The sequence below is a fragment of the Ceratotherium simum genome, chromosome 1 (assembly GCF_057802395.1).
Source record: "Ceratotherium simum simum isolate JZ-2026a chromosome 1, ASM5780239v1, whole genome shotgun sequence".
Lineage (NCBI taxonomy): Eukaryota > Metazoa > Chordata > Mammalia > Perissodactyla > Rhinocerotidae > Ceratotherium > Ceratotherium simum.
In genome coordinates, this window is record NC_141900.1 from 6,127,373 (window position 1) to 6,415,730 (window position 288,358).

The 288,358-nt window shown below is 37.6% G+C and overlaps 2 protein-coding genes, 1 non-coding gene and 1 pseudogene across 3 annotated transcripts; 2 read left to right on the top strand and 2 right to left on the bottom strand.

Moving 5' to 3' along the window:
• Positions 1–9,313: 9,313 nt before the first annotated feature.
• Positions 9,314–144,683, bottom strand: ZPBP (zona pellucida binding protein). Its single transcript, XM_087434720.1, has 8 exons — positions 144,557–144,683; positions 142,536–142,616; positions 132,920–133,045; positions 122,406–122,555; positions 112,885–113,103; positions 92,482–92,558; positions 50,095–50,272; positions 9,314–9,784 (listed from the first exon to the last, which is right to left on the bottom strand). The coding sequence occupies exons 1-8, from the start codon at positions 144,681–144,683 to the stop codon at positions 9,690–9,692; spliced, it is 1,053 nt and encodes a 350-aa protein (XP_087290846.1). The 3' UTR covers positions 9,314–9,689.
• Positions 144,684–147,597: 2,914 nt separating this feature from the next.
• Positions 147,598–206,345, top strand: SPMIP7 (sperm microtubule inner protein 7). The gene is made up of 9 exons (XM_087434723.1): positions 147,598–148,150; positions 157,046–157,143; positions 174,355–174,431; positions 179,675–179,813; positions 181,595–181,662; positions 186,268–186,309; positions 187,724–187,831; positions 201,073–201,180; positions 206,222–206,345. Exons 1-9 carry the CDS (start codon positions 147,598–147,600, stop codon positions 206,343–206,345), a joined length of 1,317 nt encoding a protein of 438 aa, XP_087290849.1.
• On the bottom strand, positions 160,321–160,427 carry LOC147918123 (U6 spliceosomal RNA). Its single transcript, XR_015553576.1, has one exon. It is a non-coding gene; the product is annotated as a U6 spliceosomal RNA (small nuclear RNA).
• Positions 161,482–162,581, top strand: LOC147918124 (aspartyl/asparaginyl beta-hydroxylase-like; annotated as a pseudogene).
• Positions 206,346–288,358: the final 82,013 nt, after the last annotated feature.

Sequence of the window (288,358 nt, forward strand, 5' to 3'; positions counted from 1 at the left end):
CTTAATGTTGCTGTTTTGTCACTTATTTTCTGCTTCTTTTGCGTTTCCTTTGTTTCTTGTCCCATTTGTTTCGGACTGCCTATTCAGTTTGGTTGTTCTGTCTTATGACTCTTCTAGTTTTCTCTTTGTTTATCATATGTGGTTTGGTTTTGATTATTTGTTTACTGGTTACCTTGAGGTTTGGATAAAAAATCTTGTGTATGAGATAGTCCATTATCTGATGGCCTCCTATTTCCTTATACTAAGTCAATTCAATCACTTTCCTCTTCCCCTTCTAAGTCATTCTTGTTCTACATTATTCTATCTTGTGTTGTGGCTGTGTCTTTACAGTGATGAGGTTAAATTTATTTTTGGTGAGTTCCTTCTTTTGATCTTTGATTTTAGTATTTAAGTGGTTGCTAACCTATTCCGGTAAAGATCTACTATTTTTTTGAGTTTATCTACCTATTTTTCTCCTTGCTCCAAGTTTTGTATTCCCTTTCTCTTCTTTTTTTCAGGCCTGAGGGCCTTCTTGAGTATTTCTTGTAGTGGGGGTCTCGTGGCCATGAACTCCCTTAGCTTTTGTTTACCTGGGAGAGTTACTATTTCTCCATCATATTTGAAGGATATTTTTGCTGGATAGAGTATTCTTGGCTGAAAGTTTTTGTCTTTCAGTATTTTGAATATATCATTCCAGTCTCTCCTAGCCTGTAAAGTTGCTGTTGAGAAATCCGCTGAGAGCCTGATGGGAGTTCCTTTGTACGTTATTTTTTGTTTTTGTCTAGCTGCCCTTAATATTGTTTCTTTGTTATTGACTCTGGCTAGCCTTACCACTAGGTGTGGTGGAGAGGACTTTTGTCTGTTAATATATTTAGGTGATCTGTTGGCTTCGCTTACTGGTATTTCCTGCTCCTTCCCCAGATTTGGGAAATTCTCAACTATTATTTCCTTGAATAGGCTCTCTGTTCCTTTTTCCCTCTCTTCTCCCTCAGGAATACCTATAATTCTTATGTTACATTTCCTAATAGAGTCAGATATTTCTCGGAGTCTTTCTTCATTTCTTTTTAGTCTTAGTTCTCTCTCCTCTTCCATTTGGAGCATATCTGTATTCCTATCCTCTAAAATGCTAATTCTTTCCTCCATATTTTCAGCTCTGTTCTTTAAAGATTCCAGATTCTCTTTATCTCCTCCATTGTGTTCTTCATCTCCATCAGCACTGATTGGTTTTTCTTTATGATTTCAATCTCTTTTGTGAAGAAACTCCTAATCTCATTGAATTGTTTGTGTTGTCTCGTATTTCGTTGAGTGTTTTTATGATAGCTATTTTGAAATCTCTGTCGTTTAGATTATGGATTTCTGTGTCTTCGAGGTTGGTTTCTGGGTTCTTGTCATTTAACTTCTGGTCTGGTGATTTCATATATCTTTGCATTGTGGTTCTTGTGTTGGCTTTGTTTTTCCTCATCCTGGAAATCTCTGGTTGCAATTTCCACCCGCCGCCCCTGTGTGGTGGTAAAGGGCTGTGTAGTCTAAGCCCCCTGTGCTCTGCCATGGTTTTTCTGCTGCGATCCGCAGTTTTGTTTTGTTTTGTTTTTCCCCCGCTGCGATCAGTGGCTCGGGTTGCAGTTTTGTTTTGGTTTTTTTTTTCCCCGCTGCAATCAGCGGGTCAGGTCGCTTGGTCTGGTCTGCCGCGGATCGCTTGGTCTGGTCTGGCCGGTTGAGCTGCAGGGTCCAGTTTGTGGGGGGGGGGGGCGGAGCTCTCTCTTTTGCCCTCTGGGTCCCTGGCGTGGGGGGCTTCTCATTTGCCCCTCGTTATGTGCTCTCTGGGGTGCTCAGATGTTGATGGTAGCCCTGTGGCTCTTCTGAGTCCTCTGTGTGGGAGTTTCCCACTGGCTGAGAGAGCCCGAAGAGCTATGGTTTCCCTGCCGAGGGCCGCCCCTCCCCCCTCTCTGGGAGCCGCACAGACCGGGATCGCTGATCTGATGGGGAGGGAGAGGATTTCTCCTTACCTCTCCCCACTTCCTCCAGGGGCCCAGCACGTTCCGCTCTCAGATGTGCGGCAGTGTGGATCTTTCCGATCTAGCTTATCACTGTCTGGGATTCCGTCGTTGGTCTGTGACTGTTCCCTTTGTTGTATCTTATCAGGGGAAGAGTTCACGGGAAAGCTCACTCCACCATGACGCTGACGTCACTCCCATCCAGCCCATTTTTGTTGAACCTGATCCTAAACTCCTTTACTAGTCCCTACCCTGACGATAGTGGCATTCTGAGTTCCCAGAAGTAGCATCAGTTGAGAGCCCGAGTCTAGTAATCTCTAAAATATTTGTTATTTTTCATTCCCTATTACGCAGTCACCCTAGCAAATGGCTGTGGGTCCCTTTGGAGAAAGCTAGAAATATTTCCAGCATAAATCTTGGACATTGTAGTGTGTCCTCTCCAAAGAGGGCAACCATGGGCTGCCTCTGACCCACTCTGTTCAAGGCACAAACACCTCTGGGTCTGTGAATTGATTCAATTTTCGAATGAGCTAAGAAGTCCTGACTTAACTCTCATGACTTAAGACAGGCTTCTTTGAAACAGGCCTAGAGCTCTGATAAATGAACTTAAATTTTAATCCAATGGAAGAATGAATTCCCATCCATCTCTTTCAGTCTTAGGGACACTATGAGCAATCTGCCCATGCCAAAGATCACTGTGGATCAAATCATTCTGATTATTGCTTCAGCCCTGATACCAACCTGTCTTTGGCCTCCTCTTGGCACTACTCCTAGATGCCATCAACCTCATTAGATTTGTGGGGTCCATTTCAATGACAGCATCTCAATTCCCATTGTTGGACCACAGAGACTTCCAGAATGCCAGCACTCTCTTCCCCAAGAACTCGTCCAAGCCCTGGTGAAAGGAATGTCCTCTAAACCTATTAGGGACCAGAAAGGGGGGTGGGGTGGATATGCAGATATCACATAAAAAATCCACTTCATTCCAATCTCATTCACCCTTTCGACACTCTCCTCAGTATACCAAGTAATTCCAGGATTGTCAGCTTCATTCGGTGTAATCCACCATTGGGTTCAGATTTTAGTCAATCAGATGAGCAAACTGTTAGTGCTATTCCCAGCTGCTCAAGCTGACACATCAAATCCAGAATCTCTGGTAATTACAGCCATCTCAATAAATTCAGTCCAATCTAACATTACATTCTTTCCACTCTGACTGAGTATACTTTGGATCTATTCCCATATCTATCAGTTACAAATTTTCTACTGCTGTGTAACAAATTACCATACATTCTGTGGCCTAAATAACAATGTCTATTTATTACCTCAGTTTCTGTCAGTGAGGAGTCTGGGCATGGCTTGGCTGAGTCCTTTGTTTGGGACAGAGCTTTAGTCAAGGTGTTAGCTGGGCTGGTTTCTTTTCTGGAGTATGGGGTCTTCTAGGCTCAAATGGTTGTTGGCTGAATTCAATTCCTTGCAGTTGTGGAACTGAAGCACTGAATTTTTGCTAGCTGATAGCCAGGGGCTTCTCTCAGCTCCAGGGCCCCCTGCAGGTCCTTGCCACTTGGTCCTCTTACAGCTTCTCTCACAACACGGCAGCTCACTTCTTCAGTGCCAGCAGTAGCTCCAGTCTGCTCATAAGGAGTCTTAATGTAAGGTAATCATGCAAGTGATTATTCCACCTTTGACATTTTCTATTGTCTAAAATCAAGTCACAAGTTCCACCTGCACTCAATGAGAGAGGATTATACAGAACGTAACTTATTATGGGTGGGTGGGGGGGAGCCCTGTACTGTGTGTCGGACATAGCATATGTATATCCCAGATATCTTCTGATATCAACTGGATAGCTATTGCAATTCTTTTGATATGTAGGGTAGGTAACACTTGGTACCCAAACAGCCTGGGAACTGCCAGGATTCAAGTTTAGGTATAGGTTCAGAAGCAATGAAAAATGATGAAGATGGTTTTGGGGAGGGGGCAAGACAACTATTTTAGGAGAGAACATTATAGGTTTTTCAAGCAAGGGGAAGGGTATCCTCCTCAGGGGAGGAAGGGATGCTTCAATTAGCAAAAGAAGCCGGTAGAATGTTGGGTTTAATGTGCTCATCTTCAGTGGGATCTTTCATATGCCCTCATCTCAATTTTGAAGGTCATACTCTTTCTTTCCCAATCAATGCCTTACCTCTAACATGAGGAACGGATTAGGTTATGAGTTCAAGTTGCTTTGTAACTGGATTAGAATTTAAGTTTATCAGAAATCCGTGTGGCCACAGGAGATAAGAACTACTTTCATGCAGTCATAGAAGCTTTCTGGTTTTTTAATGCCCTGAACTCATCATTTTCTTTCACCAAGTGTGGTTAGAAGCAATCAACTCACCACAGTACTTACACTTCATTGTCTTCATTAAAATGTATGATTTCTCCTGCTTCTTGGACAGCCAAAGCCTTGTCTTCTATAGGCATTTGACCCTGGGTGATGATATGTGATAATTTAAATGATGTTCTGCCACTGAATGCCATGAAGTACCACCACCAATGGAGTGCATCTTCTTTTTACATGTATAAAAGGACAGATCTGTGGAAACTGAGACCTCTGGGGAAGCTCATTCTCTGTGTATCAAGCAGCAGGTGGTGTGCCTGAGGTCACTATCGGTCTGCAGAGCCAGCAATCCCAGGGGCAAGTCTGATGCAGAGCAGAGGACAGCGAGTGCAAGCTGGGGCCCTTGAAGGACCTCTGCATCTTTTGTCACCATGTTTGACCACGATGACACAATACAACACAAGAGAACTGTACTTCCCCTTGGATTTCCAAATATGACCAGTGACAGCCTGAGTGTCCTGGGCCCCTGACTTCTAACAGAGAATGAACTGAAACTACGGTGCAGTTTCCAGAAAGTGGAATATATTGGATAAGGAACATAAGCACAGAGGTTTGAACGAGGGACCAATCAAAAAATGTATACCCATCTGATAGCAGGAATATCTCATTCAGCATGAGTGACTGGGATGAGTTTCTCTTTCCTCTCTTTTCTGAATGGGTGTTTTAAATTATTCTCTTCCTTCTCACTCATTTTATATTGGATAGGTTGGAGGCAGATAAACTGTCTAGACCACAGGGACCCTGGACCTGATGTAAGCTTTTACACATCTCCTATGATTCTGAACTTCAACCTGGATGCAGTAACTGGATGAGAGTTTGAGGTTGTATTACACAGGAGAGAGAAGGAGCACATTACATGTAGAGCTTATTAATGTGACGGGTTTGTATTGATGCCGACTTAGTTAAAGAGATGATCTGTATAAGATAAAGACACGGCCCTCTCAATACCCATTCCAAGTCCATGCCCCTTATTGACCTCTTTTCTCTATTAATGAGAATCAAAAATGAATGCATCAATTTCCACCCTCTCTTACAGTGTCAGGTGGCCTTGTGACATTATTCCATTCAATATAATGTCAAAGTCTTGTACGGGGTTTTCATTTTCATCCTTTTTCTGAATGGAAGTTAAATTTAACGCCTGGAAGCACAGCTACCACCTGTGACCGTGAGGACAAAAGCTGCCAAAGGAGGGTGGAGCGAAAAGGACAAGTGGCCAAGGTAAGGACAGTGCTGTGGAGCCCTGGCACAGCTCTGACCTATCCTCTGCTGGACGTGAGGGAGAACAGCAACCACGGAGTCAGGGCTCTCTAACTCGCAGCAGAGCCAAGTCATAACTGACACACATCTTCACACTTACCAGCTGTGTAAACCTGGGGAAGTTACATAATTATTGTGATTCATTTTTCTCACATATGAAATGAGAATAATAATAATAAATCACAGAGTTGGCCAAATCAAATATGAAAATCTATGTGAAGGGTTTCAAACAAAACCTTTGATATAATAAGCACTCAGTAAATAACTACCATCAGCAACAGCAGCAGCATTATTACATGAGGAAAAGTTCAACCTCACCAGTACTCAAAAAAATGAAAATATAATATGGGAAACTTTTTCCATATTATAATATTCCAAAATAAAAAAAGATATCAGAGAGGGTGCAGTGAAATATGTACTCTGACATATTGATGGGACTATATACTGGTACAATTCTTTAGGAAAGAAATTTGGCAAACGGTCCAGAGGATTAGAAATATCCAAATCCTGTAATTCTACTTCTGAGTACTTAGCATAGAGAAGACATAAAAATAACACATAATATCAAGAAAGAAGATGTTAACTCAAATGCTACATATAACATTGAAAACTGGAAGCCTTAGAAATGTCTAACAATTAGAAATGCTTAAGCATATTATAGTTATTTTGCTGAAATGTATCAAATGTCATAGTCACTAAAATTCTATTGATGAGGTAAATAACATAGTATGGAAAATATATCATAATATTAAGGGAAATACTGTCTGCTAATGGTACATTTAGCATGAATAAAAAATTCACTCAAAAGTAGGAAATTTACCAAAATGTTAACATTGCTGATATCTGAGTTATGAAACTAAAAGTGGTATTTTCCCTCTACTTCTAATTTCCTCTATTTCACAAATTTCCTCTAAGGAATACTCTATCGATTAGGATGCTTTTAGCTGCAAGCAACAGAAAAACCCAACTTGCTTCAACAAAAGGAACTTTCTTATCTCACAGAACCGGGAAGTCCAGGGCAGGCTGGGATTCAGACACAATAAGTGATTCAATATCATCATCGGGGCCCCAGTTCTTTTGATCTCTTCACTCTGTGTCCTCAGTGTGGGCTTCATCCTCATGGTTTCAACAAAGCAGTTGCCAGAAGAGAGCCAAGTGCTGACTAGCTAAAAAGAATCATTCTCTGGAGTAAACAAACCTAGTGCTCTGTTAGGAAGAAGGGGGAAGTGAGTTGACGTTGAAGAGGTGAGCAATGATGTCTTCTCCAAATTGTTACTATTTTAATTTTTCAAAGTATGTTTATTGCATCCAAGATTTTGAAAGTAATTCATTTCATTGTAGAAAATTTGGAAAACAGAGGGTATCAAAAAAACCCGACACATGATCCTGTTACATGAAACAACCACTGTTAACATTTTGGTTCCTCTGTTTGAAAAATCTAAACAGTACAGATACCAGTACTACATAACATTGTATCGTATGGAAATAGCATTATTTATTTAACCATTTCACTCTCATAGGTCATTTACGTTCATTTCATTTTCATTACTATATTTAATGTACCAATTAATACCATTGGATGTAATATTTCACAGGATTTCTGATTTACGTTCTTAGGATAGCTTCCTTTAAGTGAAATTACTTGACCAAACTTATTAAGGTTCTTTTTACATATTGCCAAATGAATACATATTACACATTTATAATGAGAAAACAAATCTAATAAAATACAAAATGGGAATTATATTTGCCCTTTAACTTCACAAGTCCACATAAACATCAGATCCTATTATTTTTAGAAAACGTTTTGTTAAAATTAAGGCATTATATAAATGTAAGATATTATTTTGATGCAAACAAAAATAATAAACACTTAAAACTGCCTTATGACAATAATCTCTCTTAGGGATTAGTTTATAATTTTTATCATACATACTGTCATCACTTTAAACAACTTTCAACATTCTACGTTCTATCTGTCAATATAATAGAAACAATTTTTATCTTAGTTATTGAAGTCCTGATACTCATGACACCTTCATAATCTATTAATTAATTTAAGAAATTATTAAGCACATAACTATGTGCTACGAAGAGGATTAGGAAACTAGAAATACCCTAGTATAACTAAATGTGGAAGACAGACAAACAATCAATTAAAATAAATGTGACAAGTGATAAAATAGGGCAAAGAACATTTCACTATGGGAACCAAGAGAAAGTAGTAATTAATACTTCTCTCTCTTTTCGCATTTTGTCCTCTGCTCCCATTTTTACAAACTGTTCTCCTTGCCTGCACAGGCAGGAAGTCTGACCCTGTCCTGCCCTCTGCAGTTTGTGTGGTCCTACTTTCAGCCTGCCTTCACAAGCTGCATCCCACACCTTACTGTAATCACTCTCCTACTCTTGTCTGTCTACCCTCAGCCCAGACCACCTATCTCATCCTGATCAGATTCTCATATCCAATACCTGTCACCACTATTCTAAGTCTGCCTCTGCTTTGCCAGGCTGACTAGCTAGTGAGCTAATACTGTTCATGCCTCAGAAAAATGTATCTTAAGTTAAATTCCTCATCATTTTTAAATGACAGGAAAAAGCAATCCAAACTTAAGAGCACCAAGGACAGAATATGTATTTCAATTCATCTTACTATACAATTAAGAAATTTGGGAAACTTGAGGAGGTCACACTGCTTTTGGAGATGGAGCCTTAGTAGGTGTTTTACTAGTTACAGAAAACATATGCTAGAGGAATAGCTCACTCAAACAGTATAATGGCAAATACATTACTAACTAGAGGAAAGAAGACTCTTGAAAAACTTCTAAAAACCAAATGAAAACTATTATGTCATGACACGCAAATCCAAAGAGATTTTTTAAGAAACATCACCAGGGCTAACAAAGAAATATCGTTTCTTCTCCCTTTGTATTTATGTGAGAATTCCAGGGTAGTATTTGTCCATAGGATGACCAAATGAGAGGCTAATTGATGCTAGGTATAAGTAAACTTTTTTGCTGTCCATGTGTCGCACAGTTGTGTCTAGATTCAACCTCTGTATATTTGCCATTTACAAATGTTTACGTCTTAAGAAAGGAAATATGAAGAGAAAAACAGAGAATGTCCAAGAGAATATAAAGTGAATACAAATATAAATACAACAATAATTAGAAAATTGAGAAACTACTAATTTTCTAAGTTACTCATGTATTTTCCTGGTACTTAAATCCTTGAATTTTTGTTAATTTTTCAATAGCATCTCAGTGTGAGAGAGGGTATGTATTAGGTGGTAGTGGCAGTAGTATCTGTCACATAATACTTTAATAATGAAGGAAATGAAACAAGAGTTGTGATGATTGATTCTTTTCCCTAGAGGTGTTGTTAGGGAAAGAAATTGCTTAGTTTCTTCTTCTCTCCACATTGTAAAAGTTCAAATGTTAATTCGGGCACATACAATGATCACTCTACTCTAAAATGTCAAAAGGTAATTTAAAGGACTTTAAACCATAAAGTTTAAGATTTAGCCACACTCAACTATATTCAACACCCATGGTATTGTTGGGACTAGGCCTTGCACTACAGTTGCTAAAAATCCCAATAATAAGACTCGCAGGCTTTCAAAAAAGTGACTTTGAACTACGAAAGGTCAAACTAGAAGAAATAAAATTCCATAAAATTAAATCAAAGGAATGAAACAAGCTGAAATTAAAACGACTGTGGAAGAATATGGTGGCCTGAGATTAGTCAACATATAGTAAAGATAAAATGGGCTATTTTCAAAAAATCCTGAAAAATCTTTTGGGCTAACCTGACAAAGTATATTTGAAACTATTTTTAAAAAGCAGTGATCCTAGAGATATTTTGGAGTCATATGTGGGTCTGGCATTAACAAATAAAGATTACTGGATGTTCCATTCATAAAGCATTTTGGCATACAACGTTTCAATTAAAATGATGACACCATCTTTTTGTAAAATCTAATATATTTAATTTTGGCATAATAGTGATTTATTGTATATTAATATTTCAAAAATATACTTTTGTGTTTAATAAACCACCAAAGAACTCAAAATAATGGCCTATAAGCATGCTTTTGCTCCATACACCAGGCTGCTATTGCACTGAAGGCAGTGAATTCCATCACGGGGATTATAAGATCCAGGGCTGCAGATCACTGTGAATAAAGAATAATCTAATAAGTAACAGTTTCCTCAAATGCCATGTAAGTTAACTTTACATGGAGAATAAATTTTCAAAGAAGATTCTTTTTTCTTTGTTTAAATTTTTTTTGTTTTTAATTGTGGTAAAATACACACAATATAAAATTTACCATTTTTAAGTGTACAGTTCAGTAGTGTTCAAGATATTCACATTATTGTACAACTAATCTCTAGAATTTTTTCATCTGGGAAAAATTACAACTCTCTACCCATTAAACACTTCCCCATTTCCCCTCCCCAACCCCTGGCAGCTACCAGTGTACTATTTGTTTCTATGAGTTTGACTACTCTCAATACCTCATATAAGTAAAAAGCTTTAACTTTTCACTCTGATGCTGGCCTAGACCAAGAGTGCAACAGAAAATAGTTTTACTGATGACATACTGTTGAGTTTAGACAGCTGACTGGGCCATACTGTATGTTACAGCAGAAGCTGAAGAGGTCAAGACCATAGGTGGAACCAAATGTAACTATCAGATGGACCATAATTACCATGCCTTAGATGTATAAAGATAGCCCCAAATATAGAAAAGACTTGCAGCTTATTTCTAATAATCTCCTGATTTCAAGTCCTATTTCTATCACTTGCTAAATGTGTAATATTGGAAAAATTACTTAACTTAACTCAGTTTGATCATCCCTAAACTAAGGATATTGTACATCATGAATATGTTACCACAGCTACCTACCCATGACAGAAAGGTAGAAAGAAACCAAGGTCAAATACACTCTCTGTCATTGATTAACTTTGGGATCCTAGATAAAGTAGTCAATTCTCTTAGTTCTAGCTTTCTTATTTGTAAAACAGGTACAATAATAACCAAGTATGTACTATTATTGAAATCAGATGACCTAGATGAAAAAGCATCCAGGGTGTTTATCACAGGCGCTCAATAAATGTTTAACCCTGTGCACTGTGGGAACACTGACTCTACCTGCTTCTTCCATTTGGGGTAGGGCATGCCACCAAGCCCTCTAATTAGGCTGGGGTCTCTGATTATCTTGCTCCTCCTTTTCCTACTGCAAATGCAGTCAGCCAAGGATTCACAAAGATGTTAATAGCACATCTAAGGCATGGTTATTATGGACCACCAAAATTTTTTTTCTAGCACCGTGATTCAATAATACATGTCACTGTTTGGATTTGGGTCATATTATATTAATTAATTTCATATCATTCTTTTTAAAATATATTTTTTCAAACTGGGAAATATTTTAACCCGTTACTCAGAGAAAGTATTTTCCATTCTAGTTTCCACAGATTTCCTCAAGTTTTAATAGGCATTTTGTTTGGGGATTAATGTTTCAGATAGAAAAAAATATTGATTAAACAAAGCAAAATAGATTTACTTACCGCAGTGATAACAGGAGTGTTTAAAGTGGCAATGCATGTGGTAAAATTCTAATGATGTAATATAATGTCTCTCAAAGTTGTGTGATCATGTTACACTTTCTCTCAAAACATATATTAGTACTTATTGAAGCACAAATATGTAAATACTGTGCATAGGTATTGAAAGTGTTAAATCATTACACATGGAAAAGAGAAATCTGTGTGCAGTCTTTACACACATACTTTATATTTAGTGTCTCAAACAGAACTGATACTGGAATAAAATCATCTAAACCCAGTTTAAATAAATAGGATCTTCTAATAAATATTCTTAGACTAACAAACTTTCATAATACAGCATGTGTAATACCACAGAGTCCTTATCTGTAGCACTCTCTCTTAGGATATTTCTTAAAATATTTTGTTCTCTTTTAAGTGGAGTTGAGGAAAAATGCTAAATTGTAAATTTAAAGTACAAGATTAGCAAAGGTGTCTTCCAGGGTTGAGTCTCACTGAGCAGAACATCTCCCAGCTACAGTTATGAGAGCAGCCTGATTAAATCTTGATAATTTCAATAAGAAGAGAAAAAGAGCACTGGTGACTGATCAGTAGTGACATATAAAGAAATGATAAACAAGTACAGGAAAAAAATCTTCATGAATTTTGGACAATGAATAATTTCTTAAGGGAAATGACTAACAACAGAAAACATTTGATCTATTTGGTATTAAAATTAAGAACTTAATAAAAAAAATCATGAAAGTAAAATAGTCAAGCAACAAAATTGGGAAACAGTTGCAGTTACATAACCAACAGAGGACTATTATTCAGAATATATAAACAATTCATATAAATCAATGAGAAAAGGACAGAAACCTAATGTAAAAATAGGCACAAAAGACAAAATACAAATGTCCAACTAACGTCATTTTTATTGAGCCACAAAAAAGTGCTCAAATAAACATCAAACTGTAATACACTGAGAGTGACTTCAGCAAGATGGCGCACTAGGAAGCTCCAGCCCCCGCCCCCCATTCCCTTATGGAAACATTAAACAAACAACTAGAGACTGGCTAAAAGAACTTTGTAGGAGCTCTAGAAATCAGTCAAAGATCAACAGGAACCAAATGAACACCCAAAGAAGAGAAAGTCATGTTCAAAATGTAGGAAATCTGTGGAACTTTTATTCACCCTTGCCCCAGCCCTCCTCCAATACAGAGCCATGAACCTTCGGAGAAGCAGCAGCCTAGTGCTCAGTTCTATCCCAACAACCAGAGAGGGCAGAGCTGACTGAATTGGCTACCTGTCTGATGGCCACCCCAGGGATTGGTCTCTCTGTTGAAGATTTAGAGTTAGTTCAAATCTCAGCCTAGGGGATGCCTTGGGCACATTCCCGAAAACCACAAGGTGATTACAGACCCACAGATGTCTGGGGCAAGAGATTAGTGATTGAGGAATACAATAGAACACCTAAGACCCAAAAAAGAAGCAGTGTGAGACTTAGGGAAATAAGATATTCAAAGCCAGCCAAGTATACAGAAGAATCAGAAAAAAAACACAAACCTAGGACCAAACATATGAAAAGGTGTTTAACATTAGTAATTATTAGAGAAATGCAAATCAAAACTACAATGAGATATCACTTCACACCCACTTCACACATAACAAATCTGTATCATCCATCTGACACTTACTACATTCAGTCATTGGGTACTAGCTATATTTTCATATGTACCAGATTTATATTCAAGTAGATTATACATTCCATGAAAGCCAAAAGTGTGTTGTGTTTTTGATAATTCCCTCTCACATCACTTAGAAACCATGTTTGGTAGTGCATAATATAATAAATTTGTATTTAATGTTAATAAAAACACTAAAAAACTAGGAATAGAATGGAAGTTCCTCAATTTGATAAAGGGCCTTCAGGAGCATCCACAGTCAACATCATATTCAATGGTAAAAGACTGAAAGCTTTTCCTCTAAGATCAGAAACAAGATAAGGATGACTACTATCTTTGCTTCTATTTAACAAAATATTGGAAATCTTACCCAGATCACTTAGGCAAGAAAAAGAAAGGGAATTCAAATTGGAAAGAAAAAGTAATGCTATTCTTGTCCACAGATGGTATGATCTTATATGTAGAAAACCCTAAAGATTCCACAAGAAACCTATTTGACCTAATAAACAACCTCAGCAAAGTTACAGGATACAAAATTGGCATGCAAAAATCAGTTGTGTTTCTACACACTAGAACAATCTGAAAAGGAAATTAAGAAAACATTTCTCAGGCCAGCCCAGTGGTGTAGTGGTGAAGATCGCTGCACTCCACTTTGGTGGCCTCGGTTGGTGAGTTCGGATCCCAGGCATGGACCTACACTGTTCATCAGTCATGCTGTGGCGGTGATCCACATACAAAATAGAGGAAGACTGGCACAGATGTTAGCTCAGGGCCAATTTTCCTCAGAAAAACAAACAAACAAACAAAAATACCAGTTCTATTTCAATAGCATCAGAAATATAATACTTAGGAATTAACTTGTATACCAAAAACTACCAAAATGGCTGAAATAAATCAAAGAAGACACAAATAAAGGAAAGACATCTCATGTTCATAGATTGCAATATTTAATATTGTTAATATGTCAATACTACTGCAAACTATATATTCTATGGAATCTCTATCAAAATCCCTGTGACACTGTTTTCAGAAATGGAAAAATCCATCCTAAAATTCATTTGAAATCTCAAGGGACTCAGAATAGCCAAAACAATTTTCAAAAAGAAGAACAAAGTTGGAAATCTCATACTTCCTGATTTAAAAACTGCAAAGCAACAGTAATCAAAATGGTGTGGTACTTGCATAAAGACAGAGTTACAGACAAATGGAATAGAACAGAGAGCCTAGAAATAAACTCTCAAATGATTTTTAAAAAGGTAACAAGATCATTCAATGAGGAAAGGACAGTCTTTTCAACACACGGTGCTGGGAAAACTGGATATCCACATGCAAATGAGTGAGGCTGGACTCTTACCTTACATCATACACAAAAATCAACTCAAAATGTATCAAAGACCTAAACATAGGAGCTAAAACTGTAAAACTCTTGGAAGAAAACAGGAAAAAAGGTTCATGACATTATATTTTGCAGATTTTTTTATATGACACCAAAAATACAAGGACAAAAGACAGATAAATTGAACTACACCAAAATTAAAAACTTCTGTTAATCAAGGAACACTATCAACAAAGTGAAAAGGCAACTCAAAGAACAGGAGAAAATATTGCAAAGCATATATCAGATGAGTGGATTAATATCCAAAATATATAAAGAACTCCTATAACTCAACAACAAGAAAAATTAAACAACCCAATTTAAAAAATGGGAAAAGGCTTTGAATAGCCATTTCTACAAATAACCAATGAGTACATGAAAAGATGCTCAACATCACTAACCATTAGGAAAATGCAAATCAAAACCACATTGAGACACCACCACACATATGAGGAGGTATTACCTTGATGTGGAGAAACTGTAAGCCTTGTGCTTTGTTGGTGGGAATGTAAAATGGTGCAGCCTCTATGGAAAACAATATGGTAGTTCCTCTAAAAATTAAAAATAGAATTACCATATTATTCAGCAATTCCACTTCTGGGTATATGTTATAAACTGAATATATGCTCCCCTCTAACATTCATATGTTGATAAAGATCTTACTCTTAGTGTGGCTACATTTGGAGATGGGGCCTCTTTGGAAGTAATTAAGGTTAAATGAGGCATATGTGTAGGACCCTTATATGACAGTATTAGTATCCTTACAAGAGAAGACAATAGAGTGCTTGCTCTCTCTCATTCTGCACACATGAACCAAGGAAAGACCATGTGAGGACGTAATGAGAAGGTGGCTCAGTATGTCGTCTGCAAGCCAAGAAAACACTCACCAGAAATTGAATCGGCCAAAACCTTGAACTTGGGAGTTCTAGCTTCCAGGATTGTAAAAAAAATTTTCTGTTGTTTAAACCATGAGTCCCATCAGTCTATGGGATTCTGTTGTGCCACCTCAACCTGACTACTACAATATTTACCTAAAAGAACTGAAAGCAGAATCTTGAAGAGATATTTGCACATCCATGTTCATTGCAGCATTATTCACAATAGCCAAGAGGTAGAAGCAACCCAAATTTCCATCAACAGATAATGGATAAAGAAAATGTTGTATATACATATGAATGAAGAAAATGTGGTATATAAGTGCTAGGTCAACCAATGTGAAACTAATGTGAGAATAGGAAACTATGAAAAGTAACGTGGAATGACATGAAAACGTGTTATGGTCACCTACTATATATGCTGGAGAATGGGAAGGTGGTCTATACATATAAGGGAATATTATTCAGCCTTAAAAAGGAAGGGAATTCTGACATATGATACAACATAGATGCTAAGTGAAATAAACCAATCACAAAAGGATAAACACTGTATGATTCCATTGATATGAGGTATCTAGAATAATCAAATTCCTAGAGACAGAAAGAAGATTGATGGTTGTCAAGGGCTGAAAGGAAGAGCAAATGGGAAATTACTATTTAAATAGGAACAGAATTTCAGTTTGGAAAGATGAAAACAGTTCTGGAATGGATAGTTCTGATGGTTACACAACAATGTGAATGTACCTAATACCACTAAATTGTACATTTAAATATGCTTAAAATGTTAAATCTTATATTATGTATATTTTACCACAATAAAAAAATATGATATATTACATACTCATCATATTGCAAATATTTAAAGTTTGATTATGCCAAGAACTGGCACAGATGTGGGACAACAGATTTTTCTCCTACATTGCTGTTGTACAAATGTGAATTAATACAACAAATTTAGAAAACAATCTGACATATTTTAATGAATTGCATATCTTATGATCCAATATTAAGTAAAGATCTTGAAGAATCTTGGATACTAGGATCTAGAAACAAAAATGTTTATAACAGCATTGTTTGTCACCACAAAAAAACTGAGAAGTAGGAAGCAATTTCAACCAACAATAAAACAGATATTATACACCTTGATATATTTATGTGATAGAATATTATATAGAAATGAAAAATTTTAAAAGTGTAATAACCACAAAAATACAAATGAATCTCACAAATACAGTCTAGAATAATGTAAATCAGTTAAAATAGCCTATCATTAGACAGAATTTCAGATTGGATTTTTAAAAATCCAACTTTATGCTGTTAATGTAAAAAATGTAAAGTTTCACCAAATTATTCTATACCTGCAATGCACTCACAAATAAAATCTCAACCATGATTTTATTTTATGTAATTTAACAAGCCAATTTAAAACTGACAGCTTTTAAAAATAACAAACAAGGCAGTTTATGCTCTCTAGACATCAAGACATTTAATACAAACACACACTATTTGACGGCATTGAAGAGGTAGCAAAGGCAGGCAGCTACTGAGGGCATGTCCACTCTTGAAAGAAGGGAACTGTACTGGGTAAAATTGTTATATATTTCTGCAATAGGCACTCACCAGTCCATGTGGCCCATCAGTGGATAAAAGTGAAGCAGAAATTTATAGTTTTATTGGTTACTTTTACAAAAAGTAAGAGGACAGACTTCTGGGCCACCAGAAGTATGGAAAGTAATGGGAGAAATTCAAGGAAACAGGTAGAAACAGAAGTGGGAACTCTAAAGTCTGTATATAAACTCCACTCAGATCATTTGCTGATGTGTGACCTTCACATGTGTCAATAATATTGCAAGAAGCTCAGGAAAAAGCAAGAGTTGGAAGGCTGAACAAACTGAGAAGATGCTGCCTAAGCTGGGGAGAGAGAGTTTAGATTTTGAATCTAGCATATTACTAGAAAATAAATTAAGACTCTTTAGAGGAAAAATAAACCAGAAGACTCCACACAGCACTATGTACCAAGTTAGTATGTCTGTAAATTTGAACACATATCTATAGAAATTGTCCATTCCAGGGCCGGCCCTGTGGCTTGGTGGTTAAGTGCACGCGCTGCGATGCTGGTGGCCCGGGTTCGGATCCTGGGTGCGCATCGAGGCACCACTTCTCTGTCCATCCTGAGGCCGAGTCCCAAATACAGCAACTAGAAGGGTGTGCAGCTATGACATACAACTATCTACTGGGGCTTTGGGGGCAAAAAATAAAATAAATAAAATCTTTAAAAAAAAAAAAAAAAAAGAAAGAAATTGTCCATTCTGTAGAAGAGAAACAAGAGTTTCAAAAAATGAATAGAGAGTGACATCAGCAAATATATCGGCAGTTCCAAAAAGCTGTACCAACCAAAGAAACATGAAAACAATCAAGCAAAAACTCTCAGAATTAACTTTGAAAGAACTGTGGAAAACAATCAACATATAGTAAACAGTAATATGGCAGAAATAAGTCTTTTATTATCAGTAATTACTTTTAATGTAAATAGATTAAATTCCACAATCAGAAGAAATTGGGACGATGAATAAATAAAATATGATACAACTATACGTAATCAGGGAAAAGACTCACTTTAGATGAAAAGAAACAAACAGGTTGAAAGTAAATGGAGGAAAAAAGATATTCCATGAAAACAGTAACCAAAAGTGAGAGGTGGCTATACTTATATCAGACTAAGTATACTTTAAGTCAAAAACTGGTATAAGAGACAAAGAAGGAAATCACATATTCATAAAACTGTCAATTCACCAAGAAGATATAACAATTATAAAAATGTACACACCAAACAACAGGTACAGAAAATATATAAAGCAAACATTGATGGAATTGAGGGAAAAACAGACAGCTCTACAGTAATAACTGGAGATTCCATTACCTCACTTACAATAGAGTTTCTAGACAGGAGATCAATAAGTAAATAAAGGACTTGACAACGATATGAGCCAACTAAACCTAACAGACATATATAGAACACACCACCCACAGTGATAAAATACCCATTTTTCTCAAGTGCACATGGAATATTTTCTAGACTAGACAATATTTTAGGCCACAAGACAAATCTTAATACATATAAAAAGACTGACATCATACAAATCATCTGCAATCACAATAGAATGAAGCTGGAAATCAGTAAAATAAGAAAAAGGGAAAGTTCACAAATAGGTGGAAATTAAAAAAACATACTCTTGAAAGACCAAATGGGATAAAGAAGATATCAAGCAGAAACAGATGAATAAAAATGAAAACACAACACACCAAACAATAGGAAATTAAGTGAAGGCAGAGGGATATTTACTATCAGACAATGTCTATATCAAAAAAGAAGAAAGGGGGCTGGTCCGGAGGTGCAAGCGGTAAGTGCGCGCGTTCCGCTGTGGCGGCCCGGGGTTCGCTGGTTCATATCCCGGGCGCACAAGGATGCACTGCTTGGCAAGCCATGCTGTGGTGGCATCCCATACAAAGTGGAGGAAGATGGGCATGGATGTTAGCCCAGGGCCAGTCTTCCTCAGCAAAAAAAAGAGGAGGATGGGCAGATGTTAGCACAGGGCTGATCTCCTCACAAAAAAAAAAAAAAAAAAAAAAGAAGAAGAAGAAAGATCTTAATAACATAACTTTACACCTTAAGGAATGAGAAAAGGGCAAACTAAATCTAAAGATAGCAGAAGGAAGAAAATTTAAAAAAAAAGATTAAAGTGGATATTAATGACACAGAGAATAGAAAAAGAGAGAAAAAAATCAAGGAAAACAAAAGTTGATTTTTGTAAAAATCAACAAAATTGAGAAAGCTCAAGCTACACTGAAAACAAGAGAGGACTCAAATCACTAGAATCAAAAAGAAAGATGGGACATCACCACCAAATTTACGGAAACAAAAAGATTTTAAGTGAATACTAAGAACAATCATATAATAAATTAGGTAAGCCAGAAGGAATGGAAAATACCTGAAAACACACATATTACAAAAACGGACAGAAGAAGAAATAGAAGATCTGAAGACACTTATAACAAGTAAAGACATTGAATCAGTAATTTAAAACCTCCCAATAAAGAAAACCCCAGATGAAATAGCTTCACTGGTGAATACCACCACACAGTTAAAGAACAATTAAACCAGTTCTTCTCAAACTCTTCCAAAAACAGAAGATAAGGGAACACTTCCTAATCAATCTATGAGGTCAGCATTACCCTGACACCAAAGCCAGATAAAAGACATCACAAGACAAGGAAACTAAATACCAATATCCCGTATGAATACAGACACAAAAATCCTCAACAAAATACTAATAAACCACTTCCAGCACTATATTAAAGAATTATACACCATGACCAAGTTGGATTTATCCCAGGAACAAAAAAGTGGTTAAACATACAAAACCCAATGAAAGTAATACACCACACAAACAGAAGGAAAAAAAATTACATGATCATCTCAACCGCTGCAGAAAAAGCAAACTCCAATACTCTTTCATCATAAAAACACTCAACAAACTAGGAATGGAATGAAACTTTTTCAACCTGATAAAGGGCTTTTATGAGAAACCCAAAGTTAACATCATCCTCAATGATGAAAAACTGAAAGCTTTCCCCTAAGATCAAGAACAATGCAAGGACGTCCACTTTCAGCAATGTATTGGAAGTTCTAGACAGAGCAATTAGGCAAGAAAAAGAATAAAATGCATCTGAATTGTAAAAGAAGTAGTAAAACTATCTAATTACAGATGACATGATTGTGTGTGTGTATACAAACACACACAGTGTAGAGGGAGAGAGAGACAGAGGCAGAGACAAACCTGAGAATACACACATACACACACACACACATATACACACGCACTCAGAGACACATTACTAGAGCTAATAAAGGAATTCAGCAAAGTTGCATGATACAAGATCAACACACAAAAATCAGGTTATGTGTCTATACACTAGCAGTAAACAATCCCAAAAGGAAATCAGGAAAACAATTACATTTACATGACAATCCAGAAAAAATCTAAATTTAACCAAGGAGGTAGAAGACTTGTACAATGAAAATTACAAAACATTGCTCTAAGAAATAAAAGAAGACTTGCATAAATGGAAAGACATCCTGTGTTCAAGAAATGGAAAACTTAATATCGTTAAGATTACAATACCATATAATCCAAATCTACATATTCAATGCAATCTATATCAAAATTCCAACTTGTTTTGAAGAAATGGAAAGATGATCCTCAAATTCACATGGAATTGCAAGGGGCCTCAAATACACAACACAGTTTTAAAACAATGAACAAAGTTAGAGGACTGACACTTCTAAATTTCAAAACTCCCTACAAAGCTACACTAATCAAAACAGTGTTGTACTAGCATAAGGAGAGAAATATATACTAATGGAATAGAACTGAGAGTCCAGAAATAACATCTTATATCCATGGTCAACTTATTTTCAACAAGGATATCAAGATCATGCAATGTGGAAAGAACAGTCTCTTTAGCAAATGGTGCTGGGACCACTGGATAGCCATACGCCAAAGAATGCAGTTGGACCCCCTACCTCACACTGTTTTCAAAAATTAGCTCAAAATGCATCAATGACCTCTTTGGAAAAAACTAAAGGGATAAAATTCTCATGAATTTGGATTGCACAATGACTTTTAGATATGATACCAAAAGCATGAGCAACAAAAGAGTGAAAATATACTGGACTTTACAAAAATTTAAAACTTCTGTGCACAAATAGACATTATTAAGAAAGTGAGAAAACTACCTGAGAATAGATGAAAGTATTTGGCAATCAGGTATGTGCTAAGGGTCTAGTATAAAGAATATCTAAATAGCCCTTACAACTCTACAACAAAAAGACAAAAACCAAATTTAAAAAATGAGCAGAAGACTTACATAGACTTTTCTCCAAAGAAGAGACACAAACGGCCACCAAGTATGGGAAGAATTGCTGAATATCACTGTCATTTAGGAAATGCAAATCAACATCAAATGAGACATCATTTCACACATATTAGAATGGCTATAATTTTTTTAAAAGAAAATAACAAGTGTTGTTGAGGAGAAATAGATACCCTTGTATATCATTAGTGGAACTGTAAAATGGTGCAGCCATTGTGATAAATAGTTTGACACATATTCAAAAAGTTAAACACAGAATTGCCATATAATCCAGCAATTCCACTCTTGGTATATAACCAAAAGATCTGAAAACGGGTACTCAAGCAGATACTTTTCCATGAATGTGCATAGAAGCAGTGTTCACAATAACCAAAATGTGGAAACCACCAAAATGTCCATCAATGGATGAATGGATAAACAAATTGATATATACAAACAATGGAATGTAATTTAACCATAAACAGGAATGACATACTGATTCATGCTACAATATGGTTGAATACAGAAACATTATGCTCAGTGAAAGAAACCAGACACAAAATGACACATATTGTATGTTTTCATTTATATGAAATATCCAGAACTTGTACATCCACAGAGACAGAAAGCAGACTGATAGTTGTCAGGGACTTACGGTAGAGAAGAATGGAGAGTAACTGCTTAAGTCCAGGGTTTCTTTTTGAGGTGATTAAAATGTTTGGAAACTAGATAGAGGTGGTGGTTGCAAAAAAGTATGTACTAAACACCACTGAATTGTTCACTTTAAAATGGTTTTACGTTATATGAATTTTAATTTAATAAAAAGATGAATAGAGCGTCATTTGACCCGTGGCCAATATAAATTGGTAAAACATACATGTAATAAATAACCAAAAAGCGAGGATAGACAGAATGATGCAGAAGACAATCAATGACCAAAATGTCTTGAATTTAACAAAAGACATAAATGCATAGACCAAGAAACTCAGCAAACACCCAACAAGAAACATACAAAAACTCCACCCCTAGGTGCAACAGAATCAAACTGCTGTAAACCCAAAATAAATAAAGAGAATCTCAAAGCTATAGAGAAAAAAAAATGACACATTACATGCAGGGTGGGAGAGGAGAGAACTATATGAATAGCAGCTCACTTCTCATTAGAAACAATAAATGCTAGAAGACAATGGAATATTATTCAGCACTAGAAAGAAATGAACTATCAAGCCATAAAAAGATACGGAGGAAACTTAAATGCATATTACTAAGTGAAAGAAACCAATTTGAAAAGGCTACATCCTGTATGATTACAACTACATGATATTCCAGAAAAGGCAAACCTATGGAGACAGCAAAAAGATCAGTGATTAAGGGATTGGGAAGGATGAATAGGTGGAGAACAGAAAATTTTTAGGGTAGCGAAGCTACTCTCTATGATACTATAACGGTAGATATATGTCATTCTACATTTGTCCAAAAGCCACAGAATGTACAACATCAAGAGTGAACCCTAATGTAAACTACGGACTTTGGGTAATAATGATGTGTCAATGTAGGTTCATCAGCTGTAACAAAGGTACCACTCTGTGGAGAGAGGTTGAAAATGGTGGAGGATATGCATGACTGGGGGCAGGGAGTATATGAGAAATCTCTGTAACTTCCACTCAATTTGCTTTGAATCTAAAACTGCTTTAAAAAATAAAGTTTATTAAAAAAAACCCAAAAGATAAAAAAAGACATTTTGTAATAAAAATTAGAGACATTGTGGACAGTAACTCTATACTACAAGTAAGGCTAAGAGAAGTTTATTAACCCAAAGAAAACTATCACTAGACAGAATAAATGAATTGATTTACCATTTTGCCTGAGACAGCCAAAAAATAATAACCACACAAATACATGGAAAAAATGGTTTTCAAGAAATTGCACATCAAACCACAAGGGACAGTGATCCTTTAGACACAGGAAACAAAAGACATGAGCTCTACAATTGTCATAGCTTACTGCCTTCAGCAAGTTTCCAAATTATAGCACAGGGAACAGAGGTAGAGCTCAGCAAAGACCCTGAATTGAAGAGACAAAGGTAAAAGTCCAAGAAGATCAATGCAGCTAACGTTCTTAGGACTGTGTACCAGAAAGGAGATAACTGCAGAGACAGAGAACTCTGGAGATGAGCAGAACATCTCACTTGAATATACAACAGAAATCAGCATACATGTCTGAGGAAGCTACCTGAGTCTGGAGAAAGGACCATTGATTTTGATAGCATTAGAGGAAAGAGTGTCTGGAAATTACTCAGGCTAAGGAACAGTTTCTGTTCCCAACAACCAGAATGGAAAATTCATAATTCACAAGGCACTGGGTAGAGTATTTAGGAAGGCAGTGGAAACTAATTCGCTCTAGACTGAATCCTGAACCACAACCACCTATCAAATTAGAAAAGCAAGATCTGAAATGATCAAATTGTTTCCAAGTAATGTATTAACTACATTTGAAAAAAAGACCACAAAATTTGTAGGAAAACAAAAATATGGAGCCCCCAAAAAAGTAAAATTCACAATGTTTGGAACCTATACAAAGATTACCAGGCATGAAAAGATGCAGGAAAACACAATCCGTAACAAAGAGAATAATAAAACAATCAAAACCAAATTAGAAACAAGGAGATGAAATACTGGTACACTGAAGACTACAAAACATTGCTGAAAGAAACTACAGAGGACCTAAATAATCAGAAAGTCATTCTGTGTTCATGGGTAGGAAGAGTTAATATTGTTAAGATATCAATACTACCCAAAGCAATCTAGAGATTCAGTTCAATCCTCATGAAAATTTCAAAACCCTTTTTTGAAGAAATGGAAAAGCCAATCCTGAAATTCATAATAAATCGCAGGTGGCCCTGAATAGCCAAAACATAATCTTGAAAAAAAATAAAGCCAGAGGACTCATACTTCCTAATTTTGAAACTTAGGACAGAGCTCCAGTAATCAAAATAGACATACAGATCAATGGAACAGAAATAAACCCATAGATTTATGACCACTTATTATTGATAAGGATGCCAAGTCCATTCAACATGGAAAGAATAGTCTCTTCAATAAATGATGATCGGGGGGGCTGGCCCAGTGGCTTAGAGGTTAAGTGCACGCGCTCCGCTACTGGCGGCCCGGGTTCAGATCCCAGGCGCGCACCGACGCACTGCTTCTCTGGCCATGCTGAGGCCGCGTCGCACATACAGCAACTAGAAGGATGTGCAACTATGACATACAACTATCTACTGGGGCTTTGGGGGAAAAAAGGAGGAGGATTGGCAATAGATGTTAGCTCAGGGCTGATCTTCCTCACAAAAAAATAAAAATAAAAAAAAAATAAATGATGCTCGGAAAACTGAATTTCCACATGCAGAGGAATGAAGTTGGATCCCTACCTCACAATATATACAAACATTACCTCAGAATGGATTTATGACCTAAATATAAGAGCTGAAAATTCTTATAAGAAAACGTAGGGCTAAATCCTCATGACTTTGGATATGGCAATGGATGTTTAGATATAGCAACAAAAGAAAAAAAATAAACTCTACTTCATTAAAATTAAAAACTTTCGTGCATCAAGAGACATTATCAAGAACTCTGTCAAATGGTTAAGTAGAAATGTTATCAGGGTCTATCTCTAACTGGCACAATACGTAAGCACTAATCTTAAGAAAGCTGGAGTGATTATATTAATATCCAACAAAGTAGACTTCAATGTAAGAAATATCAGGAATAAGGAGGTATATTACGTTAATGATGAAGAGTCAAGTTATCAAAAAAAAAAAAAAGCAATCCTAAATGCCTATTTACTTAATTACTGAGTTTCAAAATACTTGAAAGAAAGAAAAGGAGAAACGGTCCAACCCACAATTATAGTTGGGAACTTCAGCATTTCACTTCTACAAATTGATATAACTAGAGGAAACTAAAATAGTAGGGATATAGAAGACTTAACTTGTATGACCTAAAGTGTCAGAATAAACTTATTATTCAAGAGGACATGGAACATTCATCAAGATGAGCCATATCTTGAGCCATAAAACACTTCTCGAAATAACTAAAAGGACTGAAGTAATATAGAGTATGTTTTCTGATCAGAAAAAATTTAGTTGGGAATTAACAACAGAAAGATATATTGGAAATGACCAGATATGTGGAAATTAAACAAAATACTACTAAATAAGCCCTGGGCCAAATGAAATTACAAAGAAAATTAGAAAATATTTTGGAATGATTGAAAACTTAAAATAAATAAAATAAAATTAGTGGGATTCAAGCAAAGCAATGCTAGGGAGAAATTTATAGCTTTAAATACTTATATAAAAAAAGAGAAAGGCATGAAATCAATACTTTATGCTGCTCTCTTAAGAAACTAAAGAAAGAAGAGTACATTAAGTTACAGATGAGAAAGAAAGAATATAAGAAAATATTAAAGGTGAAAGCAGAAATTAATGAAATAGAAATCAGACAAATGAAATAAGATCAATAAACTAAAAGCTGGCTCTTTGAAAAGGTTAATAAAACTGACGGACCTCCAGCTAGAGCTTGTAAAGTTAAAAAAAAAAAAAGAAAGAAAGAAAGAGTGGAGACAAATGAGTAATATTAGGAATGAATGAGGAAACATCACTACAAATTCTTTGACATTAGAGGGAAAGTAAGATAACATTGTGATAAATTTGTGAAATAAATTTGATGATTTACAGAAAATGGACAAACATCTTGAGCATATAAATTATAAAAATAGACACAGAAAACACGAAAAGCCATTTATCAATTAACCATTTCAATTGAAATCCTTCCCACAGAGAGCTACAGTTTTGCTGTGGTGGTCTAATTCCCTAACGCCCATTCAGCACACTGATTATGACCAAAAAAACTAGGACTAAATGAAATAACTACCTGAGGACTCTAAAAATCAAAAGAAATCAGGTGAATTTAGAAAGGCAGTTAAAAGAAGCAACTCACACAGAGACAAGTATCCTATTTGTTTAATTTTCTCTCTCAGCTTTAACACCACAGTGGACTGATTTGCAAAACAGCACTGTGCAGGTAGATAAAACTTTGATGAAAAGCCTGCCCTCCTCCTGTCTAATGGAACCAAGGAATGAAGCCCAAGGAGATCACAGTGTTAGGGAGAAGTCTCAGAGGGGAGAGATGCTAAGAAAGGGTTCCCTTAATTCTGTGTACAAGCCTGCACAAGACTCAGCAAAACTCCTGTACCACACATACACTAGACAGACCCAAGCCAATATACGAAGGCTTACAGAACTAAACTGAGATTTGAAATGATACAAATGGCAGCCTAACTTCTGAACATACATGCATGGGAAAGACCCAAACCAGAATAGCAAAGTCTTTGAGAATTGAACTGGATTTGACTCTAACTGGATGAATTTCCTGCTAAAACAAAAACATCAACCTTCTCTAGATAATTATAACAGAATCCAGAGGATACACAACATAACATTCATGTAAGGTATAATGCAAACTAAGTCAAATCCAGGACCTATTAACAACGGAAAACACAAACAAATGCTAACCTCAAGATGACAGATGTTTGTATCAAACAATAGTCTAAAACAGATAAATAAATTAAACAAACTGAGGAATAGAGAGAAAACATTGAAAAACAATGAAGGAAAAAGGAACAAAGCCTCGGGCACCTGTATTACAATACTAATAGGTATAAGACAGGAGTATCATTGTCAATATAGAAGGAGAATCCAAAAAGAAGACGAGTAACAGAATATCCTGCAATATATAAAACCAATACATCATTTGGTGAAAGGCTTAAGTTTACAAATTCAAGGATCTCAGAGAACCCCAAACAGGATAAATTCAAAGAAAATCAAGTCTAGAAACATCAAAATTAAAAAGTTGATAAGAAAAGATAAAGATCTGGAAAGCAGCTGGACAAAAATGACAAATTATATACAAGGAAACAATAATTCAAATGACTGTAGATTTCTAATCAGAATCCATGTAGGTTTGAAGGCAGAAGACCCACTTTTAAGGGCTGAAAAAACAGCTTCCAACTCAGAATTCTATACTCAGAGAAAATTTCTGTCAAGAAATGAAGAACAGACATCTGTAGATAAAGAAGAGTCATCTTCAGATACAGAAAAAAGTAAGAGAATTTGCCACCAGCATATATACTCTACAAGAATTGCTAAAGGAAATTCTTCTAGATGACACAACATAAAAGGAATCGGAGACCTTGGATTCTGAGGAAGGAAAAAGCATTAGCAATGGAAAACATCTGGATAAATATGAAAAACTAGTTTTCCCTCGTAAGTTATTTAAAATATGTAAGACTCTTAAAAGCAAAAATTACAATAGTGTTTAGAGAAATATTCAGTCTATGTATCTGCAATACATATGAATATGATGATATAAAAAGCAATGAGAGGGTAACTGGATAAAGGGATCTCAAGGATTGTAAGGATTCTACATTTTATGTGAAGTGGTACAATATAACTCTAAGTAGACAATGAAATTTTAAGTTTGTACACTCTTTAGACTACCAAAAACATTAAAAAATTACAGTCAAAAAGAAAATTAAATCAATTAAATACAACTAAAATGCAATTAAAAATATTAAACTACAGTCACGCACCACATAATGACATTTCAGTCCATGATGGACCACACATAGGACAGCGGTCCCATAAGATCAGTACCATATAGCCTAGGTGTATAGAAGGCTATACCATCTGGATTTGTGTAAATGCACTCTATGATGTCTGAAGAATGACAAAATCACCAATTGATGCATTTCTCAGAATGCATCCTAGTCATTAAGTGACACATATCTGTATAATACTTAAAATATTCAGGGGCCGGCCCAATGGCGCATTGGTTAAGTGTGCAGGCTCCATTTCAGCGGCCCAGGGTTCGCAGGTTCAGATCCTGGGGGCGCACCGATGCACTGCTTGTCAAGCCATGCTATGGCAGCGTCCCATATAAAGTAGAGGAAGATGGGCATGGATGTTAGCCCAGGGCCAATCTTCCTCAGCAAAAAGAGGAAGGTCTTCCTCACACACACACACACACACACACACACACACACACAATATTCAAACAATATAAAAAAGGCAACACAAGAGGATCAAAAAACAGAGGAGACAAACAGAAAACAAATAATAAAATGATGTAAATACTTTAACTGACAGGCAGACATTGAAAGACAAGATTAAAAAAAAAAAAAAGAACTATAAGTAGCCTACAATAGATATACAGATAGGTTGAAAGCAAATGGCAAAGAAAAAAAAAAGACATCATGCAAATAGTAAAGATAAATATGCTGGAACTGCTATACTAATATAAGATGAAATAAAATTCAAGCAAAAGGGCAATTCAGAGGTAAAGAAGGACATCTCATAATTATATAATGGACAATTCATCAGGAAGACATAAATACTGAAATCTGTATGTGCCTAATAACAGTTTCAAAATATAAGAAGCAAACACTAACAGAAATAGAGTTGAATAGATAATTCCATAGTCTGGAAATAAATAGATCTTAAACTATTAACCACTTGATCTACTTACACTTTTCGAACACTACATCCAGCAACTCCAAAATACCCATTTTTTTAATTGGATATGGTACCTCCACCAACATAGGCCATATGACAAGCCATAAAACCAAACTAATTAATTAAAATGTTCTCTAGGCATATAATAATTAAATTGAATATCAAGAACAATAAGATATTTAGAAAAACTTCAAATATCTACAAATATTTTGAATTTAATAGCAATGAAGATATGACATTAAATTTAAAGTAGTGCTTAGAAGAAATTTTTATCATTATATACATATAGATTTTATTAGGAAAAAAAGAAAAATCTAAAATTAATTACCTTAGAAAAATCCCAAGGAATCTACAAAAAAAATCTTCTAAATTATTTGAGTTTAGTAATGTTATCAGGAGGCAAGGCCAGTGAATAAAAACAATCATATTTCTAAATACTAGCAATGCACAACTGGGATCCAAAATTAAAACCACAATACCACTTATACCAACTCCTCAAAATTGAAATAACTAGATATGAATCTAACAAGCATATATAAGATCTGTATGATGATAACTACAAACCACTCATTAAAGAAATAAAAAAATTTAAATAAATAAACAGACATACTATGCTCATGGATTTGGAAGATTCAATATTGTAAAGGTATCAAAACTCCCCAAATCCTAAATTGATCCACTCATTTAACACAATTGCTAACAAAATTCCAGAAGGATATTTTTCCTGTTGGCAGTAAATACAGACAAGCTGATTCAAAATGTTATATGGAAAAGTAAAGAAACTAGAATAGCTAAAATAGCTTTGTAAAAGAAGACAAAAGGGAGAAATCACACTACCCAATTTTAGGACTTACTAGCTACAGTAATGAGGACAGTGTTTCAGTAGAAGAATAAAGAGATAGATCAAACAGATTGCTTCCCTGGTTAATTCTACCAAATACTGAAGGACTAAATAATATCAATCTTAGAGCAACTCTTTTGGAAAATAAAGTAATAAGGAAAAATGCCCACTTCATTTTACGGTACCAACATAACTGTATTCCAAAAACATGACAAAGACATTACAAAAAAACACAGATGAATACCCTTCTTGAAAAATAAGTGTAAATATTAACAAATCAAATCACACAATAAATAAAATGATAAAAGATCATGACCAAGTAGGGTTTATCTCAAGAATGCAAGGTTGGTTCAACATTAGAAAATCAATCAATGCAAATTTCTATACTAATATCATAATAGATAAAAACCATATGATTATTTCAAAAGATGCAGATAAAGTATGGGACAAAATTCACCAACTATTCTTGATCAAGACTTCAGTAAACTAAGAATAGTAGGGGACTGCTTCAAACTGACAACAAGCATCTAAGAAAATCCTGCTAATATCATACTCAAAAGTGAAAAAATTATTTATCTCTAATATTGAGAACAGGGCAAGAATGCCTGCCTTTATTTCTATTCAACATTGTACTGGAGGATGTGGTCATTGCAATAAAGCAAGTAAAGGAAATAAAAGGCATAAATATCAGATGAAGAAATAAAACTGTTCCCATTTGCAGATAACATGTTTATTTACATAAAAAAGTACAGAGTCTAAAAAATAAGGATGAGATCTAATCATCTGAATTAAACAGAGTCACAGGATCCAGGTTAATATTTAAAAATCAACTGTATTCTTTTATGCTAACTGGAAAATTGAATTATTAAAACAATCCCTTATGAATGAATCTAAAGAAAGATTTGCTAGAACGGCACAATGAGAACTACAAAACATCCTTGAGACAAATTTAAAAGGATTTAGACAGATGGAGAATCACCATGTTCACTGTTTAGAAGACTAAATACGTTTGGGATAACAAATATGCTTAATTTTGTTTCTATAATTAATGCAATTTATTCAAATTACTGTAGGCTTGTTTGTAGAAACTAACATGCTAATTCCAAAACATATAGAGTAATTAAAAAAACACAGAAAACCAAAAGAATTTTTGAAATGTATTACAATATTTACTATAAAGCTACTGTAATCAAGACACTTTGATATTGGTGAAATCATAGACATGTAGATGAACGGAGCTGAATTAAACCCACACAAATATTCTCAGTTAAATTTTTGACAGAGGTACGAAGAAAAATTTAATAGGGAAAGAAAAATCTCCAACAAATGGTGTTGTATCACCAGGATAGGCTATCTGTATGGTAAAAAATGATCATCGACCCTTACCTCATATCAAACAGAAAAATTAACTCCAAATGGATCATAGACCTAAATGTACAACCCAAAAGTACTAAACAAAAAGTACAGCAGAAAATCTGTATGACCTTAGAGTAGGAAAAGGTTTATTAGAACACAAAAACACATGAACTACAGAATAAAAATTGACAAATTGGACTACTTCAACTTTTTTCTTCGAAAACAAAAATGTGAGCCACAGTTTGGGAGAATATATTCTTAGCACATATACCAGAAAAGGACTTTTGTCCCTACTATATTAACAACTCTGACAACTCAGTAAGACAAACAACCCACTTAAAAATGGGAAAGATATCTGAACACATACTATGCAAAAGAAATACCAATATCCAATAGGAACTTGAAAATATCTTTTGAAAAGGAAAATGAAAATTAAAATCACAACGAGATACCACCACACACACATATTGGAACGGCTAAAATTAAAAAGAGTGACCATACTATGCTTTGGAAAGGATTTAGAACAAACGAAACTCCCCAACTTTGCTGGTAGAACATGAAATTGTACAGCCACTTTAGAAAATAATTTGGCTTTTTAAAAATAAAGTTAAACATACACTTACCGTATGACCCAGCAATCGCAGTCATAGGTATTTTCCCGGGAGAACTGAAAACATATGTCCACATAAACATATGTCCACTTGTACAGGAATGTTCATAGCAGCTTTATTTGTAATGGCCTAAAACTGGAAACAACCCAAATGTCCATCATCAGGTGAACGGATAAACAAAATGTGGTATATCCATACAATGGAATACTACTCAGCAATAAAGGGAAACGGACTATTAATACATGCAATAATATTGGCAAACCTCAAAATCAGTATGCTGCATGAAAGAATTCAGATAAAGATTATATGATGCATGATTCCATTTACAGAAAATTATAAAAAAGCATGAAAATATATAGTGACACAAAGCATATTAGTATTTGCTTGGGAATGGATGTTGAGGGTAGGATCAATTACAAAAAGGTATTATCAAAATTCAGGGCAATGGCAAGGATATTTTTCTTGATTTTACTGATAGTTTCATGGAAATATACATGTCAAAGTCATTAAATTGTATAATTTCAACCTGTGTAGTTAATGGTGTGTCAAAGTTGAGCCCAAACAAAGCAAGTTGCAGAAGTTATTTAAGGTAAGACACCATTTATTTAGTGATTATTATGCAAACCAATACTATTTGTCATTGTTGATTCCCACGATAAAAGTTTAAAGTACATAATTCTGAATTGGGATAAAAAATATCAAATTCTGACAATGGATATATCTGTGCAGAAAAGGAAGACAATGGATCGCTGAGGCCTTCAAAGAAGGCTACAGCTGTGTCTTATTTAAATCGCTTTGAATCTCAGGATATGAAGCAAGTGACACGATATGAAATTTGTTGGAAATGGGTGATATGTACATGGTTGTTCACAATATCACTTTCTTATATGTCTAGATGTTTGAGATATAACATTATAAAGAAAGATTTTGTTTCCAAAGAGCCATAATAAATCAAGCACGTGCGCAGACACATACAAATCTTCCACTGAAAATCAAAACCAAATGAACAAAAATAAACCTCCAGGTACAGATAGCTTCAATGAGGAATTAAACATTTGAGGGGAATATTATATAAATTTTACATAAACCGTTTAGAAAAAGCAAGAAGAGGAAACAATTCCAATTAATTTTTTAAACATCAGTGCCCTAATACTAAAATTTTACAAACATTTACAAGAAACTACAGACCAAGTCTCTCAAGAATATAGACACAAAAATCCTTAACTAAACGTTAGCATATAAAACACAGAGATACATAGAAATTGTAAACAATGATCACATGTAGTTTATATCAGGTCAGTTTATGCAAGGTTGGTTTAACATTTGCGTATCAATCAATGCATCAAAAATATGATAAATGATAAAAAATATATGATCATCTCAAAGTTGTGTAAAAGACATATGAGAAAATTCAATCTCATTCATGATGAAAAATCAAAATAAATAGGGAATGGAGGGGAATTTCCTTCCTTAACCTGATTAATGGCATCTCTGAAAAGCCTCCAACTAGTATCATAACTAATTGGGAAAGCCTGTGGGCCCTGACAATGGGAAAAGGATAAGGATGACAACCCTCATCACTTCCATTGAGCACCTTTCTGAACATTCTAGCTATACTAATAGTGCAATAAAAATAAATTAAGGGCATTAAAATTATAAATAAAAAAAGTGAAATTGTCTTTATTCCTATGTGACATGAGTAGGTATGAAGAAAATCCTAAAAATAAAAAATAAACTCTTAGAACTATAACTGAGTTTAGCAAAAATTCTTCATGAATTTGGGGTAAGCAGAAATTTCTTGGATGGAAACAATATCTTTGGACCATTAAGAACAAAACTGAAAAACTTAGTTTTGTCAAAATTAAAACTTCTGATATTTGAAAGATACCATTAAGAAAGTAAAAAGAATAAATATGGAGCTGTTTCCAGAATAATTAAATAAACCATATAAGTCAATATTTAGAAGAAAAATAATCTGATAAAAGCGTAGAGGAAGAGATTTGAACAAAGAGTTCACAAAAGAATATATACAAGTGCTCAAAGAGGATATGAGAAGATATTTGATATCATTAGTTATAAGGTAAATGTAAATTATACCACAAATGAGATAGCACTACACTCTAATTAGGATGGTTAAAATTAAAAAGATGGACAATATTAAGACTGTAAGAATGTGAAACAACTAGAAATCTCACACACTGCTGGTGGATGTGTAAAATCATACAATTACTTTGTAAAGTGTATGAGTTTCTTAACAGGTTAAACATACCTTATCATATTACCCAACAACATAACTCTTATGTATTTACCCCAGAGAAATGAAAACAATGGTCCACACAAAAACTTATACAGAAATGTTCATACAAGCTTTATTCACAATAGCTAAAAACTAGAAACAACCCAAATGCCTATCAAGAGTTGAATGGATAAATAAATAGTGGATTATTTAAGCAGTTGTGAGTGATAGTGAAATAGCATAAGAAAACAATTTAGGGCAATGGAAATTTCTACATCTTCATACTGGTATTGGTTAAATGGATGAAAATATTTGTCAAAACTCATTGAACTGTACAATTAAAATATGTACATCTGAAATTAACATGGGTACATTTTTACACCTTAATAAAGTTGATTAAAAAGTATTTTCCCACAAACAAAGCTCCCAGTCCAGAAGTCTTCATTGGAAAATTCTATGAAGCACTTAAGGAAAAAAAATACTTATTCATCCATGACAACATAGCTCATAAGCTAAGACTAAATAGGAATTTCTTAATTTGATAAGAAACATCTAAAAAGGAAACATTACAGCTAACATTATACTTCAAGGTGAAATACTGCATGTTTTCTTCCTAAGATTGGGAACAGATAAGCATATCTATTCTCATAATATTTATAAAATATTTACTCAAGGCCCCCACAACAGGAAAGAACAAATAGAGGGCATAAAGAATGAAAAGAATAAGTAATACTGTATTTGCTAACCATATGATTGTTTATATAACAAATTAGAATCTGGATCGACATTTATCTCCTATAGCTAAGTTTAGTAGGTCATAGGAAATAAAGCCCACATACAAAACAAATTTATATTTGTGTTTTAGCAGTCAACTTAGCAATTGGAAATGAAATTTAGCAATCTATTTAGCAAGTGGAAATGAAAAAAAAGATCTAATTTAAAATAGAGTCAAAAATGTGTGAGACATTCTCCCTGAAAATTACAAAATATTGATGAGAGAAACTAAAGCAGCCCTAAAGAAATAGAGATATCTTCATACCATTTTCCATAAAGGCTGTAGCAATTTACACTCCTCTCAACAGTGTACAGGGGTTCCCTTTTCTCCACATCCTCACCAACACTTGTTATCTTTTGTCTTTTTGATAATACACTAATAATAGCTATAAGGTAATATCTCATTGTGGTTTTGATTTTCATTTCCCTGGTGATTAGTGATGTTGAGCACTTTTTCATTTGTCTGTTGGCCATTTGTACGTCATCTTTTGAGAAATGTCTATTCAGATTCTCTACCCACTTTTTAATTGGATTATTTGTTTTTATGATATTGACTGTATGAGTTCCTTATATATTTTGGATATTAACCCCTTATCAGATATATGGTTTGAAAATATTTAGCCAACATTTGTAAACAAACTAAACGCCCATTGATAGATAAAAGGATAAAGAAAATGTGGTTTATCTATACAATGGAATACTATTCAGCCTTAAAAAATAAGGAAATACTGCCATTTGTGACAACATGGATGAACCTGGAGGACATCACGCTAAGTGAAATAAGCCAGACACAGGAAGACAAATACTGCGTGATCTCACTTATATGAGGAATCTAAAATAGTCAAACTCATAGAGGCAGAGAGGAGAATGATGGTTGCCAGGGGCTGATGGGAGGGAGAAATGAGGACGTACTACAAAGTTTCAGTTATGCAGGATGAAGAAGTTCTGGAGATGAAATTATGGCTATGTGACTACAATTAACACTATCATACTGTATACTTGAAATTTGCTAAAAGGGTAGATGACCTCACCACAAAAAAAAATAAACATAAAAAAACAGTAACTATGTGACCTATGGGAGGGGATGGATATGTTAATCAGCTTGATTGTGGTGATCATTCAACAATGTATACCTAAGTCAAAACATCAAGTTGTATATCTTAAATATGTACAATTTTGTTTGTCAATTACACCACAATAAAGATGGAAAAACTGAAATAGAGATATACCACCTTTATGAATATGAACCCACATTCTCTCCAAATCATAATTCTATCAGGCTTATTGAAAATGGAAATTGACCAGCTGATTCTAAAATGTACATGGAAATACAAAGGACTTTGTAGTAGATTGTATTTTCCAAAGATGGCAAACACAATATATCTCATTCTACACATTCTTACTATTGTGACCTCATTGAGCAGTGGAGTCTGTGTCACCTCCTCTTGAACCTAACTGGACCTTTTTGAGTATGGCAGAGGTGACAGTAGGTGACTTCTGAGGCTAGCTCTAAAACACATGGCTTTCCATTGTTTTCTTAAGACATGAGCTCTTAGATTCCATTGCCATACTGTAATGTAACAGTGCCCAGTGCTCACACAGGGCCGTTATAGTGTATATACTCATGAGTTAGTATAGAAACCCTCAAGAATGATAGGCTTATGGCCAAAGTGAACAGAAAATTCTTGCTTCAATTGTGGGGAATAACCAGGCTAGCCTGAACACTAGTTTAGCCTAATAAATCTTAAAAGCAAGACCAGAAATGATCAAAATGTTTCCAGATAAATTATCTGTGTATGCCAGAACAAAATCAGTAATAAAAAAGTACAGAAATACAAAAATATTCAACACAAAACAACAAAACATTCACAATGTCTGGCATTCAGTGAAAAATTACTTGGCATGAGAGAAGCAAGAAAATATGACTCATAATAACAAATTTAATGTAATCTCCCCTGAACACATATGTAAAAATTAGCAGAAAATGACATTAAAACAATTAATGTAACAATATCTGATATGTTCAAACCTTTAAAGATAATATATGGAAGATATAAAAAGTATTTAAATCAGTCTTCTAGAAGCCAAAACCATGATGTGTGAGATGAAAAATACACTGGGTAGGATTAATCATTGATTTGATATTGCAGAAGAGAAGATTAATAAACTTGAAGCAATACAAAATATAAATAATAAAACACAAAGAAAAATTTTTTAATGAAGAGATCAACAAAGATCTGTGAGAAAATGACAAGGCTAATACACTTTTAATTGGTATCCCTGAAGGAGAAGAAGGGGTTAATAGAAAACTTATTTGAATCAAGTACAAAAATTTTCCAAATTTGAAGAGCACTGAGTGTCCACAGATCCAAGAAACTCATCAACAAACTCCAAGCACAAGAATTATGAATAAAACTGCACTAAGGTACACCCTTAGTGCATATTCCTCAAAAGCAGTGATAAAGAGAAAATCTTAAAAGGATCCTCGGAAACAAAAGACACCTATCATACACAGGAACAAAGACAGAGATGACAGCAGATTTCCCACTGGAAGCAATTCAAATGAGAAGACAGAGCAACATTTAAAAATATATATAAAGAACAAAAAACTGTCAACATAGATTTCTGTATCTAGTAAAAAAAACTGTTCAAAAATGAAGATAAAAGACTTTTTCGGACATTAAGAAGATAAAATATTCCTGAATGCTAGAGTCACACCATAAGAAATGTTAAATAAGAACATTCAGGCCATAGGAAAACAACTGCATATGAAAACGGGTCTACGCAAAGAATAAAGACTACTGGAAATGGTAATTACATGGGTAAATACATGAGATTTTTTTCTTATTCATTTTTTCTTTTCTTTTTCTTATTCTTCATAAAAGATAATTGACTGTTTAGTAAACATAATAACAATGTAGTGTGGGATTTGTGACAACAGGTAATATCAAAATGGATGTCAACAACAGCACAAAGGTCAGAAGGGGAGAAATGGAAGTAAACTGTTTTAAGATGCTTATACTTTATGTGGACTGGTATAATATTAGTTAAAGGTAGATTGTGATAAATTAATGATACACACTATAAGTCTAAAGCAAACACTAAAAAACACATGGAATTGTATCTAACAGGTCAACAAGGAAGAAAAATGGAATCATAAACAATATTCAATTGATTTAATTGAATGCAGAAAAATAGGAAGAAAAATGAAACAAAAAAATAAGATGGGGAAATAGAAAACAGTGAGGTGATACACTTAAACCTAACAATATGAGTAGTCACATTAAATTAGATTTAAAGATCCCAATTAAAATATAGATACTGTCAGATTAAATTTAAAAAGCAACGCCAAATTGTTGTCTAAATAAATACATCTTAAATATAAAGACATAAATAAATTTAAAGTAAGGGAACAGTAAAACATATAGCATGTGTACTGGTCAGTTTTATGTGTCAACTTGGCTAAGCGATACTTGCTAGTTATTCAAACACCAGTCCAAGTCATTGCTATGAAGGTATTTTGTAGATGTGATTAACATTTACAATCAGCTGACTTTAAGTAAAGGAGATATTTTGGTGGGTCTGATCTAATCAGTTGAAAGTCCGAAGAGCAGAACTGAGGCTTTCTTGAGTAAGAAGAAATTCTGCCTGTGGACTTCAACTTCAGATTGTGGCCAAGAGTTTTTTACTGCCCTTCCTGAGGGCCTGCCGTATGGATTTTGGAATTGTCTAGCCTGCTACCACAATCACACAAGCCAATTTCTTACAATAAATCTCTAAATACACACATATCCTACTGATTCTGTTTCTCTGGTGGAACCCTGGCTGATAAACCATGATAACACTAATAAAAAGAAATCCATAGTTTGCAATATTAATATTAGACAAAGTAGAAGTCAGAGGAAAGACTATTCCTAGGAATAAAGGACATTTCATAACATTAAGGGCGTGAATATAACCAGAAGGATATAACAATCTTAACCATTTATGCACCTAATAGCAGAACTTCAAAATAAATGAAGCAAACACTGATAGAATCATGAAGAGAACCAGACAAATCAATCACTTTAGTAAGAAAGGTAAATACCCCTCTTTCTAAATAATTGATAGAACAAGTAGACAGAAAATCTGTAAGGATATAGGAGATTTAAATAGCATCAACAACCAAACTGACCTATTTGATATTTATAGAACATTCTACTCAATAAGGGGAAAATATAAATTCTTTTTTAGTACAAATAAAACATTTACCAAGATATACCATATACTAGGCCATAAAACATTTCAGTAAATTGAAAAGTATTCAAATCACGCAAAGTATGTTCTCCAACAACAACTGAATTAAATTAGGTTTAAATAAAAGACAGATCTCTGGAAATTCCCATAACTTTGGAAATTAAACAGCATACTTTTAAATAGCCAAAATTTCTTGAAGAAGAAATAAAAAAAAAAGAGCATTTTGAAGTGAATGAAAATGAAAATACAACATGTCAAAATTTATGAGGTGCCACTAAAGCAGTAGTACTCAGGAGAAATTTACACCTCAAAGGACATAAATTATCAGAAGGTCCCAAGGAAAAAACACACCACCTGAATAGCCATACGTATTAAAGAAACTGAATTTTCAGCAAAAACCAAAAAGACAAAAACATACTTCCCAACAAAGAAAACAAAATAAAAGGTGTACTCTGTTTTTTGCCTTGCTGCTTATAGTAAAATGAAGGAGGAAAAAGAAATTGAAGATGGCACCATTAAGCAAATAGGAAACAGCACCCGGTAACTTGAAAGGTTCCTGGCCTATCCAGATTGCAAAGGATGCTAAAATTAAGAAATTCACTGTTGAAAAGCAAGTTCTGAAGAGAATGATAACATGGTTGCATAAACTTTTGCTAAAGAAATTAGGTATGTGAGTCACAGATCCACTCGACCATCCTAGAAGAAACCTGGAAGTGCAATATGGTTATGAAAGAAAGATCTGTGCCCCCACAAGATCTGTCACTCTTGATTAATGGTGTGAATATCCATGGCATAAACAGGAGACCTGCAAGATTTTTGAGAATGTTTTACAGCAGAAACACTGCTAACTTGGACTAAAGGGGACAGAGACAGGATAAAATTAAAAAGGACTATTAAATATCCAAAATTCTATAAGCAAGAAATCAGCTGGTACAATTAATCATATGCACACATGTGCTGCCCTTCAAGAAAAAGGAAGAATGACTCCCATGGAAGAGTCTGACACCCAGATGCCAAAGCCAGAGCCACAGGCCTGGAACAGGTGACAATGGAGCCTCCATGGACCCAGGAGATAGTGCCTCTGTGGGTCCAGTGGGTAGAGGACTGAACTATAGACATCTATTCTCAAGCCTTGAAATCTAAATGGAATTTTCCTTTCTGAGTTTCAAACTTGCTTGGGACAAGTGACCACTTACTTTCTTCCAATTTCTCCCCTTCAAAATAGAAATGTCTATCTTATGCCATCCCACCATTTTATTCTAGAAGCAGATAACTTGTTTTCTAGGTCCCAATGTCCACAGATGGAGAGAAATTTTTCCCCAAGATGGATCATATCTAGAGTGTCAATCATACATGATTTAGATGATTTAAATGATGATAATTTTAAACTTTATAAACTGATGATATTTAGATGAAGTTTTAGACTTAGACTTGATGCTGTAATGGGATGAGACTTTTGGTGATGTTGGAAAGGGGTGAATGTATTTTGAAAGCGAACAGACAAGAATTTTTGAGGGCCAGAAGGCAGACTGTAGTGGGCTGAATTGTGTCCCTCAAAAAGATACGTCCAGGGCTGGCCCAGTGGCTTAGTGGTTAAGTTCGCGCACTCTGCTTTGGCAGCCTGGGGTTCGCAGGTTTGGATTCCAGGTGCAGACTTACGCACCACTCCTCAAACCACACTGTGGTGGTATCACATATACAAAGTAGAGGAAGATGAGCAGAGATGTTAGCTGAGGGCCAATCTTCCTCACCAAAAAATAAACAAATAAATCTGTAAGTCCTAAGTCCTAATACTTTTGAAAATAATCAGAACACTACACTTAAGTAGACTAACCTATTCTATCACAGTATATTTAAATCCAAACCACAAATTAAATGTAAATGGACTACAAATTCAAATTAAGAGAGATTATCAAAATGGATTAAAACTTCAAGACTGAGCTATATGCTGCTTACAAAAGACACACATTAATTTACTTAAAAAAAAGAAAAGGTTCAGAAAAACCAGGTAAATAAAAAAGCTGGAGTGGTTTTATTAATATCAAAGTATTTTTGAAAAATAATATTTGAGGATTTTAACCATTTTCTCTTGGTAAGTGACAGAACTAATAAATAGAATACATAAACAGAGTTAACTGAAGTAGACCATAAATCCATAGGAATATAGAAGATATATTAACAAACATGAATTTTCAACTATCTGGACATAACTGACATTTATAAACCAATACACTCAACAACGGCAGAATATACATCATTTCCAATAAAATAACTATAAATATATGAATTAAATTAATTGGGAGTATTTTCTGTCACCACAGCAGATTAAATGAGAAATCAGTACAAAACAATATTTTGAAAATCCCCAAATATTCAAAAATGCATATTTTTTTGAGAAGGAAAAAAAGAAAACAACAGTGTCCTTTGGCAGTGGGGTGGTAAAGTGGAAAATTAGCAAAGGGGGAAAAATTAAGATCTTGCAAGAAAAAAGAACTAAAAACTGAAAGGCACAAAATCCTTCCCCAATTACTGAAACAAACTACTAAATCTACTAACAAAAAAGGACTAGAAATTTTGTAAAATATCCCAATATCATAAAGATGAACATAAGACAAACATAGCTATATAAAATTATCACCAAAATATGAGAAAATTAGGCCAAATTCACATCAACTGTGGAAAATTTCCCTTCCAAAAAACAAAGCTACAAGTCAGGACATTTTCATTGGTGAATTCTATGAAATTTTAAGTAAATACTATTATTACAGTTTTATTTTTGTGAATAAAGGGAAAGAGAGAACACTTACCCAACTTGTTTTTTTAAGGCCAGCATATTAATAATACGAAAACTGAGAAAATAATTATAATAAATACACACTGTAATAACACAAATCTTTAAAATATTAGCAAATTAAATCCAGCTATATACAATAATGAAATGAGGTTTGTCCAAAGGTCAGAGATTTCAGTGACTACACAGCAAAAAGAGTAGTCTTTGCAAAAATAGTTTGGAAAAGTCTCAAAACAAAGGGACTACTACAACCTTCAATTAAAAAAAAAAAAACAGCAAACTTCAGGGAAGGAGTAGAGTATGATTTCCAGATTTACTACATTATAATATTCCAAAAATCACAAGAAATAGGAAAGCACACCCATTAAAGTAACAAAATAAATTGACAGAAACCATTCTTGAGGAAGCCCAGACATCCCACAGAAAAAGACTTTAAAACAACTCTCTTAAAAATACTCAAAGGGCTCAAGATATAGATGTACAAAGGACAAAAGGAAAATTGTGTATGAAGAAAATGAGAATAACAGAAAAAGATAGAAATTATAAAAAGGTAACAGAAATTTTGGAGCTGCAACATACAATAAGCAAAATAAAAATCGACTAGAGGAGTTGAAAAGCAGATTTGAGCAGGCATAATACAGAATCAGCAGATATGAAGATAGAACAATTGCAATTACCATGTCTAAGTTTCAGAAAGAAAAATGAATAAAGAACAGTGAACAGAGTCAAAGGGACTTGTGGGACACCTGCAAGTGGACTGCAGTATTCCCATACATTATGGGAATTCCAGAAAGAGAAGAGAAAGACAAAGACTTTTGTCTTTGTAAAGATCACATTAATGGTCAAAAACTTAATGAAATGCATGAATCTACAAATCCAAAAACTTAATGAACTCCAAGTAGGATAAACTGAACAAGACCCAGGCCAATACACATTATAATCCAACTGTTGAAAGACATAGTTACAGGAAAATATTGAAAGCAGCAAGACAGAAGCAACTCATCATGTACATAAGATCCTACATAAGACTATCAGCCAATTTCTCAGCAGAAACTTTGCAGGTCAGAAGGGAGTATGATGATATATTTAAAGTACTGAAAGAAAAAAAAATGTCTACTGATAATTCTATATTCGGCAATAACAGCCATCAAAAATTAAGGAGAAATGAAGTCATTTCCAGCTAAAGAGAAGCTGAGGGAGTTTGTTACCACTAGACCTGTTCTACAAGAAATGCTAAAGGGAGTCCTTAAGACAGAAACCAAAGGATGCCAGACTAACTCAAAGCCAGGTGAAGATATAAAGATCTCTGGGAAAGGTAAATACATGGGGTACATAAATGTTGATATTATTGTAATTTTGGTTTGTAACCACTTCTTAAAAATGTTCTACAGGATTTAAGAAAGAGACAAATGCATAAAAATAACTATAAATCTATGTTAGTGGGCATGTATATTAAAGATATAACTTAGGGCATCCATAATTTAAAAGGACTGCAGAGCTGTAAAGGAGCAGAGTTTTTATATTTTAATGGAATTAATTTGGTATCAGTTAAAATTAGATTGTTATAATGTTAAGATGTTACAGATCATGCCAATTGTAACCACATAGAAAACAGCTTTGATACATATACAAAGGAAATGAGAAGGAAATTAAAAAGTGTCACTATAAGAAATCTACTAAACAGAAAAGAAGGCAGGAATGGAGGAACAAAAAGCATAAGAAATACAGAAAACAAATAGCAAAAGGACAGAAGTTCTTCCATGTAAGTAATAACTTTAAATGTAAATAGATTAACCTCTCCAATCAAAAGACAGAAACTGGCAGAGTTGATTAAAATAATTGGAAAAACATCCTGTGTTCATGGATTGGAAGACTTAATATTATTAAGATGAGACTACTATCCAAAGCAATCTACAGATTCAATGCAATCCTTATCCAAATCCCAATTGTCTTTTTTTCCCCAGAAATAGAAAAATCCATCCTAAAATTCATATGGAAACTCAAGGATCCATGAATAACCACAACAATCTTTAAAAAGAAAGACAAATTTGGAGGAATCACATTTCCTGATTTCAAAACTTATTACAAAGCCCCAGTAATCAAAACAGTGTGATACTGGCATGAACACCAACATACAGACCAATGGAAAAGAATAGAGGTTCCTGGAAAAAACCCTCGCATATGTGGTCAATTGATATTCAAAAGGAAAGCCAAGACCATTCCAAGGGTAAAGGATCACCTTTTCAACAAATGGTGGTGGAAAACTGCATATGGCAAATAAATAAAGTTGGATCCTTACCTTACACTATATACATAAATCAACTCCCAAAGGCCCCAATGCCAAATACCACCACACTGGGGATTAGGTTTCAGCATATGAATTTTGGGCAGATACAAACATTCAGCAATAAGTTTGGTGAAAAGCATACAGGAATTCTCTGTACTATTGTTGTGACTTTTCTGAAGTCTAATATTGTATCAAAATAAGAAGTTTAAAACTATCAAGCATTTGGATATAAATCTAAGTAAAAGATTTGCATGACCTCTATAAGAATAATTATAATTGGGATATATTTAAACAAAGATGTACACACACACACACACACACACACACACACACACACGTTCACGAATTGGAAGACAATAACGGTAGGATGACAATTCTCCCAAACAGATTTACAGATTCAACAAAGTCACTATCAAAATCCAATAGCCACTTTTATAGAACTTGACAAGCTAATTAAAAAATCTGAATGGAGAGGCAATGGGCCTCATAATGCACAAGAACGTGCCTTATCAGACACTGAGACTCATTAAGTGATACTAATTGGTGCAGGGATAGATCAATATACCAATGGAACAACAGAGTGCTCAGAAACATATTTACCTATATAGATACTTAAATGTAGCAATGAGTAAAAGACAATCTTTTCAATAAATAGTACTGAGAAACTGGGCTTTCTATATCAAATAAAATCAGACTACAACTTTACATAACATAAAAATATTCAACTGAAATCTCAGTATATACCACTTACTCATGCTTAAACATAAGATTCGCACTTCATTCCTCCCTTTCCTCCTCCTGCTTTTATAATCCATGAAAGATTTTTCTTGACTGTGCCTCTGAAATACACTTAATCTATCTGCTTTCTCCACTGCCATGGGCAGTAATCAGTTCTTAAGCATTCCATGCTTAGTTCTGCCTTTGTATTTGTTTTCTCTTCCCCAGGAAAACTCAGTCCACAAATCTCTACATGATCTGCTCCTGCTCATTACACAGGGCTCAACTCCAGAGTTACTTTTTGAGTGAAGCCTTCCTTGACCATCCAATTAATATAGTCCCCCAACCTCACCCTAGTTACTCTCCATGAGAGCCTCCATTTGAACCCACAACCCAGTCCATTTCCCACCCTTCTCTGCCCTGTTCTGCCTCTTGGAGCTACCTTCTATAAACTCAATCACCCAGGTTCCCTTCTTCTGGATCTGGCCAAAGGTAGGCTCCATCAGAGGGCTTCAGGGCAGGGCATTTCTTCCCCTCTTGCTTGCTGCCAGTTTTCTGGAGTGGTTGCCTTATCATATGCCTACAACTCCTTTCCCCAGCTCTCGATCTCACAGGCTGCCGTATCATTCTTTCTTCATCTTCATCCTTCAAGCCTAGGAATGGTAAATGCTTCAAGATGTTGTAGTCCTAGGTGCCTCAACATCCCTTATGGGTTCCCTTCATCCCGCCCAGATCTTGGACAATGGCACTTTCATTAAATTCTATTCAAAATATTAGCGACTAGGCCTCCTGTTTCCTGTTTGCACCTTGACTGGTACACTAGACTACAGTGTATCATATCACCTTGTTTAATGTTCTTCATTATGCCTATCACCATGTACAATGATTTTATTCACTTATCTGTTTGTTTATAAGTTGTTTGACCAGATAAAATATAAACACCAGAGAAGTAACTTTTTCACATCACTCATCAGTGTATCCCCAGTGCCTGACACTTAGTAAGCAGTCTATATATTCCTGAATTCTAACATATTTCTGGTTGAATAAAATGTAAAATAATGACATCAGTGTTATAATAAAGGTATTTACGAGTTACTGAAAAACAAAGAGGAACTGGCTTATAAAGGTTATAGTAAGCTATGCTCTGAAGCCAGGGTTTTATTATTGAAAGTTTTAAATAAGTAAAGAAATAAGGTGATTACATTTGGAATTTAGAAGTATAATTGGAAGTAATGTGGGATAGGGACTGAAGAGGAGAAGAACTAAAGGGATACCAGTTAGGAAGAGAATGTAATCATTCTAGGCACAAGAAACCAGAATCCAAATTTAAGATGATTATACCGGGAATGGAGGTGAGGAGATAAATTTGGGAGAAAGCCCTAAAAAAGAATTTAACTGTAGGTGGGTAGTGAGGGAGAAAGAAGGATATAAAAGTTGAGAAAATGCTATGGAATGTTGTCTAGTTAACAAGACTTGAGTGGCAAACATCTAATATTTTTGTAGGTAAGGATATTATTCTAATCAGAAGATAGCAAGGTGAGGGACATAGTCCTTACTTTATATGGCTATGAAAGTTTTCTTTTAATCTTTTGAAAAGTAATGCTCAGAATCCATTAAAAGAAATTCCAAAACGTCTGTAGTGACACATACATTGTGAGAGAGGTTAAGATAGTGTGAATATCTTGAACTACAACAACACATGAAAAAAAGTCAAAAGTCAAAATATTCATTTTTTAAAATTAGTACTCACATTTCTGTAAATTTATACAAGGAAATAACTCAAAAAGTAAAAGCTGGTTAAGTATAATTGCAAATCACATTTAATACAATAGTAAAAATACGAAATCATCTAAAGTCCGGCATAAACAAAATATTTAAATATAATTCCTATTATTAGCCATTTTAAATAAATAAAACTAATATGAAGACAGTAGAGTAATATGGAACTATGTTTACAACTTAATGGTTAACAGAAAATAAGTCATAATAATTTCATTATTTCCACTGAACCATTATTGATAGCTCTGTTAAAATTATAAATTTATGAAGACAAAGCTCAGGTGATACTATACACAAATGACAAGTTAAAATTATTAGAGAAAGAAAAGAGTTGTGAATGTTTATCTTTCTTTAAAGGGTCTTCAATGTTGTAATAATGATGTTCAAGATTTAACGGAAAATTTAATTTTTTACCTTTTTATTAGGAAATGTAACAGAGAGAAAAAAGACAAATATACAATACAATGAATATTTGCATAGAAAACCTGTCTAGAAAAAAATTTAGGCCATAATGTAGGAAAGCGCCATCACCTCAAAACTCCTCCTGTGTCCCACACCAATCACATTCCCTTCCCCACCTCCAGAAGTCAACACTATTCTCTTTTTTTTTTACGGTAATCATTTCTTTAGATTGCATAGTTTTAGCATTCATGAAGAAATTTCTATAAGACAGTTTAGCCATGTCTAAATTACACGGACTCTATTGTGTTTAGCTTCTTTTCCACAAGCTATGTTTAAAAAAATGTATCTATACAGTTTTAATTCCCTTCACTCTCACTCCTGTATAGCATTCCATTGTATGAATATATCACTATTTATACATTTTACTGTTAATGGACATGTGGGTTGTCTCTAGTCTGGGACTATTAGAAAATATGATGGGATGAAATTTCCCTGAGTCAAATGCCAGATCATAGAGTATGTACTTCGTCACATTCACTATAGCGCCAAACTGTTTTCCCAAGTGGCATAACCTATACTCACTCAGGCAGTATATGACTGCTCCTGGAGCTCCATGTCCTTTTGAATACCTAGTATGTTTAGACTGTTTACTTTTTGCCAATCTGATAGCTGTGTAAGTAGGCTCTCATTCTGTTTTTAATTCACATTTCACTGATTACAAAAGGGTTGAACATATTTTCATGTATCCATTGACCATTTGGAATTACTCTTTTGTAAAGTACTTGTTCAAATCTTCTCCCATTTTTAAAAATTGTTTTGTTTTTTCTTTAACTGTTTTCTACAGGTTCTTTATATGTTCTGGGTACTAGTCTTTTGTTGGTTATAACCATTACAAATAATTTTCCACTTCTGTGGATTATCTTTTCTCTTTTTGTAGTATATTTTGATAAAAATATTTAATTTTTAAGTAGACAAAATTACAAATCTTTTTTATTAAAGTTAGTAATTTTTGTGTCTCTTTGGGAACTCTTTTTCTGATGTTAAAGACATGATGATATTTTCCTATGTCATGTTCTAAAATATTAACAGTTTTTCTTTATGTATTATGTCTATACTATATCTGGTGGTGATTTTTTGGCTATGTACAATTTCATTTTTTTCTGCATAGCTTTGCATGCCAGGATTACCTTGCAGACAATTTTTTTTATGTATTTTAAACCTATGTTATTAAGTACTCACAAATTTAGAAATATTATATTATCATATCTTCCTGATAGATCTATCCTTTTATCATCATGTAATGCCCCTCTGTGTACCTAGTAAGATTTCTTGCCCTAAAGTCTGTTTTGTCAACATCAGCTTCTTTTTTTTAATTATTTTTCTTGGTCCTTGATTTAATATTAAAACAAAGGTTCAGGGTTGCATGTCTGAGCAGGATAAATTTTTAGAGTCTAAAAGATCTTATTAAAAACAACTGTATCTACTAAACAATTCACTTTCACTGCACAATTAAAGTACAAAGGTACCCTTTATTAATAAAATCATCTCAAGATGTTTAAATACTCTAACCTGTCACCTAATTATTTTTGACCACTGACACAGACAGTATATCACTGTGCTTGAGTCTCCCTAGGACTCCCAAAAGCTTTGAATGTGCAATGGCAAATCTTATTTATAAAGAAAGCAACAGAAAACAACAATGCTGCATGAACTATTCTTGAGCCATACATTCAAACCACAATACTCAATGAAAAACAGTCTGCTGACCCAGTAAAGGAAAGGCATCCTATCCAGGTATCACCATATCAACACTAATAGTCAGGACTCTCCAACTTTCACGTGCATCAGAATCACTTAGGACACTTATTATAAATGTAGATGTCTGGTTCTCACATCTGGGATATATTTTTGAGAAAATCTTCAGATAATTTTGATACATAGAGTTTTAAAACCATAATTTAAAAAGGAAGAAAAAGAAGATAGAGTGGGATACTATGTCAAAAAATGTTACTTGACATACAAATGTTTTTTCAAGTTGATTAAATAGGGATAAAATGAAGAAAGATGAAACCAAGATATAGAATTTTACAGAAATAATAGAAACTACAGAAATTACATAATAAAACATATTTCAGAATCTGTGTTTTTAAAAAAATTCTATCACACACAATATAATATTCTAGCTAGTCTTTGATTGTAGTATCTTTACGATTATAACATGAAATTATGAGACATCTATAGTTCACAAACTTAATTGGAACTTTTTCTTTTTGCAGTGTCAAAATGATTGACAAAATGATGCATATAATAAGCAATGCTAAATGTGAAGTTAGAGAAGTATTTTACAGTGATAATTAATTTAAAATGCTAAACAAACTAGAAATGAGAAAAATAATACAGGTAAAAATGTTAAGTCTCCCCTAGTAAACATCCACTGTTTACTTACCCTACTCCTGAGAAAGTAAATAAACTTTCCTCACATAACAAACACGCCTGTCTCAATCTTCTTTGCTGAACATAAACTGGTTATGTCTCTATTTTGAAAATAAGTCGTTTTACAAAGTACCTCATATGTTTTATGTGCTTCTATCTAGTACTCCAGTCAGACTTAAATAAATTTTAAGGTCGTTTAGTATGTTAATTTTGTCTTGTAACTAGCATTATATTTTATACTGCCTTCCAATTCAGAAAATGATTTAAATGTCTTTTTGAGTAATTATGTGCTCTTTAAAAATCTGAGTGATATACTTGTTTAATACAAAAATTACTGCATAGATGGGAACCTAAAGGCCACATTATACTTAACGAGTTCTGCTCAAAAAAGGAGCTCAATCTTGCTTAATGAGGTAATTCTAAATTGAAATATTTATTTACTACAGGATGCCAAAAAATGAAATTTAGAAAATCACTAGTCAATAAGTATACTGAGCAATAATAATGATCCCATAAAATCCTAAACAGCCTCTAGGGAACTCGCTTCTATAACAAGGATGAAGATGAATGAAAGCCAGATAGCAGCTCAGATCCTTTAGTACTAGGATCATAAGTCAGAATAAACAGGAAAAACTGGTAATAAAACAATTCATATACTTATTTCAAAAAAAAAAAGGTAAAGAGATACCTAATTTAGACTAATACAAATGTAAACTCATCAATAATTGATTCTAAAAGAACTATAATTTGGCTTTTTTTAGGGTAAGTAACTCTAAGTGATTCGTACCTATTATTTACGTTTCCTCCCACACAACTGCCTAACACTCCCAACCCCTCTTTAGTGTAATATTAATACCAAGGCTGAAATTAAGCTAGCTTTTTTTCTTTTATACTTTCAGATTCACATAGTCTTTTCAAATGCACTATTCCAAATAAACTAAAGAAATATCTAAATGTTAGTAAAAATAAGTGATAGGCATTTGCTTAGGCATAATGAAAAGAAGTGAATTTTCATAAATATAAACCACTAAATCATAGCTCATTACATACCACAGCACTCAGGACACTTTGGATGTTTCAGGCTATTCATTCCATACCCTGGAAAGCAGCGATTAATCCAAATCATTTGGAGAGTACCTTCAATATAGTATATTTCAGGCAATGGTTGTGCACTTCTGCCTAGAACTTCTACTTGTTGATTAAAAAATCTCTCTATGAGATTTTTAGCCTAAAATAGAAATACAATATGAAAAAATTATCACAAATAAATGTGATTTTAGAACAAATAAGGTTGCTTACGTATTTAGAAGCAGGGGAAAACAAATTCTCGAGGTCCTTATTTTTTCTTGCATTCATAGGATATAAATAACATATGTAAAAATTAAAAGATATTACCTATAAACCTCAAATATCTCCAATTGTACGTTCAAACACAACACAAAGAAACCATTTGCATATATAACTTTTACCCAAACTTTTTGGTCCCTTTGGATTTTGAATAATATATGGTTGGGCATATGAGCAAAATTAAGACAGCTCTTTGAAATTAACGGTACTCTAAGAAATTTACTCTAACAATCAAATGTACTTAAAGAAATGTACTTTAAAAATCTTTAAAAAGCACATCCTGAGGCTTCTGCTCCATTCATTCCACAAAGTAAACTCAGGTTTAAAAACAAGAGGAAATACAGCACGTTAAAACTTCCAGCTCTATGTTCCAAAACTTAAATTTATAAAATAATTAAGGAATCATTCTGATCCATAATTAACTACCTTTTTGCTTATAATAATTATTCCAGCTTGACTCCTAAAATTAACAAGAGGCTTATCCTTTTAAGTGACTGATAAATTTTACCTGTTAAAGTGTGAGGTGTGGTCATGAGTTCAAACCCTCAACAAGCCAGTTAGTTCTGCTCAATTCTACCATGCTAATTTGCACCTCTAATCTAGTTGGGAGCATGGATGAATGGACTCATGATGATCTGTACCTCAACTTACTGATTTCTTCAAATATCTTGCAAATTATATCCCTTCCAGGAAAATTTCTATAAATAATTGTAAAAATGTTTTTCAATATACTGCATTCAACGTAAACATACAACTCATTCTATTACTCAATTACTAGCTTTTTACTATTTAAATGGTTTTCTTGTGCTTTTGATAAATTCTGGTGAATTCGTTGCTACCGACTTGGTCAAACATAAATTTTGGTTAAGGAAGTGCTTAAGAATTAATTAGATACAAATCTGGTACCTAATTAACCATATTTAAATGCCAGACTACAATTAAAAGTTTCAGAAGACACAATCATAATCACTAAGCTTCCTAACACCGCATCCAAAAAAAAAAAAAAAATCAATGAAACTAGATCTGAGAAAACTCGATAGGAATGAAAATGATCATATAAATCAGATTCCTATTTCCTATTTTCTCTAAAAAAAACAATGAGGATAGATTTCTTATTTGTTAAAAATGAAAAGAAGGTAAGAAACTTTGAATCACTAACTGAATTTTTTTTTTTGTGACTGTGTTGATGTTTGACATGCAGTTAATTATTTGTACCAAAAGTGAAATTGAGGAATTCTCTGAATTGGGTAAGGATTAGAGATTTTAAAATAAAACATTTTGGACCAATTTGGATGATATAAGAACAAATCATAACTATAGAAACTCTACATAAGTTAATCATCTGGTTTAAGATACAAAGAATTAATATGATGGAATAAACATCAGACCACCTAGCCCACACTACTCTTCCTTTCATCTCCCCCCCAAAACTTTATAGAATGATTAAGCATATATGGAAGGAATACATTTTACAATGATTGGTCATTGATTATAGGATTGTAACAAGAAACCATTACTACTTAAACAGTGAGCAGTGCATAAAATATATGAATTTTGCATGGAGAAATTGAACAGCTTGTTTTAAATACAACAGTCTTCTCCACTAACCGTGCCAAGTTAGGCAGTGAATAAAGGTGATTGGAAAGGCTTTAATATGTGCTCTACATTAGTCTAGTAAGCCTCAAAGGCAACAACTACTTAAAAGTATGGGAGTTCTGGACAGGCAACAAATATCATACATTATACAAGATCAGAGTCTGATTGGAGCTCCAATATCCACTAGAAGAGAATTAATATCTACTAGGTATTACAGATATTAATTTATATGATAGAATCCTTTAGAAACCTTTGGTTAACACCTATATTTGCGAATCTCTGTGGAAAATGACTATCGTCATCAAATAGGGCTGGAATTAAGAAACAAAAATAAGAGATAGAGGCTTAAAGCTGTGTTGGACCAAACAGAAAGAATTGTGAATTTGCGTAGACAAGACTGGTGATCTTGGTGCTTAGGGAGCAAATGAGAATTATGATGTTCAGATCTTTGGGAGAATGTCCCAATGGAGAACTGTAGAAAATGAGTAAACAAAAAGACGAAGTTGTCCCTCTCATGGTAGGAATGTAACATGGATAATGTACACTCATACCAGTGAATTAGGTAGAGAACTACAAGATAGAGCTCAGTTTCAAAGCAGAAACAAAGGGAAGAGGAAGAAAGCAAAGGGTTATATAATGGTTTGAATTCTATGAAAGTTGGAATCCATTCCTAAGAAGCATAATGGATCCCAGAACTTTAGAAGTGAAAAAATTAACTTTGTAATGTGGAGACCACTTCAATCCTGAAGCAAAATACAAAAGAATTCACTCTTTACTCAGCAATGTCACTGAAGTGACAGTTCTTCCATAAGAACTGAAACTTGCACTAGAAAACTAGGCTCTTGAAAAGAAAGCTTAAAGACAAATTAAAATTTATGTTTTCAAATTATTACAGATTTAAACTATGACAATTTTTAAGTAGTATATTTCTAATTGAAAAAATAAAACAAGCAGAGAAGATAGACAGTGGGAGGATAGAAATGACATTTAAAAATACAGGAAAAGATTTCCATTTCCAACCATATGGTGTACCAGATATCCTGAAAAATTCTGCTGCTAAAAATCACCTAATGAAACATAACAGAACAAAGATCTTATGGCATAACATTTCAACAATGAGAGAAAAAGAGAAAAGAAGAAAGGAAGACAGGGAGAGAGAGAGAGAGAAGTGTGCACTAAAAACGAGGAGAAAACTATAAACCTAATAGCAGCTGAGTCCCCAATTCATTTCATGCCAATCTGAGTATTCCAGAGTGTTATAATTTACCACCAGCCTAAAGAGATAAGAAAAAAACTCTTAAACTTGTGAGGGGGGGAAAAAAAAGAAAAGGCAAACTATAAGCGAAACAGTGGCCCAGGAAAAATATTTTGATTACAAAAGGGAAAAAACAAGAAAGCTTCTGTATCAGAGTTGGGGGGGGGGGGGATGAAGTGGAGGAATGAGGGAAAGCAAAAACTCCTGCGTGAATTCCTACACAATGGTTTGTTTTCAAGTGGCTTTGAATCTTTATTGTATTTTCTGTGTGGTACAAGATATCTTAAGAGAGAAATTAACATAAAATTTGGCTTTGCTTGAGAATAACCTAGGAGCATTAAGTAAAAGCAAGCATAAAAACTCTACAGAAATACACCCACAACATAGGCCAAAGGGGCTATTCTACTGATAAAGGCCTGATAAACATGACTTCATCAGCCAGAATTATGAAGTGTAGCACGAAATGAGAAACAACAGAAGAGACAAGAGACTACCAAATTAGACCATCAAGAAACTCAGATAATGGAATTTCAGTTACCTAAAATAGAAACGTGATACACTATATCCTTAAAACACATGAAAACATAAAAGTGGTACTAAAACATGAGAAAGAAAATTTATACCATAAAAAAGAGAAAGTATATTTGAAAAATAACCTATTTACACTAAAATGATGAAGGGAGTGAGAAGTGCAGTGAAATTAAAAATTCAAACAGAATCAACATCAGATTAGGCCCAGTTGGAACCAGAATAATGAAACACAATAAATATCTGAAGAAATTACTCAGAAGGCAGAAAAGAAAAAATAAAAAAAAATTAATATAAGAGAGATGAAGAAATCAATGAGATAATCTAAAACATACTCAATAGGAGTTCCAGAGAAGCAAATGGGGAAAAAGATAAATTTTCAGAGGAATTCTGGGAGAAAAATTTCCAGAACTGATAAGAGCAATGAATCCTCAGATTTTGGAGGAATGATAAATTCTGGAAGAAGAAAAATGACTTGAGAAGGAAGACTGAGATGCAAGAAGAGAAAACCTAAGCAAAGAAATTAATAAAATTGTAGGTAGAGTTAAACAGACATTGATATTCTGAAAAAATCTTAATAATAAGTAGAAAAAAAATTTCAAAAGAACTAAAATACTGGAAAACAAAACTAAAAACATAAAAGCACATCATAAAAGTTAAAGGTCTTTAAGTCCTTTATGCTTTTCGGGGAGGAACAATTAACTAAATAACTTTTGGTTCTGCTATCAAGAATATGTTAAAATTTGAAGGAATCTCACAAAAAGAGTAAAAAATAAATGTATAAGATCCATATAGCAGGAAAAAATCAGTTAAAAAAATGTTAAATCGATCCAAAAATGATAAGGAAGTAGCAAAACCTGAAGAACAGAAAACCAGGGTAGATGATACATAATGGAATGATAAAAACCAATCCATATAAAGCAGTAGTATGATTTAAAAATAACAAAGAAATGAACAAGGCTGAGCTACAAAACAGAATCATTTTTAAAAAGACAAAATCAATCAAAAGCAGAATAAATGGAAAAAAAATTACAAAGAATAGATGGGACAAATAGAAAAAAATGGAAAGATGGTGAATTTAAATCCAAACACAGTGATAATTAAATTAAATGTAACTGCTCTAAATATTCCAATTAAAAGGCAGAGATTGTTAACTAGATTTAAAGGCTTGTAAATTAGATTGTTAACTAGGCCTAAAAAGAATGATGTCAGCCAGATGGCAAAAATAGGAGGTCCCCAGCTTCAACCTATAGAAAAACACTGATTTGACAACCATGCATGGATGAAAATATCTTGTAAGAACACTTGAGTACAGTAGAACTATTCCAGGATTTTCACGGACCAAAAAATCCAAGATCAGACACACTGAAAATAGTAGCAAGAACAGTTTCACTTTGACCACATCACCCCTTCTCCAGGCCAGCAAAACTCAGAACCTAGAGAAATCCCTCCAGCCCACAACTTCTCCTGCAGGAAATAGTGTGTAAAGTGAAGGTCTGGTTTCCCTAGCCTTTTGGGTCACTGCCTGAGAGGTCTGCTTCTGGAGGCCTGCTTCTCTCTTCCTGTACCCAAAACTCTCAGAAAATCAGCAGGTCTTGATCATCTAAGGAAAGCTAAGAACAAATAAAAAGGGTGGGGACTCAAGTCAACCAGTGTGTGTGCCCCTGCAGCCAGGGCTCCATGCACCCCCACAGATGGCACACAGATATAAGCAGCCAATGTGGAATTCAGCAACCAGTTTAACTCTGCAAAATGTGGAGAAGGCATACAACCCTGAGATGGCTCCTTAGCCAGCTCCCTCCTAGGGAGAGAGGGAGAAAAGTGGAGCCTACACTCAAAGCCCTCGCATTTCAGGGCACTGTCCTAGGGAAAATAAGTGGGTTGCTCTTAGCACCTGACGTGGTCCTTGGCTCCTGACATGGCTCTGTAGGATTGAGAGAAGGAATATAATTCTAAGACATTCCCCCAGGAGGAAATGAGGAGAGTTCAGCAGGTTTATCCATACAAAAGGTTTGAGACTAGAATCTCCAGTCTGGTAAAGGTCATTCCCTCCTGTAGCCAGACCACAAAGACTGGAAGAGGTGGATACTTTTTTAAATGTGCAGACACCAAGACAAGGCTACCAGGATCAGGAAAGAATCAAGAAAACATAACACCATATAGGAACAAAATAAACTCCCATAACTGACTACAAAGATATGAAGATCTACAAATTGCCTAAAAAAGAATTCAAAATAAACTTCAAGAAGCTCAGTAAGCTATAAGAAAACAAAGAGAGACAAATAAATAAAACCGGTAACACAAGACACAAACAAAATGAGAAGATCAACAAAGATAGAAACCATAACTAAACAAGTTCTAGCATGAAGAATACAATGGTTGAACTGAAAAATTCAATAGAGAGTTTCGAAGGTAGACTCAATCAAGCAGAAAAAAGAATCAGTGAACTCAAAGATAGATCATTTGAAATTATCTAGTCAGAGAAGCAAAAAGATAAAAAGAGTGAAGAAAGCCTACAGGGATTATTTGACATCATCAATTAACTCAATATATACATTATGAAGGTTCCATAGATACGAGAGAAAGAGAAAGGAATAGAAAGCTTATTTAAAGAAATAATGCCAAAGAAATTCCGAAATCTCGAGAGGGAAATATACATCCAGATTCATGAAGCTTAAAGATCTCAACTAGGTTGTACTAAAGAGGACTGCACCAAGAAACATTATAAGTAAATTGTCAAAATTCACAATGACAGAATTATGAAAGCAGCTAGAGAAAAGCAATTCATCAAATAAAGGGGACCCCCATAATATTATCAGTGGATTTCTCAGCAGAAACCTTGTAGGCCAGGAAAGCATGTAATGATACTTTCAAAGTGCAGAAAGAAAAAAAAACTAACAACTAAGAATACTATACCTCTCAAAACTGTCCTTTAAAAATGAATGAGAGATCAAGAACTTCCTAGACAAACAAAAACTGAAGGAATTCAAAACCACAAGAATTCCTTGCATCTCAGTGATATGCCCTAGTGAGTGAACTATCTTACAAGAAATGCTAAAGAGAGTTCATCAAGATGAAATGAAAGGCCACTAAATAACAACATAAAAAAATGAAAGTATAAATCTCACAGCAAATACAGAATAATGTAATAATGTAAGGCTAACACATAAATCACTGTTAAACATAGTATAAAAGTTGAAGACAAAATCATTAACAATAAATATAACTACAAAAATCTGTTAAAGGATGCACAATATAAAAGACATAAATTGTGACATTAATAACATATAGTGTGTGGGGGGAGTAAAAATGTAGGTTTTCTATATGCAATTGAGTTATCAGCTTAAAATAGACTTGTATAACTATAAGATTTATATATAAGCTTCATGAAAACCACAAAGAAAATATCTAAAGAGAAAGGAATCAAAGAATATCCATATAAAAAATCATCAAATAACAAATGAAGACAGCAACAGAGCATGGGAGGAACAAAAGAACTACAAAACAGACAGAAAACAATTAACAAGATGACAATGGTAAGCACTTACCCATCAAGAATTACTTTAAATGTAAATATATTAAACTCCTCAATCAAAAAACATAGAGTGGCTTAATAGTGAAAACAAACAGATCCAACTATATGCTGTCTACAAGAGATTCACCTTAGATTTGAGGACACAGAAAGGCTGAAAGAGAAGGACTGAAAAAGACACCCCATGCTGATGATAACCAAAGAAAGCAAGGGTGGCTACAGATATACCTTAAAAAATTGCCTTGAAATAACACAAAACTTTCACAAAACACAAATAAGGTCATTATATAATGATTAAGGAACAATCAACAGTAAGTTATAACAATTATAAATACATATGCACCCACTATTAGAGTGCATAAACATACAAAGCAAATATTTACAGACGTGAAAAGAGAAATGGACATCAATATGATAATAGTAGAAGACTTCAATACTCCAAATTTAATAAAGGGTAGAATATGCAGAGAAACAATAAGGAACTGCAAGAATTTAACAACACCATAGACCAAATGGACTTAACAGATATACAGAATGTTTCTTGCAACAGCAGAAGAATATGCATTCTTCTCAAGTGCATATGAACATTCTCTAGGATAGATCACATACTAAGTCAGTAAACATGTCTTGACAAATATAAAAATATTAAAATCATACCAAGTATGTCTTAAAACCACAATGAAATAAACTAGAAATCAATAACAGAAGGAAAATGGGACAATTTACAAATATATGAATATAAACAATAGATTCTTGAACCATTGAGTCAAAGAACGGAAATAAAAAAGTATCATGAGACAAATGTAAATGAAAACACAAAATAAGAAAATGTATGAGATGAAGCAAAAGCAGTACTAAGAGGTAAATTTACAGCAATAAAAGGCTACATTAGACAAGAAGAAAAACATCAAATAAGCTAACTCCACAACTCAAGGAACTAAAGTTAGGAGAAGTAAAAACATAATAAAGACTAGAGTAGAAAAAAATAAAATAGAAAACAGAAAAAAAACAGAATAAGGACAAAACTAAGAGTTGTTTTTTGAAAAGATAAACTGACAAACCACTAGAAAACTAACAAAAAAACAGAGAAAACTTAAACAAATAAAATCAGAAATGAAAGAGGAGACAGTACAACTGAAAAAGAAAAGATAAAGGAATTATTATGAAAAATTATTCACCATCAAATTGGATAAGTTGGAAGATATTGCAAATTCCTATACATACAAACTATAGAAACCAAATCAAGAAAAATAGAAAGCTTGAACCAACACCAAATAAAAAGACTGAATCAGTAATAAAAAAACCTGCCAGCAAAGAAAAGTTCAAGACCAGATGGCCACAAAGATGAATTCTACCAAATATTTAAAGAAGAATTAAAACTAATACTTCTTAAATTCATCCAAAAAACAGAAGAGAAATACTTCCAAACTCATTTTATGAGGCCAGAATCACTCTGATACCAAAGGCAGACAAAGACACCAAAAGAAAATAAAATTATAATATCCCTGATTAGGGCCGGCCCCGTGGCTTAGCGGTTGGGTGCGTGCGCTCCGCTGCCGGCAGCCCGGGTTCGGATCCTGGGTGCGCACCGAGGCACCGCTCCTCCAGCCATGCTGAGGCCGCGTCCCACATACAGCAACTAGAAGGATGTGCAGCTATGACAGACAACTATGTACTGGGGCTTTGGGGGAAAAATAAATAAAATCTTTAAAAAAAAAAAATAATAATAATATCCCTGATTAACATATGTACAAAAAACCTCAACAAAATACTAGCAAACCAAATTCAACAGCATATTAAAAGGATCATATGCCATGACAAAGTGGAATTTACCCCTGGGATGCAAGGATGTTTCAACATATACAAATCAATCAATGTGATACATCACATTAACAGAATGAAAGATAAAAATCACTTGATTATCTCAGCAGATGCAAAAAAGCATAATTCAACATCAATTCATGACAAAAAGTCTCAATAAAGTAGGTATATTAGGAACTTACCTAAACACAATAATGGCCATATATGAAAAGTCCATAGCTAACATCATACTCAATGGTCAAAAACTGAAAGCTTTTTGTCTGAGACTCAGACAAAGCAATGATGCCCACTTTTATCACTTCAATTCAATATAGTATTGGAAATCCTAGGCAGATCAACTAGACAAAAAAACGGAAAAAATAAAAAGCATCCAAATATGAAAGGAAGAAGTAAAATCATCTGTTTGCAGATGACATGGTCTTAAACATCGAAAACCCTATGACTCCACAAAAAGTGTTTTAGAATAAGCAAATTGAGACATCAAAATCAAGATACAAAAATCAGTAGTGTTTCTATACCCTAACAACAATTATCTGAAAAATAAAATTAAAAAAAAAGTCCCATTTACATTAGCACCAAGAATAAAACAACAAAATACTTGAGAATAAAATTAACCAGGAAGATGAAAGACTTGTACACAAAAAACTATAAAACATTGATAAAAAAAATTTTAAAAGACATAAATATATGGAAAGACATCCTATGTTCAGATGGAAGAATTAATATGGTTAAAATGTCCGGATTACCTAAAGGGATCTAGACATTCAATGCAATCTCTATCAAATTCCTAGGCACTTTTTCCATAAATAGAAAAAAAATCCTAAAATTCATCTGGAACTAAAAAATATCCCAAATAGCCAAAGCAGTTCTGAGCAAGAACAACAAAGTTGAAGACATCACACTTCCTGATTTCAAATTACATTACAAAGCCATAGTAATTAAAACAATTTGGTACTGACATAAAAACAGACATATTGACCAATGGAATAGAATAGAGTATCCAGATATAAATCTACACATATACAGTCAACTGATCTTAGACAAGGGTGCCAAGAACACACAGTGAGGAAAGGATAGTCTCTTCAATAAATAGTGCTGGGCAAATCAATTTCCCACATACAGAAAAATTAAATTGGACCCTTATCTTACACCTTACACAAAAATCAATTTGAAATAAATTAAAGATTTAAATGTAAGGCATAAAACCATAAAACATCTAGAAGAAAATATAGAGAAAAAGCTTTTTGACCTTGGTTTTGGCAATTATTTCTTGGATATGACAACAAAACCACAGGCAACAAAAGCAAAATCAGTCAAGTGGGATTACATCAAACTAAACGGCTTCTGTACAGAAAGGGAAACAACACAACAAAAAGACAATCTACGGAATGGGAGAATATTTGTAAACTATATATTAGATAAAGGGTTAATTTCCAAAATACATAAGGAAGACAACTCAAAAGCAAAAATAAATCAAATAATTTGATTTAAAAAAATGGGCAAAGGAACTGAATAGGCATTTCTTCTCCAAAGAAAACATACAAGTGGCCAACAGGTATATGAAAATGTTCTCAGTATCACTAATCATCAGGGAAATACAACAAAAATCACAATGCAATATCACCTGACATCTGTTAGGATAACTGTTATCAAAAAAACAAGATAAGAAGTGTTGTTAAGGATGTGTAGAAAAGGGAATCCTTATACGCTGTTGGTGGAAATGTAAATTAATGCAGCCACCATGGAAAACAGTATGGAAGTTCCTCAGAAAATTAAAAATACAACTACCATATGACCCAGCAATTCCAATTGAGTATATATCCAAAGGAGTCAGGATCTGAAAGAGATATATGAATTCCCATGTACAACGAAGCATTATTAACAGTAGCCAAGGCATGGAAGCAACCTAAATATAAATATAAATATAGGTGAATGGCTATATAAAAAAGTGGTATATACATCCAAAGGAATCTTACACAGCCATAAAAAAGAAGGAACTCTAAGGACACAGCTGAACTCAGTAACACCATGGATCAACCGATATAATTGATTTCTACAGACTACTTCATCCAACATCAGCAGAATACACATTCTCCCCAAGCTCAAATGGAACATTCAACATGACAGACCACATTCCTGGCCATAATACATACCTTAAAACATTCAAAAGAATAGAAATCATACAATGTCTGTTCTCAGACCACAATGGAATTAAACTAGAAATCAATGACAAAAAGATAACTGGAAAATTCCAAAATGCATGGAGATTAAACAATACACTTTTAACACACAGGTCAGAGAACATATCTCAAGATAAATTTAAAAATATATTTTGAACTAAGTGAAAGTGAAAACAAATCTTACCAAAATTTGGGATACAGCAAAAGTAGTACTTAGAGGAAAATTTATATCATTGAATGCATATACTAAAAAAGAAAAAAGAGCTAAAATCAATAACCTAAGTTAGCACTTCAGGAAACTAGAAATAGAAGAGAAAATTAAATCAAAAATAAGCAGAAGAAAAGAAATCAGAATGAGAGCAGAAATCAGTGAAATTGAAAACAGGAAATCAATCAAGAAAATCAATGAAACCAAAACTGGTTGTACGAAAAGATCAATAAAATCAATAAACCTCTAGCTAGGCTGACTAGGAAGAAAAGAGACAGGACACGAATTACTGATATTAGAAAGGAAATAGGAGATATCACTACATATCCTATGGACATTAAAAAGATAATACAGGAATACTATGAACCACTCTGTGCCCACAAATTTGATAACCCACATGAAATGAACCAATTCCCTGAAATACACAATTTGCCAAAACTCACACAAGAAGAAAAAACAACCTGAATAGGCCCATATCAGTTAAAGAGATTAAAATAAATAATCAATAATCTTCAAAAACAGAGAGCATATGGCCCAGATGAGTTCACTGAAGATTTCAAACAAACATTTAAGAAAGAAATTATACCAATTCTCTACAATTGTTTTAAGAGGATAGATCCACAGGGTATACTTCTTATCTCGTTTTATAAGTCCAGCATTACCCTACTACCAAAACAAGAAAAAACATTACAAGAAAAGAAAACTACAGACCAATATCTCTCATGAAGATAGATGCAAAAATCCTCAGCAAGTGACTAGCAAATCAAATACAACAATGTATAAAAAGAATTATACACAAAGACCAAGTGGGATTTATCCCAAGTACGCAAAGCTGGTTAACATTCAAAAAGCAATAAATCCACCACATCAACAAGCTAAAGAATAAAAATCACCTGATCGTATCAACAGATGTATAAAAAAGCATTTGACAAAATCCATTACCCATTGGTGATAAACAATGTCAGGAAACTAGGAATAGAGGGGAACTTCCTCAACTTGATGAAGAATATCTATTAAAAAACTACAGCTAACATCATACTTAATGGTTAGAAACTCAAATATTGCCCTTTAAGATTAGGTACAAGGCAAGGATGTCCCCCCTCACTACTCCTTTTCAACACTATAGTGGAAGACCTAGCTAACGTAATAGACAGAAAAAGGAAATAAGAGGAATACGGATTTGGAAGGAAGAAATTAAACTGTCTTTGTTTGCAGATGACATGATCACGTATATAAAAAAATTCTGAAAAAATCGACCAAAAAAATCCTCTGGGAATTAAAAAGTGATTATGGCAAGTTAGCAGAATACAAGGTTAATATACAAAACTCAATTTCTTTGTTATATACAAGCAAAAGAACAAGTGGAATTTGAAATTGAAAACAAAATACCATTTATATTATATATATTGTTTTCCAGAAAATTATAAACTTAACTATAAATCTAGCAAAATATGTACAGTATTTATATGAGGAAAACTACAAAACTATGATGAATTCAATCAAAGAAAAAACAAATAAATGGAGAGATAGTCCAAGTCCATAGACAGAAAGGCTCACTATTGTCAAGATGTCAGTTTTTCATAACTTGATCTATAGATTCAATGCAATCTCAACCAAAATCCCAGAAAGTTATTTTGTAGATATTGACAAATGGATTCTGAAGTTTATATGGAGAGGCAAAAGACCAAGAATAGCCAACACAATACTGAAGTAGAAGAGCAAAGTTGGAGAACTATCAAACTTCAATACTTACTAGAAAAGCGGCAGTAATCAAGATAGTGTGATATTGCTGAAATAATAGAAACAAGATCACTGGAACAGAATAGAGAGCCAAGAAACAGAGCTACATAAATATAGTTACAGATCTTTGACAACCGAGTATAGGCAATATGATGGAGCAAAAATTGTGGTTTCCACAAATGGTATTGGAACAAGTGTAAATCCATGTTCAAAAAAATGAATTTGGGGCTGGCCCCGTGGCATAGTGGTTAAGTTTGTGCACTCTGCTTTGGCGGCCCAGGGTTCTCATGTTCAGATCCTGGGTGCAGACCTACACACCGCTTATCAAGCCATGCTGTGGCAGGCATCCTACATATAAAGGAGAGGAAGATGGGCACGGATGTCAGCCCAGGGTCAATCTTCTTCAGCAAAAAGAGGAGGATTGGCAACAGATGTTAGATCAGGGCTAATCTTCCTCACCAAAAAAAAAAAAAAATGAATCTAGATGCAGTCTTCAGAAAAACTAACTCATATGGATCACAAAACTAAGTGTAATACTCAAAATTATAAAACTCCTAGATGATACATAGGAGAAAACTTAGTGACCTTTGGGATGGCAATGGCTTTTCAGATACTACACCAAAGGAGTGACCCATGAAAGAAATAACTGATAAGGTGGAATGGATTAAAATTAAAACCTTCTGCTCTCTGAAAAACAATTTTAAGAGATGAAAAAAGAAACCAAAACATTGGAAAACATATTTGCAAAAGACACATCTGACAAATGATGGTTATCCAAAATATACAAATACCCTTAAAACTCAATCAGTAAACAAACAACTCAATTAAAAAATGGACCAAAGACCTTAACAGACACCTCACCAAAGATGTACAGATGGCAAATAAGAACACTGAAAGATTTTCCACATTATATATCATTAGAGATATGCATATTAAAACAAGGAGATAACACTACACCCAAACAGAATGGCCAAAACCCGGAACACTGACAACATCCAGTGCTGGCGAGGATGTGAAACCACAGGAACACTCATTCATTGCTGGAGGGAATGCAAGATGGTACAGTCACTTCGGAAAACACTTTGGCAGTTTATTACAAAACTAAACATACTCTTACCATATAGTCAAGCAACTGTGGTCCACGGTAGTTACCCAAAGGAGTTGAAAAGTTAGATCCACACAAAAACCTGAATACAGATGTTTATAGCAGCTTCATTTATAATTGTCAAAATGTTGAAGCAACCAAGGTGTCCTCCAGTAGGTGAACAGATAAATAAACTGTGGTATATACAGACAATGTAACACTATTCAGCACTAAAAAGCAATGAGCTATTAAGCCATGAAAAGACATGGAAAAATCTTAAATGTATAATATTAATTGAAAGGAGCCAATCTGATACAATTCCAACTATATGACATTCTGAAAAAGGTAAAAGTACAGAGACAGTAAAAAGATCAGTGGCTGCCAGAAGTTGGGGTGGGAGTGGAGATTTGAGTAGGCATAGCACAGAATATTTTTAGGGCAGTGAAAATACTCTATGTTATCATAATTATGGATACATGTCATTATCCATTTGTCTAACCCCACAGAATATACAACAAAAGAGTGAACAAAAATGTAACTTATAGACTTTGGGTGATTATGATGTAATAATGTAGGTTCATAAATTGTAACAAATGTACCACTCTGTTATAGGATGTAGATAATGGGAGAGGCTGTGCATGTGTAGAGGCAGAGAGTATATAAGATATATGTATACAATCCTCTCAACTTTGCTGAAAAGGTACAACTGCTATAAAAAATAAAATCTTTTGGGGCCAGCCTGGTGGCGGTTGAGTTTGTGTGCTCCACTTCAGTGGCCTGGGGTTCGCAGGTTCGGATCCCAGGCACGGACCCACACACCGCTCATCAAGCCATGCTGTGGTGGCATCCATGTACAAAATAGAGAAAGATGGGCACAGATGTTAGCTCAGAGCTAATCTTCCTCAGCAAAAAGAGGAGGATTGGCAATAGATGTTATCTCAGAGCCAGTCTTCCTCATGGAAAAGAAATCTTTTCAAATATGAATTATAAATAACAAAGGAAAAAAACATAATGGGGGAGGGGGCCAAACAGTAAAGGAGCAGAATTTTTGCATGTAATTTAAGACAGTATCAGGTTAAAATAGACTGTGATAACTTTAATATGTTGCATGTAATACCAATGGTAACCACAAAGTAAATATCTATAGAATATTATAAGACACAGATAAAACAGGTAACAAAATTGCAATTATAAGTCCTTTCCTTTTTGTAATTACTTCAAATGTAAATGGGTTAAACTCCAAAACAAGAGACAGACTGGCTAAATAGATAAATAACAGCAACCAATATATGCTTTCTACAAGAGATTCACTTTAGATCTAAGGATACACTCAGGTTGAAAGTGAAAGGATGGAAAAAGATATTCCATAAAAAAGTAATCAAAAGAGAGCAAGGGTAGCTGTACAAATAGTAGACAAAATAATACATGTCAAAAATTGTTAAGAGATACAGAAGGGCATTATATAATGATGAAAGGTTTGATTCACCAACAAGATATAACAATTATATAGGCACCAAACATCACTACTACTAAACACATGGATGAACATGGGCAGAACTGAAGGGGGAAATAACAACCCTCTAATAGCAACAGACTTCAATACCCTACTTTTGATAATGGATAGAAAAACCATACAAAAGATCAATAAGGAAATACAAGACCTGAACAACACTAAAGACCAATTGGACCTAATGGACATATATAGAACAGCAGAAAACACATTATTCTCAACTACACTAGAACATTCACTAGGATAATGACATGTTAGGCCATAACATAAATCTTTATAAATTTTAAAAGATTGAAATCATACAAAGTATCTTTTCAATCACAATAGAATGAAACTATAAGTTACTAGCATAAGGAAAACTGAAAAATCGACAAATATGTAGAAATTAAAAAACATATCCCTAAATAAACAATGGGTTGAAGAAGAAAACACAAAAGAAATTAGAAAATACCCTGAAACCAATGAAAACGACATACCAAACTGTGGGATGCAGTGAAAACAGTGTTAAGAATTAAACATATAGCTGTAAATGATTACACTAAAAAAGAAGCAAGATCTCAAGCAACCTAACTTTACAACTTAAGGAAGTAGAAAAAGAAGCACCAAACTAAATTTAGCAAGAGAAAGGAAGTAAATGAGGTAAGAGTAGAGATCAATGAAATAAAGGATAGAAAAACAACATAGAAAATCAATGAAATCAAGAGCGGGTCACTGAAAAAATGAACAAAATAGACAAACATTTAGCTAAATGAAGCAAAAAGAGAGAATACCCAGATAATATAAGAAATTAAAGACAGGGCATTATAACCAGTATTACAGAAATTAAAAAGGGTTATAAGAGAATACTATAAACAAGTATAAAGCAAAAAATGGATAACCTAAATGAAATGGACAAATTCCTAGAAACACACAATCTACCAAGACTGAAATCATGAATAAATAGAAAATCTTTACAGACCTATACCTAGCAAAGGCATTGAATTAGTAATCAAAAACCTCCCAACAAAGAAAAATGCAAAACCAAATGGCTTCAATGGCGAATTCTCCCAAACGTTTCAAGAAGAATTAACATCAATTCTCTTCAAACTTTTCCAAAAAAAACTGAAGAAGAGGGAATACTTCTAAACTCATCCTATGAGGCTAACATTACCCTGATAGCAAAGTCAGAAAGAGACTACAAGAAAAGAAAACTACAGATCAATATCCCTGAGAAATATCGGTGTCAAAAATCCTAAATAAAATACTAGCAAATAAAATTCAACAGCACATTAATTATACATGGAATTTAGTGCTAGAAATATAAGAAATTTATATAAGAATTCAATATAAGAAAATTAATAAATATACTACATCATAACATTAATAGAACGAAGGAAAAAACACAAATTTTCATCTCAATTGATGCAGAAAAACACTTGTCAAAATTCAACATTCTTTCATGGTTCAAGGTAAATCTTTCAACAAACTAGGAACAGAAGGAAACTACCTTGATATAATAAAATCCATATGTGGAAAGCCCACAATTAACATCATACTCAATGGTGAAAAATTGTGAGTTTTTCCTCTAAGATTTCTTTTTTTTCCCCCAGTAATTTTATGGAGATCATGATGGTTTACAACATTGTGTAATTTTGTGTGTACATTATTATTTATCAATTTCTGAATAGACTTCATCATGGTCACCACCAGTACTCTATTTTTGTCCATCATTATACATATGTGCCCCTTTACCCCTTTCACCCTACCCCCAACCCTCTTCCCCTCTGGTAACCACTGATCTGTTCTCTTTATCCATGTATTTGTTATCTTTCACATATGAGTGAAATCATGCATTATTTGTCCTTCTCCGTCTGGCTTATTTTGCTTAACTTCATACCCTCAAGGTCGATCCATGTTGCTGCAAATGGGACGATTTTGTCATTTCTTAAGGCTGAGTCATATTCCATTGTATATATATACCACATCTTCTTTATCCCTTCATCCATGAAGGGCACCTGGGTTGCTTCCACATCTTGGCTATTGTGAAAAATGCTGCAACAAACATAGGGGTGCATAAATCTCTTTGGATCACATCACAGATGTCAAGTTCTTAGGATAAATACCCAGTAGCGGTATAGCTGGATCATATGGAATTTCTATTTTTAACTTTTTGAGAAATGTCCATACCATTTTCCATAGTGGCCACACCAGTTTGCATTGCGACCAGCAGTGCACGAGGGTTCCCTTTTCTCAACATCCTCTCCAATATTTGTTATTTTTTGTCTTGGTAATTATAGCCATTCTGACCAGGGTAAGGTGATATCTCATTGTAGTTTTGATTTGCATTTCCCTAATAATTAGTGATATTGAACACCATTTTATGTGTCTGTTGGTCATCTGTATATCTTCTTGTGAAAAATACCTGTTCATATCCTCTGCTCATTTTTTCATTGGGTTGTTTGTTTTTTGGTCGTTGGTTGTATGAGTTCTTTATATATATTTTGCAGATCAATCCCTTGTCAGATAAATGATTTGCCAATATTTTCTTACAGTTGGTGGGTTGCCTTTTCATTTTGTTCATGTTTTCTTTTGCTTTGTAGAAACTTTTTAGTCTGATGTAGTCTCATTTATTAACTTTTTCTTTTGTTTCCCTTGCCCAAGAAGACACGGTATTTAAAATGATGCTGTTAAGACCAATGTCAAATACCGTACTGTCTATATTTTCTTCTAGGAGTTTTATGGTTTCAGGTCGTACATTCAAGTCTTTATCCATTTAGAGTTAACTTTTGTGGATGGTGCAAGATAATGGTCTACTTTCAATCATTTGCATGTGGCTGTCCAGTTTTCCCAACACCATTTATTGAAGAGATGTTCCTTTTTTCATTGTATGTTCTTGGCTCCTTCATTGAAGATTAACTGTCCATAGATGTGTGGTTTTATTTCTGGCCTTTCAATTCTATTCCATTTATATGTGTCTGTTTTTGTACCAGTACCACGCCATTTTGATTACTATACCTCTGTAGCATATTTTGAAGTCAGGGATTGTGATGCCTCCAGATTTGTTCTTTTTTCTCAGGACTGCTTTGGCTATTGGGGGTCTCTTGTTGTTGCATATAAATTTTAGGATTCTTGGTTCTATTTCTGTGAATAATATCATTGGGATTCTGATTGGGATTTCACTGAATCTATAGATTGCTTTAGGTAGAACGGACATTTTAAATATATTGATTTTTCCAACCCATGAGCATGGAATATCTTTCCATTTCTTTATGTCTTCTTCAATTTCTTTCAGTAATGTCTTATAGTTTTCAGTGTATAGGTCTTTTACTTTTTTGATTAAGTTTATTCCTAAATACATTATTCTTTTCGTTGAGATTGTAAATGGGATTGTATTCTTGATTTCTCTTTCTGCTAGTTCATTGTTAGTGTATAGAAATGCAAATGGTTTTTCTAAGTTGATTTTGTACTCTGAAACTTTGCTGTAGCTGTTGATTATTTCTAACACTTTTTTGGTAGCCTCTTTAGGGTTTTCTGCATAAAATCTCATCATCTGCAAATAGTGACGTTTTTGCTTTTTCATTTCTAATTTGGATGCCCTTTCTTTCTTTTTCTTGCCTAACTGCTCTGGCCAAAATCTCCAGTACTATGTTGAATAGGAGTGCAGAGAGGGGGCGCCTTTGTCTTGTTCGTGGACTCAAAGGGATGGCTTTCAGTTTCTCACCATTAAGTATGATGTTGGCTGTGGGTGTGTCATATATGGCCTTTATTATGTTGAGGCACTTTCCTCCTATACCCATTTTATTGAGAGTTTTTATCATAAATGGATGTTGGATCTTGTTGAATGCTTTCTCTGCATCTATTGAGGTGATCACGTGATTCTCATTCCTCATTTTGTTAATGTGGTGTATCATACTGATTAATTTGCAGATGTTGAACCATCCCTGAATCCCTGGAATAAATCCCACTTTATCATGGTGTATTATTCTTTTAATGTAGTGCTGCACTCAGTTTGCCAATATTTAGTTGAGGATTTTTGCATCTATGTTCATCAGTGATATTGGCCTGTACTTTTCCTTCTTTGTGTTGTCTTTGTCTGGTTTTGGTATCAGGGTAATCTTGGCCTCACAGAACGAGTTAGGAAGCACTCTGTCTTCTTCAATTTTTTGGAATAGTTTGAGAAGGATAGATATTAAATCTTATTTGAATGTTTGGTAACATTCTCCATAAAAGCTATCTGGTCCTGGACTTTTATTTTTGGGGAGGTTTTTGATTACTGATTCAATCTCTTTATTTGTGGTTGGTCTATTCAGATTCTCTATTTCTTCTTGATTCAATTTTGGGAGGTTGTATGAGTCTAAGAATTTATCCATTTCTTCTAGATTGTCCAATTTGTTGGCATATAGTTTTGCACAGTATTCTCTCATAATCCTTTGTATTTCTGTGGTATCTGTTGTAATTTCTCCACTTTCATTTCTGATTTTATTTATTTGAGCCTTCTCTCTTTTTCTTAGTGAGTCTGGCTAAGGGTTTGGCAATTTTTTTTTTTTATCATCTCAAAGAAGCAGCTCTTAGTTTCATAAATCGTTTCTACTGTTTTTTTTAGTCTCTATTTCATTTATTTCTGCTCTAATTTTTATTATTTCCCTCCTTCTGTGACTTTAGGCTTTGTTTATTCTTCTTTTTCTAGTTTTGTTAGGTGCATTTTAAGATTATTCATTTGAGATTTTTCTTGTTTGTTGAGGTGGGCCTGTATTGCTATAAATTTCTTTCTTGTGACCGCTTTTGCTGCATCACAGAAGAGTTAGTATGTTGTATTTTCGTTTGTCTCTACGCATTTTTTAATTACTCCTTTGATTTCTTCATTGATCCAATGGTTCTTCAGTAACATGTTGTTTGGTCTCCACATATTTCTGACTCTCTCTGTTTTTTTCTTGTAGTTGATTTCTAGTTTCATAGCATTGTGGTTGGAAAAGATGCTTGAGATGACTTCAATCTTCGTAAATTTACTGAGGCTTGCCTTGTTTCCCAACATATGGTTTATGTTTGAGAATGATCTGTGTGCACTTGAAAAGAATGCATATTCTGCTGTTTTTGGATGGAATGCTCTGTATATATCTATTAAGTCCATCTGATCAAGTGTTTTGTTTAAATTTATTTCCTTATTGACTTTTTGTCTGGATGATCTGCCCATTGATGTAAGTGGTATATTGAGGTCCCCTACTATTATTGTGTTGCTGTTAATTTCTCCCTTTAGGTCTATTAACAGTTGCTTTATGTATTTTGGTGCCCCTGTGTTAGGCACTTACATATTAATAAGTATTATGTCCTCGGTTGAATGTCCCTTTTATCATTATATAGTGCCCCTCTTTGTCTCTCATTGCCTTTTTGAATTTGAAGTCTGCTCTGTCTGATATAAGTATGGCAACACCTGTTTTCTTTATGTTTGCCATTAGCTTGGAGTATCATCTTCCATCCCTTCACTCTGAGCCTATGTTTGACTTCAGAGCTGAGGTGTGTTTCCTGAGGGCAGCATATTGTTGGGTCTTTTTTTTCATCCATCCAGCTACTCCTATCTTTTGATTAGAGAATTCAATCCATTTACATGTAGAGTGATTACTGATATATGAGGGGCTTAACACTGCAATTTTATCTCTTCTTTTCTGGTTGTTCTATGTTTCCATTGTTTCTCTTCCTTTGTATTTCTGACTGCCATTTCATTTTGGTGGTTTTCTGAGGAGGTTTTCTCAGTTTCCTCTCTTTTTGTGAATTGTGGCACTGCTCTGATTTTTTCTTTAGTGGTTACCATCAGGTTTGTATAAAATATCTCATAGATGAAACAGTGCTTTTGCTCATAGCCTCTTATCTCCATTAACCTAAGCAAGTTACATCCCTTTCATCTTCCCCTTCTGAGTTATTGTTGATATAAATTATTCTGTTGTTAATGTTGTGAGTTTGTGACTAAGTTGAAGTGTTTATAGTTACTTTTGATGCTTTCCCTCCCTCTATATTTTAAGTTATAATTGAGCATTTGTTTCCCTGTTCTGAGAGAAAGCTGCAGTTTTCTGCTTTTGGCTGTCTAATTATCTCCTTGCTCAAAGCTTTGTAGACCTTTGCCTTTTTGTTTCTTGTGTGAGGGCATCTTTAATTATTTCTTGTAGGGAAGGTCTAGTGGCAATGAACTCCTTCAGCTTTTGTTTACCTGGGAAAGCTTTTATTTCTCCATTATATCTGAAGGCAAGTTTCACTGGATAGAGCATCCCTGGCTGAAAGATTTTTTATTTCAGTATTTTGAATGTATCATTCCATTCTCTCCTAGCCTGTAGTGTTTCTGCTGAGAAATCCACTGAAAGCCTGATAGGGGTTGCTTGTTAGGTTATTTTCTTCTGCCTTGCTGCCCTTAATATTTTTTCTTTGTCATTCACTTTTGCCAGTTTTACTATTATATGCGTTGGAGAAGGTCTTTTAGCATTGATGTAATTATGTGTTCTATTAGCTTCATGTATTTGTAATTTGGATCCCTTCCCAAGTTCAGGAAGTTCTCAGCTATTATTTCTTTGAACGAGCTCTCTGCTCCCTTCTCCCTTTGGAATACCTATAATCCTTATGTTTCTTTTCCTAATTGAGTCTGCTATTTCTCAAAGAACTCCTTCATTTTTTTAATATCTTAGTTCTGTCTCCCCTCCACCTGTAGCATTTCTATATTTTTATGCTTTACATCACTAATTCTTTCCTCCATAACAGCAGCTGTATTCTTTAAGGATTCTAGATTATTTTTTATTTCATTAATTGTGTTTTTCACATTCAGAATTTCTGCTTCATATTTTCTTTTATACTTTCAATCTCTTGGGTGAAGAGATAAATTTTATTCCCAAGCTCATTGAACTTTTTGTGTTCTCTTGTAACTCGTTGAGTTTCTTTATGACAGCTATTTTGAATTCTTTGTCATTTAGATTATAAATTTCTGTGCCTTCAGGGTTGGTTTCTGGGGAACTGTCATCTTCCTTCTGGTCTTAATTGTTGTTGCAGGTTCCCATGGTGTTTTATGAACTAATCTTTTGTCGAGTCATTTGTGGTAGTATTAGGTCGCAGATTCCACCTGCTACCCCTAGAGGGAAGCAAGAGCAAAGTTTCTGGTCTCACACCACCTGCTGGAAGTTGTGGGGGTATTATGGGTGCTTGCACTGGCATGGAGAGTGTTCAGGTGCTTGTGTGCACTGTGCTTGCTGGGCAGGGCTTCCTTGCAGGGACCGAGCTAGGGCCACTCCTTGGGGCCACAGGGGCATGGTGGGCTCCCCCCCGCTGGGAAAGTGATCACTAGCAGGCTAAGGGTTGCCTGCGCCTCTTCCTACAGTCGCCTTGGGGCACACTCCCTCTTTCAGAGCTCAGTGGTTTTATGGGCAGTTGTGTGGGCCTGGAGTGTGCTTACCCTGGCAGTGTAGATCTGCCAGTCTCTGCTTGCTGTCACACCAGCTGCTGTGCTTGGTGGGTGGGGCTTCCTCCTGGGTACCAAGCCAGGGCCACTCCTTCAGGTCGCAGGGGCACAGTGGGCTCCTCTAACTCACCAGGAAAACAATCATAAGCACGCAAAGGGCTGCCACTGCCTCTTCCTGCAGTCACCCCGGGGCGTGTTCCCACTTTCAGGGCACTCGTGCCAGGCTGGAAAGCACTGCTGCATGTGCACAGGGTTGCTGGGGAATGGTAGGCAGTGCTCACCTATCTCCACCACTTCCCGGAGGGCCAGTCAATCCACCCTCAGATGTATAGCTGCATGTGTCTCTCAGACGTCCTGTTGTGCTGTGTGGGCTTCCTCTGTTGGTCAATGAATGTCCATTTAGTTGTAGTTCAAAAGAGGGAGAGACAAAGGGAACAGCTCACTCCACCATGATGCTGACATCACTCCTGCCATTTCTATTGAACATAGTACTGAGTATTTGCAAGAGCAACTAGGCAAGAAAAAGAAATAAAAGGCACCCAAATTGGAAAGTAAAGACTAAAATGATCTCTGTTCACAGACATCATGATCTTTTATGTAGAACACCCTTAAGATTCCACACATGAAAATATTTGGAACTAATAAATTAATTCAGCAAAGTAGCAGTACACAAAATGAAAATACAAAAATCAGTTGTGTTTTTACATACTAACAATGAACAATCTGAGAATGAAATTAGGAAAACAACAGGTGTGGCCAGAATATTTTATGGGGAAGGAGAGTCTCTTCAACAAGTGGTATTGGGAAAATTGGATATCCACATGCAAAAAAATAAAGGTGAACCCTTACCTTACATCCTACACAGCAACTAACTCAAACCAGATGAAAGATCTAAACATAAGACCTACAGCTATAAAATTCTTAGCACATAATAGAAAGAAAAATCTTCACGGCACTGGATTTGGCAATGATTTCTTGGATAGGACACCAAAAACAAAGGCAACAAAAGGAAACAAACTGGACTACATCAAGATTAAAAACTTCTGTGCATCAAAGGACAAAATCGTCAAGTGAAAGAAAAGTCAACCTACAGAATGGGGCAAAAAAAAAAAAAAAGGGACTCAGGCATAACAAGTGGCCTAGCATGCAAAGCTTCTTTGTTCTCATAGGATGAGACCCTCCTCTGCTCCTGAATGGTGAGTGGAACTAGAAGGGGACTGCAATCACAGCAAGCACTCCTATCCAGGAAGACTCATTAACCACAGAGGTCCAAGATTTTCCTTGACCAAGGAGGAGCATGGGGACGTCTAGGGGGCATGAGCAGAGAGACCATATGTCTCTCACACTGAGGGACACCCAGTGGCTCTTCCAGAGGAACCACTTCTGCCCCTCAGCCAGCACCTATATAGACTAGTGGGAGCCCCAGAAACAACAGAAAACTTAAGCAGACAAAAATAACACCCCAAAGGCTCTGAATGTTAAAATGTCACTGGAACCACAACCCACAAATGTTGGCCACGACCCATAAGCTAAACCTAAAGAAGATGACTGTCTGCAAAAATAAAAGAATTAAATAGGACCCAGAGTCTCCTAACATAATAGATGGGATGTTCAGGATACAATCTAAAATCTCTCATCATATAAAGAACCATGAAAATCACAACTTGAATAAAAAAAGACAATCAAATGACAATAACAACATGAATCAGACATTTGAATTGTTTGACAAAGATGTAAAGCAGCTTTCCTAAAAATCCTTAAACAATCAGTTACAAATTCTCCTGAAACAAATGAAAAAAGTAGAAAATCTCAGCTAAGAGATAGAAGGTTAAAAAAAGAACCAAATGTAAATTATAGAATACAATTAAAATACAATAACAGAAATAAAAAAGTTGCTGGAAAGACTCAATAGTAGAGTGGGGATGAGAGAGGACAGACTCAGTGAACTTAGAGACAGAATGGTAAAATTATGAACAATCAAAAAGCAAAGAGAAAATAGACTGGAAAAAGAGAACAGAGTCACAGAGACAGTATCCAATATTGCTATCATCAGAGTCCCAGAAGGAGAGGAAATAGAAAGTAGGGTTAAAGGGTGTTTAAAGAAATAACGGCTCAAAATTACAAATTTCTGAAATTCGGTGAAAGACACAAACCTACAGATCCAAGAAGCTAAGCAGATTTCAAATAGAATAAACCAAAAGAAAACCATGAAAAGACAGACCATAATTAAATTTAAAAAAACAAAAAGCAAAGATCTTGAAAGCAGCCATAGACAAATGACTATTACCTATAAGGAAACACCACTATAAATAAAAGTAGATTTCTAAATTGAAACAATGAAGGCCAGAAGGAAGTGGAACAACATTTTTAAGGTGCTGAAAGACAAGAACTGACAATGACAAATTCATATCCAATGAAACTAATGGCATAAAAAAATACTCTGAAAAGAAAGAAAAGTAAAATAATGTGTTGCTAGGAGACCTACCAGTAAAGATTGGCTAAAGGGAGTTCTTCAAACACAAAAGGAATGATAAAATACGGAGTCTTGGAGCATCAGGAAAGAAGAAAAAACAATCTAAAGAGGAGAAATATGGATATATAAAATAGACTATCCTTCCATTCTGAGTTTCATAAATCATCTCTGATGATAGAGACAGAAATTATAACACAATATGATACTCAAGACAATGAGTATTTAAAGTGGTGAAGATAAAGGGATCCTAAATTGAAGTAAGGTTTCCACACTCCACTCAATGTGGCAAAATGTTGACAGGAGTAGATGGTTAAAGTTACATATGCATATTTTAACATGCAGAATAAATGACTAAGAATTATGACACAAAGAGATACACTCAAAACACTATAAATAAATCATTATGAATCCTAAAAAATTTTCCAACTAACCCACAGGAAGGCATGAACAGAGAAACACAGAAAACAAATAATAAAACAGTAGACTTGAATGCTAACATATCCATATTATTTCAAAGTGAATGATTACAAACCACCAACCAAAGACAAATACAGGATTTAAAATAAAAACCAACCCAACTATATGCTGTTTTAAAAAAACTCATTTCAGATTCAATGACACAGGTAATTTGAAAGTAAAAGTATAAAGATATACTATGGAAAAATTAATTTAAATAAAACAAAAGTGGTTATATTAATATCTGATAAAGTATACTTCAGAGCAAAGAAAATTACTAGGAAGTAATAAGGAAGACATATAATCCCAAATGCGTACACACCAAATGCAGAGAATCATTAAGCAAAAACTGAAAGAAGAGAAAGCAAAAACAGACAATTCCATAACCGTTCCTGGGAATTTTAACATCCCATCAGCCACTGGCAGAACTACTACACAGAAAATCAGCAAGACTGTAAAAGATCTAAACAATGCTATCAACCAATATGATATAATAACCAAAATACAAAACACGCAACCCAACAATAATAGAATACACTTTTTTTCAAGTACTCATAGAACATTTACCAAGATATACCATGTCTTGAACCATCAAACAAAGCTCAATAAATTTAAAAGAATTAAAATCAATACAACATATCAAAATATGTAGGATGCAGCTAAAGCAATGCTGAGACAGAAATTTACAGCACAAATCCTTATATTAGAAAGGAAGAAAGAAAGCAAAACAATAACCAAAGTTCCTACCTCATGAAACTACAAAGAGAAAAACAAGCAGAAGAGAAAGAAGGTAAGCAGGAAAAACGAAATAATAAGATAGGAGCAAAATTTCATTAAATTAAAAATAGGAAAATAAAGAAAATCAATGAAACAAAAAACTATTTCTTCATAAAGATCAATAGAATTGATAAAGTTCTAGCAAGAGTAACAAAGATGAGAGAAGACACAAACACAAATACCAGGAATGAAACAGAGAATATCACTACAGTTCCTGCAGGCATTAAAAGATAATAAGAGAAAACTCCACGCAACTTTATGCTCATACATTTGACAACTCAGAAGAAATGGACCAATTCTTCAAACTCCACAAATTATAAAACCTCAACTAAAATAAAAACAATTATCTAAACAGTCCTATAATATTAAAGGAATTAAATATGTGAGAAAAAGCTTCCAAAATAGAAATCTCTAGGTTTCATAAGAGAATTCTATCAAACATGTCAAGAACTAAGACTATATTGAAACAATCTTTTCCAGAAAACAAAAGAGGAGGTAACACTTCCCACTTTACGAAGCTAGTATTACCTAAACACCAAAACCAGATACACTCTGTATTAAAGAAAAAGCTACAGACTAATATCTCTCATGAACTTAGATGCAAAAATCCTCAACATAATATTAACCAAACTCAACCATGTATGAAACGAGTTATACACCATGACTAAGTGAGATTTACTCCAGATAGGTCAGGTTGGTTCAATATTCTATAAGCACTCAATGTAATCCACCATATCCACGAGGCAGAGAATAATTATATGATCTTAACAATTGACTCAGAAATGCTTTGGACAACATCCAAATACCTATTCTTGATAAAATCTCACCAAGGTAAGATTACAGGGAAATTGTCTCAAAATTATTTACAAAAAAGTATCTACAAAAAATATACAGCAAATACAATACCTTACGTTTAAAGGACACATGCTTCCTCCATAAACTAAAGAAAAGAAATGATGTCTACTCTCACTATTCATATTAAACACAGCACTGGATGTTCTAGCGACTTCAGTAAGTGAAAAAAATCAATAAGCAGGCAAATATACAGATTAGATACAAAAAAATAAAACTTTTACTTTGCAGATGACATGATTGTCAACATAGAAAATCCTAAAGAATGCACAAAAAAACCCCACAAAACAAAAAAATCTCCTAGAACTAATAACTGAGTTCAGCAAGTGCACAAGAAACAAGAACATATAAAAATGAACTGCATTTCTATACACTAGCAATGAACATGTGGAAACCAAAATAAAAAAAATATATATTCTTTAAAGTCACTCCATAGAAAATGAAATATTTAGGTATAAACTTACTAAAATATGTACAGGTTTGTATGCTGAAAATTACAAAATGCTGATAAAAAAAAATCACAGAATACGTAAGAAGACGGAGAGACATATCGTGTTCATGGATTGGAAGAATGAACATAGTAAAATGTAAGTTCTCCCCAGGTTTATATACAGGATTGATTAACATAATTCCTACCAAAATCCCAGAGAGATTTTTGTAGACATATACAAGCCTATTCTAAAATTTATTTAGAGATTCACAGATCCTAAAATAGCTAAAACAATCTTGAGAGGACACAATACAGTGGGATGAATAACTCTGCTCATTATGAAGGCTACAGTAGTTAAGACAGTGAGGTAGTCAGAGAGGCATAAACACAAAGAAGAAGAGAAAAAAATAAAGAACCCAGATATAGATTCACACAAATATGCTCAATTGTAGTTTAAACGAAGGTAACAAAACTATTCAATGGAAGAAGGACAGCATTTTTAACAAATGGTCCTGGAGAAACTGGACATCCATAGGTAAAACAATAACAACGACAAAAATAACTGTGCCCTAAATGTCTTACATAAAGCAAAAACTAACCCAAAATGATCAGAGACTTCAATGAGAAATTAAAAAAGAAAATTAGAGGAAAATTTTCAGGATATAAGACTATGCAAAGAATTCTTAGATTTGATACAAAAAACAATTCATAAAAGGGAAAATTGATACACTTGACCTCACAAAAATTAAAAAATTTCTCTCCTTGAAAACCCATGTTAAGAGCAAGAAAAGACAAGCTAAATTATAGGAGAAAATATTTACAAATACATCAGAAATAGCACTAGATCTAGAATATTTGAAAAACTCTCTAAATCAACAGTAAAAAAACAATTCAATTAGAAAATGAGAAACAGACATTTCATCAAAAACAATGTACAGGTGGTACATAAGCATAAGAAAGATGATCAAAACCATTAGAAATAAGAGATGCAAATTAAACCCATAATGGGATATTACTATACAACTACCATAACGGTGAACATAAACAATAGTTACAATACCAAATGCTGAGAAAGACTTGGAGAAACTGGATCTCTCACACCTTGCTGATGGGAATGTAAAATTAACCATAATACAACCTAGAATTAATCCTCCAAAACGTAAGTTATTTTCACATAAAAACTTGTACAGGAAAGTTTACAGAAGCTTTAATTGTAATACTCAAAAATTGAGATCAATCAAAATGTCCTTTAACAGATTAAAGGTTAAACAGATTAAAGGTTGTGATATATCCTCCATGGAACACTACTTAATAATATAAAGAAACAAACTATTGACACATGTACCACCTCGGATGAATCTCTAGGAAACTATGTTGAGTGAAAAAAGCCAATCCCAAAAGGTTACATTATTTGATTCCTTTCATATAACATTTTTGTAATGATGAACCTTTTGAAATGGAGGGCAGAATAGTGAATGTCAAGTGTTAGGGAAGTGGGGGTGGGAGAAGGTCAGGAGAGACGTGACTGTGGTTATAAAAGGGATACTTGTTATGCTAGAACTATCTGTATGTGGACTATGGTGAAGGATACATGATTCTACACAAATGATAAGACAGTACAGAACTTAATACACACAAATGAATACAAGTAAACTGGGCAAAGCTAAATGAGACCAGTGGATTGTATCAATCAATGTCAATATCCATACTTGTGATATTGCTCTACATCAATATGTTTACAAGATGTTACCACAGGGGGAGACTAGGCAAAGTGTACAAGGGATCTCTCTGTATGTTTCTACAATTGTATGTTAACCTAAAATTCTCTCCAAAATTTCCATATAAAAAAAAGATGCTAAAATGACTGATGCATGAGTGTCCTCTTATAATTGTTGTTGCAGTAATTTTAAAACAGGGCCACAAATTCTCCAGTACACATCTCACGGAGTAATGGAGTTTAAGGCCCTCTCTTTGAATCAGGCAGTTCTGTGGCTGCTTTGACCAACAGACTGCAGTAGATGTGATGCTGAATGACTGCCAAAGTTGGGTCAGAGAAAGCCTTCAAGTTTATGCCATGGCCTCTTGGAATGCTCACTCACCCAAGGCTCTTCCAAAGAATGTGACACTGTCTCAGGGACAAGCCATCATGCTGTGAGAGTCCAAGCCACACAGATGTTTGAAAAGAAGAAGATGATAACAAATAGAAAGTGTAGGAGATAAAAAAAAAATAGAAGAAATCGTGGCTGCAATTTTCCACAAATTGATGAAAAACTTGAAATTATAGATTCAAGAACCACAAGCCAATCTAAAGCAGGACACATACGAATAAGACCAAACTGAAGCACATCATCATCAAATTGCTGAAAACTAAAGATAAAGATTCTTGAAAGCAGACACAGAAAAAAAAACATTAAATACAGAAAAACAACAATTTGGAAATAATGAACTTCTTATCAGAAGCAACAGAGGCAAGAATAGAGTGGAAAAAGTATTTAAAATGTGGGGGGAAAAACCCTATTTCACCAGAATCCTCTAACCAATATAATATCTTTCATAAATAAAGGAGAATACATATAATTTCTAGGTAAAAAAAAAACTAAAGGAATCCTTTGCCAGCAGATCATAACTACAAGAAATGCTACAGGAGACTTTTCAGGCTGAAGAGAAATGATATCAGATAGAAACTCTGATCTTTGGAGGCAATAAAGACCAAAGAAAAATGTAATATAAGTAAGTATAAAAGACTGTGTGCCCCTTTAATGTCTTTAAAACAGTATGACTGTTTAAAGCAAATGCCTTAACACTGTACATTTATAGTTTATAATATATGTAAATACCACACATATGACAGTTAGTGAATAAAGGATGGAGAGGGATTTAAATGAAGCTATAAAATTACAATATTTCTATATTTCATCGGAAGGGGTAAAATATTAATTTTAACTGAACTGTGAAATATTAAAGATGTATATCACAATTCCTAGAGCAACCACTAAAACAAATAACACAAAGAGTACATAGCTACAATGAAAAAAGTTAATTTAAAACAAAATTCAAAGAGGCCTATTTGTTTATCTTAATAGCTGTGGCCTGAGGGGCATGCTTCTAATTTAACACACACCAAGGGGCCAACTGAAATACTTTCCAGAGACCAGGGAGGCTGGCACATGCCGTCTTTATGTTCTCTGCCTCACCCCGCGTCACAGGTATCTCCTGAAAAATAGGTCTTTCATGTGTCTAGCATCCCAGTTTTTGCTGCTACCTAGGTGATGCTCCTTGATCGCTGGGCACTGGTGGCCAGCAGGGCTCGTGATAAGGGGTTCAACGGGATTGTAGTAAATGAAACCTAGTTCTTAACTGACAAATCCCCAGGGCTCAGTGCAGAGGAAGAAGAGAGAAACACCCATCTCCCAGTCTTCCCCTGAAACAGGTATATTTTCATAATTTAAGAGCTACTACCTGAGGGTCTGGCTTCCAATCAGCTTACCAAGATCCTCCACTTTGGGACTCTGACAGGTCGGCATACCCTCAACTACTGGGAGCCACTAAAAACAAAGAAGGCTGCTTGGACAATCACAAAAGTTTGAGAGATAACCAAGAGCTAGGGCAGAGTTGAACAATAATGGTCATCTCCTACATGAGACAACTCCTTCTAGACTGGGAGAGGTGGCTGTTTTATGTATTGTATAGAAACCAACACAGAGAGTCAAGAACAACAGAGAAACAAAGGAATATATCCCAAATGAAAGACCAACATAAAACCCCAGCAAAAGTGTGAATGAAATGGAGATAAATGATTTACCTCACAAAGATTCGAAATAATGGTCATCAAGATGCTCACTTGAGGTCAGGCAAACAATGCATGAACAAAGTTAGAATCTCAGCAAAGATATAAAAACCAGAAGAAAGTACCAAATAGAAATCACACAGCTGAAAAAACAATAACTGAACAGAAATAATCAATAAAGTGATTCAACAGCAGACTAGATGAAGTGGAAGAAAGGATCAGCAATCTTGGAGATAGGGCAAGGAAATTCATCCAATCAGAGAAGCAAAATGAAAAGATTTAAAAAGATTGAAGACAGAATAAGAGACTTATGGGATAACATAAAGTGGACAAATATTTGCATTTTAGGTGTTCAAGAAGGAGATGAGAGAGTAAAAGGAGCAGAAAGCTTATCTGAAGAAACAATGGCTGTAAATTTCCCTAACCTGAGGAAGAAAACAGACATCCAGATCCCAGGAACAGACATCAAGGAAGCCCAGACAGTTCCAAGGAATTTGAATACAAGGAGACCCATACCAACACACATTATAATAAAATTATCAAAAATTAAAAACAAAGAGGTGGTGAGGTCAGCATCATGGTAGAGTGAGCTGTTCCTTTTGTCTCTCCTCTCTAAGTTATAACAAGTAGGACATCCACAGACCAACAAATAATTCTCTGCATACCAAACCAGAATGCCTGAGAGATCTATGCATCTATACATCTGAAGGTGGGTGGACTGGAACTCGTGGAGGCAGCAGAATCAGGGCAGCAGAGGCAGTAGATCCAGAGACCAGAGGCTCTAGGAACTGTGACCATGCCTGTGACCAGAGGCCCCAGGAAGTGCAGTAACACCCATGAATGGAGGCCCCAGAAAAACAGTGCAGCCCACATTCCTGGAGGAACCGCTGTGGTGCCTGTAACCAGTGGCTCCAGGAACCTGGACAGTACCTGTAACACAGTCCCCTCCCCCACCCCCCCCAGGGGCAGTGCCTTTGACCCCAGCCTTCCCAGCAGCCAGGGCTGCATACAAGATTCCCAAAACCCTGGCAGTGGTGGCAGTGCCCATGACCTGAGTTTCCAAGAACCGTCTTGACTCTCATGATTAAGCCTCTCCTCATCCCCTAGTAGTGGCAGGTGGTACGCAAGACCTGAGGGTCCAGGAACCAATGAGGCACCGGAGACCAGAGGCTCTAGGAACCCCAGCAGTGTTTGTGACCCAGCCCCCTCCTCTGCCCCCAGCAGCAGCACCCCCAACACTGGCCCTTCCAGCAGTGTGGACTACGTACAAGACCCCAGGCCCTCAGCAGCAGTAGCAGTGCCTGTGACCTGAGATTGCAGGAATGGTGCCAATGCCTGACACCAGAAACCCCGGCAGTGCATGCAACACAAGTACCCCACCCTCCATGGCAGGAGGCAGTGTTGCCCCCACCCCAGCCCATGTGACAGTGGCGGTGACACCTGTGATCCCAGTGCCCCCAGCAGCAGCAGTGCCAGCACCCCCAGTAAATGTGGGAGTAGCAAGCAGCACAGGTGGCGCACACAGTAGCAGCAACTGAGCATGCAGAGAGCCCATGGAGAGCCTGATAACAGCAACAGTGGAACCCAAGACCCTGGTCCTGTCCAGCTGCAATGGCATCCACAACTTCTGGCCCAACACCCACAGCAGCAACACCTGCAGACCCAACAAACCTGGACATGGCAGAGGTGCCTGTGACACCAGCTCCTGCCCCACTCTCCCCCTTCCCTCACCACAGTGAGGGAACCTGTGAGCTAGGAAATCCTGTAAGCAGCAGGTGCTAGCCAGCCCAATGCCCCGGTAGCAATGTCAACAACTGCCATGACACTGTCATCAGCAAGGCAGTGGCAACTCTGGAGGGACAAGCAGCACAGTGAGGGCACTGACGACACCCGTAGCAGAGGCAGAGGAGGCTGGAAAGCACAGGCTCTCAGATACAACCAGAAACAGCTCAGAATCAGAGTAAACAGACTCACCCAAATAAGCAAGATGTTTGCTACCACAAATGCACCAGCAGAGGAACAACTCATCAAGTATCTTTAAAAACTACAGTAACATGGTTTCACAAAAAGAAAATGAGAATTCTCCATAAACCAAACTTGAAGTCAGAGAAGACTACAATCTAGCTAACAGAGAATTCAAAATAGCTGTTACGAAGAAACTCAAACTCAACGAGTTACATGAAAACTCAGAAAGACAGTTCAATGAGCTCAGGATAATGTTAATGAACAGAAAGAGTTCTTCAACAAAGATACTGAAACTCTAAAAAAGAACCAAATAAATTCTCAAGATGAAGAAACCAATAAATGAGATGAAGAATAAAGTAGAAGCACTGGGAATACAGCAAACCATATGGAAGCAAGCTTGAAGATAGAAATCTACAGAGGTGAAAGAGGAGACAGAACTAAGATTTTTAAAAAATAGAAATTCTTTGAGAAATATCTTACTCAATTAGGGAAAGCAACATAAGGATAATGGCTATTCCAGAATGAGAAGAGAGGGAGAAGGGAGCAGAGAGCTTATTTAAAGAAATCATAGCTAATAACTTCCCAAACTTGGGGAAGAAATTTGATATACAAGTACTTGAAGCTAATGGAACACCTAATTATCTCAATGCAAAAAGACATTCTCCCAGGCACATTATATTAACACTGTCAGAAGTCAATGACAAAGAAAGAATATTGAGAGTGGCCAGAAAGAAAAGAACAATAACCTACAAAGAAACCCCAATTAGGCTATCAGCAGATTTCTCAGCAGAAACTCTACAGACCAGGAGAGAGTGGAATGACATATTCAAAATACTGAAAGATAAAAAGTGTCATCCAAGAACACTCTATCCAGCAAACTTATGTTTCGAGTATGAACAAGAAATGAAAGCTTTCCCAGACAAACAAAAGCTGAGGGAGTATACTGCCACTAGACCTGCCTTATAAAAAGTCTTGAAAAGAGCTCTCCTACATGAAACAAAAGGGAAAGCTATACAAACCTTTAAGCAAGGTAATTAATAGGCAGATAGAATCAGAAAATTCCAACTCCATATCAAAATAAGTTAGTAAACACTTATTACAACATAAAGGCTAGAGGGAAAGAAAGAATTAAAATAAATACAGCCACTTCAATTTGGTAACAAACTCAATAAAAAAAGGACAATCTGTGACAACAAAAACATAGAAGGGGAAGAGGAAAAGAACCAAAACTGCATGGGCAAATGAAAATAAGATGCTAAACGTAGAAAAAGGACTAGCTAATCTATGAGCTCTTTTATACAAACCTCATGGTAACGACAAAACTAAAATTCAGAGCAGAGTCAAGAAACATACAAAAAAAGAGGAAAGTGAGAAACATATCACTGAAAACCACCAAACTGAAATTGGAGACAAAAATGCAAACAAAAAGGAATGATGGAAATATAGAGGAAGCAGAAAACAAAAGAAAAAATGGCAGTATTAAGCCCTCATATATCAATGAACATCCTAAAGGTAAATGGATTGAATTCACCAATCAAAAGACAGAAAAGCTGAATGAATTGAAAAATAGGACCCAACAACATGCTGCCTCCGGGAGACCAATCTCACCTCTAAAGACAAATATAGAGTCAAAGTGAAGGGATGGAAGATGATACTCCAAGCAAATGGCAACCAAAAGAAAGTGGGTGTGGCTACACTTATATAGGACAAAATACACTTCAAGCCAAAAAATATAACAAGAGACAATGATGGACTTTATATAATGATTAAGGAAACAATCCATCAAGAAGACATAACATTTATTAATAAATATGCACATAACATAGGAGCACCAAAGTACATAAAGCAACTATTAACAGAACTAAAGGGAGAAATTGACAGTAACACAATAATAGCACAGGAGTTCAATACCTGACTTATATCAATGGACAGATCATCCAGACAGTAAGTCAACAAGAAAATTCTGGCCTTAATGAAACATGAGACCAGATGGACTTAATAGACATGTGCAGAACACTCCATCCAAAAGCATCAGAATACACATTCTTCTCATATGCACATGGAACATTCTCAAAGATAGACCATACGTTGGAAAACAAAACAAGTCTCAATAAATTTAAGAAGACTGAAATCATATCAAGCATCTTTTTTGACCACATTGGTATAAAACTAGAAATCAACTACAAGAAGAAAGCTGGTAAAGTCATAAATATGTGGAGACTAATATGCAACTGAACAACTACTGGATCAATAAGGAAATGTAAGGAGAAATCAAAAAATACCTAGAGACAAATGAAAATAAAGACCAGACGGCTTCTCTGAAGAATTTTATCAAACATTCAAAGAAGATTTAACACCTATCCTTCTCAAACTATTCTAAAAAGTTGAAGAAGATGGAATGCCTTCTAACTCATACTATGAGGCCAAGATTACCCTGATACCAAAACCAGACAAGGACAACGCAAAGAAGGAAAATTACAGGCCAATATCACTTATGAACATAGATGCAAAAGTCCTCAGGGCCAGCCCCGTGGCTTGGCGGTTGAGTGCCGCGCTCCGCTACTGGCAGCCCGGGTTTGGATCAAGGGTGCGCACCAATGCACCACTTCTCAGGCCATGCTGAGGCAGCATCCCACATACAGCAACTAGAAGGATGTGCAACTATGACATACAACTATCTACTGGGGCTTTGGGGAAAAAAAAAGGAGGAGGACTGGCAATAGATGTTAGCTCAGAGCCGGTCTTCCTCAGCGAAAAGAGGAGGATTGGCATGGATGTTAGCTCAGGGCTGATCTTCCTCAAAAAATAACAAAAAAAAACCATCAACAAAATATTGGCAAACCAAATACAGCAATGCATTATTAGGATCACACACTATGATCAAGTGGGATTTATTCCAGGGCTGCAAAGATGGTTCAACATCCACAAATCAATGTGCTACACCACATTAACAAAATGAGGAATAAGAATAACATGATCACCTCAACAAACGCAGAGAAAGCATTTGACAAGATCCAACATACATTTATGATAAAAACTCTCAAGAAAATGGATGTAGAAGGAAAGTACTTCAACATAATAAGGGCCATATATGACAAACCCACAGCTAACACACTTGATACTGAAAAACTGAAATATATCCCTCTAAGAACAAGAACAAGACAAGGAGGCCGACTTTTGCCATTCTTATTCAACATAGTATTGGATGTCCTAGCCAGAGCAATTAGGCAACAAAAAGAAATAAAAGGGATCTAAGTTAGAAAGGAAAAAGTAAAAACGTCACTATTTGCAGATGATGTGATTTTATACAGAAAACCCTAAAGAATCCACAAAAAAACTATCAGAAATAATTAATGAATACAGTAAAGTTGCAGGGTATAAAATCAACATACAAAAATCAGTTGCTTTTCTACACACTAACAATGAACTAGTAGAAAGAGAAATAAAAAATACAATCCCATTTACAGCCACAACAATAAGAACAAAATACCTAGGAATAAATTTAACCAAGAGGTGAACGACCTGTAGACTGAAAACTATAAAACTTATGAACTATAGAAAAAGAAATTGAAGATGACACAAGGATAAACAAAATGTACAAACTTTTTGCCAGACTCATCAAGAAAAGAAGAGAGAGGACTCAAATAACTAAATCAGAAATGAAAGAGCAGACCTTAACAAGTGATATCTCAGAAATACAAAGGATCATAAGAAACTAATATGAACAATTATACGCCAACACATTGTACAACCTAAAAGAAATGGATAGCTTCCTAGAAACATACAACCTATCAAGACTGAATCATGATGAAATAGAAAATCTGAACAGACCAATTACTAGTAAGGTGATTGAATCAGTAATCAAAAACCTCCCAGCAAACAAAATCCAGGACCAGATGGCTTCACTGGTGATTTTTAACAAATATTTAAAGAGAATTAATACCAATCCTTCTCAAACTCTTTAAAAAAATAGAAAAGGAGGGAACACTTCCAAACTTATTTTATAATGTCAGCATTATCCTGATACCAAAACCAGACAAGAACGCTACAAGAAATAAAAATTGCAGGCCCATCTCTGATGAACATATAAGCAAAAATCCTCAAGAAAATATTAGCAAACAGAATTGAATAATACATTAAAAGGATCATACACCAAGATCAAGTGGGATCTATTCCAAAGATTCAAGGATGGTTCAACATACACAAATCAATCAATATGATACTGCACATTAAGGAAAAGAAGGATAAAAATCATATGACCATCTCAACAGATGGTCAAAAATCATTTGACAAAATTCAAAATCCATTCATGATATATACTCTCAACAAAATGGATAAAGAGGGAATGTACGTCAACATAAAGGCTATAGATGACAAGGACACAGTTAACATCACACTCAACAGTGAAAATCTGAAAGTGTTCCTCTAAGACTAAGAACAAGCGAAGGATACCTACTTTCACCACTTTTATTGAACATAGTACTGGAAGCACAAGCCAGAGCAAGCAGGCAAGGCAAAGAAATAAAAGGCATCCAAATTGTAAAGGAAGAAGTAAGAGTGTCTCTCTTTGCAGATGACATGATATTATGTATATTATATATAAAATCCATCAAGACTCCATCAAAAAACTGTAGAATTAATAAGTGAATTCAGTAAAGTTGCAAGATACAAAATCAATATACAACATACAAAAATCAGTTGCATTTCTATACACTAAAAACAAACTATCAGAAAGAGAAATTAAGAAAAAAATCCCATTGACAATTGCATCAAAAGAAATAAATTACTTAGAAATTGATTTAACGGAGGTGAAAGACCTGTCCACTAAAACCGTAAGACATTGATAAAAAAATTAAAGAAGGCACAAATTTTAAAAAATTCAAAATATTTGGAAATTAAACAACACACTACTAAATAATTCATGGGCCATAAAAGGGAAATTAGAAAATATTTTGAAAGAGAGAACACACACAACTCAAAATTATCAGAAATGAGAGATAACCACTACAAATGCTACATATATAAAAAAAGAAATGGGAAGATGTTGGCCAAAGAGCACAAAGGCTCAATGACGTGAGACAAATAAATTCTAGAGATCTAATGTACAGCATGGTAACTATAGTCAATAAGACTGTATTATATACTTGAAATTTGCTACGAGAGTTGATGTAAAGCATTCTTACCACAAATACACAAAAAAATAACTATGTGAGGTGATAGATATTTTAATTAGCTTGATTGTGGTATTGTATATGTATATAAAAACATAATGTTGTACACCATAAATATATACAATTTTTATCAAGTATATCTCAATAGAGCTTGGAAAAAATAGTTTTTTAAAATGATAATATTAGAAACAATTTTATACCCCCAAATTTTGACAATTTAGATATAATGTATGACTGTCTTGAAAAATATAACATCAAATTTGAACAAAATAAAAATCCAAATGTCCCTACATCTGTTAAAGAAATATCATTTGTTATTGAAAACTTCCCCACAAAGAACACTTCAGGCCCACAAGCTTTCCCTTGTGAATTCTATCAAACATTTAAAGAAAAAATAAACCAATCATTAAGTTCTCTTTCAGATAGGTAAGTGAAGGGTACACTTACCAACTCATTTTATACGGCCTGTATAACCCAAATATCAAAACCTGACCAAGTCATTACAAAAAAAATAACATTACCCGTGACATTCGAACGTACATACAAAAATACTAACAAAATTTTAACATATATAATGAAGAGATGTATTTTTTTCAGTAACAGCAGAAAAAGTATTTGACAGAATTGAACCAACATTCATAACATAATCTCTCGGTAAACTAGAAATAGAAGGGAACTTCCTTGATCTAATAAAATCATCTACAAAAATTCATAGAGCTAACATCATACTCAATGGTGAAAGACTAAAAGCTTTCTCCTTAAGATCAGGAACAAGAATAGGATGTCCACTCTCACCACACCTATTCAACATTACAGCGTAGATTCTACCCATTCCAACAAGATCAGATAAAGAAATAAAAGGCAAAAACATCAGAAAGAAAAAAGAAATATTGTCTCTATTTGCAGATGACATGATGGTGTACATAGAAATCCTAAGTAATCTAAAAAGCAACTACCATAACTAACAAATGAATTTAGCAAAGTGGCAGGATACAATATGCAAATAGACAATATGCAAACATTTACTGGAAATTGAAACAACTGACAAATGAATTTTTTAAATATTATATTTAGGATGGCACCAAAACTCCACAAAATACTTAGGAATAAATTTAGCAGAAAACATGCAAGACTTTTAAACTAAATAATGCAAAAAAATAATGTTTTTAAACCTAAATAAATGGAGAGATATACCATTTTCAGGGATTAGGAAACCTTAATAATATTAAAATATCACTTCTCAGCAACTGACCTATAGATACATGTCAACTCCAATCAGAAGCCAGGGTTTTTTTTTTTTAGAAAATTGAGATGCTGATTCTAAAAATTTTTGGAAATGAAAAGGACCTAGAATATCTAGAACAATCTTGAAAAAGGATCAAGATAAAATAGTAATACTACTTGACATTAGACTTGGTATAAAGGTATAGTAATGAAAACAGTGTGGCACTGGCATAAAGATTGACAAATTAACGAAAGAGAGCAGTGGAAAGAAAATAAAGCATCAAAGAGGAAATATAATGTATTTGGATCAAATCTTCAAAGAGCTAGGTATGTCTTCACTGCAGCAAATACACCACAATAAATTTGGACTTACTTTAGTTTGAGGAAAATTTCAAGTTACCTAAATCTTGCTAAAATCAAAGGACTGTATTTAGCAATAAATAAACTGAGACAAGCTGAAAAGGCCCTGAAGTTGAAAACTGAAGGAAACCAACAATAAGGCAGATATATTAAATAATTTTTCAGATTTGTAATTGAGAAAGAGTCCCCAGAACACATCTGTGAAAATACTCTTGCCTGGAAATTCTGAATTCTTTTTATTATTATGCTAGGTATTACATTGTTACTATACTATTATCAAGCCAGAAAAGTACTAATCTTTATTTTGCCATAAAAGGCCAAAAAGAGACTATTTACGCCAAGAAAGAAAAGAAAGATGGAAAAGGGGAATGGGAAGGAGAAAGACAGGGAAGAAAGGAAAGAAGGAAGACAGACGTTCCCAAATGACAGGAAAAGTCAGAGGGCAGAACGTTTGTGGAGTAACCTAATATAACCAAATAACGTTCTAAAGGAACAAAGGGAGTTAATGAAATTGCAGACCTTTCTTGCTGAAAGCTTCATGGTTTGGTAAGTTTGATTTTTTATTTCTGTGTTTCTATTTTAAAAGTAGAGATAAAGTTGACTCTCAGTGTTAAAAATGACATAAAAAAACTACAAATGGATAACACCATGAGACCATCTTGAAGGAAAATAAAATTCCTTCCCCTACTCCTAATTCCTATGCTTGAACACACATTCCCACTCCATCACCAAAGGAATTATACCAGCTGAGGGTCAATGACTATTTAAAAGTTTAAAGATTGGTAGAAGGCTAAAAGATGTATTAGGTAATAAGTAAATAATGATTAGCACAACAACTCATGGGTTAAGAAACAGGATTACCAAAATAAGATTGATTGCTCTCTGTTCTTGGTGCACCCAAACTTAAGTCTATTTCAAAAATAAAGAAAAAATTATCCCAGGGAGGAGAGGTAACCGCTAAGAGAATTTTTCAAATGTAAATACATAGACAGATAATTTAAGCTACATTTCAGGAGGCTTAGTGGGTACAAATTAAGAAATCATTCCCCTGTCAATTTCACTGGGCAAAAGTAACGGATATTTATCTGAATATGCAATACCTATACTACTAATAGGAAGTTTTTAAAATCATCATAATGTAAATAATTTTATATTTCAAATATTTAAAAATATTATTTTTAAGTGCTTATGATCATTGAAGAATAATTAGAGATAGGAAAATATTGCCATAAATTTACTGAGCATGAACCACATGTTAAGTATAATGTAAAAGAGAGAACTAAATTAATTTACTGCTGGGAGTTACAGCATAATTTTCATCCTAAGCATAGATATAGGATGCTGGGTATAGAGCAATATGAAAATAGTTAAAAAAACATTATAGACCAAATTTATTATTTAGGATAGATAACAGTAACATGGAGAGAATTCTACATGATTTATAATTCTAAATAAATTTGCAATATCAAATTAGGCCAAATAAATGGGGAAAATCCTCCTTCTTAATATAATCAGTTACAAAATGCTAAATTCAAATCATTTCATAAAAATATTAACTCAATTAAATTCTTATCATTTATTATTTGATGAAATTGTACTTTTTTGTTGAATTCCCTAATTGGCAGGGGAGGGGGGATGGTTGATGTAAGTTTTATAAATAGCTAAGATGCTTACTTACAACATCGGGCATGTTCAGCTTTTTTTTTTTTTCCCAGCCTCACATAACATACCTTAGCTAGTCTTCTGGAAGATTCACAGTTATGGTCTGCACATGGCTTGGGTCCTTTTTCAGGTTCTATAGACGAAACTGAGAAAATATATTATATTTTATCATGGGACTAAAGTACTATATCACAATATTTAAATTAGCTTTTGAAATATAAAAGAGATCATTTCTCTAATATTTCTTTTCCACTGAAAAATTAAGCAGATTTTCTAATGTTAAATCACTCTTTTCAGCTAAAAACCTAAGCCAAAGATTTGTTTTATATAAATAAGGAAAACCTCACTATTACAGTAAACTTAAGAATTAATCAACTTTCTTGATAATGTCTGGCTATTGATTTCATAAAATTTTTAACAACAGAATTATTTTCACTTTTATAAGATATATATGTATGTATAAATGTGTGTGTTCATTCGATATTCTACTTAACTCGACTCGTATGATACAGCGTGTGTCATGTGACTAACTCAGTTCTCAATCTCTACAAAGTGATTAACCATGATAATACTGGAAAGTGAATGACGATGGACTATGGTAGTGGCCACGGAAACTGAAATGATGAATGTATTCATGCATGCATGCATGCATGTACCAATTTATCCAACAAATAATTATTGGGAGTCTACTATGTACTAAGGGGTATTCTAGGAGTCTGGGATATATGTGATCAAAACTGACAAACTCCCTGATTTTTTGGAAACTATATTCTAACGCAGGGAAAGAAAATAAAAATAAACAATAATCAGTTCATAAACATATTGTGTGATAAGGTGATAAGCACTAGGGTTAAAAAGAAAAGAAAGACAGCAAGGAAAGAGGGACTGGAATTGTGAGACAGTGATAGGATTACCATTTTAAATTAGGTGATAATCAATGATATTTGAGTAAAAAAATGAAGGAGGTCTAAGAGCTACCCACGAAATGAGATAGTATAAAACCTGCAAGGCAGAAATGTGCATGGCATGCCAGCGGGACCAAGAAGGCTAGCGTGGCTAGAGCGTTGCAAGCAAAAGAGATTAAGAAATAACATGAGGCCATATGGTGTAGGCCACTACAAACTTTGGTTTGGTTTATATTCTGAGTAAAAAGGAAGCCATTATAAGATTGCTTGAAGAGGAATAACATGGAAAAATAGCATAACAGATGAAACTGTTGTCCCTGATTCCTCATCCTCTACACATCCACAGCCTGCTGTGGCCTATATGTGGACAGAGTATCATCCTATGACTTGGGATTGGCCAATGGCAATGGGGACTTCCAATGGCAATGGACAGAAGTGAAAGTATGCTAATTTGGCGTCTTGGTCTTAAGATGTTTTAGTTGTTCCTCTTGTGCTTCTCTTATCACCATGAGTAGAGCTTCCCATTGGTGGCTGCTGCCACTTCAGACATGGCCCTATGATAGAAACTCATGGCGCACTGATAGCCCACTAAGCAAAGCTGTACCCACAACGTGACACACAGATACCAGCTGAGTCCAGCCTAGACACAGCCTACCACAAATCTAATTCACATATCGTTAAAAATAGTCATTGTTTTAAAATTTAATGTGATTTGTTAAGTTACATTTTTGTATTGAAAGGAGAAATTTTAAAAATTAGGAGACTATATTAGTAATTCATTCAAAATATATTAGTGGCTTGAACCAGAGTAGTAGCAGAGAAGTGGGTGAGAAGTAGCTGGACTCTGATAATATTTTGAAGGTAAAACCAACAAGATTTCTTGACACATTGGTTATTGAGTACATGAGAGTTAAAGGTGACTCCAAGATTTTTGAACTTAGAAACCAGAAGTGATAGTTAGAACTAGATGGGAAAGGCTGAGGGTGAAGCAGAATTTTGCGGGGAGAAGAATGGAAAGAGGGAGATATTCAGTTTTGTAGATGTCCAATGTTAAAAACTCAGAGAGGAGGACAAACCAGCACAGGAAACTGAGAAGGAGAAATATCAAGGCTTGTGCCTGAAGCCAAGTAAAAAAAGTAAATCACAGAGGAAGGAGTGTCAAACTTTTCAAAGGTATGTTAGATGATAACTAAAAAATGACCATTGGATTTAGTAGTGTAGAAATGACTAATGACTTTGCAAGATCATCTAAGAAAATATTCTACTGCACTACAAGACATAAAAATCAAAGAGGGAATAAGTAAAAGATGACTTAAAGGTTTTCTATTAATTAATCTTTCTAAATTATCTCATCCATCTGATTATCACACAGCTCTAAAACCTTCGCTTACTCCTCACTATTCATCAAAATATATGGAAAGAAATCTGATTTTTAGCCCTAGGTACATCACTAATAAACACAGGGTATACTATTTAATATCTCCTTGAGACTTCCACTCTCCACTCTGTAAAACAAGAGGAGAAACACTGTGATTTTTTCATTCTTTCTAGCTGCAAAAATATGATTAAAAACATAAATATGTCAGTTTAACAAAGTTTTCTATAATATAACCACAAGCAATCACGACAATTTTATTTTTCCCAAATTCTCTATACATATCCTGCCCATTAGCCATTATAGACTGTTTCCCAAATATACCCTATGCTGTCTGTGTAAATGACTTTAAGTCACCATTTTACAAAGAATTTTTTAAAACACCAATAATTTTTCATGGACATCTTTATCCGTTCATTTCCATAAGAACATTCTCCCTTTCACAGAACCGACAGAGCACCTGTGGTATTTCTACTACAGTATCTATAGAACCTGTACTATTGTTATACGAATATTTTCTTTTTACCAGAATATAACCTTTTTGAAGAAACGATCCTTACTCTATATTACCAGCATTTACCTAATATGTTATGTAAAAAGAAAGAGACTGAAAGAATATTTGAAAAAATAATGGCCAAAAATTTCCTAATTTGAGAAGACACAAATCTACACATTGAAGATCAATGGAATTCAAGGGAGATAAATGCAAGAAATTCAACATTGAAACACATTATAATCCAACTGTCAAAAACAAAGAGATAACCTTGAAAGCAGCAAAAAAGAAATAATTTGTCACATACTATCAGTTCATGATAAGATTAACAGTAGATTTCTCATCAAAAACCATGCAAGTTAGAAGGCAGTGATAGGAGATATTTCAAGTACTGGTAGAAAAAAACTTCCATCCAAGAATCCTATATGTGAACAACTATCCTTCAAAAATAAAGAAAGGAAAACATTCCAAATACAACGTTTGTGAGATTAGATAGTAATAGGACTATAGATTGTAATTTGATGCTATACAAAGAAACAAAAAACAGTGGAAAGTTAACTACATAGGTAAATAAAAAAACAAAAATGGTTTTTTTAACTCCACTTTTTCCCCTATATGATTAGAAATAAAAATGCATAAGACAATAACTATAAATCTATGATAGTGGATACATAATGTATAATAATGAAATTATTGACAACAACATAGACAGGAAGGAACAAAGCTGCACAGGAGCAGTTTTGGTATACTGTTTAAACTAAGTTGGTATTAATTCAAACTATATAGTTAATATGTTTAAAATGTTAACTGTAAAACTCAGGGTAACCACAAAGAAAATAACTAGAATATATTTAGAAAAGAAAATGAGACTAAAATCAAAATGATGCTCTATAAATAGTCAACTAAAGACAAAAAAAGTCAATAACAGAAGCATCAGAACACAAAAAAGACAGGATAGGACATTTGGGTTACAGTCAAACATGAAAGGAGTTTAGACTGTCAATCCTGTACTGACAAGAAAAACAAGAACAAACTGAAAATCAACAACTCTTCTTTGATTTACCAGATAATTGAGGTCACATAAAAAACTCCTGCCCACAAAACTGCAGAGAAGGAAGAGTGGACACAGAGAATTATAGCTTACCAGAAGCAGAAGCCCAAGACCAAGAGCCTGCCAATGGAGCCAATGCCAGTAGGAAATAAAATATAATTTAGGATTTGATGGATGCTCACTGTGGGAAAACTCAAGTGCTAAAAACTCTGGTGGGAGGGCAGCTTTTGGAGGACCTCCACACTTTCACGTGTTTTACCTCTAGTAGTTCCAGTAAGTTCTCAAAGAGAAGACTGAAGAAAAATTCCTTTCTTCTTTTAGCATGGGAAAGGGCAAAGTAAACATTTTGAAATACACCAAGAGCATTCAGTTGTCTTTAACAAAAGCCCGCCTTCAAGAGAAATATTAAATATTTTACCAGAGCCTAACAATCTTGGGTTTTACCAGAGCCTAAATGAACTTAGGGAAGGGAAATATCTAACTCCAACTCCCTCTAGCCTTCCAGTATAAACTAAGGAAGAAGAAAAGAAACAGAGAAGCACTTGTGAAGGTCTTAGACCAAAGGCGCAGGCTCTCTAAAAACCTGAGATCTGATCTTGGTACTACAGAATACTTATGCTACCTCTACATATTAACACCACATCAACAGGGCTCTTCATAGTACCAGCAGATTACAACAGAAGGATTGCAAGTCTCAGCCCTTATTTAAGAAGTCTTTTGGGAAATCCAAAGACAACAGAGGAGACAAAAACAAGGACATCAGAGGGAATTTTAACCTACAAAACCTATAGATACTGGAAACAGCAAACACAGCCCAAATCCTAAACAGATAAACAAAAAATGTCACATAAAGACCTACCTAACTCAGTTTTTACTACCTGGTGCATGTCCAGTTTTCAATAAAATGTTGCAAGAAATACTAAAAGGCAAAAAAAAAAAAAAGTCTGAAGAAAGAGAGCAAGCATCAGAAGTATACTCAGATATGGCAGAGATTTTGAAATTATCAGACTGGAAATTTAAAATATTTATGATAATATGCAAAGGGCTCTAATGGAAAAAGTAAACAACATGCAAAAACAGATAGGTAATGTAAGGATGGAGAGGAAAACTCTAAGAAGGAATCAACAGGAAATGCAAGAAATCAAAAACAGTGTAGAAGAAATGAAGAATGTCTCCCATGAGCTCATCAGTAGACTGTATGTGGCTGAGGAAAGAATCAGATTGGACTGGAGATTGAGATACATCAAATGTAACTTCTGAAACTGAAAAGCAAAGTAAAAAAAGAACGGAAAAATAAACAGAAAAGAATATCCAAAACTGCTGAACATTAACAAAAGTTATAATGTACACTTAATGGGAATACCAGAAGAAGAAAGAATGAAAGGAAAAGAATATTCGAAGTAATAATAGCTAAGAACTTTCCAAAGATAATGACAGACACCAAAGCAAAGATCCAGGAAACTTAGAGACACCAGGCAAGAGAAATATTTAAAAATCTGCACCCAGGTATATTATACTCAAATGGTAGAAAATCAAAGACAAAGAGAAAATCTTGAAAGAAGCCAGAGGGGGAAAATCTCCTTACTAATAAAGGAACGAGGATAAGAATTACATCAAGGAGGATTCTGGGAAGATGGCAGAATAGGAAGCAGTAGGAATCTCTCTACCCACAGAGAAAACAATTGGAGTGGCAGAATCTGTCAGAAGTAACTGTTTTTGAACTCTGGAGTCTACTGAAGGATTTCAATTTCCAAGAGAAGGCTTGGACAGCAAATTGCTCTTAATTTCAGCTCTTAGCATAATAGTAGCTACCCATTCTACACCCCTAGACCCATGGCAGGCAGATGTTCTATTCCTGAAGCAGCCTGTACATAGCTTGTGGGAGTCTAGAGTGGGCTAAAAGCACCCTGACCTCCAACTATCAGGGATCTGTGCTTTAATCACTGATTGCTTCTTTTCACCAAGGTGTAGACAAGAGGTAGGTGGCCATTGTTGTTGACCTCTCCCCCTCATTGTTGCAAGCCTCTCTCCCTCAGGCTAAAATGACTGATGCCCTTTTTTCTCCTCCTTCATTTTTCTCTTTTTCCCCTTTGGGAAGCCAGACATTATAGGACATTCAAAAGCAACTGTACATACAAGGAAAATCAGAAAGCGATATTCACGCCCAGGGAAAGTCACAGGGAAAGATGTCCTGAGAAAACCTTAAGTTTGTAACTCACACTGATCCTTGGCACAGAGACAGCCTACAAATGATCAAAAAAATAAAATAAACAAAAATAACAAACAAATAGGCAAACCCTGGGGAAAGTGGAGAATCTGATTTCTAGACTTAACATATTATTAGATTCAAATGTCCAGTATTCAACAAAAAAATCATAAGGCATACAAAGAAACAGGAAAGTATGGCCCATTCAAAGGAAAAAAGTAAATCAACAGACATTATCCCTGAAAAACACCTGATGGCAGATTTACTAGACTAAGACTTTAAAAAAACTGTATTGAAGATGAAGAAAGAATTAAAGATGATGTAGATAAAGTCAAGAAAATTCTGTATGAACAAATGGAAATATCTATAAAGAGATAGAAAAACTAAACATTTCTGGTGCTGATAAGCACAATAACTAAAATGAAAAATTCCCTAGAGGAATTCAAAGGTAGATTTGATCAGACAGAAGAAACAATCCGTAAACTTGAAGATAGAACAGTAGAAATCATCACATCTGTGGAAAATAAAGAAAAAAACTGAAGAAAAATGAACAATTCAAAAGAAACTTTTGACCACCACCAAGTAGACCAAAATGTACACTGTGGAGTCCCAGAAGGACAAGAAAGAAAGAAAAAGTCACATGGAATATTTGAATAAATAGTGGCTGAATATTTGATGAAGTCATGAATATAAACATCTAACAAGATCAACAAACACCAAGTAAGAGCAACTTAAAGAGACTCATATGAAGACATATCATAATTGAGTTTATGAAACACAAAGAATCATGAAAGCAGCAAGAGAGAAATGACTTGTCACATACAAATGTTCCTCAATAATATTATGAGCAGATTTCTCATAAAAAATTTTGGAGGCCAGATGCAATGGGCTGATATATTCAAAGCGTCAGAAGTTTTTTAAAAGCTGTCAACCAAGAATCCTATAACCTGCAAAACCGTCCTTAAAGAGTAAGGGAGAAGAAATTAAGACATTCCTAGATAAAGAAATGAGACAGTCTGTTACCACTAGACCTGCCTTGCAAGAAATTCTCAAGGGAGTTCTGCAGGGTGAGGGGAAAGGACACTAGAAAGTAACTTGAAGGCATACAAAGAAATAAAGATCTCAGTAAAGGTAAGTACATGGGCAATGATAAAGGCTACTATTATGGTAAGATTGGTTTGTAACAGCAATTTTTTATACATGATTTAAGAGGCTAATATATTTTAAAAAATCTAAAAACTAGTATCATCCTAATTTTGGTTTATAACTCTATACCTTGTTTCTATATAATTTAAGATACTAATTCATTAAAAATAATTATTAGTTTATATTTTGGGGCACACAATTCATAAAGTCATAATTTTACATTAACAACTAAAAGAGGAGGGAACAGAGCTGTTAAAGGAGAGTTTTCATATGGTATTGAAGTTGTGCTGGTAGAAATTCAAATTAGAGTGTTATAACACTAGGATGTTAAATGTAATCCCCACAGTAACAACACTGAAAACAGCTATAGAACAGAAACAAAAGCAAATGAGAAAGATTTAAACATTTAACTACAAAAAGTGGACTAAACACAAAAGAAGATTGTAATTAATGAAATGAGGAACAAAACTGCTATAAAGCATATAGAAAACAAAGATTCAAAACGGCAGAAGTAAATCCTGCATTATCAGTAATCATTTTAAAAGTAAATGGATTAAACTTTCCAATAAAAAGACAGAGATTAGTAGAATGAATTCAAAAGTATAATCCAACCATATGCTGTCCACAAGAGACTCGCTTTACACAGAAAAACACAAATACACTGAAAATGAAAGGATGGAAAAAGATATTACATGCAAATAGTAATCAAAAGAGAACAGGGATGGCTATACTAATAAGAGACAAAATAGACTTAAAATCAAGAAAATGGTATAAGAGACAAAGAAAGACATTATATATTAATACAAGTTTAAATGCAGCAAGAACATGTAACAGTTATAAACATTTACATACCTAATATCACACCATGAAAATTTTTTTAGCGAAAACTGACAGACTAGAAAAGAGAACTACACAGTTCTACAATAATAGCTGGAGACTTCAATACTTCACAATAATGGATAGAAGAACCAGACAGACGATAAATAGGAAAACAGAGGACTTAACACAATAATAACCCAGGACTAGACGACTTCAATGGTGAATTCTAACAACAATTTAAAGAACTAACACAAATCCTCCTCAAACTTTTTCAAAAAGTTGAAGAGGAAGAAACATTTCCACTCATCCTATGGGGCCAAGATTAACCTGAAAAAAGTCAGACAAAGACACTATAAGAAAACTACAGATCAATATCCCTAATGAACACTGATGCAATACTCCTCAACAAAATACTAGCAAACTGAATTCAAGAGCATATTAACAGGATTATACACTACCACCAAGTGAGATTTATTGCCAAAATGTGAAGATGGATCAACATACAAAAATTAATCACTATACTACACCACGTTAACAGATTAAAGGGAAAATAGAGCCAGCCCTGACGGCCTAGTGGTTAAACTTCAGTGCTCTCACCACTTTGGTGGCCTGGGGTCATTTCCCAGTCGCAGAACCACAACATGTGTCTGTCAGTTGCCATGCTGTGGCGGCAGCTCACATAGAAGAACTAGAAGGACTTACAACTAGGGTGTGCAACCATGCACTGGGGCTTTGGGGAGAAAAAAAAAAAGAGGAAGACTGGCAACAAATGTCAGCTCAGGACAAATCTTTCCCTTCCAAAAAAAAAAAGGGGAGGGGGAAATAAACCCACATAATCATTTCATTTGATGCAGAAAAAGTATTTTAAAAAATTCAACATACCTTCATGAAAAAAATACTCAACGACATAGGAATAGGAAGAAAATACTGCAACATCATAAAAGCCATATATAAAAAATAGACAGAGAACATCATATTCAGTGGTCAAAAACTGAAAGCTTTTCCTCTAAGATGAGGAACAAGGCAAGGATTTACACTTTTGCCATTTCTATTCAACATAGTACTAGAAGTTCTAGCCAATACAATAAGGCCAGTAAAAAGAAGTAAAATCATTTCTGTTCATAGTTGATATGCTCTTATATGCAGAAATAAAGATTCTACACAGAAATCAGTGGCACTTCTATACACTACAATGAATAGCCTGGAAAGGAAATTACAAAAAGAATTCCATTTACAATAGCATCAAAAAAGAATAAAGTACTTAGGAATTAACTTAACCAAGGAAGTGAAAGACTTAAACCATAAGAACTACAAAGGACTGCTGAAAGAAATTAAAGAAGAATAAATAAATGAAAACTGGTCTCATGTTCACAAATTGGAAGATTTAATATTGTTAAGCTGTCAAAATCACACAAAGCAATCTACAGATCCAACGTAATGCCTATCAAAATTCCGATGACTTTTCTGCAGAAATAGAAAAACCCACCCTAAAATTCATAAGGAAATCACAAGGGACCTCAAATAGCCAAAGCAATCCTGAAAAAGAACAAAGTTGAAGGCATCAAAATTCTTGATTTCAAAATTTACTACAAAGCAACAGTAACCAAAATAGGGTGGCACTGGCAAAAAAGACAGACATATAGACCAACAGAATAGATAGAGAGCTCAGAAATAAGCTCTTACACATATATGGTCAAATGATTTTTGATAAGGGTGCCAAGACTATTCAATTAGGGAAAAGGCAGTCTTTTCAACAAATGGTGCTAGGAAAACTAGATATCCACATGCAAATGAATGAATTTGGAACCTTACTGAACTCCATATACAAAAATTAACTCAAAATCAATCAACAAAGACCTAATTGTAAGAACTAAAACTACAAAACTCTTAGAAGAAAACAGGGCAAAAGCTTCATGGCATTGGATTTAGCAATGATTTCTTGAATATGACATCAAAGGTACAGGAAGCAAAAGAAAAATACACACATGGACTTGATAAAAATTTAAAAATTTTGTGCATCAAAAGATAATATCAACAGAATTAAAAGGCAACCTACAGAATGTGAGAAAATACTTGCAGATCATCTATCTGATAAGGGATTAATACACAGAACATATAGGGAACTCCTAAAATTCAACACCAAAAAACAAGCAACCCAATCCAAAAATGGACAATGGACTCGTATAGACATTTCTCCAAAGAAGATGTATAAATGGCCAATAGGCTCGTGAAAAGATGTTCAACATCATTAATTACCAGGAAAATGCAAATCAAAACTATGAGATACCACCTCATACCCACTAGGATGGTTACTATGGAAATAAAAGAAAATAACAAGTGTTGATGAGGATGTGGTGAACTGGAACCCTTGTGCTCTGTTGGTGGGAATATAAAATGTTGTAGCTGCTGTGGAAAACAGTATCGTCGGTCCTTAAAAAATCAAAATACAGGGGCTGGCCCCCATGGCACAATGGTTAAGTTCGTGCACTCCGCTTTGGCAGCCTGGTGTTCACAGCTTCAAATTCCAGGCACAGACCTACACACCGTTCATCAAGCCATGCTGTGGTGGCATCCCACATACAAAATAGAGGAAGACGGGCACAGATGTTAGCTCAGGGCTAATCTTCCTCAGCAAAAAGAGGAAGATTGGCAACGGATGTTAGCTCAGGGCTAATCTTCCTCACCAAAAAAAGAAAATCAAAATAGAATTACCATATGATCCAGAAAATCCACTTCTGAGTATATACCCAAAAGAACTGAATGTAGGGTCTCAAAGAGATATGTGTACACCCATAAGCACCATTATTCACAACAGCTAAATGTGGAAACAATCCAAGTGTCCATCGACAAATGAATGGATAAGGAAAATGTTCTATATATGTACAATGAAATATATTCAGCCTTAAAAAGGAAGGAAATTCTGACATGTTACAACATGCATGAACCTTGAGGATTTTATGCTAAATGAGACAAGTCAATCACAAAAAGACAAATACTGTATGATTCCACTTATATGAGATATGTAGTTAAAAATCACAGAGATAGAGCCAGCCCCGTGGCTTAGCAGTTAGGTGCGCGCGCTCCCCTACTGGCGGCCAGGGTTGGGATCCCGGGCACGCACCGACGCACCGCTTCTCCGGCCATGCTGAGGCCGCATCCCACACACAGCAACTAGAAGGATGTGCAACTACGACATACAACTATCTACTGGGGCTTTGGGAGGATTGGCAATGGATGTTAGCTCAGAGCAGGTCTCCCTCAGCAAAAAGAGGAGGATTAGCACGGATGTTAGCTCAGGGCTGATCTTCCTCACAAAAATAAATAAATTAATTAATTAATTAACAAAAATCACAGAGACAGAAAATAGAATGGCAGATGCCAGGGGCTGTAGGGAGAATAGGGACTTATTATTTAATGGATATAGAGAATCAGTTTTCCAGGATGAAAGTGTTTCAGAGATGGATGCTGATGATAGTTATACAACATCATGAATGTAATAATACCACTTAACTGTATACTTGAAATGGTTACAATAAATTTTATGTTATGTGTATTTTACCACAATAAAAAATGGGAAAAAAATTAAAAAATTAAATTGGACTTCTCTTCAGAAACCATGCAAGCAACAAGAAAGTAAACAAATTTAAATAAAGTATTGAAAGAAAAAAATGCCACCAAACTAAAATACTGAATCCACTGAAATTATCCTTCAAAACGGAAGGAGAAACAACGACTTTCTCAGACAAAAAAAAATTGAAAGAATTGGTCACCAGAAACTCTGCCTTGCAGAGTGTTAAATGAAATGTTAAAAGAAGTTCTTCATAGAGAAGGAAAACAATATAAATCAAAAACTCATATCTAAATGAAGAAATGAAGAATACTAGAGAAGGAATATATGAAGGTAATACTATATCTATTTTCCTTATTCATAATTGATCTAACAGACAATAGCTTGTTCAAAACAATAATATGAGCAATGCATTCACTGATTAAAGCTTATAAATAATTAAATAAATGAGAGCACTGTTACAAGGGAAGGAGGACAACTTTGGGAATTCTATGCTATAAGGTACCTGTACTACCTATGAAGTGGTACAGTGTTATCTGAAAGTGGACTTGGATTAGTCATAAATATATATTGAAAACTTGAAGGCAACCATTTAACATAGTAAAAAAGAAGTTATAATTGAGAAAATTGAAAAAAAAATGAAATTATATAAAAGCTCAATTTAACCAGAGAAGGCAGAAAAAGTGGAAGAGAATAAAGAAACAAAGAAAAGCGGTAACAAATACAAAACAGTAACAAATATGGTAGATGTTAATCCAGCTCCACCAATAATCATTTTAAAAGTCAATGGTTAAATACACCAATGATTGTCAGAATGAATTTTAAAAAAAGACTTAATGATATCTTGTCTACAAGAAACCCACCTGAAACACAAAAACACTGATAGATTAAAATAAACAAGTAGAGAAAAATATACTATGTGAACACTAATCAAAAGAAAGCTGGGGGCCAGCCCCGTGGCTTAGCGGTTAAGTGCACGCGATCCACTACTGGCGGCCCGGGTTCGGATCCCATTCGCGCGCTGACGCACCGCTTCTCCGGCCATGCTGAGGCCGCATCCCACATACAGCAACTAGAAGGATGTGCAACTATGACATACAACTATCTACTGGGGCTTTGGGGGAAAAAAAAAAGAAAGCTGGAACAGCAATATTAATTTTAGACAAATCAGACATCAGGGAAAGGAAAATTATCACAGATAAATAAGGTCAATATAATTATAAAGGTGTCAATCTTCCAATAACAATCCTTAATGTGTATCAGCCTAACAACAAAGGGTCTAGATAACTGAGGCAAAAACTAATAGAACTGCAAAGAAAAATAGAACAATCCACTAAATGTAGATGGAGATTTCAACATCTCTCTATTAGTAACTGACAGATCTAGAAGACAACATACCAGTAAGGACATAGTTGACCTGATGAGCACCATCAATCAACTGAGTCCAACTGACAATTATAAAATACTTTATCCAACAGCAGAATACAAATTCTTCTTAAGCTCACACGGAACATTCACCATGACAGACCACATTCTGCACCATTAAATAAACACATTTTGAAAATTTTTAAAGAACAGAAATGATGCAATGTATGCTCTCAGACTACAATAGAATTAAACTAGAAATCCATAACAGAAAGACAGGTGGAAAATCCCAAAGTACTTGGAAATTAAACAACAGACTACTATATAACACATGGGCCAAAGAAGAAGTCCCAAAAGAAATTTAAAAATATTTTGAACTAAATGAAAGTAAAAATACAACTTATCAAAATTTGTAGGATACAGTAAAGGCAGTGCTTAGAAAGAAATTTATAGTGTTAAATTCATATAACAGAAAAGAAGAAAAATAAAAATTCAATAATTAAAGTTTCTACCTTAGAAAACTAACAAAAGAACAAATTCAGTCAGAAGAAAACAGAAGAAAAGAAATATAAAAATAGAACAGAAATCAACAAAATTAAAGACAGGAAATCAGTAGAGAAAATTAATGCAATCAAAACTAGCACAAAGAGCCAGCATAGCAAAGAAAATAATGCACAGTAGAACAGACATAAACAAAATAGAGAATTGAAAAAATATAGAAAGTCAAGGAAAACAAAAGTTGGTTCTTTGAAAAGATCAAAAAAATTGATAAACACCTAGACAGACTAAGAGAAAAAAGAGAAATTAAAGTAGGGACATTACTACCTAACTTTCATAAATAAAAAGGATTGTAAGAAAAAAATTAGATAACCTAGACGAAACAGATGAATACATAAACTACCTAAATTGACTCAAGAAGAAACACAAAATATGAACAGGTGTATAACAAATAAAGAAATCAAATCAGTAGTCAAAAACTTCCCAAAACAAAAAAGCCCAGGACCCAATGGCTTCAGTGGTGAATTCTACCAAACCTTAAAGAATAATTAAAAGAAATTCTTCTCAATCTCTTCTAAAAGAATACAATAGGAAGTGGCACTTCCTAACTCATTTCCTGAAGCCAGCACTCTCTGATACCAAAGCCAGACAACGACATCAAAAGAAAAGAAACCACTGAGCCAATATTCATTATAAATGCAAATATTATCAATAATATAATAATAAACCAATACCCGCAGCATACTAAAGGAATATATACCCTGACCAAGTGGGATATATCCCAGGAATGCAAGGGCAGTTCACCATATGAAAATCAAAAATTATAATACACCGCATTCATAGAAGGAAGGAAAAAAAAAAACACACCATCATCTCAATTGATACAGATTTGACAAAATCCAACACCCATTCATGAAAAAAAACCTCTAAACTAGGACCTGAAAAGAATGGTTTCAACCCGATACAGAGTTTTTATGAAAAGCCCCCAGCCAATACCATATTCAATAGTGAAAGACTGAAGATTTCCCCCTAAGATCAAGAACAATTCAAGGATGTCCACTTTTGCCACTTCTACTGAACAGTATAGTGGACATTCTAGCAAGAGGAATTTTGCAAGAAAAAAGTTATCCAAATTGGAAAAGAATACGTAAAACTATTGTTATCCAGGTGACATGATCTTCTATATAAAAATACTAAAAGTTCCAAGCACAGACACACAAAAAAACACTACTAGAGCTAGTAAACTAATTCAACAAAGATGCAGGATACACACAAAAATCAATTTCTATACACTAGCAATGAACAACGTGAAAAAGAAATTAAGAGAGTCACTGCACTTGAAATAGCATCAAAAAGAATAAAATATGTAGTAATAAAATTATCAAGAGGGGGCCGGCCCCGTGGCTTAGCGGTTAAGTGTGCATGCTCTGCTACTGGTGGCCCAGGTTCGGATCCTGGCCGCGCACCGACGCACCACTTCTCTGGCCATGCTGAGGCCGCGTCCCACATACAGCAACTAGAAGGATGTGCAACTATGACATACAACTATCTACCGGGGCTTTGGGGGTGGGGAAAAAAAGGAGGAGGATTGGCAATAGATGTTAGCTCAGAGCAGGTCTTCCTCAGAAAAAAAAAAAAAAAAAGAGGAGGATTAGCATGCGTGTTAGCTCAGGGCTGATCTTCCTCACAAAAAAAAAATTATCAAGAGGCTCAAGACTTACACACTGAAAAGTGCAAAACATTGCTGAAAGAAATTAAAGAACTCTGCTATGGTATGAATGTTTGTGTCCTCTCCAAATTTATATGTTGAAATCCTAATGCCCAACGTGACAGTATTAGGAGGTGGGGTCTTTGGGAAGTGCTTACGTCCGAAGAGTGGAGCCTTTATGAATGGGATTGGTGCTCTTACAAAAGAGACTCCAGAAAGATCCTTAGCTCCTTCTGCTATGTGGGAATATAATGAGAAGTCTGCAACCCTGAAGAGGACCCTCACCAAACACACTAGCATCCTGTTCTCAGAATTCCAGCTTCCAGAAATGTGAGAAATAAATTTCCATTGCTTATAAGCTACCCAGTCTGTGGTATTTTGTTACAGCAGACCAACAGACGAAGACAAAGTCCTAAATAAATGGAAAGATATCCTGTGTTCATGGACTGGAAGACAATATTGTTAAGGTGGTAATGGTAATACTATCCAAAACTATCTACAGATTTAACACAATCCCTATCAAAAGCCCAATGGCCTTGTCTGGTAGAAATGGAAAAGCAGATGCCAAAAACACATATGGAATTGTGAGTCAAAACAATGTTGAAAAGAAAGAACAAAATTGGAAGACTTCCACTTCCTAATTTCAGATCTTACTACAAAGCTACTATGAAAACGTTATGATCAAAATGGTGTGGTACTGGCATAAGGACAGGCATGCAGAACAATAAAATAGAATTCGGAGTCCAGAAACAAACTTACATGTGTGCGATTAACTGACTTTTAGTAAGGGTGCCATGACAATTTCAGGGAGAGAGAAGTCTCTTCAAAAAATGGTGCTGGGACAACTGAACATCCACAATCAAAAGTATGAGGTTAGACCCATATTTCACAGTATACACAAAAATTAACTCAGAATGAATCTTAGATCCAAATGTAGGAGATAAAACTTCAAATTATTGGAAGAAAACAAAGGGGTATACATCAAGATAAAAGATTTCAAATAAACAACCCAACATTACACCTCAAAGAACTAGAAAAAGAAAAACAAACTAATCCCAACAATAGCAGAAGAAAGGAAATAATAAAGATTAGAGCAGAAATAAATGAAATAGATAATAGGAAAAAAACAGAAATTATTAACAAAACCAAGAGTTGGTTCTTCAAAAATATGAACAAAATTGACAACTTTTAGCTATACTAACCAAGAAAAAAGTGAGAGGACCAAAATAAATAAAATTATAAATGAAAGAGGAGACATTACAAATGATGACACAGAAATACAAAGGATCATGAGACTACTATGAATAACTATATACCAAAAACTGGACAACCTAGAAGAAATGGATGAATTCCTACAAAGGCAGAATCATGAAGAAATAGAAAATCTGAGCAGTTCAATAATGAGTAAAGAGATTGAATCAGTAACCAAAAACCTCCCAAAAAAGAAAAGCCCAGAACCAGATGGCTTTACTGGTAAATTCTACCAAACATTTAAAGATTGTCAATCCTTCTCAAACTCTTCCAAAAAACTGAAGAAGTGGTAACATGCCCAAACTCATTTTACATGGGCAGTATTACCCTGATACCAAAGCCAGACAATGAAACTACAAGAAAAGAAAACTGCAGGCCAATATTCCTGATGAATATAGATGGAAAAATTCTCTACAAAGTACTAGTAATCCAAATTCAACAGCACATTAAAAGCACATAAAACATCATGATCAAGTGGGATTCATCCCTGGGATACAAAGATGGTTCAACACACAAATCAATAAATGTGCGATACACCACATTAATAGAATGGAAAATAAAAATCACATGAATATCTCAATAGATGCAAAAAAGTTTTGACAAAATTCAACATCTATTCACAATAAAAACTCTCAAAATATTGGGTATAGAATGAACATACCTCAACATAATAAAGGCCATATATGACAAGCCCACAGATAACATCATACTTAATGGTGAAAGATTCAAAGATTTTCTTCTAAGATCAGGAACAAAACAAGGGAGCCCCCTCCTACCACTATATAACATAGTACTGGAAGTCCTAGCCAGAGCCCTTAGGAAAGAAAAAGAAATAAAAGGCATCTGAATCAAAAAGGAAGAAGTCAAGTTGTCTCTATCTGCAGAAGATGTGATCTTATTCATACAAAAAATCCTAAAGACTCCACCATAAAACTGTTAGACTGAGTAAACAAATTCAGTAATGTTGCAGGATACAAAACCAACATACAAAAATCGGTTGCATTTCTATACGGCAACAATAAATTACCTGAAAAAAAATAAAGAAAACAATCCTATTTACAATACCGTAAAAAAAAATAAAATCTTTAGGAATACATTTAAACAAGGAGGTAAAAGATTGTACACTTAAAACCCTAAGACATTGATGAAAGAAGCTGAAGAAGACACAAATAAATGGAAAGATATTCCGGGTTCATGGACTGAAAGAACCAATATTGTTAAAACGCCCAGACAACTGAAAGCAATCTATTCAATGCAATCCCTATCAACATTCCAACTGCTTTTTTTACAGAAATAGAAAAAAAAAATCCTAAAATTCATATGGAACCACGAAAGACCCTGAATAGCCAATGCAGTCCTCAGAAAGAACAAAGCTGGAGGCATCACACTTCTAATTTCAAAGTATATTACAAAGGTATAGTAATCAAAATAGTATGGTACTGGCATAAAAACAGACACATAGACCTATGGAACAGAATTGAGAGCTCAGGAAACAAACCCATGCACATAAGGTCAACTAATATTTGACAAGGGAGCCAAAAATACTCAATCAAGAATAGATAGTCTCTACAAAAATTGTACCTGGAAAACTGGATATTCACATGCAAAAGAATAAAACTGGATCAATATCTTACACCACTCACAAAAATTAACTCAAAATGTATTAATGACTTAAATGTAAGACCTAAACCACAAAACTCCTAGACGAAAACATAGGGACAGTATCAAGGACAGCTCCTTGACAGTAGTCTTGGCAATGACTTTATAAATATGACACCCAAAGCACAAGCAATGAAAACAGAAACAAACAAGCAGAACTACATCGAACTAAAAAGCTTCTTCACAACAAAAGAAACAATCAACAAACCAAAATGGCAACCTACAGAATGGCATAAAATATTTGCAAACCACATGTCTGATAAGGCGTTAACATCCAAAATATTTAAAGAACTTATACAAGTTAAAAGCAAAAAACAAATAATCCAATTAAAAATGGAAAGGACCCAAATAGACATTTTTTTTTCTGAGAAGATATTCAAATGGCCAACAGGTATATGAAAAGGTGCTCAATGTAACTAATCATCAGAGAAATGAAAATCAAAACCATGAGCTATCACCTCACACCTGTAAAAATAACCATTATCAGAGAGACAAGAGATAAGTGTTGGTGAGGATGTGGAGAAAAGGCAACCCTTGTGCACTGTTGGTGGGAATATAAATTGGTACAGCCACTATGGAAAACAGAAGACAGGATCCTAAAAAAGATAAAAAATAGAACTATCATATGATCCAGCAATTATACTTCTGGATATGTATCCAAAGAAAATGAAATCACTATTTCAGAGATATCTACACCTCCATGTTCACTGCAGCATTATTTATAATAGCCAAAATACAGAAACAACCTAAGTATCCACTGACAGATGAATGTATAAAGTAAACATGGTATATACATACAGTGGAATATTATTCAGCCACAAAAATAAAGGAAATTCTGCCATTTGCAACAATGTGGATGAACCTTGAGGGTATTTTTCTAAGTGATGTTAAGTCAGACAGAGAAAGACAAACACTGTGTGATCTCACTTATATGTGGAATCTACAAAAACAGAAACAGAGAACAGATAGGTGGTTACCAGGGGTGGGGTGGGAGAAATGGATGAAGGTGGACAAAGGTTATAAACTTCCAGTTATAAGTTCAGGGATGTATATAGAGCATGGTGAGTACAGTCAAAAATATTATATCGTATATTTGAAAGTTGCTAAAAGAGTAGCTTTTAAAAGCTCTCACCACACAAAAAAAATAATAATAATAAATTGTAACTATTGAGATGACAGATTTAATTAACCTTATTATGGTAATCACTTTGCAACATATATATATATATCAAATCCTTACGCTGTACAACTTAAACTTACACAATGTTATATGGCAATCATCTCAATAAAGCTGGAAAAAAATAAAAATTGGGCAAAGGACCCAAATAGCCTTTTCTCCAAAAACAATATAAAATGGCAAATAAGCACGTGAAAAGATGTTCAATATCATTAGTCATTAGAGAAATGCAAATTAAGCCCACAATGCCTCTTTTCTATTGGATATCATCTCTTTCCTCTTATGAGTTCAAGTACACTTTCAGGTTTTCTAAGGACTACTAAATGCCTATTAATAGCACCTATTAAATAGACTGGGTACAAAGACCCCATAAGTCTTATGAATGCTAATAGTGGGTCCTTGAAGAGCTAAAGAAAGAGTTAGTCTACCTCCGAAAATTTGTCTCAGGGGCTGGAGAATAACTCAAAGTTCTTCTGGAGAAAAGAAAAAGTAGTAAGGAAGATAAAAGACAGTGAAAATGGGGTTGAACTTCTCTTGTTCTTTTCCCTTAAAGCTTCACACCTCTCACTTGCGTCTAAAAATTCAATCCTAGATGCCCCAAAAAAAGAGAAGGGAAAATCGGAGAAATGAGTAAGTACAATCAAACACTGATAGTAGAGGAATCAAGGACAAAGAGTAAAGAAGAAAGAAAGGAAAATAGCAAGCAATATCATTTGAGAAGAAAGGGGAAGGGGGTCCTGTTACCACTGGGACCTATTAAAAACACATAGATGGTTATTCTTAAGAGCTCATTCATAAGCAGGCCTTTACAAATCTGAAGTCCTTAGATATGAAGTCCAATTCTTTGTTTTCTGGAAAATATTGGGCCTCCACTCTACATTATTAGAAAAAGCACCCTAAGCTGTTAGAATGGTCCCTCTGGCCCATCGTATTAAACCATCTTATTATAATTAGACGCTTTTACAATTAAATCTTCTTAGCCAAATATCATGATACATTCTTTATACTAATTTCCATTCTCTAGTAAATTGTTATAACAAGGTTTAAGTTATTTGAGAGCGTAAACTTTTCATTAAGTACAGAAATCAGTAGAATTTTATTTTGGGGGCTATTGTAACTAAGTAGAGAACATAAAACATTTAGATTTATAACATTTACATTCTAAAAATGATGCTGGTAATTCACAACATGTCTTTAAAATAAGCTTTGTGTCCTCAATTTGTTTTCCTTAAAGAACTGTATATACTTACCTGAAAATGTAAAGAACAATTCATTTTGCAAACCAGCTTTTTGCATTTTAACATGATGGCATTCAGACTTAAGTAAGGAAACTTCACATGAAAGATCAAGAACCAATTTGCTTAAAATCTGAAGAAGTTTCTTCTCAAAAGAAATATTATAGATACTATTGCAGGGAGCTGCATGATAGCGAGCTGTAAACTGGTAAAAATAGCGAGGCTCACGATAAGCTGTAAAAAATTAAACAGAATAACACAAAAACAGTTATTTAAGCCATTCAAATATATTGCAACTATTCAAGAGAAATCATTATTTGGAATAAATTCATAGCATACCATTTTATATACAGCTATACATATATATTTTTTTAATTTAACAAACATGTAGTAGTTACTAATTGAAAAATGCTGGTATAGGCACTTTACAAATAGTAGCTCATTTAAATCACCTAACATTATTTAAGATTGGTATTATTTTTACATGCGTCATGAGGAAATTGAGGGATGGAGGGATTATGTCACATATCCAACACCCATGCTATCAAAACTAATATTCTAGCCAAGAAGCCTGGCCCAGACTCTGTGTCCTTAACTGCTATATTATGCTGTCTCAAACTCAGGAATGAAACTTCTCTAAGTTTAGATATTCATCTCAGAAGAAATTAGAGTCATATAATTACCAACAATACACCAAAAAGAATATGTTTCTAACAAATCTACAAGTTTTATTGAGTTCCATTACAACATCTAGAATTGAGAACATTGTTTTCTTACCCATTTCAAAATCTCACAGAAATGACATAAGAAATATAAAAATGATAAGAAATCCATAATAATAACCAGAAATCAGAACAGTTCACCTTCTGACACAGGTAGCTCTACTGCTACTTCTGTTAAGCAAGGGGCCCTCCCTGCCTGTTCCCGGCTTGCACGCTGAGGAAATGTCCCTCACTCACACTAAAGCGAGAGCTGCCATTATCCACTGTCTTACCTACTCATTTAAGCCCAAATGAAGAGCACATACTGAGCTGGTATCAGTCCTTGTATTCAAAGTAGAGACCAGACAGCTTATAATTGCTGAGCAAACTATCAACTACATTTACAAACATGAATGAAAACCACAGACTCTCCAACCCCAACTTTAGGGAACACTAAGAGCATTAAAGAGAAGCAAGAAAATGAAAAAGCAAGGGAAAAGAGCTTTAAACGAAAATTAATGTAGGAAGAATTAAATAACGTTTTTAAAATTTTAACTAGTAAAGATAGAAAATACATCCATAAAACTATTATAAAGCTGTTGTAGAAGATGAATTATCTTGAAAAATTAAAAAAATACAAACATCAATAATAAAATTTAAAAAATTAATTGAAGTAAGAAATAAAAACAAGGTTAAAAATCTAATTATATGTTAGGAGATCAAGTAACGGTTCTCACATAGCACAGAGCAAAATTATAAGAGCAAAGTAAGAGATAAGGAAGAGAGATCCCAGATATCCAATATCAGACTGGAGCAGTTTCAGGAGAGGACAGAAGAGAAGATGACCAAGGGACAAACAGGAAAAATGTTCTGTAAGCTTAACAAAGATTTATCTCACTATACCAAAAAAGTCCATGAAATAGTGATAAGAATACTGAAAAAAAAGTGCCACATTGAGACACGAATCTTAAAAACCTATCACGCTTGGGGCTGGCCTCATGGCCGAGTGGTTACAGTTCCACAGGCTCTGCTTCAGTGGGTTTGTGGGTTTGGATACACTGTGGATACAGTGGGTGTATCCACAAACATACACCACTCGTCAGCCATGCTGTGGCGGCGACCTACATACAAAATAGAGGAAGACTGGCATACATGTTAGCTTAGGGCTAATCTTCCTCAAGCAAAAAAATGAGGAAGATGTGCAACAGATGTTAGTTCAGGGTGAATCTTCTCCAGCAAAAAAAAAAAAAAAAAACATCATGCTTTTATTGATACATCTATGGCTTATGATAAATAAATGTATATACTGATTTATATATTGATTATATCATGATTGGTCATATCAAAGATGTGTGACATGATATACACAAGCACCACATAGAAGAGCTGAACCTGAACAGAGTTGGAAGCGGAGCGAGGCTCACAGTATGACTGAGGACAGAGCAAGTGCTCCTCTGTCCATGGGCTAAAAAAGAGCTCTTTTTTCTTTCCAGAAATCTGGGATATATCTAACTATTACCTTTGATAGAAATAATTCTGAATATAAGCCAAAAATATCCCCAAAATGCCCTCAAAAACTACATCAAAAGTATCCTCTTCTGAAGAGAGCTCCTAATTTCTGGGAAAAGTACACATTAATACACAGAGCAATTCAGGATCAGTTTATATGTATAAAGATGTAACACAGCAGGCTGGAGGCTGCTTGCAGGATTGGTTGTTGGCTGATAAATATCTCCCTACACTGACAGGCACCTTTCCCTATGAGATAAAACTGTTTACTGAGGAACTGAACCCTGCACCTTCTGGGAGTCTGGAACTTTGTTATAGCAACTTATAGTTATTTGGCAGAGGGAGCCTACATGACTAGCTCCCAATCAACATTTGGATGCTGAGTCTCTACTGGAGCCCTGGACAGAACAGGTACACAGGTTACCAGATCTTCATCACTGAAGAAGCGAGCAGGCTCAGTGCGACCTCACATCAGGAGAGCGCACAGGAGGCCTGTAGATGGATTTCTCCAGACTCTGCCCATGCTGTCTGCCCTTGCTGTTCCTACTGTGTATCCTTCACCTTAGCTATGAGTACAACTCTATGCTGAGTCCCCCAAGTCCTTGTAGCAAATCCTTGCAACAGCTTACAAACTAAAATCTTCAGATGAAAATCAGAAGCTTTAAAAGAAAAAAGATATATACAACTCTAGAAAAATGGGAATGATAAAAAAAGTAAAAATCTACAGCAGCTCTTCTCAAAAGTTTTGGTCTCAGTATCCCTTTACATTCTTAAAAATTACTGAGAAGTACCAAACAACTTTTATGTGAGTTATATCTATCAATATTTAGAGTACTAGAAACTAAACTGAAAAAAACTTTTTAAATATTTATTAGTTCATTTAAAAATAATAAAAACCCATTAAACAGTAACATAAAAAATATTTGAAGTATAATAACTCTCTCTTCAAAAAGAATCAATGAGAAGAGTAGTACTGTTTTGTATTTTGAAAATCTCTCTAATGTCTAACTGAATAGAAGTCAGCTGGATTCTTATACTTGTGTATGCATTCAATCAGATGTGATGTGTTGGTTTACTGCCTCATACAGATATGTTGATATTGGAAAGGAAGCATTTTAACAGCCTTTACAGATAATTCTGAAGGACTATTCCATAGTAGTTTACCAACCTTATTTGCAAATGTCAACACTGTGAAAATGGCAAATAATATCATAGTATAATTATAAAAATATTTTTCACCTAACTGACCCCTTGAAAGGGTTTCAAGGACTCCCAGGGGTCCACAGACCACAATTTGAAAATCACTGATCTATATTCGACGCTAGAGTACTCAAAATTCTTAGAAATTGACAAAAACACAACAACTTAGGAAAAAAGGTAAAACACATGAATAGAAAATCTCAGACAATAAACACACAGAAAAAGATTCTCAGAGATACTAGTACTAAGGAAAATGCAATCATAACAATGACAGAATTTTACACCCACTATATAGATAAAAGAGCAATATCTATTTTAATGAAGGATACGAGTACACACAAGTTTTCATATATATTATGAAAATTTAAAAACAAAATTTAGAAATATAAATCTTCAAAATGTTAAACAAATTAAGAATAGGAAATAATAAAACAAAAACTGGTGAAGAGGGCCGGCCCCGTGGCTTAGCGGTTAAGTGCGTGCGCTCTGCTGCCGGCGGCCCGGGTTCGGATCCCGGGTGCGCACCGAGGCACCACTCCTCCAGCCATGCTGAGGCCGCGTCCCACATACAGCAACTAGAAGGATGTGCAGCTATGACAGACAACTATGTACTGGGGCTTTGGGGGAAAAATAAATAAATAAAATCTTTAAAAAAAAAAAAAACAAAAAAAAAAACTGGTGAAGATGTCTAAAGAACAAATAGAGATTTTAAAAAGAAAGCTCTAACTGAAAATATTGGAGATGGCGAGTACAGTCACTGAAATAGAAAAAAAAAAAATCACCAAAGTTAAAAAAATATAAAGTGACTAGACAAGTAAATAGCAGATGTGACAAACCCAAAGAGAGATTCATAATTTGGAAAACAGTACCTAAAACACAACATATTTAAAGATCTGGATATATGAAAGACAAGTTAAAAGATACAGATGATAAATTAAAGAGCTCTAATAAATATGTTTAATTGGTATTTCAGAAATAAAAATAAATAGAATAATCAAGAGGCAAAATTATGAGAGACCATGAAGAGTCAACAAATTCAAGAATTAAATATGTAAACCACATTCTCCAACACAATGAAATCAAAATGAAAATCAACAATTAAAATCCCCAAAACATTTTTAAACAAAATACTACTAAATAACAAATGGTATATCCAAGAAACTAATGAATATTAAAAATATATTAAGCAAACACATAGATAAGGAGAATAGAATGGTGGTTACCAGAGGAGAAAAGGGTGAGGAGGAGGCCAAAAGGGGTAAAGGACCACACGTGTACGGTGATGGATGGAAACTATCCACCAAGTGCTAAGCTCCTAAAGCACGGTGTCACTCAGAGAGAAGCACACCACTGTCCCCACCCCTAGCTCTAGAGCTGTGGCTCGGCTCGGAGAATCTGTCAGGGAGGAGGAGCAGGCTGTAGAACAGATTGCTCAGAATCCCTTCTCAAAGGAACTGACACTACTTGTGACAAAGTGTAGGAAAGCTCAAACCTCAGGCTGCTCTCAAACATGGTTGGAGGTTTGGTGAAAGACAACTGGGAGGAGATTTATAGATTCATTGGTGATATAGGCTCAACTGTAGGCTGCCTAGTTTGTTAGAGAGCAACAGTGGAAGAGAAGCTGGGAGCAGCAATCCTGGGGTCAAAACAAATCACAAACGCCAACTTGGGGAACTATCTTTTCAAAGGAACCCAAATTTAACTGCATCAGTCTTTAGAGGAATTTATGCTCCAGGGCATTACTGAAAACAATAGATCCACCAAACTGCTGTGAGTACACCTTTCTAGGACAAACTTTGGAGGCTTAACACTATGGTGGGGTGAGGAGTGAATTTCACTGATAATCTAGACAGTTGCTAAACAAATAAAAAGGAACTAATTATAAAAGCCTGGGGTAGTAGGAGGAGATGGACCAGTACCCAGAGTTTGATACAATATGTTATCTAAAAAGTCCAGTTTCTGAAAAAATTTATGAGACATGCACGGAAAAAGGAAAGTATAACCCATACACTGGAAAAAAACCAGGAAACAGAAACAACCTGTGAGAGTGCCCAGATGTGAGATTTAAAAGTTAAAGACTTCAAAGCATACACTATAAATATGTTAAAATAACTAAAAAAAATCATGATTTAAAAAGGTATGATGACAAAGTCACATTAATAGAGAATGTCTAAAAGATTGAAATTATAAAAAAGAACCAAGTGGAAACTGTGCAGTTCAAAAGTAAAAACACCGAAAGTCAGACGCATGAAGGGGCTCAACAGCAGATGTGATCTGGTAGAAGAAAGAACTAGCTAAAAGAAGTTTTTCAGAATGAAAGAACATGACTTCAGTCAATAATCTGAATCCACACACACACAAAAAAAACAGTGCTCCAGTAAAGCTAAGTATGTAATTATAAACACAGTGTAAGTCCATATTACTTCTATTTTTTTTCCTCTTTACTGATTTAAAAAACAATTATATAAAAGAATTTGAATATGATGCATCATTGGTCCCCTAACATAAGTATATATTTGTCAAGAGAAGCACAAAGGAGGTGAGTGGGAGCAAAGCTGTATTGGGCTAAGGAAATGACCACAGATGGTAACTTGAATACACAGGAACAAATGAAGAGAATCAAAAATGATAAATAAGAAGGCTAATATAATAAAACCTATAAATAGACACTTGCTTTCCTTTATTTTCAGCTTCTTTGAAATATATAAAATTATATAAAATAATAATTATAACACTATATTATTAGTTTTGTTACATTTACAGATGTAATATGTATAATACTAATACCACAAAAAGCAGAGAAAGGAAAGAGATCTACTTAAGAGCAACATTTCTATATCTCACTGGAATTAAGTTGGTATAAACGTCAAGCTGATTCTGATAGGTTAAGATATATGTGGTAATCCCTAAAAAAATTAATAAAGAAATTACTACAAAATATATAGTGAAAATCTATTAAAGAAATTAAAATACTACATTAGAAAATATTCACTTAATTCAAAAGAATGAGAAATAGAGGAATATACATATGACTTGGAAATAAAAAGTAAAATGATAGAGTTTATACAATTATATGAATAATAACATTAAATGTGAATGGATTAAATTATCTAATCAAAAGGCAGAGATAATGAAACTGCATTTAAAAAGCAATATCCAAGTATTTGGTGTCTACATGAGACACACTTTAGATTCAAAGATACAAGTAGATTGAAAGTAATAAGACTGAAAATGATATACCATGCATATAGCAATCACAAGAAAGCAGGAGTGGCTATACAATTATCAGGCAATATAGACTTTAAAACAAGAAAATGCTACTGGAGAAAAAGGAACATTTTATTATGATAAAAGGGACAGTCTATCAGGAAGCTAGAACAATTATAAACCTATACACACCTAAGAACAATGAACCAAAATGAAGCAAAAACTGACAGAAATCAAAAAGAGAAATAGGCAATTCAACAATATTAATCAGAGACTTCAATATCCCACTTACAATAATGGATAAAACAACAAGGCAGAAGATCAACAAGGAAATAGAAGACTTGAATGATGCCATAAACCAAATAGACCTAACATAAACCTACAGAACTCTTCACTGAACAACAGCAGAATACATATTCTTCTCAACTGCTCACTGCACATTCTCAAGGATGGAGAATATTCTAAGGCCCAAATCTTGATAATTTAAAAGGACTGAAATAATACAAAGTATCTTCTCTAACCTCAATGGAATAAAATTAGAATAACAGAAAGAATTTTTAAAAACTCACAAATGTGTGGAAATTAAACAACACAGTCCTAAATAACTAAAGGGGCAAAGAAAAAATCAAAAGACAAATTATAAAATATCTTGATATAAATGAAAATAAAAACAAAACCTATGGGATGCAGCTAAAGTAGTACTTAAGTGGGAAATCACTTGCTTAACATACATAATGTGCTGTTATTAGGAAAAGAAAGATCTCAAATCAAAATCGAAACTTTTACCTTATGGCACTGGAAAATGGAAAAGCACAAGAAAACTAAACCTAAAGCAAACAAAAAGAAGGAAATAAAAATTAGAGCAGAGATAAATGATACAGAGAATAGAAAAACAACAGAGAGAATCAAGAAACAAAAACCTAGGTTGAAGAGATTAACAAAATTGATAAACCTTTAGCTAGAGTGACCAAGAAAAAAAGAGAAGACTCAAATTACCAAAATCAGAAATGAAAGAGGAGGCATTATTAACAACATTACAGAAGTAAAAAGAACTACAAAGGGATACTATGAGCAACTGTATGTCAATAAATTAGCTAACTTAGATGAAATAGAAAAATTCCTAGAAAGACACAAACTACTGAAACTGACTAAACAGGAAATAGACTATCTGAATAGAGCTATAACAAAGAGACGGAATTAGTAATCAAAAAAACTATCTATGAAGAAAAACCCAAGCCCAGATGTCTTCAATCATGAATTCTACCAAAGATTTAAAGAAATATTAACAATTCTTAATGAACTCTTCAAAAATTAGAAGAGGAAGGAAAACTCCCCAATGCATATTAAGGTCACTATTACCATGATAGCAAAACCAGACCAAAAAGATATCACAAGAAAAAAAACTACAGACCAATATGTCTTATGACTATACATGCAAAAATTCTCAACAAAATACTAGCAAACTAAATCGAGCAGGATACTGAAAATTTATACATCATGACCAAGTGGGATTTATCCCAGGAATGTAAGGTTGGTTTAGCATTTGAAAACCAATTTAATTTACCATATCGATAAAACACAAAGTGAAAACCACATGACTATCTCAATTAATGCAGAAAAAACCATTTGACAAATGCCCAGTAAATATTAGCTATCATTATCATTACTATAAACAAGCATTCATTTTAGTCACTGTTACATTTGTCAGCTTACGTGAATATACGCTTTTGAGAGATTTCAAAGTATATTTGTTACAAACTAGATATATAAAACAACAAACTGGAGAAAACCACGTAACAAAAAATAAAGTGTGACAAATAAAAAGATTTAAATAAATTATTTGCCTAATAAAGTTAATTTCTCATAAAAAAAATTATGTCTTTCTTTGGATATATGGGATAGTGTTTTTCGAGCGACCAAAAGTTATCAGGAAACCATTAACAATTCTGCCATTTGCTCTGCATTCCAGCTGTAAAAACAATGGTATATTACCACAAACTTAGTGACTTAAAATACCACAAATTTATTATCTTATAGTTTTGGAGATCAGAAGTTCAAAATGAGTCTTACAAGGCTAGAACCAAGGTCCATTCCTTCAGGAAGGAGGAAAATCCACTTCTCTGCCATCTCCAAGTTCTAAAGGCCTCCTACATTCCTTGTGGTCCCTTCCTCCATTTTCAAAGAACATCACTCCAACCTCTCCTGTCAGCATTGCATTTCCTTTTTCTGCCTTTGACCCTTTTTTCTCATTTATAAAGACCCTTATGATTATTCTGGGCCTGCCCAGATAATTCAGAATAATCTCCCCTTCTCAAGATCCTTAACTTAATTACATCTGCAAAGTCCCTTTTGCATTGTAAGGTAACATATTCACAGGTTCTGGAGATTAGACTGGGACATCTTTGAGGACCATTATTCTATCGACCACATATGGGTCCCACCAGTGAGACGGAACTTACAAGCAACCTTTGTTCAGGCTGCTCTCCTTGCTACTCTGTTGTCAACTCAGCTCCCGTAATCTCAAACCTCAACAGATCAAATTGTATTTAGAAAAGAATTTTACAGTGGTACTTCATGTTCCTGTTTGGGGGAAACGACAGCATGCCATCAAGCATGATACTCAGCATTTTAAAGCAGTACAGACTATAATATCAACATAATAATTTGAAAACATGATTTCCAAACCCTGTTTTCATTCATTGACTTAAATTTAGCTATGAACATGTCAATATTCCCCTAAGGAAAAAATGATCTGCCCTCACCACTAACCCCTTACAAAGTACTTTGTAAAATATAGGCAGGCAGGAATTTTTCTTTAATTAAAAGCAATTAAAAATAACAAAATCCCTTTAAAACAAACCTGTTAAAATATTTCAAAACATTAAGAAATGTTAAAATACAATGAAATGCACTTCTTACCATATACAACATATTTTAGTTGAAGATTTTTAACTTCTTCTTCCACCATAGGTTTATACTCAAGGAAACATGTGTAAACTCCACTCATGTTCTCCTCAAAGTTCTGGAATATAAGGCTTCCTGTGGTTGTTACTTGTGCACTACTGTTTTCTAATTAAAGGAATAAGATACAGTAATTAGTTGCTTCAATTACATGAGATTGAGATTTTTTCTAAACAGTAAGTAAGACCATCAAAATTTACCTACAGAATCACTGAAAGTAGTTGGGGGCATAACTAGTCATTGCATCTGGTGTTTGTTGACAGCAGGTGCCAGGATGACCTTTATAGGGTCAGAATTTCACTAACCAGAGTTCATCAATTATGTGGCCGCCTAAGTGGTAAGAGACTAAACAGTTACATGTACATAATGTGTTCCTAATCTGTTCCTTGCATTGATCTGGGCACTATCAGAAATTCATACATATATATAAAATACTATATATTTATATATGCTATAAAGTAATTATATACATACATATGTATTTTATTGATGAGTTACGCCCTCAGTAAGCTTACAAACTACATATGAAAGAGGTAAAACAGTGTACTCAGAACAAAAGCTAACCCAATACTATATAATCACTAACAACTAGGGATTTATTGTCATTATACATGATACTAGGCAAAAGTTGGGTTACAACATTAACAATGGGAGAAAAAGAAAAAACAAAAAAGGAGATTAGATTACCTGGCTTGCCCAAAGTCACACAATCACAGAGTTGCAGTGTTGGGAATTAGAACCAGATATAAGATCATTTTTTACTTCAATATGCTTCATTACTTATATATCGCACTGGGAGAAAGCTATGTTGTGTAATGGAAAAGAACTCTGATTTAAAGACATTAAGACCTGGATTCGAGGTCTACCTTTCTCTCTCATAAACTGTACAACCCTGGGGTAATCACTTAATCTTTAAAGATTAATCTTTCTAAAGTCCAGCTCCTTCATTTATAAAACAAAGAATCATAATATATTATAGCATATCTCACAGGATTGTTTTTGTATAAGAAATGCAATGAATGTTAAAGTACTTGAAAAATCTACCAAACCTTAAGTATCCAAGTTTTTGTTCTGCAAGTTCACAACCACAGTTTGCATTAGAAAAATTGGTAGATATTGAAACTCACTCAATAATTTAATATGCCATTCATTAGAAAGTATTAGTAAATAATTGTTTATCATTTTCTATTTTAAGTAAATGATTTATTGCTTATAAATTTCAAGTTGAAATTTATTTATTCAAAATAAGACAAAAGATGAATGTTCTTAGTGATGAAATTTTCATTAGTTAGTTGCTCAATAAAAATTTGTTGAGTTTCTATTACACGCAAAGCCCTGTTTCAGATATTGAAGGAGAAATGAACAGATGATATACCCACCCACAAAGAATTTACATAGAGCATTATTATGCCTTGAGAGCTCCCATTTCTATATCCTGGATGAAGCTGAAAAATGTGATATAAACTTAGAACACATTTCTATTGTAATGCCTATTTCTTCATGAATATCTTTTGATGAAAGATTGCATATTTATCACAACATGTTGCCTAATTTCTAAAACAGATTAACAGATTTTCAAGTGTTTTCTACATATTTCAGTAGAGACAGATACTTCATAGTACTATGAAAGGTGTCCATAAATTTTAAACAAATTTTAGAATATCATGTCATCAATGATGCTATGCATTCCTTGGCAACATTTGAAATAAAATTTTCCCAAACCAGAAATATCAATTAATAAGTGTATTAATATAAATTTGAATGCCCACTACAACGTTAAATATTATGAAAGCCAGAAAATCAAGTAGTATATAATTTATAATAAACCTCCCTCTGGCTACCTTCTTATTTTAAAAAAGTTAGAAGTGGCATACTTTGAAAAGATGCCCAGGGTATTTCATAGCCAATAGAAGAACCCACTCTATAATATCACTTAACAAACAGACTTTTAAGTAACTAAGTTTAAATGAGAATTTCATGATGCCAAGGGATATTACTGTAAGAACTCCTACAACAGCAAGTAGTCAATAAATAATTAAATTAAAGTCAGTACTTCTTCTTTCTCTAGATCTTAGCTTGATCATCTAAAACTTCAGAGTTGGACTAGATCTCTAGAAGCACATGCCTTGGAGCTCTAACATTATATGGCAAAATTGAAGCACAATTTCATTGCAACTTATTATTTTAAAAATTAGGTTTAGAGGCCAGCCCCGTGGCCTAGTGGTTAAGTTTGGCACACTCAGCGCTTCAGTAGCCCAGGTTTGGTTCCCAGGCACGGACCTACACCACTCGTTGGTGGCCATGCTGTGGGGCGACCCACATACAAAATAGAGGAAGATTGGCACAGATGTTACCTTAGGGAGAATCCTCCTCAGCAAAAAACCAAAAAAAATTAGGTTTATACTTTTGGTTTCTGCTCAGATATGAAAAGTGAATATAACAGCATGGATCCTACCATTACAACAAAGAAAAAGACAGACAAAATGTCAATTAAGAACTTTGCCTTAACCTATCAAAGAACTGAAGTGTCATGGCAACCAATAAACCTGAAATACACGAATGGACGGGGCCTACAGGTAGAATCAGGACCCAAGCATTTGCTTCAATTGCCATATAAGCTGGCAAGAAGTCAACTAAAAGTTTTCAACGAACTGCTAAAAGCCAAGTGTCAACCAGTGTGAGCATGTGAAGCCTCTGAGGACCAGAGATATGGAGGAGGGAGGAGGTTATACCCTCTGACAGGCTTTACCTTCATGAACACTTCTGAGTCTCAAAAGGAGAGCAAGGGAACCATGAACAAGATTCCCACAGGGTATCAGCTATAGGAGGAGCCCAGCAGCCCTGCCAAAACCCCACCCAGACCCATCTCCCCTACCTCGTGGTAAGGAACAATGCTATAACCTACAGGCAGAGAAGAAAGAAAAATGGTCACCTAGGGTACTATGGAAACTTGTTACCACTAGGGAAGGAAACAGGAAGAAAAAAAAGCCTCATCCTTCAGGAATAGTCAGCAAGAAGTACAAGGCCAGCACTAAAGCTGGAGAAGGAGTTGAAGCACTTGTGAAGAAAACACCTCCAAGATCCATGGACACCATATCTGCCAAAGATTACAGCTTAATCAGAACATTAGAGACTGCCCCTCTCTCTCAACTACCATCACAATAAGAGTATAGTAAAAATGGAGTGGAATCAATCTAGGAGAGCTGCAAGAGATTCTCTCTGGAAAAATAAAATCAAAAATAAAATCAAAAATAAAAAAAAAATCAAAAAATAAGAAAGGAAAGATTAGACATGAGAGAAAAATAACTTCTCATGAGCCAGCCTACAGCTTAAACATGTTTAAAGGTATCTGAAGCTTTCAGGAACCACAACAACCACCGATATCAAACCCAGACAATTCCTGACTAGATTAACGCAAACTCCTAATACTAAAGGCTTAACAGTATTTTAAAAAAGTGTTCATCTCAAAGCATAAAAATACTTATCACAATATCTAGTGTCTTATTCAAGATATCCAACTTTAACAAAAGTTAAGAAGTATACAGGAAGGCAAGAAATGGCACATTTCCAAAATACCAAGCAATGCTTGGAGCCAGACTCTTAAATGATACAGATGTCAGAAGTATCAGATAGTTAATTTAAAATAACTATGATTAGTGTATTAGAGGATTTAATGGAAAACACAGACAACATGCAAGATCAGATACGTGATTTCAGCAGAGAGACTGAAACTATGGGTATATCTGGTAGGTTGGAAGGTTCTCTTCCAGACCACTCCAATAAAGCAAATAACAATAAAGCAAGTCATATAAATTTTTTGGTCTCCCAGTGCACATAAAAGTTATGTTTACACTATACTGTAGTCTATTAAGTGCGCAATAGCATTATGTCTAAAAAAACAATGTACATACCTTACATAAAAATACTTTATTGCTAAAAATTGCCAACCATCATCCTAGCCTTCAGTGAGTCATAATCTTTTTGCTGGTAGAGGGTCTTGCCTTGATGCTGATGGCTGCTGAGTGATCAGGGTGGGATGGCTGTGGCAATTTCTTAAAATAACACAACAAAGAAGTTTGCTGCATTGATTGACTCTTCCTTTCACGAACAATTTCTCTGTAGCATGCGATGCTGTCTGATAACATTTTTATCCACAGTAGAACTCCTTTCAAAATTGGAGTCAATCTTCTCAAACTCTGCAACTGCTTTATCAACTAAGTTTATGTCATATTCTAAATCCTCTGTTGTCATTTCAACAATCTTCACAGCATGTTCACCAGTAAGAGATTCCATCTCAAGAAACCACTTTCTTTGCACATCCATAAGAAGCAACTCCTCATCCGTTAAAGTTTCATCATGAGACTGCAGCAATTCAGTCACACTTTCAGGCTCCACCTCTAATTCTAGTTCTCCTGCTATTTCTCCCACATCTACAATTACTTCCTCCTCTGAAGTCTTGAACCCCTCAACGTCATCCATGATGGCTGGAAACAACCTCTTCCAAACTTCCTATTATTGTTGATATTTTCACCTCTTCCATGAGTCATGAATGTAATTAATGGTATCTAGAATGGCGAATCCTTTCCAGAAGGTTTTCAATTTATTTTGCCCAGATCCATTGGAGGAATCACTATCTATGGAAGCTATAACCTTACAAAATGTATTTCTTAAATAACAAGACTTGAAAGTCAAAATTACTCCTTGATCCATGGGCTGCAGAAGGGATGTTGTGTTAGCGGGCATGAAAAAAACATTAATCTTTTTGTACATCTTCATCAGAGCTCTTGGGTGACCAGGTGCATTGTCAATGAGCAGTAATATTTTTAAAGGAATCTTTTTTTCTGAGCAGTAGGTCTCAACGGTGGGCTTAAAATATTCAGTATGCTGTATACAGATGTATACAACATGTTGAATTGTACAATGTTGTAAACACTGTACCATGTTGTAAACAGACGTGCTGTCATACAGGCTTCGTTGTTCCATTTATAGAGCATAGGCAGAGCAGATTTAGCACTATTCTTAAGGGACCTAAGATTTCAGAATGGAAAATGAGCACTGGCTTCAACTTCAAGTCACCAGCTTCGTTAGCCCCTAACAAGAGAGTAGGCCTGTCCTTTGAAGCTTTGAAGCCAGGCACTAACCTCTCCTCTCTAACTAGGAAATTCCAGATGGCATCTTCCTCCAATATAAGGCTGTTCTGTCTACATTGAAAATCTGTTTAATGCAGCCACTTTCATTAATTATCTTAGCTTGATCTTCTGGAGAACTTACTGCAGCTTCCACATCAGCACTTGCTGCTTCACCTTGCACTTTTATGTTGTGGAACTGGCTTGTTTCCTTAAACCTCATGCACCTCTGCTAGCATCAAACTTTTCTTATGCAACTTCCTCACCTCCTTCAGCCTTTAGAGAACTGAAGAGAGTTAGGGCCTTGCTCTGGATTAGGCTTTGGCTTAAGGGAATGTTGTGGCTGGTTTGATCTTCTATCCAGACCACTCAAACTTTCTCCATATCAGCAATAAGACTGTTTCACTTCCTTATCATATGTGTGTTCCTGGAGTAGTATTTCCTTTAAGAACTTTTCATTTGCATTCACAACTTGGCTAAGTGCTTGGCACAAGAGGTCTAGCTTTTGGCCTGTCTTGGTTTTTGCCATGACTTCTTCACTAAGCTTAATCATTTCTAGCTTTTGATTTAAAGTGACAGATGTGCAACTCTTCCTTTCACTTGAACACTTAGAGGCTACTGCAGGGTTTTTAATTGGCCTAATTTCAATTTTGTTGTGTCTCAGAGAATAGGGAGACCCAAGGAGAGGGAGAGAGACGAGGGAATGACCAGTGAGTGGAGCAGTCAGAACACACACAACACTTATTGATTAAATTCCCTGTCTTATAAGGGCATGGTTCATGGTGCCCCCAAAACAATTACAATAGTAACATCAAAGATCACTGATCATAGATCACCATAATAAATATAATAATAATGAAAAAGTTTGAAACATTGCAAGAATTACCAAAATGTGACATAGCGACACTAAGTGAGCAAATGCTGTTGGAAAATGGTACCAATATTGCTTAAAGCAGAGTTGCCTCAAAACGTCAACTTGTAAAAAATGCAATACCTGTGAAGAGCAATAAAGTTAAGCACAATAAAACAAGGTATGCCTGTATAAGAAATAACCAAATGGAAATGCCGGAACTAAAAACAAAACAAAACAAAAGAAAAAGAAAAAAAAGCAGTGACACTAATGAAGTATTTCTTCAATGGGATAAAGAGGCTTGACACAGCTAAGGAAAGAATGAATGAAGTTCAGGATAGGTCAAAAGAAATTACCCAACTTGAGTCACAAAGAGAAAGACAAAACAAAACAACAACAACAACAAAACATCAAGAAGAAAGAATACAAGAGCTGTGGAACAATATCAAACAGTATTACACATGTGTGATAGAAATCTCAGAAGTAGAGGAGGGATAGGATGGGGCAAAGAAATATCTGAAGACATGATGGCTGAGAACTTTCAAAAATTAATAAGAAACCCCAAACTATAGATCCAAGAAGCTTAGAGAACAGCAAGTAGCATCAATACGAAAAACAAAAAAAGACACATAATATTCAAATCACAGAAAATGAAAGGCAAAGAGAAAATCTTGAAGTCAGTCAGAAAAAAATGGCACACTGCCTACAAAGGGACAAGGATAAGATTATAGCAGACTTCTCATTAGAAACTGTGTAAGCAAAAAGAATACAGAGTGCCATCTTTAGAATGTTGAAAGAAAAAAACTGCCAATCCAGAATTCTACAACCAGCAAAAATAAATAAATAAATAAATAAGCAAATTTAACCCAAAGCAAACAGAAGAAAGGAAATAATAAAGATAAAAGAAGAAATCAATGCAATTGAAAACAAAAAAATATTGGAGAAAAATAAATCAAACCAAAATCTGTTCCTTTGAAAAGACTGATAAATTGTTAAACCCATAGCCAGAGAGACCAAAATGAAAGAGAAAAGACACAACCAATATCAGGAGTGAATGAGGGCACATCATATAGATCCTGGATATATTTAAACGATAATAAGAAAATATCACAAACTACTTGATGCAAATAAACTCAACAAGTTGGAAAAAACTCTTAAGTTGGACAAACTGCTTGAAAGACACAAACTACAAAAACTCACAAAATGGTGAGAGGGAAAACTCCTATTGCCACTTCATTTAGATTATATCTGTGAACTCTGAAGCAAGACTTCAAAGGAACATGACTTCAGGAAAGTTCCTTATTCTCTCAGAGCCTCTGTTTTCTCATATATAAAATGGAGAAAATGGCTGTACTTACTGCAAAGGCTGCTGTAAAAATTAAATGATTAGTGTGCGTAAATTGCTTAGAACAGTATATGATGCATGACAAATTTATAAATGTTATTTTTACAAAATTCAAAATAAAAACACTAAAATACACTCTTGCAGGATACATACATATATACGTATATGTATATATATGTATATATATAATATACATATACATATATATGTATATATACATACATATATACATATATATATATACACATATACTATATACATATACTATATATATATATATATATAGTAAATGCATAAGGAAACGCTAAAAAACAATATAGTAAAAGTTGAGGATAGTGTTTACCTGACAGGCAGTTAGGCACAGAAGAATGGGATTTTTAAACAACTTATTGGGGGGTTCAACAGTGTTGGTAATGGTATATCTTGACTTGTATACTAAGTTCAAACAATGTTTGTTTTATTGTGCTTCATAGCTTGTATGTATCTTACATATATTTGTACTTATCAAATGCTTTACAATAAAAACATTAAGTTAGAGTAAATATAATGTATGATCTCAGTAAAAAAAAAAGAGTGAAGTTACAGGGTAAAGCCCAACATATGTATGTATATGTGATTTTATATGTTTGTGTGAACATTTAGAAAAATAAGGACGTCCACACACCAGAAAGAGTTAATTCATCAGAATGATATTAAGGTTGGAGTAAGAGGTAAGATCTTGTTCTAACAAATGCATTACTTTTGTAAATAAAAACTACTGAAAGAGAGACAGAGAGACAGACAGAAAGAGAAGGGGTGGAGGGAGAGAGAGAGACAGACCAAATCTAAGATGCGTCCCTTACACTTTACAACCTATCTAAACAATCTGAATATTTCTCTCCAAAGGAATGTGCAAGTAATTACATAATTGCGTGATTTCTTTGGTTCAATCTTAGAGGAACTATCTTTGGTATATTCATAAGATGATGACTAAAATACAGTATAGTTTAATCTAGAGTCCAAAAGGTTCTCTGTTTTTCAAGCTTTAAGAAAGTTAGACAATATTTTCCAGTTCTTTCTGAAATAATAGTGAGAGTAGAACTAATGAGCTTTAAAACTGGTAGACAGTAAACTGTGATGTGATACTGCACTGAAAACTAAACTACAATCATGATGTCAGAATACCAGAATTTCCTGGAAATATTTATAAATATAAAAACCATTGTATTAATATGATTTTATCCTTACCTAGAAATAACTACATTTCTGAATATCTATTTTGCATTATGAAAGTGAGTAAAATAAAATATTGCTCCTAGTTAAAGGATCTGAAATTCAATCATATATTTGGTTTTGCAATATAATCTGCAAGACTTGGCATGGCATCTTCAAAAAGAAAACGTTTCAGATTTCAATTTCCAAATCAAAGGAGTAACAAATTATGATAGAACAATTCAATACATACTTAAATGCTTCTATTTTTGAGCTTACAGAATTTCAATATCAAATGTAAAATATATTTAATACACATGTTTGCACTACATCATGTGCTACTATCAGAGAGCAATAAAAATAAAATTTGATTATATTTTCAGTATTGGATGCTTTTACATCTGGCCCATTTCATTGATTTATATTAATTGCCCTACCTCTTAGTATTTCTGTTCCTGACCTCTGCTGATTCATTCCTAACACATTACTACAGTCAGGTAGAGATTATGTCTGTTTTTTGTACCTCCCACAAAACCTAGCACAATGGCATCCACCAAGTAGTCAAGCACTCACTAAGAGTTGAATAATTCACTTTGAAGAACCACCACCTACCCTGAAGAGTGGAGTAACTCTTTAAATCTTGAGCTATTTTAGAAGCAGCATGAATATTATAGAAATGTACATCTGAGATCCCTCAACTATATAAAAATATGAATTAAAACATATTACAAAATAAATATTTCTTATGAAAGTTTCTTTAACAAGCCTTTGAATGAATATACTGCTTTCCTTCATCCAAGATAACAAAATAAACCTGTAGGTTTTCATCCATAGGCACTATCTCAAAATACCAATAAGGATTTTAAAAAAAGAAAGCAAACATGGTGAACAGAGCAATAAAGAAAAACTTCCTTAGAAAGTATGCAAAAATGATTAGGTACAGGTCTTCATGATGAAAATTCATTAATCTGGGTTTTTAGCAAGGCTGAAAAAAACAGCTAAGCTAATTTATATTTTTTAAACTACACTGCAAAAGCAAATCAAAAAAAAAAATCAGAGTAATAGTAAATATGCATTGCAAAATAACAAAATAAGAAGGTGAACGGAGAAAATGTTGATCAAATCAGTCATACCAAAGGTAATCTCTATGTGGAAAATAATACTCTTATGAGAATAAGATCTTGTTTTCTCAAAAATTTGAAAACTGTAAGGCTACCATTCAGATGTGTCTCAAGTCCATCTTGTCCTCCAGATGAATACCTGAGTGCTAAGTCTCCTCTTTTGTAAGCACAGCATCAATAATATATTACTATATAGCCACTGTCAAATCACGCAGTATGTTTAAAAGCATGTTTTTCATACTAAAATATTAAGTGTTAAATTTAGTCATTTTTTTCAAAATGGATAATAATACTTAAGTTAAATTCAAATACAATCCATATTGTCTGGCCAGGATTTTGGTCAGAAAGAAATATAAGATCACAAAATATAAAATTATAACTACTAATAAAGTCTCAAGTTGTTCCTATGTGAGGCTGTTTAAAGAAACAAAACCATATAAATCTATAACACAAAGTGTTCATTTCTATTTTTAACAAAAGCCAAAATCATATTTGCCTCTTCATACATACTTTACTAACAAAAATCTGATTGAAGTAACCAAAATGATTTTATGAACTTTAAAAAAAAAGTAACATTTTTTTGGAATAGAGATGCTTAGAGAACTCTCCAAACATTTCAATCATCTAGTGTCTCTCTATCTCAAATCAAGATCTTGCAAAAAATGATCAAAGCATCTACATTGCTAAATTCTAACTCCAAAACGAAATCACAAGAAAAACAAGTGAGGGGAAAGATATATGTATATGAAATATAAATATTCTTTTTGTTCTGCATACATTTCAGATATATCAATTTAATTAATATTATCAATTTAATGATAACTGAAACAAAATCCTACCTGAAATAATTTTTCCTCTTGGCCCATGCCATTGGAATGATGGGTCTATCAGTTCAGAATTTCTCAGTCGCTGGGTTACACATAACAAGTGTGGACTCTTTTGATGGAGCATAACATATACTTTCACTGAAAACACAATATTAGAATGTTCCAATAATATGTCATGTTCTTAAAGGCCCTATAATGCTTTACATTTTTGTAGTTTGGGTTACATGTTTTCGTAAGTTTTCTTTGGATTATAGCTATTATTTGATAAGAACCAGATTTCATTGCATTCTATGTAACTAACATTCTAAAATATACACATGTATTTCATCTGGGTGTGTGTGTGAGTCTCAATTGGACCTCAGTAGTGGTCTTTTTTACTCAAAGTTCATGTATACTAAATTATTTTACTCTAAGAATATTATTTTAATTACAAAGTATTAAGGTAATTCTATACCTAGACTCTGTTTTGCAATGACACCAAACCAGAAAGGAACTGCTAAGCTAAATTTGTTTAGAGGAATAATACATTACTCACAATGATATAACACGATATACTGAATTTTAAAATTATGTGATTAAAAAGTCAACAAATATGTGCTTTGAATGATTTTAATTATTAAACATTTTTTCCCACTTTGCTCTAAAATTTAGAGAATCCTGATCATTAAACAAGCAAAAGTAGTATTCTTTAGGAGATACAAAAGGAACACAGTAAAGATTCAATTGTTTTGAATTTACTCAGTTAAGAAAAGGTTCCAACAACTCCTCAGTAACTGCATGCCAACTCTTCACTGATTCTTCACATACAAAGATTTTTGTAATCCAGTAAAATAAAAATTGTTTTTGAGAGTCAAAATTCTTAACTTTGAAGAGATTGTCTCTAAAGTTTCACCATATAGCATGATGTTTATTGAATGGAGCTTTTTATCCTTCCTTAGGTTAAGAAAGTTCCCCTCTACTCTTGGTTGGTTGTTTTTATCATAAATTGCTGTTGAATTTTAGCAAACTTTTTTTTCTATATTGATTGAGGTGATCATTTTTTCTTCTTGAATATTTTAATGGAATGTTTAATATTACTAGATTGTTTTCCTGGAATAATTCTAATTGATCATGCTCTTATACTTAAATACTATTGGATTCAATTTGCAAATATTTTTCCTGGAATACTTGCACTTATATTCATAAATGCAAATATGTATAATTTTCTTATACTATTCTCTGTCCTTTTCCAATCTCGGTATCAAAGTTGTTATTTAGTATTTAGCATTATTAAGGTAGGCATCTAAGGTTATAATAGCTCATAAAATGAATTGGACAGATTTTCTTCTATAAATTTTCTCTGAAAGAATATGGAAAGTGTTTTTCTCCTTGAAAAACCGCATAGCTGTAATTTTTTTTTTTTTTTTTGGCAAGGGTGAGGAGTAGGGAAACAAATTTTTGATTACCAATCAGGAGAATTTAACTGATTATTAGTCAACTGAGTAACCTAAATCAAGTCTATTTTAAGAAATTTATATTTTACTAGAGTTATTCAATTTTATTAGTATAAAATTATTCAGAATATTAAGTTATGACTTTTAAAGTTCACATCTTTATTTATTCATATAATTTTTTGTACTTTCGTTATTCTATCATGAAACATTTACCAAAAGTTTGTCTACTAATTGTTCCAAAGACAGCTTTTGATTCAATTCAACCTATTATTCTTCTCTGATTTCTTTCATTAATTTCTCCTCTTATTTCTTTCTACTTACCTCAGTTTAAATTCATCTTCCCTTTTCTAACTTCTTTAATCAATGCTGGCTGTATAAAACTGTCACTCCTCAGCATGACTTACTAGCCTTCCTCTCCATGATCTGTCTTTTACATATACCTCATTACACCTCTTTTCATACCCTTTGCCCCAACCATGCCAAACTTCTAAGACCTCCCTAAAGCACCACACTGAACCACTCTTCTATGGTTTTACTCATCTAAGTACCTAAACGCCTCCTCATCTTCGGAAGCTCAGCTTAAGTATTCCCTTTCTGCTCTGGCGCTGACAGTCGGAATAGCCCATGCCATTACTGTACCCTTCCTTTAGCCCCCACTAACCTCTGCACATATTCAAATCATAGAAAATAAAAGTGAATCCAGAAGAGTTTCCCAATATCAATAAAAAAAATAATAACATTCCTCTACATCAATAATAATGCATTAAACTATGTAATAGGAAAGAAGACAGCATTTAAAGAACAATAAACAGAAGTTAATTACAATCAAGACCACAAGACCATTATGGGGAACATGTTTGGACTCCAGCAAAAGATAAACAATTAGACCACAATGCCATAATCATGAGAGTGCACTCATAATTTTAAAGATGCCCATTTATCCTCATATTTATGTATATAATTAATATAGCTATAACCAACATCTCAGAAAAATTTTTAAAGAAACTCTTAAATATTTATTCTAAAATATACTTAGAAAATTAAAGGTTCATAAATATATAAGAATTCTATAAAAGAAAAGCAAAGAGGAGGGACTAGCATTACAAATTATTAAGATAAATTACAAAGTTATACTAATTATAACAGAATGTTCTGTTGTAGGAACAAAGAATAGTGGGTTTAGGGGAAAAAATAGGCATAAAAAACTACTATATGATAAGAGAGGCACCTTAGATCACTGGAAAACATAGATTAGTAGTAAATATGTTTAAAAATTATCTCAATTGGGCCGGCCCTGTGGCTTGGTGGTTAAGTGAGCGAGCTCCACTGCTGGCGACCCGGGTTCGGATCCCGGGCTCGCACCGGCGCGCTGCTTCTCCGGCCATGCTGAGGCCGCGTCCCACATACAGCAACTAGAAGGATGTGCAGCTATGACACACAACTATCTACTGGGGCTTTGGGGGGAAAAATAAATAAATAAAATCTTTAAAAAAAAAAAAAAATTATCTCAATATATAAACCAAATTGAAATTAAGTTTATACCTCACACCATAAACAAAAAATAAATTCGACAGACAAAAGAAGCAAAGGCAATCATTATTTTAAAAAAATGTTAATTAATACTTTTATGACTTTGGGATATGGAAAGATTCTTTTAATGCAAAGAGCACAAACATAAAAAGAAAAATACTGAACTCAACTCCTTAAATATTAACAATTTCTGTTCAATCCTATACAACAAAGGCAAAGTTAACATCTGGAACAAAAAGCATGACCAATTTGATCTCTGGGAGAAGATATCTGCAACAAAGATAATTGATAACGGATTTATAACTGGAATATAAATAACATGAAAGTAACTCCTTTGAAAACAACAGGAAAATGATGAGCGAAGGTAACATAACTCTCAATTTAGCAAAAATGGAACACTTGGGTAATATTTCATGCTAGTGAGGATGCGGGAAAAGCACTGCTGGTGGAAGCATAAACTAGCACAGCCATTTTGAAGAGCAATTTTAGTGAGATTGAGAATGCTAGGTCCTATAATGATGAACTTCTACTCCTGGATATAAAAGACCCAGAAAACTTCTGAACAGGTACAAAAAGAAATATACAAAATGGTATTCACCACAAATACCAAAAAAATGTAATGAACTTAAAGTACAATAAAGATGTAAATAAATGATAACTGAATGAATGGATACATGAGTGAATGAAAACAGAAGACCAACTGAACAGAAAAGAGTAAGTAAAAGGTGAACAAGTTAAAGAGGGGATCACAAAATAGAAAAACGGCTGACATGGACAGTTGCTGGGACCTTGCATGACAGAAGAAACTGAAGAAATTCTAGGCAAGAAAAATCAGGCAGTCAGCATTTTATGGAGGCAAGACTAGTAAAATATCATATAACAATCTACTTTGTGATATAAGAAATACAAGCTGAACTGAAATGTTAATCCATTTTTAAGAATAAATTTAATCATATCCAATAAAATAAAGCAATATAATGGAAATTAGTTACACATAACTGCTTTATACTTTAGGTTTAAAAGTTGTAGTTTTAAAACAAGCTGTGATAAAAGGTGTGATATTAGCAAAAATGGCAGAGTAAGAAACTCCAAAAATTATCTCCTTCATAACAGTAATGAGAAAAATGGCAGAAATTTTCAGAATCAACATTTCAGAACTCTGGAAATTAATCAAAGACTTGCAGCAACCCAGGAAAAATTTATTAAAGAAAAACAACTGAATCTCCGTATAATGGGTTGAATTATGCCTCTCCCAAAATTCATATTTAAGTCCTAATCCCCAGAACCTCAGACTGCGAACTTATTTGGAGATAGAGTCTTTACAGAAGTTAAAGTGAGGTCATTAGGGTGAGCCCAAATCCAATACGACTGGTGTTCTTACAAAAGGAGGAAATTTGGACACAGAGACAAATACAGAGGGAAACCAGTGTGAAGAGACATAGGGAGAAGATGGCCATTTACAAGCCAAGGAAGGAGAGCTGGAACAGATCCTTTCCTCACAGCCCTCAGAAGGAACGAACCATTCCTGCATGATTGGACTTCTAGTCTCCAGAACTGTGAGATAACAAACTCCTGTTGTTTAATTCACCCAGTCTGTCATAATTTGCTATGGTCGTCCTAGCAAACTAATATATCTGGTAAGAAGAGTGAGCTTGCAGCATTTTAAATTGCCGTATTCCCATCTCTCCTCCCCAGTTCTGCAACAGCTTTGAAAACCAACATGCCACAGTAACTGTAAGAATCAGCAGCTTGGCAGCCACTAGAGGAGCAGATGGGGTCAGAAGTCCTTCAATGACTCCTTCCAAGACAATTGTCATTATTTGACCTTTCTGGCTGTTTCCTAGAAGACATCACTCACAAGGTGTCTTTATTTGACCTAACTTGGAAAGCCTTTGCCCCAAGAGTATTTGTCAAAAACAACAAGAGGTGGGGCCAGCCCAGTGGCATAGTGGTTAAGTTTCCACGCTCCACTTCGGCAGCCTGGGGTTTGTGGGTTCAGATCCTACACACCTCTCATCAAGCCATGCTGTGGTGGTGTCCCACATACAAAATAGAGGAATATTGGCACAGATGTTAACTCAGGGACAATCTTCCTCAAGCAAAAAGAGGAGGATTGACAATGGATGTTAGCTCAGGGCCAATCTTCCTCATCAAAAAAAAAAAACAACTAGAAGCTATCATTTAACTTTGTAACTGCCTGATGCAGTCGGTTACAGACGGGGTAAACAACAGGCCAACAAAAAAGCTTAAGAGGAAAAGCTGGGGAATGACACGTCCATAGGAGCTTTGAAAAGTTCTGACATGTTCCTGAGAAAATAGAAAGCCACGTGCATGCACAGCACAGGGCATGCTCAGTAATTTTTAAAAGTTCTCACATGTTCCTGGGAAAATAGAAAGCCACGTGCATGCACAGCACAGGGCATGCATGCTCAGTAAAGATTGAGAGGCCTTAAGTTCTCATCTCTGGCTGAAATTGAGGCTTTTGCACAGCAGAAAGGAAAGGACAACGTAGAGTTGTCAATTGCCTGGCGAAATTTTTAAGGTATGTCACAACAAGCACACAAAGACCCTCAGCAAAGACTAGGAGGCTAACTGGTTCCAGGTGTTTAATGAATCTCTGTTCAATCATTAGCTTAACTAAGCTAACTGAGCAGAGACATCAGGGGCTACACATGACAAAGAACACATAATTTACAGAATTAGTACAGATAAGTCACAAAACAAAAAAACAATAACAACAAACAGCAACACCACCAATACCTGGGGAGGCGGGGGATCTGATTTCCAGAGTTGCTAGATTATATTACTTAAAATTTCCAGTTTTCAACCAAAAATATGAGACATGCAAAAAGCCAAGAAAGTACAGTCATAGGCAGGAGAAAAAGAAAGCAACCATAGAAACTGTCCCTGAGGAAGCCCAAAATTTGGATGTACTGGAGTTTAAACCAGTTATTTTAAAAATGATCAAAGAACATCATGTCTAAAGTACTAAAAAAAAGTATGAAAATGATGTCTCTCCAATTATAAACTATCAATAAGATAGAAATTGTAAAAAAGAACCAAAAAGAAATTCTGGATTAAAAAGTACAATAACTGAATTTAAAAATTCACTATAAAGAATCAACGGCAGATCTGAGCAGGCAGATGAAAGAATCAGCAATCAGCAAACCTAAAGGTAGATCAATTTGGGATTATCCAGTTTGAGAAAAAGAAAAAAAAAGAATAAAGATAAATGGACAGTACTCAGAGACCTGTGAGAAACCATCAAACATCTCAGTATATATATAACGTAAGTCCATGAAAGAGTGGAGAGAAGGGGACAGAAAGAATATTTGAAGAAATATAATAAAACTTCCCCAAACTGATGAAAAACATTAATCTACACATCAAAGAAGCTCAATGAATTCAAACTAGGATAAATTCAAAGAGACCCACATTTAGACAATATCATAATCAACTTTCAAAATCCAAAAAAAAGACAGAATATTGAAAACAGCAAGAGAGAAGCAACTCATTACATACATGTGATCCTCAATAAAATCAGTAGCTTATTTCTCAGCAGAAACCGTAATGAAATAGAAAGTCTGAAAAGACCTAAAACAAGTCAAGTGATTGAATTAGTAATCAAAAACTTCCCACAAAGAAAAGCCCAGCACCAGATGAATTCACTGGTAAACTTTACCAAACAAGTAAAGTGGAATTAACAATAATATTTCACAAACTCTTTTCAAAAAAGAGAAGAGGAGGGAACACATCTCAATTCATTCTATGAAGCCACTATTACCCTAGAACCAAAATCAGACAAAAACAACACAAGAAAACTACAGATCAATCTCCCTTATGAACATAGACAAAAATCCTCAAAACACTAGCAACCAAATCCAGCAGCATGAAAAAGGATTATACATCATAATCAACTGAGATATATCCCAGGAATGCAAGCCTAGTTCAAAATAGAAAAATCAATCAATGTAATACCATATCAACAGAATAAAGGACAAAAACCACATGATCATCTCAATACACACAGAAACAGCATTTGACAAAATCCAATACCCTTTCACAACAAAAGCACTCCACAAACTAGGAACAGAAGGGAACTTTCTTAATCTGACAAAGGGCATCTACAAAAAACTCAGAGCTAACATCATACTTAATAATGAAAGACTGAAACTTTCCCTCCCGCTAAGACCAGGAACAAGACAGGGATATCTGCTATCATCAACACTGAACTGGAGGTTCTAGCTGGAGCATCTGGAAAGAAAACAAAAGGCATCCAGATTGGAAAGGAAGAAATAAAACTATCTCTATTCGCAGATGACATGACCTTATATATAGAAAATTGCAAAGAATATAACTACCCCCCACACACTAAAAAAAAAAAAAACAGAGCTAATAAATGATTCAGTAAGGTGACAAGATACAACATCAATTTGCAAAACTCAACTGTATTTCTATACAATAGCAATGAGCAATACAAAAACTAAATGAATAAAACCATTCCATTTACAATACCATCAAAAAGAATAAAATATTTAGGAACAAATTTAACAAAGAAGTGCAAGACTTGTACACTGAAAACTACAAAACATCACTGAGGGAAATTAAAGAAGACAAACGGAAAGACACTCCATGTTCATGACTTAATATTGTTAAGGTGATAATACCCTGAAATTGATCTACAGATTCAATGCAATCTCTACTAAAATCTCAATGGGTTTCTTTGCAGAAATTTACAAGCTGATTCTGGAATTAACATGGAATTGCAAGGACCAGAATACCCAAAACAATCTTAAAAGTGAACAAATTTGAAGGACTCCAATGATTTCAAAATTAAGGCAACAGTAATCAAGACAGTGTGGTACTGGCATAAGGACAAACATATAGATCAATAGAATAGAATTTAGAATCCAAGAAAAGCCCATAACTCTATGGCAAACTGCTTTTCAACAATAGGATCAAGACAACTCAATAGAGAAAAAAAAGTCTCTTGAACAAATGGTGCTGGAACAACTGGATATCCACATGCAAAAGAATGAAGTTTGACCCATACCTCACACCACATGCAAAAATGAATTTATAATGGATCAAACCTAAATGTAAGAACTAAAACTATAATATTCTTATAAGAAACCATAGCAGTAAAACTTTATGACTGCTGATAAGGCAATCATTTCTGAGACATGACATCTAAAGCACCAGTACCAAAGAATAAATTAAAATTAGAATTTATCAAAGTTTAAAATGTGTATTATAAAGAACACTATTTAAAAAGTGAAAACACAATCTACAGAATGGGAGAAAATATATGCAAGTCAAATATCTAAAAAGCATGTAGTATTCAGAACGTATTAAAAAAAGTCTTCCAACTCAATAATAAAAAAGATAATTAAAAAAAGGGTAAAGGGCTTGAATAGGTATATTTCTGCAAAAAGGTATCCAAATGGCCAATAAAACACATTAAAAGGGGTTAAACATCATTAGTCACGCAAATCAAAACCACAATGAGAACCCACGTCACACATATTAGGATGGCTACAATTAAAAAGGGTGGACAATAAATAACAAATGTTGGCAAGAATCCTGGAAAATCTGAATCCTCACACATCGCTGATGCAAAAGAAAACACTGCGGGCTCTCTGAAAACTAGTTTGGCAATTCCTCAAAATATTAAACATAGAGTTACCATATGTTCTAGCAATTTTACTCCTAGGTATATACTCAAGAGAACTGAAAACATATGTTCACACAGAAGCTTGTCCAGGAATGTTTATAACAGCATATTCATAACAGCCAAAAAGTGAAACTACCCAAATTGCGATCAATTGATGGACACACAAAATATGGTATATCTATACAATGGAATATCACTCAGCCATTAAAACTAATGAAGTACTCATACACTCTATAACATGAATGAACCTCAAAAACATTATATTAAGTGAAAGAAGCCAGATACAAAACACTACATAGAATATGATTCCACTTATATGAAATCTCCAGAATAGGCAAATTCGCAGAGATAGAAAGTAGATTAGCGGTTTCCAGGGGCTGGAGAGTGATTGCTTAATGGATATGGCATTTCTTTTGGGAGTGATGAAAATGTTGTGAAATTACATAGTGCTGATGGTTGCACAACCTTGTCAATATAGTAAAAACTACTGAATTGCTTCCAAGGAAGAACTTTTAAGGCATTGAATTTATCTCAATTAAAAATATATACAAAAAAAGTTCGAGTTGTTCCACCTCACGTGACTACTGCAAAATCTTATGAACCCAAAATCTCTATGATATATATACCTCATTTGAAAAAAGTCTTACCATATTTGAACTGCATACATTTAACATTGTACCTAATTATTATATAATAACAAGCAAAAACACTATAGGCAACTTTAATTAGATGACTTTCAGAAATAATTATTTTTTTCACATTTAAGCAGTTACAGCAAACAGAATTAGACCTGGATGAATCTAACTATATGGAAACAACTTTCATTCATTTTCATAGAAGGAAAAGGGCCTTAAGAGACTAGGATACCTGGGGAACATTAGCCTTTTGTACAAGATTGATAAAATTTAAACAAATGCTAATTACTTTTTCAAAATTACTATTTATTATATATATAAATATATATTTACTATAAAAATATATTTATTAATACCTGGAAAATCTGGTGATCCCACTATTTTCACCAAATCTTGGGTCAAGCTGAAACCTCTTGGTAATCGAACCAAATACCCAACTATTAAAAACAAAAGGAAAAGAAATGTTCAACAATCTGCCTCATTAGAAATTCTAAGATATTCAAATAGTATATCTAGTCACATATGATATCAAGTATCATAGTATATTTGATCTCTGTTGAAGGAGAGAGCTATAAATCAAGCTTCTCTGACATCTGGTATCCCTATTCCAACTTTACTCCCCTCACATGCTCCAAGGAAATTAATCTACCCACTGCGTCCCCCCATGATATCTCGCCTCTGGCTTTTTCCACATCCACTTAGAATACTCTCTTCATTTTTAAAAGTCAAAATCCTCCACCCTTCAAAACCCAAATCACAAGTCCCTCCTCCTTCAAACTTTCTGTTTGTCCTCATCATTTCTTACTTTCCATAGTACATTATCAGCACCTCTCTTATAACACTCACTGTACATATCATAGTTCTTTATGCACATATATGTTTTTCCTTATTAAATTATAAACTCCATTGATAGCTGGATCAATCTTTATGTCAATTCATCAAGAATCAGTACCAAGCACGATACCTCACACATAGTAAATACTAAATAATTGTTAAATACAATACATTGATTTTCTTCAGTCCTTGTTGAATGAGCAAGTGTGTGAGACACAACAGTGAGCACAGAACAAGCAGACAGAGCAGTATAAAAAAATTCAGTAAAACATATACCCAAATAACCTTTAACAGAGAGAGAGAAAAGCACAAAGAGTATGGTATTCAAAGTCAGAAGGCCTAAGTTTAACCCCCAACTGCCACTTACTGATCTTAGGAAAGTCATTTTAAATTCTAGGAGCCTCAGTTTTATCATCTGCAAAATGGGACTACATTCCAGACTAACAAAGTTATTGTAGGAACTGAATGTAATATTGTATAAACTACAAAATGCTATATAAATACCAGTCTTTATTATTCGTAGCTTACATATTAAGATATTGCCTGTTTATTCTATTTCTTATATTGCCTGTTTATTCTATTTCTTATCCCTCAAGTCTGATCTTGTTAATGGATGAAAACATAGCACACACACAGCCTATCATATATAGTATAAGACCACAGGCCATTGTCAAGAAGCATCCTTCTCCTACAGGGTAATTAAAGGTTATTGGCTCTTCTCTCCTCACACCAATGAATGATCTTTGAACTTCTGATGAATACACTTGAGCATATCTTGTAATGTCTATTCACTCCACGTCTTTCTTTTCTTCCCCTTATCTCATACCTACCTCTGCAGCCCTTCTACATTTATATCCTTGGAGGAATTCTTTTCTCATTCTTCCTTATTTCAATCATTTTTAGCATTTTAAACAAATCTCTTTTGTGCTTTTTAGTATTCAATTCCGGGAGATACTTTATTTTAAAAACTCAAAAATCTGAACACACAAGAATGCAAAACACTTCCTACTAAAATGACACCAGTTTAAACTCTCACTTCAGCGTGTGTTCATCACTCAAATCTATTTCGAAAGCATGATGGAAAAGTATTGCGGTGTCTTGGATACAAAGGAGGAAACAAACGGTGCCCGCTGAACGTCGCAACTTTAAAATCCAGTCTTTCCTGTACTTTATAGCTAAGCCCAATAGATGGAGCTTCACGATCACAGATAGATACAAAGCAGCGGGACGCCTACTCATTCTGAAATACACCGCAGTACTGAGCAAAACACATGCCCGAAAGCTGGCGAATGGCACATGGACTGACTAGAGATTTTATTAACAGCCAACTCCAAGTTTGAACTGTGGGTGTTTTAATGATCTCTCTATACATTATTAATGCCCCCAGTCGCTTGATTCCCTATGTGAACGTAGGTCCCTCAGCACGACTTCTATTAAAATAAACCTCTCCTGCCAGGAACCGTGAGTACAGCGCTTCCGCACGTCGACGGGCGCACGTGACACGGACAAGCCCACTCTCGGGGCCGCGGCGCCGACGCCTCACCTGACGGGGGCGCCCGCACTACGAAGGCGGAGAGCAGCAGGACGACCGCGGCCCGGGAGAGCGGGGAGCCCGCGGCCCGGGCCCGCCGCCAAGCCCGCCGCGCCCTGCCGGAGGCCGAGCCCTCCATCCGCACGCCGCAGCCTGCCGACCGTCCGCGCAGAAGGTCGTTACGCGACGCGCGCCCACCCGCCCGCCGGAAGTTGGCGGGCGGCCGCCCGGAAGAACGACCGGAAGGACGGGCCTCCACTTCCGCCAGGGCGCAGGAGGAGCTGGGCCGAGTCTGCGTGGCGGCTGACGCGAGGGTCTCCGCGCCGCCCGGCCTGCGCAGTCTCGTCCGCGGTGCTGAGCGTCGACTGGGCCTCCGGGCCCACGGCCCCGCCCAGGGAATCCTGGAGAGCATAAGCGATCTGTGGAAGATTCTGGAGCTGGGAGCAGAACCGCGGGCCGCATAACCCGCGCCTTTACCGTTGTGTGCGCGTTCGTGGGCTGAGGCAAGCCCTTTCCATAAGCCGGCTGGTAGACTGAGTCTCAGCAGTGGGGTGGGGAGGGCAGCTCTGAATAACAGGTGGTGGAAATTGGGTTAATACGTGTACGGCCCTCAGAGGATTGCCTGGTTCTCGAAATGTAAACTACTGGTACTTTATGGATGTATGGAACTTAACTGGGAGATAATGCAGCGCACACTAAGTGGAATTGAAAGTAAGGCCTTTAGCCCCAGGAAGAAGCTTCATGGGAAGGACAGAGGACACAACCTTAGATGAAATTGACTTTGTGCAACACTCAGCCTGGAAAATATTCTTTTCTCACCTAAGTTCAGAAAAATATATAAAACCACCTAACAGCCTGAGAGGGCATTTATAGCCAGAATATGTTAAAGAGATTCTTGCCTCTGCTTTTCTGCGGCAGGAAGGATTTACTTAAGAGGAACAGAGCTACAATAGAAATAAATCTTATGTAGTTGGTGCAAATACGTTGAAAAATAAAGTTTAAGCTACTGAAGGCAGAATGCTTAATCACGATGTGTACTGTCACCTTTACTAGGAAGAAATGAGTGATCCTGAGTGAACTGAAAACCATCACCGGATCCACTGCTGTAGATGAGGGATTTCAAACTGACAGCTTAACGTACTTCAACCTCGCCACTTGTTGGGTAGTATATCTCAAAGATTTAATGGCCGTGGGTGTATTCTAGTTACACTGCAGATATCACCACCTTTTGCTGTCTTACAGCTGGCCTGATTTACGTATAATGTGCCTGGCTCTTCAAAGCTAGGATTTTGTCTGTTTTGCCAGCATTTTAACCTCAACTCCTGGGATAGTTCCTCGCATATAGTAGGCATTCAAATAGGCAAATATTTAAAAAGAAGACATCAAGCAGAAAGGAATCAGGGCTCTTTCTGGGCCAGGACCAGGGTGGAGACGTTTCTTAAGGACTGTATAAATGTCCTAAGAAGTCCTTGGTTCTTAGTAACAAAGTAAATTGAAGAAATTTCTGTATATTCGTTGAGTTTTCTGGCTATATTTATGTATGTGTTAGTTGGGTAAACTGTATACAGTGCAGTTTATTCCACTGAGTGAATTCACTTCTTCAGAAATTCTTTCTAATCTATATAAAATACTGAATTAAAGTAAGCCAGTTTAGGCATGCTTTACTAAAGAGAGACCTGAATGATTTGGATATGGCCAGCACTTTGGTCAAGATCTTGTAGTTCCTTTGAGCAGATCTAGGAAACATGTTTTACTGAATAGTGCCGGATCAATCACAATGTTTGTCTAGGTATAAATTCTCCTCTGACGCCTCTTCCTTTTTATAAAAGAGTAAACCTGCACAATATGATTTTTAAAAAATGAACTTTTGACTCTGGATTTCTAATGAATAAAGGGTGAAGAGGACTGTTCAAACCATGCTAAATCCTGTAATCTTTGTTTTCTGTCTTAAGAATTTTCTTCAGTTCATTAGTCCCTCCTGCCGTTGTCTACTGTGTAAATTCCTAATATTCAACCTGAGACTAGGATGTAACATTGGAGATCTAAGTTAATGTGTAGCATGATTGTAAAGATGGGAAGGTGATTGCTGGAATACAGGAAGAAAGTAGGTCTCTCATTCATGTTTGCATTTTTCACTGTAGTAGAAAGAGTGTGAGCTCTTGTGCCAAAATTCTAATATTTGGAATTCCTGTGGTAGCAGTTTTCACACAAGACCAGATTATCTAGTTGAAATGAGCTTTTAAATGAAGAGTATAGTGATGACATCTTTTTTTGCTTGTAAGCTAGTAGCTGATACCCTCATTGCTCTTACTCTGGACATCATGGGAGCAGAAGGTAAGTAAGGATAATTTAGGGCATGTAAAAGATGAACCTGTGCTTTGATTATAAATTGCTAATTATTTTCCTAAAGAATTAGGAACGTTGATTTAATCTTAGTATAATACATGTTCATTTTTTGCACTGCATTTAAATTTATATTTATTTAGGTAGCAAGTTTTGTAATTTATTATATCTATAAGGTAAATACTTAGTTATAGTCAGATATATACTTGAAAAAAACATTGTCACTTGATTAACTACTTTATACTCTTTACTGGATATCATACCTATAAAATATTAACTTATAGAAAAATTAAAAAATAAGTAACAAGCACTGTTTTCCTGAACATTGGGGAGGAAATTATCATGGAAATATTACTAACAAGGCTACCTTTGTGTTTCCTAGGAATTACATTATGATGTATATAATAAAGAGCCCAATGTGTTACAGTTCTAGCTGTTGCCAGGCAACAAGGGGCCTGTTTTGTTTTGTTTTTTTCTGTCCTGGTCCCTTACTACCCTTTACTTCCTTTGGTGAAGAAAAATATTTACCTTAGAAAGAAAAAAAAAAAACCTACTCTATCAAAATTTACAGAGCCAAATCAATAACTTTATGTTAGATTAACCAATCCTCAACTATTGGAAATATAAGAGTTTTATAGGTAAAAAGATAAGAATCATCAGAAGCACTTAATTTACAGTCATCCAAACTTCTAAAGAAGAAAGCCGAGGATATGGATTCACAGCATACACCTGGAAAGATAAGTATCTCTGAAAGGTTCATCCTTTCGGGAACAAAGGCTGTTGAGAATAGAGATTACCCACACTACTGTCATCTCTTAAGAAAAATGAACATGCCTTTTGTGAAAGGAGTTGAGGACAGACATGACTATGGCAGAATTGAAAAGAAATGCATCCCTACTTTTCTTAAATTTCACCCTTATCCCCCTTCAGTTCTGCCAGACTATCATTTACACTATCCTTATCCCCCGCCGTATGGCCCAGATTATCCATTATTCCCACTTCGGGATGATGTACCCTTAGGTGATTCTTGTTCAGGATTTTTGAGTCCTGGTGGTGATGCTGATTTAAAGCCTGGCATTGGCAGAACCATACCAAGCCTGGTGGATTTCAGTGATGTGAAACCTCAACATAGAGTTCCCAGGCCAGACACAGGATTTCAAACGACACTTAAAAGGCAAAAAATATTATTAGAAGAACTAAAACAGGACAGAAGGTGGAATTCCAGGGCAATACCAGACATTTCCATCAGAGCAAGACTTGGAGGTAAATAAAGTGACGTGGGCTTTATAATTTTTAAGCATTCAAACAAGGGAGTAGAGCATGCCTATAAGATTCAGTATTTAGCAGTTAATTTAACCTAAAATTGTAAAGAACCAGATAAGAGATTCTTATTTTTAAATTACAGATTGTAAGGAAAAAGTAGTAAGATGATAAGCCTTTTATAAACCTATTTCTAAAACAATATTTGGTTTTGAAAAAGTGCATTCATTAGTATAAGTGACCAAAACAAAGGGTATATCAGATAATTTATTCTAGACTTATAGAGAACCTAATTTTGCCTGAAGGGAATTTATGGTTTAACTTTGATAATTGCGTAGCACGCCTATCTGTCTTTCTCCCTTGAAAAAATAAATCTGCTGGTGGTTATGGAAGAGTTAGGTTAGATGAAATAGGAAAGTAATTGAAAGTAAGTTTTGGAGTCGGGTAAGAACAGGAACTGAGGAGAAGCAACCCTTGTATAAACAGCTCCACCACAGCTCTGGGAGCAGAGTAGATGACCCCTTACTGACAGCTGCACCTTATGGTTTCTCTGTAAGAACTCTCAGAGCGGGTCACAGGCCTGGCCTAGAGGTGGTGAGAAACACTTCTGAAGGAAAGCCACAGAGAATGTTCCTGTATGAAAGTGTATCTGGGAGGCTGGGAATGGAAAGAGATTAATATCTTTGAGCATGTGGAAAGGAAAAGGCTAAATGCTGTAGCAAGAGATGCTAAGCTTGCTCTAGTGTCAGAGGCTGCACCCTGTTCCACCGTTCCTCTTCAGCACCCAGCTATAGAGCAGAGGCCTACGGAGACAATGTGTGGAGGGACAGTAACACCGCCATTTGTTGAAGCTGTGAGGATTCAGTATTCCTCCCAGTCCTCCATGAAGAGAGACCATAGTCACCTGGGAGAAGGAAATGGGGAAGAATAAAGGAAAAGGTAATAAAAATGAAAAGCCTCACAAGATAATGCTCCCACCCCCATGCCCCACCGTCGGGATACCACCTTTTGATACAGAAAGAGCAATTTGGGGAGAGAGAAGCATAGGATAAGAGTTATGCTTTTAATGTACACTCGTTATGGCCTTAGCAGGTGGGCTTAGGGAAATTCCTTAGTTTGGAATTTTCATATAAAGAGTATAAGTGAGGTTCAACAAACTATTTTAAGAAATAATTTTTTTGTAATCCATTGGAAATACTATCTAGGGAAATATAGTATTACTAAGAATCAACTGCATTTGTATCTACAAATGATAAATACTGTCTAAGGTGCAAAAAATGTTTTAAGTATGGCATTGAGGGAACCATTGACGAGTTCAGGCACAGACACAATACATTTCACTGATTCTCAACTAGTGACTAATTTTCTAATCTGTCAAGAAAGGAGCTTGAGCTCATTTTTTTGCTAATATTTCAATATATAGTAGTATTCATTGTCAAGAATACTTCTCTAAAGTACCTGAGGTCATTTTTCGTAGTAGGCCCATTTTAGGCAAGTATGCCACTTTGCTTGTAAGCAGAAAACCCCAGCCTATTGCAATTTTAAGAAGCACATTGCTGGTTTGTTTTTATAAGTTTTTCTAAGAGTGGACTCTCGAAACATTCCAACAAAGTGTCGTTGAATAACTAGCCTATTAAAGCAAACTTATGACCAAAATAGAGTTAACAGATGTTGCACCAACCATTCGGAACCAAGTATGGAACTCATCCAGCCTCTGTGCTATATTGCACTCCCTAGAGCAGGACAACAGAATTCAGAAGAGGCTCTAGAGTCAGACCGTCTGGGCTCAAGTCCTAGCAGAAAGCTTACTTGCACTATGACCCAGAACTAGTTTGCGAATCTCCTTATGCCTATGTGTCCTTACTTGTAAAATTCCTGTACTAGAAATACTTCAGAAGATAGTAGTGAGGGCCATTTAATATAATTCATGTAAAAATATCTGACATAAAGGAATGAACCAATAAATGTTAGATATTATAAAGTTAAAGTCCACAACTTTCAGTTCCTTCATACATAAATTGGCAATAAAAGTACTTCTCTTACAAAGTTGTAGGAATTAAATTAAGACATTTAAAATACTTAGCAAAATTCCTGGAACCTCGTAAGGCATTCATTTAATAGTAGCTGTTATTATTACCTATGAACCGTTTCAAGGAATAAGACTTGCAGTTTGGGGATTGAGTTCAACATAATTTCTCCTAGGCTTTCAATAACTTTGTAGATCCTGGAAATAATCATTAATTATAAATAATAAGTACTTGCAGTTTTCAGCAAATCTAAATACACATAATATCTAATACATTCTGTTAAAGAAGGACATCTCAGAATTAATTATATCACATACCAGTATGCTTTTCAGTGGGTTTTCATAAATATCAAAACAGGATCATAAAAGATTATATTGCTGATTTCTTGCCCTATTCCAGCCTTGTCTAGACATGTAACTGGGCTCAGCACTTTTCTGTTCCTGGTTGGGTTTCTTTCTCATGTACCAATCAGCTGTTCTAAACTTACTCTGGTTATATTCAAACCCCTTGTTGGTCTCTTGGCTCTCCTTGCAGCAGATGACAGTCTTCCTCATTACAGAGAAAATAGAGATCGCCCGTTGTCATCTCCTTGATTTTCCTACTTGTTAGTATCAATATTTATAACTCTTTGTATGTCTTCTACTTTTTTTTAACCATTGCCTTAGTCAACTTGGGCTGCTATAACAAAATATCGTAGACTAGCTGGCTTAAACACGAGGCATTTATTGGTCACAGTTCTGGGCAGTCCAAGGTCAAGGTGCCAGCTTATTTGGTTCCTGGTGAGAACCCTCTTACTGGCTTGCAGAAGGCCTCCCTCTGGCTGTTTCCTTGCATGGCAGAGAGAGCAAGCTCTGGTCTCTCTTTCTCTTCTTATAAGGACACTAATCCTATCATGGAGGCCACACCCTCACGACCTCATCTAAACCCAATTACCTCCCAAAAACCCAGTCTCCAAATACCATCACACTGGGGCTAAGGGCTTCAACATATGAGTTTTAGGGGTACGTAAACCTTTGCTTCATAACAACCATCTTTTTTTTTATATATAATTTTATTTATTTATTTTTCCCCCAAAGCCCCAGTAGATAGTTGTATGTCATAGCTGCACATCCTTCTAGTTGCTGTATGTGGGACGCGGCCCCAGCATGGCCAACAGTCTTAACCACTTTTAAGTGTATAGTTCATTGGTATCAAGTACGGTATTGTGCAACCATTACCACTATTCGTCTCCATAATTCTTTTCATCTTACAAAACTGAAGCTCTGTACCCTTAAACAATAGCTCCCTGTTTCCCCCCTCCTCCCAGTCCCTGGCAATCAGCTTTTCACTTTCTGTCTCTGAATTGGACTAATCTAGATACCTCATATAATTGAAACCATATAGTATCTGTCTTTTTGTGACTGGCTTATTTCACTTAGCATATTATCTTCAGGGACAACAATGCCCATGTTGTAGTGTGTGTCAGAATTTCCTCCTTTTTTTAAGGCTGAATAATTTGCCATTTTATGTTTATACCACATTTTGTTTATCTGTTTATCCATCACTGGACAATTGGGTTGCTACACCTTTTGGCTATTGTGAATAATACTGCTATGAAAATGAGTGTACAAATATCTGTTCAAGACCTTGCTTTCAATTCTTTGGTGTATATAGCCCAAAAGTTGAATTGCTTAATCACATGGTAATTCTATATATAATGTTTTGAGGAACCATCATATTATTTTCCATAGCTGCTGCTCCATTTTGCATTGCCACCAACAATGCACAATTACAATCCCTTGCTTTCAAGGAATAAATCCCACTTGGTATGTGTATAATTCCTTCAATGTGCTGTTAAATTTGGTTTTCTAGTATTTTGAGAATTTTTGCATCAATATTCATCAGGGATATTGGTCTGTAGTTTTCTTCTTTTGTAGTGTCTTTGTCTAGCTGTGGTATCAGGGTAATGCTGGCCTCATAGAATGAGTTTGGAAGTGTTCCCTCTTCAATTTTTTTGAAAGAGCTTCAGGAGGATTGTTCCTAATTCTTCTTGAAATGTTTTGTAGAATTTCCCAGTTAAGCCCTCTGGTCCTGAGCTTTTCTTTGTTGGAGGTTTTTGATTACCAACTCAATCTCCTTATTAGTTATAGGTCTGTTCATATTTTCTGTTTCTTATTGATTCAGTGTTGGTAGGTTGTGTGTTTCCAGGAATTTGTCCATTTCATCTAGTATATATAATTTGTTGGGATACAATTGTTCATAGTATTTTCTTATTATCTTTTTTAACTCTAAAATTTTTGGTTTGCAACCTCAGGAGTTCCCCAAGTGAAGTCCAAAACTGTACACAGATGGCAGGGAGAGATGGAAGAAAGAGGCAGACACTCCAGGTTGGTGGGTGGCAGGTTTAATAAGCAAGGCAACTTACATATGAAGCTTGTCTTGGGCGGCCACAAGACAAGTAGGTCTCCACACCTGCCCGCCAGAATCTTAAAAGTTTATATAGATGCCTTAATGGGATTCAGTCAAGCACACTGTTCAGATGGTCTCAAGAACACATTACCCTCTCAAATCTGCATCTTTGAAATAGCTCCTACTGTGGAAACAGTGGGCAGAACATATGTTCCAAGGACAGGGGAGGGGGTGAGGAACCTCTGATCACCTGAGTCCAGTTCTCAGGTCAACCAGTGGTCACATCCTCTTGATGACCTCCTCCAACAAAAATCAGTTGTAATATTCCCTCTTTCATTTGCAATTTTAGATATTTGAATCTTGTCTCTTTTTTTCTGAGTCAATCTAGCTAAATGTTTGCCAATTTTGTTGATCTTTTCAGAGAACCAGCTCTTGCTTTCGTTGATTTTCTCTTTTCTGTTTTGTGTATCTCTGCTTTAATCTTTATTATTTCCTTCCTTCTACTAGCTTTCTGTTTAGTTTGTTTTTTTCCTATTTCCTTAAAGTTTAAATGTTGGTTGTTGATTTGAGATCTTTCTTCTTTAATATGAGCATTTATACATATAAACTTCCCTCTGAGCACTGTTTTTGCTGAATCCCATAACTTTTGTCATGTTGTGTTTTTGTTTTCATTTGTCTCAAGATAATATCTGATTTTTCCATGTGATTTCTTCTTTGACCCATTGGTTATTTAGGAGTGTGGTGTTTAATTTCAATATATTGATTTCTATTTTTGTTCCATTTTATCAATTTCTAGTTTCATTCCATTGTGATCAGAAAATACACTTTGTATGATTTCAGTCCTTTTAAATTTACTAAGACTTCTTTTGTGGAAGCTACAATATAGCTTATTCCAAAGAATGTTCCATGTGCACTTGAGGAAAAGGTGTCTTTTGGGGTATTCTGTTGGGTGGAGCGTTCTGTATACGTCAATTAGGTCAAATTGTTGTTGTTCAAGTCCTCTATTTCCTTATTGATCTTTGTCTGGTTGTTTCATCCATTATTGAAAGTAGATTATTGAAGTCCCCAATTATTATTGTAGAGCTGTTTCTCCCTTCAATTCTGTCAATATTTGCATCATGTATTTTTTGGTCTGATGTTTGGTGCATATAAGCAAAATAAAATAGAGAATAGAAAACAGAAGGAAAAAAATCAACTAAACCTGTGTTGGTTCTATGAAAATATCAACAAAATTGACCTACCTTTAGCCATATTGAAAAAGAAAACTCAGGGAAGACCACTAACAAAGAGTATATTAGATGTTAAAAAAATAAAATAAAACAAGCTATCTCTAACCATTAGAGGAGAAAAAATACATGAATAAGAAAACAAGATACATAGAATAGTCCTTGAATCTTTTTTCTAGGGTTTTTGATTATTTAAAAGCACTGTATTTGAAAATGTTTCATAATATAAATAATAGGGTCTGTGGGAACATAATGTTCATGGAAGACCCCTCCCAACTCATATAATTTCTTGGGTTACACACAAAACCCGCTCAAAGTAAAAATATGATCACAGTTTTAAACATGTTAAATCTCTAATAAGTGACAAAATACTGCAGTGCTTTTCTTGGCAAAAGACTTGGCAGTTATTTGGTGGCATGAAAGTGGTGAAGTAAGACTGTGAATTATGAAGAAGCGGTGTGTAAGGGCTAGTCCCAAAGTAGCCCTTGGCAATTCATCTGTTCGTATGTGCCTGCCAATCCTCCCATCATGAAATGAGGTCTGTTTCCTTCCCACATTGGCTCTGGGCCTGGACGTATGAGTGACTTAGGCCAATAAGATATTAGCAGCCATGATGCAAGTGGAGGCTTGGTAAGTACTTGCACATTGGGATTGCTCTTCTTGGGATTCTTCTTCTAGAATCTCAGTCAGTATTTTGTGAAAGACCCAACCTAGGCCCATAGGAAAAGAAAAAAAAATAACAAGGCACTGGTCAGCAGGCCCAGCTGAGCTCCCAACAGCAACTTGCCAGCCTTGTGAGTGAGGTCCTTTTGGACATTTTCAGCTCTCTAAGCTACGCCTCATGACATAGAACACTGCAACTAGCTTCAGAATCCTGGGACATGATGAATAGTTGTTTTAAGATACTAGGTTTTGGGGTTGTTTGTTTTGCAGCAGTAGATAATGAAACAAGGTAAAGGAAAGGACATCATCATACTTAAAGGTGAATGTGGTGACCTTGAGGTCTATAGCTGTAATTCATTGTCGTGTTTCCTTTCTTCTACTCTGGCTTAAGATCAAAATTTAAGTTTTGTTGTTTTCCTACTTTCCTCTTTTTTCAAAGCTGCTGCTTCAATGGCTGCAAATAAGATAAATACCACAAAGCGCCCTCCTGCCGCTATTGGCATGATAGTCTTCTGCAGGGTTTCCTTGGGCCAGGTGTGTCACAGACAGAATCATTCTTATTCTCAAAGCCAAAATAATCATGGGATTCAGCACTATCTGTCTCACTTTGCCTTGACCTCTTGCCTCTGCCTCTGTATTAATTTTCTCTTGCTGTTGTAACAAAGTGCCAGAAACTTAGCAGCTTAAAACAAAACCCATTTATTAGCTCAGTTTTGTGGATCACAAGTCTGAGCCAGGCTCAACTGGTTTTTCTATTCAGGACATAACAATGCCAAAATCAAGGTGGACTCTTGGCTCTTATCTGGAGGGTCTGTGGAAAATCTACTTCCAGGCTCATTCAGGTTGTGCAGAATCCAGTTCCTTGCATCTGAGGGGCCCATTTCCTTGCTCTCTGACAACCAAGGGACGCTCTCTGCTCCTAGAGGCTACCCACATTCCTTCTCTCATGGCCTTCTCTATCTTCAAAGTCAATAATGGTGCGTCAAAGCCTTCTCACACAGTGATCTTTCTGACTTCTCCTTCAAAATCCGCAGAGAATCCATTAGTTCCCATCCCTCCCTTGCCAGTCCCCTTTGCAGATTCTGTCCTGAGTCTCTTAGTCAAATATTGACTGAATCATCATATCATTATGAAAATGTATTACTATGTTACTACTACAGATATTAATAATGTTGCAACTACTAATTGATAATTAATAAATGTGTTAAGCACTTAAACTATATGCCAGAAACTTTGGCAATTCCTTTATATACATTAATTGTAGTTTTCATAATTCTGACAATAATCATTAAAGGTGAGGAAAATGAGGCTCAGGGGAGTCAAATAATTCATGAGATCATATTGGCACTGGAGCCAGAAAGTATATACTTTTTTAAGACCCAAGACCTGCTGAACTCTGCTACGCAGCTCCACCAGATTGGTATCCACAGATGACCATGGTGCTCCTCTGTTATCCAAAACCCCTCTCACAATTCATCACACCATGCTTCAACATCTCAGTACTGTCCACCTAGCTCCCAAACTGTAACTTTTTAATTCATCTTTTGCCAAGTTGGATGAATTCATGGGGCAAAGCTAAGAAGTAAAAGACCAAGTCAGAAGCCCCCATAGGGTAGAAGAAAGGATCTCTATGGAAACTATCAGAGGTATGACCATTGTCTTCACCTACCCTAGTCCCCTGTCCAAGCCAGAGTAATTTGCCAAAGTTATCATTCTCTCTGATTAAAACCTGCCAAGGGCAGTCCACCTGGAGATTAAGTCCAAGGCCTTCATGTCCTGACTCTGGCTTATCTTTCTTGTTCATCTTCCACAATTCCCTGGCTGCCATTTTATGACGTAGCTGTACCCAACCTTTTGTGTTTTCTTGTAAAAATTATGATGACCTCACAGAGCACATGCTGTTTCCCTGGCAGGAATGACTATCCTTCCTCCACTTGCTTTTTGCTATTCAAGTCCTACTCAGTTGTCAAGGTGAGATCAGGTGTTATCTTCAGGAAGATATTCCTGACTCCCCACAATCTGGCTGGACTAGATGTTCCTCCTCTGCACTCCTACAGCACTTAGAGCTCAACTATTACTACAGTTGCTACATTATATTGAAATTATCTACTTAAATGTCCATCTTTTCCCTTTGTTCAGGAGCACCTCAAAACCAGGAACATTGTTTTTCATCTTTATATATTCATCTGATTCCATTTATGGTGCAGTAAATATTTATTGAAGTCTGCTTTTATATTTGCTAGTCTCTTAGGACTTCTAATCTATCATTAGATGAATTATCTTCATAGTAACCAGACTCCTTTGCCTCACCACCATCCCCAACACATCTACACGCACCTACACAGATTCATAGTACCTAATAAGTCTCTCCCAATAATGAGTAATAAATCATAAATAATTCTGCACTATTATAATTATCCTAACATATAAATTCCAGAGCTATTCAGTTCTCACTGCTGAGAGAAGTTGTTAGATAATCCATTGAAAAATTAACTAACACCACACAGTTTAGCTTTCTAATAGGTGATATTTCTGATAGAAGAAGAAATTTATACTGCATTTTTAACCCAAAGCACATACATTTTTGTTTTCAGGTTGGACAAGCCCACTGAAAGTTACTCCTTTACAACCTCATCATGAAGGATGCTCAGTAAATCACACATATACATTTGATGAGGAAGCAACATGTACAGTAAGATTTTCTTAACTTGGATGGTGTTATACAATATTTGTAATTAATTTATTTCATTGTCTGTGTATTTGATATTTTATGCCGTGTAAAAAATAGATATCATTTATAAAGTGTTTCTTATGTGCCAGGCACTGTGCAGACCTTTGCAGTCATTGTATATTATGTATTATCTTGTGCCATCCCTACAACAGTGCTATGGGAGAGGAGTGATAGTAAATACTGGTAGTGCCCAACCCAGACACCCTTTATTGGCAAGGGCACCCTCCCCCAGTGACGTGAGTGATGGCCTCTAGTATGGCTGACACCCACAGGCCTGGAGGACTACACCCTCCCACACTGTCCCCCTCACAGTTTGGCCAATGACTGACTGACTTCCTTGAGAGACAGACTAAAGTTAGTCTCCAGCTAAGACCACATTCTCACTAACTTCTTTTCCTTGTCCTATCCTACTCTTCACCTAGAGCATTCCCACCATATATTACTCAGGCAAAAATCCTTTTTTAGTCCCTGCTTCTGGGCAAGATAGTGTTATCCTCATTTTATTTGAGAAAGCTGAAGCCTAGTGATGTTAATAACTGACTTTTGACCACACAGATAGTAAATATGAAACCAAAATTTAAACCTAGATATCTTTATGAATTTAAGGATTATTCTATTAATCATTTTCTTGCATGGATTTTGTAGTCTCTAAACCCTAGATATTTAAATTACTTGAAGACTTCCCAAAGGATACTCAGATATGACAAGACTTTTTTTCTTAAAAAAAAAAAAAAAAAACAGGTTTATTGAGATATATTTCACACATAAAATTTACCTATCTAAAGTGTTCAGGGGGCCAGCCCGGTGGCGCAAGCGGTTAAGTGCACGCGCTCTGCTGCGGCGGCCTGGGGTTCACCGCTTTATATCCTGGGCGCACACCAACGCACTGCTTGTCAGGCCATGCTGTGGTGGCGTCAGATATAAAGTAGAGGAAGATGGGCACGGATGTTAGCTCAAGGCCAGTCTTCCTCAGAAAAAATAGGAGGATTAGCATCAGATGTTAGCTCAGGGCTGATCTTCCTCAAAAATAAAAAATAAAAAAATAAAGTGTTCAATTTTTTTTAAGATAGTCACAGAGTTGTGCAACCATCACCACAATGTAATTTTAGAATATTTTTTATTACCCCCAAAAGTAATCTCAAATCCATTAACAGTAAAGATATGAATACTTTTAAGGAATCAGTTTCTATTTCTGTAACTCCTCTATGTACTCCTTCCTAAAATTGATCAGCCTGAGAATTTATCTGCCGTTATAGGGGCAGCTTGATTTCTTCTTTTCCCACATCTCCCTTCACAGTTGCCCTTTCTAATTTTACCACAAAAGAAGATGAGGCATACCTCCCACAAATCTTCAGTTGTACTATGGTACATGGCCGCGAAACAAAATGTCATTCAAAATACATGTGATCATTGCCTCCTTTACTCAAGATGCCATCCACCCACGCCAGGGCTTCATGTATTTCCTTGTCTCTGAATTTTTCTTTATAAGAAAATCATGGCATTAGAAATGGGGGTAATTTGGCCTGTTTTGGGCTATTCTAAATTCAGACAGAAGGCAGAATTTGGTTGTAAGGGTAAAGAAAATTTGTATCTATTAGTTTTTCTTATTCTATCTCCAGAATTTTTTTTTTTTAATTTTTTGTTTATTGCAGTAACATTGGTTTATAACACTGTAAAAATTTCAGGTGTACATCATTGTACTTCTATTTCTGCATAGATTACATCATGTTCACCACCAAAATACTAATTACAACCCATCACCACACACATGTACCCAATTATCCCTTTCACCCTCCTCCCTCCCCCCTTCCCCTCTGGTAACCACCAATCCAATCTCTGTCCCTATGTGTTTGTTTATTGTTGTTATTATCTACTACTTAATGAAGGAAATCATACGGTATTTGACCTTCTCCCTCTGACTTATTTCACTTTGCATCATGCCCTCAATGTCCATCCATGTTGTCACAAATGGCTGGATTTCATCGTTTCTTATGGCTGAGTAGTATTCCATTGTGTATATATACCACAGCTTTTTATCCATTCGTCCCTTGATGGGCACTTAGGTTGCTTCCAAGTCTTGGCTATCGTGAATAAGGCTGCAATGAACACAGGGTGCATGTACCTTTGCAAATTGGTGTTTTCAAGTTCTTTGGATAAATACCCAACAGTGGAATAGCTGGATCATATGGTAGTTCTATCGTTGATTTTTGAGGAATCTCCATACTGTTTTCCATAGTGGCTGCACCAGTTTGCACTCCCACCAGCAGTGTATGAGAGTTCCCTTCTCTCCACAACCTCTGCAACACATGTTGTTTCCTGTCTTGTTAATTATAGCCATTCTGACGGGCGTGAGGTGATATCTCATTGTAGTTTTGATTTGCATTTCCCTGATAGTTAGTGATTTTGAACATCTTTTCATGTGTCTGTTGGCCATCTGTATATCTTCTTTGGAGAAATGTCTGTTCAGGTCTTTTGCCCATTTTTTAATTGGGTTGGTAGATTTTGTTGTTGAGATGCATGAGTTCTTTATATATTTTGGAGATTAAGCCCTTATCAGATGTATGGTTTGCAAATATCTTCTCCCAATTGTTAGGTTGTCTTTTCGTTTTGTTGATGGTTTCCTTTGCTGTGCAGAAGCTTTTTAGTTTGATGTAGTCCCATTTGTTTATTTTTTCTATTGTTTCTCTTGCCCGGTCAGATGTGGTGTTTGAAAAGATGTTGCTAAGACTGATGTCGAAGAGTGTACTGCCTATGTTTTCTTCTAGAACTTTCACAGTTTCAGGTCTTACATTCAAGTCTTTAATCCATTTGGAGTTAATTTTTGTGTATGGTGTAAGGTAAGAGTCTACTTTCATTTTTTTGCATATGGCTATCCAGTTTTCCCAACACCATTTGTTGAAGAGACTTTCTTTTCCCCATTGTATGTTCTTGGCTCCTTTGTCAAAGATTAGCTGTCCATAGATGTGTGGGTTTATTTCTGGGCTTTCGATTCTATTCCATTGATCTGTGTGTCTGTTTTTGTGCCAGTACCATGCTGTTTTGGTTACTATAGCTTTGTAGTATATTTTGAAATCAGGGAGTGTGATACCTCCAGCTTTGTTCTTTTTTCTCAGGATTCCTTTAGCTATTCGGGGTCTTAAAAATATGGAATGCTTCACGAATTTGCGTGTCATCCTTGCGCAGGGGCCATGCTAATCTTCTCTGTATCGTTCCAATTTTAGTATATGTGCTGCCGAAGCGAGCACTCCAGAATTTTTTTTAAAGAATCCATTGCTCATGTAGGTAAGTCCTTTGATAGCAAATCAATGTGAACCTTATAAGAAACTGAAGGCACTGGTGCCTTTTTTTTTTTTATCTAAGCTGCAAGTTCATGGCAAGGCTCCATGCTTTATCTAGCTGTCTACTTTACAATTAAAATTCTGACGTAGGTTCATCTCATGTAAATGCTTATTAGCATAATTATTTAAATTCAAAATAAGTTTAGACTTCGTATGACAGAAAATAAATCTAGATATTTTACTTCCAGTAGTGGAAGCTAACTAAGTAACATGCGATAATACTTCCAATGGAAAAAAACAACAGGATTAATATTTATTTTTTCTTAAAATATCAAAGATCCAATGTAGAGAGAGATTACTGGGGCAATGAGAGGATAGAAACTCTAAAATTTAAGCCCAGCACTTAAGGCCACTTTGTCATTACAGGAATTTGTTATTCTGAAAGGGGAAACTGAAACTTTGAGCTGAACCTTTGGTGGCCTCATAGGTATAAAAATTCAAAAGTTGGAACTGATCTACTTTGGGCTAAATACCTGGAGGCTTGCACCTTAGAAGTAAGGGTAGATAAATAGTAAAAAGCCCTTGAACAGACTGAAGTCTGGCTTAGTTCAATTAAATGAGAAAACTTCAAGTCTTGAATTGATATTAAGGTGATTTTTAGATTGGTATCATTCCCAGGATCCAGGAAGATACAACAAATAAAACTTCTTTGGAGGAACATAATGTATTACCAAGCCTCAAATTATTTCCATCAATAACTTTTAAAATATAATGTCCGACACACAATCAACAGTAACCAAATACAAAGAGAAAAGACACCATGAATGAGAATCAGCAGAAATTAGAGAAAACAAAATGAGACACAAATTTATTCTAGACATTGGAAATATGCATAAAATGCTCAAGGAGAAAAAAAGGTGAGCTCACAACTTTTGTCAATATATTAGAAACTACAAAATGTGAAATTAGAAAATTGGTGAAAAAGTAGTTCCAGAACTGAAAAATACAATAAACAAAGAACATGGTAAGTGAGTGCACTAGCAGATTTGACACAGTTAAAGAGAGAATTGGAGAACTGGTAGATAAGGAAGAAATCATTCACGATGAAGCACAAGTATACAAAAAGATGGAGAATACCAAAGTGAGAGTAAGAAACATAAAGGATACTGTGAAAAAGAAAAACATATGTTTATTTGGACTCCCAGATGAATAGAAGAATAGGACAGAAGCAATATGTAGAGACATTATTATTATATCCACTGCTGTGTTTATGTCTGGGGTTCCCTGAGGTATCCCCTCACATTCTCTGCTGTACATTGAGAGTTAGTTATGCTTTCACAGAAGTAAGCCAATTGTGACAGCAACAGCAGCAGCTGTTGGTGTCAGCCTCAGCACCAAGAAAAATGGCAGCAAAAGTCTCAAGAGAGAGATAAAAGCATGGAAGACACAAGAATTGAAAGAAATAGGAAATTCTTGAAAGTTCTTTTTTTCACATTGTTTACAATAATTGCATTGTTTGGAATCTGGACACCGGTAGTCACCTTTTGTTAGGTCTTGTGGAATACGGAGAAATTCTAGGAAATTGAGGCACTTATGATGTTGATGGTGATGGAGTGTCTTAATGTGAATAATGTTAAAGTATTAGGATATAGAGTAAGATCCCCTTCAATGTCATCAGTCTTGTCACAAGAACCTAACAAATATCTAGAGTTAGTAGTAGAGGTTCCCCTTTGAATCAGATTCCAAGAACTCTAAAGATTAAGTCAAAAAGCAAATTTCATCCCTTCTCTTTGGAATATTACACACACAGCATGCAGAGAACAGAAATAGAAAGAAGATGCACCAGCAAGAGAATAGCTACTAGAAAATGAAGATTTTCTTTTAGGAAATTCTATAGATGATAAATATGAGGATCTAGAAACAAAAACATTTCATAAAGAAATTGAAAAGAACATAACACATAGAAGGGGCAGCCTACAAGAGTAATCAGGAAGTGGAAGAGATGGTGTATTAGAGAAAAATCTAGATTCCAATGAAAGATTAAACAATGATGTCAATGATATAATATACCAAGATGATAATGAATAATAATATGAACCACCAGAAAATGAGGAGACATAAATTTCAGATACTGCTAGAGAAAATTTAGACACAGCTTCAAAAGAATTAGTTGTCTCCCTGAAGAACAATAATAACAGATTTCAGAATCTTTGCCCCTACGAGAGGAGGACCAATCCTATCCACACATTACCCACCAACCTTATCAATACATTACCCATGGAAACAGGTGATTGTGACAGATCTTGCGAATTGCTGAGAAGTTCACGATCTAAGATATTCTAAATTAATTGTTGTCAATTATAATTTTGAATACTTTTTAGAAATGAAAAATTGACTTGATTTTGCATTTCTACATGCCTCTTTTTTGACAGTAGATCCATTGGTTTTATTTGATTGTTTGTTCTGTCTCTAACACAACTCTTACACTTACCTATGTTTATATGTGATTTTCAGGAAATATATGGAAATTATATTGATGACGTAGCAGCAATTGATTTGGCAAAGATTTACTATTTATTAGTAGTATATAGCACTAACAATGTTAGATTGATTTGAGTGACTTCTATGCTAAACATATATTTTTATCTACAAAGGCACTAAAATATCTACTAATGATTCTTGCTGATAGGAGTCATCATAAACTATGTGCCAATTAACAAGAAAAAAGGATTTGGGGGATATAGTATACACAAAACTAGATACAGTAGAATAAAACAACACAATGAATAAGTTGACCTAATAGACATACGTAAATATACCTTATTGCAAGACCATTTGTAAAAATTATCATGTACTGCACCATAAAACAAGTCTCAAAAATTTTCAAATATTTTAAATCATACCGAGTATATTCTTTGACCACAAGACTATTAGGACAGATCAAACACCCTAAATAATCATATATTTGGAAAGGTAAAAATATATTTATGAATGAGTCATGGGCCAAAGAAGAAAGCATAAGGAAACTAGAAAATACCTTGAACTGAATGATAATAGTATTGTAGCGAAATATGTGGGAATGCAACTGTAATAATGCCTGGAGGAAAATATATAATCTTAAATGAATGCGTTATAGCAGAAGAAAACCTGAGAATTCAAAAACTAAGCAAGGATCCATCTCAAGAAGTTAGAAAAATATGGCAAAATCAATTTTTTTAAGTTGAAAAAAGGAAATAATAAAGATAAAATAAGAAATTAAGGAAATGGGAAACAAACATATTTTAAAAGATCACCAATGCCACAAGTTGGTTTGTTGAAAAAAAATTATAAATATCTGCCAACGCCAATCAAAAAAACAAAAAATATAACTTTTGGAGAGCCAAATATAATAGTGGCCATAAAAGTATGCCTCTCCACATGGCCTTCAAAAATAATGCAGAACAAAACAAACAATAATATACAAAAATCATAGGTTCAACACAGCTAGAAGACAGAGAAATCCTCAACTTCAAATTACTGCAAGTTAAAAAAGAAATAGAAACCACAAAATTCTAACAAGTCATGTCTCAAGCTCTCAACAGAAACCTCTTTTGGTAAATGAGGGAAGTCTTGGAAAAATTATGTTGTAGAGAGAAGCCAGCCTAAGACTGATCTAAAAACCACTGATAAATAGATAAATTAGATTGTAAGTCTACAGAGAAGACTTTAAAAGCACACTTGATTTGAGGTGGCAGTCTCTGAAAGGCATTGATTGTGTAGGAGAAGAAGAAAGTTAAAAGGAGGGAGAGTTACCCTTTGGAGGTTGGGTGGTAAAGGAAAAAAAAGAAGGAAAAGAGGAAAATTTTAAATCCTGAAAGACAAAAAGAATTAATTAATTGGAGGTTGTACAACCCCTCTGGTAACAATCACCTAAGAAAAAATCTTTATTAAAGAAACCGTGCTTTGCTACATTGACAGAAGAGGGCACCATTGAACTAAGAATATTGTAATCACACCAAATTTACAAAACGAATTGAAGAAAACTGAATAAATCTATTCAAAGAAACTGTAATAAAACAAAAAACAAGAATCAAAATACTTGAGTGAAGAAAACTCCTTCTCAAATCAACTATAAAACAGAAGAAAATTGTAATATACCACTCCAAACTGAATTATGTATTGTCAAACAAGCATTTGAAGATATGAACATAAACTGCCTTCATATGGAAATTCAAAAATTAACTACAAATAAAATTGTAGGTGGAAAAAAAGAAAGAAATGAAAGAAAATTCATTCAAAATTTAGACTTAGTTACATGATGCCCAAGGGAAAGGAGACTAAAATAAAAATTTAACAAGAAACACTGCAGAAAGTCAGGAAAGCATGCAAGAGAATAAAAAGGAGATAAAGAATTAGTTAAAAATATCTGAGTGAAAGTGGTTAAAATGGATGATAGGCAAAGAAGAAACAATATACATATAACTGGAGTCCCTGAAGAAAAACTAAACAATAGAATGAAAATAATAGGTTAAACCACAGTTTCTCAACCTCGACACAATTGGCATTTGGGGCTGGATAATTCTTGGTTTGGGGGACATTTTGTGCAATATAGGATGATTAGAAGCATCCCTGGCTTCTACCTACTAGGTGCCAGTAGCATCCTTCCTGGTGAATGAAAATCCCTTCTCAAAAACCTAGAAAATGAACAGCTAAGTAAACCAAATGAAAGCACAAAAAGAGAAATAAAAGAGAGAAGAAAAGAAATTAACGAAGTAGAGGAGATAGAGTAACAGGCACTCAATTTACTTCCCTACCTTGAACAAATAGAAAACTATAGAAATGAGAAATATGAGAAATGTGATATGAGAAATAATGGTTTCCAGACATTGGACAAAGGCAGTGAAGTATTGGGATCTCTAAGGAAGGAAAAATAAGAATATGAACTCTGCAATTACACCAGCTTACTAACTAGAGGCAGTTTCTAAACCACAGTCCAGGGAAGGGAAATCCATACACAGCTTTACAGTCTTATGGAGCTGAGGAGACAGGGATTGGAGTTCTGGGAGGCCAAGGCATCCAGAATTTGCAGAGTTGGATAACAGAGAGGAGGGAGCTACAGAGAGAGGGCTGTGGAGACCTGGGGAAGAGAATGCACAGGTCTTTGAGCATGGATCTGTGCAGCTTGAAGGGGAAACTCCTGAAGCTGAGGAAAGACCCACTGTAGAGGACTGGCACCATCATTCTCTGAAGCTCAGACAGGGTTGGCAATGGTTCACGTCCTCACAAAGTAGAATGAAGAAACTTTATACTACGTGGGGCATCAGGCAGACTCTTCAGAAGGCTATCATCTTTGTATCAGGCTTAATTTGCCCTACTCTAAAGATTCCTCTGGATTTGCTTGAACAAAGGTTAAAAGTAATGCTCAAAAGCACCCAACTGATTTCAATTACTTAACTTTGTGCTGGAACAAAATCTAACACTATTTAAGAATAAAACAAGTTCTAGTAAACAATAAACTGACATCCGCAATAGGTACTCAATAGGAAATTAATTTTCACACAAAGTAGTAGGAAAATATGGCTCATAGTCAGGAGAAAAAAATAAATAAATAATATCAGACCCAGAAGTGATAGACATGAAGAAACAGGAAGACAAGTGTACGTTCAAACAGCTATTACGTACAAACATGTTCGATACATTCAGGATGGCAGAGGAAACCACAACCATGATGATAAGGAAAATGGATGATATAAACAAGACTCCAAAGGACTTCAGGGCACGAAAAATACAATAACTAAAATGAAAGATAAAGGGGTAGTTTTAAGAGCAGATCAGATCCTGGAGGATAAAAGATCAGTGAAATTAAAGACATAGCAATAGAAACTATCCAAAAAAAAATACAGAGAGAAAATTAATAAATAAAGCACCAGTGAGCCGTGAAACGATATCAAGCAGTCTCAACATACATGTAATTGGAGTCCCAGAAAAAAACAGAGGAGGAAAAATTATTTGGGGGAATAATGGCCCAAATTGTTCCTGACTGATGAAAATTATAAATTTGCAGACCCAAGAAACTCAACAAATGCCAAGAGCTGAATAAAGATAGATAAAACGATGCACATAAGTCACATTGTGATCAAGTGTTAAAAAGAAAATCTTAAACAGCTAGAGAAAAATAAACACATTTTGTACAGAGGAACGCATATAAGAATGACAGGAGGCTTCTTGTCAGAATCTGTGCAAGCCAGAAGAAAATGGAGACACATTTTAAATTCCAAAAACAAAAACAACTAAGAATACTTTAACCAACAATAACAAATTTCAAAAATAAAGGCAAAATGGAAACATTTTCAGAAAAGCAAAGCTTAGAGAATGTATTGCCAGCAGACCTGAAGGAAGTTCTTGAGACAGAAAAAAATAAAGTTTACAGAAATTTGAGTTTATGCAATGAAATGGAATGGAGGTCAACAGAAATGGTAGATATGTGAGTAAATATAAAATACTGTTTCGTTTTCAAGTTCTTTAAAATACCATTGACTGTTTAAAACACCAATATAGTAATGTATGCAATGTATTTTTGGGTTATAGTGTATGTTGAAATAAATTGTATAACGACAGAACAAGGGACATCAGGATGAAAATGGGTATATGCTGTTGTAATTTTTTACACTATTTGTGAAATGGTATAATATTACACTGTAAGCCTTAGAGTTAAAGACATATATTGTAAATACTAGAGTGACAGTAATAACAGCAATTAATGAATAAATAAATAAAGCATAGTCAATAAGCTAATAGGGAGAAATAAAATGAAATTTTAAAAAGAAAAAATACCTCAACTGGGACAGCCCCAAGGCCTAGTGGTTAAGTTCAATGCACTCCACTTCAGCAGCTCGGTTTCAGTTCCCGGGTATGGACCTACACAATTCGTCAGCGGCCATGCTGTGGCAGCGACCCATTTACAAAATAGAGGAAGACTGGCACAGATGTTAGCTCAAGGCGAATCTTCCTCAAGCAAAAAGAGGAAGATGGGCAATAGATGTTAGCTCAGGGCGAATCTTCCTCAGCAAAAAAAAAAACCTCAACTAATACGAAAGAAAGTAACACAAAAGGAAAAAGAGCAGATAAAATAAATACCCACTTATATGCTGACTACAAGAAAACTATGTTAAATATAAATAAATAGATGGGAAAATATATATCACGCAAAAACCAGTTAAAGAAACAGAAGAAGCAGTAATATTATCCAACAGGGTAGATTTTAGAACAAGAAATTTTACCAGATAGATATTTCATAATGATAAAGGGGGTCAATTTACAAAATTTACATGCATCTAATAACAAAACTCAAATACATGAAGCAAAAACCAATGAAACCAAAAAGCAGACCCACCATTACTATCAGACATTTAAAAACTCTATTTTTAGCAATTGATAGAAAAGATAGAAAAATGTGGAGTTATAGAAGATAATGAAAAACATTATCAACTAACTTGTCCTACTTGATATAGTCCACACAACAACAGCAGAATAGGAATTCTTTTCAAGTTCACACAGAATGTTCACCAAGATAAATTATATTCTGGGACATAAAACAAATCAAAAGAAAGTAAAAGAATGTAAATCATACAAAGAATATCTCTGATTGCAACTGAATTAAACTGGAAATCAATACTGAGAGATATCAGGTAAAGACTGAAGACACACATACACATGTTTAGGATCTAGCAATATAGCAAATGGCTAATACATCATGATAAAGTTGAGTTTATTCCAGAAATCTAAGATTTGCTTAACTTTAGAAAATCAGTGAACATAGTTAGCTGTATTGACTGATTAAAGTAGAAAAGTCATATACTTACCTCAACATAGGGAAAAATAAGTTTGATAAAAAGAATTGAAAATTATCCTAAAATTAATAATAGATATCTATGAAAAGGTCAATCAGACTCAATATTGAACAGTGAAATGTTGGAGCATTCCCTTTGTAATTCATATCAAGCAAGAGTGTCTTCTTTTACCTGGTCTGCACAGTATTGCACTGGGGAGTTCCTAGCCAGCCCAATCAAGCACACATATTTAAAAATAGTATAAAAATTAGAAAGGACTAAACGAAGCTGTTATTCTTGATAATATGATTATGTATGTTAACAATCCAAATAAATGTGCAGTTAAATTACTAAAATTAAAAAAAGAATTTAATAAAGTTGCTAGAAATAAACATTATTGTAAATTCATTAATTGTATTCTAAATATCAGCGAGAAACAAAATTTTTTAAAAGTTTAAGCTATCATTTAAAATTGCACTAAAACTATCAACTATTGTAATCAATCTAACAAAAGATATTTGAGAACCTTGTGGCAAAACTAGTAAATGTATTAAGAGAAAACAAAACCTAAATAGATAGAGAAATATACTGTTATCTGGATTGGAAGACTCAATATTCAAAAATTTTTTAAACCTTCCTAAGTTAATTTATAGTTTCAATGCAATTCCAATCAATATCCTAGCTGTATTTTTGTGGAATTTGAAAATTCTTCATAAAATGGATACAGAAAGCAAATAATCGGAAATAACCAAGATTATTCTTAGGAAGAGGGAAAAATTCAATACTCATTTATGATCAAAACTCTCAGCAAATTAGATTTAGAGGGGAACATCCTCAACTTGATACAGAGCATCTATCACCTAGGGCTAAAATAATAGTATTTAATGATGAAAGACTGAGAAAAAAAATGGAAGCTCTTTCTCTAATATCAGGAATAAGACAAAGATTCCTGCTTTTATTGCTTTTATTTTCCATTTAATGGAGAAGATAGCTATTGCAGAAAGGTAAGAAAAATAAACAGAAATCACAAATATTGGAAAAGAAGTAAATCCATTTCTTTATAGAGATGACATGATGATATTTACAGAGAATCCTCAGAAATCTACAAAGCAACTACTAGAAGTAATAGTTGAATTTATCAAAGGTATAGGTTTATTGCTAATATAAAAAAATCAATTGTATTTTTACATATCAGAAGCAAACAATCGGAAAATGAAATTTTAAAAGATTCCATTTACAATGGTGACAAAAACCATATATGCATGTTTTCTTCACTGAAAACTATAGTACATTACTGGGTGAAATAAATTAAAGAAGACCTAAATAAATGGAAAGCAAACCAGGTTAATGGACTGGAAGACATTCTTGTTAATATGTTAATACTTTCCCAAATGATCGATAGATTCAATGCAAACCCTATCAAAATCCTAGGAGGCTCTTTTGTAGACATTTATAAGCTGATTATAAAATCTATATAAAATGCAAAACCTAAAATGGCTGAAACACACTTTTCAATAAAAAGAATAAAGTTGGAGGATTTATGCTACCAGATTTCAAGTCTTAGTATAAAGTTACAATAGTCAGTGCCAGTTGGCAAAATGATTGACTTACAGATCAATGGAACATAATAGAGAGTCCAGAAATAGAGCTACCTATACATTGCCATTTGATTTTTTAAAAATGTGCCAAGGCATTTCAATGAAGAAAGCCTTTCAGCAAATTACTGAAACAACTGGATATCCTTATGGGAAAAAAATCAACTTTTATGACATTAACATATACAAAAAAGTAACTTGAAGTGGATAATAAGCCTGAATATAAAATTAAGATTATACACCCTTTTGAAATAGTTAGATCTTCAAAATATATTTTTAAGAAAATGAAACAGCAAGCCACAGAACAGGAAAAATATTCACAGTTTTGTATCTGAAAAAGGACTTTTATCTAGAATGTATAAAGATATCTTAAAATTGATAATAACAAGATGAACAACCCAAATGAAAGATCTGAACGGACACTTCACACAAAAATATAAGAATGGCTAATAAACACGTGAGAAGATGCTCAACGTGCTGAGTCATTAGTGAAATACAATTTAAAATAAAACATATCCTCTTGGTGGTTACCAGAGGGGAAGGGGTGAGGGCGGAAGGTGAAAGGGGTGTATGGTATACTTGTGTACGGTGATGAATTGTAATTAGTCTTTGGGCAGTGAACATAATGTAATCTACACAGAATTCAAAATACAATGATGTACACCCAAAGTTTATGTAATGTTATAAACCAATGTTACCACAATAAAAAATAAATAAATAAAAGATCATGAAAAAAAATAAAACATATACTCACAATGGCTAAAATTAAAAAGACTGAAAATTTCATGTGTTGGTAAGTATACAGAACACTGGAACTCTCACGAACTGCTGGTGGGAATTAGAAATGGTACAACTACTTTGCAAACTCTTTAGCCATTTTTTAAAAGTTAAATATATACCCATCAAGTGACCCAGCCATTCCACTTCTAGATATTTACTCAAGACAAATTTAAATATATGTCCACACAGGGACTAGGACATAAATGTTCAAAGCAGCTGTATTCATAATAGCCAAAAAGTGGAAACAAACTAAATACTCATGTGCATGTGGAAGTATGAACAAATTGTGGCATGTCCATACAATGGAATAGTATTCAGCATTTAAAAAGACCAAACTATTGATACATGCAACAAGATGAATGAATTTCAAAATCATTATACTGAGTGTAAGTAGCCAGAAACAAAATATCACATGCCAACTGATTCAATTGAAATAAAATTCTAAAAATGCAAACCTATAAAGAGTATCCAAAAGTGGATCACTTGTTGCCCCAGCCAAGGAGCAGATGGAGAAATGGATGGCAAAGGGGCATGAGAAGTCTTTTGGCAAAATGTAAATGCTTTGAATCTTGTCTGTTGTGTTGGTTTCATGGGTGTACACAACTGTAAAATCTCATCAAATTGCATGCCTTAATGGATTCAATTCATTGCAAGTAAATTATGCCCCAATACAGTTTATTCTTTAAAAACTAAGAGATATTATAAATAATGTTATGCCAATGAAGTTGAAAATTTAGATAAAATGAACAAATTTCTTGAAAACACAACTTACCAAAACTGACACAAAAAGAGAACCAGAATAGCCCTATATCTATTAAAATAGTTTAATTGATTATCAAAACACTTTCTACAGAAAAAACTCCGGGCCTAGATAGTTTTACTGATGAATAAGATCAGATATTGAAGGAAGAAATAGTATCGTCTTACCCAAATAATATATTTGAGGACAAAAGAAACCTGTCATCAAAATATGAAAAAGGTACTACAATAAAAAATTACAGTCTAATATGTCTATGAACAGACAAAAAATCCTGAGAAAAATTTTACTAAATTGAATTTGGTAATATTTAAAAAAGATAATATACTATGACCATTGGAGATTATTCCAGGATTGCAAGATTGGTTTAGCATTCAAAATCAGTGAAGATAATTTACTACATGTGTTCTCAAACCACCACAGAGTTAAGTTAAAAATAAATAGCAAAAAAAAAATGTCTAGGAAAATATCAAATATTTATAAATTAAACACTACACTTCTAGATAAACTAGGAGTCAAAGAAGAAATCACAATTGAAATTAGAAAATGTTTTAAACTGAATGATAATGAAAAGACAACATATTGAATTGTGTGTAATGCTGTTAAAATTCTGCTAAGAAGAAAAAAATTAGCCTTTTGTATGTAATATTAGAAGACAAGAAAAGTTCAAAATTGATATGTTTCAATCTTAGGAAATTAGAAAAGTGATTAAATTAAACTGAAAATAAGAAGGGAGAAGGTTAAAAAGTTAAGAGTAGAAATCAATGAAATAAAGAATAGATACACAAGAGAGAATTTTAAAAGCCAAAAACAGTTTCTTTGAAAAGATCAACAAAAGTGATAGAACTCATTATTATCAAGAAAAAGAGAGAGAATACATATCACCAATATAAGAAATCAATGAGGAGTTATTACTACAGATCTTAAAAGAAAAATAGTGGAATATTACAAACTACTGTATGTTGGTTAATTTGATATTTTAGATTAAATGAACAAATTCCTTCAAAAATACAACTTACTAAAGTTGATACTAGATGAAATAGAATATATCAGTGCCCCATGTATATTAAAGAAATTTTACTTTTCCTATCAAAAATCTTCCCACACTGAAAACTTCAGGATCAGATAGTTTCACTGCTGAGTTTTATCAAGCATTCTAGGAAGAAATGACACCAATCTTATATAAGTTATTTCATAAAATAGAAGAAGGAACACTTCCCAACTAGTTTTAGGAGTCCAACTTGCCTAATATACCAAAACCAGACAAAGATATATAAAAAAACAGGAAATTACAGACTAATATTTGTCATGTACAGAGACATAAAAATAGTTATGAAGTATTAGCAAATCAAGAACAGTAATTTGCTGTTGGATGCAACAGCATGTAGGATGACGTACCACAATCATGTGAGGTTTACCTCGGGATTGCAAATATTACTTCACCATTCAAAAATCAATCAATATAATTCATCACACTAACAAAATAAGGGAAAAAATTCTTTATTTCACTAGATATAGCTTTGATTAAATTTTTAAAAATATAATGAACAGGTTTAAATAGAGACTAGAAACAGGTGAAGAAGGAAAAATAAGAAAGTTGATAGAGGTAGAATGGAAGGTAGACATGGAAATTAAAGGTGAAGAGATGAAAAGTTGAGACTTGGAGGATAGAGTAAGAAAGTTCAATATTTGTCTAAAATAGGAATTTCGTAAGAAGAGAATAAAGAGAATCCATTGACAATAAAGAGATAAAAATGGAGAATCGTTCCAATTGGTGAAAAGTCATGAATTCTCAGCTTGAAGAAGCATAACAAGTCCTAAGGCAGATGAACAAAACATATCGTTTCCTAAAAAAAGTATATTGAAACTGTAGAAAAACCAAGACAAATATCTGAAATACAACCAGAGAAGGTAGAGTCACAGAATACCTGCCAACAGTTAAACTCAGTATACTTTCAAAAGCAACACTACTGTCCAGAAGTCAATGAGATATATCTGTTACTAAATAATCATAACCATTAAACTAAGATTCTAAACCCAGTCAGAGCATTATTCAAAAGTGAGGATGGGGGCCGGCCTGGTGGCGCAAGCGGTTAAGTGTGCGCGCTCCACTGCGGCGGCCCAGGGTTCGCAGGTTTGGATCCCGGACGCGCACCGACGCACCAGTTGTTAAGCCATGCTGTGGTGGCGTCCCATATAAAGTAGAGGAAGATGGCCATGGATGTTAGCTCAGAGCCAATCTTCCTCAAGAAAAAAGGGGAGGATTGGGATCAGATGTTAGCTCAGGGCTAGTCCTCCTTACAAAAAAAAAAGTAAGGATAAATTAAAAAAACAGAACTAAAAGAAGTTCACAACCTTGAAAGAACTGCTGAAAATTGAACTTCAGGAAGAAGAGAACCAAGAACCCAGGAGGAAAAAAAATAAGCAAGATACAAGAAACAAAAGTAAGCAAAGAATTGGTAAAATATCGTGGAAAATCTAAATAAATAATAGCCATTAGAGATAGAAATAACAATGGTTATAATAATAATACATAATTAATTAATTTTAATATAATAAGATGGAAGGTAGAGAGAGGGAAGTACTTCAGAGCTAATGTCCTTGTATTATTGAAGACAAGACAGACAAGACTTTTAAAAATGTTTTAATGACATGGTGCTAAAAACTAATTATTTGGTTATGTTTAAAATTCAAGAGCTTTCTTATAAAAATCTGACTTTCCATTAACTTTAATATACATTTTGTAAATTTTAACTTAATCACTAGGAGACTATACAGAGAAGGTAAACTTCCTAGGCAATAGAGGAAAGTAGGGAAGCATTAAATCTAGTAGATCCGAGAGGTGCGATGAAAGAAGAAAAGTGAAGAAAGAGGAAAAAAGCATGGTGAATAGGACACATTAGCAATTCCCAATCATACCTAATCTCTTTTAACTTATTATTCATGCCTTCTAGGACAATGGAGAACCACTTTCACAACCAAACAAGAAACACAATGCAAAGGACTCATTTTACAAGTCCTCTACACAAAAGTAAGCCTTTGTTCCCAATAGAGTTTTGATTTAAAATAAATTGCTTTTATCTTTAATGACACATCCCCTTTGCATCTACAATATCCTGTACTCTATGAATAATTCAGAGAACATCAAACACAGATATTTACTTATTCACGTTGATTGCTAAAATAAACAGGTCTAGGAAGAGTCTTAAAGAAAACCTATGTTTAAGATAAGAATAAAACCAAAACAGAAAGGAAATGGCCAGAGAGAGAGGAGGAGATGAGGACAGAGTCATAAAAAACAAGAGTGGAGAAATCTGGAAGGAGGAGGACTCCGTTACTTGGTCAGAAAATAGAGAGAGGACCTGTTATGTTTCTATGCCCCAGGCTACAAGATTCATCAGTGAATAAAGCAGACACGTCTCTCCTCTCAAAGAGGTCTTATTCTAAAGGGAGACGGACAATGAGCAACAAATAAAATAAGAAAATAAATAGATGGCATCTTAGAAGGCGTTGAGTCTATGAAAAAATAACAGAGAAAAAGTGGAACAGGATAAGAAGATCAGGAGTGCCTTGTGTGGGGGTAATAGGCCTTAGTAATAAATAGGAGGTCTGGGTAGGCCTCCTTGAGTGATGAGACTTGAGCAGAAACTCAGAAAAGGTAAAGGAGTGACGTGCAGATATCTGGAGTGATTATTTTCCAAGCAGACGGAATATAGAGTGAAAGCCCCAGGTCAGAAGTGTGCTTGAGGTGTGGAGGAAGAACAAAGGCAGGGCGTTTGGAACAGAGTAAGAGGGGGAAGTAGCCAAAGAAGAGGTCAGAAAGTGCAAGCGAGTGCTCTAGAGCCAGATCTAGCACCTAGAGGGGCACTTTAAGCAACTGTAAATACCAGGGCTTTTACTCTGAGTGAGGAGAGGGTTTAGCAGCGAAGTGGCTAGAACAATGTATATTAAAGCAAAAATGGTGGCTGCTATGTTGAAAGTGGACAGGTGAGGGGAGAAGCCTGGAGACTAGTTAGGAGGTTACTGCTGTCATCTAGGTCAGAGATAAGGGTGGCTTGAGGAGGATGGTAGGAAGCTGGGGGCAGGGGTGGCTTCTGGATATATTTCAAAAGAGGAGCTAATACAATTTCCAGATTGGAGGTAATAAGTCTGAAAGAAAGAGGAGTCAAGAATGATTCCAAGGCTTCGGTCTATGCAGCTGGATGGACTGAACTTCCCGTTACTTCACAAGATGAAGTCAGGTGGAGCAGGTTTGGAGGGAAAGATCAGAAGTCAGTTTTAGACATGCTGAATAGAAAGATGTTCAATAGACCTCCAGGTGAGTATGTCAAGTAGGCTATGGGGTATATGGATCTGGAGCCTGGGAGAGAGTTCTGGGCTAGAGAAATAAGGCTGGTGTCACGGCTCATAGACAGTTACGTAAACACACAGCTCTGGATGAAGCACCAAAGGAAAAGTGCAGTCAGAGCGGTAAAGAGCTTGAGTCTGGCATCTCTACCTTAAGAAAGAGGAGAACAGAGGAAATACCAACAAAGGACTGAGAAGAAGCAACCAATAGAGGAGGAGGAAAATGAAGAGATTCTAGTGCCTGGAAGGCAAATTAGGAGAGTGTTTCAGAGAGGAGAGGGTGATGAACTGTTTTCCATCATGCAAATGAGTCAAGTAAGATGAAGCCCCAGAATGGATGACAGGAATTGACCAGTGGATTTAGAAATGAGCTGAATGATAGACAGCAGAGACATGGTGGAGAGGAAGCAGCAGCCGTGAGAATAAAGGCATAACAAATGTGTGTGCTGCAAAGAGCTTCACGTCTGCCCGCGATCCTGCTTTCCTCTCATATGCCGAACACGGCAGACGGGCTTCACGTTTCAACTTATTTGAAGGCACCCTCATCACCAAATACAGTTTCATGAAATACACATATGAATAGATACTATCTGACAAGGTTTATGAATATATAAAGAAATACATGAGAAATGTGTGATTAAAATCAGAAGTCATACTGTTTTTGTTTTGTTTTTTCTCTGCAACTCTTGTTAGCAGAAAAAACAGCATCTGGATATTTGTCAACCAAAATGATGCCGAATTTGTAAATTAAAATGTCATCTAGTGGACCTTTTTCTTATACGTTTTTTGTATAAGACATTTTCTGTGAAATATCCTTCCATTGTTTAACCTTTTGTTCTGTCATCTTTATTTAGTTTGCATGAAGTTAAAAATTAAGCATTTTAAAAATTTTTACTGCATGCCCATTTTGTGGCTGGGATGGGGGAGGAGGCAAACTCGATTTGAACATATACTTCTAAATTCTAATGCAAAATTATATAATTTTTTCTGTAAACAATATCAATTTTTAATTAGGGAGTATTTTTTTTAGCCTATATTCAGTCTAGAGGAAAGGATAATGAGTAAAACAAATTGCTTTGTTAAAAGGATTATAATGCTGCATTGTCTGAAGTTAGCACCTCTTGGACTGAGTCGTTTGTCTCAACGACATGTATGACGAATCTATATGGCAAGTTTGCGGCAAGATCATGTTCGTATCATCCCATTGTAAAGCGACTTCAAAAAATATGGGAACAGTTATTTCTGAACAGTTCTTTTTGGTTTTTTTTTGTGTGTGTGTGTGCTGTCACCTGTCAACACCCGCTTTTTGTTTTCCTCAAAGAAGAGTGTTGCTAATTTGTGAGCCTTCATTTACTCAAAGTGAAATGGTTAAAAATATTTATCCAGTTAGAATAGGCTTCATCTTTTTAACAACTCATTAAAAACAAAACAGAACTCTGGCTTATGAGATGACTATACTAATTTATGTTCTTTACGGAGCTGTAGTGCTTTAAGAACACTACTTAAAAAGCAAAATAGTGTTGGTTTACATTAAAAAAAAGAAGAAATATATGATATGGAGGTGGATTTCAGAATCTTAGAACAAACTGAGAAAAGAGCACTGAAAAGACATCAGCAGTCTTAGATTCCAACTATAAGGTCCCAAACATGTCTAACTGCTACATGTGGGCCTCTGGCATCCTCCAGTCTTTTCAATTTTCTCACCTTAAAAATGAAGGATTATAACTATAACCCTAATTTCCTGTCTGGCTTTTGAGTTCATTCTATATTGTATTGTTATGGTTATTTCTATCAAAAAAAATTTCCAATGGTCATCTTAGTTAATGTTTTGGCTAAATTCATGATACTTTAATCAGAATATAGGAGTTTTTTTTACAAAACTAAGTATCAAATCATACTATTTAATAGTCTCTTTTAAAAAATATCATATAAAAGTTTTCTTAAGGAAAAAACTTGTATAACTTCTGTAGAAAATTCCATAAAACATTCATGAAACAGAGGCTCAAACAGTGATGTATCTTTCAAGCTTTGATTCAACTCACAGATTAATTTCTTAGTACAGTACCAGTCAGATATTATGTCAGAAAAATGCACTGTTTAAGTTTGTGCTACAATTGAAAATATTTTGTAAGATTTAACTTTTCCTTAGGACACAGTAATTTCACACAGAATGAGTGAGTTCAAAATCTAGACACACAATGAAAACACTATGGAACCATCACTGTGCTCTTTAACTTTACTAATATTATTTTATTGAATCCTCACAACATTCCTATGTTGTAAATATAGTTTTTATTTTATTCTTTATTTACTCTTTTATCTCAAGCCCCTAGCACAATGCTTGAAATATAATAATCTCTGAACAAACATTTGTTGAGGAAATGGGGATCACTGGTAATTCTTTAATTGCAAACTTACTTTGACCAACAGTGGGATTATTTAAAAGGATAGGGTTGGGGCCGGCCCCGTGGCTTAGCGGTTGGGTGCATGCGCTCCGATACTGGCGGCCCGGGGTTCGGATCCCGGGCGTGCACCGACGCACCGCTTCTCCGGCCATGCTGGGGTCCCGTCCCACATGCAGCAACTAGAAGGATGTGCAACTATAACATACAACTATCTACTGGGGCTTTGGGGAAAAAAAGGAGGAGGATTGGCAATAGATGTTAGCTCAGAGCCAGTCTTCCTCAGCAAAAAGAGGAGGATTAGCATGGATGTTAGCTCGGGGCTGATCTTCCTCACAAAAAAAAAAAAAAGGATAGGGTTGACTTACAGAACGGAAAGATCAGCGTTAGTACCACGTTTGGACAGGGCAAGAGCAGGATCCGGCATCGGGGCAGCAGGAGCACAGGCCATCTGTCCATCTGTCCTATCAGAACACAGTCACTGGAATCAGGGAAGTTTTTTTGTCATACAGGATCAAATTGGAGTCTATTTCACTGCACCTGTCATGTATGTCTGTCCAAAAGAACAGCAACTTTCAAAATTCCAAATACAAGATGATACCTTTAGATCCAAATCCTTGGATGTATATAATTATTGCATTTACTAAGATAGTTGGAGTCCTTGTACCACGGTCAAGATTTTTATAATTTGTGTGCATTGGTGTGGAACAGTAAGAATGTTGCTGACTCTTCAGAGGCAAAATCATCTGGATTTGAGTCCTGACTTCGACCATCAATAGCTAAGTGACCTGAAGCAAACCTATTCAATTCTCTAAGCCATAGTTTATTTATTTGTAAATTAATGGGTTTCCTGCCTTGCTGCAAAGGTCAAATGAATTTTTTTTGTAACCTCTAAGATGTATATAAGTACATGCGTTAGCTTTCTACTGCTGGGTGACAGATCACCACAAATTTAGCAGCTTTAAACCACACCCACATATTATCTCATGGTTCTGTGGGTCAGAAGTCCAGGCATGTCCCAACTGGATTCAGTGCTTAAGGTTTCTCACCCGGAATCAAGGTGTCAGCTGAGGTTGGGTCCTCATCTTCCGAGATCATTTGGATTGTTGGCAGAATTCAGTTCATCGCAGCTGTAGGGCTCATGCGATTTGTTTCTTTAAGGACAGCTGAAGAGCATCTGCTGCTGATTTTGTCTCTTTTGAGGACTTACCTGTTTAGGTCAGACTCAGGATAATCCGCCTTTTGATTAACTCAAATTCAACTGATTATGGACATTAATTACATGTGTACAATCCCTTTAGCCATATAAGATTGCCATATAAAGTGTCACAGGAGTGATATCCTATCATGTTCATTTGTTCTGCTCACACCTGAGGGGAGGTGATTAAGTACGGTGTGTACACCAGGGGCAGGAATCTCGGGGCACATCTTAGAATTCTGCCTACCATAGTATATGATATTTTTATGACCTATACTCATTGAATATGGATTTTTCATAAAATGTCATTATTTAATAATTTTGTAGAGCTTATGAAGTTGTTCCTTGGGACAAGAGGCTACCACCAAAACTCAGTCCAGAAGAAACAACAGTGGAAAAAGCTGCTGACCTCATCTCACAGTGTTTTACACTGAAGAGATACGAAAACTTGCCAGCAATAACTCAGGTCGGTGAACATCCCCAGGCGACAATGCATTTATTACTGAAGTAAACTCCGAAACGTTAAGTCACAACAATACTTATTTTATTGTTAAGAATTATGGAGAGAACAGGTAAATATATGCATTTATGAACTGAAAGTGCCATAATCATAAAAATCGTCAATAACCTCAAATACTTTTATATTATCCAATATTGACATTATAAAATTTTTAGTTAAAGACAACCTTCTTCAAAAGTCATTTGCAATGGCTGTGTTTACTTTAACAATTGCAAAAGAATGAGTAAATGATGAAAAGACACGGATAAATGATTATGATTCCACCAGAAATCCTAAGCTGAGAATAGTTCTTGAAATTGAATCTAGAACTTACTTCTGCGCTTTTCAAGGCAGAATGGGAAAATCCATTAACCACAAAGCACAATTAGTTGCCTGTAGAGATGTCCATTCTTTTCATTTCTGAACATCAAGAATTCATCATGGATTATGGTATCCACACCACAGCCAGGGCACTTGTCCTAAAGTGTTAATCTCTTCATGTTACACCACTGATTAAAACCCATCCCTTTTTATAAAGTAAAATTCATACTCCTTGACATGACACATACCCAATTCTCTGTTATCTGCCCATGACCCCCTCCTCAGCCTCATCTCTCCCCCTGTCTCACCCTCTTCCTCTTTCACCCTACCGCCCAAACATCAGCCTCCACACTGTATTATGTCATATTGCATTCTATGCTGAACATCTCTCAAATCCTCAAGTCGGCCATGTTCTTGTTCAGTCTGTCTTTTGCAAGTAGCGTTCCACTGCCTTATCACTCTATTTTTTCCACGCTAAATTCCAAGAATCCTTCAGAGCTTATTTTAGACCTCCCAACATTGGTTTAGATGTTCGTGCTCTGTGCTTGCAAAGCAACTTCTACTTCCATTGAGTCTCATTCTTTTGTGCCATATCGCATCCCTTAGAAGTCTGACAGTTCCTGGGACTACTTCTCATAATGGAGTTTTTTAATATATAAAAAATACATAGGACTAAAAAGGAAAACTATGAAATTATATTGAAATACAGTTCTAAACATGGACTCCTAAGAGGTTCATGAACCACAAGTTAAGTCCACATTATTTTGAAAAACTTTTTCAGCTTTTACAGAGAAAAATGATGAGAGGAAAAATATAGCTGTAATACAAAATCTCAGCATGGGATTTGCACATAGAAATTAAAATCAATTAAAGGACAAAAACGTGCCTAGATTCTTGTAACTATTTTTTAAGGGTCTCTCAACTACTCTAACATATTTTTATATCTTGTGAAAATTGGTCATTTTATTACATGTTTTTTGGCGTTAAATTATACTGGTATCCAATGTCCTTCCCGGCAAGATGAGGTTCAAAGCTCAGGTCTGGCCTGGGGCTGCAGAGGATGGGCTAAGGTAGATCCAAATAAGCATAGTCTCTAGGATGAAAACCAAAATCAGACCTTTCCTAAGGGCTTCAATTCAAAGGAAGTTGATAGTGAGTCAGATTCCAGCTATGAGAAAACAAACTGAAATTGAGGGTCTGAGAGCAGAGCGGAGACCAGGAGTGGCTCAGGATCAAACCCCTGATTTGCTAAGGATGCTTGGGGAATGCTTTTCATTGGGAGCCTGGTGCTTGCTTATGATGCGGAAAGGACTGTTAAGAGCACTGGAGCTTATATACTAGAAATTACAGTAATTGGAGCTTATACACTAGAAATTACAGTAACCTGTTCATTAAATATCTGTCATTCATTTTGATGATGATTTTAGATGGTTGGTGGACTCTGGGACAGATTTCAAACAAGATCTTTCTTGGCACCAGTCAAACCAGTTAATTTGTAAGTTTTATCTCCTAATGTTCTCATCACTAGATTTTTTTCACTATCACATATTTATCATTAAGAATCTGATGCTCTATCTAGCCCATGGGTTAGAGGGAGGGGTGAGGGGTATATCCTCTGGAGAGAATTCCAGGGGCCCTCAGACTTCCATCCCTGTGACTGGGAAGAGAACCCAAATCCCAGCTCAATTGCTCACTGTTGCCTGCTTTCTCTCTTTTTTTCTCTTAACCCTCCTTAAAATTTAGACTATTAAATATACTATAACCATTTAAAAATGAGTGCTGTATAAATAATTTGACAGGAAGAGTTACAATGTTACAAAATCCATGGAATTCAAGGTATTATAAATTATTTTCTATGAACTTTTGTATCATATATGTATTTTGTGTTCTATTAATGCTGGAAACTATGGATTTATTACTAATCCTTCCATATATGTAATTTTGTGCATTTAGTCTAAAAAACTTTGGTGTTTCTGCCTTTAAAAATGTCACCATTTTGTCTCTTTATTTTTGTTTTCACTGCAACTCACAATCCAGGTATTCATCTCTGTTTAAATTTTTTGAAGTTATTTTTTAATATTTCATATATACAAAAGCTATACATAACAATATGATATAATCTGTGTGTCTACCTCCCAGCTTTAGAAATAAAGCATTACCAGCACAATGGAAGCCCCTATGTACTTCTCTCTAAGCACATGCACCTTCCTCATGGATCACCATTATTCTAGATGTGATGTTTCACATTTTCATGCACCCCTTTATTCCTTGAAAACATATGTGTTATTCTTAACCAATATGTGGTATTCTAGTCCATGTTTATAAACTCAGTATAAGTGGTATTCTACATTTATTTATTCAACTTAACATTTTGTTCAGTATTGTGTTTGTGAGATTCATACCTGTTGGCATCTGTATCTCTAGCTGTTCATTTTCCCTGCTGTATAGTCTTCCATTGAATGGATATGCTATAATTTAATTCATCCATTCTCGTATTTAATTTTTTTCTGATTCTTATTGCAATTGGAAACAATGTCTTCATATCTTCACATACCCTAGTATAAAAATATTTCCGGGGTTTATATATACATACTTATGTCTAGAATTGCTGCAGCAAGAGGTGTGCACTACTTTAGAGTCTAGATATTGCACATTCTTCTCCAAATGAGTTTTACCAATGGACTCTCCCATCGGCAGTGCTTGAGTTCCCACTACTGCACATTGTGGTCAGCATTTGGAACTTTCAAATTTAAAAAAATTCCAATCTTATGAGTATGAAACTGTACTTTATTATAATTTTAACTTCATCTACCTGATCAGTAATAATCACATTTTTTAAGTTATGACTCATTTGGGTTTTCACATCTGTGACTTGCCCATTCATATATCTTGCCTCTTTTGCATTTGAGCTGTTGGTCTTTTAGTTATTGATTATAGAAACTTTTATGTTTCTTATTCTGGATGAAAATCCTTTATTGATAATATGTATCAAAGTATTTCCTTCCAGTCTGTGACTTTTCTATTTTATAGTACCCTTTGCTGAACTGAAGTTTTGAATTTTAATATAACTGAATTCCTCAATATTTTCCTTCATCTTGTTATTCGTGTGGAGTTTTTAATAAATCTTTTCCCACCCAGAAGTAATAAAGATATTCTCGTTCTTTACTTTTTTTCTAAAATATTTAAAGTTTTGCTTTTCACATTTATCTCTTAAACCACTTGCAATCAACTCTTGCTTACAGTCCATTTACAGCTGGGGATCCATTTTCTTGACATGATTAAGCAATTATCCTAGTCCAGGTTAAAGAGTAGACTTTACTAATTAGTTTAAAGGGTAGTTTGTAGTCTGTTGGTTGCAAACCATTACTGGTGAGTCACAACCGGCATTTTGCAAAAAATAAATAGAATAGAAAATAGAAGAATGAATCACATGGAACTTTAAATAGAACTGTATATTTTGCAACAAATACTGCAGCCAATTATGAAGAATAGTGTCAGACAGATAGATAATGCATAAGAAAGACACATGCTGTCCACAATGAGATTATTCCATCTTTTGTTCACTGGAGTTTCTTCTGATTATCTGGTTTGATGATGGTCAGTTTGATCATCACTTCAAGGGGAGGGTTAATCTTGTACATTTAATTTTATATTTACCTAATCAGAATTAATTGCAAAGCAAAATGCAGGAGACCTTTGTCTGCAGTCAGCAAAATTAATGAGAGTTTTTGATAAATTTAATTATGAAAAAATAATATCAAAGACAACATTTTTCAAAACTTTGACAATTGTACCACTTCAATAGAACCAGCATAAATTGTCCTTTAAAAAAGGATTTTTATTTTATTATTAGAAGAAAAAAGAATAATGAAGTGGAAATATGCAAAATCATTATCAAGTTTAACTGCTGAATCTGAAATTGCAAACAGTGACAATATTGAGAAAAATATTGAGTCGTTAGTAAGTAGATTTTATTGAGCCATATTCTAAAAATAATGTGTGAAATTTTTGATAAAAATTATTTAAAAGATGGTTTTGCCAAATGTGTAAGACACCCCAATATAAATAATAGATCCCAATGTATACATTCAAAAATACAAGATTCTTATAAACACAACAAGCAGAAATTGTTGATAAGTTCATTCAAATATCTGTTAAAAAAGAAGATGTAAATTATTTGTACTACCTCCTAATATTATGTTAGTGCTAATGAAAAAATTTTATTAGCATCTTTTTATTTACATATCGTGGTAAAATACTAAATAGCTCACCTAGATGATAAATTTTTTATTTCTGTTTATATGGATCCATTGCATTAATTTTTTTAATGTATATTCATCTGATGAATTGAGAGCTATATGTCTTAGTCAGTACTACCACATTGTAGAACCCCTGAGGGTACTGCTCACCCTGGAGTCTTGCTGTATGCAAATCTTGCTCCCAGGAACCCACACAAAAACCTATATGCGACTGTTATAACAGCTTTATTCATAATCTCCAAAACCTAGAAACAACCAAGATATCTTTCAACATGTGAATGGAAAAACCTACATCAGATAAATGTACTAGAGTATACCCATGCAACGGAATACTACTCAGCAATGAAAAAGAAATGCAACACACAACATATGGGTGAATCCTAAATGCATTTTGCTCAATGAAAGCATCCAGACCCAAAAGGTCACCTATTGTATGATTCCATTTATATGACGTTCTGGAAAAGGCAAAACTATAGGGATGAGAATAGATCAAGAGCTGCCAAGAGTTTGGGGAGAAGAAAAGGGATGAATATAAAGAGTCTGTAAATGGAAAATTTACAATGATGGAACTGTTCTGTATGGTTCTGTGGTGGTGGGCACATGACTTTTTGCATTTGTAAAACCGAAAAGAATGAATTTTACTGAATGCAAAGTAAAAAATAAATAAGTAAATAAAAATCTACCAGGAAGATGGGGGAATCTAGCATGGAATGCAGATTTCGACAAATGAACCTGTGTTACAAATAAATGACATAATTACACTTAGCTGGATGGAAAAAAAAAAAGAGTGTCCTTAAATAAATTTGGATCTAAATAAATTTGGAAAAATTTATATTTTGACTGAATACTGTAAGGCTAAAGACAAAAAGAACTATATATAAGCACTATAATCTAGTTGGTAAATGTGTTTCTCACAGAGAAATGAGTTGGCAATTCCAAAACTTATTACATGTATACTAGATTTGAACCAAAAAATAAATCTCTGGTAGATAATAGGAGGCAGATTTCACATTGTCAGAGAAGGAAGTTACAAATAAGTAAAGGAGAGAGGCTAAGAATAAACCCTGTGGCGCTGGATTAGATTAGAAGATATCCTATGAACTCTCAGGTGTTTTAATAAATACACAGAGCGTACATACAGAAATATGTAGAGATATGTGGGGTCGTATACATGGGTTCATATACATCCATATATTCCCAGCTCTGTCCGCTGAGAGGGCCTAGAAGCAGGGACACCCCAGCAGCCACCAGCACATCTAGCACCCAGACGTTGTTTTTAAAAGACCATTCTCCAGTAAAAGAAATTTGGAGATCCTTGGAGAAATGGCTGATTCTAGGGCCAGAACAGGGGTAAATATACCCTGAGCTCCTTGAAATGCCCTAAATAACTGTGATCTTGTGTAAGTTACTGAACTTTGTGCTACAGCTGCTTCCTTTCTGCCAGGGAGAATTAAGCTGGATGGTCAGTAAGATCCACTCGCATGTGAAAATTCTGTGTGTCTAAGAAAATAAGAGGTTCAACTTTGCCAAATATTGCAGGTCTAATCACTAAGGAAGTGTACAGCAAAAGAAAAACCCAAGAGGAGAGGCTTTGAAATAGAGCTAGATCACAAGAGAATCAACAAAGACATGTGTCCACGAAAGTTTGGAGTCAATTTGTTCTGCTTTTATTTTCACTTAAAACTACAACTTTAAATCATTTCTGTTTAAAATTACAAACTTTTGGAGGCCAATTCCTATGAGACTGAAGACTTTTTATTTCAATAAGAGAAATGCTGTAATAATTTGATGTTTAAGTTAATGTCAATAACGCAATCACCCATATTTTCTCTTTTTCTAAGTGTGAGTCCAAGTTCTAGAAGTAGATACATTCCTCTCTATACGTAAGTAATGCTTCTTAATGTTTTTAAATTACTAGATTTACATCTAAATTGTAGCTGTTTTCAGCTCACTCATGTTTATAATTCACTTTTTAAGACAACTTATGCTTTCTAACAGATTTCTAATGTTTCCTAGCACAATGTCTGTTTAGTGTCAGGACTTTCATCAAAGGTTTGTTAAAGATTTTGATAAAAGAAGAAAAGGGGGAGTGGTATTTTTCTGTTTTCCCAAATTGGTTATTTTATGAAATCAAATACCTTGGATGCTACTACCATTGGATGTAGTCAGCCGGAAAGCCTTGAATACTTGATGCGGAAGATGAGATGTGCTCGCTGACAGTGAAGTGCAGGAAATGTATCCTCTTACTTTTTAAAATTTAGATCTGGCTTTCTATGGATGGCAAAGACGTGCATCGTCCACCATTTGGGGGTCTTATCTGCTTTAGGTTGAAGAATAACCTTGTGTTTTAGTCTGCTCAAAGCTGCTATAACAAAATGCTGCACTCTGGGGGGTTTATGTATTTATTTCTCACAGTTCTGGAGGCTGCAAGTCTGAGATCTGGGTACCAGCACGGTCCGGTGAGGGCTGTCTTCTGGGTCACAGACTTCTTGTTGTATCCTCACATGGTGGAAGAGGCGTGGGAGCTCTGTGGGATCTCTTCTAGAAGAACACTAATCCCATTCATGAGGGATCTACCCTCATGACCTAAGCACCTCCCACCTCCTAATACCTCCACCTCCTAATACTATCACCTTTGGGTATTAGGATTTCAATATATGAATTTTAAGGGGACACAAACATTCAGATCATAGTACCTTGGGACAAAGTAAATCTAAGAGAATGGAGGGGTCTGAGCCCTTAGTCTTTGCACCCACCCCCATTACTGTTGCCCCTTCTGCTCTAGAATAGGGTTGATAAGTCTTTCTACTAGTGGAAGTGCCTCAGGGACACTCTCTGACTGATATTGACGCAGCCTTCTCTCAGCCCCCCAAAGGCACATCGCTGGGTGCTCAAGATCCCTGGGCGTTTCTGTCTCCACAGGAGCCCAATTCACTCCGGCAGATACAAGTCTCTGCCTCACCTCAGGCCTCCTCTCCGTCTCCAGTGAAGGAGTTGTCCCAGGGTTGCACAAACAGTCCGTTTCTTTGCTCAAAAACACAAACCAGCTGTTCTCCTCACTCTGGCCCAAACTTGAAATCACAAGAGCCTGGCAACTCTTCCTCTGAAAAAGGGAAAAATCTCCTTTTTAAATTTTTTTTTAAAGCAAATTTTTCCATCATCATGGTTATCTTTTTGCATTTTCAGTTTTTTATCTATTTTGGCAAAAAAGATTTCCTATGGAAGTTAGGACACTGTTTATCTATTTCTTCTATGTTTCTTGAGGAAACACATGTCATCTTCTTTTCGCCCTAACAGTGGTTATGTGCAGTCTACAAATGCTGATGACATTGACAACCCCTATGGAGACATCACATCTCTAGCCAACCCTCGGAGGTCTAAAATTCTTTATACAAACACAAGTCGGTGAGTGCCACTCCTAATTATTCCCCTCACTTTATTGTTAAGGATGAAGCATGGTGATGGGCTTTATTACAAATGAAGAAATAAAAAATGGCCTGCTATTGAACTTAGCTTAAGAAGAAGGATATCTGTTTCCTGAATAACTGTAATTTGTCACAAAAGAGATTACAGTTCTGGGCACTGACTAACTTCAGCGCCTCGAGAGAGAGAGAGATATATATGTGTGTGTGTATATATATATATACACATATGTAATATATTATAATTATGTAATATATTATACATATATGTAATATATCTTTATATGCTATGTTACATAGGTATCATAGATACATATCTAATATATATACAGGTTTGCCTCATTTTATTGCTTCACTTCATTGCGCTTCACAGACACTGCGTTTTTTACAAATTGAAAGTTTGTGGCAACCCTGCGTCAGGCAAGTCTATTGACACCATTTTTCCAAGAGCATTTGCTCACTTCGTGTCTCTGTGTCACATTTTGGTAATTCTCGCAATATTTCAAAATTTTTCATTGTTGTTATATTTGCTGTGGCGATCTGTGATCAGTGGTCTTTGAAGCTACTATTGTAATTGTCTTGGGGCACCACGAACTGCGCCCATATAAGATGGTGAACTTAATCAATAAATGTTATATGTGTTCTGACTCCTCCACCAATTGGCTGTTCCCATGTCTCTCTCCCTCCCCTTAGGCCTCCTCATTCTCTGAGACTCAATGATATTGCAGTTAGGCCAGTTAATAACCCGACAATGGAATAGCTGGATCATATGATATTTCTATTTTTAATGTTTTTATTGGTGTCATAATAGTTTATAACGTTATGAAATTTCAGTTGTACATTATTATTTGTCAGTCACCTTATATATGTGCCCCTTTACCTCTTATGCCCACCCCCCTACCCCCTTCTCCTCTGATAACCACTAATCTGTTCTCTGTCTATGTATTTGTTTATCTTCCACATATGAGTGAAATCATATGGTATTTGTCTTTCTCTGTCTGGCTTATCTCATTTAACATAATACACTCAAGTTCCAACCATGTTGTTGCAAATGGAACGATTTTGTCTTTTGTTATGGCTGAGTAGTATTCCATTGTGTATATATACCACATCTTCTTTATCCATTCATCAGTGGATGGGCAGTTGGGTTGCTTCCACATCTTGGCTAGTGTGAATAATGCTGCAATGAACATAGGGGTGCATAAGTCTTTTTCAATTGTTGGTTTCAAATTCTTTGGATAAATACCTAGTAGTGGTATAGCTGGGTCATATGGTATTTCAATTTTTAGTTTTTTGAAAACTCTCCATACTGTTTTCCATAGTGGCTGTACCAGTTCTCATACCCATCAACAGTGTATGAGAGTTCCCTTTGCTCCACATCCTCTCCAACATTTATTATTTTTTGTCCTGGTAATTATAGCCATTCTAATAGGTGTGAGGTAATATCTCATTATAGTTTTCATTTGCATTTTCTTGATGATTAGTGACGTTGAACATCTTTTCTTCTACCTGTTGGCCATTTGTGTATCTTCTTTGGAAAAATGTCTATTCATATCCTCTGCCCATTTTTTGATTGGGTAGTATGTTCAATTTTTTGAGGAAACTCCATACTATTTTCCATAGTGGCTGCACCAATTTAATTTTCTACTGGCAGTCTATAAGAGTTCCCTTTTCTCCACACACTCTCCAACACTTGTTATTTCTTTTTTTTTTTTTTTAAATAATAGGCATTCCCACAGGAATGAGGTGATATCTCATTGTAGTTTCGATTTGCATTTCCCTAATAATTAGTGTTGTTGAATCTCTTTTCATGTGCCTGTTGGCCATCTGTATATGTCTTTAGAAAAAAGTCTGTTCAGATCCTATGCCCATTTTTTAATCTGGTTGTTTGTTTTTTTGTTTTTGAGTTGTATGAGTTCCTTATGTATTTTGGATGTTAACCCTTCACCAGATATATGATTTGCAAATATCTTCTCCCAGCCAGTAAGTTGTCTTTTCATTTTGTTGATGTTTTTCTTAGCTGTGCAGAAGCCTTTTAGTTTGATGTAGTCCCATTTGTTTATTTTTTCTTTTGTTTTCCCTTCCCTGAGGAGGCATATCTGAAAAGATATTGCTAAGACTGATGTCACGGAGCATGCTGTCTATTATAAACCAATGTTATCTCAATAAAAAATAAACAAATAAATAAATAATGTCACAATAACCTCTAAGTGTACAAGTGAAAGGAAGAGTTGCATGTCTCTCACTGTAAATCAAAAACTAGGAATGATTAAGCTTAGTGAGGAAGACATGTGGAAAGCTGAGACAGGCTAAAACTAGGCCTCTTATGCTAAACAGTGAGCCAAGTTGTGAATGCAAAGGAAAAGTTCTTAAAGGAAATTAAAAGTGCTACTCCAGGAACACATAAATGATAAGAAAGCATAACAGTCTTATTGCTGATGTGGAGAAAGTTTGACTGGTCTGGATAGCACATCAGACTAGCCAGCACATTCACTTAAGCCAAAGCCTACCCCAGAGCAAGGCCCTAACTCTCTTCAATTCTCTGAAGGCTGAGAGAGGTGAGGAAGCCACAGAAGAAAAGTTTAAAGCCAGCAGAGCTTGGTTCACAAGGTTTAAGGAAAGAAGCTGTCTCCATAACACAGAAGTGCAAGGTGAGGCAGCAAGGGCTGATATAGAAGCTACAGCAAGTTATCCAAAGGATCGAGCTAAGATAGTTAATGAAGGTGGCTACACCAAATAACAGATTTTCAATGTGGATGAAACAGCCTTATATTAGAAGAAGATGCTGTTTGAGACTTTCATAGCTACAGAGGAGAAGTCAATGCCTGGCTTCTCAGCTTCAAAGGACAGGCTGACTCTCTCGTCAGGGGCTAATGCAGCTGGTGACTTGAAGTTCAAGTCAATGCTCATTTACCATTCTGAAAATCCTAAGGCCCTTAAGAATTATGCTAAATTTACTCTGCCTGTGCTCTATAAATGGAACAACAAAGCCTGTATGACAGCACATTTGTTTACAACATGGTTTACTGAATATTTTAAGCCCAGAGTTGAGACCTACAGCTCAGAAAAAAAGATTCTTTTCAAAATATTACTGCTCATTGACAATGTACTTGATCACCCAAGAGCTCTGATGGAGATGTACAACAAGATTAGTGTTGTTTTCATGCCTGCTGGCACAGCATCCCTTCTGCAGCACGTGGATCAAAGAGTAATTTTGACTTTCAAGTCTTATTATTTAGGAAATACATTTTGTAATGCTATAGCTGCCATAGATCGTGATTCCTCCAATGGACCTGGGCAAAGTAAATTGAAAACCTTCTGGAAAGGATTCGCCATTCTAGATGCCATTAATAACATTCATGATTCATGGGAAGAGGTCAAAATATCAACATTAACAGGAGTTTGGAAGAAGTTGATTCCAATCTACGTGGATGACTTTGAGGGGTTCAAGACTTCAGAGGAGGAGGTAACCGCAGAAGTGTGGAAATAGCAAAAGAACTAGAATTAGAAGTGGAGCCTGAATATATGACTGAATTGCTGTAATACCATGATCCAATTTTAGTGGATGAGGAGTTGCTTCTTATCGATGAGCAAAGAAAGTGGGTTTTTGAGATGGAATCTACTCCTAGTGAAGATCCTGTGAAGACTGTTGAAAGACAACAAAGGGTTTAGAGTATTACATAAACTTTAGTTGCTGCTTTAGTTAATAAAGCAGCAGCAGGGTTTGAGAGGATTGACTCCAATTTGAAAGTTCTACTGTGGGTAAAATGCTATCAAACAGCATTGCATGCTACAGGGAAATTGTTCATGAGAGGAAGAGTCCATTGATGTGGCAGACTTCATTGTTGTGTTATTTTAAGAAATTGCCACAGCTGCCCCAACCTTCAGCACCCACCACCCTGATCAATCAGCAGCCATCAACATTGAGGCAAGACCCTCCACCAGCAAAAAGACTATGACTTGCTGAAGACTGCGATGATGGTTAGTGACTTTTAGCAATAAAGTATTTTCATGTAAGCTACGTACACTGTTTTTTTTTTTTTACATAATGCTATTGCACACTTAATAGACTACAGTGTAGTGTAAACATCACTTTTAGATGTACTCGGAAACCAAAAATTTGTGTGACTCACTTTATTGTGATTCTTGCTTTATTGCAGTGGTCCTTAACCAAACCCACAATATCTCTGGGGTATGACTGTATTTGCTTTTACCAGTGGGAATACTGAGGCTCAGAAATTACTGCCCTAGGATTCACAAGACACACTGCTGGCCCTTGAAGGCCTGTGCTCCTTTCTTCATGTCACTGAGTTGGTAAACATCACGGGTGTGATACCATCAGCTACTGTAATGACTGACAAACATACAGAATGTTTCATGCAAGGCCATAGTATGAATGAATCAGGACAGTAATATAAATGTTAATTGATTTCTGTTTTTTTAATACATCAGTTGTGCCCATGAGACAAACAAGCTACATTTCACATTAGCTATTCTCAGAACTATTCTGTTGTTGGTTAAATGCAATACTATAATCTACAATATTTTGAATTTTCCCATGTTATCTATGTATACAATCTAATTCTTTTAACTAGTTGGCAAAACTATAAAATATGTTTCAAAACTAGCATTGGGTTTAAAATATAGTTATGTAACTTATCTCACTCAAATGGCTAATTCAACTAAAAAAAAGAGAAGAAAAAGAATATCTAAAATGTTCCAGGTTCTGTGCTGACAACTGTGATAATATAAAGATAGGAAAGACAAAACCTTGCCTTCATCTAGCTTAAAATTCTGAAGGGCCGGTCAGCTCTGTACACAAATAATTATAGTAGAAAGCAGGCTGAGGTAAGTCTCCCACAAAGTGAGCTTAGTGTTTTTGAAGGTGAGTTGCTCAGAGAGCACTTTCACCCACAGGCTGTGGAGGCTGTGACATTTGAACTGAGTCCTGAGGAAGGGTCAACTCGTGTTATTCTTCCATAAATTCTGCAAGGAAACTATTGCTATTAAACATAGTTATTCTAAAAATTTTAAAGAAAGAATTTGGGGATAAAACCAATTTAAAAATATTCTACAGGCGTAAAAATTTAATAGTTTCTCCATTGAAATGTATGTTTCAATTTTGAAATGTACAATTTAGTTTTGAAGTGTTTTATGAAACATTCTTGCTAACGAATCGAAATGTATTCTTTGGGTCATTCTTCAAAGAGAGTGAAGAGCAGTCTGGCAGCACTTTTAAAATTTGATGTAAAACATACCATTTAACTTGAATAACTTTGGGACCGTGCCGTTCCACCTCATCTTGCTGCTAGTTTCTGTTTTTAAGGAAGTGAAATTATGAGTGGATCACCTGTGAAAATTGAAGACATTGTACTTATCCGATTTGGGCACTAGAGGGCCTCCAAGGTTGCAAAGTTTCTTCTTTTGATTAGGTTTCAATTTTTAATATAATCTTAACCTTTTCACACAAAGAAATGCTTTCCACTTTTATTATGAAATACTTATACATACAAAAATGTGTAGTTCCATATGTAACATATAAAGTAAAATAACAAATAAATGCCTGTGTGTCCCCCACCAAGCTAAAGAAACAGTGTTTTACTAATATCTCTTAAACCACCTGTGAGCTCCTCCCAGCCTCATCCTTGGGTCCTCCTCCCCAACCCAGAGGTTATCACCTTCAGACTTTGTGCTTATCCTTTGCTTGCTGTGCTTTATAGTTTTATTACATATACTTGAATCTCTAAACAAAATATTATGTTGTTTCTATAACACTGCATTGAGCTAAAAAGCAATACAATATGATGTCATTTGCATGAAGTCCTAAACCCAGAAACACCTAAATTTACTAACCTTGTGTCAAGTAGGGAATAGAGTAGCATCCTATTCTAAAGCAAATATGACTCTTCCTTTATTTTCTCATCTTAAACTTTCTTAAAGAGAAATCTCTTTATGATATTATTTTAGGATTCTCCTCATAACTCATGATACTCAATCATGTTGGGGAGCCGTGCTATTCTCGCCCCTTCAGTAGGAAGCCATATTTCCGCCAGTGTCAAAGCCACTGACTCTTGGGTTCAGGTGGTTCCTTCGTTGGAATCACCAATTTCCCTAAACGGTGAATGTTTTTCAAATTTCCCTCATTAATTGATTTTGTTTTCTGGTCAACAAGTCATCTGATATGATCAATATTTTTCTACTGGTAGTGATTTTACTAATAGGCTAAAAAATAGTTTTTTCAATTGTAGAACTGAATCTGATTATTATAGAAAAAAGTACAGAAAAATTAATAACAATAAAAACATAACCAAACTCTTCCACAAGAACATAACCATCATTAAGATTTTGGCACATTCTCATCTTTCAAATGTATTTGTAGTGTTGTTTTTGTATATTTATATTGCTATGATCATACTACATATAAAATTTTTACCACCTGAACATCATCATGGGTTCATGTTATCATGAACTCGTCATAATTTTTATTTGTCTAGATGTGCTGTCATTGACTAGTTCATTTAGGTTACCCATGTAGATTCTTTCCATTTTTTGTTATGATAAATAATGCTGTCAAACACTTTTCGTATGAATCTTTTTCATGATTTGGAATTATTTATTCAAGGGAGACTCATTGAAATGGATTATGGGGCCAAAACATATAAATGTTCTTAAGCATATTGCTAAATCATTTTCTGGAAGTTTTGTATAAATTTACAGTGGAACCACTGTTTGTGCTCAATGCTTCTGCTCACCTTCAATGCTAGCATTAAAGCTCACCAAACATCTTTTTTTCTTCCAAATGTTTCATTGTAAAAATAATTCCAATATTTCTAAAGTGTAAAAAGTAAAATATCTCTTCCATTTTCAATCCCAATGTTAAAAGTTTGATGTATTTTTTAGTCTTTTCCTCTAAGCACACATGAATGTCTGCAACGTATATGTACATGTATATTGTTGTGTTGTGCATGCGTATATGGGGTGTGTGTGTAAGGTTGAAATATGCAATAGACATTTTTCCTGATACTATGCAGGGCTGTTAAAATATTTTTAATCACTGCATGATATTCCACCACAAGGCTATATTATACTTCACATAGGCCAAGTACTTACTAAACATTTTTTCTATTGTAAACAAGGCAGCAATAAACAACCTCTACATATATCTTTGCACAGTTATGCATGCAATTCTGTAGAACAAATCCCTAAAAACAGAATTGTTGCATAAGAAGTTTTCTCATTAAAATTAAAATTTTTCTAAGTTGGTGGGTTTGCCCAGTTATTAAAAAACATTTAAAGTTAAGGAACTCAAAATATGAATGCAGTTTCCACTGCAGTTTCTAACTTCTAACTTGAGACCAGTTTAGGAACTGGGTGAATCCACAATATCCATTGGGTTCAATGGGAATTCTCAGGATAGTTAAACAGCTTTTTTGTCCCTTCAACAAATATGTACTGTTTACTGGATCAGGATACCGCTTAGGAATTAAAAAAAAAAATGATACAAAGTCACTCCTCACTTATAGTCTGTCAAGCAAAAAAGTTCTAGTAAAACTAACATGAGGATCCCTCCCTTTTCTTTCTAAATCTGATTTTTACCCTCTTGAATACAAGAGCATGTCTTTGCAAGAGCTTAATGAACAAGGCTGAAGAGAAGTGTGTCTTCTTCTAGTAATTATTTTGTAGTTCCATGTAGTTTCAAAATGCTTTGCATTCATGAGTCATCTGTGCAAAGCGTCTGGCTATGGAATGATATGTAATGGTAGATCTGTGCAAAGCTAAGATCCAAAAGCATGTAATCCTGCCCTTTCCTAAGAGAATGGAGAGAGCTGCTAGAAGAGCATTTTCTTTTGCGATGAACTAACGGAACTTTGTGGGATCTTACGTACGTGCATCTCACCTGGTCCAGCTCCTTGTTTTACCAACGAGGAAACGGAGGCTCAGAGAAGGAGAGCCGCATGCCCAGGCAACAGGGCAGACTGAAGTGGAAGTTGGCTGTGAGCCTGAGCCTTCCCACCCTAAGCCTGGTGCTTTCCAGACACCACGTGCCTCTTTTCCCAAACCAGCCAGGCGCCTCCACTGTGCTGTCTCCCACTAGGTTGTAATCTTTTATTTCAGGACTTCACAGGGTTTCATATCTACTGTGCCTTTACCTCAGTCATCTCTGTGATGAAGCACTTGCAAAAATGAGTAATTGTCCAAAATGGACCCCCAGGCGGATGCTGGTCAGATCTGCGATGGAAGAAGGGGGGCCTTCCTGCCAGTCACCGGTGTGTGTTGCACCTTTAAAAAAAAAAAATCTTACCACAACCCAGGTTAAAGAATGAGGCTATGAATAGTAGTTCCTTACATTAGCCTGACACTTCTGCCTTTTCAGAGAACTTTCACATCTACTCTCTCATTTGTTTTTCAAAATAGTGTGATGAGGCCAGAGGTGCGGGAACAGGTTCTATCCCCATTTTACAGATGAGGAGGCTGAGGCCAGAGAATATGATATAAAGAGCCCCAGATCACTCATTTCATAAGTGGCAAAGAGAACAGCCTCCTAATCCCCAGGGCAAACTCGTGCCCTGAACCCACAGAGACATGCCCTCTGCCTCTGATGACTACGTGCTTCCTGGGGCTTCAGCCCCACTTTAATACGAAGGCTTTGGGTTCTCTCTAGATCTCCTTCCAAAGGAAAGAGGTGAAGTTTCTAACAGAGGAAGAAAAAATATATCCACTAGATGATGATGATAATAATAAAGCTATAATTCCTGGACAAACCTTGGGGCCATAGCATCTTATTACGTTCAGAGAAACACAGTCCAATGACCAAAAAATGATTCTGGTCTTATTTGGATTTCTTACTGAACATTACAGCAAACAAGTCAAAGTTCACAAGCCCTCCTTCCTTCCCCCCTAGCTGCGCCCCACCCTCAGAGTTTCCTGCAGCACTCCTTCTTCCCACCCTCCCAGTCCTGCCTCCCCCTCCCCCTGCACCTGCAGTATGCCAGCTCTGTACCCAGGTAACATCACCCCCAGCCCTCAGCAAGGGAGCTACAGTCCCGCGACCATGGGCGGAGTGTAGCTCAGAAACTTCAATTCTGCGTCTAAGGTGCCATGGCCATTAGGGGCAGCCCTGGAGTTCAGTGCTGGCTGCTCTGACACCCTGACCCCACGCCTCTTTCTATATCCGTCTTACATGCTCCCGCTCTTACGTTACATCAAAGGTCTTTGCCGCATTTGGGTTCTTTAAACTTTTAGATGTGCATTTTTTGAATTTACTTATTAATGTGAAAGCAGTCAGGAGCCAGGCCTGCTTGATTTCTGGCTAAATCTGTACCTGACACAGAATAGTTCTCGATAAAAGATAGTCAAATTGACTTGAACTGGCACTTACACCCACACCCTGAATAAATGCCATCCACTCTGACCTAGCAAGTCTCTCCTGGCTAGGCCTGAAGCCCTGGGTGTGAGGGCATGAGGGGCATTTCCCATACAGGCCTTCTGGGTCTGGGTCAGTTCCGCCCCTGCCAGCTTGGTTGGCTCTGGGCATGTTACACAGACTTTCTCTGCCTCAGTTCTTGTGCTTACAAAATGGGCGTGATAATAGCACCTATGGCACAGGCTATTGTGAGAATTAGATAAGTCAATTCATGTAAGCATTTAAAAGGGTGCCCTGGATACAGTGCACAGTACAGAGAGAGGTGTGCACACTGAAATTCTAATCCACGTACACACTACATATATTCTACGTATAACAGTTTTTTTCCACATTTTCTTTATTTTCTATTCAGCTTTTAATTACACACCATCTGTGCTCCCTTTTTCTAACTGATTTACTAAACTTCCTTGATTTCTGAAGTTATTTAATTTCTATTTTATTATGCTTTGTTGAGCAAAACCAATTAGTTGTAATCTTAGGCAATAATTTATTCAAATTTACCCATTAGTGATCAAAACCTGGCTTATTTTGGGAGTCAGGGTAGAAAAGATGTTCAAAGGACTAAAAGCTATGGAGCAAAGACAAAAATGAAGACTTCTCTTATTTTTAAATGGGTTTCTGCTTGTCTCTGCTCTCCTTAAATGAGGGAGGGCGTCTCTGAATATGCAACTAATCTGGAAATCCATCTTAAAGTCTGTACATTTCAGTATCTTTAATACCTTTGTCTCCCCATCTGAAAGATAATGTCTCCTACTAGCAGCAGGTCTGCAAAATGTCCCCCAGGGACTATTCTCTTCTTGATATAAGGTCACCACGCTGCACTTAAGATGGAAAAAGGTCCCCTTGTGATATTCCTGCAAAAGGGTTAAGTGAAGGAATAGATCTAGAAGCAGTGTGGGTGAGGACTTTCGTTTTCAAATATTTGGCAGTTTTTTATGCAACTGAATTTCTCAAGCCCAAGCAGCTTATCTTTACTGTAGTCTACTAGTTCATGGTTTGTTATTATTAGATATGATGTAATACAACATAATATCATTATTATAATGCAATGAATAATGCCATTTAACATCAATAACCTGTATGCTACAGGACACGTATAGCTGTATGTTTTACATCAAGACCTTCTCGTGATTGACACATTGCTTGCTTCCATCGTTGACTTCTTAACTTCTCTAATGGAAGGCTAGGACTTTAGAGGCATCTTAATTCTGCAGGTGTGTTAGGGGCAGTGGAAAAAACCTCTCACACAGAGGAAGGGGATTTCCTTTGTAACACGCATGGAAGCTTTAATGAATGTTTGGGGGAGAGACATACACATGAATAATTTTGCCCCATTTTTTGTTACCTCGCTCAATACAACTACCCTCCTTCAAGAAAATTCCAAGAAATCCTAAAGGGCACTGCCTAAGATTTGGCAACACTAGTTCACTCACCCAAGTCCCTCCAACAAACCTGAAAATGGAGCTCTGAAACAGAGACTTCCAAACTGTGATGCACACTAGAATTACCTGGAGGGCTTTTGAAAACCCCAATTCCCAGGTCACACTCCTGACTAATTAATCAGAATGTCTGGGGGTGGGAGTCAGGCATCAGTACCTTTTAAAAATCCCTATGAATTTTCAGGAGGCAACGACTTCGGAAACCACTGTCTTAACATCTTTACAGCTGCCTGTGCTGGATAAACTTTGCATTCTCCACTTACTGGGCTCCTATTTTGTAAATTTCTTATTTCTTTAAAATCTTGTATTTCAAGTAAAATTAGTTGAGCACCTATTCAGTGCTAAAGATTTGCTGGCTGCTTTCACATTCACTTAACCCCCAGAGGGCCCCTAAGACGGTAGTGCTGTTCTCTCCCTGCTGCGGTTGACTGAGCTGAGGCCCAGAGGGCTTTCCTCACTTGAGTAAAATCTCAGAGTTGGTTCAGGGGTTGAGTCAGGCTTGGAAAGGAGGCCTGGCTCCCAGATCCGTGGGCTTCCCCTACTCTTTAGCTGCCTTATTTTCCTAGTCTCATGAGATCCATTAACTTGTACCATTTATTTTGCTGTTGCCCTTGATGTAATCTCCCTTCACTTTGTTAGCATCAGGGAACCCCGATTTTATTGCCTGCCAGCCATTAAGTTATCACCTATAGAGTTGTAGAATAATACACTGGGAAGAGACATATGAGGTTTATTAGTACAATCCCTGTCTGATACATGCTTTGTTCTCTAACATTTTGATACCAGCAAATAATCAATGCATGGAAGGACACCAAGGGGTTGCAATACGAACGGCTACCTTTTTTCCACCAGACATTTTCACAAGCAGAATCTCACTTTACTCTCACCTGTGTCCTTGAAGTTGGTATTAAGACCACCTTTCATAGCTGAGGCAATAAAGCTCTGAGACATTATGTCAACTGTCCAGATCTGAGAGCTGATGAGCGAGGTCGTGGGGTCTGAATTTGAGTCCTAACCCTCGAGCACACACTCATTTCACTACCCTTCTCTTCTGTCTGCCTTGTCACCTGACACTGTAAGGAGCAACCTCCCTGAAGCTCCATATTTCAAAAATTACTCTTAAGGGAAATGGTTCCTGGAGGTTTTCTTTGACTTATTGGATGTTTAGAAAGGACGTGGATAACCATGAGATCCACAGAGGAACCATTCCTTCGCCTTCGACGAAGGTGTGGTTGTTACTGCCGTGTTGCATTTTGTCTGTGCATCAACTAGAAAAGGAACCACGCGAAAGGGATGTCATGCTCTCAGAGAAAGGGCCCAGGGCTGGAAGCACCGACCACTGAGTGAGTGGAAGTGACACACTGGTGTCTGACCCTCTCCTTGCTACGGTCACGCAATGATGGTGATGTTTCTCTTCCTCCCACCAAAGCAGGCACTGTAAGCTGAGACTGTAGCACTGAAGGGATCCTAAGAGCTGAATCCCACAAAGATGATGTGTTAGTTGAGTGAGTCTCATGATTTGCGTGTGGTGTATTCTCGATCCTTGAAATGGAGTTTAAATCTTATATTTTCTCAAGCTCCTTGAGGTTAAGGCCAGATGTCCTAAGCAGCACTCAGGACTGGCCCTGGCGTTCAGCCCCACCTCTCTCTCAGGAAATAATCCATGTAAAGCATTTTGTATGCTATAAAAATGGCAAACAGAGCAGTTATTCTTCACACTCCTCTGATCTACCTATTAAAATATTTCTTTTGAATTTTTGTTTGCCTTTATAGAGAGGATTTTATATCTATGTGGAGAAAGTCCACCGTTCATTCTTGTGTTTTTCTTTTCTCCTCTCTCACTGGTAGGAATAGAATGAGGGCAGCTGAGGAGTAAGTGGAATTGAACTAAACAAGCCAATACTCGTTTAAATTTGTGCAATTTTAGGAAATTAGTAACAGTACATTAATGGTAACAAGAAAGAAATATTATTTAAAAAACACAGTTGTGTGTTCACTAATATTGGAGACAGCATCACAGAGTTACGTGTGGGACAGAGGTCTGTTCTGTAAAGAACCAGTGTCTGCCTTCATTAGGACACAGAGCTCAGCAGGGGATCATGTATGTAAAATACATGCAAATTCAAATAATAGGAACATACAGACTTGAAATAAGTTTCTTCAGCCTTCGAGTAGAGCTGTCATCTGCACATCTCTGCGTCAGTGTACCTGCTGCCTGCCACTCTTCCTGTTTGGCAGCCCGATTTCCAGACCTTACGCAGGACAAAACCATTAGACTGCGTCCTCCTTTATATTTTCTTATTTGGGTGCTCTTTCACAAATCGTTATTGTCATTTCCTCTCTTCCCCCTCTTTCCTTTAGCTCTGCAAATATTCCAGGATACACTGGTAAGGTTCATTTCACAGCCACCCACCCAGCAAATTCTGATGTTCCATCAACAACCCCATCGCTAGATTCAGAAGTGCACCAGTAAGTATGAGTCCTATTACTCAGCGTGCTCAGATACAGTGTGTGGGTGTGTGTGTGTGCGGGGGCGGGGGGGATCCTAATTATGGTTATTCCATTAATGAACAATTAAATACTAGGAGTAAATTCACATCGTTTAAAAAAATGGGGTGTCAAGTCCAAAAAGACAGAAGAGTCCATTTTCCCACTGATGCTGCTAAAAGGAGCATATGAAGATATGTAAAGCGCGTTAGGTGGGCAGCATCTTTGCCTCTTGGACTCACAGCTTTGCACACATGCCATCCTTCTGCGTTATCATCAGAACATGTAGGGATGCGTGGGACATACTACATGAGACACGGATTTACTTCCAGTGCATAACCACCTATTTTTCACAAAAGACAACATTCTATTGAAAGTCATATATATTTTTAAACACTATTTTGTAAATTGAAAACAGGAGACATTAGGTGGAAGGTTATTGCAGACTCCGTTATTTGAAGCCAATAGCGAGAAGCAGCACATTATTGCTCATTATAACTCAAATTTGAAAGCCTCTGATGGAAGTCCTGGCCTTGCAAATAAGATGACACAGTTCTGAAAATGCAAATGCAGTTTTAACCCTGTCCAGATGCTGGCCTCGTGCAAATAAATAAACCACCGTGGTAGGCCAGTGTGTGTCTGGGAGGGGGAGGGAGGTAGTTGTCCCCAAAAGGGTGCCTTTTCTCCTTTTGGTGGAGAATCCATTCATTTATCAGACACTTATTGAGCATCCATTCCGGACCAGGCACTGTTCAAGGCACTGAGCACATAGAGCTGAACAAAGAAGATCCCAATTCTCAGGAGCTTACATTCTGGTGGGAAAGACAAACAGCAAAGAACAAATAAAATGATTTCGGAGAGTGATATATGTTGTGAAGAAGAATAGGCAAGGTGATGTAGAGAGTGACTGGGCAGGGTGCCAATTTAGCTAGGTAGTCAGGGAGGGCTTTTGGAGGAGGTGACCTTCAGGCAGAGTCCCAGCTTCTGTCCCAAAGGACTTAAATGTTCTGAAAGGCAGCTACTGTGAAGGGATTCTTGGGCCATGGTTTGCTGTTCATATAGCTATTCGTTCTCTCATTCATTCATATGTTTGTTGGTTAATTCATCTGTTCTTTCATTGGGTCAACAAATGTTTATTGTGCTCCAGGAATTCACAAGAATTAGACCCAGTTTTCAAGGAGCTCAGAGTCTAGCAGAGAGCAAGAAATAAGCAACAATAGTAGAGGATGGCAAGCATCAGCATGATAGTAGTCACTTACGTTGGCCAAGGACTTCCTGTATGCCAGGAACTGTACTAACTCCTTTCACCAACCCAGTAACCCTGTGAGGAGGGTACTCTCCTTTTCCTATTTTCAGATAAGGAAACTGAGGCATACACAAGACACCAGGGGATCTGCATGGGGGCTCTAAAGGAGACTATACAGAGGAAGTGGTTCATAGGGTGACCCTTGGAGGAGTGGAACTTGGTGTCATAGACATTTGAGGGCAGCACTTCACGTGGGCAGGGTTTTGCTTACTCCGGGAAGCCCACAGCAAGAAGCCCCTCATCACGCAATCATGGAATCCAGGGAGGGCGGCTCTCAGGGCCACTGCTAGTCTTTGTATACCACTGTGGGTAGAAAACCCTGAATCATTCCACACGCCCTGTGTGCTTGACCTAGTTCTACTGGCAATGACGAAAGGAGAGGGAAGGTGCCTGCTGACAGAGGGCTTTGTCAGCTGATCTAAGTTTTGGGTTTGACAGTTGTCTAGAATCTCTAGGCCATCTGATGAGAAACATTTTAAAAGGAGGTCATTGGCTTTCTAAGGTAGTACTTTGCATTCAGTAAGTTTTCTCTCAAGACACATTTTCAAATGTCACGAATCCATTTCCAGAGGCAGGACTGGTAGAAATTTAGACAATTAATGTATTCTATTTCATATGAAGGACCTAATGAAACAGTGTCTAAATCGAATGCATCCTTGTATCTGTTGTTTAGACTTACTGTCCAGAAAGAGCTGTGTCTGGATGGTTAATGACTGAGGAGAGTCCTAACTCAGAGATGTTTCCTCAGGGCAAATGCGAACATTTCAGATCCCTTGCCTTTTCCACTCGCAATCCGTCTTCTCATCCTGAGTATCCCAGACCTCACCGCTGACGTCCCGTTGGTCTATCAGGTTTCCACAGCCACATGATCTAGCTATCCAATTTTCTAATACCTTTCAGAGAAATCTTTATTTCTAAGTGGAAAACTATCCTCCACTCTTGCTGCTACTGTTACTCCTGTTACTGCTGTTACTACTCTTACTACTTGAGAAAAGAACTTAGATCTTTTGGCCACATGCTGAGGTCCAGATTCAGGCCCATTATTGGCTCCTGGGCAGCCCTCACACCGACCCACACACACTGCACACGCAGCTGTCATCTGCTGTCACAGAGTGGGGACCAAGATCCCTCTGGGTGGCTTCTCTGGGGTTCTTATTCTCGAGGTGCACTGGGCTCTGGAAACATAGACAGTGTCAGCAACCCAAGTGTCACTCACAATTAGGTGACAGACTTGAGTTGGGCCAGTTGCCCAGGTCTCCGCCCCTAGGTTTACCCCTAACCATGGGTCTTGACAGGCAGTGAGGCCCTGCAGGGAGAAAGCACAGTGGGGCATTGCGATTTTAAAAAGCACTCTGCTAACCCAAGGACGGCACCCTGTAGCAGGAAGGCCGGTGATCTGCATCTATCCTGGCCCTGTGATCAGAGGAAATCAGGTCTTTGAGCTTCTCCATCATGAAGTATTGCCTCTGATTTTTTGTAACACTATATATAATGTTTTTTTGCTAAAATTTCCAGTGAAAGTGGCAGTCTAGGTCTCTTTCTGATGAGTATCATGAGAACTTAGTGAGCTAACTTCCTCCTGATGGTGCCTGCCTAATCTGATGCGTTTTTTCCTGTTGTTTCTAAGAAGCCATCTGCACACGGGCGTGCCCTGGGCACTCCGGGATCTCAGGCTCTGATTCTACCCTCTCTGATCCTCTGTGATGCGTCTTTCTTCTGTTAGGAGCCTGTACTTTCCCCGTGGGGGCCACATTCACACTACTCTCTGCCCTGAAGCCCACCTCCCTCCCCCAGGTCCCTCTCAACAGAGGGGCTCACACTGTGCTTACAGGGCAGGCCAGCCACACTGCTCCATGCACCCTCTCTACGGCCTCCCATCAGAATCTCTACTTCCCCCACTGCTTCTGTTTCCTTTCCTCCCGGAAAGATAAGTTCTCACTCTTCTAAAAGTTTCATCCTGCCCTCTGAGCTCCTGCTCCTCTTCAACCCTGCTTCCTGCCTGCTTGCATATGAAGAAACCCGCTGGCCTCCCAACTGTAGAACGAGACCATGTTCCCCTCTGAGCTGCCCTCCAGTCTCTCTCCTCTCCTTCCTTTCACTTCTAAGCTTCTTTAAAAAGCAAACAACCACTCTCCCTTCTCTCACTGCCTCCACATCCTCCCAGCCCACTCTCTCCTCAACCTCTGGCAGTCTAAATTCTGACACCGCCAGTCAGATGGAACGCTCCTGCCTGCCAGATCCAACACTGATATGGCCACCGGGAGAGAAGGACTGTTGAAACCTCTACATGCAGAGGGAGGGCAGGAACAGCACGTTCACTATGTATCTTTGTGGTTGATAGGCTGCAGTGGTGGTCTGAGGTCAAGTTGTTTAGGCCTTGAATGTCAGTGCCAAGGGTTTGAGGGCCATGTGGTCCCCATAACACATTTTGAGTAAGGTGTACAGGACACCAGCAGTGCCTTAGGATTGATATTGAGATGAGATGCAGAATAGTAAGGAAAGAGATTATTGGAAGGGATTAGAATTGAGGCGATGGGGGTGCAGGAGGTGGATCAGAAGGGGTGTTGCGAATCTGTGAATTCCTGAGTAAGGGAATGCAGGCAGAGGTGCTTCTCTCGACTCCTGTTTCCATTGTGGTCCAGTGTTTCTTGCACATTCCCTCACACCACAATGCAACCTTCACTGGAGTTCTCACTTCATTAACTATTTCCCACAACATAATAAAACAATTATGACTTCGTGATAATCATAGCATAAAAACAAAGCCACTTTAGATTCATTTGCTGTGTGTTCTGTAACTTCTGCCACATACGAACATTACGTAGTATGGGTGTGATTCAAATAGCAACAAATTCACAGCAAAATTGCTACAGGCTATGTGTGGTTGTTCAAGACAGTTGGCACGACACGTGTCCACACTGGGAGGCCACTTCCGGGCACAGACGCGGTTGGCAAAGTATCATTTGCGTAGTGTTCTACGTATTCATGGTGATTTTCTTTCTTTTAATTCTCACAACAAACTTGGTAGGGCGTTAGTCCTGCTCGGTAAATAAGCAAACTAAGACACGTGAGGGCAAGAGCATCCTGTGAGAGCAGTCAGCTTAACCCTGGGGCGAAACCCACTCTCAGCCCCGCACATGGCCTGCCCTGCTTCTGCCCTGCTCTCACTCTCCCCCTCAGGGCTTCCCCCACATGCCCGGTGCCCTCCCACCTCCATGTCTCCCTACACCCTGCCCTTTGCCTGCGCCATCTTGCTTTCACCATTACCTAAGTCCTCCCCGACACAGACTCTGGGCGGAAGTCCTTCTCTGGCCCAGAGAGGTGACTCTACCTCTGTGCTCCCTCATGCCCTGGGCCCAGCCCCACAGTGACTTTGTGCGGTAACCATCGGGTTATTCAGCTGCCTCTCTACAGCCTTACCTCTTTTCAGCTGTATTTTCTGCATTCTTAGCACCTACTATAATTCTAGGCACAGAGTAGACTTTCAATCAATGAAATGGATTGCAATATAACGCGATAAATGAAACTGAATGCAAATAAATGAAATAAATGAAACAATACACACAAAGATTAATCATTCCCAGTCTCTCTTTACGCCATGTGTTCCCCCTCCCTCTCTCTCTCTCCTGTACATGTGTATCATTAGTTGGAGAATAAATGAGGTTATGTCTTTATGCTTATTTTATGTGTCATTTTTTTCCCTCCACTCTGTTACAGCATCTTACGAAAAGAAATGGAAGTTGACCTCTTCCGTCACCAGGCACCATTGTCTCAAATGGTCACAACTGTAAAACCCTACAACCCCTTCAATAAGAAGGAAAAGGAAACCATAGGCTACTGAAGGAGGCTGGCCCTCTGAGTAAGACTTCTAAACCTCAGCCTGGAGGAGGCACTGTGCGTGGTGTGATGGGGAAATAAAAGACCTGGGCGTGTTCCAAGTCTGTCTGTAGAAGTCGAATGAGGGCTGGGGCTCTTTTCTGCCTGAAGCAGAGCATTCTGAATCCCAGCCTCAGTCACTCACCTGACCTGGCCCTAGAATGCCACTTTTCCATGATGGCAGTCAAGATTTTCTGAAAGCCACCAGCAGCAGGGGTCTTATTTTAGAATATTCTTCTTTAGAATTGGAATGCCAAGTCTACCTAGTGGTTTCATGTCTTGACCATGTTAATGCAGGGATTATAACTGTAGAGCACAGATCAGAGATTTTATGATCACAGACTATCCAGTCAAAAACACATATATTGTCAATGGAAAACTGAGTGACTGAGAGAGAAAGTTGCATTCTTCACATAGGGCACACCATCACATGGGAGACAACATCTACGATAAAGAAGGACAACGCCCTCCCCTGCCTGGCTCCAGTATTTCTCTTTGGAAGAGAAGCATCCCCCAGGCTCCTTGAGGGTCAGGAGGCAGGGATGCCCACTCGTGCCCACTTGAGGGTCAGTGTGTGGCTTGGCTGAGCATTGACCAAACAGAGCACCAGCTCCAGAGTCACTTGAGTTTATATGTGGCTGTGCAGGATCCCTCCGGCCTCCCAAATGTAGTTATACTTGTATACACATAAAATTTATATTTGTATACACACGTCTGTTAGAGTTTACAAAGTGCTTTCACAAACCTTGGCTCATTTCATCATGCAATCCCATAGCAGGCATTTCACAAATATCTTGCTATTTTATGAATAAGCAGACTGAGGCTAGGGGAAGTGAAATATTTATCTAAGGTCATACAACTAATAATGAGCAGAGTTAGAACTAGAACCTAGGCTCTTCGAATTTACATATTGTAACTCCCCCACTCCATTTCTCCACAGATTGGATAATCTTCACTGAGTTATTCAAAAACAAAACAGACAGGAAAAAAAAAAACTTCCCTGTGTTTCTAGACTTTTTAGAATTGTTTCTCAGGGTCTTCCTGCCTTCTCCTTCTCCCAAGAGATTCATAATGAGCTAGTTATCCCACAGAAATCCAAGCAGATGTATAACTCCTTTGGGGGTAGTTTGGCCTTGCTTATCTCATTGAAAGGGCAAAATCAGCTATTTTTGTTTTGGGATCATGTGTTGGCTCAGTTGACAACTCCATAGACCTGGGTGTTGACTCTGCAGACCTTCTCTGTGCTCTGCCTTTCTGCCAGGACAAACAGGAGGCACACGTCCATCCATCCTGGGGAGCTGACTCGCCTTTCAGAAAAGGAATGACTTCACCTGCACCTGATCTTGTGGTCTAATTATTTTAAGAAAGACCAATTTTGTAAAAAAAATCAGACCAAAACAAAAATCTTCATCTCTGGAAGATTCTCACCCAAACACTAATGGGAAGGATTATCCCTGTCCAGGAAGTAGATTAATGCAGGTACCTAAGATTACATTTTGTAGTAAACATCCTTAGCAGGCCACTTTGTCACGAAGTATTGCTGCTCAAAATCTGAGGCACCTGTTTATCATTCTGGCCCTTTCTATGGCAGGGCACCAGTAGCACCTGACCTTAACATTCTGAAGGCTAAGATAATTGTTTCCATCCTCTACAGTGCGGATAACTGGATGCCTATCAGAGCACTGAGCACCTCCAAAGCTGCTTCTAGAAGGATGTTGGCTTTGCTTGCAGCATCCCTGGGCTACATCTAGAAGAAGAGAGATGGTAGCTCTCCATTTGCACCATAACTGGTTCAGACTTCTTTTATCTTGTGAAGATAAAATGCAAATCTTGCTCACCACAGAGCTGGAATCCAAGGCCAACACAGAAATGTCAGAGTTCTTGTCCCTTACTTGTGAGTGTCAGTTGTATTCTTGGGTTTCCACGGTCAGCAGTTCAACTGAAAATCATGAAATCAAGGAAGATAGCCTCAGGAATATGCATCTGCTCTTCAAGTTCTGAATTCTGGTCTTGGATTATTCGATGCACAGGAGCCAACATACCTGCACTTCCTTAAGTTAGACACTTGCCGTTCACTCTTCTCCCCAAAGCACAGTCTTCCCTACAACGTTACTCTCTCAGGTTTTACTTATCCCCAGGGATGACACAAACATAGAGAACCTCTGTGGTTTTTATAAAACTTAGGTGGAAGTTAGTGTTAGAAGTTATTAGAGAGTTCACCTAAGAGAGAAAATGCATGCTAATAAGCTTATTGTAGCAAATAAGGATATTCCAATGTAATTTTGTAAAAAATTACACAAGTACAATAATATGAAAATACAAGATTCATGATAGAACAGAAGAGAAAATCTTGAAATGAGTAGATAAAGGAATCATTTTAAATTCCTGAGTGTAGGATAGATTTTTTTTCAATAGGTGATATTGAGACAACTATTTGGAAACAAAAGAGAAAGGTAGAGCCAGGATTCACCCATAAATCAAAAGTCAACTGCTCTTGCAATACAGCTTTCAATGGATAATTTATAGCCTTAGACTGGTTACCGAAATTCAGAGTTCGTTTATAAGGTGAGGGTAGTGGAAATTTTTTCCAAAGAGGCCACTAAAGCCAGAAATCATGAAGAAAAAAGTAATTACTTTTAACATAAAAAATACCACCAAAAAATATTAAGACATCTGTTGGGAAAATGTATCAAACAAAAGATTCATATCTTCATTATAAAAACAGCCCATGATAAAAACAAATTACACCAATAGAAACAAGACAAAGGATATTAACAAATACATTAAAAAATAGGAAATATAAATGGCCAATAAACAAACAAAATCTTTACATCTCAGGAGTATTAGAGAAGTCACTGTAATATTTCACTTTTCACCCATGGATCAGTGCTGGTGAGAGATTCATATCTTTACTTTCCACTAGCAGGACGCAACATTGCTGACACCTTTCCACAGGGTCTTTGGCAAAATGTTTCAAGAGCTTTTCCAGGTGGCATATCTTTAGACTTAGCAATTTCACTTTTAAGATTTTGTCAAGCAAATAATTATAACAGAAAGCAAATATGTTGGTATAAAATAGTTGAAGGAGCAGCATTTTATAGCTGAGAGAAATTAGAAACAACAATGTCTAGCAGGAGAAAATTTAATAAATTGCTCTTCATGAATATACTGAAGTACAGTATATGCATTAAAAAGACAATGGAGCTTTATATTTAATATCATGGAAAGATATACATGCAATTATTAGTAAATGCAAAAAGCAGATTTTATAACAATATGTATTTAATTATCCTAATTTTAAGTATGAGTATACATAGAATAATGTGGGGAGATGTAAAAAAAATATTATTCTGTATTTTTATACTGTTACTACAGAAGTGCATTTCTTTAAAATTGGAAAATTTAAAAAGTTATAACAAGACAATATCCTTAAAACTCTTCAAACTCCTTATAAAAGAAACTATCCAGAAAATGTCTTTTATGAATTTAGTATCAGGAAAATGTTTGTTCCTCCTGAAGAACTGGTGTCTGAGTATGAGAATTATGTAAACCACCCACCTCAACCTTTTCTAAAATTCGGTGGTTTGCAATATATACAAGAGTGAAATTGCATAGTTACCCTAAATGGAAAATGCTAAAATGGAAAGTGCTTCCATTTTCCCATGCCTCCCAGGTAGCTCAAAGCTGAGTTAATAAATAGATCAACTTAGAGACTCCAACAATCTTGAACCAGGGTTTCACATTCAAAATCGATACTCTAATGAGCCTCCTGAGTCAATCTGGTACACATCGAAGTCTGAGAATCACTGATTCTCGTGGGTTGTGTACCTTCTTTTCCCCCTTTTGACATAATTTCAGATATTTCTGTTTCTACTTTAAGATCCTTATAATATTAGGAGTTGCCTTAATCCCCTGGGGAAATCGATAGGATACAGATTACATTAAAAATGTTTAATGAGTTTCCCACTAGTGTTTCACACACAGAGTGGATTACTGATTCGAGGAAGGAGAAACCAAAGCCAGTACCGCACAGTGAAAACTGTCGCACTTGCCTTCCTGGTCGGGGCAACCTCCAGTCCTGAAGCAGGCTGTCAGCAGTAGAGGCACAAATTACCTGGTAGCAGGAATAACCTGACAACCCAGGACTATTTTCTAATAAGTGAGAATATTCTAAGTTAGATCAATTTGTTCCATTTAGCCTAGGCTAGACTGGATTAATTTTTTTTTATTTTTTTGGTGAGGAAGATAAGCCCTGAACTAACATCTGTTACCAATCCTCCTCTTTTTGCTGAGGAAGAATGGCCTTGGGGCGGCTAACATCCGTGCCCATCTTCCTCTACTTTATATGTGGGACGCCTGCCACAGCTTCTGAGAGGGAAAGAACGGTCAGCTAATAGAAAGCCAGAAATAATGCTATGATTATAATTATAAACATAGGTATAATGGTAGCTCTAGTAATACTGAGAATCTTATTACCTGAGACAACAGGTGAAGCTGATCTACCTTTTTCTGATGCACATTCATTCCTTCAACAAATACCTGGAGACTCAACCAGGTGCGAGATGCCTGAGATTCAGGAGCCTGGGCAGGTCCTCATGAAACATTCACGTCCACAAGCAAACAGGAGCAGCTGATAAAGTTGTTAGACATTGATTGTGCTAAGGAGGCTACAGAGAACAGCAATGTGCATAATCTTTCAACTCAGACAAAAAATAAATCCTTAGCACAGTAAACTGAGCAATTTTTCTTCAAAAATCTATGCCACATTTTTATTAATTTTATTTATTTACTTAAATGCAGATGCCCAGTTGCTGCCAGTAGAGAATCTGACTCAGTAGGTCTAGAGTGGGGTCCAGGTATCTGCTTTTTTTTTTTTTTTTGGTGAGGATGATTGGCCCTAAGCTAACATCTGTTGCTAGTCTTTTTGTTTAAGGGAGGTTGGCCGTGAGCTAACATCTGTGCCAACCTTCCTCTCCTTTGTATCTGGGTCGCCACCACAGCATGGCTTGATGAGTGGTGCAAGTCTGTGCCTGGGATCCAAACCTGAGAACCTTGGCAGCCAAACTAGAGTGCGTGGAAGTTAACCACTACACACCAGGCTGGCCTCTATACCATGTTTTTAAAATTAAAATATTTCCTGTTGTAAGATAGGTGTACTTCTATATACACATATACACAAATATACTTAAAGGATAATTCAATGGAACTAATGATTATCTTTACTGTAAAAGACCTTGGTTTACCCAAATTAATCCCCATCTTGAAAATGGGGATTATTTCATTATATTGAGTTTGGGGAAGCAACAACTGCTAGTTCATAGGGTACTGGGCATCTATAAATTCAGTACATAATAAAGTTTTGATAAACTTGCATGAAAAGGCAAGTGTTCTGATCGGGGTGCCATGGTTTTCAGTGCTTTTTTTCTGACTTTGTATCACAATAAATCCTTATGCATTCTATCCAAAGGGCATTCAGACACTATTCTGTGGTTTTATTTGATGCTCTTGAGTGTTGGCTTTGAATATGCTCAGAATTACTGTCATCAAAGCACCCTCTATAAATGTAGGTTCCTCACACACTGGTAAAAATTGACATTGAAAGGTCACTCCTGCCTGTTTGTTGTACCTGCTGATTACAGGTGCACAGGAAGAGGGCTGACTTCCTGTGTGCCGCCCGACATGCAGTCACCCAGAGTGGGTTTCCAGGGCAAACCCCACTGGTTCTACCTTGCAAACTGTAAATGAAAACAGCTTTACTTCCTTGCATTCACACTTTGGAAATAACACCCTAAAGTGTCGGTATAAATCTATTTTTCCAGTGCTGGCAGACCGTTTTTATGTGTCTTCTGTGGGCAGAGCCACAAGATAAGATACAAGATAGAGGAGACTTGGCAATGTGCCCAGGAGGGGGGAAGCAGAAGAGGGCAGGCGCAAGGTCCCCAGGGTTGTAGGGTGCTTCTGGGGAAAGTCAAGGGGATCTGTGTGGAGAACTGAGACAGGTGGGGACTGAGCGCCGTGACCAATACCGACACAAACGGAGGGGCCATCAGCCCCAGAGCCAGCGAGGTGCTTGAGGCTTGCTGCGCTGTGCAACACAGCTGCCTTGCACGCTGACAGACGGCTTTCTGCCCTCACCTATTTCATCATCCAGATACTGACGTAGATGTGTAATCTTTCAAAAACTCATGTAAAGTACCTAAGATATAACATGGAACTTGAAGGTGTGTAAAGCGCTACAGCATACCAAAGATGATTCTGAATCCATGTCTGCAAAATACTGGAATCTATCTATCATCTATAATCACTCCACTTGAACTTCACAAGTCCCCTTGACTTTCTCTTTCTTTTGGGAAAAGACTTTTCTCTCCTAATTTGCTCATCAAACTAGGGTCAGTAATATGCATTTTAGGTTATCAGTTTTCTTGGTTTTGCTGTTTAAAAGAATATGTCTCAACTCTCATCTAGTAAAGGTCACCGAAATATTAATATACTTCTAAAACAAGAGGACCAAAAGACTCAGCTTTTAACACAAGTGAAATTGTGGTGATGCAAATTGCAGAAAATCAGTGGCCTGTGTCTCTCCAAGAATTATTTAATAATGAATTTACCAGTTGAAAGATAAAAGGACCTCTCTCGGGTCAGCCTTATATGCGAAGCAGTGAAATACACACAGGGAATGTGCACTTTCAAAGAGATCTTCTGACAACAACAGGAGGACAGATGAGTAATGTCCACACACTCCAGAGGGGCAGGGGTGGCCCTGAGATGATCTGGACCACACCCAAGTCACCGGGGAGCAGAGCAAACTGGTTTCCTGAAGGAGCGTGTGTGGAGGAAGACCCTGCAGGGGTGCACAGTGGATAGAGGGTGTTGGGGCATGTCCTCCTCCCTATGTTCCTGAGGGGCAGCCTGGTGGAGAACATCCCCCCACATGCAGTTCCTTTCACCAGACACAGAAGGGGCCGCACATCACCTGAAGAGGTCTGGCTGCTGCCTGTTTGCGGCAGCTCTGATCTTTTGTTCAGTGAAGTCAGCTCTTGGCTCCACAGAACAATGGAGGTGCCCTCTAGCCCCTCTGATTGGAGCTAGGGATCTGTAAAGTCTGATGCAGGAGGCTCTGCCATGCTTATGAATGGCACAACCATCTTCTCCTGGTGGCTGGACAACCACACCCCTGTGCTGGGTGCAGGGCTGCCTCTTGAGAGGGCTCCCCAGAGCTCAAGCATGGAGACCACTATACTGTGCAGGTGAGAGCTCCTGGTATTTATTTCTCCAAAGCACAGGGACCTTTGCAAAACCTTTACCCTCTTCTGCTTAAAAGGTGAGGTTAGCTAAGGCGGGGGAGTGATGTTGTTTATGTTGGCTGTGGTTTGATCATAGTTTCTTTGAATTCTTTATGGTTTGTCCTTCAGGGTGCCTGGAGTCTCGGGCACTTGAAAGAAGGCGCTGTTCTTCAGAAAGCTTCAGCCCCCTTGAATCACAGTGACAACACCCCTTCCTTTCTCACGGGCCCTACAGAGAGGTAAACCCTTTCCATGAGAAGCACCTGTTGTGAGTGAATTGTTCATGTTCACTTCCTGCCTGAGAAGAAAGTGGGTTCTGAAGTGGAGGGGGAGCAGGGAAAGCAGGAAGATGGGGGCTTCACAGGGGTCAAGAGGAGAGAAACCATTCTGTGTATGGAGGGACCCCGAATTTCCAACTCTGCCCCTCCTGGGGCCTGGCACTGAATGTGGAACCAGGACATTCGCTTACTCTTTGTCAAAGCTTTCTCCTAATTCTTAATTTTTATCTTCCTAATTTTCTAACTTTCTAAATTCATATGGATATCCTGTGAAGACTATGATCTATTCCCTTGGAAAGGGACTATGTGGTCCACTAGGCCCTACCCTCACAGCTGACCCACATGGCCCATGTCAAAGTCAGCATTTCCTCAGAGCAGGCTGGTGGAGACCTCACAGGCTCTGGCACGGACCTTGATTTGTGGCAAGGAATTTATATCCTCAATCCTCAAATTTCTCATTAGGAAAATTCTGGGTTGTTGAGGGTGTTAAAGGAGAGAACATACATATGTACCTGGCACATTGAAACATTCAATAAATATTAACAACTATTATTATTATAAAAATATCATTCCCCTGAAACAGGCCTTGGCTCCTCTTCTTGGGCTGTACATACCGTCCATGTAACAGACAGCCCTTCCCCCACTCCGCCCAGCACCTGGGGTCTATCACTACTAACTATGTCTTATGATCTCCAAACCTATTTGGCCTTCGGCGATCCTGATGAGCCAGTGACTCATCCATGTGCCAAAGCCAGAAGCTGAGAGTTGTCCTACATCCAATTTGGATTCTACTTTCTCTCTTTTTTAATATAGCTCTCAAAATGTCCCCTTATTTCTGTGACTTCTAATACTGCCTTACTCAGGTTTTGTATATAATGTATTATAGCAATTATCTCATTATAATGAAAGGATCCATTTATGTATTTTCCTTTTCTATTCCTTAAAGTATGGAACCATGTTTTATTTATCTTAGTATCAACCAGGGTCCCGTACCTGGCTAGGCACATATTAGATACTCAAAAATATCTGTAATAAATGAGTTGATGCATGCATGAATGAATGGATGATGAATAGATGGATGCATGGATGGATGCATGGATGGATGGATGAATGGACACATGGATGGATGGATGGATGATGGATAGATAGATGGATAGACAGATGGATGCATGGATGGAAAAATTTATGCATAGTTGGATGGATGTACACAATGATGGATGGTTGCATGCGTGGGTGGATGGATGAATGGACCCATGGAAGGGTGGATGTATGCATGGATGGATGGATGGACGCACAGAAGGATGGATGGATGGATGATGGTTCACCCAGCACTCTGAGGAGTTCCCTTAGCAGAGGCTGAATTAGAATCTAGAACTCAAAAAACTGAAATTCACCAATTTCCTATACTTTTTATCCTATAGCTGTGCTCCCACTTACCCCACCTTTTTGTTCCCTTGTTTCTTCCCTCAGACCACTTTCCTTCATCTTATGCTCAAGTCAATATCCCTCTTATTCTTGTCTTCTGCTCCCCCCATCCCTACCTCATTGCTTATGACTTGTATCTGCTGCTATGTATGTGTACCCATTGGCCAGCATGTGGGGGAGCATCTACTCTCTGCTTAACACTGGGAAGAGGTGTCTGCATTTCTCCCTCCCCAACCAGGGAACCTTGAGCTCTCTGAATTCATATGCTCGCTGTTCTGTGTGTGTGTGCACAAGCGCATGTGCATTTTACTGGGAGAGCATCTGGGACACAGAAATGTTATGTTCTGCTGCTTTCAGTGAAGAATCTTGATTAACAATAAAACGATGTATCAGTAAAGGATAAATCATATGGTGCAGATTAAACACATTTTAGAGCCTCAGAGAAAAGAAAGAATCTTGCAGGTCAGAGCAATTGGGAAAGACCACGTAAGATGTGGAAGTGGAGTTAAAACTTGAATGAAAACAGAAAAGGATCTCAAAAGTCAATTTTTAAAGGTTTTTGGTTTTTTTGGTGGGGGGGGTGGTATCCGGTAACAATCTTATTAATTTGGACCCAATTCCCAGGATTCTTGAATAATTTTATTACACTTTCTCGAATTTGTCAAGTGAAGATATAAACATTAAATGCTGAATCCACATTAGAATCCTCGATTTAAGTAAGGGGTCGGGGAGCAGACAGAAGAGAAGGGAAGCAGGGTGGTGAAAACATTCTTAGCACCCCTGTGTGCCAGTTTTATCAAAGTATTATTTCATTTCATCACTCCAACTACCCTACAGGGTAGGTATTATTTCTTACATTTTACAGATGAGGAACTGAAATTCAGGCAGATGCCCAAGGTTACACATTAATTCACGGTGCAATGAGGAATCTAGCCAAGGTCTGGCTTCCTCAAAATCCTTGGCCTCTATAGATCCACTGCCTCCAACCAGTCTCAGACAACCGATATTCTGATTGCAAATTATTACAAACTATATTTAATCACATATCACTCATTCTAAATATTACTGTAGGAAAAGAAACTGTTTATTTGAAAATACTTGTAATTCAGATTTTTTTTTTTTTTTAAAGATTTTGTTTATTTATTTTTTTCCCCCAAAGCCCCAGTAGATAGTTGTATGTCATAGCTGCACATCCTTCTAGTTGCTGTATGTGGGCCGTGGCCTCAGCATGGCCGGAGAAGCGGTGCGTCAGTGCACGCCCGGATCCGAACCAGGGCCGCCAGCAGCGGAGCGCGTGCACTTAACCGCTAAGCCACGGGGCCGGCCCTGTAATTCAGATTTTTACCTAAGTCAAATGGAACTGCCAAATTCCTTTTAAAAAGCAGCGTCTTACTCTATGTGTGTGTTCCACTTCAGAAAATGCCACTGTCCTCAGCCTGCTTCTCTGGGAGTGAGACCCATCAGCCTGGATTAATGAACATCCACCATCTTTCTTTTTTATCAAGCTCCCATGTACGTCTCAGCCTTTAACAGATCTGAGTGCACCACACCAGTTGGTCCAGTTACTCAGTTACACACCTCTGTGGGGGCTCACTCCAGCACAGCTAGGCTCTCGGGGATGTCATGTGTTTCAGTTGCAGAGATAAACAGCGTAAGGTGAGGCAAGGTCTGAGGCGCAGGTGTTAACTAAGGAGCTCTAAGAGAGGAATGGAGGCCTCTTCTTTGTGGGAGAATAGACAGTGCTTCCTGCCATCCATGACCTTGAGCTGAGCCCTGAAGAACGCCCAGGAGTTCACTAAGGGGAGGGGAGAGGAGAACGTGCTAGGCAACAAGGGAGCCGGTACAAGGGAGGAACACACAGGCTGGGCTAGAGAGACCTGACCTGACGACTTCCTCCATTGTGTAGGGTGGCAGTTCGCAAACATTTTGGTCTCAGGACTTCTTGACACTCTTAAAAATGATTAAGGTTCCCAAGGACATTTGTTCATGTGGAATATATCATTGATACTTACTGTGTTAGAAATTAAAACTGAGAAATTTAAAATCTTTATTAATTCATTTTAAAACCACAATAATAAAGCCATTACATGTTAACACAAATACCCTACTTTTTATGAGAAATAACTATATTTTGCAAAACAACAAAAACTTAAATAATTTTTGTTTTAATTTTTCCAAATCTCTTTAGTGTCTGGCTTACTAGAAGACAGCTAGATTCTTATATCTTCTTCTGCATTGCAAATCTGTGGCAATAGGTGTTTTTGGTTGAAGTATATGAAAAAAGTGAAGCCTCACATAGAGAGGTGTGTTTTTACAGTCTTTTTATATAATTGTGAGTATTCTTCTTTGATTCTATATTGAAAATCATCAGGTGGTAGTTTCTTCAAGATTAGTTGCTATGTGGAAATTGAACCATGTTCTGCTAAAAATTGATGGGTCCATCTCGCACTTTGTGATGGCCAAGCTGAACTCCACTCCCCAGAATTCCCATCCTAGTATGTTTCCTTTTAGGATGGGCCATAAGGGGGATTTTCTCCTGAGTTAGAGGCAGAAAGGAGGCAATGGCCATTCTGTAGCACTGTCTTCCAGTTATTCAGATACTAGTCAATCAAATACAGGAATGGAGGCCCTTCCGCCTGGCTCCTCCACAGTCTCTGACGACTCAGCCCTGGACTCCACAGGACACCCACACCACAAAGATCAGAAGCAGGGAAACAGACTCGGGTTTCCGTGCGCCCTTGTAAGGTTCCACCTCTGGCTTGTGGGTTCCAGCCTACTTGTGATCTTCCTTCCTGATGGCCTGCTGGCAGGCTTAGGGCTCCAGCGTCAGACGGGGACAGCCTGGTGCAGGCTGCTTGGCCAGCCCCCTTCCGTACTAAGTTCATCAAAAATGCTATGTGTGTACATACACATCTGTATATCTACATCTGTGTGTATACATATACATACACATACACATATATGTACACATACAGGCATCCCTTGTTTTATTGTGCTTCTCAGATGTTGCATTTTTTACAACACCCTCCACCAACAAAAAGATTATGACTCACTGAAAGCTCAGATGATGGTTATTTTTTAGCAATAAAGTATTTTTTAACTAAAGTATGTACATTGTTTATTTAGACTCAATGCTATTGCTCACTTAATAGACTACAGTATAGTATAAACATAACTTTTATATGCTCTGGGGAACCGAAAAACTCGTGTGACTCGCTTTATTGCAACATTCGCTTTATTGCAGTGGTCTGGAACTGAACCCGCAATATCTCCAAGGTACGCCTATATATATATATATACAGTCATGTGTTGCTTAACCACGGGGATATGTTCTGAGAAATGCGTCATTTGGTGATTTCATCGCTATGAGAACATAATAGAATGTACTTAGACAAAGCTAGTGGTCTAGCCTACTACACACCTAGGATCTATGGTACTAATCTTATGGGACCACCATCATATATGTGGTTTGTTGTTGACCAAAATGTTGTTATGCAGCACATGACTGTACATATACATACACATATGCATACACATTACACATACATATACACATATACATATACATATGTTACTGGTTCTGCTTTTCTGGTTGAACCCTTCAACCAGATACACACTCCAAATGGATCTTTTACCCATCCATGATTTTACCTCTTAGACATGGAAAGAGTGTTGGGTACCCCAAGGTTCCGCATAGAACTCTTTGAGAACTGCTGGTGTAGGTTACCTGTAAGGAATAATAGGAGTCAGGCTAGGGCCAGCATAAGGACTTCAGGCTTTTCCTTGTATTACAGAGAAAATGAAGATTTATGAATAAACATGTGTTTTAAGATTACTTGAATGGAGGTATAGGATGTTTTGAATAGTGAGACTGAACACAGGGAAATAACATTCAGGTGCAACCTCCCTAACATGCCTTCAGCTGCCTTCTATTTGCCAGTGACCCACAAGTCAGTGTGGAGATCCAATCCCCTAGTCTGGGACCCAGAGTTTCTCTCTTGAGCTTAACTGGACACCTCCACTTGGTGTCATTCACCCCACTCAACTCCACATAGTCAAATCTGAATTCTTGACTTCCCACTCCTCCCTCTTCTCAAATCTACTTCTTTCCCTGTTTTCACACTTGCAGCTGTTTGCTCTGCCATGCACCGTCCCCTAAGCCAGTGAGCTGAGAGCAGTCCTAATTCCAAATTCTTCTCTCTCTTTGCCTGAGCGTCTCCACTCTATAGCATGCAAGGAATCACCACGTTCTGCTGAACATATCCCCTAATGTTTTTTAATTTATCTTCCCTCCATTCCTGTCTCTCATTTGCCTCTGGTTTAGGCCTTCATCATTTTCACGGCTGATATTTTTGTAATAGCCTTCCAATGGTTTCTGTCTCCCTCCCTCCTCCTCTCATTCTGTCCTATTCAAATCTATCTTCCTCAATGTGGCTATATGATAACTCTAAAACCTAAATCTGTTCATTTAACTTTTTTTGCTAAAAGTCCTTCTACCTTCAGAACAAATCCCAGAGCAAATCCTTAGCCCTTAGCAGGGTATACCAGGTCTTTCACAGCATGGTCCCCACCTTTCTTTCCAGGCTCATCTTCTGCCTGCCACCAACCCCCCCATGTCACTGCCATGAAGGCTGCCAGTGTTCGTTTTACATCTCCTTAGAGACTCTCTTGCCTTTGCCTCAAAGGTCTGCCTTTCCCACTAACTTCCTCACCCTAAACCTAAGCACTTGATAGTAATATCTGAGGCCCTCCTAACCCCTCAGGGAGTTAATTACTCCTTTCTCATCAGTTTTATTGCACTTTATATGTATACCTATCTACTTAATAAATTGCTTGATAATTATTTATCTATATGCCTATTTGTCCTATGATGCTGAGAACTATGTCCTGTAAGTGTAGAAATATTGCCTAATGTATATTGAGAACTCAATCGATGTCGGAAGAAGTAAACTGATGTTCATACAAATGAGAGATAAAAGATGGTATCCATTTACGCTTCTACTGTCTTATCTAACATGATTCCCAAGAAGCTGAAGATGAGTGGGAAAACTGCAAATTCATGCACTTCAATCTCTCACTGTTTTAGGAATCACTTATTGAAAACCTGCCATGTCCCAGGAAAAAATGCCCTATATTCAGCATCCGGATAGAAATGAGCCTTGGGACATATCGTGGCTAAAAAAGAGTTCTGACCTAGGGCCATATGTGCAGGCATTTGGAGAAGATTTTGCATGGATGGACAACAATTGTGTACTGATTTGTTAGAGAGGTTTGCACCTTGGAGGAACTCACAGAGGTGTCAACAGGTGGGTAAGTGATGGGCTGTGTGCATGTAGAATCACAGTGCAGGGTGGTTGTGAAATCTCTCAAGCAGTGGGTTGCTGCTGAACCTTATTTTAGAATAAAAGAGAGGAATTTCCCTTCTGAGTCTGGGAGAGAGAGCTGGTCAGGACAGAGGAAGCCAATCAAAATGTAATGCATTTGGCTTCTGATGCTGTCCACTGATGGTGAAATTTGATTTGATGATTTGATTCCAACTCTACTCTGCAACCATCTCCACTGTCACCGAGGGTCCCTTTCTCACATCCAGGTCATTGGCTATTTCAGGTAGGAGACTCTGTCACTGAACCTTCTCATATCCCTTCCATACAAAGCTGATTTTCTTCTATTTTAACTCAAAAGAAGTGTTCCCATTTGTTCATTAGCTGGGGACCTGCTCCCTTGATTTCACGTCACAGACAAGATCTCCTCCTAACATCCCAGATCATTCCTCAGTTCATTTTGAAGCACAATTTGTGCTTTTCTGCTATTAACTTTACTTACAGAACAATTGAGTACTTTATGTGGACTGTCATCCTGTCAAAACGTTTTTTCAGCCAATTAAGCAGTTAAAACTTAGGTAAATAGCCCGTAATTACTCAGGCAAAAACATTTGATATAATAAGCACACTTTTTTTTTTTTTAACAATGGCTTCAGAAATCCTTAAATTTTGTCAGTTGGCCTATCAGGGATTGTAGGAGTAGACATGACATAGAAAAGACGACCTGGGACAGAGACCTCTGCTTCGGCCAGCTGCATGATCTCAAGCAAGTCACATGGCACCTCTGGGCCTTGGGTGCCCCCTCTGTAAATTGAAGGTGTTGATTTCAAGGATTTCTACGTTCTTTCCCATCTCCCTCTTTAGGATATCGTGAATAACTAGAACCTTCTTGACTATATCAGCCAACTATGAAGCACCTATAAGGATTGTATAGATGACTTCAGGTACTTGTTGAGTTTATAGATACACATGGTCAATGATTACTTAGATGTCTATGTCCTCTTTCTGATTATTCATTTACTTCCCCAAACAGAATCGTAAAGGAGGAATTCACACACAGTGCATTGAGTACAAAGCTGGACCACGAAGTTTCACTAACCTTGGACTTCAGTTCACACATTCTCAGGATGTGGGTCACGATCTTAAGGGTCTTGGGTGCCTAAGCCCCATCCAACAGCGTCACTGGTGGGGAGTTGGGGGATCGGGATGGCAGAGAGAAAAGTGACCTGAGGGCATTCAGTCAGCTTCAGCCTGAGTTACACTCAAGTCTTTTTCAAGAATCTGTGCCCAGACCTGGAGCCCAGGTCGGTCAGGACAGTCCAGTCAGATTTCGGTGGTTTGGTGGGCTTCACAGCACTCTGTTACTCCAGGTCTATCTGCCCTTACTGCAGGGACCAGATCTCTGATCCCTAGTGCTGCCTCCACCATTTTTCCCAGGAACCAAAGGTGTCATGCAAACAGGCCTGCTGGAGACTTGCCCATGGAGAGCACTGAGTTTATGGGGTTTACAGCAGTTATTGCACAACCACTTCACCTGTTCTGATGTGCTCCTCCTCCTTTTCAGTTCTCAACTCTCAGTCTCCTTCCTGTTTATGGTCCCACTCCTACGCTTTGGGCTGGCAATTTGCATTAATTTTTTCCAGTTTCAAGGATGTTGGCTTGGATTTACCGGGCCTGGTCACTCATTTCAGACCTCCTTGGAGAGGTACTTTCCCTCATGCCCCAACCCAGCAATGGCATTGGAAGTGTTCAACCGGCAGAAATGCCTTTACAAGCAAGATTCTGGTCTAAATGCAAGGCATTCATTCAAGCAGAGCAGACTGAGGTGCAAACCCAATGCATGCATTTCTCTTTATCCCTATAGAGATTTGTACTCAATTTACAAACATTTGCTAAGTTAGGTGTTGGCGGATATATATATGGAAGGATGAGATTATCTTTGTCCTTCAGGATACCCTTCTCATCTTTAATCTTCCCTTCCCCTTTAAGTGTTACATAAATGAAAAAAAAAAAATAAAGGCTAAAACTTGTTAGCATTAAACTTATGCTATGAGAGAAGTTGGACCCATACCTTACATCATATAAACATTACCCCAAAATGGATCAAAAACCTAAATATAAGATCTACAACTAGCAAATTTTTATAAGAAAACATAGGGGAAATGCTTCATGACATTGGATTTGGCAATGATTTCTTGGATTTAACACCAAAAGCACAGGCAACAAAAATAAAAATGGATAAGTTGGACTATATCAACACTACAAATTTCTGTTCATCAAAAGATGTGATCAACAGAGTGAAAAGGCAACCTATAGAATAGGAGAAGGTATTTACAAATCACACGTCTGATAGGGGTTAATATCCAGAATACATAAATAACTCTTACAGCTCAACAACAACAAAAATAAATAATTCAATTAAAAAATGGGCAGAGAACTTGAATAGACATTTCTCCAAATAAGATACACAAATGGTCAATAAACTTATGAAGACATGCTCAACATCACTAATCTATAGGGAAATACAAATCAAAACCACAATGAAGGGCCGGCCCCGTAGCTTAGCGGTTAAGTGCGCGTGCTCTGCTACCGGCAGCCCGGGTTTGGATCCACTTCTCTGGCCATGCTGAGGCAGTGTCCCACATACAGCAACTAGAAGAATGTGCAACTACGACATAGAACTATCTACTGGGGCTTTGGGAAAAAAAAAAGGAGGAGGATTGGCAATAGATGTTAGCTCAGAGCCGGTCTTCCTCAGCAAAACGAGGAGGATTAGCACGGATGTTAGCTTAGGGCTGATCTTCCTCACAAAAAAAAAAAAAAAAGCACAATGAAGTGTTACCACACACCTATTAAGATGACTACTAGCCAAAAAAAAAGAAAACACCAAATGTTGGTGAGGATGTGGAGAAATTAGGACCCTTGTGCACTGTTGGTGAGAATGTAAAATGGTGCAGCCACTATGGAAAATAGTAAGGTGGTTCCTCAAAAAATTAAAAATATGATCCATCAATGCCACTTCTGGATATATAGCCAAAAGAGGAGAAAGCAGGTCTTGAAGTGATATTTGTACACCCACATTCATGTCAGCATTATTCACAATAACCAAAAAATGGAGGCAATCGCGCAACCCAGGTGTCTACCCAAGGATGAATGGACAACAAGATGTCGCATATACACAGAGTAGAATATTATTCAGCCTCAAAAAAGGAAGAGAATTCAGACACATGCTACAACATGGAGGAACCTCGAGGACATTATGCTAAGTGAAATAAGCCAGTCACAAAAAGACAAATACTGTGTGATTCCATCATATGAGGTACTTAGAGAAGTCAAATTCGTACAGACAGAAAGTGGAGTGGTGGGTGCTGGGAGCTGGAATGGGGAAAGGGGAGTTGTTTAATGGGGACAGAGTTTCAGTTTTGCAAGATGAAAAAGTTATAGAGATTGCACAACAATGTGAATGTGCTTAACACTACTAAACTGTGCATTTAAAATAGTTAACATGGTAAATGTTACATTATGTGTATTTTACCACAATAAAAAAATTCTATGAGAAATGATCAATATTGGCAGCAGGAAGAAAGAAGGGAGCAGACTAGAGAGGAATCAGCAGATACTCTGGGGTGCCAGAGTTTAAAGGGAAAGGAGGCTCGCTCAATCAGATAGGTAAATAAATATTTTGCCGCCACATTGTATAGTCATGGTCACCAGAGAGTAAGTTGATTTTCTCTTGGGTGCTAGTTGATACCAGAACAGGCTTCCAGACCACTGTGGGCATAAAGTGAGAACAGAAAATATGCCCTGTGCCTTTCTGTAGCTAACTACGTGGGGAGACAGACACATATCCAATTAGCCAGCACTATAATGTCATCAGTGCTCTTAGGGAAATATAAACAAAGTTTAATGAAAGCAGTTCCTCTTCCCTGAGAGCATCAGAGAAGCCGTCATAGAGAAAGCTTCCTTCGAATGAGCAGGGACCTTGCAAGTGAAGACAGGAGCTAACTGCTCGCAGGCCATAAGCAATAGAACGCTGACTGGGCATTCTGTTTAGAGATGGGCACATCTCTCCACATGGCTAGAGCAGGCTCTGTGAGAGGAAACAGATGAACCTGTGCACCCAGCACGAGGAGCCTCAAATGCCGTGGTGAGGACAGACACTGAAAAGCAGGCAGGGGTCTGCTGCAACAACCATCAGAGCTGGACGGGGCCTGGCCTCTCTGCCTGGTGCCATGACCACCAATGGCCACCCAGAGAAGGCCGCCTTTGCTCCCAGGGCTCACTTCAGGAACTGCCATGCATGATCCTGACATGAAAAGCATGTGGGCTACCAAAATGATCACTGGACAAGCACCTCACACAAAGCCACCTCTGCTTGTTGGAGAAAAAATACACTTCACTTTGAGGCGTGAGTGAAGCCAACAGCTTTTCTTTGTCCACACTAGTGGCCTGGGTGTGTGTGGATCACCCATAACCTGTTTGGTGTAGTTAGTGCCAGAGCCTCAAGAAAGGCATAAACCGGATTATCTAGGGCATTTACATGGAGGTTAACTGAGGTTTCAAAATGAGAATTTATGGCCTCTAGTTTTCACTGAAGTCTAGAAAAGTTCCAATTCTTCACACTTGTCATTCAACAATCATTTTAAAGCAGCTACTATTTGTCAGCATTTGTATTAGGTGCTGGGAATATGACAGAAAACAAAACACATTTCCTGCCCCCAAGGAGCTCACAGGAGAATGGGCAGGATGGACACGCACAGCCGGCGATGAAGCCAGGTGAAGCCATGATTAACCAAAAACTGCCATTGGGTTAGTACCTGCCCACCACATGCCAAGCCCAGTGGTCTCTTCATGCTCACAGTAAGCCTGAGGGGTTGTGCTGTCATTAAAAATCCCATTTGACAGATCAGAAAACTGAGACCCAGAGAAGTTAAGTAATTTGCAGAAAATTGTGCAGAAGACCGCTGAGGAGTGGGGATTGAACCAGCAGTCTCAATCATTACAAAGAGGAGAGGGGGTCCTTTGAAATGAATAGGCAAAAGGACAAGCCCAGACAAAGGCATGACCAGGGCTAGCAAAGAGAGTAATCTACAGAGGCAGGGAGGGGAGACCAGGAGGTGATGGGATGGTAGCTGCTCCAGAGCCTTCAACCCCAAGGCATGCATTTTTCATTTTGCCCAGAGACTGGGCAGCTTTCCTCGGGATTCTACGGGGATTTTGCTTTTTCTTTAGCCTTAGAGTTAATTAAACTAATGTATTGGCCTTGATAGCCGTGCAATTATATTCTCTGTGAGCTTTCACGCGTGGCTGGGTTTAACACCAGCAGGTTAACAACTTGGCTGTCCACCGCGCAAGCAGCGCCAGTCCAGCCCAGAACTGAAGGCCGTCGCTGTCGGAACTAGCTTCTCAGGATTCTGGACCAGAGAACTCGGATGTGGGGCACCCGGAGGCCAGCATGCTCCTGCAGACCCGGGTTAGATCCAGCCTCAGAACAGCCTCGTGAAGCCCCTGGGGGAGAACTGAAGGCGAAGGCAAAGCACGCTGGACTGGAGGGCAACCGTCTGTCAAACTTTCCAGGAAAGGAATCCTGTCAACTCGACCAAGTTCCTCTCCTATCCAAACACTTCCGTTAGAAATGCGTTTTTGTGTATAATAAATTGCTTCTACTTGGCGGAAAATCATTTCTGGCTGTTATCTCTGTGATCGGTTACCTCTGCCGTCCTTTAATGGACTTCCCCTGATTATACGGCTAGTCATTAAAAGCTTAGTCCCCGCACAATGGTATCTTATGTAGAGTGATCCATGAGAGCTTTAGAGGCTTTACCAGCCGCAGCCTTAATTTTCCTCATTCGTCTTAATTTTTTGTAATCATTTTTTGTAAAGAGGGTATAATGTCAGGCTTGCTTCCCTGCCTCTGACAGATCCAATCTAGCAGATAATTACCATAAGGAAATTGATGCTTTAGTGTGCGGGAGAGAATTTAATTTACTCAGACATCCTACAGTACAATGCATTCCAGAAGATATGAGGATTTAAGTTTTTAAGAAATTAAATTTTACTATTTAACATGATTACTTATGTTGAACATCATTAACTAGCTTTTTTAACTGTTTAAAATAATTACCAGCACACTTGCTGTGTCTAAAATCCAGAGTCTGCATTAAATATGGGTTAAGGATCCATGAAATGAAAAGAAAATCCTGCACTCTTTTTTCTCTCCAGTTTTCCAAAACCTGTGCTTTAGAGCTCACAGAGAAGAACTAAGAAGATGCCCTCTTGAAAGATATATATTCTTTTCTGCATGATGTTTTACTGCACACTTTAATGTAAGTGTTATAGTAACTGGTCTGGCCTGGTTTTCTATTTCAGTTGGTCTGGCCTGGGGCAAAGTTGTGGGTGTAAAAGGTTAGAAGAAACGGAAAAGCATTTGGGATGGACTGACAGTGGTTACTGGGTGTACTTTGCAGAGCCAAGGGCGTGCATGCAGAGATGAACCACTTCCAGTGTTTCCTGTTTTTCTTTTTGTTTTTCAAGACATTGAGAAAAAGAACAAAGAAGACAATGCCAAGTGCAATATCGGGACCACCAGACAGCTGAGACACAAAGACAACGTGCAAAATACCCTTCACTTTCCAGAAGCAAGGCCCCGCCTCCTCTGCATTCCCTGCGGTGAAGCCGCGTGCCCCAGAGGCCCTGGGAAGAGAGCTGGGTGTCGAATTTCTTTTCATTGAGTCTAAACCTTTGTTAACTGGATTCCCAAGAGTTCCTCAATCCTTTCCTAAACGTGAAGTGAAACACTTGACAGGAAATTTCTGGACGAAGCCAGCCCAGAAGTTCCCTTTATCCAGCACCTCTGCCTTGTCACATTTCCTCTCAGGAGAAACTTTCAGAGAAGCCCTCCCTGTCCTGTGTCCGCGGCAAGCCCTGTGACCGTTTGGGTAACAGCCGGGGGATTGCCCAAGGGTCCCAACAGAAAATTCCCCCTCTCCCTCGGCTGAGGAAGCTGGGGGCTGCGTTGACCACTGTGGTGGTCCCGCCCGAAGGGGCTTCTGGAATAACACGCAGCAGGCTCACGCTCTAAGCTTCAGCAGTCTCTGCTTCATCCCTCCAAGTGTTTCAGGGTGAACATTGAGGTTTCAGATGCATCGATTCCGGGCCAAATTAGGATGTTTCATCAGGACTTTTGAGGCCCTTGAGGAGGAGAGCCATTCCATAAACTGGGAAAATAAATGCCAAGATTTAAAAAACTGTAGTTATTAGATACGAGAATGGTGCATTCTGTCCTTACTAAACAGTCACCTCTCTCTGGTAATTAGCCAATTATTTGAAACCTTAAATATAATTTTATTTGAGAGCACACTTGCAGTTGTGTGTAATTATTTTTAAGCTGTAAGGGACAAAAAAAGGAAGGAAAAATGCAGGCAATACAAAACTGTAACTAGGTTGTCTCCATCTGAAGTAGTCAAGTGATAAGCACTGAAGGAAGGTTTTGTGCCAGATCCTGTCAGTCACATTATCCCATTTACCTTTTACAGCATTCCATGAAGTAGATATGACTGTTCATATCTTACAGATGAGAAAATTGGGACGTAGGTTACCTAAGTGTCCAAATGTATACAGCTACCATTACAACTAAAATAGCTCATAATAGCTAATAATTTCAGAAACTTTACTCTGTGCCAGGCATGGTTCTAAGCATCTCACATATATTGACTCCCTTCACACACACACACACACACACACACACACACACACAGTACTATTAACTATTCTCTTTCACGGTTGGGGAAACCCAAGTACACGGAGGTTAAGTGACACGCTCACAGTATCACAGTTAACAAGTGGCCAAGCTGGGATTTGAACCCAAGACGGCTGGCACCAGTGTCCACATTCTTGACTACTAGGCCACACTGAAGGGAAAGCTAGGCCACCCGCAAACCTAGATCCATCTCCACTGTACCACAGGCAACTTTAGCAATTGGTATTACTTCGTTTACTTACTATTGTAATCAAGATTCTATGATTTGTACAATCATTCCATCAGCCAGTCAGGTATTTATTCACAAACATTTATTGACACCTGCCACATGCCAGATGCTATGCTAGGCACCAAGGATGCTACAGCCATTAAGGATGCCAGATAAAAATCATTGTCTAGTATAATGCTCATCCATTCGTATCTGCAAAGAGACATATATAAATATTTAGCCTCTCAGATCACTTTACTTATCACTGAGAATATCACTGAATCTCACACATCATGGCTGCTCCTTTCCCAGCTCTCCATGCCTTAGCCTCCCCCACCCCAACCGCACACGCACAAGCCAGAGCTTCCCCTTTCCACCATGACAGGCTCTTCCCAGAGCGTGGGCTCCTTACTTCTGCCCCCAGGGAAATGCACATTGCTCTGACAGTGCAGGCTAACCATCTCATTGCTGGATTTAGTCTGGAGTCTAATCTGGTACTATCAAGTTTCCTAATTGTCTGGACAGCTCAGTCCTATGTCCTAAATCGGTATAGTATTCTGAGTGGATAGACTGCCATTTCTGACCTACATCTAGAGCAGCACAACTAGTTCTCCTTCCCCAACTGATGGGAGGCACAGTGCTGATGCACTTCTGCTCTGCCCAGGATCTGCTCAAAAGCAGGAGCTGAGACTGTAGCGGGACAGCAGGGACTTCACTGGCAGGGACTAGACACCAGAGACCTGCATTCGTGCTCAGAAAAACGCCACAAGGTAGTGCAAAAGTCATCACCAGGGTTTAATAGGTACATCAGAAGAAACGGAGACAGAGCATCAGTTAAGGCCCAAGTTCACTCACCCCCACACTGTGCTTTATGAAATGTTCCATAATGGAATGTGAAATGTGAACGTTGTTGATTACTTCTTTGCAACTGAAGTGACCTGGGGTGTCGCCAGTTGAAACCATCTCTAAGTCTAGAATTGCCCATAAAGTGTTTTAGAAATTTAGAAGCTAAGGAGATTCGAGGAAGCTTCTAGCAGGTGATAGCCAGGGGCCATCCCTGGATTGATGTGTCAGCATTTCCTTCTCTGGTCCGGCTCATTTACTGACGACAACTTCTAAGACATTAAATTCCACGAGGCAGTGGGTCCTGTGTCATCCCTCGCTGTGGACCTAGAGCCCAGCACAGACCCTGGCACACAGTGGATGCTCCAAACACGGGAGTTGAATGACTGAATGAACAGATGAATGACTGTGGAAAGACTATTGCTTTAGGGTTTTCCTGTTGATCGGTTTTCATCTGTTGTTGCTCATCCTGTGACCTGTGGAACTTTTTAAGAACTCAACTTACTGAATCAGAGGCTATGGAGGTGGGGTCTGGAACAGATCTATTTGCTGAAATTTCTGAGGAAACTGAGACTCGCAGACTTAAGTACTTTTGTCCAAAAATACACAGCCAGCAACTGTCAGGGCTGGTCTGAAATCCCAGGTTCATTGACTCCAGGGGGTTGTAGGCATATTCCAGTAGATGCCCCGCCCACCACACGCCGGACTCCATCCATTCCCTCAATCCTCAAACTCGGGCGATTCCTGGAAGCAGGATGATCAGCGGACACTGTCCGCAGACAGCTGACACTCCCCCTGGGAGTGACACGCACCTCAACAACACTGAGAACTTCTACCATAGACGAACTTCCCTTTACATTGTGGGGGCTAATTCTCGAAATTGGTTTGTATTTTGCAGTCAGAGATAATATCCATGTGCTGTAAATCTTAATCTTTTTCACTCATTAAAAATTAGACTGTTTCTCTTGCTTTAAGCTGGTCTCACTCTTTTCTAGAGGGGAAGGCTGGGTTGCACTCTTGGAGGACACTTGGCTGGACTCCACCAAATCCTCTATCACGTCTGATTCAGTGCCGGTCCCTCCACGCCCTCCCGCACTTCCTGCAGACATGCATATTCGTCGGTTCTGGCAGTTAGGGTACTGCAAGTGTTTGCTCACATTTGGAGTCAGAGAGAGCAGATGAAATGGAGCTTTACCCCGAGTCTCGCTGTTAGCAAGACTGGAGAGCCACCCTCGTCGTCATGCTGCTGAGAGCTTTGCAGCTGCTCTGGGCCCTGATTTCAACGCTTCATATCTCTGAGCTATGCTAACTGACATCCTTCAGATAAAGTCCCTTTTTCGCTTAAGTTAGTTTCTGCCGCTTGTCATGCAGAGCATAACACCTTAGTTATCCCCCCGCCCCCACCCACACACACACACATCCACTTATTCACCAAGTACTGGTAATTCTACCTAGGAAATAGGCCTTAAAAGCCAATTCTTTTTCTCCATTGCCACTGCCTTAAAGTCCTCAACATGCCTCACCTGGACCACCGCAGGAGCCATGAAATTGGTCCACACTCACACCTCCTCCCTACAGCCCACCCTATTCCCGCCGCACACGCAGCCGCAGTGAGCTTCCTAACACGCACGTTTGGTGGCCCCACTTCTGGGGTCTGCCCCTTCTTTAAGGGCTCCCCGTCACCAGCAGGATCAAATCTCCAGGCTTTGCATAGCCCAGAGCCCTCTGTGACCTGACCCCCACATCAGCTTGGCCACTTCCCCTTCTGTCCCTGCCTCACTGCCCCACCCCTCACCAGGAAGTTCACTTGAGTAACACTACATGAGGTTCCCAAAACATGAGATGACCTTGACCTCCAGCCTATGGTGCCTACTATTTCTTCAGCTGGGTATTTTCATCTCTTCTTATTCACTTGGCAAGTTCTTACTCAAGCGTTAAGATTCCAATCAAATGCTGCCTCCTCCGTGAAGCGTTCTCTGGTTTTCCCTTTGTACTTACTGTCTGTTCTCAATCCACCCTGGAGCCATGTGGGGCAGTGGTTGAAAGCCCATGCTCTGCAGTCAGACTAATGAGAGGGACATCCTGATCCTATCTTCTCATAGCCAAGTCGTCTTGAGGAAGTCATTTTACGTCTCTAGACCCCAGTTTCCCCACACATAAGATGCAATAGTAATAGTACTTACTTCATAGGGTTCACTACGAGGACTGATCGAGACTGTACACATCAATATCTAGCACATAGTGCTCAATAAATACTAAACGTTGTTATCATAGTAATTACCTTTTACTACTGTATTGTTTATACCTGCATCTCTGCACTAAACTGTAGGCAATTCCTTCATATCAGAGGTGGGATCTTTCCATAAACACGTGCCCAGAGATTGGAGCTCTCCGTAAAAGGTGGTTCAATGGCCAGTTGAAGTAAGGCTTGGCTAGGAGGCTTTGAATGCACTTCCCACCTTGATGAACCAAAATGAGAAGATACCAGGGAGAGAGTTTTAGGTACCTACTCATTGTGGTTTCTGCTATCAGTAGAGACCTTCAAAAAATGCTGTCTAGGAAGGATAAACCCTAACATTTTAGTTCTCAGTGATACTTTAGAGCTTTTGCCATGAGAGTTGATGGCAGAGGTGGAGCCCACTGTGTCCTTGATGATTGTAAAAACCCCACCACTGGGGAGAGTCAATTCAAGAAAATGGTCACAATGGTGGGCTCTGGGCTCCCAGGGTGAAGGATGCTGAGGCAAAGGGAACTGAAAAGGGACATGGTTGTATGACAGAGCAGACCCAGCTGAATTTACTTTGCTCTTCTGGAAATCTGTGGAGCATTGTGCACTTTGTCCAGAGGCAGAAATGACCCACTGTCCCTGGGAATCCTCCCAGGTGCCTACTAGCATAATCCTTAAGAGCACAGGCCATAATGTCAGATGAAATTTCAGCTCCGCCACTTAATAGGCACCTCATGTGTGAATTTGGGGACTTTTTTTTTTTTGCTGAGGAAGATTCTTCCTGAGCTAACATCAGTACCAAACTTCCTCCATCTTTTAGTATGTGGGCCACCAGCACAGCATCATTGCTAACAGAGCAGTGTAAGTCTGTGCCCAGGAACCAAACCCGGGCCACCAAAGCAAAGAGCACTGAACTTAACCACTAGGCCACTGGGGCTGGTCCTGAATTTGGGGAATTTTTAACATCTTCAAACCTCTCAGTGTCCTTATATGCAAAATGGCATAATAATACACTCTACAGGGTTGCCAGGAGGATTGATGCTCTACTGTATAATGCTCTACTGTGTTAATGCTCTATAGTATACTGTGTAACTGTATAACGCTCTACAGTATATTCTGATTTGGTAGAGTGCCTGTCATATACAGAAAACTCAATAGCTGGTGATGATCGAGATTAAAAGGTATTCTAAGACACTTTCTGTAGCTTAATATATGTTCTAGATCCAGTGAGAATCTCCAAGAGGCTTGGGAAAAGAAAATAAATATAACTTTTGGAGAACAGCTGCACAAATTACAATCTCTGTAAGAAATGGAAGCTATTCATTGAGTACTAACTGTGCTCCAGGCACGATGCTGGGTGCCTTCTGTTATCTCATTTATTTCCTCAACATTCAAGGATTACATGCCAAAGTATTCAGAAGGCTTCTTCTCCTTTCAGAAATTCTCATGATGGGAGATACCAGACTGTGCATCTAATCACACTGGACAAGCATCTGTATTTGAACATCTCTGTACATTGATCAGCACTAAGGGGGTTAATGATGCTCTTATTCAAAGAGTCTCAATTATGTTTCAACATTAACACCCATTAAGATGAATGACAATGCATTATAAGTAGTGTTTCAATTTGAAATTGAAATTGTATCAATTAGCCTTTAAACTAGCCTAAATAAATTCCATTTGGTAGCTCAAAAATTATTCAAATGCCATAATTTTGAATAAGAGATTATTTAAAAAGTTTGCTTATTCTATTCCAAAGATTCGTACTAATAATAATCATATCTGCTTCTATAATCTCTTGTCTTAAGAGAGAAGAGGAACTGGGACCATCAGCTGGGAGATCATCACAGCCTGACTGGGAGTGTGTAGCAAGTATAAGAATGATGACTTCCCAAAGAGAGAAAGAAATGGAGAAACAAGGTCTCTTCAGGCTGCTGTGGTGGGAGAGAATTCTTAAAATCTGGGAGGGATGGAGTCTAACAGTCTAATGGGTCTACATTGCCCAAAGACTTTCAAAGACTCCCTGGCTACCGTCTTTAGAGGGTCCTCCACCCCCAGCTGTCAGGTAACAGGGTCTGGAGACTAGAAGGGTGTTCCTATTCTCAATTCCTACCTGGCCCATCTGCCCTACCGTGCTTCGCCTGTTGTTTACACACACGCCTACCATCGAAGGCATCGACCTGATCTTGCTCATCTCTCTAGCTCCCTTCCTCTCCCTTTATGTAGCAAATTGGTTGTAAGAACAATATATGCCTGTTAAACCAAATACTCGATCCTTTAGACAATGCACCAGCTCATTGACGTTTCAGACCCACGAGGACACATGTTCAGTGTTTGCCTCAATGAAACTCGAGGAAGAATGTTTTACTCTGTAATAGCTCAGAGCAGACCTTTCACCTCTGCATTCCAACCTTGTGGTGCACATTGGCAAAACACAGCTGACGTGCAGGGTTGCTGCAAGGCGGTCCTTGATCAGGCATAGTAAGGGTCTGGCGCAGTGTCCATCATAGGGAGCCACAAAAAGAAATTGCTCAAGAAACACTAGCCTCCAGCCCCTAAATACCTACAGGTGTGTAGTATTCATTGGCTCCTGTTGTCAGTGGGAATTCAGCTTCTACTCCTTGCCCTGTAGCAACTGGGGCATCTGAATAATCACCTTTCTTGTCTTCCTCAGCACAGCAGCTGCTGACACCAGACAACAGCCAACCAATGCTACTGACGCAACTGGTGTGGAAGGCACCCCTTTGTTCTAGTCATTACCTGAGAACAGAGCGTTCCTTCTGAACAAAATTTAGATCACATCACCAGCTCCTTAAAACCCGTCAGTAACCAGCCCTTCTACCATGCTTAGGGTAACGTTAAAATTCCTCGCTATGGGCCCAGAGCTCTCAATGATCTGACCCCATCACCTGCCAGACTCGCCTCCCTTTACCATCCATCCACACGACATTTGAGGATGGAATGGTAGACATTTCCTTCTGTCCCCTTGGCCCCACATGCCCTGCCTCCTTTTGCACTCTATTCAAGCTTTAACTTGGTTTTCCAAATCCTCTCCACACACACAAACCCACCCAAACACACACATTTCGCACCCCAGATTCTGCATATGGCTCCAGAGATTGCCAGACCCTGAAGCCATGGTTAGGTAAGGACTCCTGCTCTAAAGCTGTCACATTTTCTTCATTAGATGGCATTGGGTGGCATGCCAATAGGCCACGATTTGACTTAGTTTTGTAAAACTTTTTGCAGTTTTATAAAACTATCTAACATTTTAAACTCCATAAGTTGTTTGCTTCTCAAATTCGTTATGGAAGATAAAAAGTCTTGATAAGCTTGCTTTTCAGGACAGGACCGAGTCTATCTTGACGACTACTGCTGCCTCTTTCTTTTCTGGCTTCTCATCTGGAGCCAGTTTGCCGGGCTCGATTCGCAGCTCCACCGCCTACTGGCCTTTTGACCTTCACCATGTTTTCTTAATCCTTGAAAGTCTTGGCTTCTTTGTCTATAAAATGGGAGCAATAATAATGCCCATCTTGAGAAATAAAGAAAATAATCCAGGAAAATACAAGTCCTCAATAAACGTAAGCTAATATTTTCTGACCACAATGGTTGAGTCTCAGTTCCATCACTGTAATCGCCAGAGCCGAGACAGCTGTGGTGTAGTGTGGTGTGGTGTGGTGTGGGATGGTCGAGAGCCAGAGACCCTGTTCCAACACAGAGACCCAGTTAAACAATCTGAATAACTTCCTCCCAAAGGTGAGGGTTAATTTCTCTCCAATGTCTTCCATCCCCCTCTCTCTCCAAAGATAAGGTGGATTGGCTCTCACTCTAGATCTGGGCAGGCTGGTTGTTAGCCGCATGGGCCTGGGGAAGACTCAACCTCGCTGAGTTCAGGCTTACTTATAAAGCAGGGACAAGAAGTCTCACATAGTAAGGACTGTTGTGGAGCTAATATGACATCGGACATGTGTGTCTGCACGTAGCAGGTGCTCAGGAAAGAGACGTGGTACACGAAACAGGGTGGTACGCAAAATCAGCCATGAAATCGGTGAAACATCCTCATGGTTCTGTTTGTTTTGTGAGGTCCTTAATATACCACTTTTCGGTCAAGATGCAAAATAAAAACAAGAACTATGAGTGCCTCCTCTTCATGGGGAAGGCTAAAACACCGCTATCCTCCTCTTCCCTTGTCCGCCCCCCCACTGCCATTTCAAAGCAGACTGCTAACTAAGTAGGCCCCATTTAGGGGAACTGGGATGGATTTTATTTGCAAAGTAGTCTCACTAATGTCTGGAAAAACACATGCATAAACACCCCGTGTTTTATCACCCTGGACTTGTATTCCCTCACTTAAAAGTTGTGTAAACTTTTGGGGCCTCAGTTTTGTCCTTGGTAAATGAGGCTCACAGCAAGGAGTAACCCATGGAGTTCCGGGAGGATTGAATGAGATGGTGTGTGTGAAAGCGCTTTGTAAACTGTAAATCCCTGTACAAGTATGATAGTGTTCCTAGTCAGACCTGGACAAGACTCTTGGAGATTCCTGGGCCATGCTAGTTGCCCTCGATTTCCTGTACCCAGGAGGAAGTTACTGTCTTGGACAAGAGAACCCTAATCGTGCGTGAGCCCTCCGGATTGGGTCACACCCCTCACCCCACCTTTTCCTCCAGCCACTGCCAGCAGCCAGCTGCCCGCTGGGGTTGCTGACAGCGCCTGCCTCCACTGTACAGAAAGCCCCTCTCTTCCTACCCTCATCCTCCTCAGATGCAGACGGCACCAGCTGGCCCAACTTGGGAGGGCGAGCGAGTGAGAGCCCCAAGAGGTGCCCACTGCTCACGGGGGAGGGGAGCCAGAGGACAAATGCCCCTTGTCGGTGGCTCCAGTGACATGCGTTCCAGGGCCGCTCCAAGGGCCCCAGCTGGTTGGAGCCCAATGCCCCCAAGGGGATGTCCCTCCTCCCTGCTTCACTTTTCCCATTCCTAATCCCTGGGGCCACTTCCTGCACGCTAACCCTGCCTCCCTCTGCTTGCAGCCGGGAGCCCAGACTGGCTCTCAGAAACAGCGGCTGTCTCCAAAGATGGTATGGCAGCCCCTATCTGTGACACTCCTGGGTTCCCATGAGCTTAATAGGGCCAGAGCTTGCAGGACTTCCCAAATGACTCGCTGAGAAGACAGGCTCAGAAGGACCTGAGTTTGGCTGAAGCGTTTCCGTCCTTCTCTCGACATTAGAGGCAGTGGTCTAGAGGAAACAGCTGAGCTTAAGAGTTAGAAAATGTAGGCTCAAAAACCGGTTCCACCAGTGACTTCTGGGCGAATCTGGGCAGATTACTTAACCTCGCCTCACTGTTCCCACCTGTGAAACTGGGATAATCACACCAGCTTCACTGCACATGCAGCCATAGTTACACTAAATGGCTGGGGCAGAGCTGTCATCTGACAAATGGTGGCTATGACGATGATGATGAATGTTATTAATTTGTTACTGTATGCGTTCTGAGTTTGCTTTCTGCAGAGACTGACAGAGAGACTTTCTCTCTATGCATTCCTTTCCCCTTGATATTTTAAAGTAGTAATAAAAAAATTCTGATTCCTTTTACTATTCTCTTTGATTTTGTCTTTCTCCTTTCTTCCCCCAAGCCTTAATTGACCCATTATTATTCTCTTGCTCCCTGTTTTCCATTTCCAATATAGTTCCAGGCGGGTAATTCTAAAGCTACTGCATGAACCTGTCTAACCATAAATACAATTTGACAAACTATTTCCAAGCAGTCAGTAATGTGAGAAGGGAGGCGATCCTTGCTTCTCGTCTCATTGAGCCTCACACGTCCTTTCAACGTAAATGGCAGAGCCAAGTGAAACGAGATTATTTTGCTTAGATTTCAGACAATAAAAACTGTGATCATCAACCTGGGGACTGATTTTCAGACTTGCCTCTTCTCTTTACTGATAGAAGGGTCAGGGCCATTATGAGAAGGAGGATGCAGATACAGGACAAAGAACCCCAGAACCCAGGCCTCATTTATACAGCACTGTGCAGAGTTGTTTGCACCATGGAGTAAGGAGACCAGAAGATTAGAACTTCATTTCTCATTATCAGGCTCTCAAGGTGAGTGGGGGAGGGGGAAATCATTAAGGGAAAGAGATGCAGGCAAGCAATAGTAACGTAATTTAATCCTTGCTTAAAATTTTTAGAATATGCCAGATAATTCCTTCACAAAATATAGAGTTTAAGAATATCGACTTTCCGTAATCTTTCTATAGATTGTGAGTAACGATGGTCCATTAGATGAAGAAACAAAGACACTTTTACATATTCAAGTAGAAAACATGTTTTTTTCCTTTTTTGATATCTGTATGTGACCTGGGGTACAAATTGTCACTTTTTTTTTCTTGTTAATATGCTTGAGGGGGCCAGCCCCGTGCCTTAGCAGTTAAGTGTGCGCGCTCTGCTGCTGGCGGCCCGGGTTCAGATCCTGGGCACGCACTCGACGCACTGCTTGTGAGGCCATGCTGTGGCGGCGTCCCATATAAAGTGGAGGAAGATGGGCATGGATGTTAGCCCAGGGCCAGTCTTCCTCAGCAAAAAGAGGAGGATTGGCATGGATGTTAGCTCAGGGCTGATTTTCCTCACAAGAAAAAAAAAAATGCTTGAGTCCCAACCTGCCCTTATTAGCAAGAAGGTCCACATTTCCCTGCTGAGGCTGATCTGGTCTGGGGGACTAGTCTCGCATCCACACTCCAGGCAGAGGGGCAGAAAATGAGCTACCTGGCCAGTCCTTCACATCTTTCACTCACTTGTGGCTGGACATTTGTTCTGCCCACTCTGAGGGGTGCTGTTCACTCTGCAGTGGTTCCTGGGCTGCTCCAGGCCACAGTGCTGTCTCACTTGGACCCCACGTTGATGGCTCTCGTGGCTCACCCTCCACATGCACCCACCACTCCCAGGATGGCTCGCCTTCATCCCCCTCACGGGGCAGCCAGCCGAGCAGCCAGCCTTGCTGTGCCAGGTCCAGCTCAGCCCCCAGAACTCCTGCTGAGTGGGCTCCTTTGCTGGCAGTGGAGCTAAGTTAAAACCCCACTTAGAGAGGCCTGGGGGCCCCATCCCTTCCCTCCCAAAGGCCTTGGCTCTTTTCCTAAATTGGCCATGTCCTCTCCCCAGGGCTCTGAGACCCTAGGGAAGGAACTGTGTTTAAAGCCAAAGGAAAAGTCATGTTATACCCTCCTGCATTTTAAGATGTTTTGCTCAAATGACTCCCTATTTAACAAAGGTCATTTCCAAAGTGGATTTCTGCCTCTGCCACACAAAGTTGTGGTGGAAGTAATCAATAAATAAAACTTAAAAATAGGTTATAAATTGTTGAAATACTAGTAACCCATTATATGTAAGAGAAAAATAAGTTTTGTTGAGAACCTTATTGGCTTCCCCTGCCCTCTCCAAGTCCAACTGATTCTATCTCCACATCTCATGTTCTTCCTGTAATATTCCTGGACCTTGCCCTAGGTAGAGTCCTGTGAAATTTCCCCTGCACAGAGGCAGTAGCTCCTCATCTGGTCTTCATGCCTTGATTCTCTGACCATCCTTCACTGCTGCCATGTCAGTCTTCCTAAGCATAGTCCCAGCCCACCACCCCACCACTCAGAACCTTCAGTGAAGACAGCTTTCCCAGCAACTTGGCAATTCTATCAATGCCCTCCATAGTTTGACCTGAAGCAAGAAATTTTAATAGGGACATTTTGTGGTAGCCAATAAACATAATATATTTTTATGTGGTCTTAGAAGGAGAAACCCTAAATATTACTCTTTTCATTTGTTAGTGGAGGTCACACCTGAAGTTAGACTGCGAGATGAGGTGCAGGGCAGGACTGGGGTAAGGTACAGTGTTGAAGTGGAAGTCAGACAATGAGGTTAGATGTAGAGACAGGGAAGGGGTCAGGGATAGAACCACAAAGTGGTGATGAATGTCCACATGTCCCCATCGTCTAAGCTGTCAACATGGCCATCAAAATGTCTGTACCTCTCAGAGAGCAGCCTCCAATTTCAGGAAACAGGATACCACCAGAGAGCTCTGGGCTTGAACCAGACTGTCAGAGCCAAACTCTGCCAAAGGGTTAACATTTTGTCTCACTACCCCCTCCTCCAGGAATGCCCCTTCTCTCATCCACAGCTCCTGAAATCCTCTCCATCCTTCTAACACCTGCTCAGATGCCAAATCCCAGAAAAAACTTCCACTGATGCCCTCAACTGGATTTTATATTATCTGACCCTAAGTATCAGTAGGTTTAAAATGTATTTGATTTATAAGATCGTTAAGATACTTTAGAGCAAAGATTGTGCCTTATTCATCTCTTTTATTTAGCTCTATCAGAGTACTTGCCCAGAGTACACATTCAAGAAACATAACTGCATAGATAACAATTTCCTGTGTGTGAATATTTCCACAACTTGGGCAGTAGTGATTGGAACAGCAAGGCATTGCACACCGTCTCTATTAGCTTGGGCTGCTGTTACAGAATACCATAGACTGGGGGTTTAAACAATGAACATTTATTTCCCACAGTCCTGGAGGCTGCAAGTCCAAAATCAAGGTGCCAGCAGATTTGGTTTCTGGTGAGGGTTGGCTTCCTGGTTCATAGACAGCTGTATTCTCACTGTGTCCTCATATGGCAGAAAGAGAGCTAGAGAGCTCTCTGGGGTCTCTAAGGGCACTAATCGCATCCTGAGGGCTCCACCCTCATGACCTAATCACCTCCCAAAGGCCCACTTCCTAACACCATCACACTGTGGAGACAGGATTTTAATGTATAAATTCTAGGGAAGACACAAACATTCAGTCCATAACACACGCTAAATCTGTCACACAGATAGCACAGCTAGAATGAAAAGACAGACGATAACAAGCACTGACAAGGATGTAGGGAAGTTGGAACCTTCATACACTGCTGGTGGGAATGTAAAGTGGTTCAGCCATTTTGGAAAACAGTCTGGCAGTTCCTCAAATGGATGAGCATAGAGTTATGATATGACCTAGCAATTCCACTCCTGGGTACATAACCAAGAGAAATGAAAGCATATGTCCACAAAAGCTTGTACACAAGTATTCATAGCAGCACTATTCACAATAGCCAAAAAGTGTAAATGACCCACATTCCATCAACGGATGAATGTATCAACAGAATGTGGTCTATCCACACAATGGACTATTGTTTGGCAATAAAGGGATGAAGAGGCAATACATGTGCAACACGGCTAAACCCCAAAAACATTAAGCTAAGTGAAAGAAGTCAGGCAAAAAAGGCCACATATTATATGATTCCATTTTCGTAAAATGTGAAGAATAGGCAAATCTATAGAGATGTAAAGTAGATTATTGGTTGCCAGGGGCTAGAGGAGGAGAGCAGGGGTAGGAGGCATAGTGAGTGGTTACTAAGAGGTACAAAGTTTCTTTCGGGGGTGATGAAAATATTTTAAACTTAGATTGTGGTGATGGTTGCACAGCCCTTTGAATACACTTTTTTAACCCACAAAATTGTACAATTTAAATGGGTGAATTTTATGGTATGGAATTATATCTTAATGAAGCTATTACAAATTTAAGTCGGGGAGGAAAGAAAAATAAAAGAATGATACCTATTGGTGGCCTGAGCAACTGGGTGGATCTGTTTATTGAGACAGGAAGATGCGTTTACTGGAGGTGAGGGCTAAGAGCTCTGCTGTGACCGTGATAAGACGGAGAAGCCCCTGGGACACCATACAGACGTGCCAAGTGTGCAGTGGGAGGTGCACGTCTGGATTTTCAGGGAGAGGCCATACCTGGAGAAACAGGATTGGGGTCATGAGCACAAACATGGTGTTTGGGTCCATGGAGTTGGATGAGGTTCAGGTGACAACAGGTAAAGAGGAGACGGGCCCAGATCAGAGCTGTTGGGCCCAGCAACATTTCAACATGGAGTGGAGAGACTGGAAAGGACACTGAGATAGAAGGAAAACCAGGAGGGTAAGGGTGCACAGAGACCTGCGGAAGGAGCAGTTTTAAAAAGGAAGTGGTGCCGAATGCTGTCAAGAGACTGGGTTAGGTAAGAACAGAACATGCCTTTTGGGCTGTGGCATGGACACGGCCGTGCCCTGGCCAGAGCTGTTTCGGTGAAGCGGACGGGGGCAGAGCGAGGGCCTGGACCAGGGACCCCAGGCCCTGCGCATGACCAGGAACTACTGCCAGCAGTTTTGCTGTCAGCCAGGAAGAAAAGGGACCAGGAGCGAGCGGAGCGGGATATGGGACCAAGAGAAGGATTTATTTCTTTCAAGATGTGAGATCCTAAAACATGTTTGTCTGCGATGTCCAAGATTTAACAGAAGGCAGAAACGGATAATACAGTTGGAGGATGCGTTAGTCTTCTGTCACCGCCCACGTTAGTTTGCTCGGGCTGATACAGACTGGGCGGCTTCAACAACAGAAATTGATTGTCTCCCAGTTCTGGAGGCTGGAAGTTGTAGATCAAGCTGTCGGCAGTGTCAGGTCCTTCGGAGGCCTCTCTCCTTGGCGTGCAGATGCCTGTTTTCTCCCTGTGTCCTCACATGGCCTTCCCTCTCTACGTGTTTGTGTCCTAATCTCTTCTTACAAGGACACCAGTCATACTGGACTAGGGCCCACCCTCATGACCTCATTTTAACTTAATTACCTTTTTAAAGGCCCTATCTCCAAACACAGTCACAATTTGAGGTATTGAGGGTTAGGACTCCAACAAATGAATTTTTTTTGGGGGGGGGGGCGAAACAATTTAGCCCATAACACTGCCATAACAAACTCAGTGGCTTCAAACAACACAAATTTATTATCTCACGGCTCTATAGGTCAGAATTCAAGAGGGCTCAACTGGTGCTCTGCTTAGGGTCTCACAAGGGCAAAATCCAGGTCGGCTGGGCTGAGCTCTTAATCTGGAGGATCTGAGGGAGAACTTGCTTTCACTCATTTGGGTTTTGGCCTAATACAGTCTCTGTGGTTGTGGGACTGAGGTCCCAACTTCCTTGCCGGCTGTCAGTCAGGGCAGGCTTTACTCCTAGATGCTGCCTGATATCTCGTGCTCTCCAGGGCCTCTCTCCCTCCAGCAATGGTGGGTCAAGGCCCCTGCATACTTCAGATCTTTCCAACTTCCTCTTCTGTGGCCTTGCTCCTGCCTCCAGTCAGAGCAGTTCTCTGCTTTTAAGGGTTTACGTAAGTTGATCAGACTCACCTGGATGAGCTGGGATACTCTCCCTATTTAAGATGATAATTAGTAACCACAGTTGCATCTTCAGAGTTCTTTCGGCCACCATGTGGTGAGCCACCATCACACATTCCAGGGATTAGGGTATGACCGTCTTTGGGGACTGCTGTACTGCGACGGGAGGAGTGTGTGTGTGTGTTGTTGTACACCTCTGACAGATTTATGATTACAATCCTGGCTATTTTAATATTGGCTCCTAATACCTCTTATTGTCATCAGCTTAAATTCTTATTCATTCATTGTATTCAACATGAAATTTTTAAAATAGCTTAAGTCAACTCTAAACTCACACACACACACACACACACACACACTCACAGACATACACATTAGCTGAAAGTTTAATGTCCCTGGATCTTAATGAATATCACTGATCCTATAATTGTGGGAAATGGCTGTTCCTATTTCTACAGATTAATTATTCCAATGACTCTAACATGATGAAAACACTGGGCTTTCTCCCCAGAAAAGTGTGGAAACAACACAAAATTTCCTACACAATTTCAAGATTCACAAGCCTAGGGTGACCACCTCTGCTATAGTCCAATCCACCCATTTTGTAGATAAAGTGAGTGTTGGAGTGTTAACATGCCCAAGGCTGTGTGCTAATTCACAGCAGATTCACGATTAGAACCCTGATTCCCCAACATTTGGCATGGGCTTTGCCTATGCCAGGTGGACCACGATCCCTGCAAGGGTGTCCAAACGGGGTGGACACACAGGGGAGGGCACCAAGAAGGGTCATATGGGGTTAGTAAATGAGGAACGTGAGAGACAAAGATTTAGAAAATGCACAAGGGATACACCAGGGAAAATCACGGTGTTGGGTATATCGGTTGGAGTTCTCTAGAGAAACAGAACCAATATGATGTGTATATGTATATAGAGAGATTTATTTTAAGGAATTGGCTCATGTGAGTGGGGGGTGGGGGCAGGCAAGTTTGAAATTGACAGCACAGATCAGCAAGTCAGTGACCCAGGAAGGAGCTAATGTTGCAGCTCAAGTCTGAAGGCAGTCTGGAGGCAGAATTCCTTCTTCCTCAGAGGATTTCAGTCTTTGCTCTTGAGATCTTCAACTGATTAGATGTGGCCTGCCCACATATGGAGAGTAATCTGATTTACTCAAAGTCTACTGATTTAAATGTTAATCTCATCTGAAAAACAAAACAAAACAAAAAACTCTTCACAACAACATTCAGAGCAGTGTTTGACCAAAAACTGGCCACAGTAGCCCAGCCAAGTTGACACATAAAATTAGCCATCACACCAAAGGAAGATGTGGATAGGAAGTCTGGGTGATTAAGGTGGAGATGTCAGTTTTGTGAGGCTATATTGTTAATAGTATTTAAATATGGGGTAATTCCAACCCCAGACAGTCTCCAGTGTTCCGGGGTGGCCCTTCTCCTTTCTCTGGTGCTCCTTGGCCACACACTCCTGCCTCTCTGCTCCCAGGGCTCCCCTCAGTCCTCAGGTGTCCCTACTTTTCTGGTTCACATTGATCCTCACAGGACGTGCTCTTAGGCTCGCTTCTTTGCCAGCATTATATATGAACAGACCAAGACCAAGCACATCTTGACATCTGATCTATAACATATTTCCTCTAGAACTACACCGAAAGGATGAGAATATAAGTGTAACCTGCCACTCCCCCTTCCTTTTCCACCATTCTCTGAGTAAGTGCCAGGGTGGCCCCACCCTCCAAGCAGCTCCCTGGAGAGCCTTCCCTTCCCTCAGATCCATCCTGACAGGGCTGCCAGCTCTTGTCACTCCTCCAAGCTTCTGGAAGCCTCCAGTCTGCTTTCAGCGAGATCACCATCAAAGATTATCCCTTTTAGCCTCAAAGCACAGCTAAACTTGAGACTGTCATTTCTAATGACTCTCCTCAGGTTTGAGGCCAACACAAGAGGATTACAGTGTAGGAAGGAAAACTTAAAGCCGCTGTCAGCTATTCCCACTCCTGGCATCACTCAGCCTGACCACCTACGGGCTCTCTCTCTGATCTCGACATGGCCGCCATGTTGCTGAGGCCCACTCCTCCTTCAGGATACCCCCATAAGTGGCTCCTGATATTTGCCCCCATCCATAGCTGCAGGATTAGGGAACACATGACTTCTTATCATCCTCACCATCACCTGGGCAGAAATGCACTCTGCCTCCAGCGAAGGAGATTTCTCTCACTATTACTGAAGGCTGATTGTCTTAGTCGGAAGCAATCGAGCCACCAAAAAGCTCATCAGATTGTTTAGCCCCCAAGAGCAGAGGAAGAACCTGCCCCTATGTCTGATTTGGACTTCCAGAAACAGATCCCCATTTAAAAATAGCTCATTTGTCCCTGACCCAGTGAAAGCACGAGGCCTGTGGGTTGTGCTCCGTAAGTGCTGGAGAAGCGAAGGGCCTGGGAACTGAGCAACGAGAAGCTCACAACCCATGGAGGAGGGTCCAAGGAGGCTCCCAGAGGCAGGGCCTCGGGGATGAGTCACACCACCACTCCAGACCCAGGTGGGTGACAGCATCGGAGCCACTCTGACTCACCGCCCGCCCTCTGCGGGCACACGACGCTTCATGCCCTGCTGGGTGGGAGTGTGAAAACGGGCCATGACTAACGAGGGGCTTCCACCAGTCTTGGTACCTAGTTTTCCAAAGAAAAGTGATGTTTTGATTCTAATTTCTTTTTTTAGCTCAAAATGCTGCTGGATATGTAAATTGAGTTTGAACCTTACATGTAATTACATATAATTTCCAAATTGCTGAGAATATATTTGAATCACAGAATAAGAAGATGCCAAGTGTCTCTTGTACCTTTATGATAAAGAATATCCTATGAGTAATGAAAAGATTTTTCATTTTTAAGTTTTCAAAGGAATGGAACTGGGTTAATCTGTGATGGAACATAGTTCTTAGTGATTAAAATTGGTTTTAAGGAGGAAAAAATGAGTTGGAATTTTATCTCTCGATCTTCCCCTCTTAAAGAGTATCCAGAGTAAAGGTTTACCCAGGAGCAAATGCGATTACAATTTTGCCACCAGTAACACTAAGTCTGTAGGACGTTACCCTGTCTTCCAGGATAAAATGATTAATAATTTGATCAATCTGTTCATTGCTAGGCATCTTTTCACAATGGATGTTATGTGAAAAGACAAGTGGTCTTAATTTTGACCCTTCTTGCTCAACTATTGTTCTGTGAGGGCAGGGACCCATCTGTTATTCACTGAGCATGGTAAACACCCAAAAAGATGTATTACATGAATGAATGAGTAATGGCTGATTTTAAACTGGCATGCAAGATGATATACACTTTCTTTTTTGCTCTCTGCTTTACGAAGGAATGTCAAACTTGATTTCTTAAAGGCAGTACAGTTCTCCAGTCTAGTCCACCGCGTGTGTCCAGCCCTACACCCGCACCAGTCCTGCAGGGACCCCCACCTTAACCTGGGGGCTCCTGCTCACTTCTGAATGGCCCATCCCATCTCTATTCCACCATGTTTGCCTCCCCTGTTGCTCCAGTCTTGAATCTCAACCATCCAAATCTTAACTTCTAAAGCTTACTCATTTTCCGATTCAAGTTCACATTTTCTTTCCCCTTAGATTTGCATAGAACTTCTCATTTCAGTGTTTGGTCTATAATTCATGTAATCCTCTAATGAACTCCCAGATGTGTAATCATCATGCTGGGCATTTTATGTGCATGACCTCTTTTGGGTGAAATGAGACATGTGGGCAGCTCATGGGGAGACAGTGATGTGCATGAGAAAGGTCCAAATCATGTGCTGTGAGAATCGGAAAGAGGGAAGGAAAATGGCTTCTTTGATGGATCCTTTGGACAGGGGCCTCGACAGGTCAGTAGGATGCGGACATGTGAGGGAACTGCGTGAGGAAAGGTGGGGAGAGAGGGGAGAGCAAGTCTGTTGAGGAGCAGAGAGAAGCAAGTGTGGCTGCAGGTAGAGGTGCTCAGAGGAGAGGAGGGAATCTCACGGGGCCACTGGGCCGTGCACGGTGGCCTGAGTTTGGACTTAATGCCACATGGTATATGTTTTCTGTCTGATGGGGGATTTTAAACTTTCGCCTCTTATAGTGAGAGCTCACATCTCCTTCAAGAAAGGAATTATTTCTGACACCTCAGTGAAATAGAGAGGGGTAATGAAAATGTGTCATTTTTGCAACAATATGTGTTTAGGTTTGTTGGCTTGACTATTTATTAGCTGAGTTTCTTGGATAAATTAACTCACCTTCTTTGAGCCTCGAGCTTTTCTGGGGTGAGACGGAAATATTAACACGTACTTCCTAGGCAATGTGTGCATGAAATAGGAGGCCATAAGCAAGAGCTAGCAGCATGCCCAGCAAATCTCTCTGCTCAACCCCCAAACGTTCTATGTCACCAGGCTAGGCAGCCTGATACTGGATCGCACTGGGAAAAGAAGGCAAGGTTTAGCCCAGATAAGCCAGTAGGGAGGCCAGATGTCATTTCTGAGGTTTTTTAACTGAGTGGAACTTTTTATGCAGGAAAACAAGGTAAAAATTTCCCAAGGGGTTTCTACAAGATTTCCAGCACTTCCTAAATTAGCCGTGACCAGTAAAACCACGAGAGAAGACTTCCTGGCAGGGCCTGGCACTTCCATTTGCAGTCCCAACCGAAAGCAGGAAGCATCGAGACAAGTGATAATTCAACTCTTCAGTTGGCTTCCAAAATTATCCACATTCAGGTCCCCTGGCATTTGCACCAAAGGTCAGAACTTATTCTGATTTGATCTGTTCCAAGTTATCGACTTGTTTTTGACCAAATTGCAGACTCACTTCTAGCTGGTGGAAATATTTTTGTGTGTTTCTCATCACCCCAACATATGCTGAGCACAGTTCCCGGTGATGAGTAGTTTCACACAATTAGCAGGAGCCACTATAAGCTTGAGTTTATACACTGTTAACCTGGGAAGAAAATCCTACACTTTGGATTCAAACCACCTGAATACAATTCCCAGATGTGTCAGTTATTAGCTAACCTTAAGCAAACTGCTTAGATTTGCTAAGTCTTGGTTTCCTAGTCTATAGAACAAAGAAGCTTCAAATCCATTAGGATGGCTACAAAAAAGAACAGAACAAGTGTTGGCAAGGATATGGAGAAACTAGAACCCTTTCATTGCTAGTGGGAATGGAAAATAGTGCAGCTGCTGTGGAAAACAGTATGGCAGTTCCTCAGAAAATTCAACATCAATTAGCATATGATCAAGGAACACCACTTATGGATATATTTGAAAGAATTGAAAACAGAGACTCAGAGAGATATTTGTATGCCCATGTTCACATAGCAGCACTATTCACAGTAGCAAAAGGTGGAAACAACCCAAGTGTCCCTTGACAGATGAACAGATGGGCAAGATGTGATATATACACACAGTGAATGGCATATTATTCAGCCTTAAAAAGGAAGGAAACTCTGACATGTGCTACAACTTGGATGAACCCTCAGGACATTATACTGTGTTAAATGAGCCCCGTCACAAAAAGACAAATACTGTGTCATTCCATCATATGAGGTACCTAGAGGAGTCAAATTCATAGAGACAGAAAGTAGACCGGTGGATGCTAGTGCAAAGAGGAGTTAGTGTGTAATGGGGACAGGGTTTCAGTTTGGGAAGAAAGTTCTGGAGATGGATGGTGGTGATGGTTGCACAACAATGTGAGTATACTTAATAACACAGAACTGTACACATAAAAATGGCTACAATGGTACATGTTATGTTATGTTTATTTAATACAATTAAAAATTTTTTAAATGGAGAATCAGCTATTTTTATAAATAGTGTTTAACCCTTATAGTTCTTCTGTACCAGAAATTCTGTTATATTTCAATCTTAGATTCTAGGCGAAGCACACAGATCCATACCAGGTGGTCACAAGATATTTACCCTGCTGACTTTGCAGATTTCAGTGTATAGAAAACTCTGGCTCTGTCTTAGGACACAAACCTTCTCTGGCGGGAGTTCAGCTGTAGTGATCCAGTCCCGATGGTCATTCCAGCCTCTGGACACCTGGACACACACAGTTTTCTGGCTTCTCTGTGAACGGAACTCAGGAGACCCAGATTCTTCCCTCACTCCACACCCCTCCACTGAGAGTTCTGAGCACACAGCCTTGTTTGCACACAATCTGACAGATCATAATGCCAGTAACAGGTTCACCTCACCCGTTTTCCTTAGTTATTTCTTTTATTGTGCTATTCTTTCTCCTTTTCTGTTTCTGCTTTTCTTGGCTTTATTTGAATGATTCTGCCCCTGCAATGCTTTGATCAAAGGCCAACAAGTAGAATGGGGAATGTTTCCACCTTTATCAAATAGATTTAACTGAAGTGGCAAGGGAGTGGAGGGCAGCGCTGTGAGTGTGGCTGGGGAGACCTGCGAGGGTGACGAAGCTGAACATCTCAGGGGAATGTGGTGCAAATAAAGGAAAGGGCAGTCCTAGGAGAGGGAACACACTTTTGAGTAAAGACTTGAGATTATAGAAGTGCCAGATCATTGATACTAAATCAATGACTCCATTTCCCTTTGGAAAGTGTGAAATCCTTTCGAGGCTGGCATATAGTTATAGACATTTAGAAAAGTGTGGAAATTTTCCATTATGTCATTTTGGGGACTGAGATGAAGTTAAACGACGTATTTTTTCTTTGAATTATCAGATAATTCTTTCACCTGTGTCCATTTTCCACAGATGTAGGCACCTCCTTAGAAAGCCTTTAAATTGTCACTGTGCAGTGGTCACAAGTAACTATGCCATTCATTCCTGGGGACAGAGATGATCAGACTGCCTGAAGGTATTTTGGGACATCATTGCTGACATTTTCCTCCCAAGAAGGAACGGGCACGACAATGTCGTTAATGCATAGTGGGCTGTTAGAACAACGGAGGGTGGGCAGCCTCCTCCATGCACCCCAATGACCCCCGCCTCCTGCATCCCCACCCTGTGTCACCCTTCCCACATTGCAGCAGGCAGGAATGGTTTGTGTGATAAATAGCATAAAGTGACGGTATGGCACTTCCAAAGTGAAGTTTTAAAAGGTTTTGACTTCCATTCTTCCTCCTCCCTCTCTCCTCCCCCCCCTTTTTTCTCCCCCAACCCCAGAAAAGCAAGCTGACATGTTGTGAGGAGCCACATGAAGGACTGAATCCTCCTGCCACCAGCCACATGCTTAGAAATGGACACTTCAGCCTCTTCCCATGCCTGCAGCCCTGGCCAACAACTTCACTGCAATTTTAAGCCTCCCTTGGATTTCTTTAAGTTGCTAAGCTTGGGGATAACTTGTTACACAGCAGTAGATGACTAATACAAACATCGTCAGTGGTTTTCTGAATAGTGCTCACATCCTCAGGTTGCACCAGCTTTGCAGAACAGCCAAGGGTGTGGGTCTCAATCACAATAGTTTCTGACTCCTGGATTCCCACTCAATAAAACCAATAGAAGTCCAAGCATAGCCCTTTTTCTTTTGGTGTCCTGGAGGCCCCTGTGTCTTCCCTTGACTCACGATGGCCTTTGTTCTATGACCAGAAGAGTTAAGAGCATGCTGCAGACTGGAAAGTGAGCCTCTGCTTCCAGCACCATGACACGCTGTTCTGACCCCATCTCTGTGGTTTGTGACAAGTGAGTGAAATGGGGAGAGAGCAGCCTCCAGGGCCACATAGAATCCCACTTCCATCCATTTTATTATCAATTATTATCAATACAAGTCAGAGGCCATTCCAGATTCCAGGGGTGGGGAAATAGACACCATTTCTTGATGTAAGAGCCACAAAGTCACATTGCAAGGGGACGCACATACCACCTTAGAAGGAATTTGTGCCCATATTTTGCAATCTACCACAAGCATGCAATAAACTGTATCTACATAAGTCTTTCTCCTTGATGTTGCCAGAATGGCCATTTAGAATACAACTCTGGAGCCTGAAGACCTCAGTTTGCAGCCCTGCTTTGAAGTGTTATCTGTGTGATCTTGGGACAGTTATTAGCCCTGCTAAGTTTTACTTTCTTATCTGAAATTTTTTCTGTGCCTCCACGTTCAGAAAGGGCTCCTTTCTTCAGCTCTTATACTCTCACCTCCGACACTGTCTATTGTCGAGTGCGGTCTACAAAAATGAAAACAGAAGACATGGAGACTGGTGACATCCACAACGATTCCTGAGTCTCTGACCCGGCCCTGGCAGGCCTCCCCGGGAAGCACTGCACAGAAGCAGAGCCTTGGCAGATAGCCCCTGTGCAACAGTCAGCCTCGAGGCTATGCAGAGTCGCTCTGGGGCACCATGGCCTAGACTGAAGGGATGGGGGAATAAACCACTTTCTGTTTTGGCGTTCCTCAGCCTAGACCTAAAACATTATTCTTACCACTTTGATGGTTAGGGGGAAAATGTTCAGCAAGGAGAAGTGAGTACAGAACACAAGAACCAGAGCGAAAGAACAGAAGGGTGGTGCCCCAGCACCTGTTTAGCTTGTATCCTGCTTCTTAATGCTCACCAGAAAAAATGGCCCATCGATCCCCCTGGACTTGAGCAATCCTAAAGCATCATCCCCATGGGGATAAAAGAGGGGCAAGGAAAGCTCAGGAGGGGCTGGGAGCACCCGTCTACTGGAGGCACCTCCTAAGGTAGGAGCAGAGGACCTTTCACTCACTCATTCAACAAACACTTCCTGAGCACCTAGTAGGCCCTGGGCTCTGTTCTAGGTGCAGACATCACTGTTGACGAGGTGTCTCCATTCTGCTTGTACGATTCCCTCTGTGAGCATTGGACAGCTTGCCTTGAGGGGCACACAGTGTCTGCTAGGCTTCCCCAGGGACAGAATCCACCCAGCACTTACTGTGCTTACAGGGCCCCGGGGAGCGGGTGGGGGACACCCAGCCTGGCACCTCCCTGCTCCAGCTCACGGCTTCTTTCAGATCCTCAAAGAGGCCTCTCTCCCTTCTGCCTTGGAACCTTCGGCCCCTCTTTCTTCTGTCGGGGGCGTTCCTCTCCCTGCCCTGCACTGAGTCAGCTCTCCTCCAGCCTTCAGTTCTGCGGACAGAGGTCCCTTCCTCAGGGAAGCCAGGCTGACCCCAGGCCAGGTAAAGTTCCTTTGTTACATGCTCTCATGGAGGATGTTATTTTTCTCAGTGGTATTCCAGGTGTAATTATACAACCATTTATATGATATTTTGATTAATCTCCCTCAAGAGGCAGTATGAGAGAACAGGAATAGAGACCATGGCCGTTTCCTATCAACACCCTATTCCCAGCACCTGGCATGGTCCTTGGCAGTAGACTCTCAGTGACTATCTGATGAACAAGTGAATGAATGAATGATTGTACCTCCCTGGGTGGTCTGCAGAGATTTCCCCTGAACCTACAGATGGCAAAGTAGGGTCCCAGGCCAAGACCTCCCCTTAGAGGAAGGTCCCTTCCTAAGCAGCTCAGGCCCGTCTTTGACTCCCTTCTTCCTTCACATCTTCAACTTGCAGCCCCAGTGACTTCATCTCTGTTTCAAGAGTCCCTCCGGCTGTTTCTCCCAAGAAGATGAGGAAATGCTCATGTAGACCCTCTGCTACGTGAGCAGGATAAGTTCCCACACTCCAGGTTCAATCCCCATCCATGCCTCACTACAATTCAGAGACGGAGAAAACATAAAAGGCTCTGCATAGTGCAGCAATTCTCTGTTGGGATTATTGGACATCTTCATAGGCTGCCTGCTCGTGATCTACTGAGAAGGACATGAGGGAGAATCAAAAGTTGAAAGCTGCATCGGGCAGGAGAGTTTTCTGGTAAAGCTGCCACCGTGCCCAGAAGATGCACAGATGAGATATGACTTCCTGGGGGCTGTTCTTCCAGACAGTCTGACCAGGCTGCCAACACCACCCTGGCTTTGAGGGGAACTTGATTCCCACAAATGAGGGGCTAGATCATTGCTATATAGGATCAGAGAACAAGAAGCACAGTCATTATTTTCTGGAATAATGGGCACGGTGAGAGGATACTGACAGAGGCCCCAGAAGGGAGCGATCACTAGCCAGTGCTTTGTTGTTTCATGAACTACTACAGAGTCACAAGGAAAGGTGAACCAATGAGAGTGTTGCTGGTTGGGTTTGCTTTTTGAATATGCATTTAAAAAATGTGTTCCTTTTGACCTAAGTGAAGTCAACTGCTATTGAAGGCTTGGAGCTGAGCATGGGACAGGTCACTCTGCCCCTTCCTAACCGGAGCCCTCCTGAACTTGGGGCCGAGGCTTCTGCAGCGGTGAGTGGCTGACAACGTGTCTCTCTGCTCCTCCGGGAAGTTTCCGAGTACAGACACCCAGACAGGTGCTGCTGGTGCCCACAAACCAGGCCGCTCCTCTGCCGGGAGCTGTCTTTGCGGAAAGCGCATGTGTGGGTTGGTGTGTGAGCGTGGGAGAGAATGTCATGGGCAGGAGATTCTCTCCCTCTCACCCTAGAGTAATTCTTCTTCCTCTAAGACGGGATTGCGCTAACCTCCAAGTAAAAATTACCACGCAGGGGCCCGGCCTGTAAGTGGGGTAAACGGCCAGCAGGTGGCAGTAGTGACTAGGTCCTTGCACCAACCAATCAGAGCCCACAGACAGAAACCACGCCCACTCTGGGTGAGGAAACTGAGGCAACACTGTAAATGACACGCCGTGTCTGCCGTCAGCCAGGCCGCCCGCTCGGCGTTTTCCCTTGTCTGGGGGCAGGGCCGTCACTGCTAACTTGGTTCCCAGCTCTGCAGTCAGGGAGCGAGCCCCGGGCCTGCAGTGGGCACGCGAGTTCTGAGGCCGCCGAGGCCGGGAGCGGGCCGGCCCGGGTCTGCGGGGAGCCGCCCTCTCCTGAAGCTGGCCGGCCTCCTTTCTGACACGGCCCCTGCACGGCCAGCACGAGGCCTTACCCAGTTCAAAGAGAGCCCGTCTCGTCTCAGCCATGGGGGGGTGGGGGTGCCAGGAAGAGGGGCAGGCACTGTTCAAAGAGGGGTGACATTTGAGTTGTGTTTGAAGTCGCATGTGACTAACATTTGCCTGCCAGGGAGGAAGGTGAGGTTATTCCAGGCAGAGGAGCAGCCCATTACGGAAGCTGTCTGAGGTCGTGCATCGTGGAGTGTGTGAGGAGGGGTGAGGGAAGTTAAAAATACGCGTGGGCCACTGTGAAGGGCACTGCCTTAACAACAACCTAGGACAACGGAGTCCTTCCACACCAGGGAGGGACAGCAGCACCAGTCCGTCTGTCTTTCCAGGGGTCATCCCGACCTGGGGGAGGAGGAGGCCAGGGGCTCCCCCCTGTGAATGAGGAGCTAGACCAAGACTGTGGCCATGGAGGGGGAACAGAAGGCAGGGACGGATAGATGGACCTGGGACAGAGGGCCTGAATCCCACCCACCCTCCCAGCCCCCAAGTCTGGACCAGGGGTCCCCCCTCCGGACTCCCACAGCACCCTCTATCGTATCTCTCCCCTCACGCCAGTGTCACCAGTGAACTTGTCTGTACCCTGGATTATGCTGTGAACTCTGCAAAACTGCTAGAAATGTGCTTTTATTTTTGTTTCCCAGTGTCATCCCGTCTCTGCAGTACCCGGCATATAGCAGGTGCTCAGTAAACAGTCCGTGCACGGATGGATGGGGGACATGGAAAGGGAAGTCAGGGAGCGCTCTGCGCTGTCAAGTGCAGGCCTATGGGAGGTGATGGCGTTCCAGGATGGCTGTGTCTAGGAGGACGGAGACGAAGAAGGGCAGGTGGGAGTCCTCCCGCACACCTTAGGTCGGGGAACACCGCAGCGTGTTTGGCCGTGCCCAGAGGGGTTGGAAGTATGTCCCCGAGCTCAGGAGTGAGGCCTGGACAGAAGCCCCGAGATGCCCCGTGGAAGCCGCAGTTGGAAGAAGGAGGCTTTAGTCGTCCACCTCAGACTCAGTCACTCAGCACGGACTGAGCAGCCCTCCAAGGCCGGTGTTGTTCCCAGCGCTGGGGGTACAACCGGGGAGATGCAGACCAAATCTCCTGCAGGGAACTTCGGTTCCACTCAGAGGAGGTGGCCAGGAACAGAACAGTAGGCAGAGAGAAAGCCCAGGCAGACACTCTCCTTCCACCTGCCTCGGGGGGAGGTGGAGGGAGTGGATGGGCCCGCAGAGTGGTCAGGGAGCACCTCTGAGGAAGCGCTGTTTGAAGAGGGCCTGAGGAAAGGAGCCCCTATTCCAGGCACAGGAACAGCCCAGAGAGGAGGTGAGAGGCAGGCCCCGGCTGGGCTCTGTGTGTCAGGAGTAGCAGGGCCTGGGAGGAAAGCAAGGGTGTGCAGGGCAGCTGGGCACTGCAGCCCAGGAAGGGCCCTGGGGTCTGCTCTGAGAATGAGGGAGGCAGGGAGGTTTGTAGGTGGGGGCCTGACGTAATTGAGAGGTGTTGCACAGCCCTCGCTCTGGTCGCTGCGTGGAAAGTAGATTGGAGGGCAGAAATGAAAGCGAGGGAACCAGGTGGAAGGCCACAGTCGTGGTCCAGGGAGACAGGACGCAAGTTTGCAGACAGGCGAGGAGAAGCACGTGGGTTGGGATGTTGTTGGAAGGGAAGGTAAAGCCATGAGAACCTCCTGATGGATTAGATGTGTTGGGGTGGGGGAGGGGGCACAGTGAAACGGGAACTGGGATGAAATGCCATCCAAAGATCGTTGCATGAAATTGGAGCCATGCAGCTGGAGATGGTAATATGACGTTATCAAAGACCTTTGGCAGCTCAGTCTGAGGTTTCTGGCAAAAGCCACGTTTCAGTTGACGGAGGAATGAGTGGGAAGTATGGACGCACTCTTAGATGCCAAATAATGAGTGGGAAGTATGGATGCACACTGAGGAGCCAAATGCGCCTCTGTCCCTGGCTGAGGGAGCAAGCCCGCGCTTCCCCGGGCACTCCCGCTCCCCCTCGCTCCTCAGCACAGGGTCGCACTGCCAGCTGCTGCTCTTTGGGTCTCCTTCATCTGACGTGAGAGGTCCTTCCACCTTCCAAGTTGTCGGCAGCCCTTCTGCACCTTAGCCACGGGTGCCTCTCTTTCTTTATATTGTTGGCGCCAGTTAAAGCAAAGCCTTCTGCCTCTTGGTTAACTGAGAAGGGCATCAATGGGTCCTGAGTCCTTTCTGACAACCACAGATGGAACAAGGTCACTATTGATATAATAGGGCTGTCTGATTTGATCAGAAACTGTTTTCTTTTCTCTTTTCAAGAATAGAAACACGGCATGAAAGACAGCAGCTACTCCTTCTGTTGAGCGATCTCAAACTTTAATCATGGCGCTGTAACCGTAGCTGAGGTATCCCTCACCGATAGGCAACTGTCATAACTTGACTTATTTTCTATTTCTCTGAAGAAGCTGTCCTTTTACAGTGCTAGTGTCTATGTTTCAGGAACAAAATATTTTCAAACATTTTCACAGAATCTTAGAAAGGCTTTAAGACTGAAATTTAAGGTGGTTTCCTGCCAAGGGGGAAAAGCAAATACATAAAACCAGATCTTTGTTTTGGTCATGATAATATCTTTTTTTAAAAAAAATAATACTTTATAGATTGTTGCATTTTCAGATATCGTCCCTCATTTGATTATTATAAAATCATAGGCAGGTATTTTACAAATGAGGAGACTTAAGTGTTTGTCCAAGAGGACACGGCTTATGGATGGCAGATTTTAGGCTGGAGCAGGGTTGTTTCCAGGCTGACATGTGCAACAGCCAGAGTGGAATCCGAGAATGGGGCGGAGGGACCAGAGGGAGTGTGCACATTCACAAACGCCTGCTGGGAAGAACTGTCGCTTTTTCCCTCAGGGGACGTAGATTTTGAAAATCTTGACTGCAAAGGCTGACTGCTGAAACTTAACTTATTTTCAGTGAGATAGCAGGACCAGCAGGCAACACAGCCTTAAGACTCAAACAGAAGAAGCGCTCATCCTGACTCGTGTGTGCTCTTTGCCAGGAGAGTTGCCACCACCTGCGGGTGCTGCCAGCATTGTGTGCTTGGCCGGAGTTCACAGCTCAGTGGAACCCGCCAGGCAACCCATCCCCCAGAGGCACAGCATCTCCTGTCCCTCTCTTCACCTCACCGCTCTGTCCCTGCTGAGAGTCTACTGGTTAGACATTCTCCTTCTGCGGTCTCTTTGAGCACAGCTCAGACATTTCCACACGTTCTTCTCCATACACACTCTGTGTAGATAGACCCCAAGGTGGGAGGTGGAGGAGACTTCCAACACAGCCAGCACAACGCCATCCTTTCTCAGATGGAGAAATGAGGCCTGGGAAGTGAGGTGAATTGCTGCCTGGATGTGTTCACGCCATCCTCTTATTAAAGAGAGATGTTACCAAAAATATTTACATCAGTCACCCTTTACACTGAAGCAGCAAGTAAACAAAACGATTCTCAAGAGTGTGGAAGAGGTTGATCTAGAGGCCTTGTCTCCTGCGATGTGTTCTCCATACACCACCCTGCATTATGTTAGCTGGGGTAGAAAGACTACCAACAGTTCGTACGCATAGGGCTCTCGCAATTGGCGTACGTCGCCCACTTCACTGCCACAGCACACTTTGAAATAAACACCATCGGGATAACAATTTTCCATATGTGGAAACCAACACTCAGAGATGTGAAGTTACTAGCCCAAAGTCACACAGAACGTGACAAAGCTGTGGTTGGGGTCTTTGTCCCTCCAGAGCATGTATTCCTAACGGTTGTCCATTCTGCTGACCATAATGAAACAGTACCTGAACGTCCACTACGAGTTGCACTCAGCACTGAGCTAGGAGGTGGGGGGATGTTTGCTTTTCACTGAATTATCCCATCAGCAAGTGATTTCATGGCCTGAGTGGGTCAAATTGGAATGTTTGCAAACTGACCAAGGAACTACGCAAATCTCTCCTTATCTGTGCTGCGTCTGCTGTGCAATAACTGTGTCCCCAGTACAAGCCAAAGAGAACTCTGAGTGGCTTGACCAAGCAGCCCTTGTGCAATGGCCTTGTGCTGCATCCAGAAATCTCTTACCCAAGATCACTTCAACCTTGCTGTTCTTGAATGCTGGAAGGCAGCGTGGTCAGCGTGGGGTGCTGGGGGCATAGCTCGCCAGTCCTAATTCTCCCTCTGCTGAGCACTAGTGTGGGCTGGGGCAAGTCATTTCGCCCCGGGCCTCAGTTTCCCTCTCTTTAAAATGTCGTAATAAATACCTGACCATCGTTCTTCATAAGCTAGTATCAAATGAGCTGAAGTTACTCAACAAATGCAAAGTGATGGAATTTTATTGGCAATCATTCTATGTGTCTGTTTGTCTCCCTCGGTCACAACTATAAAATGTGGGACATCATAGTCCTGGAGTTGCTATCAGATGCCTGCTGCCCCTGGTAAGCAATGTTACATACTGACTCTTCATCTTCTAAGTTTAGTTTCTGTACCATCTATTTCCTTTTTTTGCCCTGAGGCCACTTGTAATCTCATATTTTGTGTCATTACAGTTTGCTCGCATTATAAGAAATATCTAGTTTCATCTTAGATTTTGAGTTTTTCTTTGCAGTGTCCTTTTTGTGAAATGGGAATGAAAATACCCACATCCCAGGGTGTAGTGGACGTTAAGTAAGGTTGTGGATGGGAAAACACTTATACAGTCATGCGTTGCTGAACGATGGGGATACATTCTGAGAAATGCGTTTTTAGGCAATTTCGTAGTTTGCGAACACCACAGTGTGTACTTACACAAACCTAGATCGTATAACTTACTACACACCTAGGCCATATGGTGCTAATCTTATGAGACCACCGTCATATATACCATCTGTCATTGATCAAAACATCATTATGCAGTGTATGGCTATATTTTAAAGGAGTCAACAAATATTATGAATCATGTTCAATCACAAAAGATAATTTTAAAAAATTTATCTATTTGATATTTTTTTAGGTTGAATGAATGATTTTTGGCACTGATGTAATTTAGCATTTTTTTAATACTAAAATCTCTATTTCACAATATTAAAAACATGAACTTGTATTAATATTTATAAAAGAAAATTACAAACATAAATAATGATATCTGATTAAGGATAACTAGAATTAATTAACTGAATAATTATTATTATGCAGTTTCTGTGTGTGGCAATAAATGGTATCTCTAAAAGCCCAATTAGGTGTTTAGGATGAAAAAGAAATGAGCTCTCTGTGGTGAGCGAGAACATAAACTTGCTCATTCCCACCACAAATCACGTGATCATTTAGTCTTATGTACTCCCAGCTAACATAGTCAACAAAATGGTACCAGTTGGCATAAAGATACTATTCATTCATTCTTTCATTCATTCGTTCATGTAATAAACATCGAATACCCACCAGGTGGCAAATATTGTGCTTGGTACTGGAGATTTTTTTTTAAGTGACTAAGCCAGAGATCCTGCACTGAAAGCATGCGTGATATGGAGAGTGGGGTCTGTACGCTACCACAAAAATAACTTGAATGTACATGGCAGCCACTAGGATGGAGGATGGCAAGTGCCGTGGGAATCTGAGCTGGGGCATTTGTGCAGAATTCCTCCTTCCGGCGGCCTAGTTGGCAGGAGGCCTTCATTCTAGGGCAGACTTAGGTGGATGCAGCCACACTTAAGGTGAGACGTGAAGTCAGCAAGGTTTGTTCCAGAGCCCCCTTCCACAGAGAAAATGAGGTGTGACTGAGGAGCCACCTGCAGCTTAGCACAAAAGATGGCTGGCAACAGGAGTGTCCACTGTGACACACAGTCTGAGCTCCGAGCCACTATGTGAGCTGTCATCACCCCCCACGGACCCAGGGTCATGTCCCAGGCTGGGGAAAGCTGAGATGAGGGCCAGCGAGGAAGTTTACTGTCACTAGAGTAGGTTCCCAGGCCCCAGGGTCGGAGCAAGGCCTGCCCCTACCTCCCTGTGTCTCCTTCCTTTTCCCCTCCCCACTCAGGCCTACTCTCCTGCGGTCTTGCCCTTGGCCTGCATTGGTAACAATACGCATTAGCCTGCATTTCCTATTCGTTCACAAAACACTTTCACACGTTTGGGGTCCTAGTCAGGATGCATTAAGGATGTGCAGACAATCCAACGCCCACCCAGAGGTGCACTCAGGGTCTCCCAGGGCCTGTGGGAGGAGAGGCTGGCAGCCCCTGAGTATGCAGCCAGCCCTGTGAGGTGGGCATGGAGGGTTTGAGTGTTTCTAATTTACAACAAAATGTGCTGGAGATGCTGAGATCAAGGAGAGATGGCTTGGTTTTAGAGGTTACAATGTACTGGTGAGGAGCACAGATGCTAGAAGAGATGGTGCCAATAAAATGAGGAAGTGTGAAGACAGAGCATCCAGAAGGGGCGCCCTGGGGCTGGACCTGTAGAGTTGATGAGGTGAGGCCAGAGCGGAGACTTGGGTGGAGCCCAGCTCAGAGGGAGGCCAAGGCAGGCAGGAGCCCTGTGCCCTGCAAAGGGAGCAGGCGGCCAGACCCCGGCACATGAATGAGAACTGAGCACAGGCCCTGCCTGCTCAGAGTGTGTGGAGAATGGGACGCAGGCAGGCCGTGGAAGAAATGGGGCAGGAGGGGAAGGCTGTACCTCCTGCTGAGCTCTTCCTTACTAATCCCATGACTTCTGATGCGCAGAAAGCCAATGCTTTCACAGTGGGCGTGAGAGCTAGAGGGTCTCCATCTGTGGTCGTTGGACAGACGCAGGCCACCAGTGCTCTGTGGGGCAGGGGCTCTGGGCCAGACCGGAGGCAGCAGCCTGACCCAGGACAGGGAAGGAGAGGAGGGAAGGTGAGGGGGTACCAGGCAGCAGGACACTCAGGGAATCTGCCTGGGCAACAGGGAGGAGAGGGGACCCTGCACCCGACCCTCCCCCACTCCCTCTGGTTCCAGACGCTTATCTCTAAATCAGGCACGCAGGAGGCCAGGATACATATCTCCTGGGGCCTCCAGAGAGTTGGAAACCACATCCGTACCTTGGCTTCTACGCGAGAGGAACTGCCCAGAGCTGGAGAACGCCTGGGCTCCGCCAGCTGCCTCCGTTTCCTCCCAACAGCCTCTGCTTGACGCGGTGGGATCTGGTTTTCTCCTGCCTGGCTCTAGCGCACAGGCCTGTCTACTATTCTTGGCTTTTCCACATGTGCATGGTTTGACCCTCCTCGTTCCTCGCTCCTCCATGTGTCAGAGTCAACATAAATTTAGCACCCCCTCCCCCCTCACAGGCACAAGCAGCAAAGCGTACACACAGTTCGAGGTGCACAACACTGGCTGCTTCTTGCAAAACAGGCTTTGGCACCAACCCCAGTGCTGGAGGGAGGGGCTGACCTCATTTGGGCCCTGGGGGGCGCTTCCTGTGTCTTGTCTCACTTGGTTGTGCTCTCTTCCCTCCTTCCAGCAAACCACCTCTGTGGATCCCTCACACAAGCTGCCTTTGGTTTGCCAGCCTCAAGCCTAGAAAGATCATGAGAGAGTGAAGGTCAGGGGTGTGATGTCAGATCCCAGCAGACCACTTCCTAAGATGTGGCCTCAGTTTCCCCATCTGTAGAACAGGGAGCAGCACTAGGTTTGAGAGATGAATTATGAAATTATCACTTAGCCTGGCTCACAGCTGCGACTAAATCAACATTAGTTACTCTTATTGACTTAGTGCCCAGTCTCACTGTGCTGCCTGAGGGGACGGTGATGCTTATCTGCTGGCCTCGTCAAGAGACCGAGGTCAGGCCAGGGCGAGCCTTCATCTTCAAATCCAGGAAGGCCTGATGGGCCCCTGGGGAAAGGAGATAGGAGGTATGGAAGCAAGGAGGACCACGAAGCACAGCTTGGCAGGTGCTCAGCTATTGGAATTGAATGAGAGGGAAAGTCTTGTTTTGGAAAGAGCATGTCGTCAAGTGGCTAAGGTGCTTGTTGCAGTGTTTGTCCAAGCCCCCTTCCCCCGGCTCAGCCTCTGTGTCTTCCTGGAAGGAAGCTCTAGTTGACCACATGCCTCAGGTGTCTGACTAGCAGCATCCACCACTGAGTTCTCTGGGGTCACCTAAGCTCATTTTAGCCCTAAAGGGAGCTTGGGAGACGGGGCCAAGGATTGAGAATTATCCCGTAGAACTGCTCCCACACATGGCTTGGAGATGTCTGATTTCTTCAGGCCCCGCGTCCTCTGTGAGGAGTTGGAGGACACGAGCACTGTATGGGCTGTGGCTGAGAAGTTCTCCAGGGCAGATACATCTTTGCAGCAAAGAGTAAGTGAAGCAAGAGAGGATCTGCCAGAGCTCAGATGGGCTCCTGTCAGCCTTGTCCATCATGGCTCCACCGAATGTGCTCTCTCCCCTATGTCTTTTGCCCTTGAGGCCTGTCCTTTCCTGGATATTAGAAGGCATAAAATTCCCCTTATCTTTCCCTGCAGTTCCCCAATTTTCCCATCTGTCCCTCTGTGATAATGTGTAAGAGGCATAGCACAGAGGCTGGCATACAGCAGCAATTCAATCAACACCACTATACGAACTCCTTGGTCCCTCCACGACTTTATAATCCTCAAACACCACTGATTGCAGTGTTAGACCCTGGGGCATTGGTAACAACAGTTACAATGAAGAGATGTGCATATGCATCATTTAATTTCTAAAAGTGCAACCAAGTTCTGTGTGACCAAAAACTCAAAATTCACCCATCTGAATGAGATTTACAGGGCAAGGTTGAATGACCAATATCCCTATACCACTCAGGGTCATCTCCCCCATTGATGAATTCAGCTACTGAAACAGGCTTGAGAACTCATAGGATGTCTGTCTTGGTCTAGATGCTGGCCCATCTGAAGCAAAGGTGTTTGCACTGCAGGGAACGTGCAGTCCGGGAGGGATGGACCACACACAGCTGGTGAGGTGCGGCCGACACACTCCTGGTGGCTCTGCAGGATCAGCGAGTGCTGGCAGGAGGGTTAGAGGGGAGACGCAGCCAGGTCTTGGAGGCTTTATGGCTCTGCCTCAGTATTTAGACTTGATCCTGCAGGTCTCCATGCGGAGCCGTGGCAGTGTTCAGACAAGGGAGGACAAAGTTGGATTTGCAATTTAGAAAGATCGCTGGACCCAAAGGCAGAGAAAGGATTAGGGAAGAGAAAACTCCAGGCAAGGAGAGCAGTTAGGGTCATTTCAAAATCTCGTGTGAAGAGAGGGCAGCACAGTGCCGGTTTGGTTTCCAACTACACTGGAGAGACAGGCTGACTCCTGGGTTCCCGGTCCACATGGGTAGTTATTTCCCTGGACTTCAGGCATAGTGAACTTCAAAGCCTGTATTTCAGATGGAGCTTGAGGTTATTTTGAAAGAAAGGCACAGCATGTAAGGAAAGAGGCCTCCTTCCTCCTTCCCCAGACACCCACACACCTCACACTGGCATGCCCCAGGTTCTCCACTGCAAAGAGAGAGCCACCATAGCTGTAAGTGCAGAGGCTGCCACTGGGGAGAGAGCAGGCAGCTCAGAATCTCTCCTGACAGGGCCCTGAGCTCACAAGGCAGAGCTGAGTGAGGATGCGGCCACATCTCCACTTCCCTCCTCCAGGGCCCTGTGCTCCTATCACTTGAGTGGAGTGGGTGGTTAAGTCTGGGAGTTGGTGAGGCTGCTTCAGGGATGGGGCAAGGATGCAGGGTCCCAAATATAGCAACAGCTATTGACATGTCTGCAGAGTTCATTTATAATTCTCCTTTCTGTTCAGCTTCCTGGATCCTCAGGGACAACTTCCTGTTGTCCAGTTTTCTGGAAGATGTCCCTGCCAAGCCCCACATGCAACCACAGATGAGAATGAGGGATCAACATCTCCAAACTTCCCATCCATTTGGAGTTGGGGTCAAGAGAGTCTTGGGGTGGCTGGATTTAAGAAATATGCTGCCATGAGCAGTGAGGAACAAAAAAAAGCCTATTCATAGAGAGAGAAGAGTCAGAGATGAGCAGAAATGTGTGACTGCGTGTGTGTGTGTGTGTGCGGGCGTGAGAGAGAGAGAGAGAAAGCTGAACAGCTTCCTATAGGTTCAGAGATAGATGCCTGTGTACCCTGTAATAAACTTTCCTGTTTCGCTCTAGCTTCCTAGTGGTGATCTCTGGTACTGGCCATCAGCGTGTCCCAGCTAACATCCCCCAGCAGCCCAGCTGTCTGCCTTTCCCCAGAGCAGCAGTTCTCACTACTGCTTAAGGCATCGTGGGGAGAGTGTGCAGGCCCAGCATCCAAAAACCCTGGGTCCTACCCTGGCTCGGCCAATGATGCTCTGAGTGACAATGGGCAAGCCACTTCCCACTCAGGCCCAAACTTCCCTTTCTCTGATGTGAAAGCTGGGTATGGACCTTACCTCAGGCCTAATTCAGCCCTTAGGCCCCATAGCTCTGTTCTAAAGAGCCCAGGCCTGAGCTCTGACCCCTTGAGTTTTGTTGCCAACTGGGGGCTTCATTCCATCCATTTTTATCATGCTTTGGGGACTCCTTGGATTTTGGTGTATGTAAATTGGGCCAGATTACAGCTGTTTCCAAGCACAGGCAATGTGCCCAACCCCATGGGCTGTGCATTGCATAATTCCAGAAGTTGCCAGTTCTGTAGATCTTTTTGTGAGTGGCAGCCCCAGAACTGGTCATCTTGGTGCCCTCACTTCTATCTTTCCACTGTGCACCTCACTTTATAACAGCTGTGAGAACAGAGGAAAAACCAGTTGGAGGTGCGACATCAAGGTTTGTGTGGCACCAGCCACTGGACTGGAAGTCAGGAGCCTTTGTCCCAACTTAGTTCCTGACTTGTCCGTTCATGGACATTCCCTCACTGAGACCCATGCTCTGAAGCTGCAAAATGAGGAGGTGGTCTCTATGGCACTTGCTAGCATGGATTCTATAACAATGATTACTCAGAATGTGAATATAGCAGTGCGTTCTAAGGAGCCTTACAGTAAAGTTGCCTCTCTGATAAGTTGGGAAAATTGTTTGTTGTGCCTAATTTCTCACCAGAAATCCTACTACCAGTCAGCAGGCTTGGACATCCAGGGTACAAACCAGGGATTATGGTTAAAATGCTCCTAAGCATTTTAGGGAGCTGACCTATAACTGATACATAGGAAAAACATTTTCACAATGGCCTCTCCATACTCATTGGGGTGTGTAAGCCAACTGTTTGAAGCCTGGGTCCATTAAGACTTGAATGCAGTGACTTCCCCGTGACTTCTACAAGCCATTAGAACTCACAGCATTTCAGAAGCTCAGAAACTCACAAGTAAGCTTGGATCAAGTAAGTAAGATTACAAGTAAGTACAAGATTACAAGTAAGTAAGCTTAGAGGACATTGTGGGGATATTTTACTAGCACTTTATTGGGATTAGTCCCCAATAATAATAACAACAGCCAGGCAAATCTCTTTGTTCATTTCACCGGTTGATATTAGAGATAAAGTTTAACTGCCTGAGAGAAGAACCATCTGTGAACATGAATTGGGAGGGCTGTGATGCAAACTCCCTTATGGGGGTTGCATCGTGTGCTTGGCATCTATTTCATTATCTCCCATTTCCTACTTCTAATGTAATGACCAGCCTTTTCCTGTTACCCAAGGGTAGCAATTTCCACTTTAGACAACATATTTCTTACATATCCTTTGGTAATCATGGACAACTTGATTATTTCCCCCTGTTCTCTATACACGAGCATCCTGCTCTCTTTCAAGCAGAAATGCCAGACTCTAGTCTCTCCCTTACAGGCAGGAAACCTGTGGCCAAAGTTCTGCTCAACAATCTGGGATTGCACATCTCACGTGGCAACGAAATTGGAGTGGTCTTTAAATGCTCGAAAGGAACCACTTCCTAGGGTGCCATTGGGTCACCTAGCCTCTGGGAAAATGTTGGCTAATAACCAACTTCTCAGACAGACAGATCACCAGAAGGAAATATACTCTTACAATAAACATAAACTCCATTCAGTTTAGAAGCAAGACTTTCTCACTATCCCCAGATGTCAACCTTGCTGGGGTGGGAGAAAGGTATTGACTGCCCTCCCTGAATGATGTCACAAAGGTGAGGCACCTTTCCACAGTGTCTGTAGGTGGTGAAAGTCCAAGCTAGGTGCTCTCAGAACTCCCAGGCTCAGGAAGAACCCAGGTGTTGGGAGCTGCGATCCAGGGGCCAAAGGAAGGGTGACTACCTGCTGAAAACAGGAGCTGTGGCCAAACTAAGGGACTAATTGGTGCCTGAGCAGCCTGAATGCTTTTGAAAAGGCCCTAGGGATAGCTGTACCATGTCCTGCTTGTGGAACCATCCAGATATAGAGGTCAGAGATTGCCTAGAAGAGGGACTTATATTGGGCTCAAAGGGAAGGACCAAGTAGGAAGGAAAGGATTATAGATGAGATGCTATCCAAGGCACTGAACTTTCATGACCTCCATGCTCAAGAGCCTGGGAAGTAAGGAGTATTCCCACGCTATAGACAGAAAACTGAGGCTCAAAGAGGTGGAGGGATTTGCCCAAGGTCACGAAGCTGACAATGGAGAAAACTGAGATAACTACTCAGAAGAGTAAGTCTCCAAAGCCCATGATTTTACCACTAGAGCATTGTCACTGAAGGTCCACAGACAAGCAGCATCTGTGTCATCTGGGAGTTTGTTAGATGTGTAGACCCTTGAGCCTCACCTCAGATCTCAAGGAGAAACAGAATCTGCATTTTATCAAGATTCCCAGGTGATGAGTCTACCTTTGTGTGGATCATTTTTGAATACTTTAGGGTCAAGTTTCAGTGTCTAGGTCAGGTGGTGGCTTGTTCCCAGGTCAGGAAGAGGCTGAGAAATCTCTGGAGTAGAAGCTCTATGAGGCATAATAAGCAATGATGCCCTGAGGAAATTAGTGTTCTAATGTGATAATAAAACACAAAAACAAAACATGATGATAAATTGAGAGTTCATGAAAGACAAAAAGATTAGTAGATGTTGCATCTCCAATTGACTCTGAGTTTATGAGTTCTTCGCCCGTCTCTCCATCCAACCATTCATCAAAATTATTGAGGGTGGGAAGTCTTGGAGGGATATAGGTTATATCAGATGCTTGTCTCATTTTGCCTGCTTTGTCAATACAGAGGAGTTAAAACAGCATGCCTTCAGACTTAAGCTGAGCTTCCAGGTTTAAATTATCAGAATTCTCACCTAATGTTGATGACTACCCTGCAGTAGTCTTTAGGAGATAAGGTATCTCACAATTCAAAGCAAGAGCGAGCAAGACCATGCAGAAATCAAATGAAGGGACTGTAGTCCATCAGTGGTAATAATGTACCTGAGGAGAAGGTACTAGTACAAGAAGGATGGTTTAGAAAACGGAGGAGTGGGTACTTAATGGCACCCAAAGAAAAGGGATTGGGTGGACATTAGTATTCAAGGGACCTGAATAGTACCAGGAATTGTTCTGGGAGTTTTCCCGGAGTCTTCAAATATCATCCACTGTCCTGTGCCTTAATAAAATCCTGTTGGCTATTGATTTGGAAGTGGAACTGGCATGCCCTAGTCTGTGGACAACAACTTTGAGTCCCTTCTCAGTCTCCATCCAGTCCTCCAGACCCCTTGTTTATGTCAGAGCTCAAGCCTCTGGAGGTAGAGGCCCAGCCTCTGAACACCTTACAAGGTAGCTAGGAGCCAGTTTCTGGAAATCAATTTTCCAGATGTTTCCATCCCATCTGGCATCATTTACCTGATATGCTCATGGTCTACACTCTTTCTACCGCTCAGATCCTGTCACCTCTTGCCCATCTCACTCCCACTCTCAGAGCTAACAGTTTTCCTTGAACCCTGACTTACATGTGCCCCTTGGACACTCTTGTACAGCCTCTCTTGCCCCAGACAGCATCCTCAGCTCTGCGGGTTCCTCCAACTCTTGTTTTTTTGCCCTCGTGGGAAGCCTAAGCACCACGTAGGCCCACCTCCTACCTCACTACATATCTGAAAATACCGTTTCTTCTGTAAAATCCACCCCATTTCAAGATAAAGGAGCCCAGAGGAGCAACCGGAATGAGGGAAGTGAATTAGTGACAACTTCATGTAGAAAAGTTTGACACACGTCATGAAGCTGAATTAGGAAAGAGGTAGAGGAGTACCTCCAAATAGAGGAAGTGGGGTAACACGGGCAGGGACTAGGCAATCACCGAGCTCAGCAGGAAAAGGAAGGGAGATTAGTTTGTGGGGAGGCGCCCGGATGGAAGGTGGGGAGGGGTGCAGCTGCCTGGAGCAGCAAGACTGTCACTGGGAGCTCAGGACCACTCCCTCGGTGGAGGGAGCGGTGGAGGTACTCTTCCTCCAGTTCTGTGCTGAAGTACCAGCCATGAACATTCAATTTTAGCTTATAAGAAGAAAATTAAACAACCAAGGTTAAGATGTCAGGCCTCAAATCTATGTCAGAACTACTATGAAGATGAGAAACAAGTAACCTAAGATGAGAAATTGATCTCCATGTATTATTTCACTTTTGAACCCAGTGCAACAATTTCAACTATACACTGAAGTGCTCTAGATCATCTCTGTGAACCATCTCATAATTTTCACTAACTGTTCAAAAGTAGAATTACATTTAATCATGTACACACAGATACGTATACACATGTATATATAATACATACGTGTGCATGTGTGTATATATACATACACAATTTGCCTGTGACAAATTAAGTGAATAATGCCATGTTGTTACAACCTCAAAAAAGTTGGCAGTACTAGCATTTTGCTTCTCAGTCACTAATTCCAGTTAATGTAGTGATTAGAAAAGAAATCCTAACATTTACTGGAATCTGACTTCAGCCAAACATAATGAGACAGGCTCATGTTGTTTTTAATAGGCTTTTCATAGATCATCTCTTAAATATAGAAAAACAAAGGACTGGAAAAAAGTCATTCTATTCAAAGGCACAGTCCATCCTTGACACCAGGATTACAGCAGGTCTTGTACAGTTACAAGGCTTAGTTCCTGTCTCTTTAGCCAATTCAAAAATTAATTTTATAAATGGGATAAAATGGTTTAAGGAAGCCTTAAATGTGAGTGTCAAAGATAAACATAAAGTATAGTATACTCTTTCCTGCTCCTTCTGCACTGTCTTGTCATTGGAGGAAATTTCCCTAGTTGGTTAGGAGCCTTGGAACACTTCTGATCTGCCCCTGCTCCTTGCTTCCTGTGAATTTTAAAATCCAAATTGTCACCAGACAAAAAAAGCAGACCAATATCTCTTATGAATATAGATACAAAATCCCTTAACAAAATACTAGAAAACCAAATCTAACAACATATTAAATGGATTATAAAGCATGTGAATGTACACCAAGTGGGATTTATTCCAGGAATGCAAGGTTGGTTTAACATCTGAAAATCAATTAATGTAAAACAACATATCAATAAAATAAAAGACAAAAATCATATAATCATCTAAATTGAGGCAGAAAAAGCATTTGACAAAAATCCAATCACTTTCATGATTAAAAAAAAAAAAACAACACTGAAAAAACTAAGAATAAATGGTGCATTAGTCTGCTAGGGCTGCCATAACAAAATACCAGGATCTGGGTGGCTTAAACAACATAACTTTATTTTCTCACAGTTCTTAAGGCTAGAAGTCTAAGATCAAGTTGCCATCATGTTTGCTTTCTGGTGAGGCCTCTCTTTCTGGCTTGCCAATGATCACTTTCTTGATGTGTCCTCACGTGACCTTTCCTCTGGGTGTGCATGGAGAGAGAGAGCACTCTGGTATCTCTTCCTTTTCTTATAAGAATACCAGTTCCATTGGATTAGGACCTCACACTTAAGACTTCATTTAACCTTAATTATCTCCTTAATGGCATATCTCTAAATGTAGTCCAAAGATGGTTATGGATTCAACATATGAATTTGAGATGTTCACAATTCAGTCTATAACAAATAGGAACTTCCTGAACCTAATAAACGGCATCTATAAAAAATTCACAGCTAATATCGTACTTAATAGGAAAAAACTGAATTCTTTCTCCCCTAAGATCAGGAACAGGACAAGGATGTCCAATCTTACCAGTTCTTTTCAACATTCTACTGGAGGTTCTAGCTAGAGTAATTAGGTAAAAAAAAAAAAAAAAAGGGAATAAAAGGTATTCAGATTGGAAAGGAAGAAGTAAAACTATCTTTCTTTGGAGATGACATGATCTTGTATATAGAATATCCTAAAGAATCCACACACAAAAAAATTAGAATTAATAAATGAGTCCAGCAAGTTTGCAGGAAACAACAATATTCAAAAACCAGTTGTAAATCTATACACTAACAATGAACAACCCGAAAATGAAATTAGGAAAACAATTCCATTTACAATAGCATCCAAAATACTTAAGAATAAATTTAACGAAGGAGAGGCAACACTTGTACACTGAAAACTACAAAACATTGTTGAAAGAAATTAAGGGGACATAAATTGATGAAAAACGCAGACGTGATCATGGATTGGATACTTTAATATTATTAAGATGGCACTACTCCCCAAGGTGATCTATGGATTCAATGCAATCCCTATCAAAATCCCAACAGATTTTTTTGCAGAAATGGAAAAGTCAATTCTAAATTCCATATAGAATTGCAAGAGACCTTGAATACCAAAACAATCTTGAACAAGAACAAATTTGGAACACTGACACTTCCCATTTTCAAAGCTTACTACAAATCTTCAGCGTGATATTGGCATAAAGATAGATATACAGAACAATGAGATAAAATCGAGAGTCCAGAAATAAACCCATACATCTACAGTTAATCGAGCTTTCATAAGAGTGCCAAAATCAATCAACAGATAAAGAACTGTCTTCCACAAATAGTATTGGGACAACTGATAATCCACACGCAGAAGAATGAAACTAAACCCTTACTTCACAAAATGTGAAGATATTAACTCAAAATCTATCAACAACCTAAATATAAAAGCAAAAATAATAAAACTCTTAGAAGACTATATAGGAATAAATATTCATGACCACGGATTTGGCAGATTTCTTAGATATGACACTAAAAGCATAACCACCAAAAGAAAAACTAGATACATTGGATTTCATAAAAGTTAAAAACTTTTGTGTATTAAAGGATACTATCAAAAGAGGGAAAAAAAACTCACAGAATGAGAGAAAATATTTGCAAATCATATAACTGATAAAGGTCTATTACCTAGATTATATAATGAATTCTTACAACTTAACAACAAAAAGACAAACAATCCAATTAAAAAATGGTCAAAGGATTTAAATAGACATTTCTCCAAAGATGATATAAAAATGGCCGAGTACATGAAAAGATGCTCAACATCATTAGTCATTAGGGAAAGCGAAATCAAAACCACAGTGAGATAGTACTTCATACACACTAGGATGGCCATAATCACAAAAGTGGAAAATAACAAATGTTGGTGAGAAAATGGAGGAATTAGAACACTTATACACTGCTGGCAGGAATGTAACAAGGTATAATTCCTGTGGAAAGCAATTTGGCTCTTTCTCAATAACTTAAACATAGAATTACCATATGATCTAGCAATTCCACTCCTACGTATAAACCCAAAATAATTCAAAACAGGTGGGAAAACAAAAACTTAAACACGAACATTCATAGTGGCACTATTCACGATACCCAAAAGGTGGAAATAACCCAAATGTCTACCAACAGATGAATGGATAAACAAAACATGGCCTGACCACATAGCAGGGAATAGGGATTGACTGCTTAATGGGTACAGGTTTCCATTCGGGGTGATAAAAAAGTCCTGAACCAAAGAGTAGTGATGGTTGTGAAACATTTTTTATATGTCACAATTTTTTAAAAGTGTAATAACCAACATTTGTGTTGTGCTTGAAACTTCACAAGATGTTTACATATGCCTGAAAATTTTATTTCATAACAAATATTTTGGAACTTAAGGAAGTAGTATCATTGCCATTTTATAGGAAAAAAAACACACAAGTGCAGGGCCTTACTAGGACCTAAACCTGTGCCAGAAACTTAAAATACGAATGAATAAGTGAATGAATGAGCACACAAATAAATTCAGAAAACTTAAGTGACTTTCCTGAGTTTACACAACTGGTGAATGAGAGCCAATATGTATTTCAAGCTAACTGCAGTTAAATTATATGTTAATTTACGTGGAGCCATGCCGGAATTTAAGCCAACACCCTTGGTCTCTGCCTGTCATATCCATCCCACTGTATCATGCTGTCTGTCAGAAATATATTCCCTGCATTATTTTCTCTGTACTTCAAGGAATTGTTAATAATTTAGAAAAACAAATGATGCACATCCATCGTTCTCCATTAGTTTAGGCAGCATAAAACAAAACAAACTCTTCTAGAAAAAAGTCAAGGTTTTCACAAGGCTAGAAGGCAAGGTTTTCCTAAACAGAGTTTTCATTAACAAAAAGAGAATTTCCTCCAACCCTAACCATGTACACAATCCTACATCTCCAGCCTATTACTGTCAGGGTTCTGGGGTGCCCTGGCGCTCAGTGACAATGCTCCCGGGTGTGAAGTGGCCTCTCACGTCTTGTCGTAATCCCACATGAGAAAGCAGAAATAGTTACAATAAGGGGCTTAGTTGCTTGTCACGTTGGCTCATGCATCATGACGTTTAATGTTAACTAGGGACTATTTCCTCAGGGACCCAAACATCTGCTTAAAAATAAAAAGATGTATGTAATTGTCAAAAGATTTGTTTACTTGATACAAAATATGAATGTATGTATGACTGTTGGATTAAAAAACTAGTTTAATCTGGGTATTGAACCACAGGTGTGCATATTTACATACAAAGACTTGGCAATGAATATTTTGATAAGTAAAGAAATCATTCAAGATGCAACACCAGGAAGGCAACAGAATACAACAGCCAAGAGCTCAGCATCTGAAGTCGGGCAGCCTGGATGTGAGTCCCAGCACCAGTCCTTCCCTGCTACGTCACCTCGACCAAGCCTCCCTGAGCTTCATTTTCTCTATCTGTTAAATGGGTTAATGACAATACCTAACTCAGAATATCAGTATGAGATTAAAGTACAGAGCACATGTAAAGCCCTTAGCACAGTGCCTGGCAGATAGTAATCACCCAAAAACATAAGCTGTTATAACAACCCAGGCATGTGTTGGTGTATGTTAGTCATTGTCACATTTAGAAAATAGTTAAAAACAGCGATAAAAACAATGGTTTGGGCCTCTGATGCAATGAACTTACAAACACAAAATTTCTCTCTCAGATGGATTTCTAGGCACAGTCTCATCAGTATGAAACAAAGAATTAAAAAGAGGCTGCATTCCATGGTCCAAGACTCTCAAAAGGAAGTGTGGTCTAGGAGACTTGGGAAATGCTCAGAAATCTAGCTCGGGTTGGAATTTTCAAAGAATAGGCACAAGATGGGAAGGACGTACAATCCAGGACAAAAATATGAGCTGATGCTTGGCCATCAGAATTGAGATGAGGCTTGTGGGAAACTGAATACAGCAAGAATGCCCCTTTCAGCTGTGTTCAGAGGAAGAAATGTGAAGGATGAGTGGCCCAGTGCTGGTTGTGGAAAGTGTGGGGAATACCTGATAAAAGGAAAATGCAGCCCAAGATGAATGGGGAGATGAGAGCACCAGGCTGTGCTGAATCAGTTCAAGTTCAATAAAACTACATCCCAGGCAATAGTGAAAACTTACAAGTAAGCTGACTCAATAGCTGTCAATAATGGTGTGGTGGCTTTAGATGCAAACAGACCTGGGATCAAATTCCTGTTCTGTCTGTTTCACTTCGGCCTAATTTTCTTTTCTCTCTAAGCCCCATCTCTTCATCTATATGATGAGAATGGTAGTGTTAGGTTGAAACATACATAATAGCCAATACTAGACTGTTGGAGGTACTGATTTTACCTCCAAAATTAGCAATTTAAAATGGTTCAACCTAATACCTGATTTGCATACATGTTAACGATGATGATATTAGATAACATATAAATTAACTGCAGTTAGATCACAATAGATGTTAGCTCTTGTTCACCTATATTGGAAGATTTGACAGAAAGTTGGATATGGGGAAGTACCAGAAAATGTCCTGATTTCATACCAATAGAATACTAATACTTTAAAAATTAGAGTTCTTTAAATTTCCTAGTAATAATAATGTCATGCGTATCATAATGCCTGAGGATTTTTTCTACCATTGTCCTATTTTGATTCTTTTTTGTGTGTGTGAGGAAGATCGGCCCTGAGCTAACATCAGCCAATCCTTCTCTTATTTTTTTTTTTTGCTGAGGAAGACTGGCCCTGGGCTAACATCCATGCCCATCTGCCTCCACTTCACATGGGACGCTGCCACAGCATGGCTTGACAAGCGGTGCGTCGGTGGCGCCCGGGATCCGAACCTGTGAACCCCGGGCCGCCGCAGGGGATAGCACGCACTCAACCGCTGCACCACCGGCCGGCCCCCTATTTTGATTCTGATAACAATCTTTTGAGCTGCACAGCTAATACTGGTTCCCTCGCCACATCCCGAGAGAGTGAGTGATTGGTGCCAGGACAGTACACGCACAGCAGAGACAAGACTCCCGGAAAAGGCTTTCATTCCAAATTCAGAGCTCTTTTCACCGCACCATACCCCCTTCTATAGTCGTAAGTGAAAACACCCAGAAACGGATCTCCAGATCTAAGGCAAAGCAAGCCGCTGGCTACAAGCTTCCAGGTCCCTGGTGTCCTTGGAAGAGAGAGGTCTGGGTTACTTGGTAACTGGGTGGGTGGAGCAGGGATTCTCTTTCCTTGCTTAAGCGTGTGGTAAGTACCAAGTATTTTCTGTTTGGAACTAAGGTTTCCAGTTTTGGGGGGATTCTTACAAAACAGCTAGCTTATCTGAACTGCTGTTACTACAAAGGAACTCCTTGCGTCATTATCTAGTGGAGGGAATCAGGATTTAGGTTTCAAGCTGGCAGTTCTTAGAATTAATTTCCTATTTTCAGCTAAAGGTCACCTTCCCCATTTTGTTCTGTCATAGATTATAATACTTCCTGACTTGCGGGGTTTTAAAGCTGAGTAGTGAGGAGGAAAAATCCACGTATTTAAGTGTGTAAGCACTGAGCACTACTGTGTGGGGCAAACATGGTTTAACTGCTAAGGTTAGCATCAAAATAAACCTATCATTCCATCTTGCTGCTGGTCTGAAATAATTTCATTACAGATCAAATTCAGAAGAATGTCTATCTTAGAGCACCACAAAGTGTGTCCCTGTTTGCCTAAGGAGTGTGTCGGTTGTGAATGCTGCTGGTGTCTGGAGTAACTTTCCAAACACCTTCAACGTTTATGAAGAGCTTAGATTCTCCATTATGTGCCCACTTTAGTGAATGAGAAACATGATAGCATGCAGCAGAGCCAAAATGCAAATTCTCTTTGGCAAGGGCTAATTGTTGATAACTTCTTCAATTTATTCATTTCAAAGAAGAAAATAACAATATGCCACACACAAATGCCTCTTTTAATGTCTCATCTCCTCCTCATCCAATCTCATCTCCAGCTAGTATCCAGAATTGTATTTTAATCTGTATTTGTAGTTAAACAGAACTTCATCTTTATCTTGTTAAATAGTTCACTTTAAATTTCCACTAAAATTGTTTTTCTTATTAAATTAGAAAAGCAACACAAACCCTTTCCAGTTAGAAGTGTTCCTCTTTTCTCTAGATCTTCAGCAGTATTTTAGGGCTTAAAGGAAGCAAGTCTCGTCCTAAAATATAAATATAGATCTCCCATTGGCTCCAGACATGGCTTTGCCTTGTGGCTGCATTTTGCAAACGGTCAAAAACAGAATGATCATTCTGCATTACTCAAGTTCTCAAATTACTCTGTTAAACATTCAATAATTCGTATTCATAATCAAGACAGAGCTTGTCAAGAGGGGAATGCATTCTATTTTCTTCATTCCAGGATATCATGGATTATAAACCTACCATAGATTTAATAGCATTTGTAAGCATTTAAGGTGGGGAAATATGACAGATTAATTTCCTACACATTAAAGTTTCTGATTTAGAATGCATTGTATGATCAAAATATACATATTCATCACATATTGTTCATAAAATGCATTCCAGTACAGGAATGGGAACAGATGAGAAAACACATGTCTTAGTTTTGAGTAACTCAGTGTTTGCTTTCAGCTTTTTTTTGCTTGTTTATTCAGTGTTGCCCCTTACCCATCCCAGTCTGTGTTATTGATTAAACTGTAAAAATTATATCCTTTCCTGTTGGTGAAAATTTCAAATATAAATTAGATTTCTGAAATATGGACTAGGCAGCCCAGGAGTGGGTAAATGGGAGAAGCATGAGAATGAGTAAGGATGGTGAGAAAGAGTAACCTATTTAAGGAGACAATTCCACCCAGAGTGGAAAATCACAATGTCCAATGTGAGAGTAGTCAGAGTAGTTTTTGTTTGGTTGGGTTTTTTTTAGCCTTAAATGTCAGAAGCCATCTCTGGGGAAAACTTTTCTACATAGAAGAGGATTAGTAAAGTGACTCTTGCAAAAATCCAATCATCCTGGGATCACCTGGTTGCAAAGAGGGTAATTTGTACTGAAAATGGAGAGGTCATTACTTGGACTCCAGCAATAAACAACCCAGGACAGAAAGAAACAAATTACCTTGCTTTGGAGAGATATCAGAGGCAACTGAAAGATCATTGGGGTAATCTGAGCAAGGCTCTATGCAATGAATTATCTGTGTATGTCTAAATAATCTACAGGGACGATGTTATCCTTAAGACTGCTGGCTGAATATTTTGTTCTGCAGCATCCTTTCTCACCTTAATCTCTCTGAATTTCCTTAACCTGCTCAATCAGAAGCCTGAGTGTCATCACTGTGTCCTCTGTCTCACTGGCCCATGTGCTAATCCCTGCTGATCTAGCACCCACCTATCTCACATCACTTTCTCTGTCTTCCACTCTCTCAGTGAGGGAATCTTGTTTCAGGCCCTGATTGTTTCTTACCATGGCTGTTCTCATCATTTTCTAATATGCTTCCTTGTCTCCAAACCCTATTTAATGCATCCTTTTAGGGAAATCCCATTGCAAGTGGATGATTGGGTGTTTTAGGAGCCAGGCTGCTCATCAATCCCAAACACAGCACTCCTCCAGTACAGAAATAAGATATCCATTATGGGGACATGTGCCCCTCGCCAGGACATGTCACTGAAGGGAAAAATGTAGGAACTCAATTTACGTTAAAGCTAGCTATCTCATAAAGGAGCTAAGCCTGCAATTGTAGGAACACACCACCAGCTGGCGGTGGTGTTGAGTCACCAGCTGGCGGTGGTTCTTAAGCGGAAATCTACATTCAGTGTGGAGCACATGCCTGGCACATAGCAACAAAGATATGGATTTAGTAATTAAAATCTCTATATTTTAAAAAAGTTCCTCAGTATATTTCTTTCTAGATGGAAAATAATAAACCATGCTCTTTATGAGCATTTGAAAAAAAACAGAAAATATCTTAAAATCATCTGTCATATCACCTCCCAGAAATCATCATATTATGTATTCCCTTGCAGTCTTTGTCCTCTGTACATGTATTTTCATAATTAGGATGTACATGCTTGCGTGCATACATACTTGCCAAGATATATACATGCATGTATGTATATATACACACATATTTATGTATACATATTCATACAAATTTATATATTCATTCATCATTTTACCCCCATGCCTAGTATAGTACTTGGCACAAGGTAGATTAATATAAATATCACATAAAAGAATTAATAATTGAATACATTGGTAGATAAGAAAACAAAGGGAGTTAAAAAAAAAAGAAAGAAAGAAAATAAAGAAAAATCTGCTCAAGGGTAAAAAACAAGCAACAGACTCTTCTTGCCCCTTATGACATCAGATCTTAGGCTATTTTCCTCCAGATTTTACATTCATTGTGCCTCTCAAGGAGAAATGAACTCAAAGAAACACATGTAGTTATGGGTTTGGGAGGGTGGTCATAGGTTCTTGAACCTACAATTTTATCATACATCTTCCTTACATGGGAAACAAATGCTCACTTTATTAAATGGAAAGTCAAGCTCACTACACTCAAGTAATAACTAGATTAGAAAATGTGACTTTGAGCATGAGTCCTTAACAGGACTTCTTACTCCCTCCTCCATGAACTCAGGAAGACCGGGTGGTTGAGAAAGCCTCTCAGTGATTTGAGGTCAAACCGTCAAAAGGCCAGACTGTATTTCCCTGCATAGGAGGAGGTAGAGGGTCAAGGAAGAGACAGTAAACCTCTCCTTAGAGACAAATCAGATTCCAGGAAAGGCACACCCTATTTCTCTTCCCTCTGCCATCCAACTACTGCCCTAATCAGGTGTGTCCATTTACTTAAGCATTTCTCTTATGTCAGTAAGAAAATTCTGGAATGTTCTTGTTTTGTTCTCATATATTTATTATAACATCGTTTATATTTTTGGCTGATGTTGTCCTTGTCAATAGGATCCCCTAAAAGTATTTTTCTAGCTATTTATTGCTAGTATTAAAGAAAGTCTTTTGTGTCTTCCCAATTTACCAAACTCTCTTATTGCTTATTATTGTTTTTGCCCTTAATAGTCTCATATTTTCTAGGAATAAGTCATATCATCTGCAAATAACGAAAATTTTATCTACTCTCCAATATTTGAATCCCTTATTTCTGCTTCGTTCCTTGCTTTATCGGCTGCAAGTTCCAGTATAATGTTAAATAATGAGTACATTCATCTCTTTACTTTGTTAATGAGGTTATTTCTAATGGATCATTCTTAAATACGATATTGGCTCCTGCCATTATATATATAAATTTTTCATGTTAAAAATATCCTTCTATTCCCAAAGCACTAAGATTTTTAAAAGTTAGGTATTAATGTTATATTGCATATGATTTTTTTTACCTTGTATTTTAGTATCACTTCTTAAATTCTTATTTGCCTGCATGTTGTATTTATTACCTCATATTAGAGGATTCTCTGACATTAAGCCATTCTTATATTTTTGTGAGGGAAACATTGCATTTGGTGTTTATTCTAGTAACAGTAACTGATTAAAGTTTTTGCTCTTTTATTCAAAAATGATGCTGGTTTACACATGATTTTTGTGATTATTTTATATCTTAATATCCTAGTCATCCTGGTTTCATGATATGACCATAGTTTCCAGCTTCTTTGTTCTAAAACAGATTATGTGGTATTGAAGCAAAAAATTCTTTTAAAATTTGAATAAAAAATTACCTATAATGTCATATATATTCATAACCAGCTTTTTAGTGGAAATTCTTTGATAAAATTTCCCATTTCTTCCTTGACTATTGACGTATTTGGGATTTCTACTACTTGTTCAGTTAAAGTTGGTGATGTAATTTCTTAGAATGTTATCCTCACCACTAAATTTCTAAATTTATTAGTAAAATGTATGTGTATAATAGCATTCTTATAATTTTTAATTTCTACTGTATCTCTTTTATATCTGATTTCTCATTTATATTTTTTCTTTTGTTTCTATTTTCCCTTAATTTACTTTTTCTGAAATATTCATTTTTTATTTTCAAAGAATTAAAATTTATTATTATTGAATTTATTATTGAATTATTGAATTTATCAATATACTGCTTTCTATTGATTTTATTTAAAAATTTTTTTCTGCTTTTGCCCTTTATTTGAATCCTCTCATTTTAGCAAACTGGATCATTTAGCATACTACTCTCAAAAACTGATAGATTAAGCAGTGAAAAAATAAGTAGAGATATAAAAGTTCTTAACAATGCAGCTAATATCCTCCAACTATTAGATTTATATAGAATTTTACATGGAAGAAACGGAGAATAAGCATTCTTCTCAAGCACATGTAGGAATTCTAAAAATAGACCATGCATTAAACCATAAAAGTATCCTCAATAAATTTCAAATGTAAATATGTTGGCTAGGAGTCAACTAGCATGCTCTGCCACGATTGTGACCATAGCTACCCAAAAACCAAGCCACATGCTTCTTCCCCCAGACAGAACACATACACCCTCTACTTAAGTGAGGCAATCTGAAGACCTATCTAGTTACTACATCCAGCTCCGAGTCAGAAGGCTTGAAAAGTGTGCAATTTCCTCCATTAGACTCCTCTTGTCTGTAAAACATAAATATGATGACGATAGTTTCCAGTTTGCCCAAGGTAGTCCCTGTTAATGACTAGGGTCCCTGCCTCCCATTCAGTAAAATCAGTTTAGGTTTTTCATTTTGTATTGTACTACCATTATTTATAGTTACATTAAAATAAGCCAGGAGAGGATTTGTAGACATATATTTTGTCATTTCACCATCTGCCACGGTCCTGCCTGAGTGTGTAACACAAGCAGTGAGCAGACTAAGTTTAACTTTAAATGTGAAAGTAGCCAGTGATGACCTATCCTTTTTTTACGAGCATCGTGTGTGGGTATGTGTGCACAGCTCCATACAATTTTATCACATGTGTAGCTTCAAGTAACTACCACCATAATTAAGATACAGAACTGTAGGATCACCACAAGGATTTCTCATGCTACCCCTATAAAGCTGCACCCAACCTCCCTCCTCCTTAGCCCCTGGCAACAACTAATCTGTTCTAACATCTATAATTATGTTATAGCTGTTATACATCTATAACTGTCATACACTAATGAAAAGCTTTTATTGATTGGCAATAAATAATTTTGATAGAAGTGATTTTTTAAAAAAGAAAGTATTTAACAAAAAATTAAATAATTTCCATTTTTCAATAAATTTCATGATGACTGTATATCACACAAAATATTTGTTAACATTTGCCAACCAACAATGTGAACTGTGGTGTCACAAAAGACCACGAGAAAACCAGAAGATAAAAATCTGGGTAAGTACAAACATCTACTTCAAAAATTAGGAATTATTCCAAGATCAAAAATTAAGATGTATAAATGCATCTCATATAACTCAATGAAACATGACTTTTCATTTAGATCAAATGACCCATTCCAAAGTTATTTCACTCATCTTCAACTACAAGATTTCCAGTGTATAGTAAAAGTAAAGTATTAGCTTTCAATGTGTTGGCTCCATTAGTAGAAGAACTTTGCAAATAGTTTACTGATGTGAGTTTTATATCAAGGTCTTCATACAACTCAAATAGGAAAGCATTTAAATGCAAATAATGGTTCAATTTTTCACCTAGCTTGTAGAATCAAAGTAAAGTTTTTGAAATTCAATTTGTCAAGAAAGAAATATCTCTCATTACAGTGAATTTTACTGTAAATCCTGTTTAAATATTTAATATTGAAGATAATACTAACACTTTTTTCAGCAATATTTTGAATAGAAATTCTGATGAAATGCTAACGAAAACAAGAATCTTTTTAAATTATGAAGTTTATGAAACAGAAGTATCCTTGAATTGGTTGTGAAGCATAAATAAATACAATGCTAACAACTTAGATTCTCTACCAATCAAAAGAGAAATTGTGATTGTCATAATTTCTATATATATTTAAAATGCACCGTTATTGTAACTGAACTAAAAACTTTATGTGACAAAGTTGATTTAAATACAAAAGGAAAAAAAAAACTTGTAAAAGACTGTGCTTTTTCTCTTTGCTGCCCACTCCCATTCAGATTTTGGAAATGTTTTAAGGTTTAAGAATGACTATAAATCCAACTATGGGTCCTACGATGGTGTCAACCAGTTTGTAAACAAGTCCTATAAATTGGGGCTATGTTTTTTTCAAAATCAGCTGGAAATCTGTAATCAAAATATTCAACAAGTGGAGTGCTAAAAATCTTCAGCATTTCTACATTTTAACAGATGGAAACATTGGAAATGAAGCTGAAACAACCTAAAGACCTATCCAGTTACTGCATCCAGCTCAAAGTGGAAGCAAAGAAAGAACTGAACAAATTAAATGATGAGAGTTCAAACAATACACTAGGTTTAAGTTTGGGTGTCTGTAATTGTGTTTTGGATTATCTAGATGTGTAGAAACACTATTTCAATAGAGATCTCTTTTTTAATTATTTTGGATAAATTTCTATTCTATACCAGAATAGAATGAAAGTTAAAGAAATAGAATGAAAATACCACAACTTGCACCATATCAAAACATTCAAAATAATTATGAAAAAAGATGATATATTTAACGAGTTTTGTCTTATAAATATTTGTTAAAGGAAAGTATTAGTGAGTAAAGATCAAAAGATAATGCCTATGAAAATATTTAAGCTTAACTATGTACCCATTTTAATACAAGAATATGAGAATATTCTCCCTTTAGCAGAATTTATTCTGAACTACCAGATACCTCAGCTTAATCTACAAAATTCCATAGCATTTTTACACAATAGCAAAAGTCAATTACCTATACAGTCAATTGCCATCATTCGTGGCAGCTGTGTTCTGTAAAGTCACCATGAGCACTGAATTAGCAAATACTGAAATATAGGATTGCTTCTAGGGGAAATATAGGATTAAATTCCTGCAAGCCTCTGATTACTTTATTATCAATAGATCATAACCTTGTTTTATGTGTGCTTCTGTTTAAAGATGCCTTATTTAATATATATTGTTAATTCATTAACACTGAACTCATAGCCCACCGTGCTATAACTCAATAACTTGTGCTGAATAGCGCTTATCTAACTAACACATGTCTTTTCTCCACACAGCAAATCACAGCCTTCTCGTACTTAGGAATCCTAGATAGCACTTCAGTACTAGGTTTGGGGGTCATTTTAAATAGCAAAATCACCAACAAAATGTGAAAAACATGTCACTAGATAGACCATGAAAAGAATACTTGTTTACAGTATGAGAGCCGAGACAAGAAGGCGGAGTGCAACGCGACTGACCTCAGCTGGGAAACTGTGCCTGGGTGATGCAAACGTTTTGCCACTCGGCGCTTGTTTGTGAGTGACTGGGAGAGCGCTGTGAATATTGGTTTTGGAGTTACAAGTAAATTTTAGCAAGTACGTGAATTTGAAATATGGAATCTGTGAATAATATGGATCAACTGTGTTTATACTTATGCACAAACAAAACAAACAAGTACTACTTAGTAACAAAAACATTAAAGTGTATAGAAAATAACTAAGACGTCTATAGAGAAAATACCAAAGCTCTAATAAAAGATGTAGAAAATGATCTTTATTCAGATTATATATATATAATATTATTATATAGAAATAGTCCAAACAAAACAAATTCTACAAAGACCTAGAAAATAATAGAGAATAATAGAAAACTAGGCCAATAGAACAGAATAGAGAGTTCAGAGGAAGATCCATATAAATGTGGACAATAAAGGTGACACAGCAAACAAATGCGGAATTTTTTAGAAGATGGTTTGGGAAAACTGACCCATGACATGGAGAAAAATTAAGGAGCTCCCTGAAATGAGGGCTTTAATCAGTGCTGCCCAATAAAATATAACATGGGGCAAATATGCAATTTAAAATTTTCTAGTCGCCACATTAAAAAAGGAACAGGTGCAATTACTTTAATAACATATTTTATTTAACCCAATATGTCTAAAATATTATCATTTAGCATACAGTCAATCTTTAGAAAATTACTGACATATTTTATCACACTTTTTCTTTTTAAGTCTTCAAAATATGGTGTGTATTTCACACTTAGAACACAATTCAATTCAGTTTCTAAATTTCATTGGAAATAATTTATCTATTGTTAGATTTTAGAACATTTACAGTTGAAAAAGTAGATTCACATGTCCAAGTTGTTCCAAACATACTTAATAATTTTCCAATAATTGAATTTTGTATGAAAAAAACCATTTTATTTTTTATGTGTGAGGAAGATCGGCCCTGAGCTAACACCTGCCAATCCTCCTCTTTTTGCTGAGGAAGACTGGCCCTGGGCTAACATCCATGCCCATCTTCCTCCACTTTATATGGGACACCACCACAGCATGGCTTGACAAGCAGTGCGTTGGTGAGCGCCCAGGATCTGAACCAGCGAACCCTGGGCCGCCACAGCAGAGCGCGTGCACTTAACCTCTTGCGCCACCGGGCCGGCCCCAAAAATCATTTTAATTTAATGCTTGAATCCACTTGGACAAAACTGGTTCACCTATTTTAGAAGGGATGATTTTACCTTGAAGCAAAAGCATATTAGTATAATACTATATCTTTCCAAACTCAGTAAATTTACTAACTCATGTACCAATTCAGCATCATTAACATAGACTTGAAAGTAGTATTGTATAATTTGAACAGCAACAATATATTTATCAGTATCAACAAAGCAGACTTCAAATTTTTCATGTAGTTTTTGCAGCCAATTTAAATTATGCTGTAGATAGTTAAAATCTTGCATATATTGATCATGTTGGAAAATACATAAGATTACTACCATTAATTCATATTATGGAAAGTGTCCATTTTAACTTAAATTCTCATTCCTTTCTAGCTAAGTCACAAATAGGCCTTTCCTTTCATTGAAGCTTCATATTTAGCTTGATCATATGTAGGGTGAGATCAGCAAGATTATGTGTACTACGTTACAAGTTTTTGTCTTTGATTATTGAATATTTGGCAAGCATTACTTTTTTTCCAGGAAATCTTGCATTGAAGTTAACAATAAAGAAAATCCTGTAAACCCCTTTCACCACTCAACCAACCAACACCGGCAAGTAACACAGGATCATTGTCATTGTCTTCTCTTTCTTTCAACACTTTCATAAACTACGTATGGTTCATATCATTTACATTTATATACTGAGGATATTAAAAAATATATTCATGATACTTTTAATAAAAGTATAAAAGTTTCAGAAAGCTGAGCAAAAGATTGTTTCAAAATTTATCACTCTGCAGAATGAAGCGATAGGGGAAATATCAGCCTCTTATTTTAAAATTCTAATGAATCCAGACTTTTAACCTAGCATAGCTGGAACACTGTTGTAATAGGAGCTAATTTTTCCATGTCTGTCTAAATTCTTTGAAAAACATAAAAGATTTAATATCTATGCCACAAGTTCAACTTTTTAGATTGTGAATTCACAATATTTCTATGTAAATTTGGAAGTCTTGGGGAAAAAAACATACCAAAAGTGTTAGTGAGTAGCAACTCGTATCAGATGACTCATCTGAAGCTAAAAAATGTGCTAACAGTTTTTCAAATGTTGAGTCAGTTGATCTTTGATATTCTTAGAAAAGTATTACATTCCATGGGCAATTATTGGGTGGCTTAATTGCACATATTTCACTTTTTAGCCTTTCCCTGATAACTTTAAAACAAAATTTCTATAACAATTTTTTTTTACCATCTTTCTGTCTAAAAATTCTTTTTTTCTGTGCAAGAATTTAAGCATTTGATAGCTGGTTAAAGTTATAAGTCTAATTTCTATTAAAAATCGTTTAAAATTTTTTGTTGGCCATTTAATTCTGATCTCAAATGATTAATCTTGTCAATTCATTTTTGACTTGAGAGGAAACATCTTATCAAATTCACTATGTATTTGCTGAAAATGTCTTTTAATATTATCCACCTTCTCATGCTTAAAATTTACTCTTTTTTCTCTGCTAGAACAATTTATAATTGTCATTTATCATGAACTTTGTGACATATGTTTTTCCAATTTTTGTCTCTCTTTTTTTATGGCTCCGATTGCAGTACACGCATCTGCATCCCCACTTGATTCTGCATCAGCAGTGTGGCTTCACTTTAAAAGCAAAAATTTTGGCAATACTTACTTTTAGAGCAGAAAATGATAAGTTAAATACATTAATTAAATAATAATTTTAAAAATTTGATTCATAATTACAATTTATACAATTATCACTTTAACTCTTGCTATTTTCATAGTATATTCAAATAAACACACTACAATGTTACATTAGTGCATAAAAATCACTTGAACTAAATCAATTGGTTGACACCAATTAGATCGGTAATATATTTATGTGTAATAATGGAAATGATGCCTGCGCCCAACACACACAACACAATAAAACAATAGTGTTTTACATGATGCAATAGATAAATGTATGCCTATCAAAACAATAAGTTATGTATGATGGAAAATACTTTACACTGCTTCAGTTTTTACATTTTAATTAATTAAAACCAAATAAAATTAAAATTCAGTTCCTTAGATGCACTAGTCACCTTTCAGATGTTCAACAGCAACATCTAGAAGAGCTCTTAGATGAATTAAAGATTTAAACGTGAAAGAGAAAACTATAAAGTTAATTGCGAAAAATATAAGGCAATAACTTAGTGATCTAGAAGAGTGACAAAAGCATAAAACTTAAGTAAAAAATAAAAAACCTGTTATTAGATCATATCAAAATTAAGCATTTCTGTTCAACGACAAAAACTATGAACAAAGTTAATAGATAAAATTAGAAAACAAGATAGAGTCAAGCATTAGTAGAAATGTGAGATATATATCCCCTCCTGCAATGTTGGTATAAGTGTAGACTGATTTTAATTGTTACAGAGAGCAATCTATTAGTCAAATTAAGCATAGTCATTCCCCAGTTATAGCCCAGCAGTTTTCAAGGGCACACATATGAGCATGCTCCTTGCAGAATTCATTTTGGAGGCAGGGAGTTGGAAGCCACAAGGGAATTCATCCTAGAAGAGCAGATAGGTAAAGTGTGGTAGATGTCTGCCATGGAGGATTCAGGTAACCCAAAGAATTTCAAGCAAAATAAAATAAAATTCATTCCTAGATACAAAATGTGGTTTCAGAACACCAAATCAATAACCAATGGTTATTTAGACAGGTAAATCTAAATAACCATTGACTATATCACAAAATAATAATAGTAACAACAACAACATTTAATTTTAAGGGCTAGATAAAAGCAGAATTAATCTGAAGTACTGAACCATAAAACAAAAGCATATTAATCTTGGATTGTTGCATTGTTTAGGAGGAAGGCAGACATGTTAGTAAGCTATATACTTTATTATTCCCCTTAACATACCTAAGATAATCACTAAAAAATAGAGTATATAAGTTCTGAAATAATTGGAGGAGAAAGAAAAAGAATGAGAAATTTAAAAACTTAGTCAATCTGAACGAAGACAAAAAAGGAAGGAAAGGAAGAGGCAGGTAGTCAAAGCACAAAATAAGATAGTAGAAATACATCCAACTACATTAAAATAAAAATAAATGGATTAATGTCACAGGTCAGGTGACCCAGGAAGTAGGCCTGAGATGGAGATTTACATGCAAGGAATTTACTAGGAAGTGCTCTCACAATCAATTCCTGGGGGAATGAAAGAAGCAGAATTGTGCAGAAGGAGATATTTAGCTATGAGACAGTCACAACAAAGGCCTTAGACAAACCCACAGGGCTCTCTGGAACTGGGATGGTCCTTCAGAGATGTCACAACTGGGGCAAAGAGATAGGACTTTCATAGCCCTGTATTGACCAGGCATTGGATGTGGGTTATCCTGGGAAAATGTGACCTTGGGTGAAGTGGCTCTCAATAGCTGAGAGCAAATCTTGGACAAGAACAGATCTGAGTACTGGGAGCCACCAGCCTGCCCAGTAGCTTTGGGAAGGAGTACTTCCATCCTAAAGAAGGAATCTTGCATGTACACAAAGCATCCACTACAGCTAAGCCTTCCACTAAAATGTGAGAGGTTAGCAGAACATTTAATGAAAAAAAAAATCCAGCTATAAGTTGTTTACAAGAGACCTACCTAAAACATAAGGACTTCAAAAATAAGAGAATAGGAGAAAAAATACAGGATGATACAATATGGTCCTAGCTATAATAAAGAAAAATGGTCTAGTTATGTTAATGACAGACAAAATACAGATTAAGTAAAAAAAGAAAGAAAGAAAAAAAAGGATTAATAAGAACAAAGAGAGCCAATTAAGGTCAATTCACCAGAAAGAAGATATAACAGCTCAAACCTATATGCATCTAATCTCATGGGCTCAAATATGCAAAGTTAAACCTGACATAAATGCAAGGATAAAATGACCAATCGATCACCACAGTAGTGGTATGTTTTTAACACAACTCAATTATTGATAGATGAGGCCAAAATAGTCGTGAAAATTTAGAAGCTTTAAGCAACAGAATTAACAATTTGATCTAAGCACGTAAAACATTGTGTCCACCAGTTAGAGAATACATATTCTTTTCAGCCACACAGGAAAACTTTACAAAAAGTGCCTGAATACTAAGGGCATAAAGCAAATCTTAATAAAGGATGACATCAATGCAATTTATAACAAAAAATATATATATATATATATATATAACTTGTGACATTTAAATCAAACTTCCAAATGACTCTTCTGTTGAAGAATCAATAATTTTTTGGAACATAATTAACATTTTTAACTGAACATTATTAAAAGTGCTACATATCAAAACACATAGGAATCTGACACCACTAGCATGGCTACTATCACCCAAAAAACATAA

Bases quoted from the DNA above. Each gene is read 5' to 3' on its own strand.
- ZPBP (XM_087434720.1), bottom strand. From the start codon at position 144,683: ATGGAGGGCTCGGCCTCCGGCAGGGCGCGGCGGGCTTGGCGGCGGGCC. The intron at 113,104-122,405 runs GTAAGAAGTGCA...AATTTTTTACAG, and splicing joins ACTAAAATATGTTGTATATG to CTTATCGTGAGCCTCGCTAT. The intron at 50,273-92,481 runs GTATGTTATGTG...TTTCTATTTTAG, and splicing joins CTTCCAGAAGACTAGCTAAG to GCTAAAAATCTCATAGAGAG.
- SPMIP7 (XM_087434723.1), top strand. From the start codon at position 147,598: ATGGATTCACAGCATACACCTGGAAAGATAAGTATCTCTGAAAGGTTC. The intron at 148,151-157,045 runs GTAAATAAAGTG...TTTTGTTTTCAG, and splicing joins CATCAGAGCAAGACTTGGAG to GTTGGACAAGCCCACTGAAA. The intron at 174,432-179,674 runs GTAAGCCTTTGT...ATAATTTTGTAG, and splicing joins TACAAGTCCTCTACACAAAA to AGCTTATGAAGTTGTTCCTT.